The 288,358-nt window shown below is 39.9% G+C and overlaps 1 long non-coding RNA gene across 1 annotated transcript; it reads right to left on the bottom strand.

Moving 5' to 3' along the window:
* Window positions 1–47,739: 47,739 nt before the first annotated feature.
* On the bottom strand, window positions 47,740–176,069 carry LOC138107766 (uncharacterized). Its single transcript, XR_011149695.1, has 2 exons — window positions 175,932–176,069; window positions 47,740–49,806 (listed from the first exon to the last, which is right to left on the bottom strand). It is a non-coding gene; the product is annotated as an uncharacterized lncRNA (long non-coding RNA).
* Between the last annotated feature and the right edge of the window lie 112,289 nt (window positions 176,070–288,358).

The raw sequence follows: 288,358 nt of genomic DNA on the forward strand, positions 1-288,358 counted from the left end.
AGTGCATAACCACTAAGTACTCTGTGAAGCTGAGTGGTGTTATTTCTTTCCTGAATGAGCCATTCAGAAACATGTGCATTTAAAACTGCAAAACCTACTTTGAAGCAATTTTTTAAAATAAAAGAAAAAAAAGAAAATAAAAAAAGTACTATTTAGTGAAAACCTTCAGAACCCAGCAATTTACCATGTGAATGTGTGACAACCATGTGGAAAAAGGTAACCATGAGAAGGTGGACAGTGCAATGTGGCTGGATTTTTATTTTGAGCTTAGAATTAATGTTATCACTCTTCCTACTGCTGTTCTAAAGTAATGTAACTGCCTAAACATCCATTCATGGCTTTCTGACTCTTCTTCTTAGGGAAAGCATCCATTGAAAATGTCAACAAAAAATACCTAAAAATGAAGAGCTATAACCCCCAAGATCAAGGTGAGCAATCCCACAAATGTCTCAGGTGCAAGCAGTCAGAAAAACACATTTGCATACATCTTTTTTGAGGGTGATTTTCACTGCCAATTAATGTAATCTGACAAAACTAGAGGCACAGACACTTCATAAGATGTTCTTACAACACAGTATGTAGAAACTGCTGTGCCCCTTCCTGTCTTACATACAAAACAGCAGCAATATGCTTGAGTCACTGAGAAAAACAGACAGATTTTTGCTCATAGAACCCATGTTAATGCACTGACTTGAAGGATATACTGCTTATGGAGAAAGCTGATACATTTCTAAGGCCCTGTGACCTGCCTGATTTTGTAAGTTCAAGTTTTTTGTGATATGAGCCATGAAGCAACTCCTGGTTTGTGTCAGTCACAATGTTTTCCATCTGATGATTATTTTCGATTAAATGAATGAAACAACCAGCACATGTCATTACAAGGCCTGAAAAACACAAGCTCTGAAAGGATCAAGATCCTTTCTAAATGATCATGGGGGAAGTTCAACTGCTTTCAGTGCACCCTGAAGTCCCAGATGCATAAGCAGGAGCAGATCCTCAGCTGGTGCAGAGCATCACAGGATTGCTGAAGATGCTTTACACCAGCAAAACATCTGCTGCCAGCACTTTGGTAAAACTGCCCACACTTCTCTGTGCATCCGTTGAGCAGTGGTGGATGCACTCCTTGTGTTCCAGCTTCCACTTGGAGCAGGGATGACACAAAACCAGTCATCTCCAGAGTACAGAGGTGAAAAGCCCTGCAGTGCTCACAGGAGAGAGAGGACTGGCTGGGCTGAGAACCCCCCCAGCACTTTGCTTAGAAAAGTCCTCCTGCAAAATGAAAAAAGGAGACGTGCTAATTCTTTGATTGCTGGTGCCAGGAGGAACAAAACACAGGAAATCCAGTATCAAATGCATCATCTTTTCTCTGATGCCTCGTCTGCCTTCACTGAAAGCAGGAAAAAAAAACCTGACCAACAGAGTCCAGGAAAAAATAATGTATTTTCAATTAGTTCTTGTGTTCAAACTCAAGAGCACCTCCTGAAATGCTCTCTACAAATCTCCCCATTCCAAAGTAAACACAGTAAGTTAACTCTACCCAAATCTGTCTTTGATAAGAGAAGAAAAACTACATTATTCATATTTGAAGTCAAGGAAAGATTCCTCCAAGGATGTTGGAGAAATTAGACATCAACTATGCTTACTCTTGCTGTGCCTTAGAGTAAGCACACCCATTTCTTTCACTTCTTGCACTGAGAGGCAATCAATAAAGCAAACAATATATATTGCTAGAAAAAGAACAGAGGAAAAATAAAAGAGATCATTCTTTCTCTGCATATATACCCAGAGAATGCCAGTATTTTGAACAATTCTGGCAGTTCTGACCCCTCTTTCCAGAAGTCTGTAGCAGAACTGGAAAATTTTCATTAAAAGAGCAACAAGAATGGAGAAAAACAGGACATCTTCAGCATAAAGAATGAATAAATATGCTATGGTCTACAACCTGAAACAGAGATGTCTAAGGGGAGTTCTGATGGTGGTCTATAAAATCATTTGTGTTCCAAAAAAACAAAAGGAACCAGCAGTTCCCAATCCTACCCACTGCAGACCACCAGCGAAGCTCACAGGCAGCAGGTTTAAATTCCATATTAAACAATATCTGCTAGAATGCTACCTCCTTCCAGTATCCTACTGGAATATTTGGAGGAAAATCCCTTGAAAATCGGTTTTCTACATAAGAGGATTTAAATGTACGTGCATGATAGTACATTCCAAGTGTAATTTCCACATGCAAGTTTTAACTAATTCTGTCCCTCTCTGCAGGGTCGCTGTTAAGCATTGTAAACAAGTGAGATCTTTTAAATGGTGAGAATGGTCCTTTCCAAATGGACCAGTCCTCTTCCCACTGAGGGAATGAGGAGTATCATGGCAGGGCCAGTTTTATTCTGGCACAAAGGCCCCATGAGAACAGCACTGACTCCTCTTGGAGCTGCAGGCAGTGATGGGAGTGAGCCAGGCAGCAGCACAGTAAACAGCCATCCTACCAACAGCAGCAGATAATCCCAACGTCTGTACCCTTGGGAAAGCTGCTAGAGCAGCTGAGGACTCTGAGCCAGATCGTCTGCTTGTATGATTTGCAGTAGTTTGGTTTACTCACTGAAGTGACTCTGATTCACACCCTTTCTTGGGTGTCCCATTGCTGCTCATTCGAGGGCAAAAAAACACAGTGCTTTGGGGAAAAGAATAATTAGTGTAAAATATAAACACTCTCTTTTGATACCAGTTTTTAAAATTGTTTTTCACCTGAAATTCCCATAGTTAAGATTCCCATTATTATGATTTGCTGTCTCAAGAAAAAAAATTGCTTTTGTATAAGCAATTAGAATGGTATGAGCTGGAAACTTAGGCAGCTTTATGCTGAAAATATTTTCTCCCAGATGTGTCACATTTACTACAAGTTTTATTTCCATAGCAGAAATATTAGTTAATTAAAGAAAAAATACTTGCAGATACTATAACAAAAGTTGGAAACTGATTGAGCAATCAAATTAGAAACTGGTTAAGCAATCTAATTGTCTCAAGAAGAGAAAAATGTCTTTGAAGAAAATATTATATTTACCTACCAGTGTTTAAAAAGCCATCATTTTAAAGGAGAAGCAAGTAGAAAAGTTAAAATAGCATGATATTTTTCATTAAGTGGTCTAAAAATTCTTCTTGGCACTCTGCTAAACACAAAGGGCATTTTGCTTTGTCAGTAAGTAATGATATTTACTTTTATCTTTTCTGTCAAAATGAGCACCTTTGAACTTAGATGGTTCCACAACATCCACTATCAACATATTATTCTATTGGCCATAAATGACCCAGAGTACTGCTTTCTACCAGAACTGCACCTTCCCTCAATTTAACTGGGGAAGAACAAAGTAAATCAGCTATGACATGCAGCAACCTCTTATTACAGAACCACACTGGAGCCTGGGATTACCTTAAATGTTTACAACAAATAATGTTCTTATACTGAGCTGGTTTCTAATAACCTCCTGAGAAGCTCGTTCACATCCACATCTGGACAGGAACATTTGCTGGTGCTCAACGTGCAGGATTTTTACAATCTCCCTTCTGCACTCTAAACACACAATGATGGTAAAGATTGGGTTTTGCTCCATAGAACTTACATTGTACATATGTACTAGGCAAGGGTATTTTTTATTTGAATATAAAAGGAACAGTGCTATATCAGTAGAAAAATTACAGCTATTATGTATTTCTATGCCAAAATCCTTTCAGTGAAGGATTGGCTCATGAAGAAACCAGTTATTTAAGCAAAGCTGCTCTTGGTCTGTTCGCATCTGTTTCAAGAGAAATCTCAAGAATTCTTCCAGCTTGTGTCACTTACTGGAAATACCACATTGGAGCAGCCACTTCTCTCCTGCCTACGCTTCCAAAACCTCCCCGTGGTGACGTGTGGAGAGGCAGAGAGGGATGGTGGAGCCAGTCCATCTCTCTGATGCCAACTAGACATCTGCAGCTCAGTTCTTCTGACTGCTTTCCACAGCCTGAGCGGGACAGAGTGCCCAGGGTGGAGGGAAAAAAAGCTATTCCAATATGTGAAAACTTATTCTAAATGTTATTAACACTTCTGCAGTTACTTGTGTTCATTTTCTCCTTGTTTAAAAAACACAGTTTGAAAATCTCCCATTCCTGCAGATGGTAGAAATACACAGAAAACAAAAAAGAGAGGCTCATTTATTGATAGCACTCCTCCCTTCAGCACTGAGTATAAAGAGGCTTTGCACTTTGTGGCTCCAGAGCCGGGAGTGAGAGCGTTGGATCCCCAGGTGTGTTTCCATCTGAGAGCACGACTGCTTTATCTTGCAACAACAAAGATTGCTATCAGTGCTAACAAAAAAACATGTATAATCCTTCTCCTTAGAACTCAATATTTCATGAAGAAAACCACGTTCTTCAGATTTACAATAAAGCAAAATGGTATAAAGAAGGCTGTAGAAAAGGGGTAGGAAAAAATCACTCATCCCCGTTCAAAGAGACCTTATGTTCATGAGACTGGAAGACTGTGCATCCTGTGCTGTAATCATAAGGGAGGGAAGATCCTTGAGGAAGAAAGGAACTTAATCTTCATTTAAAAACAAAAACCACTTTCAATACCTTTGTGTATTGACAACAAGCACACAACAAGGGTCTCATTGGGACATTACTCGGCGTAATTTAGTTCTCCTATGTCTTGGTCTACTGAAAGATAAAACCCTGTTTAGATCCCAGTTGAGACAAGTGGGTTTAGTCACAAAGTTTGCCACCACTTTCACTGTTGTTATTCTCACAGATCTAAAATCAAGCCTCAAATGTTGATGTTTCCTATGAAGTGTAGTGAAATTTAGTTCACATTTTTAAAGTCTAAACTCACCAATTATGAGATATGTTTTTACTTACAATCCAATTAGTAACTTTTCATGTTCTGCAGTGTAGAACTTTTGACCCAATGGCAGAACATTCAGATTTGTGAAAAAGAAGGAGAAGGAAGAAGATGTAAATCCACACCCCAAATCCTCCATGTTGTAACCTATTATTACCTATATCTTCTAAACCTAATTTTCTACTTTTCTACATATTCCACCCAGTGACATAACTTTTAATTACACAGCAACAACCTCAGTGTTATCACACAATTTAGGAAGCTTTTCCCAGGGTTTTGGATCCAGTACAGTGTGTTTATGAGGATCACTGCCTCTCAGCACTGAAAGGCTGAAATTCTCAGAACTCAGGGTCCCAACATTTCTCCAGTCACAATAAATTTAGATTGACTGAACAATATTAATACTAGCTTAAAAAGAATAAATTTTAAAAGCTACTAAAAATCACTAAAGCATTCACAAATGCTTGGGTGAAGTATTTTCATACACACCTGAATTGTTGAAGACTAAAGATCTCTATAGGCCAAAGAGAAATAAAAGGATAGAAAAATACAAAAATCAGTTTTTAAATACATGTAAAAATAAAACATATTAATTCTTCTGTCTTTGAGCATTCAAAAATCAAAGATTTCTTATATAAGAAAGAAAAAGAAAAAAGTTACTCTTTGCTAAGGGAAAAGAAACATTCCACTTTGAGGTTAGATTAAACATTGATCAGATATGAAAGCTTTCTTTTTTCTTTTTTTCATAGCTAGAAAGCTCCGTCAATGTTTTTTTTCCCCTAAGTATATTACCCACTAGATTCTTCCTTCACCTTCTTTCCTAGTAGAGCTAGTAAAATAATAGAAAATATCAAGTATTTTTCTGGGACTTCTTGCACAGTCACTGCTTAAATCTGTTTTAAAATCTATCTATTCTTCGGTGCATTATTATTTGCCTTTGCATTATTTCTAATGTTTGAAAAATCAGGGTTTCATGAAACGTTACATAAGTTGCATTTTCAGCACAGTACCAAGATTGCAGTACAATATTTTGGCACAGCTGATTTTGATGAATTAATTTAATTAATTAGCTTGATGAATCAGCTGGACCTACAGTTTCTATCCCTAATCAGTCAGTTAACCTGCGAGACAGACAAAATAATTTGAGAGTTCTTAACTCTGAACTGACGTCACATCTCTAACGGCAGCCAAACAAGGCTGTATTAAGCAGAGGTGTCAAACTCATTAATAGCAAAATATTGTTGGGGAAGTGAGGATGGAGAATCTTCTTTTAGCTCTCAGCACCATGCAAGGCTAAATATGAGACACTTTGCAGTGTGATTTAAAAGGGACAGACTCAGAGTTCACAGTAAACCAGGCTGGCAGAGTGCAGCAGACCCTCACGAGATTGCCTGGGAAGAGGCTGCTTCAGGGCCTTCTGGGGCTTGAGTCAAAAGGAATGATGGTACCTGATCTCCTCCTTTCTTATTTGAGATATGTGAAGGAGAAGGTGGATGTGAGAAGGACTGGTTATGCCATACTCCTCAAAGAAGACATTTTATTTCCTTCCTAAATGAGAAGTAGGGAAATGTGATTTCAATGAGCTGCAAAACAAGTGACTCAAACAAAGCAAATTTAACTGGAGAAAAAAACTAAACCCCTCAGAAAGCAAGATATTTTACTGCCTAACCATCTTTCCTAGATTTGGTCTGTGGTTCATGTGAACATCTGCCTATCCCAGACTAATCCACTCCCAACACTGGATGTTTGGGAATGGGAAAGAACTGGACTGCTAGGCACAAACCTGAGGTAACTGGACACAAGGATGATAAGTGTCAAGGACTGCCCACAAACATGATTAGCCTAACAAAAGTACTCACTAGAAGTTTCTTTCTCCTTTTCAGCCACCAGATAATGATAGTAATTGTGGAGGTACAAAAATAAACTTGAAATGCTTTTCATCCATCAGAAGATCGTAATTCACAGGCTTTGGGCACACAATAAACAAATGGTGGCAGGACAAATATTGTCAGATCTGTCACTTCTTCTGGAGAGAGAGAAATCATCCAGTGTGGGGAAAAAAAATAAAGCTGTCAGAGATGGGTCTGTGCAGCAGAAAATTCTGCTGCACAGGTTTGTCAGCAGCCCTGATAATCCTGTTTCCTAGACAAATCACAGAGCAGTATTAACAGCAACCCAAGTGGTAGCACTCAACACAGTGTCATTCCACCAGATGCAAGATCTTCTGCCAAGATAAAGTTTCAAAAATAAACAAAATAAAGGATGGTTGTGATAACATCCACAATGCATAAATAAATAGACTTCCCTTTCCTTCTTGATATGAAGGGGAAAAGTCTTCATCTCATAGGAACTGACATGGTTCTACTGTCCACTCTAAAGCAGCACCAGCAGAGCAGAAATTCAGGTAAACAATCTTCCAACAGAAGCACCTAACCATCACATGGGCCTGTGAGGCTCAAATCTTCATTCTGGCCCTAGCAGTATCTTTTGCACACAGCTAAGCAGTGACTTGGATGGGAAAACAGTTTATTCTAACACCCTGTTTATTTGACAACGCGTTCAGTCTTAGTCCAGGTCATGAGATTTCTGTGTATGAAAGACCAGATGGTACATCTAGAAATTGCTCTCTATAAGAATTTTCCTCCTCCAGAGAGAGGAAGAGAGATTACATCACCTCTCCTGCATCCCAAACCCCAGAACAGCTTGATTGGTTTAGCTTCTGTTTCCTGATTGGATAGACAACATGCAATATAAGTTTTTAGTTGCAAATACCTGTAGGAAGCAATTAAAGCAGAATAATTCATGCATTTATCCAGAGAACACAAAAGCTGACAAACAGACTCTCAGCTTTATGGGTATAACACTATTAAGAAACCACAGGGAAAAAAGGTTGCCCTCATTGTGAGGACAGCCCATAGATCTGACAGCTGAAGCTCTGCCTTGCTATCCAGAAATTAATAAATTCTACTGGTCAGTACCACACACAAACCCAAGTATGTCAACAATGTCTAATTGTGGTCCACAGAGTGCAAGTAAACAAACAAACTCCTCTTTTAGAAGATCTAAAAAAATCTTAGAGCTTAGCTGCAAAGATAATCAATTTTACAAATACTATCTGGTGAGCCCTTTAGGTGCTGAATTGAAAAACAACATGTAATTAAAGACTTGCCTCGAAACACTATGGGCACATACAGAGATTAAAGAAACACTAGCATGCTCAAAAATAAGAATGCAAAAGCAGAACTCACCCACCAAATTGACTGAAACCACCACTGTGAGAACACAGCTGGGGCAGGAAGAAAATTACACGAGGTTATCTCACATCTGCCATAAGGTTCAGGTCCACTAGCCAGGCACAGCTTCCTTGCACAGCCAGACACAGACTCACAGAAGCTGGCTGGACATGACAGAAAACTGAGGAGCTGCTTCCCTAGTACTCAGCAGGCATGGATTCAGGGCTTTACAGAGCCATCAGCTGGAACCATCTGTGACTGTCCTACTACTTCCAACTTCTGTAGGAAGTGAGCCTTAGAGAGCCAGGAAGGGAAAGACTCTCATACAGTCTCAGCTATTAGAGCTGCACCAGCACAGAAAATTACTGCCTACCCTCTGAAGTTGCCTGCTTGGTTGTGAACACCCCATGTTCATACCAAATCGTGTAATTCACCTTTCTTGGGCTCCTCTACCTCTCCCAGCTAACATAAGCAGCAAATGGCTGAGCTTTTTGAAAGCAGCTACACTATTTAGGAGCCTAAACCCATTGTTTTTGTTGTGCGCCAAATACACAGCAAAATATCACATCTAATCTCACAAAACAGGAGTTCCTTTGATGTTTCCAATCATATATAATGTGCAATAATATTTCAGTAAACCTCAAATGATTTTTTCAAATGTAAAATTCTGCAGATGTCGGTGAAGTTTCACAAAGATGGATTCCAGCCACTCCATGGAGACCAAAAAAACAAGGCAGTAGTATAAAGGCCATCAAAATCTGAAGGCATCCTGCCAGTGAACCAGCTGAATAAGGGTGAAAAAACTTCACCAGAAACCTCAGGCTAGCCTCATTATTAGGCAGCTTCATTTTGATCTGTAGAACAAAACACTATTCTAGTGCACAGAAAAAAAAAAAAAAGACGCAGTGCTTTTCTGCAATTTATGAGTTTATAAAAGAGTTCCATTCTAGGTCTTGGTTGACTCCAAGGGCACAGCATTGATTTGCTTATAGTATGAGGAGAGTGTGCCTCAGGTAAACCCTTCTTGTCTATCATACAAAGGCTTGCATATAGATCTTTTGCAGATTCATTCTTAATAGATAAGAACACACAAGCACTGCTGAAACTGGAGGCAAGTGAAAAGGAATTGCATTCCCACAGCAATCCACACAAGTTGTTAGAAGAGACAGATGCTACTTCAAAAAATTTTATTCTACAGGGTTTGGCAGACAGGAGTTTGAACTAATAACTGGTTAGCACCAGAGGAAAAGAACACACACACCAAAAAAAGGGGGAAAAAAAGGGGAAAATTTAAAAAAAGCAGCTTCTTGACTGTAATTTTGTTGCCTTCTCAAAACTTGAGAAAAAGCTTTTAAGATACTGCTTACCATTTCACAGGGCCTGAAATAGTAACTATGCACTGAAACATCACAAGATGATAAAAAAGGTATCTTCCATTTATCTTAATAGAAAAGGTTTCTATTATAACAAAATGAAGAGACCTGCATTCAACATAATCAATTTTGAATTTGAAAGCTAAAGGGAAACACCCCAGAGGGAAGATGCATGAGACATTAAGAATGTGACACCTATTAATTAAAACCTTGCCTGAGTAACCAGTGCAGTATTAAGACCTCATTAGCTTCATTCAGGTAGACAATCAACATGACAGGGCCACAGGAATTGCTTCCCTTTTTGGCACTTTAAAGTGCAAGGCAAGCATAGTTTAATAAAAGTGTAATTGTCACTGGCCAAAGAGTTTATCTTAAACCTCTCAGTACATCTGAAGCCTAACACTGTGTGCAGCCAGTTAAATTCAGTATTTCAAGATTTATACCCCTCCATCAGGATTAGAGCCATTTTTTTTTCCCTGCTTGAACAGGAAGCTTCCATCCCTGTAGCAGCAGATCAGCCTTTCTACCCCATAAGCATCCTAAGAAAACTGGTTAATCTGCCAGTAGCTGGACACATTATTTCCTCTTTTTCTTCATACACTATCAGATGGTTAATGTGGAAAAACATTTTTTTCTCAAGCGTTAATGTTTTGATATTATGAGGCACTTAGGGGGCTTGGGGCTGTTTCAATTCCATTTTCTTTTCTGATGATATTTAAAGTGATGATTAATTAAATATCACTTCTTTTTACAGGTGTCAGCGAGGTGGAGTGTCAGGGAAAGGCAAGAACAGCGTATGGGAAAAAGGCTACTCAGAAAATGAACAAAGTACACGGCCAAGGTGCTTTATACTATAGACAAAAAAAAATTGAAACTGTACCAACTAGAGCAAAATTCAACAATTTCTTTTGATTCAGTAGCACATATATGCATTTCATTTTGCTATTTATAAATAGCTTTCATAATTGCAGGCCTTGACGTACCTATCAAAGGTCATACAATTACTAAAAGTTCATAAACTTAGACATTGCCTCCTTTTTTATACTTAATGCCTCCTTCTTTTATACTTAACTTTCCTACATTAGCTGCTTTATGGCCCGAAATATCTAAGAAGAGACAGAAAGAATACACAAAAAAAAAGACAGAAGGAACATAAAACCCAGAAAACAGTGATGAGCAGCATTTCTAACAAGTAGCTCAATTTCTATTCACAAACATATCTAAAGTGTCGAGCTGAAGGGTATTCAGATTTAAAAGTTTGAATGGCAGATTGATGGCAGATAGTGGTATTAGGAAGAAAAATGTTGCATAATTTCATTTCATGAAACCTCAAACTGACTAAAAAAAAATATCCTGTGATGATACTAAAATATTGCAAATGAGCGTCATCAGTGCTTTTTTTAACCAAAATATCAGCTAATAATTTTCTCTTTCCCAAACTGCAAAAATAGGCAGACCAATATCCAAGAAGCACATTTTTTTCCTGACAATCATGAACAAGAAAGAAAAAGTCATTCACACTGGATCTGACCTGGAACCAGCTTGTGCTGTACTGGGAGTCCTCAAACACACCAAATAAAAATCCTTGCTTTCGAAGGAGAAACGTGCCAAAATTTGGAACAAAGAAAGTCCATTTTGTAACATTCAAGACTACTTTGTAAGGCAGTCATGAGATAACTAGAAACTATGGGAAATGAGCCCAGAGGCACTGAATTTGGCAGGACTTAAGACAATGACAAAAAACTTTGTCATATTACATGTGCTTACAGTATTGTTGCTCAGACTGGAAAATACATGTGGATATTTTGGAGGATTCACAGCTGCAGTAATATCAATGATTTTTTTGTAATTCATAAATGTTCCTGGTAATTTAAACCAAATATTCCCACATTTTCCCCACTAATTGTACAGAAGACAGTTTCTTTTTTTAGGTAATACTTCTAAAAGTTAACAGTTTACAAAATAGCTTTTGATAGGTTTTCAGCTACACAGGATAAGGGTACATCAAAAGACAGCTTTGGGCATAGAAATTCTAAGCCTAGATTTTTCATAGTAGACAATAATGTTCTTTTTCTGGCTGCTATATTTCAATATATGACAGTACCTGACAGCCATAATGGTAATTGGTATCTGTGTCTTAGAATGGCCAGTTAATCTGGTAAGTGCTTTTGAAAATTTCCTGCCTTGTTAAAGTTCTGATATCATAACATTCTAGAGGTTAAACTACTCCTGTTTAAGCTTAGATGAAATGATAGCTCTTATACAAACACATAAATATAAACCTAACCAAAGGGATAATTAAATGCCACTGCTAATTAAATAAACACTAATTGCTTCCCACTGCCCTGGTTCTTTCAGGAGTGCTACTAATACAGGAGGACCGACCCCTCCAAGGGAGGAAACAGACATTTTTGGTAATTTTTTTTCCTTTTGCTTCTTGAAAAGAACAAGAAGTTCCAAGTAGCAGAGTGATATGGAAAAATACAAGTCTTGATAGAAACAGCCTGAGGAACCTGTGTGAGTCACACCCTGCCCATCGCTTCTGCCACATCTGACTGGAGACCATGGAGGAAAACAGCACAGCCTGATGGAACTGAGTCACCTGGAGTGAAAATCTGATGGGAAATTATCACCTGCAAGTGACTCAGTGTGAGAGACTGGAAAGGTTGATATCTCGAGATATTATGGGGCGCATGAGTGGGGGGGAAGGAGGAGTTTGGGCCTTGCCCTGGAGAAGCAGTGCCCGGCCCAACACCCCCCATCCCTAGAGCCTGTATCCCAGGCCAGCAGTGGTGCCAGTCCCTGGCACAGGGGAGGAAATGCTCCACAACCATCTCTGGAGCCCCTAACCTAGCTCCTGAGTAGCCAAATGACCAGAAAACCCACCTGGGGGAAGGGCCTGGGAAGGCCAAGGGGTATTTAAGGCCAGCCACGAGACAATCAGATGTTCTTGGCCCTACCTTCTGGAGTTTCTATCAGCTGGACCCTGCTGGAACCCAGGAGTTGGTAGCTGTAGGTGTCTTTTCCCATATCTTTTCTGTCTTTCTTCTTCTAATTCCCTCTTCTAGGAATTTTTGAGTAACCTAAAATAAAAGGGGCTTAGAGTTTCCAAAGTTGAATGGGCCAAGTTAATGCTTTGAGAAATGTTTTGTGTTGATTGAATGTGGCTCTAAACCTTTTACCAGCGTTCTCTGATTTTCTAAAGCTGCCAATAAGTCTTTTTTGTTGTTTTTACCTCTTGAGAATATCCTGTAGATATTTCTCCTGTTCATCCAACTCAGACTACATGAACAACCAAAAGCCTCGTCAAGCAACTTTTTGGGGCCCTCCATTCAGCCACAGAGAGATGAGGAAGGAGTTACACAGTTCCCTAACCTTCTCTGCCCACTCAGGGTGGCCATCATCAGCAGGGACCAGGACAATACAGTTATGGTAGTGGTGCAAGCAGCCCACATTTCTGTGCAAGCATAAATCAGATTTTAAATCTACACTGGCTAACAATACAAGGAAAGAGGGAAAGGCTAGGACAGTGCAAATACAGAAAAATGTGCCCATATTTTGAGTACCACCACAAGACAACTACTGGCAAGTAGAAAGCACTTCATTTTAATTAAAATAAGTAGGTAATATTAATTGCCTTCACCATAGCAGATGATAAAGAGAGACTATCACACAAACATGTGAGGAACAGTGAGTGATACAAGAGCCCAAACCTACCAAAATGAAAGGAGCCCAGTTAAGCTGTCTCTTGAGGTTTTCTGGCCTAAGATGCTGTGAGTGAAGCTCTACTCAAATAACTGGGGTTTGATCCCTTCAGCTGCCTCTCACTTTGGACCTCAGTATCTTGGGTCCCTTATCATCAATAAAACGCACAACTTAATCCAAGTACAAAATATAAGGATGTTATACACCACAGCCCTTAAGATTACTGAATAAAACAAGGTGTATTTTCTGTTTGTTGTGGGAGAAAAATATGATGTAAATTCAATTTAACGTTCAACAACAGGGAGGAATAGATAAGCAGAAAAAAACAGAGCATTCATATTTACAAAAACCTGAATGAAATTTAGGAGCATTAATAAGCCCTTCTGTTTCCTTTAGCACTCACAGTATGACATTGTTCTTTAAATGAGGAGCTCACTGCAACAGTCATAACTGTAACTAAATCCAAGGAGGTGGCCAGCTACCAGGAAAATATGGCACACATTGGCAGTGTTAAAAAAAATACATTACTAGAAGTTTTTTTGATATCATCTTATTGTCAGACAGTTGCTCTAAATTTGAAACATGCAAGCCCATACAGAAAAGGCTTTACTCAGGAATCCAGGGTAAGTAAACTCTCTAAGAAAGAAAACCATTTTTTTCTCTTTCTTTGATGCATTATAAACACCACATGACATCACTTATTGTAATTTTTTTCTTGCCTACTCGAAATCCATCATCTCTCATTGTTCATCTTGATTTGTTCATGTCCACTTAACAATCCCCATCCAACTTTGTTCAGCTTTGTTTGTGTATTGAGCACTGGACGGTCATTATCTGACAATATTCATCCTCATTTGCTTGGTAATGCTCCCTGATATTCTTCTTCAAGGATTCATCATTGAATTTCCCAATTTTTCCAATATGCCAATATCCCTATCTATCTGTAAGCACTGAAACTAACATTTTTTTCTTTTGTTCTTCAGTTTAGAAACTGTTTTTCAGTTCCAGTAAATCTCATGGAAAACCCTTTCCCCCTGCTTCACAATAATGAATATCCAACATTTCCCATTTTTTCGTCATGAGGGATATAGCTATATTAATTTATTTACAGTCAAAAATATGTGTATACATATACACAAGCATATAAATATATGTAACACCATAATTTCCAGGATAAACAAGTATCACTTCAATAAATAATGCATTCTCTTGACCTCCCACCTTCAGAGTAAAGAAGATGTCAAACAGCAGTGTTGTATTTAGAAGTGCAATATATTTAGCCTTTCTTAAGCTAAAGAGGAATATATTTCATAATTCATTATGCCCTTCTGCCTTTGTATTTTGTGAATAAAAAAACCTAAATAAATAGTTAATAAATACATCAGCAAATATGGCATCTCTCTTACTCTTGAATTTTCTTCAAGTGCTTCACATTTTTAACATCAACCTCTTAGAAAATACTCAGTATTTGATCTGAAAATAACAAATAAGTTTTTCACACATTTGTAATTCCTTAGTCAAGGTGATCTGAATCTACTCAGTAAATAAAATAACCTTTTCATACCATTTAGAGTGTAGGTCTTAGATCCAAATATTTAGTGCACATCCAAAAATAAATGGAAGAGTTCTCAATACTCTGTTCAGTTATTTCTATGAATAGTCTGCAAATTATTTGCTTGCTAGCATATCTGCAGAAGGTGACAATAGAAGACAAATAAATAATTTATACAATGTGAATGAAGGTATTATTACTGTTTCATGAACTGCTCCAAACAGCACAAATCTGCTTTGCCTTGAGGCATCTGTTACAGCTGGCATCATTTAGTCTGGCCAAAGAACTGGTCAAAGGCTCCAGAAGTTGCACCTCAAGGTTTCTTGTAATTATAGGTGACTCATTGTACTGAAATGAAGGAAAACTGCAGAAGAGGGCACCATTAGGAATTTAACCTCATCTCACATGCAGGAGGTTGAAGTCCTAAGAATGAGATCAACTGCGAAACACACGATGTTTTCAGCCAAATGACACCAACCTTTAAGCAAAGATGGGCTAAATACAGGCCTCCCCCTTTGCATGACCTTCTGTTCCCTCCTCCTTGCATACAGATTTTGTGCTTGCTTTCTCCTGAGCTTCAGCTTGCTGTGCTGCTCAATGAGTTCAAGCATCCTGCCTCACTTCCCTGTTTTCCCCTACACACACAATTTCCACATTTCCCTTCCACTTCCCATTGCAGCATGGGCCCATATGAAACTCATCTTTCACCAACTATTTTGGCAGCTCTGCCTTTTATATTCCCCCTCTAGGGTATCTGTATTTCTGGTCTAATGTACAGTAAGTGTGTTGTAAAGCAAGTTAAATGGTTTTTCCACTTCTGACAGGTAAACCCAGACAAAACATCACTTCAAGCCCTGTTTCTTTAGTGTGCATTTCCCCAATTTTTGTCCTAATTCTTTAAAGTTGATGGGTTTGTGGCGAATAAAGACCAGCACAAACCTATGGAAGGTAAATGAGATACAGCTGGGGATATTGCAGACTAAATGATACCACATTTTCAAATTTCTCATTTGAATTCAGCTCAGACTCCTTCCTTCCAATTATGCCAACAACACATACAAACTGGCCCCATAATAGCTATTAATTCATCACAGAATTAATGTTAAAAACTATATTTTGTATAAAGCTTTTAAAAAATTATATCACTAGGATATAATTTTGTGACCCTCTCATGCCCTCAGCTGTCTCAGTACAACGTTCCCAACATTACCGAAAGCAATGAGTGAATGTGCATTTATATTCCCCTAGGGAAGGCTGTTTTTAAATAAGAGTAGTCCTGTATCTCCTAAAAAATCAAGTTTCTTAAGCTAGCTCAAGACAGCTTAAGGATGCACAAGAGCCCCCTGGAACAGCTTCAAATAACTATATGTCTATTAGCATATATAATCTTATTCAATCCAAAGGATTTCATACAGATTCATAGATTTCAAGAACTTGAAAGGAAGGTGTGGTTTGTTTTTTTTTTTTTAAATGTGGCTAAATATCATAGTTCTGAGCAGATTAAGTATCCACTTCTTTTCGTTCTGATCAGAAATAAGGGGAAGGTGGAGAGTATTTTTATGCCAGAAGTAGAAGTAAATTTTTCTGTCTTTTTTTTTCCTTTAGTTGAATACATGGATAGATAATGTGCATTACATTCAGCCTTATCCTTCTATCTTCATTCAATTTTCTAAAATTAGCTATCCTCATCTTACTGAAATTCATGCATTTCTTCCAGACGGGGTTTCATTATAGGTGTTTCAAGACAGTTATCAAAGAGTATAAATCTCACTACAGCATTTGGAAGGTGATAAAGAGCTTTAGGAAATAAAAAACAATAACTTTCTACTGGCAAGGTCCGTTACCATGTGAAATAATCTTTCCTGCTAGGCAGTAGAAACCTCATTATTTGAGATGTTCAAAAGAAGCCTAGCCCAAGCACTAGAAAATACAGTATATTAAATAATCTTTCATTATGAAGAGAGGATTTGACCAGATGACCTTGAGGGATCCTCCCCTTGCCTGTTTTGTAACATGTAACAGTTTAGGAGATGAAAAAGCAATTAAAACAGGCTGAGATAATGTATGAAGTATTCAGATTGTGTGTGAGGCTACAGCATTTATATAAATAAATATATATGTACCAGGAGTGAGTCATAAAGCTCCCTGGGGAGCTTAGGTAAGCCTATGGCTAGGACACTAGACATGCCCCAATATAACATCAAGAACTGCAGGATACTTAAAAAGGGTTCTCAAATACTTAGCTTCCTCTATATCAACATTGTCAAATATGGGTAGATGCTATGTTTTCATTTCTGGATTTTTTGAAGGTGTTGGAAACATGAACAAAATGGATAATTTCATGTATATCTGTAAATTATCCTATGGGGACTCATAGGGAACACACACAGTTTGCTAATTTGTGCAGGACAGGATGGGTGTTTAGTGCATGCAAAAAGGGTCTGAGTTTTGGTTTTCAAATTAATTTCTCAGTAATTAGACAGTATCTCTGCCTCATGTGAATTGAATCAAAGAGCTCATGGATCACAAGTGTTTCAGGGGATGAGACAACACTGTCTAAGAGGGATTTCTCTTTCTTTTTTCCTTTTTTTTTTTGTTTTAAATCAGTCTTATTTCAAGCAATAAATTTTGCATCTCGATTAAAACACCTCTGAGCTGAGGTTTGCTTTACATTTTCAGTTAGGTACTATATATATAAATAATTTCTGGAGCAACAAAAAACCCCCACCATATCCAAATGCATAGGAAAGGCCTTCCCAAACCCAGCACAAAACCCCCATCCTGGATTGTTCCCATTTCTTCTGGTGCTTGAGCCTTTATTTTTCAAAATGCTGTCTCCGAGGAAGTGACATAGCATGGAGAGTTTCCAAAAAGCTGAGCTTCAAATGGAAGCTAACAGAGCTGCAGGTGCTGTGCACCTCCACCCACTGGGAACTTGTTAATCCAAGCTCAACTTCTTTCTAGCTCAACACCTCCCACAAGGAAATGCAAGATTCCTCCTTCCCCTTAAGTTTGCCTGCGTATAAATCTCTAGCAAGGGCAGTCTGCATCACGTCCCAACACTATTCCTGAACTGCTGATGTGCCAGTGAAGGTTTTTTACCTGACAATCCGGGTTTGGCACGAGTACCTCCAGCCCCTGGGATGGGGCTGGAGCAGTTCAGGTCTCCTCTGCTGTTCCATCCTTCTCCCAAAAGCTGCACCATGACGTTCAGCAGGTACAATTGCATTTAGGCAAATTGCATCTTATTACACATCGTTCCCTCACTCGTCTGGAGGGCAGTTCTTTCATCTCTCAGCTGCCATTTTGACACAGACTTCAGGCAGTTTGAGCAGGAGCTTAGTGCCCAGAGGGCTCCTGAAATCAGAGGGGCAGTTTAATTTGCGTTGCAGGGGAAGTGCACATGTAATGAGCAGCTATCCTGTAAATGCTCTTCTGGACCAGAAAAAAGCATGTAAGGAAGGGACAACTTATTCCTTTTCACAGAGAACTGGAGTTTTATTCAACCTTAGACAGGTGTCACTTTTCAATTTTTTTCATATCTCTGTACTTGATACAGGGTAACATTTAATATCTGCTGTCCCAGCATTCACCATAGCTGGCTGAGTCAGTTCTGGTTCAAGTATTTAGCTTTGATTATACTTGAGGTGGGTGTTTGGTGGACAGATCCCGGTTTAAATGGAATCCTTGAATTTTTTGCTGCAATTCTATTTATTCCAAAGCCAGCAGAAGGATGGGGTTGAGAGGATCCCTGTAGTGGATTTTTACTTACAAACTGTGTTTTGTTGCCCTCATCTGGCGTTACCATGACTGGTGAAAGCACAGGTCAGATTTGTAGAGTAGGCTGAATGCAGGGGACCTCCAGAGGTATCATAGACATCAAAAGGATGTTCAATTTCCACCAACATTCCTTATCTGGCCTCCATCAGCCTTCCACACTGACCAGGTATGATGAACCTGATTATCAGAGTGCACATCTTCCAGTCTTGAAGAACATTTTGGCCATGAAGATTTAGTTTTGATCCTCTTCTGAATGCTATGCTTAAGATTTTTGAGGTTTTGAGTATAGTCTTTTGAGAGAAAGAAGAATACAGACATGATCCATGATTTACCAGTCTCACTGTTCCTGCAAATAAAGTGGGAAAGGGGTTTCCTCTGTCACCAAAATCCCACTGAATATGGGATGCACAAGTCCATTTCCTTTACCTCCTTCAGTCTCACAGCTGTGTTGCATTCAGACATTCACTTTGATCACTGCCTAACAGATTATAGCCCCAAAATAATAGTAATAATAATAATAATAATATTGATCTACAGTGCATTTCTCAAGTAGAAATAAAGCACAGAATTTGGAAGCCTTTCAAGCAACACATTTTGTCTACATTTTTATGAAGGGTTTTATTGATCATATTTAATTTTGTAGCACAGTTTTGAGTGTTGAAAAGGAAACCAAATACATTTGTAGTTTTTATTTTGGGAAACCCTACAAAGAGCCTAAAAAACAAATCAGACTTGTCTCTGCATATGTAGAGACATTGCTGTAAGTAAAAGATAAAACAATATCTGGACATTAGAGGGGAGAATGTGTTATCACCCAGCTAAGTATGTGTTAAAATGCTGTAGTTTAAACCAAAACAAAAGCAAAGCAATAGCAGAATACTAAGAAGGCCCTGTACTACACTGAAAAAAAAGCCACAGCCATGAGAATAAAAGGTTAATGCTCATGTTTAACATGTTGCTGCTCAGACTTTGACCACCAGCTTCCTCAATTTTCTTTTCTCCCTTGTTCAAATGCTGGTTTTGTTTTTACAGATGAGCTGCTGCAGTGAACAGCAACCATCTCCTAACAACATGGCCCTCTCTGACCCCACCTCAGCAAACAGCCCTCCAGCTGAATACAGCTAATTGGTATTTATTCTTTGCTACCAAGCCTCTGCCAGCTAAAAGCATGTTTGAAAAATGCTTGCTCATGAAATGACACTGCAGCAAAATTACATGTTGGGCAGGAGGATGGATGCTACCTTTCCTGCAGGAGATCAGCGTGTGCTGGCTTTAAGAGCTTTAGTTTCACATGAATTGAGCCTGATGTTGCATAAAAATTTGTCATGTTGCAATCCAAGATAAGGCAGCCTCTCATATACACCCATTCCGCTGCCTAAACACCTACTAGGGAAAATTAATAAATAAATCCCATAGCCCAGGCTTTATCCATCTCCAAACACCAAAGATCAGTGGTCTGCTCAGAGCATCTGCAAGAGCAGTAACTGTTGAGACATTAAAATATGCTGTGTTTGCAGTGCCTACAACAACATGATTGTCATTATTAAATTTTATAGCTCATAATCACAATAATGTTTAAAGGCACAGAGCTTTTGTAAAAAAAGTTCTTTTACAAAAATGAAAGATTTATGCTTCCTATTCATAGCTATAACTTGTTTGTTCAGTTTATGAATAGCTAATTCCTTTGCAGGGCTAAGACTCAAGTTTTGGATATCTGTGTATATTCCCTGCATTTCATGCTACCTGGTAAGTCAGCAACATCTTACAGTCTGCCCAGAATTTTAAGCTACCTCAGGAATTGGCAGAAATCCAGCCTGTATTTTAGAAGTGCATTGATCTATGACACACACACACACCAGACATACTGGATCTGGAGAATTGGACCAGGTTCCTCTCACAAAAACCTCTGTTACAGGTATCCCTCAGGAGGGTCAGAGGGAGTCTTCAAAGCCTCACAAAACTTTTGTGGTAACACCATTCTCATAGGAAAAAAAAATTGCTCTTTATGAATTAATGTATTAAATTACTCAAATATTCTGTACTGGTATAAAATAAGAATTCTGGCTTATGTTCTGCTGAATTACTGTTTTAGTAATTCCTGAGTTCACTGTTTTGGTGCCACATATCTGTATTTATTAACTTAAATGCAAGAAAACAAGAAACTGGGTTTTTCTTACACAAAGCAGAATAAATCCAGGGTCCCTTCCCCAAAGTCAAAAAGCTCTGGATTCTTTATTTTTGCCCTGCAACCCATGCAGTCCTTTTCACTAGACATTCAAGGAAAAAAACATTTGCAAAACGTCAGAGAAATGACAGTATCCTGGGTGAGAGTTCACGTGAGGCACAGTGGACTCCAACTCACAGGTCTTATTTGCACAGGCATCAAAACACCAGCATGCCTTTGCTGTCAGCCTCCTGTGCCAACCTGGCTGTCACCTCCTTCTCTTGTCTCTCAGCTTCTCTTTTTCCTGAGGAAATCCAAAATGTCAGGAGTTTTAATAAAAAGGCAGATATGTATTTCACCATGTCCACCAGCTCTCCACAAACCCTCCCTTTAACTGCATTCTTGCGCACACAAAGGCATCCTGCACAAAGCGTGAAGCAAAGCTGGTGCAGCAGCAATTTTTACTCTTTTACGCCACTTCTTTGTTTTGATACAGTGCCATTAATAATTCCTAAATGGGAAAAAAAAAATCCTAGTTTGTTAATACTTTTAAGTAGAAAATGAATGTTGATAAAGGGAAGCTTCACAGAAGCTCACAACCTTGAAAATCTTGAAAATGTGGTGACATTTCCACCGTTCCACTTGGCTTTAGTTTGGATTGATAGGAGCTATCTGATTCTTCCTCAGAAGCTAATGAGTGCCTGTACCAGCGAGTGAAAAAGAAACATGAACTGGAAAAGAGCTGCTCTCTGGTTTCTCGTCGTTGCCGTTGTCAGGGAAACAGCTTCCCCATCAATGGATGGCATGGGGTCAGACCAGCTGCTTCCTCCCAGGGCTGGCTCCCCGACATCACAAGGCTGCACTGAACAGATTAGAAATAAAACTGAATAAATGCACATCTCTCTGAAAAAGACCAGTTGAAACAAAGCTCAGCAGAGTTACGGATCTTCTAATTATGTCTTTTGAGCACGACACCACAAGAACTGTCTCTGAGAGACATCATAAATCCGAGATACCGACAAAACATGGTCATTAAAGATCCCATGCCATCTTTTCAAAAGATTAAACACATTGTTAGTCTCACTGCCTTGGCTGTGCTCCAAGTTGAATAATTGCATTTTGAAGAACATACCTAAATTCCCCTGCCACTTAAACATGACAAGAAAGTTTTTATTGCTTCCTTTTGTAAAGCACCAGCGGTCATTGCTGGTGCATTTTAATGGCTTTGTGCCACTAAATGCCCAGGAGAAGTGACACACTCATTCCCGGGATGATACAAACAAACAAACTCATAATTCCATGCATAGCAAATAATACAGTCTGTTACACAAAATGTCTATTTCACATATGAACACACCAGGGTTTGCACAAAGATGATCATAATAAAGCTAGACATGATTAATGAAAGATTAAAAAATTATGGAGAAGCTGTAGGGAACGTGCTCGCTACAATTTTTGATACACCCTGAGGATTTACTTAGATTTAGATTCTGACATTTCTTCAGGTCTCTACATCACTCATTATTACTTGGAATATGAGTTTAGTTTCTATTTCATGACAGTGTTCTGGAAACATACATTAAATTTTATATTAAAAGCTAATTAATTTTACATTTTGCCTTGGTCATTGAGCGTGGCCAGTGATACAAGACAAGTAAATTCCCTTCCTGATCCACTCCCTGGGAGCTTCAAGACACAGCAGTATCACCAGAACCTGGACAGGCTCCTTCTCCCATGGGAATCTCATCAGGTTTAGTAAGACCAAGTGCAAGATTGTGCACCTGGCTTGGGGCAACCCCTGGTACCAACAAGGCTGGGGGATGAGCAGATTGAGAGCAGCCCTGCCCAGAAGGACCTGGGGGTGCTGGTGGATGGGGGGCTAGATATGAGCTGTCCACGTGTGCTAGCAGCCCAGAAAGCCAAACAGGTCCTGGGCTGCATCCAAAGTACCGTGGAGGGAGGGGATTCTGCCCCTCTGCCCTGCTCTGCTGAGACCCCACCTGCAGTGCTGCAGCCGGCTCTGGGATCCCAGCACAGGAAGGACATGGAGCTGTTGGAGCAGGTCCAGGGGAGGCCACCAAGATGATCCAAAGGCTGGAAAGGCTGAGAGAATTTGGGTTGTTCAGCCTGGAGAAGAGAAGGCTTGACTTAACTGTGGCCTTCCAGTACCTGAAAAGAGCCTAGAAGGGAGCTGGAGAGGGACTTCCTACAAGGGTTTGACGGGTAGGCAAGAAGGAATGGCATTAAAGTGACAGAGGGAAGGTTTAGATTGGATATTAGGAGAAAATTCTTTACTGTGAGGATGGTGAGGCCCTGGAACAGGCTGTCCAGAGAAGTCATGGATGCCCTGTCCATGGAAGCGTTCAAAACCAGGTTGGATGGAGCTCTGGGCAGCTTGGTCTAGTGAGAGGTGTCCCAGCCTGCAGCAGGGGGGCTGGAACTAGATGATTTTTAGGGTCCCTTCCAACCCAAAGCAATCTCTGATGCAATGAAAAGAAATGATGACAAAACCAAAAATTAAAATAAACTGCTACATTTTTTTACTTACTTACAATATTTATGTTTACATATTTGCTTTGCTCCTAGCACTTAAATCACTTGAAATACAAGAACTACTCTCTCATAAATTGTCCAATATGAGTATAAGAAGTTTGTTTGCTTTCTTCCCCAGTAGACCCTCTAGCCTGCTTTCATTCATCCTGGGATAGGAAATGACAGTGAAGTAGTCTAGACTTCCATAATTGCCAACAAGATCACAATCTGTCCCTGGTTCTCCCTTTCTCTACTGTGACACATTCTGTTCTTTAACTAGGCACATGATGAGATGTAATTTGAATTTACAGCATGGAAAAGAATCCCCAAGCACATTAGAAACTCATCTGGCAAGTGCACACAGTGATTGTTCCTCTCATTTCTGAAACACAACCACTTCTGCTGCGAAGCAAACTGACTTTTAATGGCATTGCAACTGTTTAAGATGGAGAAGAAGATAGACATCATATCCAGTGATAATATCCAAGAGATTCTCAAGCTGATCCACACTCCTTCAGTGCCTCTCCTGGAGCTCTTCCTGATGGGCTGTGGAAAGCTGTATCAGAGTACTGTGCAGAACTCTTCTCCAGCTGTTTTAACCAGAATCCCAGAAGGTCTTGGGAGAGTAGAGGCTGCCTGTTTTATGTTTGACCTCTGTATGGAAATGCTGCATCCAATCATAGGGGCATTAAAAAAAAAAAAAAAAGATCTTTTACAAGATGAGAAAGTATAAAAAGTGCAGATATAAGGCATGAAGGAATATTAGAGAATGGCACAAGCTGTGGGATTATTCATGTCTGACTTTCTAGAACACGTCCATTAGGCATCCATGAAATCCTATAGTATTTTTCCCCACTTCAACAATTAACTGCAGGAAAAAATTTTGAAGTCCCGGAGAAACCAATTAAAAGGTGTTCTTGAACTGCAGCTTGTGTCACAATTAAGTTTCATAAGACTTTCTCATACAGTAGACTGAGTTATTGAAAGAAAGAAAAAGACTCACCAGAAATGACATTTTACTCCCATTCTGGCAGTGGAAAATCACTCTGGCATATGAATGGACCCCAAGATCAGTGACCACAGCAGATTTAGGATTTGCAGAAATTTTCTATAGCCAGAAGAGGACTTTTCCATATGACTTGCAGTGCTTCCCTTGGTTTGGTGGCATGCAGGGAGAATTGACTGCATGGAAGACAGGGTTTTGCAGGGTTTTCCCATACTTGATAGGAATGCTAACAGAGATGCAAGATATATAATTGCACAGCATCTGATTTGTCTAGGATGCAGCAAGTTATAGAAGCAATAAAAAAAAAATAAAATAAAGAGCTACATGTCATCCTTCCCCAAAGGAAGCCAAGGTTTGAATATGTGAGGATTAGCAACATGCTGAGGAAAGAGCAATGAGGAGAAGCTACACTAAAAAATCAGTCAGAAGAACAAATCCCTCTTTTGAAAACACAAAAACTACCACACTTGGCAGGAAGGAGACTATCAAGGACTATGCACAAGACAATCTCTTACTGCCAAGCAGCAAAAGGACGTTGTTTCCCCATCAGTGAGGACTTCTGTGCCACAGAGGGAATATCCCCGAGGGAAGCAGAGCCAAAGACTTTCCGTTGTACTGAGTTATGGCATCGCAAGGAAACGCTGAACCAAAGCTAATCCCAGCTACTTGTAGGCCTGTGACTTGGCAATTGATGATTTTTAAGGCATGCCACTCTTGACTAAGCAGAAGCAACGTCCCTCTAAGCCCATGGAAAACCAGATTAGCTTATGGTCCCTGACAGCTCCTCCAGTTATGCCTCATTCTTCTATTCACTCAAGAAAATGTGTGAAAGGATAAACATGAACTTATCCTCAGACCTGGAACCGCTTCCCAATTCCAGCTCCCACTGCTGCTCTCAGACCTGGCTTTACCCCTGAACCAGAGGTGTGACAATAATGGTGGAGAGAAGACCAAGGGTGCAGGGCTCAGTCTGTTGTTTGCTGCTGCCTCTGCCCTTGCTGTTCAGGGGGCAGGACTGGGTCTCAACCCATCAGTTTATATTTCACAATCTCTTCATAATAACAAATGGTAGAAAAAATCAGATTTTACGTTGTCCAACAACTTAGAACAAAATGCGATATTAAGAAATCTCTCTACGCATACCTGAATCCTTCCCATAGGTTGGCTAATTAATTAAACAATAAGAGAAAAGGGTTATTTGGTATTTTTTAACTAAATTTGTAACAAGAGTTGACATGGAATCTGCTTGCTAAAAAATGCTGTCATTCACTTTAAAAGAAATGAAGTCTGCAATGGTAATTTTTGTCAAGGTTTTAACAAGCCTTAAAGAACATTTCAGCAGTTTCAAAAATACAGTCAATGCCTTTTTACTAGGTAATTTGTGCAATTTCCAAAATTCTCATTTGTGAAATCCAGAGGGAAGGTGTGCTACTCATTCCACACCTTCTAGGTTGGGAAAGCAAATGGTGAAGAAAAAAACAACTGCAATTTGTCACTTCCTAAAAAAAAAAAAAAACAACACAACAAAAACCAACCGTTTTTGAATGACTAATTATTTTAGCATTCACTTTTCTACAGCTAAGCACACTGCATCAGGTATTACCTATTTTTACTCATGCTGTAAAGGTATTTATTAGCTAACAATCATGTTGCAAACACAGTTAAAACCTGCACCACACATGTGGCCATGAAAGTAACACCAGAAAATAAACAATATAGCTCTACTATGACTGGGAAAACAACCTTTGTGAAAGACTACTGATAGAAAAATATATTCATCATACTTTTATTTTTATTACAGAAGTCAAATAACGGATATACATCTGTTCATTTCTCTTCAAAGTCTAAAATGTAAAGGAAAATAGTCAGGGCTCTATTCTGACTTGTAGATTAATCTCCATTTTATGCAGCTGCTTAAGGAAAAACTAGCTTTCCAACCTTCATTTTCTTAACTCCACACAAATCACCCCCAAGTAAATAAGAATGGCCCAAATATACAAAATTATCTTGAGATTAAATCCACACCAAATCTCTGCTGAGATTCAAAGTATTTTATTTTCACTTTTCTCATGACACTTCTCATTTTAGTTTTTTCCCCAAAGGAATATGTTGCTATAAATTACCTATTTTCAGAATATGTTCCATGCTAGAGAAAATTAAGAAGTCCCAAGAGAATTTGTTTTGGGATATTTTCACATGCATTTTGTACAGCCTGGAGGTTTGAAGAGCTGAAAGCACGTAGTGTTAGGTGGATGGAGCTTCCAACTCCGTATCAGAAAACTGAAAGGAAAGTCATGGATTCATGTCACCCAGATTCAGCAGCCTCCTTTGGATGAGGTTTAGAAATTCTTCAGCACCAGGAAGCTGACTGTGGAGTCTACCTACCAATAGAGAAGTATAAACCTTCCCCAGAAAGCCTGGTGTGGCTCTCAAGTCTTGATGCAATGCTTAGGTCTCTGAGGTCAGTGAGGTTTAGAGGAGTTGCATCCCAGCAAAGTGTCCACCTGACTGTGCCAATGTCCTGGATTCAGATTGATTTAATCTGCTGGAGCTTCCTCTGTATTACACTCCCACTCTGAGATCTAGAGATATCCTGGCAAGTTTTAATTGCCCAGGAGCAGTCTAAGTAGATCATATTTTCCCAGTATCTAAATAATACTTTCTTTATCTTCTTTTTACTGTTCCTGAGCCTCACTGTACCTCAGCATTGATATAAAGCACAGCAGTTATACCCTGGGGAATCTGTCTCCATCTGCTATCCTGCACCTCCACCACATCCTTGTACAGCTTGGTACCATGGGTACCATCCTTCCATTCTGCAAGATTTAACATCATTTTCCATGGATGGATGGATGGCAATTTTCTTTTATTAAATCATAGTTTCTTTCCCCATTTCTACATCTCTAGCTCTGAAATATCAGTTCTAGTTTTCACATCTCAGAGGGCAAGAACCATATTAATCCCCTAAACCAAAAATTTTTCCTGATTCTCAAGAATTCTGCTCATGTTTACTCACTTTGAAAATTTGCCTCAACTGTCCAAAATCACGTTGGAGAGTTACTGTTAAGAATGAGGGAAATCCTGATCAATATCTTCCTCTCAGTCTCTCCCCTTGCCATACACCCGCCCTCATCCCCAGAATAAACCCATAATACAGAAATACCAACCACCTCTGCATGACAATGAAACAAAGCCTGTTTTACAGGACCATCACCAAATGAGAGAGACTTTTTCTAGTGAAACTGAATGTTCAAAGCTCTGATATAAATTGACCCATCCCACAATCAAAACAGGAATGAGAGAAGAGAGATGAAGAAAAAAAGTAGAAAATGCAACAACCAAAAGGCAGAGCACCATTTTCTTTTTCCCATTTGCTGTGGTGGAACAGAAAGCTTTAAGAATGAAAAGAAATGGTACCCACTGCAAGGCACTGGGTGCTGTGGACACAGATGTGCTGAGCATTGTTACTCAGCAAAACAAACCAAATATTAACATCTGGCTGCTGCTTTTTGTTTGCATTGCTCCCAGTCAGTTTCTATTGCAGAGGGGAGTTGGACTCATTTGCTATCTCTTGCTTCACTCAGAAAAATCAGTTTAATGAAAGGTGATTTAAACTAAAAGTCAAATGAGCCAAGCTGAAACGAGAGGAGAGTTCTGGTAGTTCAGCATATACAATTTCTTACTCTCTGTGTGAGAAGCATCTCACAGAGCAAGCACAACATTTAACAGTAATGTGTCTACAACGCAGACTGCAGTACGCTGTCAGACCAGAGCTGGCTTTAAACTTGTTTTCTAGGTGCTGGAGACAGTGGTGTCATGATATTAGAGAGCTCTGGAAGAGTTATTTTACCATAGTTCTCTAAACAGACAGAGCCCAAGAACTGCAGGGGTAAGATCAAGAGGCTGCAAGTCTGTTCAAATGCCAAGCAAGCAGGTCCTTTTTATAAACAGGGAATTTATTAACATGCTTAATACATGCAGCTGACAAATATATTATTGTTTCCTTTACAGCGGCATCTAGAGAGGCCTTTGGCTGAGATAAGGACTCCCAGCTGTGCTAAACATTATGTAGGCATAGAGCAAAAGATAGGCTCCATTCAGAGGAGCCTGCATTGTACAAAGGCACTGTGCAACTGTGGCTCGGTTCTGCCTGTCAGCAACACTGCACTTTAAAGCCTGGATTTTTCATCTGCATCTTGGAGCAATGACTTAAGGATTCCATGTAAAAACACTGCCTTGACAACCTGATGCTCTGTTATACCCACCAGACCCCTAATAACTGATTTGGCTGGTACATTAGTTAAACACAGGGAAAGCCTAAAATCTGTGTATTTCTTTGCCACAGTATTAAATACAGTAACTCAGATGCTAGTTAGCCTATTCTGCTTTACACAGCTCTGTGTAAGCCTTCTATAATAAACCATGTGATGACTCATAAACATCTCAAACATTTCCCTGGGTGCTCAGTATTTTATTACATAGATGCCAATTATGTTTGAGCAGCAGACTGCACAAGCCTGAACAGTCATCTATTATATGAGTGCTTCCATTGATTCCTTTACTACAGAGGGTTATGCTTTCATATATCATACTGAATAGGATTTGTTTCCACAGGCATTGGGGGTAAACTGTTGGTGAAAGTGCTTTCACAGGTTACAGGCACCACGACTATGCTCGACCTTACTCAAAGATTTCTCAGGCTTCGAATAATACATCTTCCCCTCACCCCAACCTCCCATCGCCTTTTTCTTTTAAAGCAAACTTTGCTATGAAGAAAAAAAATAGCAAATTTTACAGATATAAAGCAATAGTCATTGTGCTCAACACAATTTAACAGGATTGCCTTAAAGAAAGGGGATTGAAAATAACCTAGGATGAACAGCAGGTTGTCCTCTAAAAATACCCTGTTCGTGGAGCACTCAGTAATGAAAAGCATCCAGCTCATGCAGATGTATACAATATAGGACCTTGAGGTACAAAACACACAGAAGTCAGATAATGGCCTGGATATTGCAGTGCTCTGCCTTTAAAAAGAAAATATTCAGAACTGGCTTCTTCATCAACAAGAGACATGACCTTTCTAAGTTACATGTTAGTGCAATATGCTCAAGATAACACTGAAACCACGAACATATTCAGACACCTGCTCTTGAAACACTGACATTTGTCACTCACAAACATCACCCACCTGTTTTTAACAACTCAGGGGCTGTTGACTCCTTCCCTGGAAGAAGTAGGAATCCCTGCCGGAGCATCAGGCACCAGGCAGGAACTATGCCCCATGAGGCAAGAGTGAGAACAGAGCACACACAGTCGCAGCATTGTCACCAATAAAACCCCTGCAGAAGCCTCCAAGAGGTTATAGACAGAGGCCCAGGAGATCTCCTGGACTGTCTATGCCATGCCAAGGCAGAGGTTTCTCTTTCTGGTCTGGCTACTGAGTGATCAAAGTATTCCTTTCTTCTCTTTTGAGCTGGGTCTCCAGCTGTCACTGTCACCTCTTCATCTATCTAAGATATATTAGCAATGTTAAAATGGGGTCATGGGCTACTCCTTCTAGGTCTTCAACCTAGTGCAATGGATTACTGCCCGAAATGTGCAGCACTTTTGGCTCCAGTGAACTAAAGACTTCCTGTCAAAGGGATTAGAAGGTTAAACCAACCCATATTGCCCCTCAAAAAGAGAGCTGCTAAGGAGAAACAGGAGCATAAATACCACAAAATTACTGGCAAGTGGGGCCAGGAATATGAAGAGCTTGAATGAGCCTTCTTCCTCCACTTATGGGGAGATAGTGATGGTCAGTTCAGACTGGAATAAGACTGGGCTAAATGAAAGTCAGAGAAGAGCACAAGATGGCAGATGGGAACTTCATTTTATATCTGGGAGACTGAAACAAAGTTGATGTTTTATTTGCACGCATTTGTAGCCTGCAAGCCTGATGAGAGGCACACAATAAAAAAAAATTTAATCACGGTCGTATTTTTGCCTGACTGATCAGTCTGACTCCACTAGAATGACATGGTTTGCTTTAAAATGTCATTTTAAAGTGGAAAAAAAGCTTTTTTAATGTAGGTTGCTTTGAACGAACTGAGGCTTTGGTGATGAAGTCTAAATAACTAAATAACAATTATCAAGTCTTATCCAGTGTCTCCTGCACATCCATGCAGACTGTCTCTGTATTGCTGACACAATAAACAAAGCTCTTGGAACTATCACTCATATATATGCCATAGCCACCTTCCTCCTCCTTCTTTGGGGTCTTAGTCTTCTTCCACAAAAAATTCCCAAATCATCTCATGTCCACCCAGCCTCCTTTTCCATTTTACAGACTACACTTTCTACCATGCCTCCCCAATACCAATATTTACTTAGCTTTTCCTCTCGAGACAGAGCCAGTCTCAAGCACTAACAGGTGCTCCCCCGCTGTTTCTTCACATTTTATTGCTTCATCTCCTGTAGCTGTCCTGACACAAATTATTCTGTCTGCCTTTTCCATCATTGCTTTATTCTGTCTCAGTCTGTTGTACCATTAACTCTATTGACACGTTTGGTTTTTTTTTTTCTTCTAGAAATACCTTTGAGCTTGGCTGGTGCCTGCAAGTCCAGCATCCACAGCAGGGAAAAATGTTTTCCTGCTAGAGAGAGACCAGGGTTGCTTAGCTTTGTCATAGCTTGTCTGGTCCATACAAACAATAAAAACAATGTATGGCCACTGTGCCTTTTCAGCATTTTGGAAGTAATACGCAGAAGGCAAAAACTCATGAGATGGCTTTCATGAGAGATTGCAAAAACTCAGGTTTTGTTGGTCATAAAGGCACTTTTAGAGGCTCCACTGGGCCAAGGTGCTGTCTGTCATGTTCTCCCCGGCTCCGAGTTATGTGGCAGTCAGCTTTAGTCAAAGTCCCTGTGCAGCAGTCTGCAAATACTTTATAAAGCCACAAAAGCCCAGGCTGGAAAATGCCAGATATTCTTTACTCAGCTTGTTTCTTCCAGCTGGTCAAGGCCAGGCTCAGTTCTACCTCCTTCAGAAACACAGAGATGCCTCCTATTGAAAGACACAAGGACTCCAGCAGTCCCAGAGCATTCCAACGGAGCTGCAAAAGGAATGGAAACAGGGAGAGATGCCCAAAGCATGGATCAACAAATGAAGAGGTTGAAGATGCATCTCCTCATCACATCTCCACCACACAAAGGGAAGAACAAAGCATAGGACTGCAACAGTTAAAAGAAGAATCCTTTGTATGAGAGGTATGAGGTGAATTCTTCCCTAAGGAATCAGATTCCATACGTGTTTCTGCTATGGCATTTATATCAAGACCAAGCACATCACTTAAAATCATTTGTTTGCTGAGGAGTCACTGAGATCTACAAAGTACCTAAACATCTTTGCCTGCAGTGATTAAGTATGTAAAGAACTTGAGGAAAATGTACTTAACCGTGTGTGTCCATTTCCTTAGTCACCCGAAGATCACTGGATCTAATTGGCAGAAATGCTGAGTACCCACAGACCCAACAAACAACCACAAAAAACATTATCTCACTTTTGTAAACAGCTGATGTTTCACATTGGTTGAATAAATGACCAATGACTGGTGGGCCCTTCTTGCCTTCAACCTCTTATCTGAATTCCTAGTCTGTAAAACAGGAATTTTGTCATGACTTTACCCCCCAGGTTAATTTGAAGATAAAATTGACATCTATAAGGCATTCAGACACTGCAGTGAGGAGCATCATGGACAAATCTATCCATGGGATTATTAATAGTTTTTCCGTCATTTTACATGTCCTCATTAATAAGTAATCAAGCGCTGTTCACCTTTTCTACCAGAACAGAAAGAGGTTCTGCAGGGGTGATTAAAGGCTGAATCATAATTCTTACACACAAGAGGACCATATTACAGCAGTCAGGGTACATTCTCCTCCACAGAAAATCGAGAAATTTGGATAAAATTGTAGGGAAAAAAATCCGTTCTAGGAAAACCAGATCTTCTAAACTGCAACTCTTGACTTGCTCTAACTTGGGCCTCCTTGTTTCTACTTTCTGTATATCAAGTCATCCAGAGGGAAGCTGCTGATAGCTTAGCTTGTTCTGAAGATATAGTGAAACATGTAGAAAGTGTAGCAACTTTCTTGCCCTGTAATAGGTTGTGCTCACTAGTCCTGTTGGATCAGGAATTCTTTTAAAGGTAGCATATAGTGTTGCTGTAAGATATAAAAAGGATTTTCTATAAATTACCATGTCTTTAAAAACTTGCAAAAGTGTTCTGAAAGAGCATGGGGTGGGGGTGGAGGGAAGTTATCAGGTGGCCAAATGTTCTGAGTAACATGGCTCACTGCTTATGAGTGAGGACAGTTCTGTCAAGATTCTGTAATTGAATCAGATTTGACAATGTGAGGATACTAATTTATGTTTTACAAATGCAGTAAAATGGCAAAAGGAAAGGAGAAAACAAAAATGAGCAACTCGTCATGTCACAGAATGCAGTTTTATGATGGGTGACTTGGTCATGCAGCTGAGTATATAATTTATAGGGGGTACTGGACTAGACTTTCTGAAACACTCAAATACAAAACATGTCTTGAATAAATCCAGATGCTTCCTGCAACCTAAACTGTAGTAAAATGTTGGATGCAGAGAACTGAGAGCTTGGGATATTTTTTCCAAATATGGTTTACACACCAGCACCAGTCAGCACGTGGCTGTTGAAAGCCAACAACTCAACTCTTCCATGACTAAAAATGCATCAACAGTGTTCATCAGGCAATAAAAGCCCACAAGCTCTCTCCCACTGCCTGTGAGCCAAATGTGCCAGCAAAAAAATGTAGGAGATGAACATCTGTAATTAGGATCTACCTTTCAATAAAAGGAATCCCAGGTGCATGGAAATAGCACTGTGTGAACTAGCCACTTCCAGCAGTGCAGATGCCTGGACCCGGGCACAGTCAGCATGCTGGCTTACACGATGCACCTGGGTAAGATGTGCCATGGCAATTATGCAGCAATCCCACACACACTCTGCAGGGTACTGTCATTTCGCTGACAACAATATTAAAGTTATTGTTCGTTAACATAAAGAGACATCAGAGATGATCTCAGTTCCCTGAGAGGAAGAATACAACAAGGCCAGTAGCTCCAGCTACTGTTATCAGGAACTATCAGGAATGGCCACACTGGACCTGGATAAAGAGGACAAGGAGTTGGTGGGACTGACATCTCTTCTATTTTCACAGAATCACAGAATAAGCTGAGTTGGAAGGGGCCCATCAGGGATCATCGAGCCCAACTACACAGCACCATTCCCAAGAGTCACACCATGTGCCTGAGAGCATTGTCCAAACACTTCTTGGACTCTGTCAGGTTTGGTGCTGTGACCACTGCCCTGGAGAGCCTGTTCCAGTGCCCAGCCACCCTCTGGGGGAGGAACCTTTTCTTGATATCCAACCTAAACCTCCCCTGACACAACTCCAGGCCATTCCCTCGGGTCCTGTCACTGGTCATCACAGAGAAAAGATCAGTGTCTGCCCCTCTGCTTCCCCTCTTGAGGAAGTTGTAACAGCAGCGAGGTCTCCCCTCAGTCTCCTCCAGGTGGAACAGACCAAGTGCCCTCAGCCACTCCTCACATGGCTTTCCCTCAAGGCCCTTCATCATCCTCATTGTCTTCCTTTGGACTCTCTCCAATAGCTCACTGTCTTTTTTATATTGTGACACCCAAAGCTGCCCCCAGCACTCGAGGTGAGGCTGCCCCAGAGCAGAGCAGAGCAGGACAATCCCTCCCTTGCCCAGCTGGCGATGCTGGGCCTGATGCCTCCCAGGACACCAGTGGCCCTCCTGGCTGCCAGGGCACTGCTGACTCATGTTCAACTTGCCATGGACCAGGACCCCCAGATCCCTTTCCATGGCACTGCTCTCCAGCTTCTCATTCCCCAGTCTCTCTGTACATCCAGGGCTGCCCCATCCCAGGTGCAAAATCCAGAACTTTCCCTTGTTGAACTTCCTATGGCTGGTGATTGCCCTCTCATTTATTGACGTCTCTGTGCAGAGCCCTCCTGCCTTTGATGCAGTTTTAAATACATTTTCAAGCACTCAACAAGAGCTTACATTTTTCTTTAAGAGACAACCATCCAAACCTGGATGGTACAGTACTCAAGACTGAGGTCTTTGGAAGAGAAAAGATCAAACGAGAGCTGCTCCTATTTCAAGTTTTTAAGGAATAATTTCCATCTATCCTTCCCAATCTATAGCTTTTATTACCTTACATACTGACTGCACACATGAGGAATCTGCAAAGAGCAGATGGATATTAGATGCCAAATCTGGTACGAAGGCACCACATGCATCTGAGGAAGGATGTGTGTAGTAGAATATGCTTAAAGAAGAATTCTATAACATGTGAATTACATTAAGGAATAATACCTGCCTCTAAAGACTAATGAACACACATAGTCTGTGAATGACCTCCACTCTCTCAGTGGTAACCACACTCTGTTCTTGCCTCTCACCTGACATGCTCCTTTTTGGAATGTCAGTTTTCTCATATGTGCTGACCTTCCATCCTCCTAACTAGTCCTGATGGCTTGTCCCTCCTACTACAGCTCACAGTTTGTTATTTTGAAGACCCTTGCTGTGAGGGTTCCTTGGCTAGGAAGGACACCCTAACTATGATGACATTTTATTTTTTAGTATCCTCACCTATAAAACAGAGATAGTTCAGCTCAGTGCTCTGTGGTTCTGTTTGTTGGGGTTACAAAGGCACCTAGAGCATCCAAGATAGTAGATAGGTGCTGTGAATTAATATTTTTATGTTTCACTTTATATATATCTACATTCATTCCCTTAAAAAAAACTGTTTTGAAGAGCAACTGTTTTTGCACAAGAGCAGTTTCCATTATTCTCCACCTATTTTCCTCCTACCGAGAAGCTGGTGAAACTAGTGAAAGCAGACATAATCATAGGTATCTTCCCAGTAAAGCATCAAGAACAAGGAGTCAAGAACAGTCCACCGAAACCCACTGTTCAAAATTTATATGTACAACATCTTCCAGACAGTAAAAAGCACTTCTTTTTTTTAAACAGAAGAGAAAGGTCTCTTAGTTGGAGAAGAGCTTCACAGTGTATAATTCAACTTCTGTTTCAAAGATGAAAAGCAACACAAACACTTTTTTTCACTGTTCAAGATACCATCATAGACCCCACAGAAAACAAATCTTTGCAGTATCCAAGATCCAAACCTGGAAGAAGCCTTCATTCTCCATTAGCCAGAAAGACTAAATGTGGCAGTTTGTGCCTCACCTTTCAAACTCAGCTATTTATCTGTGCTGGCAAAAATAAAGAAGTTTGAGTGCTGTCTCCTGCATCGCATAACCCTCTACACCTAACAGCATTACCATGACAAAAAGAGTTATTATGATTCCTCCTACACAGGAGTAGAGGAAGAAAAACTTGTAAATTGGCAGTGACATCATCTGCTAGAAAGTGATTCACACTTCATGAAACAGCAGGGAAAATGAAATTTACTCCCAACCACCACAAAGCTCTTTCACTGAATCAGTGTGTGGCAGAAATGATAGTAAGAGACATAAATCCTTTCTCTATTTTCGAAAGACAAGGATTGTGTAATGAGCTAGAGTGCATAGAGCAAAATTACCATATACTGTCACTGAAATATATTTCCCCTGTGGTTTTGCCAAAAAAAGGTATGAAGCCAGGATAGAAAATAAAACAGGTGATGCTGGAGGCAGAAAGTGGATTAATACGCATCACCAGCGGTATGTGACTAGCTTACAAAACAGTGCCTTGCATGACTGACAGCACCAGAAGATGAGCTGTTTAATATTCTCTCTGAAGTTGCCCTCTCCTCAGAACACAGCCACACCTGAATACACTGCAACCTCCACATCCCCTGCTCTGCTGACAACGTGCTGAGGAAGTGGAGAAAATTTTAACACGTGGAGGATAACATTTCCCCACATCTCTCTCTCTGAACCCTGCTGGACACTGATAAAAAGAGAAATGAAATAATTGCCTAGTTTTCCTACAGAATTCCTCAGATGTAGCTGCAACTGCTATTTATATTATAGCAGTGCCCATGATAAGCAGATGTTTGCAGACAAATGTGAAGGATTTGCTTTGCCACAGACAGTGGTTGATTGAATTACTTGACTTCCAGGCTGGTGTCATTTTCTGTCCATGGGTCAAAGCATTGCAATCTCCAAATAAATTAGGCATGAGCACCACACAACAGGAGAGAACTCTAAAAAGTTCTCGTTTATGAAGATAAATAAAGTTGCCTTCATTCTTGCAAATCTACCTTCAGTGTGAACTACTCCACATGCTGAAAAGAGTGATATTTATCAAGCTCTGCAGAGAAGACAAGTCTGAAGCTCCATTTCTGCGTTGAAGAGAAGGAAACAAAAGATTAAAATAGCTGTGAATGAAGTAATCTACATTTTTCCTTTTAGCTCCCAATGCTCTGGTCCAACACCACAGAAGGACCCCAAACATAGAGGAACATGTGACACTACTTAGGGCCAAACCTCAGCAATGCGGTTCTGAAGGTAACAAAACTACAAAAGCAACCATGATTTCAAAAAACTATTAACCTGGACATTAGGCAAAAAGTTTCCAGAGCTTTGAGAACCAAACTGGGCAATGATTCAAGTAAGCAAGTCCTTGAATACATTTTTACCACAACGACCATATGAATTTTATTGTTTCACACAGTTTCTGTGGAAAAACCCCAGCTGTACTGACAGCTCTTGTCATGATTCAGTGTCCTTTTTGGAGCACTGCGTTGACAAGCTGGCAACTGGCCACAAGCACAGGAAGAAAATAAATTAAATGTACCTTCCTGTTTCCATCCAATTTTGGAAAAGGCCCTTGCATGGTGGAAAGCGGTAAGTCAGCCCACACCTGCTACAAGTTTCTTTCTTCCACTTTTTAATCAAATAGCAATATTAATAATGTAAGGCTTATATTAATAATTAAATTAATAATTAAATAATTAAATATATTAATAATAATAATTAAAAAACCTCCTACACAACTGTAAGCTCTGACAGAAAAATTAAATCAAATCACTATATAAAAGACACATTTGTGTAAAAGATGCCTAAGAAATATAGAAATTAATCTGAGCTTTTTATGATTTTAAACCAAGCTGTACCACTCTTGATGCTGGAATTAGAAAAGGAGTTATGTGAGCATGATTCTTCTCCTGGACTGGTCAGTCCTTGCAGGAAGGGTTCTCTCTTCATACAACACTTTTCTGAGATATAAACTTCTCCTGTGGGGTATAAACTTCCACTTGTTCAGCAAGCACTATTCACCATCTGACTGGTGCATTGTACTTTTTCAGGCCTTGCTATGTTTAGACTCAGGCAAGAATCCCTTTATTTCAATACTAGTTGTATTACGAGTAAAAGCTTATGTTTGTTTACACAGTTTTAGAAGTTACTGTAACAGATAATCTCTGTCATTTCATAACATTTTTTCAATAGTACTAAAAAAACAACCTAATAAATAATTATGAAACAGTCCCATTATCCACATTTTACTATTATATGACTGCAGAAGTGGAGTCTCCCTGATCGATAAATGGATAAAAGGCGAGGCAAACCAATTACTGCTTCTTCTGAAAAACAGCTTCTCCCTCCACATACCTCTCCCTCCCCTCTGAGAGTGAAGTGGAAGTATTTGCTCTGTGTCACACTGCTATTGTCTTTGGTGACCCAGCAGAGGATGGATCACCAGCGGCCTTGTTGCCATTTTTACTGATGCTATCAGAGTGCAGTAAACCACTAACCCTGGCTGTAGTAGCAGCCAGATTTGTTGGGGTTTTATCTTGTTTTTTTTAACACCTTTTGCACCTCAGTATCAAAACCCACAGAAAAAAAAAACCTATGCTAGAGTACTTAAGTGCACAGGAAGATGGTTTAAATGAAGCAATATTTTCCTACGGCTTGGAAAACACAGTACACCTATCACTCTAATATTAACCACTAATGAATCCTCAAATCTAAACTCCAATGTCAAGGTCAGCTTTCTTTGGAAATGTCAGGCCCTACAAGGAAATAACATAGCTGGAGGCAGAGGAATGTTTATCTGGAGATTCAAGAAGATGGCAAGCCATCTTTTAAACAAAGGGTTTATTTCAGGATTCTGGCTCAGTTCAAATTGTCACTAACACAGATTTTATACTAATAATAATTTTTAAAAAAAAATGTAGGCTGATCCTTCAAAGGATAGTTTAATAAACCTGAACAGCTTTCTGCTTTGCTGGTTGACCACAGTGATGTAACACATAGTCCTGACATTCCTGACCAACAGTCTTCAGGGAATTGGGGGAGACCCGCAGGACAGGATGTCCAAGGAAAGGACAATTTGCACAGCTGAAACATTCCTATTATCCACTTGGTACACAGTTGCAGCTCAACTTAACACAAAGGCAAAGCTGTTGCAGGTGGACAGAATACTTATATCGTCTCCTAAACAAGGTTGATAAAATTTCCTTGTCGCAACGTGGCTATCATAATTTTTGACTAAAGAGTGACTTTAACATCAATAGCATATTTTGCTAGAAAAGAAGGTATCAATGTACATTTTTTTTCCTCTAAGGAGCAAAATGTTTCACTGAGTCCATTCTAAATTTTAAGAAATTACAGCCCCTTTGGACAGCTGTATTTTTATCTGTTGCTTCCCTTACACTCTGTAGGAGTGACATATTAAGGAGATAACAGCTGCAACCACTGGTTATCAAAAAATCACTCTCTAGGAGAAACTCTCTTTTAAAAGCAGCTATACCAATCAGCCTAGGGTGACACTTACAAGCAGACTGATCAAAAGAAAAATGTACAGAATCCAGTGCAGTAGATAGCAAAGCAAAAAAAAGTTGTCCTTTTGCAAGGAGAAGGATTTACATGCCTTCCCAACACTCTCCCTGGCAACAGACACCTGGAGACTCCCATCAATACCATGTCCCAAAGAAGGAGGAAACATCGTGGCCAATATAACATTTTCCTCTGACAGTGGTAATACATCATTTTATTTGCTATGGTGACTGTTCCTGCAGCATTTATGTTGCAGGGAGCAGAGGTAAGACAATTCACCTCTTTCAAAAATTTTCAAGCACAGCAGAGTCTGTTCCAAGACTAACATGTAGAGAAATTGGAAAATCCCAACATGCAGTTTTGCCAAAAAATCTAAAAAGAGTATTTTTTCCTTTTTTTTTTTTTTTAAAAGATAAAAAATATTTCAATGCTCATATCTTTTCCATTCAATTTCTTATTCACATAAAAAATGAGTGGGCAGATTCAGTATGTTCTTTGGCAGTTTATTCTGTTCCCAATCTGCACATAGTTCCTGTCCATCTTTCAGTAGGATGGATCAGGCAAGAAAAACAAAAAGAAAAAAGTATTCTTCAGATTTGCAAATGTCTCCTTCCTATTTCAGCACCTCTTAAGACCTATTAACCAATTCCCTTTCCTAGTAATACAAAATCCCTCTTATCTGCTAAAGATGCACTTCCACTACCAGTGTCATCCTTCTGTCCTCAGGGCAGGACCTTCCCTGGACTGGCAATGCCAGGGATCATGCCTCTGGAAAGGGTCATGTAATTCAGCAGCAGAACTGCTGGCTCCAGCCTCTGCTCTTAGAAGCCACTGCACAATTATGATCTCCTTTTAACATAATTACCTTGATAAGCTACACATTTGTCTTTGGGAGGATTATCACTAATGATTTCTTAATCCTTCTGTTTCTTATTTCAAAACAAGAGTTGCCATCCAATGTATTTACTCATTTTCTGGTATTTCAAATGGCTTCTCCAAAGTTATTGTGTGGTAGAATCCATAACAGGATTTCTCTACAAAAGAGGCGTTTTTTACATGCACAAATGACTAGTCAATGTAAAAACATACATCAATACCTGATTTTTAAAACACTAAGGAAGGCTTACAGGTTTTATAAGAACCAGTAAACATGGCTACGCAATGCTGGTAGCTTTTTAATGGGCTTTTTTATGGACACTTGAAAAAACCCATCCCAAAAACTCATATCAAAACAAACCCCTCCCACATAAACATATATATTTGCTCTTTGCCTTGTGAAAGGTCTTCCCCTGTCCTATCTCTCCTTGCTCCTGAACAGTAGCCAGTAAAATATAGTTTCTTCACTGATTTGCAGGAGCTATTTTTCCCAACTGGGTTCTTAAGCTGCACACTGCACCCTGTAAAAAATATTTAGTCTGATTTACAAAATCTATTTCTCTCCTTGGGCTTTTAAGCTGCTGTTGCAAAAGTGATAAAGGTGTTCTCATTCAGACTTTTATTGTTCCTGGGCCCCTTGCCACCTGTTTTTATTTTCTCCCTCTTCTACTTTCTTCCCAGCTTTTTTGCTCAGGCACCACACTTGTCAATCAGAGCTGATTCTGAGCAACAGAATCAAACAAGCTCATTTCTGCCCAAAAGTGAAAATTGTTGCAACTGTGAATGAAAGTGTTGTCCTAGAGACTAAAATTCTAATTCAACCAAATTTAAGTATGTTTAAATATAATCCAATTTTACTTTATGTACTAGCCAAGCATCTCTTCTGAAGCCATCACTGCTCTTTGATGATCTGATTGTTGGGTTATCCCCTTTGTCACTTGTCTCACTGCATCTCTGGCCTGGTGAGCAGGGCAAATATGCCAGCACCATAGCAGAGCACTCCAATTCCTAAGGAAAGAAATGCAAGCAGCTTCTTTGTTTCAGTCACAGTCTGATTCACTCAGAAGCAAAACAACCAAAAAGAAAAAAGATGCCTAAATATTTTCACAAGAAGCCTTATATTAAAAAGATGATAACTGCCTGTAAAAACCACAGCCTACTTGGGGCATCCTTGCCCTACCAACCTACTGAATGCATTTTGAATTTGTGCATGTGATGTTAATTACGCTTATGGGTTTGTCCATAAAATTCATGTTTATCAGTGAGTATGTAATGTAAAAGTAGAAACAGAGATTAAAATTTTAAAAAATCACAAAGCTAACACTAGACAATTAGATGTTTGTCCACGAGTTTCAACTAAAGTTTACTCAAAGCACATTTTTCATCTGATAGATCTCCCTCCACTGTGACCTCAGATAAGATAATAAATATGACTTGGTATAAGTATCTTTTTTCTTAATATCTATCCTCATTAATATATTCTATTTCAAAGGAATGAAGTAGTTCATACAGAGTTCAAATGAATATGGTTTGATTTTGCAAAAAGTATCCTTTTTCTGAGTGTTGCCACTTACTTCATCATTGCAGTGTGAATTAAACATGAATTCATGATAAAATTATCAAAATGCAAAAACAAGGTGACAGTAGAGGGATCAAAGGCACCTTCTTAGTTGCCAGAGAAATCAAAACAGCAAATGAATTTGAAGTACACAGTGCTCTCACAATCTCCTAGGACAAGTGCACATGAATTGTATGAAGAAACTCTTCATCCTTGTCTTCCAGCAGCAGAACTGAAATGAACAGAGGATGAATTCATTACTATTATTACACTCAGATGGGGTAGCAGTCATCAGATTAGCTGGTGGCACTTCTGAGAGGCGCTGTGACAGGTCACCGAGAGGTTCACGCTGTTGCTGTGCCAGTCAAGTGGGCACAAGAAATTCACATCCAAGTTTTTCAGAGTGCTCTTAATCAGAAACACACTAACTGCATCAGTTTTGAGAGCACAGAAGAAACTATATTAAAGAGTTCAGGTTCACAGGCTGGGCATTCAAAATGAGTATGAAGTGCAGTGTTCCAGGCTGGGCATTCAGAAACATCATCGCACTGAATTTTTCTCAAGAGGTCTCACTTTCCCCATGCTGCTGTCTTCAGCTAGGGCACAGAGGGTCCAGAGATGTCACTTGTAATATTATTTTATCGAATATGGAAGCTGTCCAGTCCACTTACTCATTTCACAAAGACAACAGACAAAATAGCATATGGTAATGATTTGCAGTCACAGCTGCCCTTGCTGGGATTTGAAAGGGGAGACTCTGTATCCATTACTGCCTCCCTGAAAACCTCATCCTCCAGGGTATAGGAATTGTCTCTTTTGTTAGTTATTATAATTCCCTGATTAATAATGATAGTTTTGATTTAACTATGGGCAAGAGAAGCAGCACAGCACTACCAGATCAGAACTGAACACAAGGCAACTGGAGGTGCAGTGCTGCTCTGGGAAGGACCCAAGTCCCATTCCCAGCCATGACCCACACATCCCACCACCAGAGCCACTCTGCAGATTTTATTGAGGTAGCTGCAGAGGTCTCTGGTGGGGGCAGAAAGAGGGGCATGTTCCCCTGCTCCCCTCCCATGGGCAGCCTTGGCTGTCAGGATGAGCCTTGATTTCCCAGCCAGGTGCAGCCCCCATACCCCAGGAAAACCCCTTCCCCAGTATTATGCTCCTGGGCTTCTGGGCCTGGGGTACACCAAGTAATGAAGAGAAAGAAAGACTTTGCATGTCCTGTTCTCCCTTAGTTATCTGCCATGGATCCAAACTTGATGCTATAAATGCTTGAACCATGAATGTTATTTATTTTAAAGCATGAAGGAAGGATGACATGCTAATGCTTTTCAGATGGTGTTTCAAGGAAGAGAAGAACCTAAGGCAAGCATTTCTAAAGTTCACCTTAATGTAGACTGTGCAATACCCTTGAAGGATTAAGCAGCCCTGGCCTTGGCATATTCATCATTCTGCTCTTGTCACAGCACTTGATTGAATGTTTTTTCAGGAGGTAGAGATTAAATTGAACCAGAACTAATTGAAGGTATATTTAATAAAAGCATCATCATTGTAATGAGTATACAACTGCTACACTAATGCTGAATAATGTTTAAGCTACTAAACAAGTCCATATTGTTTCACCTAATAGGATTCACTGATTACCAAATAATTAATTCTACTCTAATTTTGCAACACCCTGTGAAAATGTGAAACCCACTCATAAATTAATTAATTCTCAAGTCAATAAAAGAGACAAGTGTCTGGGACTTACAACTGCTTCTTCTGAAATCAATCAAAGTATTATCACTTACTTTGAGTCATACAGGATTAGGATTGGTTTTGGTTCTTCAAGCACTTAGTGTAGCTATTACATTGTAATCATGTGTAATACAAGTCTGGCAGACATGGGTGAACACTGAGCAGCCAAAGCTGCTCTGAACCTTTTACTTATCTTCAGACACACCGATGTCCCTTTTCACAGCTTCAAAACCCTTACTTGCATTCTTTACCTTTTTTCCCCACCCTGTCACATGCTGTCCACGGAGATGTCCTGCACATCTGGTCAAGACATTGAATTTGAAGATGATATTATGAATGTTACTTCCCATTTTCCAGTTCAGTTGCAGAAGCTATCGGCACACTGGTTGTGAATGCTGCCTACAGAGCCAGGAAAGCAAATAGCCTAACAGATCAGCTCTTAAAAATCAAGGATTCTTGAAAACAACAACAAACAAACCCACAAACAAACAAAGGAAATGAATAAATAAATAACCTACAGCCACAAGTCACAGTATCCATCCTCATTCCTGGAAATAAATTTCTTTTGTGCAGTCAGGGCTTGAACTGCCATATGCTAGATGTGGTTCAAATTTCCTCTTCCATCCTTTTTGCTCTAAAGAAAAGCAACAGCTATTGGGCCCTGTCATTCAGACCTGGCAAGTACAACCACAGAGATTCCTGTAGTCCTTCCAAAACCAACCCAACTAACAAATGTATGAGAAAAACAGGAAAGAAACATTATTCCTTAAATGGCAGGGGGTAAAAACTTTTAGCTCTCCCATTTAGGCAAAGAAATTCTCTGATTACCCTTAAGCATATCAAAAGGAACTGGCACCAGTCTGGACCTCAGCATTTATGATCAATAATTGGGCTTCTGCCATCACCCCATCTCCCTACAACATCTACACTTGAACTCTGGTTCTAGTTACCATTTATGCTTATGGGTTTTAAACTGTTTATTCAAATACCTTTGTAAGACATTTGCCAGTATTTACAGGAAGTAAATACTCAGCAGGTTTCAAAAGTGATATGAAAATACCATTTCAGGGGCCATACAAGAATTTTAACATGACAAAGGGTGTTGCCAAATGATGCTGCTTCCATTTAATTTCTCTAACCATGTAAACCAAAAAAGCTTTAAACCCAGCATTTAAACAAGCACTGGAGTTCCTCATTCAACCTCACAAAAATCCTGAAAAAACTCATTTTAGGGTCCCCAGCATTTAAAAAAAATTAATATGGGAAAGTATTTGCTGGTGTTCTTTATTTCTCCCTCCACAGCTTTTACAGGAAATCCCAGAAAACCTTCAAGTCATCTTGGAGACATTATGGATACCAGAACAACTTTAGAATCCTGCAAATTGCCCTCCTTCTGCCCTTCAACGCTAGCAAAAAGCCATTTGGCTCCCTTCTACATGGCTGACTTGCCTTAATTAAAGTATGGAACGGAAACCTGAAAAGTTACATCTTGCTAAAAGTCCCTGAGCCGAGGGAATGTAGCAATCAGAGCTACACAAGTTAGACAACAGCTCCAACATCATGTATGAGCACTGTACAAACAACACAAATACTTGTAAACGATCAAAAAAAAAGAAAAAGAAGCCTAAAGCCCCAAGCCTCAGAAAACTCTGGCATGAACAAGCAAAGTTTTATTCAAGCTCATCTTAAAAGAAAAGTAAGAGAAGAGATATTTCCCAGAAGATGTAGAAAAACTACTCAGGTTTCTGGATGTCTCCCTCCTTCTGGTAGCTTGACACTTCTTTTTCATTTCTAACATCACATCAGTCATAAGTTAAAAACAGACAAGCAGTGTAATAGGTGGCAAAAAAACATCTAGAAGGTGAGATAACGCCAAAGGAGTGGAGCTGCCGATGGCAAATAGCCGCTAAATCGGCAAAAGGAAGTGAAAATGGAAATAATCAACTCCAGCCTGGCCCAGAGAGCTGACAGAAAGCAAGGGCACATCCAGCCTCTTTGACTGCCCAGTTCCACACTGACGCCACAACAAAGGAGGAGTAAAAGGCAACTGATGAATTGTTTTCCTTTTTTGTTTTAAACAAGAAACTTTGTAAATTCACCTGATTCCTCCCTCTTATATTGGCCATAGAAATTTGGAAAAAATGTCTCTGCAAGGTCCCCTAAATACTTAGAGAAGAGGGAAATGAAAAAATCATTGTGGGTTTCTTGCTGGGGTCCCTAAAGAGGTTGCAATTGTCTTGGGTTTTACAGTCATTTGTCCAAGACAAATGTGCCCTAAAACATTTATAATATAAAGATTACTACACCCACCGTAAATGGGTGGCAGTTATCTGGAGTCTTGACAGCAGAGCAGAAGTGGAACAAGATTCTTGTCTCCATTAAACCATACTTCCTCACAAAATTGTTCTTAATTCCATTATTTCCCCTTTTTTCTTCTGTTCCCTCCATACTCTTAATTGTACTAATTAATAGTAGGAGATAAGTGTATTAATTTACAGTTTAATTAATTGTTTAAGTGTGTCTGCAAAGAAATTGTCCTACAAGGAAAATACTTATAATTATCCTACAGAAGTGAGTGGATTCATGCTACCTAACAGAATTTTTCTCTTCTGACCCAACCTCTTTCCCAAACTGCTGTTTTATTTCCTCTCAGTCCATGAGATATAGAGCAGGGGTTTACAATGGCTAATGACCATAATATATGGAGCCTGATTCTGTGCAGGGGGAGCAAAGTGAAATATCTCATACATAGGTCAGGGACATGTGAAAAGACATCCAAATTCTTCATCATTGTATCCATAATTCAGTTCAGTCCCTACAGAGTCCCACTGAAGGCCTGTGGAAATCACAGCCATAAAATATTTATTGCGATACAGAGGCACCAAGAAGGTCAGAGGCGTGCGTTTGGTTTAGCAGACTTCATAATTATTGCTGGGGGTTTCTTTGGATAATTCGCCTCCAACTTTTTGTTTGTTGAAGAAAAACGTGTCGTTGCATTTCCCATAACAGCTGTGTTCAAATTAATTGCAGCCCTCTCTCTCTCACCTCTTCTCTCCCGTCTCCTCACCTGCACACAAGTGCACACACACACACTCGCTCTCCCTCAAGCAGGCAGAAGATTGGAATTATTTTGGGCAGAGAATAAGTTCCCCTTTTTGAGTTAAAGCACACACATGGGGCTTCCTTTTAATGATGACTGGTAAATGAGGTCCTACACAAAACCAGGAGCCACCCCATGTATTTTAATGAATTGCACAGGAGGAAATCTACCTGTGCTTAAAGGGAGTAACATTCACTGCTTATCAATTAGGTTACATATATTGGGCAGTATACCATGCCCATGCTGATATAAATTAGAAAAGCATCATTAATTCCACAATATTCATAGCTATAATGGATAATAAAGTATAAATAATTAAGGTAGGGAAGTAACTTTGCTTTGTTTTAATTATTGAACCACTGGAATCACACTGATTTACATGAAGTAATTCTCAACTAACTCTTTCCTGAAAAAGAGAAAAGTATCTTTATAAATGTTAAGAGCTTAGCACACTTCAGACTAGAGCTGGCAAAGTCTCATGCCAAAATTTGCATATTAAGAAGACACAAAAGCAAGGACTGTGACAAAGACATTTACTGTGATGATGTGAAGACACAAGCAAATGCATTTGATGGCATCCTTTTGACTCATTAGCAACTAATGTTGGGAACAGCCTCCATGAGACCTTAGGCACAGAACGTTTCACCTCCATGACTCTGATCTTTGGCAAAGGTTAAACAAGAAAGAGATTTATAATCTCTGCCATGTAAATTTAGTGATAGATGCTTCTCTCACCCCGCTAAGACAGAAAGAAGATCTTCAGACTGTTTCTACTAAGTGAAAGAAAATAAGACAACCTTCCACATGCAGTTTGCCAATTTTAAAGGATAAAATTTCCTTTTTTCTCTCTGTCATATGTGTCCGGCTGAATTATCCTTCAGAAATAGCATCTCAACAAATATTCCTCCCAATGGCATATTGTAAATTAAAATCATGTGAGGGTTGGCAGAACAAATTATCTTACTTTGTTAGTTTATCCATCTTACTGGCTCTATTTTGAAAACTAATTACTAGAGCAAATTATGATTCAATACACAGATGTGCAGTGTATGTAGCAATTAATTTTTCCGCTCCCACTAAAATATTTTTCTGTAATGTAATGTTTGCACTGGTTTGTGGCCATTTTAAATAATCAAGGTAAGAATACCATACTAGCTGAAGCAATCTAGAAAACATGATTTAGGACTCTATGGATTGTTTAGTTTGTTTCTATAGAGAAATAACTTTTTTTTCTTTTCAAATCTACTTAAATAAGATTAGTTCTTATTTGTAATTGTCCTTCAGCATGCTGAAAAAAAAAAAAAAAAAGAAAGCAGCATCTAAAACAGCACTATAGGCAAAATGTAAAATTTAGGAAACAGAAAGCAATGCAAACGCCATTGTGAAAATTCTTTCATGAAAAATACTTGGCAATCCTGTCGGAAAAGAAAATATTTCACTTCTTAAATCCAGCAAAAGAAGAGTTAAGATGACGGAGAACAGCTCTGTGAAATTTGGTGAGCTTTTTACATTTTTTGTAAATTCAAAAACATTCACTTACCAGAAATCAATAGAAATACAGATATACAGAATTATGTGTAATAAAGCTGCAGCATTGATTGCATTAATAACTACAGACATCTAAAGACTTCTGTATAAAAAGTGTTCCTTCTCTTTTTGTATAGAACACACTGATTTGTGTCATCCACCTTCCTTCATTTCACAGATGAAAGTTTAGTGTTTTTTCATACCTTTGTTTCATTAACATCCTCCACCTCTAAGTTCCACCATTATAAAATGATGAGTGAAAATGCATTTATCACCTAGAACACAAAGCTTTGTTAATTTCATTTTTCTCTTAAACTTCATGAATTTCTACACACTAAGCTAAACTATACATTTAAATTAATTAAGGATCTGATTATTTTGGGTACAGTATATCATTATCCTATTTCTATGTATGCAGAAATGAAGATACAGATCTGCACATATTCTTATTTATCTATAGTTGCATGCACATTCCAAAACAACCAGTGGAACCTCTTTGTGCATGCCAATTCAAACCTGTTTAGATAATCATTAAAACCTGGGGGTCAGATATTTTGTGTTATTTCTCCAGTGTATCCAGGACGGATTTGATGACTCCAACACTAGAGTGAAACTTCTGTTTGTCTTTGCCATTTCCTCACTTTTACTTTCCATCTCAGCTGTGGATAAGTTATTTATGTATTTACACAGAGATGTACCACTGAACATAAAATTCAGGCGTGGAAAATTTTACAGCTTTTAATTTTTTTCCTTTTAAAAAATATTTATTCATTTAAACCAAAACCAGCTGTTCTCTTTTCTGGGTCATCTTCAAGATGCACTGTATTTGATTTATTTTTCTTGAAGGTCTGACTCCTAGTCTAATTTTCCCTTTATATTTTCAAAGTTCATGCCTGTGTGACTCCAATTTAAATCAATATCTAAACCCTATGGAATTAAGTGCTTTTGCAAATGTAACCTTTTGTGACAGAGTATCTGCGTGTGCTCTGAAGTAGATTCTGCAAAAATAAAATGATCTTTGCAAAATCTGCAGTCAGATCCTTCTCACCTCCCTTTAGTCACTTAACTGGCACCGTGGGCTTCTCTGCATGGTCTAGATCATCTTGAGTCACAGATGTCACAGAGAGCAAGGCAGTAAGTGAGGCACTGCAGCTCCAGCTAGCAGAGAACAGCCATGCTCTTATCCAAGAACTCATGGCTTGGGTGCAGGAGGCATCCCACTAGATGAAACAGCTGCCCACAGTGCAGGGGCTCCTTCCTGCTAAAGCACACAGCCCAGAGATGTTCCTGTCATCTGCCTTTAGAGACACATACATGGCTTTCCTATTGACTGATCGGTGTCTGTCACTCCACAGTTCCAAAAATAAAAAGCAGTTGAAACTGTCCTGTGTAGAGCATTTCAATTCTATGTCCCTTGGGTAGAAGCAGGGGAAATGAGATCTTAAATTGGAAGATGTAATTGATACTAATGGCCTTACTCCCCATGAGTCTCTACCCTAGCCACAATGATCCTTACTGAAATGATTCTTAACTAGAGATAGAGGAAGGAGCTAATATCAAGTATTGGCAAATTATTTCCTTAGAGAGTCACTTGTTACCTTTCAAAAAAAGTCACTGCCAAAAAGAAGTCTGTGAAAGTGAGGTCAGCACCCTTTCTGATCCGCCTGCTGGAGGGAGACATTTGGGAGCAGCCCATGTTTCGTTCCAGCACGCTGAATGCCAGATGCTACAGCAGGCTTTCCAGAAGGACAAGGCACTTCCATCCAAAAAGCGCAAGAGACGGCCCCGCTCTGCCCACACAGAGCCTGTGGCAGCACCTCGGCAGCTCTTTCCCCGCCAGTGGCCTCATCCCTGCCCCCACAGTCTGATGGAAAAGGAGAACGTGCACCTGGTGCTCAAGCCTAGAAGTCTGTCGCCTTCTCTGACCTCCAGATGGGTGACACTCCTCCTTCTCTAGCCTGGAAGACAAGGAAAACATTTATAAGGCCTGCCTGTGACTTTAGGGACATCTCTTGCCAAAGCACAGCAGCCATGGCCTGAGCGTGGTCACCTCCTGTAGCAGCCCTAAACAGGGAAAAAGTGGGAACCTGACCCATTGCTTCCCTAAAAGAGTGAACTTTTTCTCCTGAAAGCCAGCTCCTGCATTCAGCTGGCAAGAAGGCAAGGCAAGCTTTCATTATCACTTCTTCCAGCAAAGCAACGAGAAGGAACAAGCTATTTCCTTCCCGCAGCAGGTTCATTGCCATCCCTTAGTGGGGAGTAACAGGAGAGAAGGAGGAGGGGAGAACAGGTAAACATCCCTTTCAACTCAGCATATCCTGTGATCTGATTTTCTTTCTTCTCTCATAAAGAAAAGTGCAGATCATCACTGACAAATAACAGTTGCAGGGAATGAAACAAAAACCAAACAAAACATTGTCTTTTTTTCTGAATTACATTTAAGATTTCACTACTGCTTGGGCTTCCAAAAGAGCAGCCATGTTCCTCTGGGGTGCAGAGACGATTCAAGCCTGCTTCAGACCAATAATTGCAGCTACCTTTAACCCAACAAGGCAACAGTTGTTTTCAGACGTACAAATGAGTTTAATAAGGGTCCCAGCAAGACTCTGAAATTATGGTTGACTTGTCACACCTCCAGCCCCCCAGGCTACATTCAGTTATTGATCTGTTTATTGCTTCCGCTGAGCGAACCACCTCTGTCAATCCACCTCTGTCAGAAGGCAGCCTGCAGCACACAGCGGACATTGTTATTAGTATTTAAGTGATAAATGAGACATGCATGCCATTCAGCATGTTTGTGAAGCAGAAAATATTTATTTTTTTAAAAGAACAAATACATAGGAAAGTCAGCCAGTTGCTTCCTTTTTAGTTTCTTGCTGCAAGCAGTAATCATATTTACTGAGCTCCAGGTGGAATTGCCCACATGAAACAAAATGCTGCTATTAAACTTTGGTGTTTTGGTTGAGCATCTTTGGAATAAATATTACATAAAAGAAAAGGGAAGGAAAAGAGGAAGGGAGGAAGGGAGGAAGGGAGGAAGGAAGGGAGGGAGGGAGGGAGGGAGGGAGGGAGGGAGGGAGGGAGGGAGGGAGGGAGGGAGGGAGGGAGGGAGGGTCTGGATCAGGAGAATTTCTCCAGAGGAGGAAGAGAAGTTGGGATCTGACCTTTCTGCCTCAGTGCTTTCAAAAGCCACCTTCACACATTAAGGAACAGTTTATTGCTGGGTATTAGCCAGGATAACCAAAGTTAAATATGCTTGATCAGGAATTTAGAAATTCTGCTAGTTGCAACAGCTGGACAATTTATTCCATACCTGCTCATTCACTCCTAAATCATGACTGACTGGTGCTCCCCTCACATTTTATGCTGAAATCTTATAACAGGCTCAGTTTCCCCATCCCCTGGGTACTCTTCCTGTTCCTGAAAAAACATGATAAACAGACTCTTGCCTAACCTTGAGTTGACAGGGTCTTTAAAGCTTGCAATATATCATTCTTCCTGGTACTGAAAATGTGGAGAGTACTCACCTGCTTAAGCAAACAATCTAAAAACAAACTCAATCTGCAAGTGTGTCTTACACTACTTAAATTTGATTTACTACAATTATTGACAAGGCTGTTACACCATACATGCTATCTTACCACACAAATCCAGAAACTATGAAGATTCAATGTTAAACATTATTAACATTCAATATGCCCTGGATATATTCTACTTAATAGAAAATCAGATTTTTTCATGGCACTGTTAAAATCTTTTTTCCCTTCGAGGAGTTCTAGCCAGGTTTTTGGGGTTTTTTAATACAAGATAGAAATCCCAAAGTCTTCTATTTCAAATTGTAAGAGAATAGAACAAGAAAGGCTACACTGCATCTGCCCTCCAGCACCTCCATTACCTCCAGCAAACCTTTACAGGGAGGAACAAGCAAATGGGGAAACTGCCTGAAGACAATTCCAGGAGGAATTCCAGAAGGAGCCTCTCGGATGGAGGTGGAAGGAAGTGGCTATTTGCTGGGAGAAACTGCCATGAGAAAAACAACTATGAGAGTGGGGAAGTCTATTAGATTTGAGAAAGAAAATGAACACATCAATTTGGGAATGATTACCTTCAGGGAAGGACTGGAGCAAGTGAGAGCAAAGGCTGGATCCAGCCCTTGCACTTTCAAGACTCATTTCTCATATTCTCGGAATAGGTTTGTCCACAGATCTGCTAAAATATTTTTCTGTCCTAAAATGTCCCAGACCCACTGAAGCAAAGCAGCACTATGCACTGCAGTAACAAGGATATCTCTCTCACGCACACACAATTCACTGCTAGGGATTTCACACAGCACACTCTAAAACTATATTTGTCATCTGTGATCTATTAAGCCTCCTATCTACAGCAAGTTAATGAGATTTTTTGAAAATTACGCCAGTTACCAGCTACAACCAGAACTATAGTCAGAAAGGATTACACCCCGTGTTGCATTCACATATATAGCACACGCTGTTTGGATTCGAAAGCACAACAGGAACAATTTGCTGAGACATCGTGGTACCATGCCCAGATTATATCGTTTTCTAAGACACAATCAGGGAAGGAATTATCCCTTTCCCACGGATCTAAAGGAAAATAAATTAAGAAAAAATAGGCTTGGTCTCAGAAAGCTGCAGTATCCAGGACAAGAAAATCTCCTGGTTTGTGAAAGGAATGGCATAGGTGTCAGTTAGTGGCCATAAAAAGGTCCAAAATAGACCTGAAAACTGGGGGATTTGCACCAGGGAAAGTAAAGAAGGAGGAAATAGAGCAGGCAAGCCACAGACTCTGTACCAGCATCTGAAAGCAAGATGTGCATCTAATGAGCCTGGAGAAAATGGCCTTTTGTCTGCCAAGTGCATGGCCAGAGCAGCAAGAAACCTCTGAAGCAAACTCCCGTTAATTTTCCTGTGCTCCAAGGAAGCCTTGTATCTCCACAGCTGTGTATTAATGTGTGATGTACAGGGACAACATAGTAAGTCCAAGACAAAATACCAGCTAAAGCCAGGGGTGGAGGGCTGGAGGCCAAAATTGATGCTGAGGGAGGCACATACCATGAGCAGGTTTGCCTCTGTAGTGGGCATGGAGCTCTGCAGGCAGGGGACGCTAACACCGACCATGCCCAGCCTTCTCTTATGTCACTTCCCCCACCAGACAGAGGGACAGCACTCAGAGACAGGAGTCACCAAGCCCAGGTACTGAGCAATATTTAACCCTATTTTCAGGGCAGAAAAGCCAACCCATGAAATTATTCATTTTTTCTTCAATTCCTTAGAATTGTTTCATTCTGATAATCTGAGGAGCTGGCAGTGCAGGAACCCAGCCACCAGGTTAAAGTAGGTATTTGAGTCAAATTGCTGGCAGCAGAAGTGACCTTTTTCCTCTTAGCAGAAAATAGCTCCTTCTGAGGTTGGTTTGGGTGTACTTATCAAAGATGTAGGTTGTGTCTGTTCTGTGTGGCAAGCTCAGTTATCAATATCTCAGATGCATCTCTGTGGGGTATCAAGTAACACCTTGATCCTAAAGTAATAAAAAAATCTACTGTTCAATTTTATTCTTTCATTATGAATGATATTAACCTTTAATTATGCATCCACTCAGTCACCAGGTCCAGCACCTTCCCATTTCCATTTTAAGTATTAAATAATTAAAAATTATTCTGGGTATGGAGACCCTCCACTAGACCACTGCTAGGCTTTGCCTGGAAACTTCCACACCTTTGCTCAAATGCAACCTTTCTGCTTCAATTCTTCTTGATTTAGACTGACAAAATTGCTTTTTATCCTTCTGTGCGGTGTGAGCCTCTGAAATGTTTTATGTCCCCATAAGGATGAAACAGAAGTTGTTCTTCTCTGGTTTACATTTGGAGGAAAGGCAGAAAGAAATCTTTACCTCTCCAGCATATGGCATACAAAAAGCATGGGAAGATTTGCAGCCTGCTCCGTGCTGCTTCATGTTTCCTGTATCTCCACTTCTTTAGAAGGATGGATAGGGAAGCAGTGAGCTCTGAAACAGCAGATGAATAGAGTCTGGAACAGACTGAGGCTTCTCTTGTCTGCTTGGTCTATTGCCTCTGGAGGAACCAGACAATCACGGGCCCGCCTGGCGTCTGCTGATGTCTCCCAGGAGATGAATGTTGTTGAGGAAAGAGCACAGATCTTCCACAAATTTATGACTCAGTTCATCCACTTCTACTATTCATCTGGATATTGTAATAACTCGACTTATGTGTTACCACGTTCCTAGAAATATCACTTTCTCTCTTTGTCCTATCTGCAGTGCTATTTCAATAGTATTTTTCTTGGTATTTAGGCAATCTCAGCTCACACAGCTATTTCCTAATGTTGTTAAAAATGCCATCAAACCATGCAGCAGTTATATACAATAAGATATAACTTCCAGTCTTGCAATGCAGCTTCACCCTCTAACACCCATGGATCACAGGAATCCTAGAGCAGCCCAGGTCATTTACTCTCATAATGGTGGGAAAAAAGAGCCTCTACACAGAGCATGTTTACTATGAAGTTAAGATACATCAAGAAATTCTATGTATTTCAGTAGATGTTTTCTTATGTCTTACACTTGGAAGAGTCAGACCGAGCTCTTGCTGCTTCTGGCAGGAAGGTGCAGTTGACAGGAAGGCTCCACATCAGAATTCCTTCACCTCATAAAAATACTCCACTGGAAACCTACAGGGTTTCCAAAGGAATAGGAAAGGAAGATCACAATAAACTACTTGTGAAAAGGGCAGACAAGGGCCTACAGAAAATACTGGTGGATGCTCACTAAGAGCTGAACAGGCAACTTCATTGGCATCATCAGGTCCCTGCGTTCCTCTGGTATGAAAGATGGGAGCTTTTTACTTTCAGGATATTATTAATATTTACATAGAAATTAATCTAAGAATATCCACACAAACTAGAATCCCAACTTTTAAACAATTTTTTCTTCAAGACATTTTCCATGGGATCACTCTAAAAATTGCCACCTGCAATGTATTTACCCCATTTCAAGATCTTATTTCTGTCTGGGATCTGAGTTCAGCCCAAGCTCTCCACTCAACACATGCCAAAAGAAAAATTGGGCTAATTTGACCATAAACACGTGCCAGCTGAAAGGGTTCTATATTAAATTATGTAATAGTCCTCATGCACAACATCAGCTTTCTTGTAACCTCTGTCCCCTGGGGATGTAGTGTCTCAGAATGTTTAAAAGAAGAAAAGCTTTTCAGAAACAGCAATATTCAAAGGTGTGCAAATGTATTTTCTATTTTAGTTCTCTGAGGTTTTATGTATTATTCCTGTTCCCCAAAACAAACAGAAAATATAAGCTACAGTTAAATAATTAATGAAATTGTAAAATAATAATAAAAACTTAGTTTTATAAAAGTATAAAATTTTAGGAGAGTAGAATCAGGGCCAGTGTGTAAACTTATATTGATAGCATTTTACATTTATTACCATTATGATCATCAAACCCAGAAGAAACTGCCAGTGGAAAAACAGGCTTGTGTTGAAAAATCAACATAGTACAGCCCACAAATGCATTTATAGGAGTACTGAAAAGAATATTGGTAGATTTCATCTTGATTTTAGTTTGCACTAAAATTCCTGTGAGAAGCCATTATAGCCATAAAGGGTAGTAAAGGAGGCTAATAATACTATTTAAAAATAAAAACTAAAAGCATTTTTAATAGCTGAGCTCTGGTTTGGCATTAAAATACATTGGTGTGATGTATCAACAAAAAGCCTAACACTACAGAAAATGGAGACAGAAAATTCTATTATTCTCTTCCCTGACTTTTCTATGCTGCTTACTTAAAATACATAAAAAATCACTAAATACCTAAGGAAGCAGTTCAGATTTGATGTTTGAAAACTCCCTTATTTCTCTTGGCGCTTACTTTAGTGAGAAAGAAACTCACTAGACAATTTAGAAAACTGTTTTGCAATGGTTACAGCACTGGAACCTGACTGAAGCCTCATTTTGATCCATGATAAAATCAACACCGTCTTCTGTAGGAAGTAGAGCTGACCAAAACTATTTCACAGACAGAAAGTTCATCAAAACCCACACGTTTGGAGAAAATGAAAGTGTGACTTGGGAGATATCGACCTGGCCATGTATCTGCTTGCAATTCATGAAAGAGTTTGAAAAAAAGAGAAAGGGATTTTAGAAAAGTTTAAATGGGTTTTCATCTTTAAGAAGACACAATGTTTTATAGTCATATGTAAAAGGAACATTTCAACATGTTATTCCAAAACAGTCCCAGTCTTGGGACTATCCTACAGTTTTAAAATATATAAAACTGGACTTAAAGAGGAAAACAATATTTATCTTGTTTGAATATATGCAAATATCAGTCTATAACAAAATATTATTTTCTAGTTTACTCAAATTATTTTAAATTATTTAGGTTTAAAACGGAGCTATAATGTCCATGTTCTTTGTGCTGTCAGATATTTTGGGGGGATATTTTTAAGAATACTTTTTGTATTTACGCTTTTAAAAAAGCTTCCTAAGTGATGAAACAACTTTATTTCTTTTGAGATTATGCATTTTATGAATGCCATGGAATGGACAAAATAGCACTGAAAATAGGTATCATTGATGAATAGTACCTGAACACTAAAACCAGAAAAAAATTTAATCAATGCAAATGTCAAATTGCCTCTTTGAAAGTGTAATATTTCAGACAGAATTCTTGCTTTTATTTTGATCTCGATCAGTTAACAGCATAGCCTAGCCTTACCTAACCACCCAGAGAGGCATAGCTGACTTTTTAGCTCTTAGCTTTTGCTCCCTAAGAGGTCAGAACACAAACTCTGATACACACCCCATTTGCCCAAAAGCAAATAATTGCAAAAGGGCCTAAGTTCCTTTCTTCCAAATTTTCTGCCAGCTGACTTGTACAATTACATGCTCTTTGTTTGTAAATATCTGTGACTCGTCTTACTTTTTTTTAGAATTTTTTAGTATCTACATAACAAAAACACCCATTTCACCCAAGGCTTTAGAGCTTTTACACACAAAGCCTCTAAGTCAGTGCATCTTTGTCAGCACACAAACATTCCCCAAGGTGCATGAGTCAGTGACTCACACCGTCACGCTTCCTCGACAAATATTGCTTCCCATAGTGCCTTTCCCTATTCTGGAAATGTTAAAAGGAGCAGAGTCGTGCCCTGCTCCAAAACCCAAAAAGTATAGAAAAAATATTTCAAAGCATAAAAATACATTCTGAAATTCATTACTTCAAACTCCATGAGAATTTTTATGCGCCATATTATTCTTCTACCACTGGGAATCCAGGCTCATCACATCACCTGACAATAAAGACACAGAAAGAGAAAATAACAACATAAATTTTGATTGGAAAACCATCATTTTATGCTACGCCTGACCATCAGGAATACATCAAAGAACCAAGCAGAATATTGGGTCTGTGCTCCAGCCACGATACACCTCTAATTATTCTAACCCTTTTAAAAAACAACAGGTTTTGTTGTAACAAAAATATAACAAAGAAATAGCTTGAGAGGGAAGGAAAAAACTTCTAAGCTGTCCTCAAGAGTCTCAGCTTTCAGCTGAGAAGAAAACCAACTTGTTTGTTTAAACTTGGGGAAACCTCCTCTAAGAAAACCAAACTGTTGTCTGTGATGCTTTGAAGTCCCCAAAGACGTTGAAATGTTGATCTTCACAATACACTGCCCCATGCATCTTTGGAAGAACTAACTGTTTATTCAAGGCATGAAACAAGGGAAAAGATGCATCATATCAAAGCATTAGGCTTTGGAAAGCCTAAGCATTAGGCTCAGGAAAGGTTAGAAGAAAATGACGGAGGGTTAGGCAAGCAGGGACAGGTGTTATCAACATGAAGCAAGATTGGAAAGGAACTCACAAAATAAGCAACTCTTTTTAGTTAAGAAGTTTGGGAAACATTATCTATGTTGTGTACTCCAACATACATGAGGAAGATGCTGTGTGTTTTCTGATGATGCCAAGGACACTGAAGAAGATGCAAGTTCCTTGTGAAGGTTCTCCCCAAACTTATGACCAACCCATACAGAAAAAAGGACTACATTTTTTACCACATTTTAGAAAAAGATGTGCACTGAAGACAGTTTAGTGAAGAGCAATGAAGAGAGGCTTGTTGCAAACTCTGGATAAAGAGCAAGAAGCTCTGCTTTCCCAAGTTGGGGTAACCCCTTTCAGAGAGTTTTGGCCTTTGCCTCAAAGGCAGAGGCAAAAACTTTAAGCAACACCTGGAGTTTTATGCAGTTTATGATGTGGACTACCATAGTTTCAAAGTGGGAGATCCCCGCTGAGGTTTTGAACAGGAAAAGGGAGAACTTTCTGAATTCCAGTCACTGCAGTGCTTCAGACAACTCGAGGAAAGGGTTGCCAGCCAGTCCATAGTTTATGGTTACTGGCTTTACTGTGAAATATTTCCTATATCTGATATTGTAACTGGTAACTTTTCTTCTGATGAAAACATTTCTTTTCTAGCATTTTTACTTTTACAACACTTTATGCTCGCAAAAAAAATTCTGATGGGGGTTTTGCTCATCTCATAACACCGATGGAAGCACTTTCCCTCTGTGACCCTCAGAGACTTTGAGTCCCTACACTCAGTTCTGCTTCCTACCTTGCTTTTTCCTTTAATCCTACCTGGAGTCACTTAAAATGGTGCAGTGTTTACAACAATGTGCTGAAGCTTTTCAAGTCCATCTGATGAAATATTATTAATAATTCATACTAATATAATAAATCATTTATGTTTCTGCAGAAGAATTTATCACACTGTCTTGCCTGAAACTCTTCTCTTTCGAGGTCCTATTTGTCATACACAAATACCACTGGCAGAACTCAATCTGAAAACATGTTTCTGCCAGTCAGACCTTAGGAGGTAGGAGTGCTCCCTGATGACAGGATTGCTTTTGTAGGGTAAATTTTGCATGACTGCAAAACTTCTTGAGTAATATTTTTTGAAGTTAAAAACCCCAACAACGACTGAAATCTCAGTAACAGAAATGCATGGGAATAAAATGGACTTCTAGCTATGGATGGAGGGGCACATGCAGGGGATAGTAACAGAGAATCAGTAGCAGTTAGAAAATTATACCCTTTTGAGAACAATGCAATTAGTTATAAAGAAGATTTCATTACTTCCTATAAGCACTCAGGATGGAACCCCATCCTTTTCAATGTGTTAAATGGAGAAGTGGTTTGTCACTGAAGAACTTTTTAACCATTATTAGAATCAAAAATTCTAGACCACCTCTTCAAGAACATTATATTCATTGTCTAAAACCCCTTTTTGTCAGACACAAAGACAGAAGATCCAAGCAACTCCAGGCGTTACCTGCTTTTCACATGGGGTTGTGGCTCTCTGCATCTGACAGCAAGACAATCAAGGATTTTATTTAGGTTTTTCTATTAAACATAGTCCATAGAAAATGGGGCTCATGGTCAAACAAGATTTTTTTTTTCTTTCCACCTTCTTAATATTTTTAATGAGTCCCCGGTTCTGCCATAATGGTGACTGCTACACCTTGTCCCATGTGCTCTTGTGAGCTCAGTATAGATTCCCATTAAGTCAACAGCAGCTTCTTCACTGGCAGCAGCATTTGAGCCAATTATTGCTCTTTGAAAGGGGACAGAAATCTCCCATGGCAGTTCAACTAGAACAGAAATACCCAAATTCTCCCACCAGTCCTCCTCAGCTGAATGGGATTCATCAAATAAGACCTCAGTTCAAGTCACTGTTTTCTTTAAGCTGATAGCCAGAACTCAGCTGTTATTGCTACTACTCTGCAAAGACCTTGGTTGCTTTAAGAGAACACTTGTTACTTCACCTCCACTTTTGTAAACTCATATTCTTCAATCTCCGTTTGTCCCTGAGGCCTCTCTTTCCTATTGTGGGAAAAAAAAAATCAATCGCAGTCTGTGTTTTACCAGAACACAGAGGAAATTTCCCCCCAACAAACTCATAGTAAATTGGGTATTCGTGCCTTCCTTACAGAACTGATTGCAAAACATATGGCAAAAGTCCACCGGAATCTCCAGGCTCAGTATTTTAAGGTTGAAGGTCTTTCTTGGGTACAGTCTGAACTAACATCTGAAGAAATATTTCTTCACTTTTTTCTCATAAGTAACCTTGTCTGACACTTTGGTTCCACGTCTTCCCTTTGAGAGCCTCCTTTCATTTAGCAGCATGCTCACAGGAACTTCAACTCCACAAAAAGAGCTGAGCCCCGGAAGACAGCTCTGGCAGGTAAAAGGAATGAAGGACTGAAAATTTCAGCAAATCTCCAGGAGGTGCAATAACAATGCTCAGCACATTGTCATCTTTCCTGTCATTCCTAGGTCAGTAACAGAAATCAATTTCTATATGAAACCAGCAGAACCTGGAGCTAGAATATTGCTGCAGGTGTTGGATGTCCTTTTATTTGAAAGCCTTCTCATGCCAATTTTTAAAAATCACCGGAGTTCTCAGCTCTGCACATCAGGTATGACTTCTTTTTGTGCACAATATGAGAATTCAATTACTGTGGGACCTATTCAAAGAAAAGAACTTGAAAGCTTCAGCATAAATTCAAGTGGTGTTCAAGATGGATAATACACTTCAGTCGCTAACATCTGCATATCTAAAATACTGCACTATCCAGCAGAGCAGTCAAGCCCTCTCCACAAACTCAGCAGGACAGCTCTCCAGTCTGCTGGCTAAAAGGTCAGATGTTAAACTGGTTTCACAATACTACAGGAAAGCTTAGAATCTAACAGAAGAAAATAAGTCCTTTGCAGACTATGACAAGGGTTTGAGTAGTACATGGTTTGAAAAGTAGTGACAACAGCTTTAGGGTAATAAAATACAGTAAACACTTTTGTTGTCTATTACACTATTGACAAGTAAAATTATACCAAGTCCATTATTTCAGTTTATGGAATAGGCAAAAATATGCTTGTATTTTGGCTAGTCCCTTAGCTTGAAAACATAAATGGAAAGTGCTGATTGTGATGGATTTTTCATCACATATTTATTTCAATGAACTGAGAAATATAAGAAAACTACCACTTCTGGCTGATGCAAAATCTTGTTTCCCCCTACCTCTAATGTAAAAATGAGAAAGCTGAAGCACTTAAATGCCTTAAGAACATATATTGAAATCCCAGAAGTACTTTGGCCATTCTGCACTGCTGCAGAGGTGAGCATTGAATTGCCTTTTGACTTTAAGCCAATTAACCCAACCATACATGAAGAATGAAGTCCTAGCAAGATAATGTAGTCTATTTTAAAGAGCTATAAAAACAGAACACCGACCCTGAAACAGATTTAGCTACATCCTTGTGTGTATATCACAGCAGCAGCTGAAATTCACTTTGTTCCATCCTGTGAACATGTAAAACAAAACTAAGGGTGATTTAGCCCCATCCCAAGAGTAGTAAACCAACCTCCAAACAAATCATAACTCAATTTGTACTTTCCAAACCTCACTTTTCAATGGACTGTCTGCTTATGTGTCCATAGATGCCACAGTGTGTTTTACTCCAGGTTCTCATCTTAAATATCACTTCCAAGACAGCAGATTAATACCTTCTAGCCTTTTCTTTCTAGTAGTATTTCTAGAACTTTTCAGCTTGGAATTATTGAAACACTACCCTTTATTTAGTAAGTTAAATTTCAGTTAACAAATCAAGTCACAACTTCTGATCAACTGGAAATAGGAATGCTTTTCCCTCCTGGTACTTTTACCTCTCTCCCTCCCCAGTGTATTTTGACCCAACTGGAACAATTTATACTGATTTGTTTTGTAATTTATTTGAGGTCAATGAATTTTTTTTTTTCAAATGCCCATAATTAAACAAAATTACTTCCTTTTTAACATGAAATTTTTCATTTTACTGGGATTTTTTAATCTTTGTGCTTGTTTTCCCTCGTTTCTTTTTGATAGCTTGTGTGTATGTGACACAAAAATGGCCACTAAACTCAGCTTAATTTGCAGATAGCTTCATATAATCTAAAAGTTATAAATATTTTATCATAAAAAAAGCTTTATGAAGCTCTTTCAATAGCCCTTTAATTACAACAGAGCAAAGCACAGGAGAGGTGAGAAAATTGAACATGATTATTTTATAAACAGAACAACCATGCTCAAGTTCTAACAAAGAGTTTTCACTCATTTTTCAATTCATTTGGGTCCTCTTGTCTTTGAAAGGGGTGCCACCCCAAACTCAGTAAAGGTTTCTACCCAGAAAAATGATGTTTATGCCAGGACACACAATTTGCATAGCAACAGCAGTTTATGCATATTATTTACCAATCCTTTGGCAGCCCAACTGGGCTGTCTGCAGTTTAAAGCAATTTTCAGAATTCATATATTTTAAAAGTATAGCTGCTGAGCAGACACACTTTTTGGACAGTGGCAGTAGACCATATATTGCTAATCCACACAAACACAATATGAGATTTGGGGTGGTGTGATGATCTTGCTGACCTGCTGTAGGGATGCTGGATGAAATACTTGTTGGAAGTATCTTTACTCTCTCCTGTTTGACAAATGCCACTGGCCTTTCAGCAGGTCACTGGAGTGGAAGAGGATGTTTGGGCAGCATGGCATGCTATGGTCAAGGGAAATGTGCCATTAAGCAACTGTATAATTACAAATTGCCTCTGAGAGGCACACACTTGCACAGCAGATGATGTTCTTCCCAGAAAACATGGCACAGCCAGAATAAAAAGCTGTTCCTTACAAAATTCATATTGGATAGGCTTATCAAATTCAGGTGTTTTCTCTTCATGAGAATATTTCTATCCAATAATTAAATTTGAATTGAATAAAATATTTATACCTTGGCAGCTGTCAATTAACACCATAAGGGCTCACATTAAAGAACATACATAGTTTTAAGACAGGATTTATTGCAACAAAAGAAGACAGATGAATTGTTGATATTACACAGCATTATTGACATGGCATTGTGATGCTTTTATTTAACTCAATAACAGATGGCTCCATATATTCACTTGGAGCAATATATGCTGTCTATGTGAATTCCCAGCGTGCCTGCCTATTTCTCAGCTGTTACTGACTGGGGTGCCTTTCCCAAAGGTGCCAAACTAATTTGGAAATTAAGGAGTTCAAACAACAGTCAGTTAAATGAGCTCTCAGACCCACCTGCGGGGCTATTCAAGCCCAGTTTATAGAAGGGTACTGGCATCCCTGGGCCCAGCTGGATATTTAGTAGAGAGGTTTGGTCTGCAAATTAGGCCCTGGATATAGTTCAATACCTTGCAATTTGCAAATGATAGATGAGCTTGGTTTTCCAGCTGAAGAGCTGATCAAGTGACATTCACAAAAATAAACAAGCATTTGCTACTTAGAGAGCATGTCCTGCAAGATATTTCAAAGTGTTGCCAAAGAGACAAGGAGACTGATAATGAGGACGACTTGCTTGCCATTATTCATCATAAATGCCAGAAAGGATAAAAGTTTAAAAATAAATAAAAAAGCTGATGATCTGATGACTTAGTTGTGGGTGATAATAACAGGAAATGTGATCACTTGCAAAAGCAGCCCATCTTGGTAGTTTGAGATATTTCAAGCACAAAACAGAAAAATATGTGCTTCATATGTACAAGTATGTCCTGGAAATATACTTGATCTTTCCCAGTTCATGGCTTTAGAATATTAGTACTGGATGCAGGGATACTTACAGTCATGCACACACACAGCAGCCCTAGAGGAAAGTATTCCCTGGCCCTGGCACAACAGCAGAAAGTTTTTGAGGAGTTGAAATTTCAGCTCCTTCCTTTTAGGGGATATTAGGAAACTCCTTGGGCCCTGTAGCACTGCTGCAGGCAGAGGGTGAGCAGGTAGACAAGTACAGGGAACCTTGAACTTTTCCTCTGTGCCCAGTGACTGAGTGGGAAGGACCAGCTTTGTTTATGACAAAGAATGTTAGCAGAGATCAAGAGTAAACTGACAGTGGCATGGCTTAACTTAAGACTTAGTTCATCTATGCATTGATGCCAATCATAAGGACACACAGAATCAAAGGATCAGTTGTGTTGGAAAAGACCTTTGAGATTGTCAAGTCCAACCTATGACCCAACACCACCATGTTAACCAGCCCATGGCACTGAGTGCCACATCCAGGCTTTCCTTAAACACCTCCAGGGATGGTGACTCCACCAGCTCCCTGGGCAGCCCTCTCCAATGCCCATTACTCTTTCTGTGAACAATCTCTTCCTAATGTCCAGCCTAAACCTGCCTTGGTGCAGCTTAAGATGTGTCCTCTTGCCCTGTCATTGGTTGCCTGGGAGAAGAGGCTGAGCCCCCACATGGCTCAGTTTCCCAACCCAACAACTACTCCAGAATTCCACGCCAGGGTCTTCTCTTTCTGCATGGAGGTTTCTTTTAGTGACATACAGATTTAACCTGCTGCTGTGCCATCCATTGTGACACAATTCTCAGAAGGTCAGAGTCATCTCTTGTCTCTCACAGCTCAGCAAACAGCTGACTTGCACATCAGCTCTTGCAAGCAATATTCTGTGGAGCACGTAAGTGCATTTGCATTCATACACTGTGCATATATAATTACACATGGGTCATATTCCTGATCATATTATTCTTCAAAGATTGTTTTGTTTCTGTAAATTTATCTGCCACAGACAAGATAAAACTTGGAGTTCTCACTTTTTAATTTTGTTACTGTAAACAGTGTAAGCATCACATTTCCATAATCACTGCTGTTATGAAACATAGGAACACTACCACAAGAATACTGTGTGTTTCTTTACAATGTTTTAATCACAAATTGGTGCCTCAAACTACCTAACTGAGGGATTCCAGTATGAGTAATAACTATAAGGACATGACATACCAGAGTAGCTTCTCTCCAGTTAAGATATCACTTAATATGGGATCAAATACTCAAATAAAGGAAACATGTGTTCCTCTTAAATGTAATTTAATCTTATGTCATTGTTCAGGGGAAGCACAAGATATAAATTTAGTGATCTTCATCTGGGAGGATGGCTGAGGGGATACCCTCAAATGTTCAAAATAGGATGCAAGCTCAGGGTGAAATACCACCAAATATACTTCTGTAAAGAAAGCAGTTCCTGACAGTTTTCTGGTGAGGTTATTGAGAGCTAATACAAGAAAGCTGATTGTGAATGATTCAAAGGAGGTGAAAGTTGTACAGAATATTGCACAGATGATGAACCCTCCAAACCACAGAAAGCTATGGTTGCAAATCCATGGAAAAACATGCCTCTTCAACCCACAAGTGAGAATTCCCAGTGCAGTAGCTGATCTCTAGTGAAAATGTTGCAAATCGTATACAAATTAGTATGAATATTTATCAAATGTTTTAATTAAAATTATCAAGCCCTTAGATTATGTGCCAAAAAAAAAAAATCAAAAGAGATAACAACCATGAAGCAGAAACAGTATAGCAGAACAAAAACTCAGCTGGGACCTCCAACAGCAGCCAAGGAAAATCACATCATGTGAGCAACCCACAGCCTTAATTCAATGATATTCAGAAAGCTTGAACATCCCAAAGGGTGCATGTTGCTTGAAAACAGAATTCATTAATGTTCAAGCTGAAAAGTCAATACAAGAAACCCCCCTGAACTAAAAAGCATATGGCACGAGTCAAATTATCATCATTATACAGTAACTGTTTTCATATTTTTGCTTTCTTTTGTCAAGTCCAAATAAGCCATCCTAGGGTGAACAGCTTTTGTTCTAGGGGAATTCAACTTTATATTACATATACTATGCCATAAAGCAGACCAAAACCCACCTGGCACCCTGATGCTGCAATGTGCAAACCTCTTTCTGCCAGTCAGCTGGAATGGAGCAGAGTCACCTTCTTGTACAGCATGACCCTCCTTGCTCTGGTTGAAAATTTGGCAGCACACCTCCCTTCCAGAGGAAGGACATTACATTTGCTTGCAGTGTTAATGCAACCCCACGCAGTTATTAAACAAAGCCAAGAGAAAAACAGAACAATGGGTTGCAATTTCTCCTGGACAAAATAACCCCAAAAAACAAATGGTTGAATAGAAGCCATTTAGGGCAAATGAATAATTTTCTTGCATGTTCCCATGCATTTTGGCAGTGGAGAACCTCCGGAATTGGCGTTATGTGTTAAATGCCAATCCTTTCACTTAAGAAAGTATGCTTACCCTCCAACTCAGATGAAAACAGAATCTAAATACAGTATTTGCTCATAAGATTACAACAGCTGCCTCTTTTCAAGCATGCTACAATATATGATTGCCACAGAGGGCACTTAGACTGCTAACAAGCCCTTAATTCAGAGATTGCATATGTCAGGTTTCCGCCTTAGACAGAATTATAATTCATAACTTGAAAAACATTATAAATCATATCAAGTCACAAAAAAATAAAAATTTCTACTGAAACAAATACCAAATTTTCGAATCAGCCTCTAATATAGCGTATTAGGCAAAACAGCATTGCTCTATCCTGCTAACAGTGGCCAGAAGAAACACTCACTTCATGGTGAATACAGGGTGTGCAGCATCAACCCACTGGTTATTCAAGGATGCTGTAACTTCTCAGCACTTCCAACACAGCCTTGGCTCTGTATTACAATCTTGGTAGTGGGAGAAATGCTTAAATGTTCTCTTCTGTTACTGTAAACAGAAGGATCTCCTGATGAGTTCAGCTTGATGTTTGCAAATGTGTCCTGCCTAAATTATAAATGCAGAAGCCATAATTAATCAGCTTCTATAGTTCTCATTAAAAAGGAACTACACTGCCAGGTAAAAATAAATTTGCAGATAGCTACCTACTGCATTTGCCTTACATTTTATTTCAGAGGCAAAAAAATGGGTACCATTGTTAAAGAGAGTCTCTATGTGAAAAATATCCTTAGAAGGAGAAACTGTAACAGAAATGAAAATGTAGGAAACTCCACAACTGCAGTTTCATTTCATTTCCTCTCCAACTGCTAAAGATAACCTACTATTGTGGTTTGTTTTCTTTATATCTCAGATTAAATACAGTTCCAGGTTCATAAACAGAATTCACAGATCATTTAAAGCCAAATCCGTAATAAGCCTGACTCTGTAATGTCTCAACATCTTTAGCTTCCTTCTTCCTCTGGGTTCTGTAAAGCTTTTCATTTTGCAATTATTGTCTTTTAGATTGTGTTCCAGCCTAAGCATTTCATTTGCCATTTGATTATCTTACTGCTTTTGCCATGACCACAAACACTGGAATCCTGGCTCATAAACCCCAAGGCTTTCAAGAGACTGGACAACTGATATCTGAGAGCAAAGTTCACATTCCTCCCTAGCAGCTAGTATGATCTAGCCCTAAACCCGAAGGGGTTACAGCTAAGACTACTGATTTATAGCATGCATCCTATGTGGATTTTCAACAAGACAAGGAAGAGTCAGCTGTCTCCATCCTCTTTAAGAAAAATTAATTCTAAAATTACGTCTCAGTCTGAATAGATCTGTATAACACAAGAGCAAAGTGAGCACTATTGACTCCAAAGCATTTTCTTCTTTTTCCCAGTAATGTTTGGCATAAATGTGTGAGTTTTAAGTAGATCTTCTTGATAATGAAAATTTCTTGCACCTCTCAGTTGACTGGAGAGGATTCTTTGTTGTTTCCTTACTCGTGTATTGCCTCAAAAAATACCTACATAGACTTTTAGAGTGTTCAAAGACTGGTACCATCAAATTTAGAGGTTATCACAAAACTTTTTGCCATTATCAAATTTATTAATGAAACCACCTCTGATTCATTGGTATTTTCCTGGGCTTTAAAAAACACCACCACCCATCTCTTTGTATCTAAGTTGCACATAAAACCTCAGAGGAATTAGATTGTGTCAGATTCCCCTGAGGCCAGCAATGGAGACAGGAATACATCCAGGCTCCTGGGCTTTGGGACAGTGTTTGAGCCAGTGGACTTCACAGATTTTAAGTGTAAATGGGCATCCATAAAACCTCATTGAATTGTTACCTCTTCCACAGAGAAGCAAAGATGGAATAACATGTTAATAGAACAGGATTTTTGGTATTATAAGTCCAGAACAAATTACTATTTCGCTACAACCTGACACCACTGCCATTTAGTAAAATGCTAACCATGTATCAAAATTTTTGCTTCGTTATCGTTGATTTTATTTCCTTCCATTCCTAACTTAATTTTGATGGCTGCCTGACAATAGCCAGATAAGGAACGATGCATCTCTGTTTATCAGGCAAACCCTTATGTGGCTCTTTTCTCCATCATTATGAAATTAAAGCCGGGAGTAAGTGCTAAGGGCAAACTAGGAAAATGTGTTTATTTCCCCTGGGAAAATATGCCAGCAGAAAAGTGAACAACTATATGCACACATATTAGAAATCATTAATGTGGCTTGCAATTCTAGAGCTGTTTAAAATCTCCCTTTGGTGTTCATGGACTACTTGCACCTGAATCTAACTGGATATACACTTATTTTTCTCTTTCCTAATGGCATCAATAAAAATAGATGTATGAAGGATATCTATTTTTATAAACAAATTACAAGGCTGTCCACTGCATTTCTATGCAATTTAAAAGGAAGTTGCTCCATGAAAAATAAATGATGCGATTGTTTCCTGAATTTGAATATCCTGCATGGGTCACAGGTAAGAAAAAACAGTTTCCCACATATTCCACTGCTACAACAGAGCCATGGACTCTGCAAGCATGAAGGGGGAAAGAAAACTTGCTGGTTTTGGCAGAAACAATCCCCCCAGCAAGCCTGGGAGTCACAAGGGACAGGACAGGGAGCATTTAAATGCAAGCCCAGACACCACCTTCCCTGGGGTTGGAGAATCTCAGTCACTCCAGACTTGAGCAAAAGGCAATGAATTACATCAGGCCCAGTGATGTACACACAGCAAGGTAAATCATCAGGCAGGAGCCAAGCCATGAGTTAATAAAAGTCAGGGTAGCTGTAAATCTATGGGGAATTCATTTCACAGAAATCTTCCCATCCCTGATGGTCACATGCTCAGTCACAATTCCACCTCTGAGTCTGCTCCTAGGCATCCCTCATTCTGGTGCACCTAGAGATAGATGATATAGATAGATAGATAGATAGATAGATAGATAGATAGATAGATAGATAGATAGATAGATAGATAAGATAGATAGATGATAGATAGATAGATAGATAGATTAGATAGATAATAGATAGATAGATAGATAGATAGATAGATAGATAGATAGACAGACAGACAGACATAGGTAGCACCTCCACAACAGTTAACCCTACAAAAATTCCCAAAACTAACTGCAATTACCTTTTTATGGAAGATGACCCTTGGTGTATACTGTCAAGCTGATATTGGCCACTGATGTTTATTCAGATTTCCTGTGGTGTTTTCCATGCATGCAAAAAAAGGCATTAATTAGACATTATCATCACATATGATGAATTACACAAGATGGCAGAACCTTGCTCAGATAGAAAAAACAGAATACAGAAACACACTGACTTTTTTATACTCATAACAGTCCTAATGCTACAAAAGACCTTTGAGACAGCAGCTGTGCATTTCTACGTAGCAGATTCACTATTATCAATGCTGTGTCGCTTCTGAACTTACTAAAAACCCCAAAAAGCACCTCAACACTTTTTCAATTAACAGTGCTCTAAAATGTGGTTGTGACAAAGTGCACCTTCATGAGTTATTTTTAAGGCAGTATTTATGTGAACATGGAAACAATCCCAGGTGCTGTCAGCACTGGTTTTTTCCAAACTGATGACTAAGATGCTTTGTGTGCTGAAGACATCTGTAGCCAGTGCCATTCAAAGAAGTAAGGCCTGCTCTGCGTTCCTTGCAGGCAGGAAGAACCTTCTAATTGATCTTAATGGAACTTGAATTTAGTCCACAGAGAGACACCAAGCAAGGCTTTTTAGCACTATTAGTGATAGCATCTACCTCTGTATTTCCTATAAAAAGCAAGGCTATGCAATACCTATGAGACATCTAGAAAAAAGCTGTTAATGTGTGAGCTTTCAGTCTCTATTGGGATATTGCTTGTAATCTCAAAGTCAAACCCAGCAGCATATGCAAGCTGGAATTGAATGCTGTGGTACATATTGAAGGCATTTAACACTAGATGTCAAAACAAGCATACATCCCTTACAATTCCTATTACAAATGCATCCATTCAAAGTCAGATGCTGCAATATAAATGAAAAGTGTGCCTGGGATGTATTTAATGTCAGGAAGTGTAAACTAAAGTGTGAGCATGCAATTTCTTTTCCCAGACACAAGCTGTGTTTATCGTATCACCGGATTGGGGATAGAAGTGAAGTAATATTAAATCAAAAACAAAAAAACTACCAAAGATATGGCACTGATAGTCTAATCACAATCCACAAAGGCAAAGCTGAGCTCAGATTAAGCACCTACCACTTATTTGTCAGAGCTTCACCCCACTAATTATTTACAGAATTTGTTCTAACCCACAGGCATGACATGTCTCTCTGGATATCACATTTACCCCAATACTGGCTTATAAAGCCTATCAAAGCACACGTCTCTTTCATGTCTGACTTTTCACAAATTGCATTTGTTTTAGGATTAAAGGAGGGAATTATTCTGTCTTGGGATAAAAGGGTTTATTTGACACTTGTCTTTGCTCACCATAATGCTCCACAACATTTAGGCAGTAATGACTTGCATTTATACAGTCTGCTCAACACCTATTAAGCTGCAATTGAGTCAATTTTAACTCAAGCTGTGGAATACACAACAACAGCGTTGAACTGTACAGCACATCAGTACACGCTGTCTAAACTGCAAAATGAACAACTTACTGCCTGTGACAGATTTGAGTGAACATCACAAAAAGCCATTTTGGGGGTCTTGCAGATTGCAGAGACACACCTCTACTGTGAGAGAATAAAGGACAGCCATGGGAGCAGAGAGATGTCTTGTCTAGAAAGGTACAAATGGACAAGGTGCAGTCTGCTTCACAGAATCACATAATGGTTTGGAAGAAACCTCTGATGATCACCTAGTCCACCCCCAAAAATGGATCCATAACTTGCTCATTTAGGATAAAGACAAAGCAGGGGGTTTTATCACATTAAACAATAAGTATTACAAGAGGATACAGGGGAAGTCTAAGAAATTCCTGCAGCTATGGGTAATTCACCATGGAGTGAAGTTGCAGCTTGCCGAGCAACATCTGCCTTCCCTTGCAGCTTCTTACTTCCCCTCTCCCCTGACAGCAGTATTCACACTTGGAAACAATTTCAGAGTCACAGAGTAAACTGAGCTGGAAGGGACCCCCAAGGATTGAATCCAACTCCTGGCCCTGCACAGCACCATCCCCAGCAGTCACACCATGTGCCTGAGAGCATTGTCCAAACACTTCTTGAGCTCTGTCAGGTTTGGTGCTGTGACCACTGCCCTGGGAGCCTGTTCCAGTGCCCAACCACCCTCTGGGTGCAGAACCTTTCCCTGATATCCAATCTAAACCTCCCCTGACACAACTCCAGGCCATTCCCTTGGGTTCTGTCACTGGTCACACAGAGCAGAGATCAGTGCCTGCCCCTGCTCTGCTCCTCACAAGGAAGTTGTAGCTGCAATGAGGTCTCCCCTCAGCCCCCTCTTCTTCAGGTTCAACAGACCAAGTGCCCTCAGCCTCTCCTCATAAGGCTTCCCCTCGAGGCCCTTCACCGTCCTCATTGCCCTCTTTTGGACATTTTCGTACTTCTCACACATCCTTACATATTCCTGAACCTGAGTTTTGCTCTGAATTGAGGCAAATGCGTGTATCACTTTTCATTTTACCAGTACTGGACTCAATGATCCTTGTGGGTCCCTTCCGACTCAAAATATTCTGTGATTCTGATTTTATCTGTGTAAAGCGTAATTCTCCATTTGTCACATGTGCATGGATAGCAAATGCTCTTACTGTTTCCAGAGGACACATAGCCAAAAAAAAAAAGACCAGCAGAGAGATTTTGAATGGGTAAGATTGTTTGTCTCCAGTTGGCCTTCAGTAGGAACCAGATGCCATTGTAATATTAGGCCTCTCTCATCTCTAAAATGAAGCTACTTTGGTTTTCACCGCCCAGGGCAGTCACTACATGCAAAAGGCACTATTTATGAAATAAGGATCTTTTAGTTTTTTGACAGGAAGCTCTGAAAGGAACACAGCAGAAAGACAAAGCTTTGGCTGCCATGATGTCAGCAAACTATGAAAAGGATGCATTACAATATCAGCAATGGGATTTGGAGTGTTTAATACTTTACGCTATGATAGAAATGTGGAGCTGTGATGAGAAACTGAAAACATAATTAATCTTATGAAAAATAAAAATTAGGACAGCAGTGCAGTAATCTGCACACTCATTTCCATATCAGCTGCAGTGAATAAGTATTTACATTGGGATATTCCTGTGTATTCCTACACAATCTTTTCTACAAATGATTCTTGGACTTCAAAAGATAGAACTATCTAGGTAAAAAACTGAATGGACAGCCAGGCCCAGAGAGTGGTAGTGAGCAGAGTTTAATCCAGCTGGTGGCCAGTCATTAGCGGGGCTCCTCCGGACTTAGTATTAGGACCAGTAGTATTTAATATTTTTATTACCTGGATGAGAGAATCAAATGCACCCTCAGCAAGTTCGCAGACAGCACCAAGTTGGCTGAGAGTGCTGGTCTGCTGGAGGGTAGAAGTTTGTCACAAAAAGGGTTGTCAAGCATTGAATTGGGCTGACCAGGGAAGTGGCACAGTCTCCATCCCTGGAGGTATTTAAAGGACGTGTAAGATGTATTTCTAACCTAGGTGATTCTTTGATTTCTACTTTTATAAATCCATTCTGTGTTTGGGTAGAATATTTTATTTATTGTTTCTTTCCACTGGATGAGTAAGTACATAGATGCAGAATTGCTCACTCTCAGGTCATTTTCTGTGCAGTTATAGAAGAGCTACTGGCTCAAAGCCTCTGCCTCTTAGTTTTTGTGGCTACCAAGACCAGATCCAACGCCTAGCAAAGGCAATGGAAAGATTCCCACTGTTTTCAATGTTTACCATTGGCTACTGTTTTTTTGCTTGGGCTGCGATCCCTCCTTCAGAGAGTATAAACCTCATTCAAATCAGACTGGCAGTACATAAACTGGAGAATTAAATTCCCCAGCCTTTAAAATCAGCTCTTAGACACATGATACAGCTTTGGAAATGTGTTTCCTCTGCTTGTGAGCCATTTTGCCAGACTGTCAGAGACAGGAACAGTTATTGTTCCTGTGTTGCAGCAGGGAAGCAAGAAGTTGCCCTGTGAGTTAACCCCATGGTCAAGGTAGCTGGAAACCAACCCTTTCCCCCTGCACAAGTGAAGGTAGGGAAGAGATACTTGAAAGATGCAAAAGTAAATAGTTAATACACCAAATAATAGAAAAATAAGATGGAGATAAATAAAAGATGGAGAGGCAGTAAAGACAAAAAAGTCAGCCAGGGATGACCAAAATAAATGCAAACATATGGGAATGCTCCAGAACCGACAGGATGTTGAAAACTGCACACATAGTAAGCATATTTTTCCAATAAGATAGTACCAGCTTCAATTCTAGAACATCAGGTTTCCCTAAAAGGCATCCTAACACACGGTGGGATGCTCATTTTCTTTTAAAAATAGCTATGTCCTGAAATTAGCTTCAGGGGAAACCCAAAATATCACATGATTCATCATTTCTTCTACATCCTCATGCTTCTCTTACCCCTCCCACCTAATTTTAAAAATGAAGGCCAGATCTCCAAAACCAGGCATCTAAGTCTGTATATGGGTTGTCATTTCAGCAGTTGAGAGCATATGGACAATCTGCACAAAAGTAAAAGATATTCCCAATATTTAACAACTTACCTGTTCTTCACAGAACCAGCATTTAAGTCATTTTTGTCCTTTGAAGACAGTTTAGTGAAGCCTTGGGCACCTATCCTCATGACAGGGTAAGTATTGCAAGTCAGTTAATCAACTGCAAATAATAAAATATTCTCAGTGAAGAAAACAGCTCAATACTGAACAGCTGCCAGAAGCCCTGCTTTCATCTGCAAGGGTACTCCACACTGACTTGGCACCTGATATCCTCAATTTTCAGAAGATATTGTTAGGAAATGTTTGGTAAATTAAAATTTTCAGGCATAACTACTCGGAGACAACCCTAGTGCCATGACCAGTGTCCATGAGTTTTCCCCTCTCAGAAAAGGGGAAATCAGCTTGAAGCAGGTTTATTACAGGGGAGATTTAAGAGCAGAGGACCAGGTTAGGAGATTGACTGGAACATCAGCAGTATATTGCCAGAGACACTCAGGTTCCCTTGCAATACAAATGGAGTTCCAAAGGGGCCTCTTGGGGATGTTGCTTCACTAGTTCTTCAATTACAGGAAAAAAAAAAAAAAATATATATATATTAATATTCCCACTCCCTGCCTTTTATGTCTGCCACAAATTCAGATTATTTCATTGCATCAGAGTCTGTTGCCTGTGAAAATTCAAATCAAGCAGCGTGAGGTTCCCATTCCCATCTGGCCACTCTAGTTTTACTCCCCCAAAAATGCAACTAGGGCAAGAAAGTTTTCTTCCCTAAACCCAGTTGATCATCATATCAGTGCTGTCAGCAGCTCAGCCATCTCCTCCCCATTTCTTCTCTGCACTCCACAGCAAGTAACCATGACATACAGACATATCAGAAGATGGTTTGAATACAGGGAATTGAAGTGCAGGCCTTGATGCCATCAGTTTACCAGGGAAATCTGATACCAGGGCATCAACCAGCAGCTACTCAAACTGCTTACTGCAGTCACTAAAACTAGATTTGGACACTGGGCCATAAAGTGTAATTTGAAAGTTTAGGTCTTATCTCTAAAGCCACAGACAACGTACCTGGCTTCTGTAGGTTCAGCAGTATAATTAATTATATATCACACAAAATAGAAGCAAAGCCAAGAAGAGTAAAGTTAAAGGCAAACACTTAAAAAGGTCTCTTTTCTAGCTCCCACATAGTAAGTTGTAAGTTTGCAATAGTTAGTTCTTGGCTTCAATACCACTATAAGCATAAGTCAGTTACAAGACTAATGAATTACCCCCCAAAACATTCAACTACTGTGGCATTGAAACCTTCATAATTATTAACAGCTAGGTGCATCTCTTTTCCTACCTTTAAAACAGAGTTCTTGCACATTTTGGAGGAAAGAATCGCTATTGTGATTTTTCACATTTACAAAAATGTGTATGAATTTCTTAATTAAATACATACAAATGAAGGATCTTTGTAAATCATCAGATTGGCAAATAAAAAATATACTACTTAATTTCTCTTAGACATCCCAAAGAAGACATATTTTAAGAAGCTGGTCTTTTAGAATTAGAGACTAAATTTCCTCAGATTCTCTGTTCCTCTGTCGACTCATTTCTTAGGAAGTTTTCCATGGAAATGAAACCATTTACCACTATGTCTGATGTCATTAATCTGACCTCTGCTTTTGTCTCAGCTGACCACAGACTCTGAGCAATAAATAGCCTTTGCTATTTAGAGACTACCTCTTGTTTCAAAGGTTCCAGAGGATCCACATTTCAGCAGGAGTCAGCATGCCATATGAAGTTACTCTTTAGTTCAAAGTAGTCAATAAAATACTATTGTTTGTCTGTTTGTTTATGAGACCTTGCTTCTACTTTCTCTTGCTGTGAAGATTTCCAGAATGCAAGTGTTCAGCTTCTATATTAAGACAATTCTAAAAACAATTCTAGTAAAAACAGAAACCTGATAAAGCCAAATGCTGTGCAGCTCTTTCTGGTGATTTCACTAGGACAGCTCTCAAAACTATTAAATATCACATTTCTGTGGCCAGATAAGAAACATCTCTAATCACAGAATCATAGAATGGCCTTGATTGGAAGGGACCTGAAAGATCATCTGATTCCAAACCTCCCTGAGGTCTAAAAGGCGTTAGCAGAGAGTCCCACAAGAGCAGTAGGACAGAGGTACCATGCTTTCGGCAGGACACAACTGAGGACCCAGGCACAGTTATCAGAGTGAGCTGCTTTCCCAGATTGGAAATAAATCCCCATTTTCAAAGCTTCAAGTCAGCACAGCCCACGCTGAAAAAGAAAAAAACCTCAATAATTACTCTGTAGTGACAGCAGTGTAATCCAGAAGACAAGGGCACTGGTGATTCTTTTTTTCTCAGTGCTGGTAAGGCCTCCCCTGGAGCTCACGCCATTTCAGAAGGTAAGACCTGCATGCCCCAAATCTGTATGTCTGTTTTTAAGTAGTTGCATAAGAAATACATATATTTAAATAGATATATTTCAATAACTTGCCCACGGCTGCACAATTGTGGCTGAATCTTAATAAAAAGCTCCCTTATGTAATCTACAACTGTGTTTGTTTGTTAACTACAGAAAAATGCTTTTCAGCAATATGGAATAAAAGCCACACCCTGCAAATTCAAAATAATTTCCTTGAAATAAGTCATTTATAGGAAGGATTTTTAAAAAAAAGCAAAAAACATGACTTTTATATCATAGACTGTGTCTGGATTATTCGCATGTTGAAATGTAAATTTATCTTATTTTTTTAATAACCCGAGATGCTACTTTCTAGGATGGAAGAGACCATCAAACTTTATTCTTGTTAATACTGTCAGATCTTATCTTAAATTCACTGTGCTGTTAGGATCAATATTTCTTTGCTAAGCACATCTCTAATAAAGCAGCTGAACTGATGCAGAATCTTTGAAGTGTGTCACCCCCTTAACCCTCTCTAAAAGCAAAGGCAGGAGCACAGCAAGCTATTTACATTTATTGCCACATTTTCTGAGTCACATTTTATCCCTCTGAAGATGCATCCTAGTCTCTTTTAATTAAAATTGATTGTTGTAATTTACTCAATGTATTATTATCACCCACTGCCATCCTTCTGCCACAATTTCTACGAGCTCTTTGAAATCTATCTGACCCATGACACATCTAAATTTTTCTACAGGTCAGTGTGTAGGTGTTTATAATAGATATGAAACTCAGCAAATGGTTGAGTATTATAATTTCATCACATCGAAAAGGTAAAACTGTGGTAGTACATCTGGTGAAGATAAAGACAGGATTGGAGTAAACCCTGCTCCCTTGCAAGACAAGGATAAACGTCTGTCCCACTGCACAGAGTGAGAAAAGGGTTTGGTTTACAGTGGATAACAATAACAGGCATGCCTGGAAATGCAATGCTCTCTCTTGGTCCCAAAATGGAACTGGACACCCACCATGCAAGATGCTTTACAAACACATAATAAAATCATGACCCCGGATGCAAAGGCCTCTCATGGCAACTGTAGAAACAGAGACTGCAAATGAATCTGCAAACAGACAGCAGTGATCAGAGCGTGGGGTGACAGCTAAATCCATCCTGCTATGGAATACTGCGGGAATCCTTCCGCAGAAGTGTGCAAACAGGACCTGCAGCACACACTGGAAGGACAAATCACAGCAGCCCCTGGCTGCACCTGACAGGAGGATGCTACACATCTGCCATGCACCTCCTGGGCCACCACCCTGCCTGGAGCAGAGATGGGTGAACACAAACGAGGGCCCCAGGCAGACTTGCACCAGTGAAATGCTACAAGAACAGAGGGCAGTGAGTACAATTGCATTTTATTTTGCCTGTCCACCCCACCTGTGGGTGAATTACACACTGGGGCACCTTGCTTCAGGTAGTTTGTGATATTTCACATTTAGACCCAGCTCCCTCTTCTTTCCCCCACTTTCCACACGCGTTTTCATTAAAAATTCAGTCTTCACCAGGAAACAAACAGAGGAAACACTGACCTTTTAGTCAAAGAAATATACAATCTAGAGAAGAAATGAGCTCTAGTCATTGAAGACCAGGACTGTTTGATACTGAAATCGTGGGGGGTTCATTTCCTGGAAAAACAACTGTTTTCCTCTTGCTTTTGGGTCCCTGCTCTTTGATTTTTTTTGATCAAAGAGCAGGGACCATATATTACGCCATATATATCCACAAGAAGTTGTAATGTTCTTAATACCTGTTATCTGGCATGTTCATGTGCCTACACAGTGGCATACATTAATACAAATGAGCTTACACTGTATTTCAGTTAATAGGATTTAAATGTGACTGTGCAAAAATCTGCACTGCAACTAATATGGAATTCTTTAATTATGCAGTTCTACTTTCATAGTGTTTATAGACCTGTCTGCTGAATGTCTTTCTGGATTGGTGTAGGAGAAGGGCAAAATTAAACTTTAACAACTATTTGTTTATTAATTTCACTACACAGTCCCATAGAACAGTTGTTGTGCATTGCCTTCCTGCTCTTATGTTTCCTGCTGCAAAGAGAAAAGCCATAAAACACTTGGGATCAGGCTTCTAAGTGAACCTCAGGGCAAATGAGGACATCATCCCCTGTTCCTCCTCCTCCTTCTCTCCCAAGCCCCCAGCTTGTCTCACAAGCAAGCAGCAGACATCTCCTACACCTTGCACCCAACTACTTTCCACTTTATGCGTTTCAATGAACATTTCTCCCTGACCACTCCTGTGGTACCTAAAAGAAGTTTTGCTATCCAAGTGAACTAAGTGCTGGTTTTACCCTATCACCCCAAACACAGCAGTAGTTTATTCCTTCTGAACTTCCATACCTGCAGTGAAGTTCAGATTGACGCAGAAATGCCGCCGAGCTCTTAAACAACAGGTCTCCCTCCACCCACAATAAAAATTGTTACAGTAATCACTGCCACTCCTGGTGACAGTTAAAAAATCAGAACAATAAGAAGTGTCAAGGCCAAACATGTCACCTACTGTATCCCTCCACAGGCCCATGATTGTTCTGTACATTTCTTCTATGCAGCTTGACAAGACTTGTTAAAAACGTCCAAAGCAATTAAGTTTCAGCATCTTCCTTTGGGAGATAATTCCAGGTTGTAACAGATTTCACAGTCTTGATGAGTTCCCTGATATCCAATCTAAACTTTGCTTAATAATTTCCTCTCATTATTTCCTCCTTCAAACCGTTCCCCTTCATCCAGCCCTACAGCCTCTGGGTATAAAAAAGCATTATCTACTATTCTTTCCTAATTTAACTGCCACATTTCCCACATCATTTTTGCTCCTCTTGGTGACAGAGGATAACAAAGAATAAATTTAGCTTTATTTTAAATCCCCATGACACCCTTTCTGGAGGCACATTAGCACACTGTACCAGGACAACTTGCACTATTGTTGTGTGATTATTTTGTTAGTTTAAGAGCTAATGAACACAGCAATTTACCTGGACACTTACAAAGAAATTACTTCAAATGACAGAAATATTTACTGCCAAACAGTTTTATAAAACAGCATGAATCTGACCTTTGTGCAGTATATTGAAAAGTTCATCTTTTTGCAAAGAATATAGAGATCACACTGAGAGGAAGGCAAAGACAGTATTGCAGAGAAATAGCAGGGTTGAAGGTAACTAACTTTCATACTCACCTGATTTGCCTTGCACACGTCATATGCTTTCATTCAACATTTACATAATGTGTATAAACACATAAGATAATATATAATAGCCCTTAATCATTTTCAGTATTGAATATAGCAAACATGTAGCTAGAAAGTCCTGCTAAAGTTTTCTGTATTTGATGGAAGAACTCTACAATGTACACAATGTTCATTTATTTCCTGCTCCCACCCAAAACAGACCAACAGAAATAGCAGAGGAGGGCATTTGCATTCTGAAATCAACAAGCTGCTGAATTTCAGCCACATGCCTAGAAAATATGCTCCTGAGTGTGTCCCTGATGACAGAATAAAACTCATTAGTGTATCTTGAAAGTGCCTGGTAGAAGATGGTTTCAGCTTGGTCAGCTATCACTCATTAGCCATTTGATAGCAGTTGTGAGTTCAAGCTCCCCAAATCAGATAACAATCATGCCTGTGAGTTTAGGACATAATCAATATATGTAGATAACAAACAGACACTTGATATCAAGGATCGTGTTTGTGACTATAATGACGCAAGATCTTGCAAAAAACTACAAGGAATGACTCTCAATTTCAGGAGAAGCAGGAGGCCTTCCTTAGTGTCAGTGGAATAGCAGCACTTTGCCAGGGCAAAGCAGAAATAAGTGCAAAGAACATTCCTGTGTCACAGTACTGATTGCCACCACCAGTTTAAGAAATGTTTTTGTCCAATCAGGGCAGCTTTCACCACAGTCACAGTCCCAGATAAGTTATCACCAAATTTTTGTCCAAGAGACAGCAAATGCCTTGTTCTGGATTAGTACAAGAGCTCAGACAATCTCTGTATTCTTTCTTCCCACTCAAAGCACACAAGCTGAGAGCAGTGATAGGAGTAGGAAAACAAACAATTTCAAGTCCAGAAAGCAACCTAATTAGAATTTAAAGTCTCTGTAATAAAGAACCCACTCTTTTTTACCCTTGTTCACCAGCCCCACTAAAGCTGGCAGGAAGCATTTTGTGGCACTGAGACTATTCCATATCACCTCTCAGGTGTCTGTTGTGCTGAAGTAGTGGAGCTTGTGCTATCACATGGGCACATCTGTAACATTCTGCTCTAGAAAAAGTGTATTCATGTTCTCCTTTCTCCAGAAGGAGTAATAAATGAGCCTTCACTGCACAAGAGCATATGGCCACCTGTAAAACCACTGTCCCCTCCCTTATAGCAGAGTAAACACGACTTTTGCCATAAAAATAAAAACTGTTTTACATTAATTTGATAGCTCATGGTCTCTGCAGTTGCCTGGGATTGCCTTGGCCACAGCTGGCTTTAGCAGGTCTTAAGAGCTGTCAAGTGATAATTCCCTAGTCTGTTTCATGTTAAATTCTGCAAATGTAATAATATGTGGTACAGGTCTGACCAAGTCTGGTAGTCCCTGCATAAAAAGAATAGCCCTTTATTTTAGTTCACTCTGAAAGTGCAGCTTCCCAACTTAAGCAGGAAACCAAGGAAGAGGGAGCAAATTATGATGAGAAATATATAAAAACAAATCCAGACACGAGACTGAAGAGGCAAAAAAACATCAAACTGCTGCTGGTGAAGACCTCGAGGGGGCACAAGACTTGTTACAGTCCCTCTTCTGCTCTGCTGGGCACAAGCTGAGGCTGCCAACATAGGATCCACAGGTGGGGCACAGGGAGAGCATAGCACAAGAGAAAAAGCATAGAGGGAAATGAGTGTGACAGTTTTGATGGTGTTATTGATGAGGTTTCTCTTTGTTCATTTGATAATCTGGAGTCTGTTAGAACTCTTGGGGAGGGTGCTGTGCAGGGCCAGGAGTTGGACTCAATGATCCTTGTGGGTCCCTTCCAACTTGACATACTCTGTCATTCTGGGATTAATTGTGAATAAATTGTATGATTAAAGTATTTTCAAAGTCTTCCTATTATGCTCTTGTATTATCTATCTATATTTATTTATCATACAGTCATAGAACATCTCAAATTGAAAGGGATCCATATGAATCACCTCAGGACTACCTAAAATTAAGCCATGTTGTTAAAAGCATCATCCAGCAACTCTTTAAATTCTGACAGGTTGGTGTCACGACCACTTCTGTGGGGAGCTTATTCCACTGACTGACCAACCTCTCAGTGAAGAACCTTTTCCTAATTTTCCTAATCTGAATTTACCCTGATGTGGCTTCATTCCATTTCCACATGTCCTATCACTGGTCACCAGAGAGAGGATCATATATAGCCCACTATTACTCTTCCTTTTACCCTGTGAAAAACTCTACCATCTCATAAACCCTTTGTATCATATGCTTTTCAAACTGTGTGTAAAGTTTTCTTTATGATGAAATCAAGGGCTACACGGGAAACTGATCATCAAATCTGCCCTCCTGGCTTGTCCTGATGCAAGTCTTTTAGTGCATCATGTTCTTAGTAATTAAATAATTATATTGCATGTGTATGGACACATAACAATGCCATTTAATTAGCAAGGAAAGAGCTGGAATTAAACATGCAGGTTTTTCCAAATGAACATTTTAGGGAAGATTAAACTTGACTACAGTGAGGTGTGTCTCCTTGTTAGAGCTCCAGTACCTCAGAAAAGCTTCTTGGCAAGCAAAGTCACTCCCCATGAATGCAGAATGATCTTACTCACAGCTAATGGATAAATTAAAAATGTCAAAATTAGAGCAGCAGGCTAAGTGAATGCACTGGCAATAAGAGTAATAAGAAAGAACGGCAGGAACTGAAAAATTTGTTTCCTTATTATATTGAAGATTTTCCTGCTCTCTCAGTTTTTGTCCTTTTATCCTCCTGAATCAACCTGCATGAGGCTTGTTCAGCAGACAGGGTTCCAAAAGACAAAAATTGAGCTGGCTTTCAGCTGCCTAATGGTGTGCAGGTAAGAAAGGGCACTGAGAAGCTGGGAGTGCCTCCTAACCACACCATCATTGAGCAGTTTGCCTCTGTGAAATGTTAGCAACTTAAAGAAAATCTGAGCCTAGCAGTCAGGACATAGAAAGAGGTCAGGATATGCTATTCTTTCCCTGTGGAAAAGAAGAAGGCCATACCTGGATATGCACCTTCCTTTTCTTACTTTTTTTCAGAAATGGAGAGTAAAGTAAGATAAATAAGAGACATGTCCCAGATCATAAGAGCTGTTTGCAAACTAATCCTAAATTCATCTGCTCATCAGGACTAGGCTTGCCCCAGGCTAAGTTGCAGTGAAGATTTGCTGAATAGGGATGGTTGCTGCAGGGAACTTGAATCACTCAGGCTGGCCAGGACCAGATCACCTGAAGCCACCTCCTGTCCAAAACATTGTTAACTTCCAAGTAAGAGCAGATCACTGAGGATCTTCTCCAGCTGAATATGGAAACTCTCCAAGGACAGAGATCCCACAATCCCTCTGGGTAATCTCTCCCAGTATTTCATGGTGAAATCTAGTTTCCTTCATCTAAAATAGGAATTTCCATTGTTTCAACTTATGATGCCTCAGTTTTTGCACCGCACCCCTGAGAGATGTCTGACTGCCGCCCCTCAAACCTTCTTTAGCATTTCCTCATTTTTAATGCCTCCCCCGACCATCTTCTGCTTTTCCTTACATGTTACTCTGGTTCATCAACATCTCTCTCCTATTGAAGGCACCACTACCTCGAAATCATTGTTGGCTCAAACAAGATGAAAACATGAGTTAAAGCAAATAGCCATTTATAAAATGTAAACCAGACAAGGGTTTGAAGAGGTACAGGTATGCAATTAAACCCTGGAGACTACTTGAAGACAGTGTGCAAATGGAGCCAGGTTTATGTTATCTTATAGGGATCTAGATACCCCACAATCAAAGGGTATCTACAGATCAAAGGAGCTGTCCTACTTTTGTGCAGGGTTTTCATGGGAAAGCATCTGACATGATGGGAGCCCCTTCAGCTCTAGAGCCCATATCCCGCTGTGGGCATTATCCAGTTTCAGAAGTTTCCCTTCTTTCCTCCCCCTGCTTATTATCACATTTCCATGCATCCTGGCATGTGCCAGCACTGCCTCCTACACCTTCAGGTGCTCTTACACAATCATTAAGCTGCCTTAATACAGATGGGGCTCACTGTTTTCTCGAGTACCCTGCTAAGCTATTTGCAAACTGCCAACCTATTCTGAGCAAAATGCACTTCTCTAAAGCACATTTGTTTACATGCTTCCATCCCTCTCATCCAGTGTAACAGGAATTACATGGTGAGGCAGAGAGGGAATTCATTTTCATAGATAATGGAACATGGCAGCATAAGCTGGATAAGAATCTGTTCCAAGCACACAAGACTTGACTTAACACACAGAAGCTGCTGAAAGTAAAGAATTGGACCCATAAATACCATCCAGTCTTCTTCAGCTCAGAGGAAAAATGCTTATCACACAAGGGAACAGGATTAATAAACATCTTTGTCTAGTTTTTTTTTAAAAGTGGGGTGGGGAAGTTGAGTAATTTTAATACACTCTCCTTAAATAATATGTAGAGCTACTCAAGCAGAGAAAACAATTTCTGCAACAGTTACATGTCGTGAATAAGTGTTTTAAGGTCGTTTTTCTAAAACCATTTCTGTTGCAGAACTTGCAGTATCTTCATACTCGGTTCCTTACAGTTTTGTTTCTCCAACCTCAGAGGAATTGACCAGCCAGCCCTGTGGCTCCGGTTTGGAGCCCAGGAGAGAGGAGGAAATAGCCCTCAGTAACAAGAGCAATGCCAGCTGAGCTGATGCCAGACCTGACAATCTTGAAATGACCATCCCTTAAGGGAGATGCTTTAAACAATGGCAGACAAACAGACCTTAGTGGGTTATTCACATTTTTAAGGCGTTCAGTGTCAGGCAAGGCCATGTGCTCTGTGTGGCTGAACTGCAAACAAGCATAAGGAATAATGCATTCAACTCCCCTTATCCTATTTTCGACTTGTCATGGTGTGTCTCCCTGTAAGAGTGGAACACAAACAGCGGCACACCACTCCATGCACACAGACACTGTATTAAATGCTAAAACAATTGGGATTAATTAGTACTGGACTTCTCGTTAAGCTCCTTGTGTAGCTCTGCTGTGATTCTTTTCACAAGAGACTTGGAAGATTATGGTTTCTTCTACCTTTCTTGTTATTTAGAAGCTGGTGTGGATGTTTTAAAGCAAAAGGGGGGAGAAGAGGGATAAGTAGAAGAAAAACCCCTGTCCTTTAAAACAAAAAAATCACATCAGGTTGCATGCAATCAGTAAATTACACCACTGGATACATTATGGGTATTCCCACACGACAAAAGCAAAAGGAAAGGCAGGAAAGCCTGAGAAGAAACCAGCATTAAGGCAACTAAATTGTTTCCAGCCCCCAGGTTGCACCATTCAAAATTAACCTGCATCATTTTATATAATGATAATTTGCAGAATGAAATAATACAATAAACTCATAATTAATACCAGAATACTCTATGCAGAGGGCAAAGTAAACTAAACTAAATAGGTGTGCCTGAAGCTCAATCCCAATTTCTAATACGTAACACATCCCCAAGAGTTCATTTTGAAGATATTCCTTGGATCTGATAGGCTGCATGATTTTTGGAAATTGGAAATCCTAGTTTCTGAAAAATCAAAAAAGACATTGAAAGAGAAATGCAGAAATTATGTCACAAAGTAAACCTGGCACCTACACTGAATTAAGCACAATATGAGTAGTGTGACACATTTATAATGAAAACCTGCAGTTAGAGAAATTATCATCTTTTAATGAGCCTTTCCAAATTAAAAACATAAAATATTTGAACCTTTCTGGCAAACCTAAGGTCAATTTTAATGAACATGGGTGTTTTTGTTAGTGCTCAGACTCAAGATGGAAGTGAATGAAACATGGGTATTAATTTAAGATTGCCTTGATTTCTAAAAATAAAAATTGTTGTTCATAATATTTGCCAAATGCAAAAAGTAACTGTGTACCCCATGGAATTTGAACTAAATATGCCATGCAATTCCTACAGCTGAATACTTCCCAATACTGAGAGGGAACTTTGTATCCCTAAATATTTAAAATCACTTTTAAAATATCAGATAATTATTTTATAATAATGGCTACTAAGGTATCCCACAGAAAAGGGCAGTTATTCATTTACATGGGCCCAGATTGCGTTCCAAAGAAGTCTGCAGAATTATTTATAATTTGAGGGGTTTTTAGGCTTTTTTTAGGCTAGATTTTCAGCACTCAGCAGCTCTGTTCTGGATAACTGACTGAAACAATTGGATTATTGGACTTTTGCAGTGCTACTCTTGGAGAAGCAAGGGCAATACTGGAGAACTTTTGAAAACCTAGGAAAAGACAAGCATACCTAACAAGAATGTCTGTAACTGTGAATGACAAGCTGGGGGGGAAAATATCCATGCTTTGTAGCAGAAAGCTCATTTTAAGAAGAGATAGGTGAAAATCTTTAGTCTTTTAGCACACTTTTTTAGAAACCCAAAAGATTTCCCTCCCATTCCAAACTCCTGCTTTCAAAAATATATTACACAACTTTTAGTTATCAACTTGATACTCTCAGAGGAAAAAAAAAAAGAGATATTTTCACATGTGAACTAAAAATGCATTATCTAATTGCATTTGTGCATCATGCATCAACTCTCAAGATAAGATAGGTGTGCAATGAATATTTAATCAGTTGAGTCATTCAGCCTCTGAGATTCATCATTTGACATATTTCATCAACATACTTAACCAGAATTTTTTGTTAGTATTTTTGTTCTAAGGATTTAATATTAATAGGAAAATCCTGAGAAATTCTTAAAAATACAGATTATTTCTCCACATGCAAGAAAAGCTCTGAACAATATAATACTTTCTAATATTCCTTCTAAAAAGCATGCTAAAAGACAAGAATCTTTACATATCCTGGAATCATATTAATTCCCATGGATCATATTCTCTATTATTTAGTTTCCTGAAGGAATGTATTTTTAAAAAATAAAAATTGAAATATTGTCTTTCTACTAGACTATAATAAAACATCTTTCTCCTTCAGGAATATTAGAGCCAGTAAAAGTTTATTGTCTCCTGACATATGTTCATCTCATGCAAACAATTACTAAAAATTCAGAAAATCCATTAATATTTTCAGTGACGTAATATCAGTAAGAAACACTCTTTGTGGCCAGTTAATCAAAGTATTACAAATAGAATTTCAAGCAGCACAAGGAAATTCATAGACTTTAAGAATATGTATTTTGGATAGTAGAGATATTATCTTGCTTTTAAGAATGATGTTTGCACTGGTAAGAAACACACATTATCATGGAATCATAGAATGCTCTGGGCTGGAAGGGACCTTAAAGCCCATTTTGTTCCAACCCCACTGCCATGGACAGGGACACATTTCACTAGACCAGGTTGCTCAAAGCCCCATCCAGCCTGGCCTTGACCATTTCCATGGATGGGGTAGCTACAACTGCTCTGGGCAACCTGTGCCAGTGCTTGACCACCCTCACATCAAAGAATTTTTTTCCTGATATCTAAACTAAACCTGCTATTTGTCAGTTTGGATCCATTTTCCCTTGTCCTGTTCATTCCAGGTCCCTGTACAAAGTCCCCTTCCAGCTTTCTTGTAGGCTCCCTTCAGGTGCTGAAAGGCCACAGTTCACCCCAAAGCCTTCTCTTCTCCAGGCTGAACAATCCCAACTCTCTCAGCCTTTCCTCATAGCAGAGGTGCTCCAGCCCTCTGATCATCTTGGTGGCCTCCTCTGGACCTGCTCCAACAGCTCCATGTCCTTCCTGTGCTGGGACCCCAGAGCCGGCTGCAGCACTGCAGGTGGGGTCTCAGCAAAGTGGGGTAGAGGGGCAGAATCCCCTCCTCCCTGCCCACACTCCTCCTGATCCAGCTCAGAACACGTTTGGCTCTCTAGGCTGCCAGCACACATGGCCAGCTCATGTCCAGCATCTAATCCAACAGCACCAAGTCCTTCTCTTACACAGATGACAAAAGAATAGGTGCTTGTTTGTTTCTTAGCAGCCGTGCATAACACAAGACCTGTTAAACTCCAAAAGGAGCGTTTCTGGAGAATTACACATTCACCAACCTGCTCGTGCTGAGGAACCACATTGCAGGGCGTCTGTTAGCACAGGATCACATGACGTGTTTTCAGCAGGAGCTATTTTCATGTGTCTCTAAAGGGATCAAAACCAGCACACAGAACAAACTGTTGATGGCAACCTTGGCCAGCATCATGGTACCACTTCAGATGGAGGAGTGCATGTCAGAGCACATCATTGTTCTGTGGCTGCTACAACATGCATGGCATTTCATAGGAGAGGTCTGGCATTCCAAGGAGCCCTTCAGCAATGTGTTTGCCAGGAGTCAAACTCAGAGGAGGAAGCCTTAAACAACAGCTCATGAGTCACATGCTGCTCACAAGCTTGAACGACGTTCTCCCAATCAAAAGATCAAGGTCATTTACTTACTAAACATATGGTCTACCAAAAAAGGCACTCTCTTCCCAACTCCAAGTGTGCAAACAGAAGGAACTGCTATCATCAGAGCGCAGCATCGAAACCATTTAGGAATGCCTTTATAACAACCCCTTCTTCAACACAGAGTACACACTGAAGCAGTACTTCACTGCTCTGCTGTTAAGCAGGCAAAATTATTCCTCCATAAGGTAAAGAGAAAAACAAATGGAGAAGAAAAAGGATAGAGGAAGCCAACCATTAACTTTTTGAAGTGCTGCTGAATATCAAGCTCTCGGTGAAAGATTAATTGGAGGAAGACTGGGTTTAGAAGTATGCTCATATATTTAAAGGACACAATATCCATAGCAAATTATTCCTTTTTGCCGGGCTATCACTATATTACAACCTCGTTTCAGTACAGCTTTCAGATCAAAATTCCTCTCTTTCCTTCGACATACACGTTTTTACTACATTAACCATGAGAAATGGTAAAGAAAGAAATTCACTCACATATTTTGAATCAAAATTCACATCTGGACAACCCTGTCTGAAATCAACTTAGAGATTAATTCAGTCGGTAGTGGCAGTCCATGTGCTATGCTTTTTCTCTTGAACATCCCAGAAGTGCAAGATTGAAAAACTTTACCAACTAAAGCAGTTAGTGGGATCCTGCACAAGGCATAAAAATTAATGATTATTGGAGTGGTTTGGTCCAAAATATTCATTACTGTTTGTCTTCTGTGAGATAAGAATTAGGAGAAAAGCAAAGCAGGCACCAAACTTGAAAGAATATAAAGTTTCTTAATGGACCTAAAAGAGGGAAAAAGAAGAAAAAATATCATACCACACCTTCAGAACACTTCTCCTTCCCCCCCACCTTTCTCCCTTCTCCCACTGACAATGTAAAAAGACATTTTCTGAGATGTTCAGTCTGTTTCCCACTTCCATAATATCCTTGTTCAGTTCATTTAGGAAGAGGAGTCTCTCTTGCCCATGCTATGAAAACATTATCACAACGAGACAGCCGCCCGCGTTGGTTCTCTGCTCGCATGTGAGTCCCTTCCCCCGACTTGCAGCTTTTCCCACAACTGCTTTCGAGGGTCCACTCTTGAATTACTGGGGCACAATTTTAAGGTTGAGCCATTCAGAAACAAAAGTTCTCTTTACCCATCTCTGGGAGCATTACATCTCTAAGAACAGAGGCCCTTCTCCTCCCCTGGGAGCAAAGGGTCTTCCTCATCATCGTTAGGACTATCTCTGGGAGCATCTCTAGGAACTGAGGTTTTCTCCTTTCCCATTTGGAGCAAAAGTCCTCATTGCTTCCATCTCTCCCTGTTCAAACTTCTCATCAAATTACAGCTGCTTCAGCATCTGCCTATCTCAGCGCAGGTGCTTCTGCTCACAAGCACAAGTTGCATTCATAAAATTACAACGGGTACTCTGATACATCATAGCTTCACAACAGAATATCAGCTTTAAGCATCGCTTCTTTCTTCTCCCTCAGGTTTTCAGCTCTTCACAGCACTAAAAGGGTTAATCTCACCTAGGCCTTGCAGCTGGAATTTCACTTATCGCTGTTGGTCACATGATCTCTGCCGGACATCGGGGCAGTTTCAGCTGAATCTTGGCAGCACTGGAGAGGGGGTGGGGAGCTGAGCCGCTCCGGCTGCATACAGCAGGGCTGGGGGGGGGGGGGGGGGGGTTCCGTGGGTGGAACAGGGCCCATTGGCTCCAGGATGGCCCTGCCTGGCCTGGCCCGAGCAGGGCCTGGGCTGGGCCCGCTGGCCCCCACACGGGGCCCGCAGCCACATGTCCCAGAGCCAGAAACAAGAGAGAGCTCTGCCTGGGGTTTATCTATTCTTAAATGTGGGCCACAGAGGCAGTCACAATTTTAAGTGGCATAAAGAATTGTCCATATTCAAACTGGCCAGCTGATAGGTTCTGTCAGGTCACAGAGGAAGCTGTAAGCACCCCTTAGCAAGAGCATCACTTCTGGGACTATGCTTGCCAACCCATGACAATTATACAGTAAGAGGATCCACAGGATCCCACTTCAGCTCAAGCACACACTGTTCCATTGCTGATGTTTCCAAGTTCCTTGCCACGTTCCCAAGTTTTCTTTGTGGACATTGGGTGGTTTGTCTAGCTGCCAACAGATCCTTCCAGACTGGAGATGAGTCTCCGCTCTGCTTCACAGAACTCCTGCAGGCAGGGAACTCTAAATGCACGTACTGTTATTCCTTCACATTGAGACTAATTTTATCAAAGGCATCAGGAGATATTTGTGACTTCAAATCTTCATTTTTCACATTGTTCATTAAAGAAATTAAAAAAAAAAAAGACAAATGACTGAAGGAGGGAAAGGAGCTTGGAGCTACAGAAGACTCAAAATAGTATTTGGCCAGAATGAAGCACATTCAGAGGAAAGAGGAAAGGACCACAAAACCCTAAAACTGTTGCTGGTTCAGGTGGATAGTTCTAAATCGTTCTGGTTTTGACTGGTTATAGAGTATACTTTCTAAAACTTTCTCCTCTTTATTTTCTAAGAGAAAGAGCAACTAAATCATTGTAACTAGGGTTAACTAACAGTAAATAACTATGTTTTATGCAGTAAATTTGAATTACCTAGGCTATATCCCCATTCCTTTTTTTTTTCCTTTTTTTTAAGTAAATGCAGCTTCCTAAGCCATCTCTGGTGATTCCATGCATGCTATTGCCAGAAATGAAAGCAGTGACCTGCTGTGAATTCAGCTGCTCTCAGACTTTCCAGCCCTCCTCTGCTGGTTGATGCTGTGCGTTCTCAGCAGAGCAGGTCTGAATGCCAAGTGTGGGGACTCACTGGCATTCAATTACAAGGAGCTTTTCTCATCCAGAAAATGGTGCAGCTGCTCCTGACGCTGGGATAACTCCTAACACCAGCAGTGACAACCACAGGGTGGAACGACAGCTCAGGATGAGAAGCAGCAACACTGAAAAGAAATTCCCCAACTGTGAATCCCAGGGCACTCCCACACCGCACAGCCCGGACATGGCACCAACTACACCTTGCCAAACTGCAGGGAAAGAGTAGGAGCAGCAGGGCAGGAGTGGGATGTGCTGAGTCTGCATCCACTGCAGCACCAGCAAGAGGCAAGGGAAAAGTCCCCTCTCCTTCTGCAAAATGTGGCCTCCACCATAACCATCAGGAAAAGTGGTCACGGGTACCTGTGCCTACTGTAGCAGGGAATGAAAAACAAAGGAGTGCTTCCCAAATGAATACCTTGTCACCAGGCTTTGTGATCTCTTTATTGGTCTAGGATTTTGAATTTGATGAAACCTAACTTCCAAACTTTAGGGTTTTTAAAACAGAAAAAGAAAGCTGGTAAAAAATTAAAATTAATATATACATATTCTACTGACCAGATCAGCATCTCTCAGACCTGGTTGGAGCCTTACCCTTCTGATCCCTTCACTGTCAGACTTTTGATTCCAATTCTGTCAAACTCGGTCATCAGAAAAGATGAACAGAGAGCTTTAAAGCTTGACTGAGAGTTTTAAATCTATGCAAACAATTCCATTTCCTCCTGTAGACTTCATCCCTTTGCAGAGTCTCTCTGTGAGCTCAGGTGGGACAATTTACTAAATTTAATATGCCAGCTATTTTCTTTAACTTTACTGTGTATCTAGCAAAGACAGTGCAGCACCATGACCTCAAGGGCTTTCTAACCTTTCTAATTTACAGAAACAGCTCCAGAGATCCTTAGAGTGGAGAATGCTAGAATGAGGAAGAGCTTCTTCCAGGCATGCTCAGCATCACCATGGATTATTACACATGTCTGAGACATCCAGGCAGGGTCACCGCCTTCACCTGTTCTTTTATCACCAAGTTAGTACCAAGGTGACAAGCACAACAACTCACTTCAAAAGAAGGTATAGTCATGGAAGAAGAAAACAGGATTGAAAATCAGAATCCAGCAAGTTTTTAGAAGCCATGGGAGCAAATATAATCCTGTCAAAATGCTGCTTAACACATTTCCTGCTTTACAGAGCAGGGTTTTATGTGTTGTCCTCAACTGTTTCCAAACACATTTAGCAGTGTCGTAGAGTTCAGCTTTGCCAAAGTGGTTTTACTGTGGTAAAACCCCAAAGTGGTGGGGAAAAGGGGGCAGAGAAATGTCTCCTACCTTGGTCAGTGTATCAGGTATAGCCTCTGATTGAGCTAAAAGCATATACAGTGCACCCTGCACGCCTGTCCAGTATCCTGGCTGCCAGACTAAATTGATGTCAGTCAGAATGGTATGAAATAACTGAACAGGTGAGCCCTGTAACTCTTGCAATAGTTTCCAGCCCACAGGAAGGGAGAGGCTTCCTTACCCTAAAAACTGAGCCCTTCCAAGTTCATTGCCTTAGCGTCAGTAACAGCCTCAGCACCTCCGTGCCATGGTCAGGCTGCTGATGGGAGTCAACACTGAGAGCAGAACTACTACATTATGGTCACGTAAAAATTTAGCAATTGTACAAAATACCTCCAGGGAAAATTGTAACAAAAACCCATTTTTTGTCTTAGAGTTCATAGAGAGAGCAAGTTCATGGGCTGTGTCATGAAAATATAATAACTTAGAGTTATAATACAAAACTAAACTTATAATAATCTAAATAGACCTTCAGATGCAGACAGGAAATACATCTTTAAATGTTTATATATCTATGTGTACCCCACAAATCCAGACATCCTTGGATTTAAGCCCCCCCCCATACATCTGACTGTACTTCAGTCTCACTGTTAATAGCAATATCACCAGCTGCTAAACCCAATTCAGCACCACAATAAACATGTGGAAGGTCAGCACACTCAGCCCTGGGCTCTGAAGGGCAGGCTGGAACCAGGAGACTTGATTAAAGTCCATTTAGCAATATCCACACCACAGTGCAATCACAAAGCAGGCACCCTGCTACAGCCCTGCTGTAAACTGCAGGCACATCTCCTGTCACGAGCAACACTAACCTAGCTTATGTAAAGACCCAAAGGATCCAAATACTTGCATTGTGAACAAATTTACACTAGGATTTACACATAATGCAAAGGCTGAGATGTATGTTACAATAAATAATCCCTTTTCCATGAAGTGTTGCTGCAGTTAACTTTCTTTTTAGTGCTGAAGGGCAATAAATAATCTCTCTGTTCTGACAGTGACGCGTGCTAACAAGGAAACAACAGAGGAATGGTGCCGAGAAGCTGAGTGATTTCAGTAGTGATTCAGTCAGACGAGGACTGTAATGAAATAATTTTCACTCCCGGTTGCCTTCTGTGACTATTTGAGACTGCAATTTCAAAAGGTTACAGGCTTGAGCTTGGCACTGGATCCTCGTATCAGACCAGGTTCCCAGGCTGCGTGAGCTGTGTGCTCCCTGGCAGGATGAGGGTGTGAAGGAATGGCCTCCCTTGCAGACCAAACTGCAGAGGAGCTGCACAGCTGGTGGGTGGCTCTGGCCACACTGTCCTGTCATGGTGCCCTTCACTGCAGGACCATGGGTTGCTCATCAAGGATCTTCCCAGCTCACCCAGAGCCTGTCCTGTTCCATCATTACTCCGTTGAGCATTTGAGTCAGAGCAGTGCATTAAGCCATCTGTCTGATCCTGTAAGGCCTTGTGGATGATACAACAGGGCAGGCTGGGTTCTGGTTGGTTTGTTTTAGTGTCTTTTTTTCTTAGAATTCCCTCTAAGACCTCTGAAAACTAACGCACCTGAAAGTAAGTTTTGCATTCCTTTTCCAATGGCTTTTTATATAGAAGGTTTGCGAACTGGAAAATTGTGTGTTTGTGTTTGCTTATCATCAGAAAAAGAGGAGGTTAATTTTGTTGTCCTCTCCAGAAGGCTATCTGATGAATACCTAACTAGCTCTGAATTGTCTTCTTTCTTATATCTTCTCTATTAAAATTTTATGAATCGAAGAGCAGTAAGTCCCTATTTATCTCATTGATGCACATACTGAATCCTGAAGGCATTTTTGCCCACTTATACTAAATTATCTAGGGTTTTTTGTGGATTTTCTTGGTGATCATGCAGCTCTGCTTTAGTTCTGGCTTATATTACAGTTCTTGTGGTGTGCATTTACTTCCTGTCTGTTAGCACGCATTTTCTGTCTCAGAAACACACAGCATTTAAGAAGTCTTCTGTTTGTGCCCTGGCAATTTAGAGAACATGTCCCTTGTTTTAAGGTAATTTCCTGATTACAGTTTTCAAAATCCTGAAAAAAATATGACAAACACTATTTGTTGTGTGTATCTCAAGTTCAAACCCCTCTAGAAGAAAGGAAGTGAAGCCTTTTCAGGCAATCTTTATACACACACCCCAGTTCTGCGATTCAGGCAGGCTGATATCACCACTGAGGGAAGTACTTAGATAACTATGTCCATACATTCTGGAGTTTCCAATGGGAATTCAACACATTTAATCCCTCTCCTACATCCCAATTTTCATTTCAGTCTTTTTCCCCACTTCTCTTTAAATTTTTAAGCTTAAGGCTGGGAACCAACATGCTGGAGAGCAGCTTTGGGGAAAAGGACCTGGGGACCCTGGTGGACAAGCTGTCCATGAGCCAGCATTGCCCTGGGGCACAAGAAGGCCAATGATTAGAAGATGATCAAGGGGTGGGAGCATCTCTCTGATGAGAAAAGGTTGACAGAGCTGGGCCTGTTCAGCCTGGAGGAGAGACACTGAGAGGGAACCTCATCAATGTCTCTCGGTGTCTGCAGGGAGGGGTCAGAGGATGGAGCCAGGCTCTGCTCAGCGGTGCCAGGCAGTGGAACAAGAGGCAACAGGGCAGGAACTGAGGCACAGGAAGTGAACATGAGGAAGAGGTTGCTTACTGTGCAGTGCCAGAGCACTGGGACAGACTGTGCAGAGAGGTTGTGGAGTCTCCCTCACTGGGGATGTTCAAGAACTTCCTGGACACCCTCTGGTGCCGTGTGCTCTGGGATCACCCTGCTTGAGCAGGGAGGTTTAACCAGTGACCACTCTGGTCCATTCCAACCTGAGCCATTCTGCAATTTTGCAATTTTTCCTAAATATGATTTCTTTCTGTTAATGGGAATATTCATCTGTGCTCTCTATTCATACACCATGCTGTGGAAGATTTTATCATCTCACCTTGCTCCCTGACAGGGAGAAGGGGATTTACCAATGAAAAGGTTATTATATGACAGACTGATTTATTATGCTCTTGTAAACAAACCTTTGACAGATAACTACAAACCAAGTGTGATGGTTTTACTGCACTGAGCAGCACCTATTAAAGCTTGCTTTCAAATGGTGAAAATGTAACATATAAACAAACTCTCAGAGTTCAATAGGTAGGAGGCAACTTGAATATGAGTGGGAAAATGCAATTAATCATCATCCATATGGTCTCCAAGAACATTTTGGCTCTGTGTTGAGACCTTGAGTGAGCACAACAAAAATGCTTAGTCCTTCTCCTGTAGCGAACCCCTCAAAGACCCTAACACCCCACAGAGATGTTTTAATTTTCCTCTGTTTCTCAGCATCCAAATCTATTATACATTAAGAGGGTAGATTCAGATGAGATGTAAGGGAGAAATTCTGTTACAATGAGGGTGCTGAACCACCAGAACAGGTTGGTCAGAGAGGTGCTGGATGCCTAATCTCTGGGAATATTCAAGGTCAGGTTTGTGGGGCTCTGAGCAACCTGATCAGGTTGAAGATGTGCCTGCTCATTGAAGGGGGGTTTGAATAGGTGGCCTTCAAAGGTCCCTACCAATCCAAATTATTTGATAACTCCATAAAATGTAGTGTTCCCATGAAGAATCTCATTCATATGGAAATTTTGGCACAGAGTACTTAAGTGGAAAGGACACATTATGAATTTTAAGTGGGGACTTGCTGTGCCAAAATGACAATACAGCATAAACACAGAGGCTGATGAAAAAATGGAGAAAATAATCCAGTATCTGACAGAGAAAATAATGCAGAATCCAAGCCCTTAATAATTTTTTTAGCTGTGTGAAAAGTCATGACATCGAACAGGCTATTCATTTTGCCTTTAGAAAAATGAGCAATAATATTTTATTCTAAACCTTTAGAATATCCCAGTCACCACAGAGCTAGGATACAATGTCAGTTGTGTGCCTTGTTTCGTTAAGGTTTCTTGAAAGATACCAGCAAAACAGGCAGCTGGTTTCTAGAGGCACAAGGGGAAAGAGTAGTCTTGCAAATTAGGTTAAGCTGCTAAGGTAAATTCAGCTTCACAGCTGGGGATGAGGGACTTTTCATGAGGGAGTTTTCAAAGACCATGTTTTCCAAATCCAAGGACAGCCCTTGCACCGAGTCAAGCAAAGTGGGTTGCAAAAGGACTCCATGGATGCACAAGCAGGTCCCCACAAAAACAGGAGAAAGAAGCACGCAATTTGTGGAAGCAAGGTCTGAGTTTCCCGGGACCAGAGGGACCTGGACATACTGGAGTGAGAACAGCACAGGGCCACAAAGATGATTAAGGAACTGTAGGATCAACACTGGCACAGGTTGCCCAGAGAGAGACTGTGGAGTCTCCGTGCTTGGAGATACTCGAAGCCCAACTGAACAATGTCCCAGCCAACGGGTTCTAGTCAGCTGCTTTGAGACTAGATGATCTCCAGAGGTTCTTTCCTGCCTCAGACATCCCATAATTCTGTGATCCCACTACAAGACCACTTTATTCATTTACTTGATGCATAGGCAGAATTTAGACAGTTTTACTCGTTATGGGCCATGTTTTCACTTTCACAGAGGCAGGAACTATTGAAAACAAAGGGTGGCAGCTGACCAGAGCCCAAGGGCACTGCACTACCCTTCACCATTATAAAATGGAGACCTCAAGTCTGCTCAGATTTCAGTTTAAATTGTTCCAAAAGAGCACTATTAAAACAAAAATAGACTCCTCAGTGGACAATTCTCTTCACTTGTCCAGTTCTCATGATCTTTTCAGAAATTAATAGCCTTCATTTTAACCTTGACTGCACAAGAGAATTGCTCTCTTTAAAGCTGAACCACTGGAAGTACAAACAGTCCACAGCATCCAGTGTAGCCTTGCCAAATTGCTTGCAGCTTTGTTCTGTGTCTGCACCAGCTCCACTGCGAGCCACAGTGACCCATGTGGGCATGGCAGGCTGGGAATGCACCTGGGAGCAACACATTCTCTGAGGCTTGTAAAGATCAATAGTGCCCTGAAAGACAGCCAAATGAGTAGCAGCAATTTATCAGGAACAATAGAACTTCAATTCAACCTACTGAAACACTGTCCATCCTAACTAACTATTACACGTTTCTTAACTCTTAAAGTGTAAAAGTGAGGCAATACTTTAGGAAGCTTCAGACTGGATTAATACATCAAATAATGGCCAACCATTTAAACCATCAGCTGTCAGATTTCCAGACATGTATCCTAAAGCAACACCACACAAAGGAAGCTTGTTGCTTCAGTGATTTGCTTCTGTCAGGTGGAAAAGGGCAAACAGAGGTAGATGCACAGCTCCTGATGCTATAGGAACAAATTGATGCATAAGATTTACAGCCACTCTTTTAAGCAGAGCGATGAAACCACTGCACCTGGCTCCCAGTGCCAGACATCCTTCTTAATTTATTCAAAATAATCAAATTTTGTACAAAATGTGTAAAACATCTCCACACGTACATAAGCAATTACCGATCATCTCTTAAATCATCTAGAGTTCTCTAATCACTGCAGTTTCATTCCTGCTTTTATTTCAGAAGGTCCATAATGAAAAACGGGGCCAAAGGCTCTGAGAGCTCCAAAAAAACAATTCTTCTGTTCATTTAAGTGGCAGGGGGTTTTTCCCTTCCAGCAGTACATCAGGCATGTGTTTCCACAGTGTTGGTTCACTGGGCAACAACATCCATTTTCACATTGTCTCATTAGTCGAACTACTTTCTTCTGGCTAGGAATGAGAATTCTGTAAGTCTAGTGCTGGAAATTATTATATACTTGGGACAAAGTGATAATAGTGCTAACTGTTAGTAGAGACTTTCTGTAGGGACTTTGTAACCATACTGACTATCCAGCACAGCTGATATAATTGTACATGAGTAAATGCTTCATTGCTATTGTATTTACTAATACATTTGTTCACAGAAGAATGGGGGGGGGGGGGGGGGGGGGGGTGGTAACAATAAATAAAATGCTAAGAAATATAAGGGAAAATATCTTCGTGTTTCATGAAGTTTCAACAGTGCTGTAAAGCAGGGTTCTTTAAATTATTTATCTGACTCCATCTTATTCATATACTTGAACAAACTTCAGCACTGCTGGGAAACAGTTGCCTACCTTAGTGATGCTCATGAATTCCAAGTGCTTGCTAAGCTGGCGCCCTTTGGGAGTGGCACTGGAAGACATTTCACAGGTCTGAAATGCACCTCTCAGCCTGTGCATCTCCCAAGCCACTTTCAGAATCTCATCCAGAGCCCTGAATTCATGTTCTCACATTGTAAGCTATCAAAGCTTCCAACTGGATATTTAACTAAGACAAAAGGTTTTCACCTAAATCAAGTGTTTAATCAAATGAGTGCTTGCATATTTTGCTCTGTCCTTGTCCTTTTTCTGCCAAGGACTTTAAGAAAACAAAACCACAACTATCCAAATATGAAGGACCAAAGCAGATTTAGGAGGAGGAAAAGCTGAAATTCCATGCAGGACTACTCATCACCATGGTTCTGTGCTCATTTCACTCAGAAACACAGATTTTGACAGAATCAGGTCTCCAGGCTTCTCTTTCTCAGGTCAACCTCTGCCACGCAAAGAGTGCAACTAGGGAGTAGAAATTAATGCTTTTGTGACAAGATGCTTAAATATTTACTGAACTCTAAAATGCCTCAGTTCCCTAAAGAAACTGCATCTCACCCACCTGCAGATGCAGCAGGACCTCTGCAAAATGGTGCAGAGAGCCCTCAGGTCCACATGTGAGAGCAGAGAGGCTTTCAGAGAAGGGAAGGAAGATGCTGTCTCAGGTTCCTCTGCAGATCAGGGGTTTTTCTTGTTCAACATGCAATCATGCTCTCTAAAGTGTGTCCCCCAATTGACTCCATTACCATTTTAAACCAAAAAATACCCAGACCATTTCACTAAAACTGCCTCCTCCTAGAAGCAATCCCCCACCCACTGCAGCAAGACTCAGAGGTGGTTTGCTGCCTGTCATATGTGTTGATATAGAGTTCTGACTTCTGAAGAACTCAGCTACCACAGATGCATAAAAAGCCTGTTTTGAAGCTCCAGAAGACATAAGGCAATGGAAAACAATGCTTCAAATGCAAACCTTAGGGGGGGGTCTGCTGATAACATTTAGTTTCCAGTTGAGTTTGTGTCCGGTACAAATTCAGAACAAAAGCCACAAGAGCACATGGTGGATGTAACATTCTGCACTTATTTTTTCATTTCTTCTCAATCCTGACTTACAGTCTAGGTCCCTGCCTATTTTTGAGTATAACCTAAGCAACTTCTGACCTTGCAGAAACCAAATTCCACATGCATGTCTCTGGTCTCACACAGCTTTCACACCTTCCTTTACACACACTGCCTTTCAGCTCTAGATATCCTTATTTAAATTTGTGTTGTGAGTCAATCCCTGAGCTTCGACTTCCACGGCATCCCTTTGCCAGAAATGAAATTTTACAACCCAGGTACCTGAAAATCACACCTGTGTCCTGCAAAACACCCAAGGAGCCTGAGCAGTCCTTTCTGAAACACTCCAGTTTGGAAGATTTTCCAGTTGATTCCTGAGCTTTTTGGGACCCCCAACTACTTGCTGCAAGGCAGAGACAGTTTTGAATGACTAAACCAGTAATTTTTTATTTTTCTAGAGCACAAGTGTTGCTGATGTGAGACAGACATGTAGATGCTGCTCCCTTTCTCAGTTTCAATGCATAACTGTTACAGATTCCTGAGAAACAGGATTTTCTTGGCTACGAAATAGTTAGCTGTTTGTGAAAGCCTTGTCTGAGTGGATGATTCTCAAGGCTTGACAGCCTGCTGATTCAGTGCAACATGAAGTCTCAGTGGAGTCTATAGCATGGCACAGGACAGCTCTGCAATCAAAATTGCCTTTACAAAGCAAAATGGAAGTAACAAATTGATACACCTGCATATAGATTTGTCTCCTAATCTGTCACAGGTTTAAAAATAAAAGGGGATTCTATTCTCTTTTACTGTCAACACTTCAGGTACATAATAACACTGCTGTTAGTGATATGTTGTATTTAACAGGCCTTATTCTCTCTGCCAGGCTGCAGCTAACTCCCTTGCTATTACCTACGCATGCAGACTGCTCAGCACTGATCCAGCCCTCCAGGCAATGCTACCAGACTAAAAAACACCCAAGCACTAATACCCCATAAAGCCTCTTTCCTGAGAGAGCATATTTTGAATCAACTCTTGAATTAATATTTACAGATCTTGCACAGCAAAAGCCCCATTATCCAGGGGTGCCAAATCCTTGCAGGTCCCACTAGAACTGTGGTGGCTTAGAACATGCCAGGAGAAAAAAAAAAATCAACTCCCAAAGCTACTGTTTTCAAAGACTCCTGCACACCTCCTGCTGCAATGGGGGAATACCTAATGTGCACTCATTTGAATAGCATTTCATTTCACCTGATGAACAGTTGCTCACGCCAGAGAAGAAGCAGGTCTCCTAGGAATTCCTGATCCCACAGGGCAGACGTGCCAGGACAAGTCCAGAGTGGTGTCACTCCCCAGTGCCAGAGGAGCAGCTCCTCTGCCATTCCCGCGGGGTTGGAGCAGAGGGAGGCAGAGCAGAGCAAGCGAGCTCTGCTTCACTCAGCAACTCCCTTCTCAGTGCTCAGGATAAACCCAGAGGAAGCCCAGGGACCAACGTGGTCCTCTGAACAAACCCTGATGCAGCAGCTTGGCTGACGCTCTTTCAGAAGTTGCTAACAGCCTTCGAACACCTCTCACCTTTCCATGATAATGAGAAACCAAACCTTTCCTTCCACAGAAATTTCATCATTATGATGTGGTTCCCCAAAGCTCTGCTGCACAGTCACAGGGGTTTAAGTATCTCGTAAGCTAACCTGTAAGATATCTCCCAGCCTTTTCAAGACAAATAAAATTACTCTTCCAGTAATACTTCTGAAAATCTTGCTGCAAAGAGCTACCTTTGTAGGTCGTTGCTATTTAAGATTTCACAAGCAGTAGGCTGATTTTTTCTATATGAAAGTCTTTCCTTTATAGAGAGTCCTAAGGAGTTGTCCCAGTGGCAGCTGGAAGCATTTGTCTCTTCTGGAGTTCAGGCTGGTGGAGAAGATAATGCCATTCCCCAGTATCCCTATTATATGGCAGCCTGAACACATAGTTCTGAAAACTACAGAATTCTTGTATTCAGCTCTGAACTCCCATTCCATATTTCCATCTTTGTCCACAGAGGAAAACATGCAGGCCAAGTCAGAAATACCAGTTGTGTCTTAGACAATCCAGTGGCCTTGGGTACAATTTTCAAACAGGCACAGGAAGTCCAATACTTCAAACTGTATAAATTGCACACTGGCGGGGGAGAGAAGCTGTAGACTGCCTGATCAGTGAGTACATTTGCACCAGAGACACAATTTAAACCAGTCTGCACTCTGAATGGACATGGGCTAAACACACCAGTAGATATGTGAAACAAGCTGAGAGTTGGCCTGGAATAAACCTTGAGAAGCTACAGCACAAAATGAATCACAGATTGCTCAAGCTTAGGAAAAAGCTCTAGATAAAAGTAATAATAAAGACTGAAAGGAAGGGGAGGCAGATAAGGACAGACACAGAAGGCTGAAGTGTTTAATACCATCTATGCTTCTATCTTTGAAGAAAATGCTTAGCACAATTAGCTTCGGCAAGAGGAGAGAAACACAGGCGAGAGCAGGGATAGAGCAGGGTATTTAAATAAGTCAGATAAATTCAAATCAGTAGGGCCTGATGCAACTCACCCTGGAGTGCTTAAGGCACTTGCTAGAACAACCTCCAAACCATTAGTGATTGTCTTCACAAACTCACTGAGAATAGTGAGGTCCCAGAGGCTTGAGGAAAGAAAAATAAAAGTGAACAGCTTTAAAAAGTGGAAAACAGGAATCTGGGGATTTGTAGGCAAGGTAGCATTACACTGACACCTGCAAAGATACTGGCATAAATTATTAATAATCAGTTTTTAATCCTCTCAAGCATAATAAGCCAAAAAGAAACAGACCACTTAGATTTGTCAAGAGCAGATCATATCAGACCAACCTCATTAACTTCTCTTACGGGATAACTGGCTTTGTGGAGCATGGAAAAGCTATAGATATGATGGATATTGACTTTTGTGAGGCTTTTGAGACAGTGTGGCTTGGCATTCTCCTCTGTGGAGGAGGAAAACAGCATTATTAGTTTAGTCCATAAACAGCAAGCATCTTTCTGAGAGCATCCCGAGTACGAGAAGGTACTCATTGTCTCAGTACAGACACAGCCTCACTGAAGCACTATGTCCTCTCTTCCACCACATGTTAGAAAAAGACATTAAAAACCTGTAAAGATGCTACAGAAGGGCAAAAAACAATATGAGATTTAAATACATGACTTATCAGTGTACATTAACTGATAGAGAAGACTAAAGAAGGACATTAACTCCCTTTTATATCAAAAGTCATTAGACCAAGTTACAGGTAAGGAGGTTGTGGAGTATTTGCCACAGAAGAGTTTGAAATGTGCATTAAAGAAACACCTGCCAGTAAGAATTCAGGCAAAGACAGATGTGCCACTAAGTCTCTACATTTCTGTGTGGCTGAACCACAAATCCCCATGAAGTTTGTCCTTCACAGGCTCTGCACTCACCTGGCATACAGGTCCCTCTCTTCTCCAAAATACACATTTTGTTTTCTGGCACTAGGAGCCCGGGACATCCCCATCAAAGCCAGGAGAGGAAAGGACAGTAACAGATCTTCTGGAACAAAAATCCTATTTCTGTTCTTAACCTTGTGCACATTCATTTTTCTGTTTTACACGTGTTTTACAGTGCAACACAAGCTTCAGTCCTCTTCCCAGGCTGCATGTTCATCATCTTGTGTCTAAAAAACTCTCAGTTCTTGAGAAAGCAACCAAGACTTATACAATTTTGAAAGAAAACAACCAAATATCATGTTTGCATCACTCAGGATGAGGACAGAATTTTTGCTCCAAAAGAACTCTTGCAATCCCTTACTGATTTTGGTAGTGATCTCCTAGTCCCAGAAAAGATGATGTCTGGCTTTTGGAGACAAAAGGGTACCTGAGACTGTCATTTGTGGAGTCCTTGCCAAAGGAATGCTTGCAGGCCAAAAGCTTGTTTTCATTTTCCACTTACTTAAATAGTCCAATAAATGACATGGCTCCTTCCTACAAATTTTACCTTAGTCATGTCCTTTGACAATTTTACCACTAGTATTAAACCTGAATTGTTGAGACATGCTAAATTACTGTGGCCTCCACAGTTTCTTATGTCTAAAGGATGCCAAATGAAAGCCATGCCACGAACTTAACTACACTGCTATGCCCTGAGGGAAGAATCTGGCCCTGCAGCCCTTTGTATGAGCAACATCCTTGTCATTAACCACTTCCACTACTGACATTATCATCTTAGATGTACAATTTTAATCTTAGCAAAGATCTTAGAAAAGCAGTCTTATGCCCTTCATCCACTATAATTTACTCTGTTTGGAAGACACAGGCATGTTCTTGCCTTTCATAGGGTGAGATGAGCTTAGACAAATATTTCTTCATTCATTTTCTTTGCCTTCTCAAAAAATCCAATCATTTTTTAATGATTTCTTTGCCAATCAAGTTTCTTATGGGCAAGACCAATGTAATATTTTCTTCACAGGCATTTGAACATCTTTCTTATGCTGCTGTGTCCTCTAAAACTGCTGCAACATGGTGTTAGTGTTAATTGTTACCATTATGTCTGGGCAATCAACTGCTTATGATTCTCTGGCTGGAAACTGATGCTGTTTTCATCAGGGCTACCAGCTAACAATGACATTTTATTAGAGGATAGGTCCAAGGATTGGCAGATCACTCTGCTGCTGTTATGCAAGACCAACCTTCTCAATTAAAGCTCGAGCTAAATCTAGCAGATTTGCCTCGTGTCTGCCATTTGTGGCTACCATTAAAATATCCTTTCTCTTGTTTTGTGTTGTTATTCACGCATAGATTATAAAGTAAATTCTGCCTTGGAGACAAAACCACATATGAGCAGCTAAAGACAGAATTTAGCCCCTTATTTTCAATCTGCCCCAAAGCAGATTGCTTACTTGATTGACACTTTGTGAATTTTATTAATTACACAGTAGTTCCTCAGTGCTATTTTCTGAGCTGTGAACTGCACTTTTTATTATTTTCCCTACTTTTGTATTTTTCCCTGTTGCAGAGTATTATTGTTATCTATGTTTTCTGCTACTGATCTGTTTCCTTTTCAACATCATTTTTGATATGTAGCCAACAGCAATGAACAAGCACTTTGGTTAATTTTTGAGTAGAAGTCTGCAGCTGGTGTAAATTAGTGTTACTCCATTATTAATCAGAAAAGCTTCACTGCAGAGATATTTGACATTACCTATCTGACTCTATATAAGTACTTAAATTTTCAGTATCTGGAAGGCCCATCACTTGTGTTTAGCATGATGCAATCCTTTGTTCCTACCATGCTGCTCTTTATAATCCAAGCTGAATCCACAAGCAACAGATCTAACACTGAACCACATTTATCCTTCATTCAGATCAATATAAGTAGACTAGAGGTAATTTTTGTCACTTTAGCCCACTCTCTGAGTGATGCCAAAAAAGTTGGGACATGGGTAGTGTTCTAGTCTATACCTCTTTCTATCCCAACCTCTCCTTCCCTGAGAGGAAACCAGCTACCCTCTGGGAAAGTCACTTGAAATCCATGACATAAAGCAACAAAAAAGGAAAAAAACAACCCACAAGACTTTCCACTGTAGATCCATGTGCCACTAGCACAGTATTCAAGATTTTGTAAACTTTCAGAAATTAGCAAAAGAAAATTATGGAGGTTTTGTTTCCTGGTCTAAGAGGGTAGTTCAGCAGTGATGATGTAACATGATTACAAGTGACCATTTGGTCAAGAACTTGTTTAGAAAAACTTAATTGCAGATGCAGGCAAACCCTGGGAACACTGCTTTAACACATCACACTACCACCTTTATCAGAAAAACCTGCATTTAGCATCTCAAGGAAAAGTAAACCTCCACAAGACTGAGACATGTGAATCCTGCAGAAATCAGGAATAGAGAAAGATATAAAATGGAGGGTCTGAGACTTGTTTTATCCCCTTTGGAGCAGTACTGCACCTTGAGAGAAGCAGATTTGACTCTGACCCTGCAGCAAGTCTTTTCACCTCTCCCTGCCTCAACTCCACCTGTAAGATGGGGAAAGCGTGATGATGATGCTTTGCTTTAAAAAAATTTATAAGCATAAATTACTATAATTGTTTCTCTTACATAAAAGTACTCCAGCTTGCCAGCTTGCATGATGGAAATAATTTTCAGAGCTCCTTATTAGTCAGAGCAAAAAAATCCTCTCACCTGGATACAGAGAGCGGGGCTGTGTCAGGAACATCCCCTCCCTCAAAAACCTAGGAAGAGCCACTTCTTTAGGATTTTTATGAGCTGATAATTTGGCCTGCACAGCTTGCTTAGCAGAGCTCGAGGGAATCAGTGACATCATGAGGACTCTCAGTATGCATTTTATCAGCCAGCTCTGTGAATGGAGATTACAACCAGGTCAGGAGAGGGCAGAGGGCTGCACTGGCACTTCTGCCACCACCTGGCTGCTGCTCCAGACAGCCAAGTAGAGGTCTCTTCACCTGGCCTACACTCAGCTGGGCATTCAGAGGATGGTAAGTATGCAAAACTAACCCCCAAGTCTTCCTTTATACAGAAGGTAAGCAACAGTTCTCTAGATTGAGATGATCTTGTTTCAGAAATAAGTAGACACTACAGGAAATAAATCTGCACCAAAGCTTAATTCCTGCATGGTTAATGTGATCTTGCACCATCTCCAGAATGGTGCACCAAGGACAGAAGTGCAGACTAACAGATACACACTCTCCTCTTGTAAACTTTTAAGCAGACCCAGCTTCTGTTTGCACCACTGTGCCCACGTCCCCCTTCAGCTGTAGTTTTCAACATGCAAACCCCTGGCAACGTTTCTAAATAGCATCCACTGTCCAAGAACCAAGTTCAAGCCAACATACATCAATACTCCTACTCCCACCACTGGTGAGGGCAAAACTGCACCTCCCAACACATGCACAGATGCTGCTGGACACAGGCAGTGTTCTGTGCACCCATTAGAGTAGCACAGATGTCAGCACCCACAGAAAAGAAGCAGAAATATCTGCACAGCTGAAAATAGATTCAGTAGCACTCGCCCACTGTGGAAATGCTGCCTTTGAATTCACTGCCAAAGACAGGGAGAGTTTATGAGGATACAAATTCATGCCACAGGACACTCTGCTTCTTGAGGAGCCTCACATCCCCAGATACAAATCTGCACTATCTACAATAACACAGTTCTGCATTCCAGCTGAGAGCTTCTTGGCTTTCCATGGCTGCCCTATACCAGCACAGGGACATAATTGTCCCTGATTTATTTTGAAGAGCTTTTTTTTTTTCCCCTAAGTTAAACCAGGTAAGAACCCAAAAGCTCACTTTTAAAATGCAAGAAGGGTTTTCAAAAACAACCCAACTTTTTCTGTAAATAGGCAGGTCAGAGCAGGGATAAAGAGCTTAGTGGCATGGAATATTAAGTTAAATGGAGCATTCAGGACAGTTAGGCCTGCTTACAGCCTACCACCTATCAACTGCGCTGGACTATACAGCATTATGCAAGTAAAGCAAAGTTATTGATGAAGAGCACAAAACTATATGATCATAATAAACAAAGAGTCCTAAATAACATCAACACTTTGAGAATTCTGATAACCTTTCCATTTTGTCTTGCAGAGTTGAGAGGTTTCAATTACTCAGTGCCAAGAGAAAAATATCCCCTAAAGGAAGGGAAATTAAAAGCCGTAAGGATAGCCAAGCACAGATGCAATACAAAACCAGACTGAGACAGTTTTGGTAAAAAAACAGGAGATGTTGGCTGTCAACAGAAGTCCCATGGAACTGAAAAAACTTGCAAATATGTATTAAGAAGCTGCTCCTATCCTTATTACTTTAATGGAAATGCTGAGTCAACTAAAAAAGATATTCAGCATTGAAGCCACACATCTCAGTGAAAGAGACATGAGAGGTTTCTCATAAAACATTTCAGTTTCCTCTCAGTTTGTTGAGGTCAGGCAACTGCTTACAAGAAAACCATCCTCATGAAGGAAGCTTCTGGAAGCCCACAAGTTCAAACACCATGGTTATGGCCAGAAGGAAGATGGGGTTGGTGGCAAGGGTGCCATAACAAGTTATGGGCAGGGTGTGGATATCACATTACTTGGAAGAATGTGGGAAGCCACGCATCCATTTCCATACTCTTTCAAAGCACAGAGAGATCCTCACACAGACCTTTCTACCAAATATCTTTCCCTGTGGAAACCAGATCAATGAACGGTCTTTTGCAAGTCCAATTTTCCGCTTTACAAAACCAGTTGTTCTGGTCCTTAATTTGTCCTTTTCTGACCCAACAGAGCTGGCAGCTCTGACACTGTGCTTGGCATCAACTGTAGACAGAGCAGCTGTACCAAGCACAACACAAATAGCTCCTAACAGGAAAAACAAGGTTGATGACTCATCTCTGATTGCATTTTAATAGAGAAACTCAAGAGTTTTATCTTCAGCTTCTGGTAAAGCCAACACCTGTCCACAACCAGCACAGCGCAGCCATAAGCCACAGAGCCTGTGCACACAGCTGTGGTGGCCACTGCTTTTGTGGGTTTTTACATTCCTCAACTAAAAAATATGTTTTGAGCTTCTGAAAGTAAATGTATTTAGTGGAGACTTAGCTTGCTGTTCTCAGCAAGCTCCTATACTAATGTATCCATGTGTAGGATCCTGTAAGTATAGGATATCCATGCACTAAACTTCACAGGCTATTGGAGGGATTCATCTGCTCTCAAAGTGCTCTTCTCTCCCAGCAAGGTGGGAACTCAACATTCATGGAGGCTAAAACAATGCTTGAAAATGCTGTCACTAAAGGTTCCAAAAGTACAGCAATGTCCATCTCCCTTCAAAAGAGGCCCAGCTGTGAACTGCAAGAGAAAAGATGTCCTGAGTGTCAACTGTGGTGGACCTGTTACTCAGGAAACAAACAGCAGTGGCCAACTTACTTCTCTCAGAAAGTAAATTTTTAAAAAAAATAATAAATAATTTTAAAAGGAAGAGTAGAAAGGAATTACTTCTATCTAATTGTCCTTGACCTGATTATTCTCTCCTGCTCTTCATGGGTTTTGGATTGTGACATTCCATAAAACTCACAGTAGATTTTATATTTTAAAGGAAAAATAAACAGGTGACATTTATATTTTTTATATTGCTTCTATTCCTTAGCTTTTTTTTTTTTTTTTTTTTTGGAATTGTGTCCATTACTTTTTATTAGATTATATGGGTATAATATAAATGTGCCTAAAATATGGGAAACTCTTTACCCCCATGTATAAGCTAGGCCTAAGCAGATATAATAATTTAAATTTGACTCTTTCTAGGAGTTAGATGATATAATCACCTTAGTAAAGCATTCTTGTGCAATGACTGTGTTCAGGAGTAAAAATGTTTGCAGTCAATAAAAGACATTACCATGGCAAAAATTACCAGGGATCCTTAATCACCTTGAAATAGATTTTGGGGGTTTTTTTTCTGAAGTATCAGTCCTATTCTAAGAAAGGAAAATTTTGGGTCTTAATTTATAGATATATATTACCATTGCATGTTTCAATTAGGAAAAAGAAGCACTTTAAAAGTATGCTCCTCATATATAGGAAACAGCAGAGGGAGAAAAAATAAAGAGAAATAGCTTAATTGATCCATTACTTAATTCAGCTCCATGCCACAGTCATTCCTCTTTTGGAAGCAATTACAGTATGTGTACCCAAGTTTATGGATTGCTCAGTGTTCCCCAAAATGGTGAGCTATGCACCACATGTATCTTGTTTCAGAAACAGAATGGCTTTCTCTGTTCCCAATAAGGCAAAGAAACAAAATGAAATGTTGACACACAAATGTTTTCCCTTGAAATCTATTTTACATTAATTACTTTAGGCATAGCTGTATATACAATACCTAGAAAAGGATTTGTCACAAATAACCTGTAATCTCTCACTGTATTATCAAGGGGATATCTTAATAAAAAGAAGCTGTTAATGTGCGTTATTTCTATGGCAGCACACTAAATAGGACACAGATACATTGCTATCAATGCACATTAAATTCTAATACTAAGCCCCAGGTTCTGAGGACACATTCATTTTCTTACCAGTAGTGTAAAAAGTAAGGATCACACTAAGTAACCCTTTCCTAAACAATGATAGAAAATAAGGGCTCAATGTAAGCCCTTGCAGAATTTAAAAATTATTACTCCTTAATGCTGTTTTCAATAACAATGCAGACTCAACAGAGAGAGAAATCTGAGCAATTCTTTCAATCAGATGAGAAGCCACCAGTTACAACCTGGCTACACTGGGCTACAGCAATGCCACCCCAGAATTTAACTACATTACACCCAAGCCGTGTAGTAGCTATCCTGCTCTATAAAGATATTCATCACCCTGAGCATGAATAAAAGGGTTTTTGGAGAAATCCAGTATTGCCTAATTCCTTTTGAAATTCCACTGGAGAGTAACGACAGGTTCCTTGGGTCCACCTTGCTGAGAACAAAAAACCTTATTTTCATGCACAGCTATTTATTAAGAATAAGTTGCCTAAGTAGAACTTGTCAAATAAAACCCACCTGACATTAAAGCATCGAGTTGGCAATTGAAATCGTGTTTCTACATCAAGCACACAGCACTTGATTATCAAAGGTATTGCTTCTATAATCAGTTAATGTAATTATATATGTATATTACATACATGCTTTGTGCACAATGGTGATGATGCAGTGTATTAACATATTATATTTAGACCTGTCATCCATCTTCGTGCAGTTCAGCTATCTGGACACGTCTAATCTTCTCAACTGTATAATGCTTCATTAGAGTCCTGCTGTAGATCCAAAGCAAAGGTGCAGATCCAGCAGACTGGGGTAAGTTCTGTATCTCCTGCACAGAGACCTAGGAGAGGAGAGCTGTAGGATCTGAGCCCCATTTCTCAACTATTTCTGGCAACCTTCTGCCACCACCCATGATGTCAGGTTGAGAAACAAACTCAACAGAGAAAATCAAGATCCTGGACAAATATATTCTGCTTCACAGTTCTGAGCATCACTCAAGGCCATGTTGTTCTTGGAAAGACACTCTCTCTGGCAGGAAGAACAACAGCACATTCCTGTGCTCTATGTCCAACTCATTTAGACTGAGGGCAGCCTACAATACAGCACAAAATACACGGAACTGTCCCCCCAAGAACAGCTCTCAGCCTGCACCTAAGCAATACTTCTGAAAAAAAGCAACAGGAAAAGTGGGCAAATCTACATTTAAAAGCAGCCCTGTACCCTTTTTTGACTGACAGAGCAGACAAACCCCAAGGATATTCTCTGCATAAGCCAAATGAAACAGAAAGAAGGGATGGGAAAGGTCAGCACAGTGGCACGTGTAATACACACGCGTCCTAAATGAGTAATCTATGCTCGAAAAGACTGCATTGCAGCTCCTTGCATTCACAGAGAAAGCCATGGGTGGAACTCAGCCCCATACTGAGCATTTTGGGAAAGCAGTCAGTACCTCTCCAAACTGCAGAACAACTGCTTGCAGCAAACACTGATGATGATCTATATACATTAGTGGTTACCTGCTGCTCTAGGGCATAACAGGCTCACTAAATACAGAGCTATAAATTGACTTTTCCAGTGGTAAGTAGCAGTAGTATTTAAGAATTAATAATTCATTATTAATTACTAATTTTATTAGCTATAATGTAATTGGGCTCACGAATATTTAATTCCCCACAAATGTTTCACCATCCTTTTTTCCTTTTTTAATCTCAGCACTCCTACAGTGATTTTGTGTCTTCTTGCTATGCTAAAAATGTTCCTCTGGTTTGAAACATTCATCTCTCAAATAGCCATAGACTCCTCCTGTTATTTTCCTTTTGTGCAAAACAATGCAGAAACGAGAACTCATTTTCACTTCAGTGGAAGTTTCTAACCCCTCCGTGAATTTTACCAAGACGTTACACATCTCAACACCTAAAAAGTAGGGCATCCAAAATCAGTGGCCCCTTTGGAATGCATAGCTCATTATTTCATCTGAACAGTCTCACTTTTCAGTGGTCAGTCAAACTCCTCCTCCCAGGTCAGTACCTGCTGTCTGCACCACTGGAAGCATTACAGCTCTGAGCAAGGGCACAGCTGTGCACAAAAACACTTCATTTCCTTCTCATAAAACCAGGGCTACCAATGCTGCAGGAGACTTTTATCCAGTGGCTATCCAGCAGGAAGATCCCAAGAGGCGGTGGAGGACCTTCCACGCAAACATTCCAAACTGGAGCTCTGGTCCCCACCACCAAAGGTGACACTGCCCTTGCTGGCTCACTGTGATGATTAGTCCTGCCCACCAGGCACCAAGGAACCAGCACAACCTCAAAGAAAATCAGACTCAGCAGAGGGACTTGCAACAATAAAATTCTCACCCGCCTCCCTTCCCATTTCTCTGCTACCCAGAACAGGTAGCTGGAATTAGTCATATAAACTGCCTGGACACTTATGGACACCTCCTCCCATCACTCCCACCTCCCCAGGTCTCCTGTCAGCTTTCTGCTTCTGTGCAGCAAATGCTTTTGCACCTTCTGCTTGTGCACCCTTCTCCATCAGAGGAGGTGTCTTCCATCCTATCTTCACAAGCCAGGCCCTAGGACTGTTCTGCTGTGTCTCTTGTTATTCTAACATAAACAGCAATCAGCTGAAAGAGTCAGACCCTTTCTTTCACAACTTTTGGAACTACTTTTGGCTTGCAGATTTATTTTTCATCCAGTCAGCTTTCTTAATTGTACAGGACCAAGTTTAATATAGACCCACTAATTCAGTAACTGTCCAAAATGTTGGCACAGCTTGTGCCAAACTGGAATATATCATCCAGGCATACAGCTCTAGCCTAGTATCTTCTCAAAGAGTAGGCACTCTTACACAAAATAGTAAAAGAAATCCTTTGCGACACTAAAAATGTGAAAATACTGCCCCAGGATAATGAAAACCAAGAAGGGTTTTTAAAAAGGACTTTGCAGACAGTAAGAAAAAATACATTTGCATATAATAGTGAATACTTCTGACTGGCATCAATCTTAAAACCATGCAATAGAAGCTTGGCTTCTAACTCACAAGGGCTACACAGGCATTAACTGTGTCTAATTCATATCCCATAAATAAACTGGCACCAAAGAGGATGATTTGACTAGTGGCCTAACACAGCAGGAGACTGGCTGTGCCAGACTTTGCCCAAACTGGAGTAGAGGAGGGTGGCAGAGAGGAGGCTACAGGAATCTTCTGATTAAATCCTTTGAGACAGGTTCCTTCTTGGCTCTGGAACACACACTGTAAAATAGCACATTAATGATGTGGTAGCAATGTCTTCCTACTTCTACAGTTTTGCAAAGGTTTGTTCTGTAATGCACATGAAATAATGGGAATAGTGACCATGAGAACTGCCAAAGAAAAGCCAACTAAAACAAAAAGTAGTTAACAATCTCTATTTAAATAACCTCAGGGCATTTACTAGGACTTGACTAAGAGACTACACATTTGATTAATCCAAAATTACTTACTTCCTGTGTTTTCATGGGCTCCACAGAATTTCCATGCTGGCAGTAAGTATGTCCAAGAAAGAGATTCAAGATTAGTCCCTGCAATTTAATCTGCCCTTTCTTAGGTTGAATGTGGCAAATTTGAAATAACTACATTCTTGAATATTAAACTGTAGTGTATTAGTAAATGAATCACATCTGTTCAAGTTAGAAGCAACTCCAAAATAAAACTGATGCATACAAGTTTAGAGTCCAGAAACTGCCCTTTTGATATTAAGATTGTTTGGTTTGCATTACAAGAGATCTGTGGATGCTACTGTTTAAAGTTACAGAACTGCCATGACTCTCACCCTGTTGCAAAAGTCCATGTCTTTAATTTTTCATTTATATGAGAAGTTTCTAAGTATCATTTCTTGTTCTCTACCTTCCCTATCCACTGTATCCTGCTCCAATTTCTGTCTTTATTTACCTCCTACATTCCATGTATTTCTAGCAAAAGATTTTAGAATTCAGCATTTGTATTTCTCATAAAACGAAGAGGAAGATAAAGAACATCATAACACCAAAGAAAAATTATCCAACGGAACTTGAGTATTTTCTTTTCATTCATTCTCTAATAGGAAAAGTGCTGGTAAAACCTCTTTCCATTCCAATACACTAACCACTACTAATCATACCAATTCAGTCTGTGAAAATGTTTTGCAAGTTTACCTATTGACCTTCAGTCTCTTGATTTTTTTGTGATGATGGAGAAGACACTTAACAGCTTCCTGATCTAAAAGGATATGCAAATAATAGAAAGAAAGGAAAGGTGCAGAAGATGCTTTCTAACCCTGTCTTGTCAGAGCCAGCACCTTTGCTTTTGCAGGAGGCACCTTCCCTTTCTTTTCTGTCCATCACTTCTAGCTGGGATTTAGCATCTCTGCTACTGTCACAGGTTTGTTGATGGAACCTCTTCATGCAAATTCTCACAAAGGGCTCTTAAGAATGACCCGTGAATTTGCTAAATAATGAAGGCAGAATGCCTGTGGTTGCAAACATCTCAAAGCTGTGAGAGCTGGGAGAGTGGTGAGAAATTACCACTAATCTAAAACTCCCAAATGCCTGCCTGGGGCAGCCCTGCTGTGCAAGAGTGCTCTTGTTTCTAGAAATATTTAGGCACTGAGTTCTTCTTGAAACCCTTGAGGGCCAGGCTTATAGGTCAGTCAGCAATATGGGTCTGTCACCCACCCACAGACTCCCTTGGACTCTGAACACAGAGTTCCACCTGGAAGAATCAGATGTGGAATGAGGGGCTATATATCTACTACTAAATAAAAGGCATCCTAAGAAGTTCCCCAGTGGGAGAACACAACTGCCACAACCATGACATTGTCAAAAAGATCCCTGGCATGGGTTTTGGCCCATTCCAATTAACATTACTTCCAAATTATATAGGCATGACTGGAGGCTTAGCATGTGCCTGAGACTAGTCCTAGTATTGGTTTGGACAAGGTTACACCACTACATAGGACAAGAGATTATGTTTGGAGAACTGTTGGCTTTTAAACTGATTTTTCTAGAAGTAGCTTTGTGCCATTTTTGATGCAGATGATGATGCTGTCCAGAAGCAACGATGTTAAGTAAAATACAGGACTAAATAGGAATGTAGTTTTGGAGAATGCAAGCAGAATGTTTGCTATATGAGTAAGTACATTTGAATGCTTATATATCACCTCCCATCATTTTGTTTCCTTTTTAGTGCAAGGAGGCATTAATTACATTACTGGCACATATAGATATATAAACAAAATGTTAACTTCATCTCTCTGGTTTACAGATAGATCTAAGTACAGAGATTCACACCCAGCCATCCCTACATGGACAAAACTCACCTTTCACATACAGCAAGTGAAATTCCTTACTTTCAACCATCAATAAAAAAATGAATTTGGGATGAGGGAGAATTATAAAATCAGCCTCACATCATTTGTATGGCACCTATTTTCCCTGTTACGACTAAAAACACCAGAATCCTTATAGCAAATCATCTGGAACTTGTGTTAAAATAATGATGTCCATGCCAACAGAGATGACATGATTACAGTAAAAAGCAAGTGAAATGTCATGTCATATACCCATTATGTTTAAAAAGAAGGGAATAGTGCAAAATTTGATATGTCAGACTTCAGATTTCAAGGGGATCACCACCACTACTCCTCTAAGCTTAACCTTCAAGAATTTCCTGCACGTCTTGCTTTTCTCAGTGTATCTTGTATGACTTCAGTGTTACCAATGCACACTGAGATACACATTGGCCCAACATATTCAAGACTATTTTGCTGTTTGTGATACAACCAAGTCAACACATACAGCCAAAACAGTCCATGGCATTCCTTTGCACCACAGTCTTCAGACTTCATCAGTGCACAGCCATAAATGACCCTTCTCTGGGTTTGTGTCAATGACCTTAGCATACTGCTCAAGAGTGAAACAGCCCCATCTTCATCTCCACTTTAAAGGTCAGGGGGTGTTATTTTGGAGCGTTTGAAAAGTCAGTGTTATGTTATACAACAGTGAATGTGGGTAAGATATAACTGAACCGTGTGAATTTAAATGAAACAAGCTTCTTGTAAAATTCCCAGGAATAACATCTGAAGAAATTAGTAAGGGAGTAAATTCACACTGTATTTGGTAGTGGTTGCTCACTCCACATACTTATCCCAAGGAAATATGAGCGTGTGTCCTACCCGTGCAAAGGTTGCGTGCACAGGCAACCTACTGCATAACTGTAAAAAAAAATTCTCCTGAAATTTTTATTTCACTATTTTAAGTTACATAATTGTGATATTTTTCTGTATATTGCCTAAATTATTAATTAAAAAAAATCAGTACTTTTTTATTTGTCTTGAGTACGTACATTTTTTTCAGAGCACTTGAGTTCTTTTCCTTCCAGAAAATATTTATTGACTATGGAGCATGTTTGAAGAGCTTTTATAAAAGGAACTACTTTTTTTAGATATTTTTCACTGCTATATGTGCAAAGGAAAAACTTCTACTCAGTCTGCTGTTAAACTCAATCCATTCTAAACCGTAAATGTGCAAAAAATTCCATATTAGTGTGAAAGTACTGAGTTAGATTTTCAGAACTCTCTAAGGGAAAAGGCTTCAGGAGCTACTGGACAATTAAATTCTTTGCATTTAGGAGCTCAGGGTTTCAGCTAACCCTTTCAATATGAACATGATAGGATATTTTTGATAAATATTACTACTCATCAAATAAAATATTTTCAACAAAATGTATTTTACCAGCTCTTTCTGTCACCTACTAACATAAATAAGGCTCTGGTAACAGGGTGTTCTTCATAGTAAAGAGCAGCACATCTCAGCTAAGACTTGAACCACTTGTCATTTTGACTTCTGCTTGGGGAGAACAGCATGAATTTCTACACCAGCAGCCTTTGGTACTGCTCACATGTACTCCTGGACTCACCTCCAAAAGGTGCATCTTAAAAACAGCATAAAAAAGGGATTCAGGTGCATTTTTTGCTCGATTGCTTCCCAACATCTTAGCCCCACTTCCAGTTTAAACAAAACTCAGCATTTTAGTGGCCTTGGCTCACGGTCAAATACAGATTCTGCCAACTTCGACCCATGCTAAGCCAGTTTGCCAGAACACAGACAGGAGTTCTTAAATAAAGTCTGATTTTTATGGGATGCTTGACAGTGAAATAAAAACAACCATTTGGATAATCACATGCTCATGGGGACCTGACAAACACATGCCACTGTGCAAGCCCAGCTGCTCCAAAATCAGCTCCCTCAAGGACTTGCCTAAACCAGGTCCAAGCCAGAGCAGGTTCCATAAGCCACAGGCTAATGAAGTTTGCCTTCATTAGAATAGCCCAAATCTGCAAACACTCAGTTCCTGTCCTGCTGCAGCTGTTCCTCAGCCTCTTGGGAGAGAGCTCCTCATGAAGCCAAGTCTTACATGTGTCCTCAAGCTTGAGCAATAAAGATATAAACCCTTCCCTACTCCTCTTTTCTCTGATGGCATGAAGGTGGCAACACCTGCCAAGGTGCATCAGACAGATTGAAAGTCAGCTGAGCAGTGGTTCTCCCCTAAATTTATTTCCAGAAGTTGATGTGAATGCAGTATTAGCAGATAACCATGATAAATCTATCTAGAGATAACTATGATAAATAGATCTACTCATAAAGATTAATTGGTTCTATTTGCTCCTTCTGCTATTGTTATTTAAAGAATTAACAACCTAATTTTCAGTAATATTTTGCAGAGAAAAATATGGTTTAGGCTACTAAGAGTGTTCACCCATGTCCCTCAAGAATAATGTCAAAGATAAAATTACAAATGCATAGGTAATTTATTTGCACAGCCATGTGTATAAAAATATATATATATTTCTCTGCATATTCTGACCAGCTAGCTGCACAGTAATATTTTAAGACTAATTTTAATATCAAAATTAAATATGTTTTCATAACTACAGTTGTCAGGATCATAGCTCAATGTGTTTTCTTTACACAAAACAGGCAAATTTGAGTGAAATGGTACAGCTAAAGGGTACATTTGCCTGGGGAATCAACTGCTTACATGGAATATGCACATTTCATTCCTTTTTGCTAAAATAATGGTGAATATGGAAATTTTCCATGTTTTAAAAATTAATAGTCCTTTAAGGAACAGCTGCAGACACAAGGTTTAAATTAAGAGAGTTGAAATAATCAACAACATGTTCATAAAGCAAGAGACCCTTTAGGCCCACAACAGCGTGGGACACAGGCAACAAAACACCCAGCCAGGATTTACCTAGACAGAGGGAGATGTTCTTTACACCTGACAGACAGCAAGAATACAACATCCATAACATCAGCTCTCACAGAGTGGCTCCAGGTAGGAAATGAGAAAGTCACTGAAGTATCCACTGCATTTGTTGTTTCATTAATCACCATTCACAGGAGTACATGTGCACCCAGCCAGTTTGAATTGGGACAGACAATATCTCAAAGATGTGTCAGGGAAATGTACTCCTGTGGCTCTTGGCAAAACCTGGGGGTCCAGGGTGGATTTACATTATACTTGGAATACCTGCATTCCCCCTTACCTTTTTTTTAATAAGTGAGCAAACAAAAACCAAAAATCAACCAGTCAAACAACAACAAAAAAAGCCCAAAACAGAACAAACCACAAAACTGGGCATAGATTTTTCCAGTCCGGGTACAGAGGATCATAGAGCTGCAGTTATGAAAGATTGCAAGGTGAGACTTGTGGTCCCACTAAACAGGACAACTAAGCAGAATGAACTAAACTAAATGCAATGCCTGCAGGTTAACTTTTTTCACCTTGATTGGCAATTATGTTCCTTCTGGCTTTCCATGGAATTGATGATCTCACTGGCTCTCCCAGGTACGGTTAGTTGTCCCAATTTCTTTCCGTAGACAACTTTGCTCTGAGGTAGATTGGAGTCAGGCGTGCCACTTCTGTCTAATCAGACACAGTGAGGCAGGAAAGAAGAAGTAATCTCAAGTAAAAGTTTTGCTAGTTTATTTTGTGTGACAGATAATGCATTTCTAAAGACTCCCATGAGAACTCATGTGGAAGAGGTTTAGTGGGCTATCAGCACACTTCGCAGCTCATACTATATCACATTAATCATCAGCTTACATTAAAAAGGCCACCTGTCCTTGCCTGTTTGTTCCCTGTGATGAAAAACGTTCCTCTATAATACAGTTGTTCAATTAATCCATGCATTTGTTACAAGATTTTGCACATTAACATCCACTCGTTCTGTTCCCAGTAAATCTACAGCTTTTCTTGTCAGGTTTTATGCCTCTGTTTTCAGGTGTGAGAGAAATGAACTGAATAAAATGATGAAAACATATTAGCTCACTGCTCAACCTCTCATCACTTAGAAACCAAAATAAGAAATATTTTTTTAATGTCTGACAAGTTCAGATAAGGGTCTTCCAGTTCTACATCCCAGGGGGTGAGATGCCATAAATTTCACAGACAAACTTGTGCTGATGGAATTCCTAGCTCAGCTGAGTACACTGAAGCAACCCGGATAAGCTTCTGAGTTTTCAGGTATTTTCCCCAGGACAAAAACAATCTCAGCTACACAGCACAGGCCAAGCAGGAGCACAGCTTCAAACACTGACCTGAACTTTTTCAAACATTAAAAGGAGAAGAGCCTTTGATCTCAGATCTGTACCCTTCTGCCCTATCTCCAGCCTGACCAACTAAGTGCTACAGATCTGAGCATCTCTGGGAAAGTACCTTTACAGTGACAGCAATCTAAAATGATGAAAAGTCTCAACCCAACAGGAAAACACAGACATGCTGCTCCACATCACTCTCCAGCCACCACATCAGCAAGGGGAGCTCATCCTGATAGCTCCAAATAGTCCCTGTTACTTAAGACTTGCAACCATTTCTGGATTACTTGACTTACAGTACAGGATAGAGAGATGAAGCAAGCAGTGGAACCACGATGCAGATTGAAGGTTAAAACAAGAGATGGATTAAGAAGGCATGCAAGGAAAGGTATCAGGATGTTTTATGTGTGTGATGACCTGGAACAGATCCTGCAGCTTGCATCAGCCAATTATGGGTTTTATTTTGGTTTGACTTAACAGCTATTTGAGAAGCTTTCATGAGCAGATTTAGATATTGTGGCTTTCAATAATTTTAGTAGATAGAGGACTAGAGATGGATGCTAATTATTTTGTTTGTGTAAGAGCTGGCTTTGTTATTGCTGTTGGTTTTCGTTGTAAATGTGTATTATCTAAGAACAATTTCACAAGATGTGAAGTGGTAATGGCAAATATTATTGCTCATGCAAATAACTGTAACATATACAAAGGAGAGTTATTTTCTTTTGTGTGGCAGCACTAATTGTTCACCAGTTAGAAGGGAGCTCTAAAATTTTCTGGGTTTATGATATGTTAATAAATGGGTATCCACCATAACTTGCCAACAAAATTTAGCTCAAACTAAACAAGATGCCTCCTACCCTTTTTCATGGTTACAATACCAGGCACTGCCAAAGGGGGAGAATGAGTATTAAACACATAATATAGGAAAAATAACAAAAAACTCTTACAGAAATATAATCCTATCATGGAAGAGATACTTTTTTTCTTGTTTATACTTCAGCACTTTTCTTTCATACTTCACGTGACTATAAGGATAAGCACTTCAGTGACTGATTAAACTAAGCTAAAAATGAATTATAATCTTTACAATAAAATTCCAAATTCACTCCTCAAAGACTTCAGATGGTTTATCTTCCCCACTATCTCTTACATAAGAAAGATTGATTCTTCACATTAAATCAGGGGAGAAGGGCTGAGGGTCCTTTGTTGTGGTGGTTTTTTAGTGGTTTTATTTCAGGGTGGATTATTTTAAGTGTAAGGAACCAAATAAAAATGCATCTTATCCCCTGACTTGGATTTTCTTGAAATCAGCAACTGTACTTTTGCTTCTCCTACAGTAATGACTACATCAGGATCTGGTTCTACGTGTAGAATCATTTTAAATTTAAACTTAAGTGATCAAACCCTCAATAATAATTATTTTTAAAAATCATCAACCCTAAAAAATCTTAGCCCTTATCTGACTTCTTTTTCAGATCAAGAATCCATATAAATCTTGGGCTTTAAATGTTTTGCCCCAAATCATTGACAAGATGATATAACAAAAGCATCTATGGTCAATTCATGCTTTTCCAGTATGAATGGAACTACTTTAGATCCTATTTCAGAGGTAGGACTTCACCCCTAGATATAACTACCTCAAATGTCAAATTACATAATGGGACATCTAATTGTTGTCTCTAAGTTCCCTTGGATGGAAGCAACTACTCTGTCCTCTTCCTGCTCTTCATTTTACACATATCCCCATATCCTGTTGGTCTGTAGGACTGAGGACAATGTTTAGCAGATGTGTTTTCTTCAAAAAGAGAAAAGTAGACAGTGGTATTGGCAAAATAGGGAGGAAAAATAAAAAATTAGAGAACACCTAACAATTTTGTGATGGGCAAAGGCTGCTCCAGGTGCCCTGACAATGGTGGCCTCGGGCCAGAGTGACCCTGACACCACTATAGCAGCCCTTCAAAAGCATTTCTAGCCACAGAAAAGGCATTTCCCTGGAATAACAGCTGGGTAGTAAACATATATCTGGATGTACATTGACACAAGAGTATAAAAAGAGCATAAAAAAGGCATAAAGGAAATAACAGATGGAAATGTACTGTCCACCACCATTAAAAACTGGAGGTGAGGGCATGTTCACGATTTAAGCAGGCAGCTGTCAAGGCCAGAGGTGTTGCAGATGTTTATAGCAACCCAGGGCCTATTTCATTCTCCTGAAGATGAACACAGATCTGCTTTTATTCAGATCAAAACACTCATGCTGCAGTAAATATGACAGGGCAAATACTCACCTAGTGTAAATAAACACAGCTTCTAAAAAGAACTGTACAGCTGCTAAGGACTTGGTCTTGTGAGCAATTTCCTCTCATGGTACTATCCAGATTTATTGCTTGAGAGTGACAAAGAATCAATCTTTAATCAAAAATGTAAGTCCTAAAAAGAATTTAAATTAATATTATACTGTCATTTCTCATATATTGCTCCTGTGACAACCAAAAATACAGAGGGTCTGGAACAAAAGCAGCAGTGTTCAGCAATTTTCACTTGCACTCACATTTCTATTCACTTAAGCAGTTTTACCATTATTTCCTCAGAAGAATTTACAAGATTTGAGGGAACCATAAAATGCATATTCCTGGTGTTCAGTGTTAAACCAAATCCCCCAACAAGGCCCTGCCTTGCTGCAATGCCACTGAAACTGGGCTCTGCAAAACCCTGCAGGAGGATCAGGTGAATCCTTCACAGAAACATGAAAACTATGCATTCCCCATCCTCTGTCAGAGGGTATGCACTACACAACCCCTTGGGGGTCAAAACAGATTTTTGGATAACAAAGCTCCCAACGAACCAAGGGTGAGTGAATAAGAGTGTACTTTGCTTTTCCTGGTTTTTCCAGAAAAAGCTGCCTGGATAGGGGAAGGAAGAAATGGGAAAGTGATGTCTGCACTGTTAAAAAGGAGCTGAACACATTATCAGCAGCATTTTTTCACACATTTTAAGACTTACCAGCGACTCCAAAACCCAAGAACTATGGCAGAAAATTATTCTTTCTTTTTTTAATGGGTTCCTCAGGTTTATTTTTGACAAGACTGATTTTGAAATAGTCAACTCTACTTTAGCACAGGCACTGGCCTGGTGAGGATCAATATCAGGACTCATTTACAGCCAGTTTAGGATATGGGTTTGCACTGTCCTAGGTGGGGTGATGGGGCTCACTTCTGATGTGGGCTAAGAGTGAACCAGGGGCTCATTCAGAGTCTGATTCAGTAAAGACCATGTTTTCCCCAGGTAAAACCTTAGTCTGACACTGGCAGCAAGAGGAGCAGAACAGCTGCCCTTTGCTTGGATAGCCATATCTCAAAGCCTGTGCTTAAAACCTTCGATTTGCTATTAATTCTTTCCTAACTCTGAATCACTGCCTGAGCAGGCCAGAAATAGTAATTAATAATAAACAGTTTTAGCTATAACAATATCATTATTTATTTTCTTCATTTAAGCCACAATTCTTAAGCCCAAATGGATAAACTGTGAAACGAGCTCTCAAAATATTTTCCAAAATGATAAACACATGGACATCACGAAACATTTGAAAATCTCTGACAATCTCACAGAGATTATGGAAAAAAAATAAAAACAAAACAAAAAACCCACAAACCAGCAACAACAACAAAAAAAGATAAAGGCAGTTTAATAGGGAAAGCAAAATTCACCAAAAAAGAAAAGCAAAATATAGCAAAGAAAACTAAGACACCCCTGAATTACCAACACTGTTTCCAGCATAAATCCAAAACACAGCCCCACCCTGGCTACTATGAAGAAAATTAACTTTATCCCAGCCAAAACCAGCACACAAGTGAATTTTACACATTAGGGCTCAGCTCTAAACCCAGAAAGTCATATAAATTTGTTTCTCTCTAGGGCAGGAGAGCTGTGTATTGAAGTAAATGGAAAAGATGGGATACATTAAATCAGTCACATATATCTGAGTGCCAGTGCTAGAGATCCTGCCTGGAGGTCTGAAAATACAAAAAAATAATTGAATTCTGATCCAAAGTAATAAATTTGCTTTATTGCAATAAAATTTTAAAATCATTTTGCCTTTTTTTTTTTTTTTTTTTGTTCAGTGAGGAATATATATATCACTTTAAACAGTCAGAAGGAAAGAACCTTTCTTTTCTAAGAGCATTTTCTATTTTATCCTCTGGTTTTTTGATTTATAAAAGAAAGATTTTGTACATGATTCCTCCAGTATCTTTATTTCATTGCTTTCAGTATGCACCCATGTCAACAATCTGGGCTGTGAAGCAGAGAAGCTGAGGAAGCAATTTATATTTTGCTCTGTCATTCTTTCTGCAGAAACATTAATGTCTAAAAGAAGGACTGGGATAACGAGTAGGAGCCTTAATGGGACAAACCATTAAAACTAAATCAATTAGTTCACCTCTCAGCACAGTCGTGTATGCAAAGGCCCACACATAGATAGGTAGGGTTTAGGGAAAATAAATCTTTCATTGTTATAACAGGATTTATAGAGAGGAACCTAAAGGAGAAGAAAAATTAACTCCCTTTCCTTTTCAACTCTTTTACAACTGCAAGTTATTCTCTCCCTGTGAGTATTACATATCCTGATTTTCACAAATGTCATCTCCAGCAGTTCCTAAGCAGTACTGCTCCTTTTGGCTAAGGGAATCTTTGCTTAAAGAATCACTTTAGAAATTGTAGCATTCACACTCCTGCCCATTATTCAATAAAGCTGTAATCACGTTGCCCTAACTGTATTTGTCCCACATTGAATAATCTTTTATCTTTTCCACTTGAACAGCCCCTGCACACTGTTGCACAATCAAGGGTAATACCACTCTTCCTAAACATGATTGCCTTCCTTTTCATTTCCCCCTACTATTAAAATAACAGAAATAATAATTTTGCAAATTATAATTTTCTTTTCTTTACTACTAGCCCCTTAAGACCTACTCCAACAAATGACTTTATTAAAATATAACGAGCTTCTCTATTTGTTTTCCCCCTTTGAAGCACAGTGAAGTGTTTGGGGATAACACAGCACTATGCTAATGTTTGGATTTGTGTTTTGGAATAGCGATAAACCAGTGTGGACTAAAAGTGATTTTTTTGGTTTTTTATGATCTTTTAAAAGCCTTAAAATTATTTTAGGAAGAAAAAAACCACAACTCCCACATGACCCTTTCTTATACAGAAAACATAAATATTTTGTTCAACTAAAGTGTATAATACTGTAATAAAAAAAATTAAATATACACTAAAATGTCAAGAGTACACTAAGATGAACATTTTTAGGAGTGGAGGATACATTTGTTCCCCACGTGCACACACATACACAAGTATTCAGAGCCATCACTTTTTGGCCACGTTTACCCCAGAGTCAGCTTCATCTGAACTAAGTGTCACTTCTGTCCTTCACTCTGACCCTTCCCAAAAATCACCACTCAGTCAAGACTGGTGTGAAATATTGATGACAAAAATGGAAAACATTCTGAGTGTTTTCCACTAAGACACCAACACACAAACACTGATCACTTATGTGAAAGCCATGAGCACATTATTTTACACTGAGACATTTCAGAAAGATATTTGTGCTCTTGGGGAAGGTACAGATTGCTAAGTGCTGTATTATATTTTTCCCACTCCATGTAATGCCATCGTATTTCTTCTTCCACATCCATACAGCTGGCACAAAATGTTCAACCAGGTAACAGATAAGGCAAAAGAAGGAGAAGAAAGAGAGGCAGCTCAAGCAATAGGACTCCCATTTGGTAGTGGCACAGTCCTGAGTTATGTTCTGAAAACAATGTTGAAGACTGAAATTATTTTAAGCCAAAGAAAAATCATAGAATGGTCTAGATTGGAAGGGATCTTAAAGATCACCTAGTGCTAACTTTCCTGGCATGGAGAGGGACACCTTCCACTAGACCAGATTGCTCAGAGCTCCATCCAGCATGGCCTTGAACACTTCTAGAGATGGGGATCCACAGCTTCTCTGGGCAACCTCTTCCAGCGCCTCAAAGACAAGAAAGAATTTCTTTCTAATATGCAATCTAAACACAATGTCTTTTAGTTTGAAGCCATTTCCCCTTCTCCTGTCACTACAGGTCCTTGTAAATAGTCTCTCCCCATCTGTACTGTAGGCTCCCTTCAGGTACTGGAAGGCCGTATTCAGGTCACCCCAAAGCCTTCTCTTCTCCAGGCTGAGCAATCCCAACTCTCTCAGCCTTTCCTCATAGCAGAGGTGCTCCAGCCCTTGAGTTGCCTTGGTGGCCTCCTCTGGACCTGCTCCAACAGCTCCATGTCCTTCCTGTGCTGAGACCCCAGAGCCAGCTGCAGCACTGCAGGTGGGGTTTCAGCAGAGTGGGGAAGAATCCCCTCCCTTCCCTGCTGGCCACACTCCTTCTGATGCAGCCCAGGATGCCTAAACTAACTAGAAATTTTAAGTGTGCATATCAGGATATGAGTAATATTACCTCATACTGAACCCAAATATAAGCATACTAAAATAGCATCACCAACAGCAATATATAAGAATTTTGCAAGTGTTGGCCCAGACAAACATGTACAGCACATGTGCAGCCTGGCCATCAAAGGGGCAAAGACAAGCAGTTACATGCAGAACTACATAGTGATGGTATAAATTTAGTAGACAGGGGTTTTTAAACTGAAAACTTGTCAGTCTTTTAAATAATCTCTAATTTCATAGCAATATATAGAGGTACATAAACATGTATATTCACCTACAACTCCTGGGAAAGCCAGGAATGTCAGAAACATGCTTTTCTTTCTGGCTCCAGCCATCCTGTTTATTTTTAATGTCATGCTGTGTGTTTCACATGACAGGCTTTGAAATTCAGTAAGGTTTTCTAAAATCAGATTACCAGCACTGTAGGGGAAGAGCAGCCATTAAGAAGAGCTCATGGTACAAACTGCTGCCTGAAGCCGTTCTCCCGAGAATGGTGCTAATCTCAAACATGCAAATAAAAAGCTGTGGGAAACAACAGAGCAACCTTCTCCCCATCAACTGGAAATAACTAGCACAATTCTTTATTCTTCACACTCCAGTTAACTGAGAGATGGCTATAAAATAGCCAGTTACAAAATTGTATGGACATATTAAAGCCTTGCACTATCTTTACACATGGATGTATGTTCTCCACTGATGGATCAAGTACTCTCTGAAACCTAAGACATGACTGGGCAAAACAGCACGATTCAAAACCCTTTCTCAATGGCTTAAAGAACAATAGAAAGGGATTAAAACATATGAAAAGACCCAACAAAATCCTGAACATGTCACATCTGAGGCAGCAGACTGGAGAATAGTGGGGAATTCTTCAGCACAAATCTAACCTTCCTGTACTGGATGGGTCACCAGCTGTGTTCCATGGCAGCTCCTCAAGCCTCTCATCTTTTAATTTGCAGATAATCAATAATACATGACCTTTGGGTACAGACATGCACTACACGTCAGTGGAGATGATAAAAAGCGGGGACTCTACCAAAAAGAGATGTTAATTTCTATATTCTAAATTAGAGAATTTCTTAATTTCAGAAAATAAAAGATTTCAACACATCACAGAGGCCACCGTTAGACTGAGTACCCATACTTCCTTCCAGCACAAGTCAAATATCAAGTTTTCCTTTCCAATTCAATTTCTTCAAGAAAAGTTTATTTAATATCACACTGGTTTCCCCAGCTATCTATGAATTATTGACGTGATTGGTCAAGCATTTAGCATCCAGCTTATCCCCCACCTGCTGTCTACAAGGGCAGATTTGCTGTACTGCAGGAAAAGGGAACTCTGACATTAAATTCATGGTCTACTGCTTTATTCCAAATGTAGAAATTATAAAGACAACCTAGGAAGAAGAACCTGAAGATATTTAAACAAAACAGTGGTTTTTAACGAACGTTTGCCTTGCAGACACAATCATCTTTAGAGAAAGTAGCACCACAAGCAATTATCACACCCCTAAGGATCACAGGTTTCACAGATGAGCTAAGAAAAGTTGTGTAACTCACTTTTTTCCTCTCCTGCCTTCATAGGCTACACTGAAAATCGTACAAAGCAGGGAAATGCCCAGTACCATCGCCACAAGGAGCACTTGCAGAGCTGCCCAGGCATCCATGCACTGGCATATCTCTGTGCCAGGGCCTGTGGTGGCAACCTAAGTTCTCCTGTGCCTGTGCTGTGTCAGAGGATGCATTCAGTACGGGTCACACCCTTCAGGGACCAAGCCTTCCTCGTCAGGTATTTATCACCCCTGCTCTGGCTCCAGAAACCCAGACCAGAAAGGCCTAGATTAATCTCTTCCAACACACTGCTCTTTCTAACAACAGTTTAAGGGGAAGGTTTACCCTGATCCATGCACAGTGGGAAATTACGTGCATTGAATTTAACCCAAACCTTAGCTGCAAGTTCCTTGCTGCTGTGTTGCAAGAAGGTAACAGCACAAAAGTCCTCATTCATATTAGATTTAATGTCTTCATCTCTCCATTGTACAAAGAATGTAGAACTACCTGCTAGTTAAAAGAAACCTGGAGCAAAATACTGGTGATCAGCTCCCTCTCATTTCTGGAGCACTTGCAATGTTTTACTCAAACCAACCCGTATAGTTTTCCATCCATTTTGCATTTAAGGAGCCTACATACAGTCCAGATCAAGCTGAAGCACAGCTGACAGAGCCAATTTATATTCTGAGATTTCTGTTTGTTATGATTTGGTTGTATTGACCTTTAATTGTCGTTTGCACAAAGGCCCAGACCTTCATGCTTGCCAAGAGCGAATTTATTTCTAAAATGTAATATGCAGAATTGAGCTGACTGGAACTCAGCTGAATAAGTACATAATTCTGGCACACAGTCATCTAAGCTATTTTAACATTATCTTGAAGTGGTTAAGTGTGCAAATCTGTGATCACAATAATTATGTTTTTGGGGAAATCAGATTCAAATTAAAGAAGGCTGGAAAACAGTCTCAGCCTCTCAATTTCTAAAAACAGATGTTTTACTTTATTGGCAAACCACCACATTTAAAAAATCTAATCATCACACAAGAGCTGACAAAAAACAGTAAGGTACACATTGCTACTGACATATGAAATGCATTTTCTTGCCCTCTAATTCTTGCAGGGTTTGTTATTTTTCCTCTCCTTCAAGCTGAAGGAGCAGATAGTGTTATTTAGACACAAGTTCTGTTCAAGAACCTGCTAAACACTGAGAAGTAGTTTCATGACCAATAAAAGTAATGGAGACCAAATTCTTACCAATTTGTGTCTCCTGTGGTTTTCCCTTGTGTATATTTGCTGATGTTTAATAAGAACTGAATTCTCCCAGGAACCTTCTTTCAGTGAAGGCAGTAGTAGGCTCTCATCTCTCCAGCTGCTCACTCTTATAAAATTTCTAGAAATGCAGTGTCTCTGAGACTTCTACATGAGAGTCTCTGCTTTCTCCTTCTCTCCACCTTTCAGCTGAATGTCAAAGGTCATCAGAAAGAGGCATCCTCCTGCTTAATGACCTCTGCCCTTATTGATAGACTGATTTGTAATAAAACCAAGAGTGTTCTTAAAATTTAAACTCTGCAGCTTGGAAACCTCATTTTAACAAGTCTGACGAGATTACCAGTTGATCTTCATCTCTGAGCACCATTTTTTTGAGCGTCTGCCTGACAGAATAAAAGAAAATAGAATACTATTTGCCAGCATTACCACCATCTTTCCACTCCAAAAGATTCAAAGCCTAACTGCAAAAAACCCTACTATAAAACATAAAAGTGAATGCATTTCAACCTGGTATTAGGATTGAGGTGGAGGAAAGGAAATTAATGAATGAGAAAGAATCATAAGAGGAGAAATAAGAGGGTTGCTAGGTTTTTATTGTTTTCTTTTGCCCAAATACACAAGCACTAAACAAGATAAACGAAGACTTAAATCACAGAAAAGTTTTTCCCTAGGCACATATCTACAGCAGCACACTTACTGACATGCTTGGTTCAAAGGATTATGTGTTTTACAGATAAACTCCATCTCTTATGGGCAAAAAGAATTTTAAGACTGAAGCCATGAACACAGTACAGTCACTGGTGCTTATCTGCACATTAAAATCGACTCCACACAAGGAAAGGTTTAAAATCCTTTTTCTTCCCTGAAACTCTCTATTCTGAGCTCCACTTCTCCATACCAGGCTCAGTGAAGCTGCTGGCCTCTAGGCAGAAAACGACAGCACTCTCTTTTCATACTGCTCTGCATTGCTCAAGGTAATTTATAATGCCATTAGCTATTACATAAGGAGATATGGACCCCCGGTTTTAGAAAGGAAATGAAGGAGGTGCAGGTTTTCAACTGCTTAAGCAGAATTTGACCAAGAGAAAAATGCTGACACACACTACAATAACTGAGGAAAGCTGCTTCCAAAAGAGAGTTATGTATTGGAAACATGTTAATGTCACTATAGTCCAAAAGGAGGTGTTTTTTGAACTTTCTAAGTTGCTCTGGAAGATTCTTTTGTCTATATTTACCTCTAATAGGCAAATACAAATGTAAGCATGTGTGGATGTGTCATGGTTCAACCCCATAGGGCAACTAAACCCCACACAGCCTAAACTCCCTCCTAGGACAATATGCAAAATCACACACAGTCTTTGCAGCTCTTGAAATAGATTTGACTTAATTTACATGATGTACAGAATATATTTTTTATTAAAAGATCCCTCTCTGGATCTATTCTGGTGTTTATTCAAAAACAGGAATAAAGGAATTCACTATAATCAACATAAAATATAAATAAAAAATTCTCAAGGAGAATGAACTGTTTGTAGAATTCAATCAAGAGCAGGAAATATAAGTAATTCACTTCTAATATTACACTACTGCTGCCACTAAATTGGCTCTGTTCTTGCAGTTTCCTCCTAAATCAGTAGTGGTTCATTAGTGTTATATCTTAATGCGTAACTTAAAATAAAAAAGAGTAATACCTGCATTATTAAAAATATCTTTATGTATTAGAATATAGACTGGAAGTGATTCTTTCCTTCTTTACAGCATCCTTACCTAAGTGCTCAATAGTTGGTACAGTACTGAATAAACAGATACAAGGTTAATACACTACTCCATTTGCCAGAGAATTTTCTCAAAACTCCACCAAGACACTCCCTCCACCCAGGACATTAATCTTTCCATAGTTTTAATTGTTTAAGCACTTGTGTCCTGCACAAAGGGAAAGATCCAAAGTAATATTGAAACATTTCAGATGCCAAACTGATAGGAAGTTGCACATATAAACCTCAAATTTCCATCACATGCACAAGGTTACACGAGAGCTGCAGGTTTTTACTCTGCATCGCAAAACCCTGCCCATTCAAAGATCTGCTCTTGAATACACTTAGAGACACCCTCATCTTTGCATAACAGACCTTGTCTCCAGGTGCCAGCTTTCAGCCCAATGCAGTCCAAAATTTGCAGAGCAGGTAATCCAAGGCAAGCCACACCCCAAATGCATCAGGCAGAAAACATACTTGGAGTGCACTGAATCGCTGAATTCAACCAAACCCACAGAAATTACAGCCTCTATCACTCACAGACGTGACCAGAGAAAGCTGCTGGGCATTGTTTATCCAGTGACTATCACACAAACACCCTCAGAAGCAGACTCGAAGCCCAGGTCTCTCCTCAACCTGCATGCCTTACTCCTAGACATTAAGGTCTTGCTTCTGATTCCTTTATCCCACTGGAATTTCCTTGTTGGTTATTTGTCAATCTGATGTCCAGCTTCAATAGGAATGCTGATGGATAATCTCCAGGGAAATGTAAGGGGGTGGTGAAAACAATTTCCCAACAGCAGGTGATTTTATATACAGGTGATTTTAACCCCCACCTCCCTGTTCTGTCCCCCGCTGCTCTCACTGTCTCACAGCCATCACTGACTTTGCATTCAACTAAAAGAACAAACCTGTTATCTCTCTCAGATGCCTGCCATGGCTGCAACATTCCAGTTTTACATTACACATAACTGAAGGCAGCAAACACATCTCAGTCTCAGAAAAACAACAGAACTGACTTTCAGAAATGAAGCTCTCTCTGGTATTTCCATCCGTTAATTTCAAAACTTCTGTCTCTGCAGGCCAGAGGTCATGAATTTCTGTGATATGAGATGTTAGTTCATATCCTCTGAGCTAACATCCCAAAGCCTTTAAGATATGGCCCAAATTCCCTCCATATCATTCAAAAGATGGAATCTCTGCATGTTTTTAATTGACTACAGATCAGGTGTGTTAGTGAAGACCTACCTACACATGTTGCTGAATTAATTTCTCTCCTGTAGCTTATCTCTGTTATCTAAAATGCACATATCTACTCAGTTGGAGCCACTATTCTCATCCTTGCCAAAAAGTCTGGTTGCCTTTGGGCATTCTCCTATTGGTTTTCCCTGGATAAAATATTCATCTATGTAAACCTAAAGCCCTCTATACCATCAGAAATGTGTTACACCTCAGGTGTTGAACATGAGCCAAACAGCAGCAGGAGGAAACAGTTTCTCCAAAGGAGGTGCTGAACATACACACACACACACAAAGCTGCCAGAACCCTACTGCTATGCTCATTCCAAAATATATATATACACATATATATATTAGAAATTTTGTATAGCTATATCTGGCATCACTCACAGTTCCAAAAATGTCTTCCTTTGTAGGTGGTAGAATGCACTTTTTTAGCCCTCCTTTTTTCCACAGACCAAAATAATTAACATACCCATCCTGTTGCTTCTTCTATTTGCTCAGCAGTTTCCAAAGCAATAGGGTCTGCACAATTCCTTTCCTTTCCCCTTTTGGATAGGAAGATCTATCCCAGGGCATTGACCCTGTGGCAAATCTGAACTTTTTCAGCTCGATTCAGGATTCTGCTGAGGGCCCTCCTGTTCACTCACTGGATGATAGATCCATGTTTCCTTAGTTCTCTGCCAAAGAACTTGTTCTCTTACTAAACATCTGATGTAATTTTAATCCAGTGATGGATATTATTGTCTTTTTTTTTCTGGTCTTAGCACAAGTTGAGTCATTTTGCCTTTCCCACATATTCAACATATGTGTTGAATAGAAATTCAGCTCTATAAATCTGCTTTAGTCTTTTAATCCTCCAGCGACTCTAGCTTTTTTTATTGCTAGAACACAATTTGTGGCAATATATTAGACCATGCATGAGCATCTAACTTAAAATAAACAGCCACCCTGTTTGCTTTTAGATCAATAGCCTATTCATTTTCTGTTCTGTTGCTACCCATAGCTGCTAAAGGGAAAAAAAAAAAAAAATCACACAATGAATGTCACCTTTTTGCTCTTTTTGTGAACATCATAAAGGTGATGACAAATTCCCTGCCCAGCTGTGTTTCTCACATGTTTTCCCATATGCTCAGGTCACTGGGAAATCCCTTCAGCTGGTGTCAGGTGCCACAGCAGAGCCCATTTTTTGGAACCTGACTTCTCATTTCAGCTGTGCTGCTGCCACAGGACTCTTTTCCCTCTTGCATGTCTGTAATTGCTAATTGGTTTTGCTTTTAGCATTCACATCTTCCAAGGTTTTCTCTGCAAATTCAAGGACTAGAACTTCCACAACAACAGTTGAGAGATTCCAGTAACTGCCCAACTCAGGGGATGGATGAATTACAAAATATTATGAAACCCCTTAGGAGATTATAAGCATTGAGGACACTGAACCCTGTGTGCAAATTGGAGTTACAATACCCTGCAATTCTTCACTAGATAAATACAGAAAATGGAGATACTACTTTTGCTGATCAATGGGGAAGATAATCTGGAACAATCCAACCATGGCTCATCTTTTCATCCATCATGAAGAGGATGTATTTGTCCTTTTGCAATATTTCCACTATGCCTTCCATCAGAAGGAAGACACCACTTCCAAATGCCTCAGTTTTCTTTTTATTCAGCTCAACAATCAGCAATTAATATTCCCTGCAGCTGGAATATATTGTCCCTTTTTTTCACAAAATACTACAAAGTGGCAGGAGAAGCCTGTTCAGACTTGTCTTACTCACTGCTCTACCAGATACCATCTGTATTATCTCTTTGAACCATATGAAACAAGATAAAAGAATATTTTTTCTCTTAGCATTTTCACACCTTTGCACTTTATTTCATGTATCTGTGTATTTGCTGGAAAAGCAAAGGCCAGCTGATAAATATTTCTAAATTGTTCTGTTATCAGTAAAAATAAGGTGTTTTGTTATCTGTCGTTTCTGTCTTTAGGAGCTGACTGGTTGCAGCAGGGATTCGGGTCTGAGCATTGTCTTAACTACTTATGGTAACAAATCCTTCTACTACTAGGTCTTTGTTTCCATAGCAACTGTCCAATAATTTCCCAGATAACATTTATGTGATAAACAAGCCTAGAAATCATTGTTGACTCACATTAGAAGAAATCCTATACATTTTGTGCTGCAGCAGTTGCACTGTGTGGCTCTGAGGTTTCGTATTTCACATTAGGAGGTACTCAATCTTCTCCAAGAAGTAATAGGATTAAGCAATTTCCCCAAGCATCACAGAATATTCAATACAACTCATTTTAATGTGATCAGGATAAAGGCAACATCCTCTGCATCTGTCACCACACTATGCATTCACAATTAATTAAGAAATGCATCTGCAAGCAGTACCTCATTTAAAAGGGCTCCTTGAAGAAAAGAAAACTAAGGGGAAAGCAGCCAAACATGCACACAATTCCTAGAATTTAAAAAATTTGCTTAGAAAAGAAATAAGAATATTAAAAGCAAACAAAAATCCTGAGCCAGGTTTTTACTCATCTTTTGGGTTACTGTTTGCTATTGCTTTTTGAAGCAAGTGCACACAATCATACTGGATGTCTGAAACATTGTTCATTTGCCCCAGTGGAAAAGTGGCACTGGCATAGCCTGGTGGCAGGGAGAATTAGATGGAAACATGAATTCCCCTCACTTGCTGTCCTCAAAAAATAACACTTCAATGGAGCTAGACAGTACGAGGGTAAGAGTGGCAACCAGGACTGCAGAACAGAGCTGCCTGGCAGGTTGGTAAATGTGTACACCAACAAACAAATAAAATGAATGTCCAGAGCATCTTGAAGAAAATGAATCTGACTTTGTCATCTGGCAAAGCAACATGGAAACATCAAAGTCCTAAGATGTCCATCACAGACAAGTTCATCACACCATCACTGGACAACACAAAATAACAGCAGCCCTTCACAACCACTGCCAACTCCTGGGGAAAGCCACTTTTCCATTTTGTTGTGATAACTTTGCCAAAACCTGTTGGCTGTATTTTCTTGTTTCACCTTCTCAGCCTGAACTCCAGCTCACTTTGGGCACAATACCGTTGGCCTCAGCAAAAAGTGAATAGTTACTGAGGTCACTGACATGGATTGTAACTCAGAAGAGCTCCCCCCCAACTCCCTTCAGTTTCTAGACTGTGCAACTTAAGCCACAAGACACTTGCACAAAACCAATCAAGTCTCTGCATTTGAATTAACAACCTCTGTATTCTATAACCTATAATAGACCAGAGTTCAGATTAGATTATCATCATATTCCCTTGAACTTTCAAATTTGTGCATCTTTTTCAGAAAAATGTGCATTTCAACATGAAAATCTAGATTATAATCCTTAATATCTGCAATTAGAATTGCATTAATTATTTTTAGGAATCTGCAACAACAAACAGGTTTCTCAAGAGTTTAGCTGAGTTTTGCTCAGACCAATTTATTGCTTGTGGCAAAACCCAAACATAAACAACATAATTGTCCTTTGAATTGCTGAGTTAGACTCTCAATGCATAATTTAAGGTTGTGTGAGATCACAAAACTTAAATCAACATAAACCAAAGCCAGTGAACAAAAAATAGTAGGTTTTACACAGTCTTGATCAGAGTCCTCTTGGAACAGTATCTTAATAAAAATAAAAATAAAATAATTTTTTAAATCACAGCACTTGGAAGTACTTATAATGCACATCAATAGCATGATTTTTCTCTGAACTAAACAAAAACACAGTAATAAACTCTATTTTCCAATTGCCTAATTGCATACCTTGGCGTTAATAAAATTCAAAAGGAAAAATTCTTAAAGAAACCAAACATTTCTGTTTTGAAGCAAACTTCTTATATTATATAAATAATAGCCTTGATTATTCAAATTATAGAGGTGACTTAGAAGCATACTGGCTTCATCTTATCTTAAAATCTGTTTTGAAATCAGCAGAACATTTGATTTCCAGCAACAGAATGTCAGTTGCTGGATGGATTAAATAACTTTAGCAGTTTCCATTTTGTAGTGGAAATGACAGATGATTACAATAGTGAACAGAAAAATGTAGGTATAGAAGTTCTGTGTATTAAAGGTTCCAATATCATTAATTCACACAACAATTGGTTCATGAGTAAATGGTTGAATCATTTCACTTCTTTAAGCTATCATTTCTCTTAGCCTGATATGTCTAAGAATGTTTTCTTCCCATATCCCTCTGAAAGCAATCCAGTAGATTCAGTTTTTTCCTTTTGATCAGAAAATCTGTTAAGCAAATTCAACTGGTAGAGCCTCTAGTGTTGACTAACCAGGGGGCCATTCACTAAATGTAGATCCCAATGTTTGAAGGTCCTGCCCCCCATTGCTTTCAATGGGTTTTTAACAGTCCATTGTACCGTTCAGCTTTCCCAGAGGCTGGTGCATGATAGGGAATAGGATGCACCCAATCAGGATTATGCCAATCACTTCTGAAGCAGCTCGAACCCCTTCACAACCTGCCAGGACCTCCTTTTCAGTTGGGGTGTAAACAGGCCTCAGATCCTTTGTATCCCCAATTCTGTAACCCCAGGGGTTGCCCTCAAGTCTCTCCAGGTACCTTTTACCAGACACTCCAGGAAGGACCATTCTCCCCAGCTGCAGTGCAGAGCACGTTTTTGACATCCCGTCCTGTCCTGACTGGCCCAAGGGCTACTGCATGAGCAACCTTTGATTTGCTCAAAATCTTGGTGTTGTTCTGGGCCCCACTTGGAATCCTTCTTCTTCCATGTCACAAGATAGACAGGGCTTACAGTCTGACTGTGCTCTGGATACGCCTTCTCCAAAATCCCACATCTCCTAGGAAAGCCTGCATTTCCTTCTTGCTGGCTGTCATTTTGTTGACCAAGTCCACTGGATGACGTCCATTTTGCCATTTTACTCAAAGACAGAGAATCCCTTCTCCTTGCCTCTGACAATGATATAAGATGGTTTTGAATAACCTCTAAAACCCACCCCCAGCCACGCTGCCTTGGCCACTGCACAAACTCACTCTGCTCTGGCCAGGACCAGGACAGCGGACGAATCCTTTTGCAGTACAAGAGAAAGCATTCCATAACCAAGTGTTTTGCCTTGGATTGTCAAGCAGTGTCAGGTAACAGCTGCATTTTGAAAGAAATCCCTCTGAGGCACTCCTTGTAGCCAATCTCCAGCCAGCCATGGGTTCCATGTAGGAGGGTGAAGTCTCACCTACTGCCATCCATCCTCTGCTCCTGTCACTATTTAACGAGCCATCATCTCACTCCACTTCTGTTCACTTGTTTCTAGCTGGGATAGATGTTCTTTGTGCTGTCATGAAAGTTATGTGATGTTTCAATCCTGAAATATTACAATCTTTGAGCTCCTGTTTTAAGCATTATTTATGCATTTGAGTCCACGGGCTTGAGGCAACTAGACTGTTTTACTTGCACAGTTCAACAGTAGGAAATGTGGGAGACAGAAAGATTTATTCCTGAGTTGACTTGCAGTAAGAGAAGCTCAAAAAGCAAAAAAGCCTCTTAGGATTTAATCACTTTCACCTCCTTTGGTTTCAGAGATCTGATAATCAAAGACACTGAAATCTCTCCCCAGTACACAACTGGTTTGAACAGAGTATTGTTTTATGCTATCAATTTTGATCACAGGATGAAGGAGAGAAAAACTAATATGGTCCTAGACAGAGAATTTTGGCATTATATCCATATTCAACATAAACTAGATTCCTCAAACTTCAAATACACACTTCTTTTGTAGATTAGAAAGCTCTAGGAATGATGAGGTCTAACTGGAAGAGACTGGAAGTGAAGGGGGAAAAAGTGGGAGCGCAAGATCCAGTTACCTTACACAGAGAGCATTCACAGTGACACTTTCAGATGTGCTTATATGCCTTGGTAGCTCTTCATTTCCAAACCTATTGAGTTACACAGGATTTTACCCAACTGCTTGAATCATCTTGGCCCATCTGTGAGGAAAGATGATTACCTTTGCTCACAATCTAAAACAATATAATCTTAAGACTACAAAGTACCAACCACTGCTACTCATCTCCTCAGCATGTTTACTTGTCTGAGCACATCAAAACATCCTCTGCTCCACACCCTGCTTTTCTAAACACTGAGTCAAGTTCAGGGTGCAGAACCTTATTTATCAAGTGTAATCCTTAAAAAAATAACTAGTTTTATTTCACCTGAGGTATCATATTACATCTTTTTCAGACTCACACATTTCTTCAGGAGCATAAGAGATTGGCTGTCAGCCTTCTCCCAACACTCATGCTTAAATGAGTAAGCAGAAAACATCTTTTTTACAAAATAATCCTGAAAATATCAAGCTGGCCTTGTAGAGTTTTTGAGCTTTCTCAGTACTCTCAGGTTCTCTCAGAACAGATATTTGCAGTTGCAGCATTAAATTATTCCAACATGCATGAAAAGAATATACAGAGGAGGTAGAGGCAATTTCCGAAACCCACGTAATTACCAAATTAAATGGGATATAATTGAAGTGGCTGCAATTATTTAGCCACACATATTAATAGGATCTTAAAAGATGTCTGTATACTCTGCTTAAATAAAATATAAGTACTGGAAGGTGTGTGCCCTCAGCTATACTGATGCAGTTCCTTTAGGGGATTTTTTTACAGGAAATGACTGGCATTTTTTCTTATTAGGAGATTTAAAATCTGGACCTGAAATAAATAAAAAACAGTAAAAGCTTTTTTTTATGCTACTATAAAGAACACAAATAAGAGCTGCACATCACATTCTCACGAAGTTTCACCAGGAGCTGGAGACCTGTGTGCCCTTTGAGCATTTAAAAATGTCACCCTGTAGCACAGAGAGATATGTAGAAATTCTTCACTATTTCTGATTAAAATGCATCCTCACAGCCTGTCTGCTCACTGAATCTGATTAGTTATTATGTGTGATGCCTTGATTGTGATGAAAGGCAACCAACTGGGAAACTGCAAAGAAAGGTTAACACAACAGTGCCTTTAGGATCTCTGGTAGTAGCACTCCATAGTTAGAAAAGCTATGGTAATAAATGTGTCCAATAAATATATTTATTTTATTTTGTATTGGCTTCTTCAGTGCACCTCACACTGAGGACTCAGTCTATTGGCTGTGCTGAAGGGAGGTAAAGAAAGGTGTTATGATACCACTGATGTTTTCTGTCCCCTCGTAAAAAGTCACTTGTGGTCACTGTAGACGTCTTGTATTTACCTTCTGCAATCCAGTTACAGAAAGAAAAAGGCCAGTCTGTGGTGAGCCATGGCCTGATGACAAGAAGATTGAAACTTCAGGTGATAACTGATGAATGTCAGAAAAGGGGCACAATCCCTCCAGACAAGATGGGTGATGAACTCAAACTGGTTGTAAATACCAGGCAAGATTTTACTGCTGACTGAAAGTCTTTTGAGTTACATTTCTATCCCAGGGTACTCCTATTCAGAAGAGCTTTTTAAAGGGTGCTCTATTCAGAGTAGATAAAAGGTAATTAATAATATGGCCTTACTGGAATAATTAATAATAAAATGGACTTACTGGAAGGTTTTTTCTATTTTTCTTTTCTAACCCACAAAAGTTCTGAGATCCCATAACTGAAAGTCACATTATTTTGCATTTTCAAAGTGTACACCAATGTTTGGAGGCTTCTGCACTGTATGAGTTATAATTCCAGATTTTACTGGGGTTTCAGTGTTGGGGAAGATGATCTTTCCTGTACACAGGAATGATAAACCATTCCAATAACATTTTAAATGGTTATCAAAAGAATAGGATGATAAGGATGAAGGAGCAATTTCCACTCCTGGAGAGAAAAATAAAGCCAACTGAATAATGAAAAAAAATATTCACAAAACAAGTTAAGTTCAAGAGTCAGATAAGATTTTTCTCTTACTAATGTGATAATAATATTCACTGGTCATTGTTCACAAGCACTATGGTGATCACTCAAAACTTTAACTTTTTTTTCATGTTATTTACTCTCAGCTATTTATCTTTTTCTTTTTTTGAACATTTTTATCACTGGATCAGCAAATAGAGTTGAGGCCATTTAATAGCCCACAGCAATACAAAAGTGCAGTAAAGAGGCTTGCGGTGAGATTTCTCAGGTGACTCATTCCTGTCATGCTCCTGGCACCAAAGTCAGAGGCCATTGCTTCATTTGTCTTAAAAAATAGTGAGTTAGGAATACAGAAATAAAATCTCATTTTTAAGAAATCACTTAGTAAATTGTTCCAAAACTAGAGACACCACACCAAAGAAAGTCTACAACAAATATTTCATTCCAGCTCTTTATAGTTTTGCTCTGTTAAGCTTCTGTGTAGCACACAGATTTCTTCTGTTTTCACATTCAACTTAATTTATCTATGAAATGCTTCAACAACTTTAAAAGCAACTGAAATGATTGTCAGTCAATGTAACGTGATCTGGATTCCACGTCTGATTGGAATCTCCAGTTTCCTATGGTAACATATCCATATGTTACCATATGAGAGCTTACTTTGAGTCTTTGGATAATTGAGACGTCATTAAAAATCCCCAGAATCTAAGTACCTGAAATTCACAGCCTTTTCTAAAAAAAAAAAAAAAAAAAAAAAAAAAAAAAAAAAAAAAAAGGAAAAAAGAAAAATTTAAAAAATTAAGTCTGTATGGACTCAGGGGAAAGTGGCTAAGAATTATAAATTCTTAGGAATCCAGAAACAAAATGTAGCTGAAAGTCTGTCAGTCAAGTGACTTCCCTGTGTGATACCCAGGATGTGACAGATAAATATTTAGTAGTGGCAGTTTTACCAAGTGACAAGAAGAAAGAACCCCAAGTCCAGAGGAATCACAAGGTTTCTGAGACAACAAATGCACAGCACTCCACAGTACCTAACTCACAGCGTGACATTTACTGGTATTTGTGGGGCAGCACCAAATCTGCCTTTTCTGTAGATTTCAGAGGAATTTAGGATTTTCTTCCCTTTTTATTTCTGCCTGTCTCTTCTCACTGACAGCCAGCTTTGAGATTTAGTGCCCACTTACTTATTATCTCAAAAAAGAGACGCAGCTCCAAATCACTGGGATCTGCCTGCCGCTAGAATTGCTGAAAAATATAGAGAAAGAAAACAAAAGTCTGAAAACAGCTTGTAGCAGTACAGAGGTTTATTAATGGAGCAAATAAAAAAAAAAAAAAGGAAGATTTTTTTACTTTATATGCCTTTTGTGCTGTTCTTCCAGAATAGCCCATAGTATAAATTCTCCCTTCTTGAAGGAAAGCCAAGTAAACAACCATTATTTCTACGCCTAAAGAGGCACTGCTTAGACAAACAATGGATTTCCATGGAACACATATGCAAGCCTATAGGAACAGCCGGGTCTTTTGCTAGTGAACCTTCTCTATTAAGCAGCCTGCTTGCAGTGCTGCTTGTTGCCTTTGCCTGGTAGCTCATTTTCTAAGAAGCTCATGAGATTTTGCCGAGATCCATCATGACTGCTCAGGTTTAGCTCAAATACGCATTGCTTGCATGGTTATTTCATTCTTCCCTTGCATACATGCTCTCTGGAAATTGCCTTTTGTGTTGTAGGGTTTGTCCAGTATCAAATCCTGGGGCATAACCCTGTTAAAACGATGCCACACTTTATTAGCTTTCATTTAACATCTGCTTGTGCTGCAGACAGATTTTTAAAAAGCCCACATTATGTAATTAGCTCTGATTTTATCGATTGCCTGTTGATGTGTGTTACTAACAGCAAATTTTAGAAGCCTGGTGCAGGAAAGCCTGCAAACATTGCACAGGAAATTTAGAAAGTGACTGCCACCCATAGACTAAAACCAACATAACACAACAGATTGTGTGTCTGTAAGCAGCCACAGGACCAAGAATAAGAACCCACACTAGAAAGGCAAGAAGAGCTTCTTCTCCAGACTTTGATTCTTGCTGCCATTTACAAATGGCGCCACACAGAAACTGAATGGAGACAGGAAACTAAAAACCCATCTCATGCAGCCCTCCCTCTCCTTAGATGGCATTAATGTCTCACCTCACAACAGCCTTTAGCTCTCCTGCTGTCAGAGCACACAAACAGGGTTAATCAACTGGGGGGAAAAAATAAGGTTATTTAATCCAAATAACCAGGCACTTTTGCTGTGAGCTTGAGAAAGTCTATGTAGTAAAGATAAAAGCTGGAAGAAGAGATAAGAAGGTATTCCCTAGGTTTAATTAGAGTAGACATTGATAGGCTCTTTAAGCTTTAAAATTTCATATAAAAATGTTACTGGGCCAATGATAAAAATTATTTTGGAGAGATATCCCATTTCAGTCTTTATTTCAGAATGATGATGAATGTTGCATCACAGCAGGGAAAATTAAGGAGGGATGGTCTTAGTAGAAATACACTGTCTAGAAGCAAGTGGAAAATCTGTATAGAGCAAAGAAACACCATCTTCTCTTTGCTTTAAGTCAAAACCTTTAACAGCAATACAGAATTCTAAAGAGATGATTTGGGTAAGGGGGGGTGTGGGGAGCAAATAATTACAGTGGTCAAGGAGCACTTTTTGCACAGTTTCACTTTTTATGGATCTGTAAAAATCACACCAAGGATCACATGCCATATGAAACAGATTGCAATTCCCTGGGTCTGATTCCTAGGGAAGTTCTGTTCTTTTTTTTTTTTTCCTCTTATTTAGGGACTAGATGATTTGTATTAGAATTTAGATCAGAAGGGGATCTTACATGATGCACAGTAGTTAGGATTCAAACATGCCACAGGCTCTACCTTCCTGGCGACTTTGTGATGGTGGTGGTGGTGTTGCTATTGTTGTTGTTGTGGTAGTAATAATAATAACAATAACAATAATAATAAGAAGATTATTTGTAAATTGATCTGAACTTTGTGCTTTTGTTGGAAATCCAGTGCAAGGTGGCAGCTGGTAAGAGAGAGCTCCTCTCACTCTGGACAGTAAGAACCTCATCCCTCACAGACAGCTAATAACTTGTCCAGGATGAGCTGAGGATCCCTGCACATTGTCCAGTGACAGATGAGTCACTGCACAAAATCATCTGTAGCTGGTACAAACACTACAATAATTTGGTCACATTGCAGAAAATGTCACACTAACAGCTTTTATAGTGCTTTTTGTCCTGCCTCTGACCATGTTTAGTACTACATTTCCTGTGCAAGTGCAACCACCCAGGGAATTTGATTCCCACACAGTAGGCTCCTCTGAATTGTGATCCACCTGAATAAGCACCTGTCCTATACAAAGCCATTAGGAGCAAAACCAGAGCAAAACAAAAACACATTTAAGGCACATTTCAAAGATACATGTTGAAAACTGAAATAATATACTGAATTTAAACACCATGGAATGTTCCCCTGTGAAATTCATGGGTACTTAAGGTTTTCATTTTCTCCTAATCCTTACTGGCAGCGTTCCTGTTAAGAGACAAGGCCCAGAAGCTCCCACCTGTCAGCAGCAAGTCAGAGAGAACTACAGAAACATAAGTTGATATTTCCACGAAAGAACAAGCATTTTCTTTCAAATTCCCAACAGCCACTTCTTTTGGGGATGCTGTTCCCTGACAAGCTGGCCTGGTGAAGACACAGGCTCGGGAAGAACTCCTCCCACTAGAGAGTAATTCTACTGCAGGGTGTACCATCCTGTGTGTTCATATGGACAACTCCACCCTATCACGTCCAGTGCTTGTCCCAGTCCAGGGCATCACCAATTCCACATTTGGCAAGAATGTCTGTCATACAAATACTGCATGGAACCCTTGTGACACACATTTAGTCCTTCCTTTGCAACAGCTCTAACTTTACCCAAATACAGCAAGGATATTGCTCCATTTCCACTGCCCATTTGCTTCCTAGCTGGCCAAACTGAATTATAACACTTTAATTGCCCACCAGCAAGGGCACACACATGAAATTCAGGAGCTTTAACTTGTATTTCAAGAGGGAAAGCTTGCCTTAAATGGCTGTAGAGAGTTGTAGAATTGTGTAAATGTGGCACTACTTCATCAATTCCTGCGAAGTACTTCTCCTGCCACATCAGAAAGCCAACAGTTACGTAAGTCCAAACAAATTAAGTGTTGTCAACTGTGTTAGCCTTTTGCCATTGCAGTGCTGTTTCCTGAATGTAGATCAGAACACATAATCCTTGAGGTACCAGTAACTACACTGTATTTTTGGAAATAACTCTCTTTTTATCCTCTGCAATTTCAGTGTCCTTAATCTAACTTGCAGGCAACAAGTAAAAATCAACTGTGCTAGCCAGAATGTAAGCATTTTATATTCCATATGGAAATGGGATGCATTTAAAAAGTGGAAAGTGGGATTATACACATCTGTTACAGACACAACAGTTCACATAAGGATCATTTTCAAGCTACTGCGTGAGCAAGTCTATCTTCTGCAACAGAAAATGTGTTGAACTTGTAAGTGAACCAAAAGAGAGGTACAAGCCATTAAGATTTTTCTTAGAAACTAGATATTGCTCACATTTGGGTTATTCTAAGCACTCTACCATTGCAAGATCATGTGTCTTCAAAACACATTAAACCATAGCTGGCATGGACCACTTATTCTGTATGCAAAGTGTGCTACACAGTTCATTTCTGCCTCCATAAATCTTCATGTAATAAAGGCAGAAACAGGATACAGAGAGGATTTGGGGTAGGAGAAGCAGCTCTGACATGGCAAAGGGGTAAGTCTGGGGAGTAGCCCTGGCCTCTGAGCTGCTGATGACTTTACTGAGGAGGAGTGAAGAGTAGAGACACACACCAATCTAGACATGGAGGATACCTAGAGTAAACTGTGCTCCTGAGGAGCTCGCAGCAATCTTGTGTCATACTCCCCAACACAGCAACACAGAGCCAACTCCTATTCCAGGAAACCATGTGGAATCTTTCGGGCCTTTTTATTTAAAATGGAGTTATGTCTGGAAACAAAGATTTTTAAAGAAACCTACCCAGGGCTGAGGCAATCCTGTGCAGGCAAGTCCCCAGTGTAGCTGCTCCTCAGTTTAGTCACCCAGCACAATGTGTGCAGGTCTGAAGAGTATCACAGGAGAAATAAGCACAGTCTTTAGGCAGACACTGCCTCGTGGCCTCAGCAAGCAGAGCACAACTCATCAGCTAAACAGCAGAAACAGTTTTCTGAAGTTTTTCTCACCCACAAAGTTGGCAGAGCTGAAGAGCATTTAAACTGGGGGGCTGGAGATAGGACAAGAAATGGATGAATGAATGACAGGACAGGGCTACAAAACAGTTCCCTCTGAGAGCCAGCCCACAAATTTCCCATGACAGCATTTGTGATACACCAAGTATAAGACAGGCTATATGTCATCCTACCTTCACAGGAAACATTTTGCTTGCACGGTACATTTAGCTAATACTGAATTATAATTGAGCTCATGTGATACTACCTATTATGCAAATACATTCATTATGATTCATGGTATTACAATAGGTAGTAAATGAATTGATAATTACATGACACTTAAAATAAATAGGATAACGCTTTGTAAAATCACAGCTAAGCGTTACTTTTTACAATGCACTGTGCTCTTATCCTCTCCTTACAAGGGGCTGCAAGAGGCCTGGCACAGGGAGGCAATGTAGTATCTGCATCAAACTGACTTCAGTGTGCTCTCTTTTTATTAGCAAGGAAGTGTCACCATGTGTTTTAGATGCAATAAAGATATTTAATTAGAAAGCTGCCTAGTGTACTTTTGATGTCTTGTCATCCAGCTGTTGACCACAGGGAACCATGTAGGTTACTTAAGTCAACATGAATGAGATGACTTTTTGCCCCTCTGAGATGATAACTACATTCATGCAGAAAGTTCCACATAGCACAGGCCTTGTTAAAGACATTATCAGACAGAAATCAGAATAAAATTAAGCTGTTCCTGGATTTCACAACAGCTACAGAGGTTAATTACTACCCTACCTAAGTGGCACAAATTTGGAGAGTTAAAATGGAATTGGGGTGTGGAAGACTTGCTTTTAATCAAGGAATGACGTACAACTGCATCTACAACTCCACCAAACCACTGACAAAACATAAAATATGGCTTGGGAGAGAAAGATGTGGTTTCTTTTACAAAAATTAGAATCTGGGCCAGTAACAAATTCTTTTTAATTTCTTCAGGGGAACAAAATAAGGAATGCCAAAATAAATGTAGCAAACAAAACCCCAGCTGCAGCAGGAGGGCACAGAGACATTAAAGAAGATTTCAAGAGCACTGAGACATAGAAGCAGCCTCTGGTGCACTGACTGGGCAGATAAATAAAGAACTTCACTTTCTAGCCCACTGAAGCTGCTGGTTTTGCAAGTGGAGCCTATACATTTAGCTTAAGAACACACCACAGCCAGCTCAAGGACCATCATCTCCTCAATGAGTGAATGTGTCTTGTTTCCCACACCTGCTGCAAAGAACTTTGGTACCATTTGAAGAATTTTAAATCATCATGGATCCCACTGTCAGAAAAGTAAAAGTTAAGCAGAAACATCTAATTCCTAATGTAACAGGCAGCATCAGAAATACCAGATCAGATCCTGACTTATCCTGTCACTCAGTGGGAGTAAATTCCAGTAACTTTTTTATAACTGAACTTTCCAAGGCCTTTCTCACTAATTCATCTGTCATTTCACAATAACATGCAGCTGCCCAGAATTTTACATGAAAAGAAAACAAACTGTAGGAAGTTTGTGCCCCTCTCCATTTCTGAGGTTAATTGACATACAGGACCTGCAACAAGTGTGAATATTCTGTCAAGCTTTCAGTTCACTTTGCAGCCCTCAGCAATTTTAAATGAGTAGCGTGCTCTGGCAGTTTCATAAATTTTCTAATTGGGTTCAGATCCCTCCCCTGAAAATAAGTGTAAGTGAAGCACCTCACTTCTGGTACTTTATTAAGGATCATCACTGTTGATTTCCCATATGGCCACCTGAGATAGCTGAAGACAGTCAACTAAACTGGCAATCAGAAAGCAATCAGCAGAGGTTAGTACAACATCTGTCTTCCCATCTTTTCTTAGGCAGGGTGTGGTGTCTAAAGAGACACCACCAAGTGAAAATTAGCCCCAGTTAAACATTTCATGGCAAGGTGAATGAGCAATGTCGGAGCCAATACGAGATGTTCACAATTTTAAGCAATTTCAAGAGAAAGCACATTTTTAACTAAGTAAAAAACTGCCCTGGGTTTGCTACTCCAGCACCTTGCTGCTATGTCAAAAAGTGACACTGAAACTTGCCCAGAACCTGTCTGAAAATGGAAACAAAATGGTCTGGTTGCTTTCATCAGCTACAAGTAGATGGATGTCAAGCACAAGCCATATTACAAGTAGAAAGGGTAAATCATATTTCAAAAATTTCTCCTGTAAGTAATTTAAGGAGATAGAATACAAGACAGGATATTTTAATATAAATTTCAAACCTCACATAAAACTTCAAGATATGTTTCATTACTGAAATCTTCTCACATCTCCCAGGAAGTCTGGCCTTCAGACTAAAGCAAAATTAAGTGTCCAGCTGCACAAGCCAGGGAGAGAGCACCAGTGGAGAGCTCTTGCTCCCTCTGTAGTCACCAACCAAGCAAGACTGATATGCAAAAAAAAAAAAAAAAAATCAACCAAAACAAACAAACAAAAAAAACCAAACACCAGCAAAACTGCAGAAGACCAAAAAACAACTTCATTATCTCTGTATAAGCTTTTTATACAGTCTTCTAATAAACAGAATTTTACAGAAGCATTCAACAAAAATAATTTAGAAATCTCACGAAAGGTCAAGTGTATTTGTTTCTTATACATGCAGATTCAATAACAGCTGGGAAGTTGATATTGCTCATTTCTGAATTCCTATGAACATTGTGGCTTTAAAAGCTTCAGTCAACAGGCTAATACTAATGGCTTTCTACTCTGCCTATGAGATATAGGAGGAAGGAAGCAGCAGGAAAATGGAGACAGGTAAGCCAAATACAGAGTACAATGTGGTCAGGAAGGCAAAGGAGAAAAAAAAGAAAAACCACATAAAAGCAGAACAAAAATGACACAGAGAAGAAAATAATCTAGTTTCAAACAATGATCTGTATAGTATCTGCTGAAGCCAGCTTCACTTATGATCAATATATCTCTGTGTTTAATTCTATATATAATGTACACTTTCCAAATAGAAACCTGTCTGAAAAGTAGAGCTGCATCATCTTTGAAAGGAAAAACACTTAAATTAACATACACTAAGACATTAAAGATTCATGTTGAAAGTCTAAAATGAATGTGAGAGCTTCCCACACCCAGTTGGCTTAGGGGGAGGTGAGAAAAGCACCTTGCAAGCTATGAAAGCACGTTATAATCTTCCTAAGTCCCAGGACTTCTCAGGATCGGGAAAGGTAGGCAAAGAGGTGGAGCTCAGTACAACTGCTTTTAACAGAAACTAGCTTAAGAACTCAAGTAAAAAGTGTTTCTGCTTTGGCTCACTCCCAAAGCAGGCTATGTGGTTTATTTAAAGAGTTGTCTGTGAATAAAAACCTCTGTGGTCTCGACAGTATTCAGGTAATATCCCATATGTTAAGTAGATCAGAGATTTCTGCTCTTCGTGTAATTTGAGAAAACACCAAAGTAATGTAAAATAATACATGCTCTAGTAGAAACTAAGTAGAGAACTTGGAGTAAATATTTGCTGTTCCTTCCAGAAAGCTGTCTAAAATTGAAGCTTTATGAACACAAGGCCATCTTCCCATTCCTGAACATTTTTACAGCAGCAGCAAAGGTTTTGCCCACTGTATTCCCAGACAGGGCAATGAAAATAAAGAGCAGCAATGTTTTGGGACATCCACAGCCTTATGTATGCTGCTTACAGCTTCTATCTGAGATTTATACACCAAGCCAAAGAGGTAATTAAGGAACAATTAAATTAAGCTTTATAGGAGGCAATGAAAATGGCAGTAAAGAAGCAAACTACAGCACTGCAAACAACACAACAGCATTTGGAGCACGCCGCAATGAACCTGCTGCCTTCTCTCATGATGCTGCCACAGAGAGGGAATCAGGAAAGACCTGTGCTGGCAGGCATCTCAGGAAGCCCCACGGCCAGATTTGGCCCCCAGACAAAAGTCTTTGTCACTGTGCTGTTTCAGGAAAGGGAAGCCTAAGCTATTTCCCCAGCTAGGAGCAATTACTAGAACCGATTGCTTGTGAGCAGAAATGCCCCACCAAAGGCAGGGAGGTGGAAAGGCCAGGTAGGCAGTGCTCTTCCTAAGCCAAGATGTGTGAAAAGCCCCAGAGCCAGGTACGACTTGGCCATGCTGCTGGACCAACATTTAAGACAAGAAAAAAACCCAGCTGACACAATGCAAAGGACAACAGAGAGTGTGAAGAACAGAAAGTGCAGGGGGATTTATTTCCATACAAACCACAAATTGGGTTAGGGGAATTTGCAGAAAAAAATTAAATTACCCTCACAAGATGTCTGGATAAGGTAGGAGATCCTCTCCTTTCAGACTGAGGTAATTAATGGAAGATAGAGTCACCCTGGTGCATTTATGAGGCTACTGCAGGAGATGAGCGCAGTGCACAGAGGGTGACAGCTGTATCATGCCATTCCTGTGGTCTTTGTTCACTTTTCTTTAAAGTTTTTATTCATTTACCCAAAATCACCAGATTGCTTTACTGCAATAAACTAATGACAAAGAGGTGAAAGAGTGTGAAATGAATGCATTCTGTAATATTAGTCATTTATCATTTATATGAAGTGTGTAATTGCAGAAAACTGCTAACAGATTACAGGACAGTAGGATCAAAATGTGTGCTTCCCACACCATTGAGGGGAACAGCTCACAGTGTTATCCTTAATATCCTAATTTGAAAACCCAGGTCAAGATGCAGCTGATGATGCAAAGCAGCATCTCCTTAATCTGTTCAGAGGAGAGATGCTTATTTACACCAGTTGCTGCTTCTGGCCCCGTGTTTCACAGAATAAAATGCTCCTAACTGAGATCCTGAGTATTTGTCACTGGAGAGAACATCCCGTGAGCCATTCCTTTCACAACTTTCTCTGCAAATGTTGCAAAGGTATCCAGGCTCTGGTTTAAAGCTCCCAGAACTGCATCATGGACCATAGAGCTGTACAGCATTTTCTTCCCTCTCCTGTCTGCAGGGTATGCATAAACATAAATCTCCTCTGTAAAAATAAACCAAAGAATACATATTATATTAAAAAAAAAAAAAGAAAAAAAAAAAAGAAAAACAGGATGGAAAAAGGATGATCCCTGTCTTCTGTAAATAACTGTTAAGGCTACTTTCACTTTAAAGTGTTCTCAAATATCAATCAAGAAAGTGTACAATTATAGAAATAAATAACCAACAAATTTTATTGGCAATTAGAGAAAAGCTGAAGGAAAAAGGCATATTTTACACACAGTTGTTGGATCTCCTATTAAAGATACAGGCAACACATTAAAGATAACAGCCACTAAGTACTGAAATCAGCTATGCACATTCATGCAGACACAAACCAGAGATGATGTTCTCTGCAGGATGTTCAGATGCCACTGGGTAGAAACAGATTAAGAAAAGGAGTGCAAGCAAGCAACACTGACAGACTGAGGAGAACAATGACACCAGCCTAAAATTCAGAGATGCAATCAATCCTTGCAGATTTTTGTTGGCTTTCTGACACCCTCCTCTGAAAAACTTTATTGTGCAGGCCAACATTTATTTCTTCTACTACATTGTTACTTTTGTTCATCTCAGCAGATATTAATAGTGATACTAACATTACTCCCACAAAAACTACATTTTAAAAGGCAAATATTGCAAGTACCTAAGTAATGTGCTGAACAGGGTTTTTTTAATTAATCCACCGTGGTTTAATCTCTGTGATTAAACTCCCAGACTCCCAAAGCCCCCTTCACAGCAATTATCTGCTCCACATTACCAGCCTTTTACTTTATTTAAAAACTGGGACAAATAAAAAACCCCAAGAATTACACCTGCAATTCACGTTTGGATTAATTCAGAGTGTGAATAACTTCACATGACTGGCAGGACTCAGTCTTTCTACACTCAAAGCAGGCAGCAAAGTAAGAGAGCACCAGAAAGGTCCCAAAATGTTTCTTCAAGATTCTTCCTGCTTCATCACATGAAGCAGGAAGAGGTCCCTTCTCAGAGGAACACCTGGAAACCTTGGGGACCCAGTCTCCAGCCACCTGTGGCTACACTGAATAGCATTCCAACTGCAAGGAGTTGCCACTCCCACACTTTTGTTTCCCGCTCGTCTGATAGTTCGCCCATTGCTATCTCCTTGACCAAAACACCACATCGTGATCTCCCAGGGTCTGTCTTTGTATCAGTCACTCAACAGAGTCTAATGTAGCAGGGCTTTACCCCCAGCACCAGGGATAATAACACTGATCATTTTTCCTAGTGCCTAACTGTGGTGGTAATGGTTGTGTTACAAATATGTAGGCAGAGACAGACAGACTAACCTTTAGTCCTTACAAGGTCTCCACAAACACCTGTAGAACTGGATATGAGGCTCCTGCAGAATATTGATTTCAACAGATGGGAACTGGACCTCTACAAAAATCAATGCATGTTGGATAGACTCGTTGAAGTTTCAGTGTCTTTACTGGTTTATGCTGAGACATCTCACCTTTACAGTGATATTGTTCCATTTACTCCTGAATTTCAATTTTGTCTTATTTAATGACCATCTCAAGCAGTTCCTTTTTGTATTTCTCACCTAATTCGTACTTGACCTTTTCCAGATTTCCTTCCTTACAGCAATAAGCACACTTCAAAAAGTTTAGCAATCAAAGCAAATAAGCTCCCAGGAGCTTTTCTGTGTTCCTAAACTTCATTTCATTTACCCAAACCTACTAAAAGAAGAATCCAATACCCCAGACAGACTTTCCCTTCTTTCCCAATGGCCTCCTCCATCACAAAATTCAGGTCTGTTGGTCAAAACTCAACAAGTTACTACCTGCACCTGGTATGTAGATTTACCCCCACACAGGTCCACAGGTGCCCTCTCTCACTCCCTCCAGTTTCACATCTCTAAGAGGAGAGCCAAAGCACAGTTTAGTATTGACAGGGTGTTTCTGTGCTCTACAGTAAGCCTTCTTTCCCAAATACATTTAATAAGTAAATGTCATGCACATACTGGACAAGTTACGACATTATAATCATTGAAGCAAAGAAAATTCAGACATCATAAAATGGTTTGGGCTGGAAGGGAATTTAAACATCACCTAGTCCCAAGCCAGGGATCATCAAATATAGTCCTTCATTTTACAACATACCTAAGTGTGGGGTACGCCCAGCCACTGCCCTGGAGGGATGTCTGCTGAGATAAGGAGAGTGCTCAATCTCCCAGCAGAACTCCCCTGGAAAGGCAACCACTTTTGCGGTTACAGCGAGAAGAAGACAAACCCAGAATCCTCTGGGAGACCCTGTGCAGATCCTTTGTAGTCCATTGGCCTTTACCCTCTGACACCCACCCCCTGTATCCCTATAAAGCCCCTGCCCCTGTGAGGGCAGAGAGAGAGCTCATCCCTGGCCTCCCCTTTGCCAGACTAATAAAGCTGCTTTGTGTGGAACAGCCACACGAGCCTCTCGTCTCTGTCCCTGGTCTGGCCTGGAGGCTGCCCTGCAGAGCTGAGCTGAAATCAGGAGCTGACAATCACTAAAGAGCTGACAGCTCCTGCACGGGCCCTCCTGCCAGCAGCTGAGGGAAGACACCAGGCCTCGGGAAGACGATCTCTTTTGGGACCATCTCTCCAGACCGGTCACAGCTTCCTCAGTCAGAGCTACTGACCCCTCACCAGTTGTCATACCTAAGTGTTGAGACAACCAAAGTACTAGGATTCAGCAGTGTGGTGTGAAAATGTAGCAAGATCCTACTATTACTTAACTAGAGCATACTTTCTTAGCCAAAATTATCATACCAACGTGACCTACAACATGAAACATACAGCAAGGGGCAGGAATGTACAGTGGCTTCAGAGTAGTATTGACTCATTTGCAGTAAGTCTCTCACTATTATAAAAATGCAAATAGCTACTGAAATAGCAATCAAAATTAAAAGGCATTTTCTTCTCAAAAATCAGGCTCAATGCATTAATTTTACAGTGTCCTTGAAGACAGGTAGTCAAACCTACTGACAGGCTGAACAATAAAAGATCTTTGGCCTAAAAATCGAAGAGCAAGGACTGAAAACTAGAAAAGGAACAAGGTGACTTGAGCATCAGTGAGACAGGCAGGGCTTCTGAAGAGTTAACGAATCTAAAGTAATATAAAAGTAATCAAACTTAGTCCAGATGAGTGCTGCACACCTCAGTGGAGCTCAACAGCTGGTGTTCCTGCCCACAGTCAGGTATTGTATAAAACTGTCCTCACATGAATAAATATGTGCAAAGGCTGTCTCTCACATGGAGAAAACACTGTCTGGGGACTGGGCAATTAACTGTGGTGGGACGCCAAAAAATCTGCAAATACCACACTGAGAAAGCACAAACTCACAGTCTTTGAATACTGAATTCTACTCGCCTTGCTGTTTGTGCACATCTTTGGGGGTTACTGTAATCATCAGCTCATGTATAGCTGTCCCTCTGACTGACACCAGACCCTACATTGCTGCTGTAGGATGATGCCACATTACACTGCAGTCTCAGGAGGGGAAAATGAGTGATCTGGGCTTGGGATCTGGTTCTGGCTGCATGATTTGGCACTCCTGGCCATGGAGTCAATGGTTATCAAATATTTTTGAGCAAGGGTCAGGGATGTGACTGGATAATTCAGTCATGAATTCTTTAAGGAGTTCATAAAGTGTTCCTCCAAATGTACAGGCAGCATGTTAAAGCACAAAAAATCCATCTTCTACAAAAAAGGATTATCAGGGCATGAGCTTCCCTGAACTGGAATCATAACCTAGTACCAAGACACTTACAACATAAATAACTAAGGTAGTTGAAGACTCTCTAATCAAATGCAGGTTCCAGAAACTACAAAGTGTTTCCATTTCTAGACCTTCCCACCCCAACACTTTTCCTGCTGGCTCTACTTTTTGCTTATGGTTGTTGTCATTGTTGCTATTTATAACAAAACACTGTAAACAAAAATCTTTTCACACTTGGACAATTTGCTACAGTATGTTTTGGGATTTGAAGCTGCAGGATTGTCTCTTGATCTTAATTCTTCAGGTTGTAAAGCCACTTCCACCTGTTGCAGTGAACAGGGGCTCCCAGAGGTGTTATAGTAAGTCACCATAAGGGGAGACAGAGAAAAATTTTATTTTTAAAATAAATAATATATATAATAAAATAAATGCTGCTTCATCCAAGAGACAAGACATATGGGTATCAAATGTTCAGAACAGAGGTTACAAAATATGACTGTTCTGTGTTTCTCAACACAGATCATCCAAGACTCTTTACCTTCCACCTTAAATACGTTTGCCTATATTATTAGAGTGAAGTCAGCTTCAAAATTTTAGAAGCCAGCAAAAATAATGTCCCAAGTATACCACATTTCACAATAACACGTCTAAAGCAAGTTACTTGCTTCTAATAGGCTCCTACACATCTCAGCAATCTTGTCCTTTCTCCTCACCCAGTACTGCAGCCAATCAAAAATAAAGATGCAAAAGAAAGAAAACGTCCTGGCATTTCATGTGTGGGTGGTGACAGATAAAGGCATCAAAGCTCTCTAGAGGGGTCCATGGCTCCCACAGCCAAAAGCACATTTAGCAGTATTGCACGAATCTTATGACAAGGAAGGGGGCATCAAAGCAAGCACAGTCTTTCACTCCAAACAAACTCTCTTCCAAAGAAATCCATAAAAGCAGTAAACATTTTCCACACTAATAGTACAATATCAGTATACTGTTACAAACACTAATAGCAACACCTTCATGCTCTGAAGTGCTCGGTTTATCTCAGCTAAACTAGATCCACAACTTTCAGCAACTCCTGTACTTTTGGTGAAAACCTTATCAACTCTGATAGGAGTTTGCAAAAAAACTTCTGAAGCACATGACATGAATTTACCACCTTCACATTGTAATCAGCCTGAATTTATGCTGAGTGTAAGTAACCAGACATTGTGCCAGGAAAACGTTCCTGAAGAACAGCGCTTCAAAAAGCGTAAGGTTTTTGAACTCTCTTTTTAAAGAAAGAAATTACAACATGACCAAGTACAAATGGCCACCAGGAAAAGAGGAACCGTATGAAAGAAGACACCATGGCCTTCTCAGAAACACTTTCTCTAGCTGGAGCACAGTGACATCTGGAATGTTTGTACATGCGAGGAGAGGGCTCTGCCCCACTCACCTCTGCTGCTGCAGGAGGAGCTGTTTGATACCACTTTGGCCTTTGCACAGATCGTCTTAAAAGACACCACAGGGGAAAAAGCACGAGGAGGAAGGAAAAGGGAGAGGAGCTGTTAGGAACTGACTGAAATTCCTTCCCCATCTCTCTGCACAACTCTGAGGCAGGGAGGGTAGAGAGACTGGAAAAGGAGAACTGAAGCTGAGACTAAGAAGAAAGGCAGGTCGGTGGGGGGGGGGGAGAGGGAGGTGTTTCCTCTTTATTTTTTATCATCCTAATCTATTTTTAATTGGCAACAATTAAGTTAATCTTGCCCAAGTCAAGACTTTTCCTGTGGCAGTAATGGGAAAATGATCTCACAGTCCTTAGCTTGACCCACAAGTTTTTGCATCCTATATTCTGTCCCTGTCCCTTTGAGGAGACACAGAGAGAGAGCAGCTGCATGAGTGTCTGGCAGCCAACCAAAGATGACCCACCAAGAAAACAAAAATATTGTCTATTATGCCATTATGCCTCAAAAGCCTTACTAACTTAGAAGCAGATTTTTTCCTAAAATTATCATTTACTTGTGTCTTCCTCCACAGTGTAACTTTTATTACTCTTACACAATTTCATAGGGGAAATAGGGTCACAGCCATGATTCCACATTGTGGACTGGTCCAATCAAAAGCATTAAATATAAGGAGGTTGCAGAGATCATTTTTTCAGGCACTAAATACTTTCTGATCATGACTTCGGCTGTGAGATAGATTTTCAAATGGCTGACTACATTCTTCTCAGGTGAATATAAACCCTCAAAACTGAAGTGCTGGAGTGAAAACTGAACTGCAGCTTTTGCACATTTTATTCATGTCAGTTATGGTAAGTAATTTATTTTGAAAAAGTCATAAAAAAGAAATACTACATAAAGTGAACGCTATAGCTGCAGATATAGACTTGTGTATAAACCCTCTGAACATGCAGTTTCAGATCATATCTAAGGAGTACAAAAATTCAGCAATCCTGGACACAAAGGAGTTGTTTCCCCAAGAGATCTGGAGTATGGCTCACACAGAACCTGACCTTCGGGAGAAAACTCTTCATAGTTTGAAGCATTTCAGAGGCAACAATACAAAGTACTCGGAAACACACTTAATAACAACAGATCCCTACCAGCTCCTTATCAGCTCTTCAAACACACAAAAAATCCACAAAGCTTGTCCTCTCTCAAATTCAGCAACAAAACCCTGAGAAGTGGTGGCTGGGTGACAGACACAAAAAGTGACACCAACAGAACTGCAAAAAACATCCTCCAAAGGGATTACGGGAGCAAACAGTAACTGAAAGCCTTCAGAGAACCAGGTTTCATCCAAATCTAACCAGGAGGCACCAGCCCCAGGGACAGCAGAGCTCTCAATCAAGTATTTATTTTCAAGGAAAGCACAGCATTGGGGGGGGGGGGGGGGGGGGGGGAGGGGGAGAGGGGGGAACCTACAAATGTCAAATGGTCAAATTTCAGACAACAGATGAAATTATGTAAGACTCTGCCAATAATAAACCAAGAAAAGACAATCTCAAGGTATAATATTTTTTTTCCTTCTCAACATGGGGGATCAAGGCAGAATTCCAAGTGCACCTTGCCCAGAGTTACTGCAGATGAGCAGAATTAGCTGCCACTATCATCCTTTCTTGAGTACATATTATGCATATACATGTTCATGTACTTTCCTATTTTACCTATAGAAGATATCTGCCCCTACAAGATGCTTACTATGCTTCTTATTTCCTCTAAAACCTTTCTTTTTTAGAGAAGAGGATGATATATTCATCTAGGAGAAGGAATAACATTTTTATTACATACAGAACTGGTGGCAGATTAGGGCTTCACACATTTACTTACTGAGTAAAGAGCCTTGGAGAACGTTCCTTCATGGGCAGCTAAACAAACAACTCTATGAACTACTGGCCCTGTAAATACAGCCCTGCTGATGGTTGTCAAATGTGTAGTACTGTAGTGAATTCAAGATCATCTCAAGCACTGCTTAAAATGTGGAATTTTAAAAAATATGCCTAGTACAAGAAAATAAGATATTTTCTAAAAAGAAAGCTCCACTTACTTTATATCTACTTTCTCAACATACTGATAGCTGCCATCTCGTTGAATTTCCTGCACAAAATTAATTCCAACTTTGGTGTACTGGACATACCTCAGAGGAAGAAAGAGATGGGAAAAGCTTTCATTTCATAACCAGGCAAATGAGGAAAAGCTACATTAGAAAGATGATTAAAATGATCACAGACACCATGTGAATCTATAATAATATATTTAAAAATCTGTTTTAATTTTCCCTATTAGAATCAAAGCAATTTCTTCCAGTTTAATTCCATTTCAAATTCAAATACATGTGAAAACTTCTTATAGTACCTTTTTAAATGGATCATGTAACCTATATTTTCTTTTCTTCTATATTCATTCACTCCTTTTCACCATTTTGTATTGTCTGATTCTTTAAGTCATTCATAGTAAGTAGACTACTACAGTCTAAATTTTATATTTAATAATTTTAACACGCACTATTTTAATCCTAATAGGACCTTTTCTTTCATTGCCCAGTGCATCCTCCTCTCTAATTCTGCCTTTTATATTTGCTTTTTATTTTCAATACAGCCTCTTAATCCACAGAATCACAGAATATGCTGAGTTGAATGGAACCTACAAGGATCACTAAGTCCAACTCCTGGTCCTGCACAGGACTATCCCCAAGAGTTCTAAAAGACTCCAAATTACCTTCCACTGGACATACACCTTCCTTTGTTGCCTTTATTCCAAGAGAAGGTTCCTGTTCAGCCAAGATGGCCTTTTGCCTCACCTGCCTGACTTTTGACATTTGGGAATTGCTGTTCCTGTGCCCCTAGGAGGTGATGTTTGAAAAGTGACCAGCATTGATGGACCCTAGCACCTGCAAAAACATTTTCACAGAGACCTTACTCACTAATTCCCTGAGCAGCCTGAAGTCTGCTCCCCTCATGCCCAAAGCTGAGTTTTTGCTGGCACTTTTCCTACTGTCAACAGAGATTTTAAACTTGATTACTTCATAGTCACTGTGGCCAAGACAGCCCCAATGTCCACTTGGCTCACAAGATCCACTCTGTTGAGAAGCAGCAGATCAAGGAGGGCATCTTTCTGAGTCAGCTTCCTTAGGACCTGTTCCACAAAATTGTTCTCCAGGTTTTTCAGAAATCTTCTGGTCTGGGTTGTACCAGCTGTGTGATGCTCCCAGTTGATTTCTGGCAAGCTGAAGTCCCCCATAAGGACAAGGGCAGTTGACTTGGAAGTGTCCCTATCTCCTCAGAGACAAACTTCACAGTATCATTGCCCTGGCTGGGAGCTCTGTAGTAGATTCCCACGATGGCATCTACATTATTTGTTTGTCCCTTGATTCTTATCCAGAGGCTCTCAGCTGTGCCCCTGGGAGGCAGCAGACTTCCCCATGAGTTGGGTCCATCCAGTCTGTGTATCAGACCCTCTGTTCCCCTAAGCAGGGAGTCTCCTACGACAACTATCCTTCTTTTCCTGTTAAGGGGAGGTTTCAATGTGGGGTACAGGTGGTGGTGTTGTAGGAGGCCCCACTAGCCCAGAAGGATCTTTGCCCACCTCATCAGTGTGTGGCCTTCTAGGTCCAGAGCCTCACGCCCGCTGTAGAAGGTGCCAGTCCTACTTGTCAAATTCTGAGAAGGAGGAACCACCATCATCCTGGTACACACAGGGACCTGCTTCCAACCTTCATCATTAACAGACCCTTGGCTAACAGCCCTTTGACTGATAACCCTGCAGGGCTCTGAATCCATCTGTTTCTCCTCTGCAACAGAGGTTCCAGACACCCCAGAGTCTTGAGACGGCAGCACCTCTGAAAATAATCATTTTCTCTCTTGCTAATTCACTGGAATACTGCTCATCACACTCCTTGCAGCTGTTTAAACCTCCCATGATTGCTCACAGCACCACCCCCTTCTCATCTGTTTGGCTGCTGAGAGTTTCAGGGTCATGATGGAGCTGTTGGACCAGGTTCCTGAACTCAGGAAGCCCCCTGTACAGCTGGATCTTAGCCCTGGTGTTTCCTTCAGTCAGGGCCACTTGAGCTCCCTACATCCATCAGGATGTATGCACATATCTACTTACAGATATGTCACCCCGCCATGAGGAGACAGGAGCAGGTGACTGAATTGGTTCCTGGTCTTTCAGTCACTTTCCCCACTGCTCATCTTCTCCTTCTTTCTTTCTCCTGTCACGTTCTTTGTAACCTCTGTCCTCTCCAGATTTTTTTTCTTTTCTTTTTCATTTCCTCTCATTCATATTCCCCCCGGGTGAACTGCTCCAACAACCACCATCAGTCTAAACAGACAAGAGGCTCCTCGAGGAGATGGTTGTTAGGGTTGCTTTAGTCTGCACAACTGTTCAGAGCTTGGCACTGGGTTTATAGGGTATGAGACCAGCTGTCTCAACACAGCACAAGGACCAGGGCTACAAGGGACAGCTGTTGCATTATGCAAGAAACTGCTACTTTTTAGGAATATTAATCAAGGTCTAAGTGAGCTCAGAAAAAAGTGGGTGAAATCACTTCAAACCACCCCCCACCACAACTGAATGAGTTCTGTTTTAAGAGAAGCCAAGCACACTCTCAGGTTCACATTCCTAGAGCACAGGGAGTCAAGGACACACATTAACCGCTGAAGGCTGGTGTGGCTCGTTGCAGTCCCCTTTTTCCATGAACTGTGTTCTCCTAAGGTCTCCCTACAAAATAATCAAAGTCAAACAATACTTTGGAAGCAGAGAAAAACAGTATTTTTCATTTCAAACAAACCAGCTGGCTGCCTGAAGGAGAGACAATAAAAACATATGATGTTATGGGGATATGAGAAGAATTTTCTTCTTGAACCTCATATTCTTAAGTAACAATTTTTCTTGGTTTCTGCTTTCCCTAAACTCTTAATCAGAATCAAAACAACTGCACAATTTAAATGGCAATTGCTCTAATAAATTAAAAACCAAAAAAAGCGTAAACAAACAAAAACAAAACAAACAAAAAAACCCTGTGAACAAACCACTACTAATCTCTTTACTTCTCATTTATTATTAAGATAATGCTGAATTTTGTGGAATTGACATACGTGTACACTTGAAATTTTTCCTATAAAAATCCTAGCACATTAGCATCCCAATTGCGGTAGGGTTTTTTTGGCTTTTTTTGAATGTCACTCAGGCTGAAATTAAATGAAGTTTGGGAAAAGTGTTCAAAGCCAGAAGCCTGTGAAATACTTAGAAAAAGGAAATAGTATTTACCTAGCATTCACAAACTTTCCAAGAACTAACAAGCTTTCTACAACTTGACAGAAATAGCGTTGATCATTATTACAGAGCTCTTTTCATAGCAAGGAAAAATATATATGTTAGAGATATGTACATTTGCAGATAATCGATTTCTACCTTAAGAGCCCTGTAGGAAAAAGACTGGTTTCAACAGTTTGTGCTATCACACTGCATTAACATGCACAGGCAATATGATCATAAACCTTGCCAAAGGTTTCCTGCATTCCCACTTGCACTAATTTTTGTGTTCCTTAGACAGCCTTTCTGCTTTGTTTACACGGGATGGAAAAGTGAAAGCAGAGATGAGCAGCGGGCTTGAAACCCAGATGTTCAAGGGATTGCTTCAGTAGATTGTTACACAATGCAAGAAAGTCTTGCTCAGCCTGATGGGCGAGGGACCAGGGAGCTTCAAGAGGAAAAGGAATAAGTAAACACCCAAACAAAGAACACAGGAACTCTGCACTTCTCAAGGCAGTTACCACTGACTGTGACAAAGGACAATGGTCATTAACTCGGGCCACATTCAAATTCCTACTAGCAGGCAACAAGTGGCTGAAAGAGACAATCAATGTGACTGAAATGTGTATTTGTCTCTTACATGTCTATTAACTGTGCACATACTTATATTAAATATTTATCACTTGTTCTCCCACGCTGTTCTCTGACTTCTTTATTCCCTTTCTCCTCTCCTACAAATCATGAATGTACACAGAAACATTGTCAGTACAGAAGTAATGTCAAACCTGGGGTCTAAAATGCACATTGAAGTTCTTCTCTAATACTGCAGCATTTTAGCTGAACATCTGGAAAACTTTTCATTCTTCTTTCAGAGAAATCTTTTAAGTGCCACTGGACTAACCTGGGAATGAAGGCCCAACTCTGTAACAGCCCACTTTTATCACATACTTTATTTAACAGTTCATTGTTCTAAAAGCTTGCAGGTAATTTGCTTGATATATTAGCAATTACCTTCTTGGGTGTAGCTGGGTATTTCTTCCTATGTAATTAAAACTGTTGAGTTGAGAAAACTAATCTAAGCCATTATAAAATAATGTAAGATCAGAACCTCTTCAACTTTGCTTTAACCTGGCTTTGTAGACTCTGAGATTTTCAATCAGATCCTAATTTCTGACTTAAGATGAACATTATCCTTAATCTAAAGTGTCAGTAGTTAAATACATTTCACTTTTAAAAGATTTATGAACAAAGCCTCTTTCGTTGCTTGGTACTTTAATAAAGATACAAGATGAAACTGCTCTAAAATGCAACTGTAGAAAAGTAAAGGAGAAGAAGATTTCAAAACATGGCAGGCAAACTTCCAGGCAGAAAACTGTACAGATGAAGACTTGTATATATGGAACCAGTTCCATATATATTCCTTTACCAATTTTCTACCAAGCCTATCATGAAAACAAAACCTTGATTATGAAGCACTGCCTGTGCAAGAAACAATCAAGAGACTGAGAAAGAGACTTTTTAAACCTATGCCTGTATAAATAAGTCAGGACTTGCACACCTGTGAGCCCTGCCTCCATTTGTCTCACTAAGTTAATCCCTGGAATCACAAGTAATGCCTAAAAGTTGCAGCAATCAGGGAATTGCACATGAGGCACACAACACAATTAGACACTTATTGCATCCCCTGTAACCACTGACCCCCGCAGAAGATGCTTTGAATTTTTGTTTTAAGTGGACAAAGATGAAGAAATCCAAAGTGCAGTTTGAAAGTTCATCCTGAAAGTCCCTCTCCAGTCCACGGAAGCAGAGCCAGCTCTCTTCTGTCTCTTCTCCTGCACCCTGCTTTATTCCCCAAAAGCCCAACTTCAGGACATAAACCATCAGATTTATTGTGGCACAGTTCTTGTGTTGGTGATCTACTAAATAAATGCACAACACATAAATGCATGGCAATAAAAAGTTTTCTCATCAATTCAATAAAACCAGTGAATTTATTAATCTGTTGCAAGGATTCCATCATTTAGTCTAGTTGCATTAGATGGCTCTTGTTTCCATGAGTAGTTGACAAAGGAGCTTTCTATGTCATGCTGATATATAAAAGCTGATCTTCAACAACAATATTAAATGTTAAAAACAATAGCAACTATATTGCCCTACATTTACGGCCAAATTTGCATTCTCCTGTAATAAGACAAGAAAAATAATATTGAAGCCTCAGTTCTGACCCAGTGTTCACAGAGCTGAGACAAGGTTCAGCCCCAGCAGTGTCAGTGGGTCTCTGCTGGTTTGTATAAGCAAAGATTTGTCCAACTTAGGCACACATGCACACACAAAAACAATCTTAGAGGCCAAATGTGGCCCCGTTTAATATTTCCAGTGTTTGCTGCTCTGCAATTTCACTTTCCATTTGCTTAAAGAATTAAGTCATTCCAACCATACAAAGGGAAATGCTTACTCCTTGATATTTACTGCTAGCAGGTATTTTGGCATAGTCAAATATCACTGCTGTTGATTTAGATCAAGCAAGGAAAAATCCTCATGGAAGGAACAACCCCCTCCAACAAGCAGCAGAAATCTAGTTGGAAAAACTAACAGTTGTGGATTATGCATGGTGTTCCCATCCTGGGATTCACATTGCAATGTAAAGAGTGGGGTTACAGTGCTGTAGTAATTTTTGCATACTTTTTCCACAATAAATGTGTTACCATGGATAAGGAACAGACCAAGCTCTTCCAAATCTAAACGATTTAAAATGTCCTAAACTAGACCTTATCTGACCAAAGTTTCTCAATAATCATGGTTATCCTAAGGTATCTTCTCACACACACAGCCACTCAGGGGCACTTTGAGGAGCTACTCCCACTTTAGAAAAAACTGTCTAAACTCTAAATCCACTATGGAAATGTAACAACCAGTCTGGAAAACCTTTGGATAGGCCCATGAATTTTGATTTTTTTATTCTTCCTTATATATTCCAGATATTTTGGACATTCCCAAAATTTTGTAGGCCAATACATCCATCCACTAACCAGAATTATTCTTTGTAGTTGATCTAAGGAGGCTTCTGGTCCTGAAACAACTGAGAAAACAGAGACTGATACAAACAAAGAAGATGTAGTTTTTTTTCCTCTGCTTCTTATGTACATAATTGGTAACCCTGACTCAGGTTTGGAACCAAAATTTGCATATGATTCTAGTCCAAAGTGTATCCAAAGAAATTCATTTGGATACAAAACTAACAATTGACATGTAAACTGAAGTGGAAAGATCAGCAAAATTTGTTTACAATTTGAGAACTAATTCAGATCTTACGTTGGATAACATTCGAAGATAACAGACTCAGTTCTGATTATGTCTTCTACACCCCAATTTCATGGTTACCAAACTGACCCTGGATTAAAGAATTGTTCATAGCACTTGTAATTATAATTCTTGTTTATATATATACTATTGTTAGATGTATGCTGCTGTTAGACATATGTTATTACTAGATGCTTAGAATATTTAGAATAGAGTCTCCACAAGGTAGAGGCCTTGTCAAGCCTCTAAAGGGAGGAATGATGCCTTAGGTTTTAACTTCCATATTTTTCAAACCCTGTACTGCCTAGTGTGTAACTCTGAAGTCTCCTGTAGCCTGTTAACTCCTGCTCTCTCGTGCTAGGTAGACATAACAAAGCCTCTCCAGGCCTGCTCTCCAGGGACACTCAGACCATCCTAGGCCCAAAAGTATAAACCAAAAGCCTCTAAAGTGGGGGCAAGCTTGGGGAAACAACATCATTAACTGAAGCTTTAATTGGAGAATTAACCCTGATATGCAAATGAACCAAACCTATAAAAGTGTGAAGAACTCGTGACCTGTTGTCCATCTTGGGTCCATTTTGAGAGTAGCCTCTGGCCCCCAGGGTGTACCTTTGAAGGCCTTTCAAATAAATACCTACCTTTATTCCCTTATTCTTGTCCAGTCTCTGTTTTTAGGTGGCCTCTCAAGGCATCAACATAAGCAAATTCCTTAACATATTTGGAAAAGCTATGAGAGCTTTATGTGGTAATATTGTCATTATTTTTAGCACCTAAAGATCTCAAATTTTGTCTCCCATGAAAACATAATTTTCTAAAGATGAAGCAGGCACGCAGCAGTGACATTACAGCATCCTGTGGCTGGAGTTCCCCCTCTCCAGTACCTTTTACATGAAGAAGAATCTTTTGTAGCTTTAAATCTCTGACCACTTAATGTCTTCTAGTTCTTACACTGGAAGAGGCACAAGCAACCACATTCCATCCTGTCCTTGGCAATCCTGATTTTTATAAACTTCTGGGACTTCTGCCTCAGTTCTCTCTTGTCCAAGCAACACTCTCAGCCTACTGGATCAATCCTTGTTCAAAAACAATTCCCCATCTGATCATCCCAACTGCGCCTCACAGAAACTCCTTAAAATCAGCTCACCAATATACTGGATCTGGAACTGCCTTTAAATATCCCCCACCAGCTGATTCTTCCCTTCCTTCCTAACCTATTTCCCTGCAGTGCTCAAAAGGGAACCAAAGGAAGACAAATATATTGCCAATATTCTACAACAGTTTGACAGAGCAATTTTCAGCTCTCTATAGCTCCTAGATAACGCTACACACTATCAGCTTTCTGAAACCTAATCACTTTTCAATTACCAAAAAAAAAAAAAAAAAAAAAAAGAGAGAGACAGAGAATGAGAGAGAGCAATTAAGGTTGAAGCCAACTAGCCTAATTTGCTCAATTTCACAAACTCCTAAGGAAAAAAAAAGCGGGTTTGTGCACGTTTTGACAACCCAGCTCTCCGATTTGCAATATTTGCATTCCTGGAGTCGGCCAATTCAGAGCAGTACTCAATTTTCACTAAGTGTTTTAAGAAAGTAAGGATCCACATTTTTTTAACTCTGAAAGCTGCTTTGGGACATGCAGCCTTCCTATAAACAACCACTTTCACTTCTCCCTGGGTATTCAAAACCGGTTTCTACTGTGCTTGCTTCACAGAAAGGCAGAAAGCAAAGACTGCTTGAAGAAACCTATCTTTTCTAAAATGCTTGTTTTCAAATTCACATTATGGTCAATTATGCATTACTTCAACCTTCTCTCATACTAACCTAAAGTCCCGTGAACAGTGTTGCAGGTTCTTCAGGTGCAGCAAAGGACTGTATTAGCTAAAGCTGACAGCAACATCCAGCACAGACATCTTCATTGATTTGTACACGGCCCACTTCCTTTGCATTTTAGTACGCCGGCTTTCTTACCAGACTGGGGGTTTTAGTGCCTCATTTTGTCTGTTGTTATTCAGAGTTTGCTTATTTGTTGGGAGGGGAGGTTAAAAACACCGTAAAAGCTTCAAATCATCAAATCTTTAGCTATGTGTACTCCATCTCAGATTTTTGCCAATTAGATATTGCTGGGCTTTCCATGTTGAAATAAAATTCTCTTAATGTTCTTTCAGACCTACCTATCACTCTATTTTTGAAACTAGCTTTATTTCTTTGTTTACTTCCAACACATTACTGAATTCCAATGAAAATCCCTAGGGCATTTCACATTTACTCAAAGTCAGTTCTCCTGAAGGCAAAATGCACTCTTGTGCTGCTCCTCAAAAATGTGCTTGCATGACACTGCCGAATATAATGACATCTGAAGCTGAAAACCCCAGACAGCCACAGCTTCAGCGCTGTCTGTCACAGTGGGCTCATTTACTGAGGGTAGGGCAAAAATAGATCATGTCACGCCAACACATTGCATATGAAAGACACCTCCACGCTTAAAAAAAGCAGCCCTTCCAAAATTTTACACCACCCTCATTAAATTAAAATCTCCAAGCAGCTCGAAGCCTTTCTTGCAAGCCTTATCCATAAGCCAATTTCCTGATCTCTTCTGAACCCGCTCCAGAGCATTGTGGAAAGCACCACTGAGTACCTGCAGTTATTGTCTCCACCACGACTTTGCTGCATCAGCCAAAATATTTTAAATGCTCCTTGGTCACCTAATATCTCCTTTGTCTAAACATATTACCCTCCCCCTGCAGGAGACAGAATAGTCATTTAATAAATTCTGAACCTTGCTGCTTTCAGATATGTCTGTTTGCAGCTTATTTCCTGCGGATTTTTTTTCTTCCCCCCAAAGGCCTTGGAATTAATTCAAAATCAGATATCTTGGAGAAGTACTTTATCAATTTCTGTGTTATCTTATATGCAAGTGCATAAAACATTGATTTTTAATCTCTTTCTTCTGTACTGTGTGTTAGACTTTCTCCCCTGAAGAACAAAACTGGTAGTGCTCAAAGTCCTAAATCATGGACTGGTTTTAAATGAAAAGAATCATGAAAATCAGGGCATAATTACATGCCAGAAGAGAAGCAGTACACACCTGTTCAATGAAACCCACACACTTAGCTTTGATCACACTTCTCACTTTTAATTCTGCTAAAATAGGCTGCTGCTGGTGCTTTTATCCAGACCACCAGAAGCACAGAGACCAACCTGGGCTCCAGCTTCACATCCAAACTTCCACAGAGTTACAGTTTTTTTCCTACAAATATTTACTTCAAGGCTGCTCTAGTTTCTATTCATGACCATACACGGTTGTCAAACACTAATTATCCTCATTAGGCTATACCCAGACACCTCATTTCCAGCTGTATGGCTGCTCCCTTCATGTTTTTTTGGAACTGCAGGGTTTCAGGGTTGCTTGGGAAGGCACATATTCAAGTCAGAAAGCTTGACAGGCAGAAGTAAGATGTTTCCACAATTGTTACCATCCTGTGGTATTTTCCCCTGCCCTTCTGGTTAAAGCTACCTCCATCTTACAAAGCACTCAAAATACTTACTACATGTCCATACTGAAACTACAGCCCAAGTAATTGTCTTCCTCTCACTTGTCTTTCTTTGCACTTCTTCAGTAAATTACAACTTCATTCACTATTTTCATTTTCACCTCTCTCCAGATACATACAAGCACTAAACCCACTTCTGATTTTTTTCAAAGAACATTTCTTTGAGAAACAGAATCATAGAATCATCCACAGCACTGCCATGGAGCATATGCATTATGTAAATTTTGAAGTATTCCTGCACCTAGAAATAATTCTATGAACTGAAGAGCGGTCTGGAAGCAACAGAGATCATATGTAATGTGGGGAAGAAAATCCACTGATTTTTTTTCTCTTCAAACCAGATCTACAGAAAGTGCCAGTACATTCAAACTGAAATCTGTAGAGACATGAACATACTCGCCACCTGAGGCTTCAATTTTCTGTTCATACACCAGTAAGCATGCATTTCCAAGACAGAATATGCAATACTTATATCTGCAATTTCCATGTCCTTTCACATTTTTTTTAAAAAAATAGGGCTTTATATAATGGTCTGGACTAAAGGAATCACAAGGCTGATGTCAATACAAACCCTTCTAGTCTTTACTCCAAGAACACAACTGCAAACAAGTGAACTGTATCCAAATAAACGACAAGTCCCAGCACAGGGAACTCTGGATGGCATTGTTTACTATTAGACTGCACCAGGCTGCAGAAACTTGCTTAATGGCCACTGTTTGAGCTAGCAAACTATGAAGAAATAGGGGTGCTTTAGTGCTTCTAGCACTTTTAACTGTTTGTGGGATTATCCAATAAATTGTTTTTGAAAGTTCTTTCCATCTCAAAATCATTGGGAGATGTTTTCATGCACACACCAAAAGAAGAGGAACAAAACTCCCATGTGATGCTTGACATGTAGCTAAGCACCGCTCAGGATCTGTCACTCATGCCTGATTAGAGTATGGATCAATGTTTGCTGTGGGAAGGCTTCTCATCCCCACCCTTCCCATCAGCCCTGGAACTGGGCTTGGCAGCTATGCTACTCTTCCCCAGTTTGCTCACTTCCAGTGCCAGCACTGAATCCTTTTTGTACTGATCTGAAAGGCAGCCTCTCCAGGGTGTTAAGCCCCAGCTCCCTCAGCAAGTTTAAGGGGAAGGTAATTAGAGTCACTCTGGGCCACGCACAGGAGAAACAACAAAATTCTCAGGAGGCTGAATAACTTTTATTTGCAAACTTCAGAACGTTAAAGTAGAATGGGGTACTTGGCAAATTTTAAAACAACACAGGCAAAGTAAAGCACTTCTCAAAGCACTGACTTAGCAAACTTTAACCCATCCGGATAAAGCAAGGCACTTCACAAACTTTGATAAGACAAACTTAAACTTACCCAACTTGAAGTCATGCTGATAAAAAAAGGCACTTACCAAGGCATTGACTGGAATTATTTAGTCTGGCTCACTATAGATTTTGAGAAGAAGTCAGGAGAAGGAAGAGAGAGAGAAAAAAAAGCAGAGAAAAGGATCGTCACTGCTTTTGTGTCCAGCATGATCCCAGCTGGACCCAAAATCCAAGGCAGTCCTGAATCCCTTTAACCACAAGCTCTATTGAGAAAGCAGTTGAACTAAACAGCACCACAGAAACAGGCCTTACACTGTGCCTGCAGATGCAACAGACAGAATGAATCCAATAGCAGAACTGGTACCTCTTCAATGTCATCGCTTTTGTAATTTTAATCAAGTGAAAGGCTTAAAATTTGCTTTGCCTTGTAGCTGGTAAAAAGCAATCTCCTTCCTTCTCAAAACCTGGTGTTTTAGGTCTCTGGCCATTGGACCAAGGATATCAGGAGTGCTCATTACAAAGTGCATTGCTAGCCCAGATTTCATTTCAAGATAACACCCCCTTCTTTCACAGTTCTCCCATAGCTGTGGATCATTTCTGACATCACTTCAAAGGGACAGAGTTTGCCACAACAAAACCCTCCGTGAAATGTTACACCTCAAGGAAGAGAGTCAGGCCAGCAAAGGCATTACAGCTTTTCAGAGAGTCAAACCAAACTCTTCAGATATTTGGTGCCACCACAGCCATAGACAGAGAAGTCGATCCACAGCAAAAACACCTCTGAAATGCAGCAAAAAAAATTTAAAAGCCGTCCAGAGCTAAAAAATGCTTCCCTGACCTATCCACATGAGATTGCCTCCCCTCTAGTTATTAACAATGGTCCATCACACAAGCTTAAATTCAGACACAGATGAAAAAGGCAACTCTTCTGGAAGCTGAAACTCTGCTGAAATGAAACCACCTACAAAATGAAGCTTAGAACTTTCCTTCTTAACACAGAGATGGTGCCTCATTCACTGACCATTATAGTGGGACCAATTAAAACTTTTTTAACACATTGCAGGCTGGATTTTAAGCTCAAAGTCTTTCCCAAGCCTTTTAAAACACATTTCAGAGCCCTCCAACAGCCTGCAAGGGAAAAAGACATAATAAAAAAATAGCACTTTCAGACAGGCTGGGATTTTTTAACATGTTTGACTGCAGGGTCTTCACCTTTGGAAACAAAATTACCCGGGTAATTAAAAAAAATAGTTGAAAGGAAAATATATATTCTAAGTGGAACAGGATTTAATTGATAGTTTACTGTAGTGTACCCAACAGACCATATCCAGAAGGAGTTACTGAGGTGAAAGTCAAGACTTCTCAGGAAGGAGCCTTCTAGTTGATCAAAACTAAAAAACACCGTTTGCTCGTTTTCATTTAACAGCTTATCTGTGATCAGTCCAGAGGGAGCATCCAGAAGAATAAATATTCTATAGCACTATATATGAAAGTGGGTAACCCAGGGAAGTGGGTGAGATCTTAAAGGTCTTTTCCAACCCCAGTGATTCTATGAAAAGCACATGGTCTATATTTCTCCATAGTCAGTATCACATCTGATATTTATTGGCTCATTAAATGCATGCTTTGCATTGAGACACTAAGTCTGATTTCACATTCAGCCTTATGAGGACATCCAGAAAATATAGCACATTTTCTGCTGCTCAAAGCAGTCTCTCAGGAAGCCTTAACAGCAGTGTCCATGTAGTCTTTGGCAAAGACTGCATCAGGGAAACTTTAATGGCTCAGAATCACTGTTTGGTTGCTGCTAGAGCTGCTGTAAATGAGGAAAACAAATTTAGAAGGATTAAATTACCTCTTTTAGGCCCCAAAAGTTGGTGACTTATTTGCTGCAAACTATGTTTCCTGACAAAATGATGTTGCAAAATGCCCTAGTTATGACAACCTGCAGCCCAGGCTTGCCACACAATTATAGCCAGGTGTACAGGAAATCTTTTGTCACAGCCCTACACAGAATTTCTGCTTTCTCCCAGTGCTTTCTGACTGATCTCATCGGGAGGCTGGGGTTTGAAACTCTGGCTGGTTCACAGCAAAGCCAGTGTATGAGTTCTGAACACCAAGGCCTAAAGTAATGTGGTCCTTCCGCCAAGGAGAAAGTAATTTTTCCTATTCAGCCCTTAGAGACAGCAAGAGTAAATTAGGATGACACTGAATGGGAGTTCAATCTGCCTCTCCCTATTTCTTAACATTTCCATGCTGGGAGTCACATTCTGGATTGTGGTTACAAACCTGTTCCCATGAAATTTTGATTTCACTTAGCCAATAGCTCAGAAAAGTTTGGTTTTTTTGGAGAAGCTTTGCCCAAGACCCAGAGAGGCTCCAGCTGGAGATCCTTGATGTTACCAGTCACAAGCACAAACACCAAGCAGGACACAACTGCTAATTTTAACCATTTGGGCACTGCTCAACAAGTGCACTGAGACCAGGCTGAAGCCTCCCATCTGGCTGTGGTGGATCCTGTCTGCCTGACTGTTGCCTTCTTCCAAGCACACCTCATTTTTAACATAGAAAACCTCTAATTCTGAAGACACACGCACAAAAAAATCCCCAAACTTGCAATTTATGGATCAATACCTACTTGTCTCCCTGGGAAATTTATGTCATTATAAAGTATAGCTGGTGCCTATTGTCAAGAATGACAGAAACCCAGATATTATTCTAGCCAGCATAAGCAAATGTAGATTTTCCAGACTGTTGCCTGAAGAAATTTTGGAACAACCACTATATCCATCATAAACATCAACACATCCAGTCACTGCCACTGGAGATGATAATTAAGAGCTAACTATATGAGGAAGCATCCAGCTCTTTATTTACTCCATAATTTAAAATGTTACAGCTAAGATCATCATTATCTAATTTCCAAACAAGAAGACTCGCTCAAGCTGACTGACTCTGTGCAGAAAATTAGCCTGAGGTTTATCTTTGTCACCACAGCCCTCACAAGACAACTATAGTAGTTAGCTCCTGCCAGCTGATATTACATGAAAATGTGGGGCAACAGATCCTGTAAACAGCCATTTGTGCTGTTTAACAGTGTAAGAAGGGCTCTCACCAGAACAGCTGCCCTAGAGATTAAATAAAATGGGAGAGAAGTGGCTCAGTTTAGGACAAAAGGATATTATGTTCGAAGTGCTGATATTTCACCAAATAGTCACAGCATTGCAGGGATGAGGGAAAGCCAGCAGATCTGCGTTCACTGTTTGAAAAATGGCAGCACAAGATACACACAGAAAAGAGGTACATGTAATTCATGAAAACAGCTCTTTGTGTTGGTAAAAAACTGATTGTAAAAACATGAATGAAGGTCAATATCAAATAGCTTGATATTTCAGTGTCTGCAAAGTGACAAAGCACAGAAAAAACAACCTGCACAAAGTGATCAGCCCCCTGGCTTAGAGAGGCTGGTGCTCTCCACAGCAGGGTTCTGCACTATTCCCATTTCACTTCTCCCTGCATCCAGAAATAACCTCAGAAAGAAGATCCAGCCAGCAAGGTCTTTCCAGTCTTGCTCTGAGAAAGAAAGCCAGAGAATCTGTTTCCACCTCTGGGTCAATTACAGATGCCTTAAAGGCTTTTGTTCTAATTCTACCCCTGTGTCAGAGGCCTGTGTGCTCCTGTGCCACAGCATAGCTTGAATACACAGAGAGATCTGCTTCAAGCCTTGCATTTGCTCCCTTCAAAAAGCTAAGACAACTGTGCTACCTTAGCTGCTCTTCTAGTCTGCTCACAAGGGCCTAAAAAGCCACAGGAAATTTGACTGATGTGACATCATCTCCTTAAAACACTTTCCTTGGTAATCCAACAGCGATCCTAAATGTTTACCTCATCCAGCCATAAACTACTGTCATCGTTATTTCATGAACTGAAAAAAATGAATCCATAGATAAAATATAATCCCTCTAGATCAGGTTCTTCTCCATATAATATGAAGGACTGGAGAAGGATGAACAATTCCAACTATTACTGCTGTGTTTGATAGCAGACATTAATCATTTCAGTATATATTAAGAAATGCTGCACTGCCATATTATCAAAGAAATATGTCACCTCTCTGTACAACCTACTTCAACCCTAAGGGCTTGCTCAGCTGACCTGGAAAAGCTAAAATTGTGTATCCAAGGCAGTAGGACTTGAAAACCTGAATTGGAATAGAAATATCACTGATAACTTGAAGCTTATCTAGAAAAAGCTTTAATTTGTTTATTTAAAACTATTTTTTTTTTTAGTTCAGGGTTAATATCCACTCTTCATACTGAGAGAAGTCTTTGATTTCAGAAGTCTCTGCTGTGACCTGACAAAGGTCCTGCACCAGTCAGTACTGAAGAGATCCCCTTGATGTCCCAGTCTACATCCAGCATAGCCCCAATACAGAGGTACCGATGATGCCTACGTTTTCTCAGATTTAGCCAAGAGGGGACATTTGCCATGAACATTTGCAATTTTTCTTTTTTTAAACAGGCTGCACAACTCCTTTGCAAGTGAAGTTCTGTTGGTTGGCCTAAAACTCCCTCTGTTCATGGGACTGGCGCTTTGCAGGGACCCCACGAGAGGGGCAGAGGAAACACTGGCCTGTGTGTCCCTCATACAGTGTGAGGACAAGTGGATCTCAACACTAGGTTTAAAATGCTGACTAACAGCCAAGTCTGGGTGAATTTTGACAGCACATCAAGCTCATCGGCAGAGCGCAGCAATCCACCCCCACAACCTGTCCTCAAAACCGCGCTCCTAACAGGGCAGCACCGCCCAGATAAATTGAACCTCACTCAAGATCAGTTCCGCCAGCTCATCTTGCAGGAGCAGCACTCAATTTGCTCAGTAAACACTCAGCAGTAAGTTCAGTACAGTCAGCTTTAAGGTTGCCTTATATTTCACATTGCAAATACCGTGGCACTTCATCAACAACCCCACTGCTCACACAGACAGAGCTTTCATGTTAGCGGTGTCCTGTTGATACTTCTCAAACTCCATTTTAGCATTTGGTAGGATACATTAAAGGGAAGTAAAAGCAAGTTCTTGAAACAAATTCTAGTCAAAGTCAGCTTCCTTAGCCACCTGCCACTTCCAGGATAAATTAGTTCCTGCAGGGATTACCACCAGCACGAGCACCAGGCATCCGCCCACACGGCATATTCAGCTCTTACACTTTTAATTCATTAGTCCCTTCAGCTGGGTTAGAGGTTTCTACAACCTCTCTCGGGGCAAACAAGAAAGCTTAGATGACTTCCTAACCTCTTCTAAAATCTTTAACAAGGCTTTTAAAAATGCAACAGTCATCTCTTAACAAAAGGGATTAGAAATTTTTTCTTGTACTGAAATAACACTCAAACCAGAGCTCACAATATCTCTGAAAAGCTCTTCAAGCAGCAGTGGTAATGTATGCTAAACCTCAGGATTGTAAACCATTTAGATCATTAGATTATTTTAAATTACCCTCAAAAAGTTACAATGACGCTTGGAAAAAAAATTTCCAGTGAATGGAAATCATTAACCGTGCCTGAAATGTCTTAATCTTAAATTATTTCTACTTCAATGTGGTGTTCCTACTGACATGTTATTAATTATTATTGCCAGCGTGTATTCTCAGTTTCTACAGTAAAAACTTTCATTTCTTAATTAGTCTCTCAGCAAAAGAGCATTCCTTAATAAAAGTTAGGCTTTTGATACTTATCACACTCAATTTAAGACACTAAATCAGCTTTTTCTCTACACCAAATACTTCAAATGAGGCAAAAATATTTCCAGAAAATAGAAGTATCACACTTTGATGAAAATAAGATTTCAAACAGGAAGTTCTTAAATGGTGCAGCTACCAAAATCATAAGAATGGATAAATTTCATTAGACCCAAAAATCTGGTCATTCAACCCATTATCTACCTCTAACCATTGCTGGAGAAAGACGAACAGCAGAAAAACACAAAAGTCAGAAGTAGTGCAACAAACCTTCTTTCCTAACCAGTTATTAATCCATAAGAACGTTTCCCACGTGACAATTTGATTTCTTTAATGGCTTCTAGTGCGGTCAATAATTTTAGCAGTCTCCTCCCCTGCTTCACCAGCTACTTTGGTTTTTTGTTCCAGAGAAAGCCAGGACATTTCTAAGGCATTATGTCCCCTTCAAAAAAAAAAAGCCACAGTGGCACTTTTCCAATGCATCACATTCACTTGTCGCCTACTAATTTTATCCTTTGTGAAAGTTTGTTGACACATTTAGCGCAGAATCCGCCCACTCTGACCACTCCCAAGCTCCCGGGTCCCTCGGGAGCGCTGCGGGCAGCGCAGTTTTGACGCCCCCTCACAGTCCCTGGAGCTCCTCGGCAATAAAAGCCACAAACTACCCTGCACAGCCGTCTTCATAGAGTGTAGGAGGCGTAAAACACTCTTGATTTCCCTCTGGAAGCTACCTGTGTCATGCTGCACAGCACAGTCCCCATGGGCTGCCGGCGGGCGCGGGATGACATTAACTGTGTGAGGGGAGATGCACATATGGAGCGAAAACTCCAGCATCGCTTACTGATCTCTGGGGAAAACGTCGAGCTGGGGACCAGACTGTGAATCTCCTGACTCGATTTCTTCTGGCTGTTACCAAAGCCTTTGTATTTTTCCAGCCTGGAGCCTTCCTATCCCGCCATTGACAGCTTCACCTTTCCCTTAACCAGCGGGATCCTGGAGAGAGTGTGGGGTGGGATGAGGAGGAGGAAGGGCAGATTTGCTTCAAGGGTGGGAACCAAAGGCTTGATTCATCAGCCAAAAGTGTAAATAAGAACTTTTCTCACTGCCTCTGAAGATCATTTTAGCGAGAGCCTCTAGATCCAGAACCTGGAGCCAGGATTTAAAATATTTTGCCTGTTAAGCACACTGACGTCGCAGCAAGAAAATAAAAGTTTTAACTGCTACAAAGCAACAGGGCTGTGTGAAACCAAGTCAGTCACAATCTAACTTCCCAACCCTATCACAAAGGCTTACAACGACATGGAACAATCTTTGTCAGTGCCTGTTTTCTACCATTGGACCATGCAGCCTTGCTCAGAACCTCTTCCTAAAGGAATAAAAAAATCAGCTGCAGAAAGTGAGAAAACTGACAGCAGTTGTCTGATCCTCACAAAGGAATTGGACTGTGAGAAGGAAGGCTGGACAGAAAAATAAAATGCTACAACACCACAAGAAAGGAAAGCAAAATAAACAGGGAGCCCATGCAGTAAATTCCCAAAATGAGATCCTTCCAAAGCATAAACAATCCCATTGCTTTTAGCTTTTGGCAGTGTGCTGGCATTAATGCCTTTCCTGCTCAGGTCTGAGACCTAAGCAGTCTACTTTGCTTGCAGAACCTGTCCCATATGGTGGGACCAAACAAAGCACTGAGAGCTCATGGCTCTCACCCTAAAACAAAGCTTCGGTGGAGGTCAATAGAAATCTCGATGGGAAACAAATGTTCCAATGATGAGGCAGCTGCTGCAGGATCGTATCTCACAGCCAGTAACAAAGAGAAGGAAGGCAAATGCTTTCCACTTCAATTCTCTTTTTTCTGCGTGTCTTCACCTATGGGGGAGTGTATGAAAAATGTATCTGGAGCACATCAGAGCAGGAAAAATTCTATTTGCCACTAATAAATGAATTAGTTCTGAAAAGGGAGCTTAACTAAGTCAAGCTGCGTATCAGACCTTACATGCTGTTACTGAGAACATGACTACAGCAATACAAGAAAGTAATGAGTTGTCTCAATAAGGCTCAATTTGCTGCCTTTGTGAACCAACAGAAAATACACAGTGACTCAAATTCATCCCGTGGTTGTGAGCAGACCTGCGTGCTCGTATTTATGAGTACATATAAAAACCTGGAATCAGGCTGAGTTCCTCTTCATCATACTCACCTATAAATTGTGTCAGTTAAGGATCCAGAAAGTTTCAGCAGTTGCTCTGAGTCTCCACAGTTCAGCCAAGGTCAAAATAATAAAATCAATTTATGCCACTTGAAACTTGGGCTTCTCCAGTGCTTTCTGTAGCCTTCCCAGGGCTATAAAGGCAGAGAGGAGCCCTTGGAGATCAAGCAAAGATCAACAGATCTCCCCCAGCTGTTTCAGCCTTAAAAAGTTAACTGGTCTCAGCTGTAATCTGTAACTGACAGAGCTGAAAACTTCCTGTAATAAACCTTTTTTTAGTCTCTGCTGCCTCTGTCACCTCCTCCATGGTTCACAGATTAGGAAGCAATGACATACATAACTCAGCTCCATTTGTGAATGGAATGGGATTTAGGATGTGGCTATCATTTGATCTGTATCACACAGGCAGAAACAATTTTACACAGTGATAACTTGCAACTCAGAAAATTTCCAAACACGACATTCAAAGCTGGGGGGTCTGAACCCATGGTCTTAGTAATGATTACCACTTGACCACATCACAGTTCCCGTTAGACGCTTAATAGACTTTTAATAACTATTACAATAAAATGCAGCAAAATAATTTAATGGGATTTGAGCAATTCAGTTATTAATTCAGTTATTTGTATTTTCATATACTCAGTGATCTCAGGTAAGAGATCTATATTAAGTAAAAAAGCACTCTGGAAATCAATAGCTCATGACAAATAACCAACCAGTCTTTTACTGTTCTCAAAAGTATCTGTGTGCAAACTTTTAAAGCCTCAGTTTTCTGCCTACATTTTACAAGTCCTCAGTTAATCCATACAGGTTATCAAAGCATGGATACATGCACACATTTGTGGTGGGGAAGCTCAAAGTATTTAGCTCTGCAAGTCAGGGTTTTCCATCTTGATCATTCCAACAAAACACGTTATAAAGTTTTCCTTTACATCATTTCCTGTAATCTACCCGTTCACTATTTTAACTGACCAATCAAGCTGAGGCATGATGAGACAGGCACTTTCATTCTTCATAATTCTGTGTGTTTTATTTATTTTAGAGGACAGTCCGTGGAGGGACTGCATAAAGAGGATGTTGGATTCAGACCCTGCATGTTTGCAGTGAGCTGAGATAATCTCTGCAGACTACTTTGTCTGACACCTCACAGCTTTTTGTTCATGGCAGTACACAGATGCAAACCTTAGTGGTGCAGAAAGAAAAAGAAGCACTAGAAGCATAATAACCATGACAAAAAGTGGTTGCTTGTTTTCCTTGCAGAAAGACAAAGACAACAAAAGCAGCAGCAGCAGCAATGCAAGACCATTTTTCCCTACCCACACATGAAGCACAGTAGCCAAAACCAAGCTCAATGTGAAAAATTTGGTCCTTCCCAGGCTACAATGAATAGGCTTAGTGTTCACATTCCAGCCATAAAAATTCTCTTGACTTTCTAGATATCAGTATTACATGTGCTCCTTACCACATTCAAACCTGAAGCAATTCCTCTCACATTTGGGTGCCCTGTGCAAGTTGTCTTACAGAGATTTAACATTTTGAGGACTGTCTGTCTTCCCCTCTGACAGCTCACAAGGGCTTCATTTTTAGGTTAAACATCCAAAAACTGAGGCATGAAAGATTATCACCACATCTCATCCAGCAGGTCTCAGACACCTCTATCCTAGGATAGAATCAGCCATGAAGAAGTGGCAATCTCTTTTCAACAACAAAACAAGAGATAGAAAATAATTAATATGGATCTAGGCATCCCACTTTCAGCTACCTTGGGTGGCACAGATGAACCACAAATCCAATGTTTATGTGGCCTACTATCTGTATGTCAAAATCCAAAGAATGTTCCTGTATAAGGATACAGGAGGCTTTTTTACCTCACCCTGATAAAATTCATATGCAGTGATTCTGTCAGATTGCTGGAAAGAAATTTCCCACAATCCTCATTTCCATGGTATCTGCTGATCTCTTATATTTTCTGGTACATTTCTAAGAGACTGAGTTTAGCTCAAATCACAAACCAGCTGGGTCAGCCTTTTTGATCCAGGGCTTGATCAGTCCCAAAGTATGCCAACTCCAGTCTATATGCTATGTAAACTGGTATTTTATTTCTAGTAGCTATATATTAATGAAACCAGCACTGAAATTTGCTATTTCATCTGTGACTCTTTCTGCTCACACATTTTGAGTAATACCACAAAAATTCACAATGGATAAATTATGCTGCTTAATTTGAAGTTCTAAATCTTTATGTGATTTGGATAATTTAGCTTGCATTAAACAATTTGGAAAGCAGAAAGTACTGACATGAAAAATAATTGGAACAAAGAGAAAGGCAAAATAAAAGAGCAGAAATGAGGACTAATCAAAGACAATTAAATATATGGCAATCTGGAATAAAGAATTCCAATACTAATTTTGAAAGATTGCTCTGGAGAACACAGCTGGAATAAACCATTGCTTTTACTGAAAAGGCTACACAGCTTTGTATGGTTTCTTTACGGTTTAATTAATTATTAGTACAAAACCATTTGCAGCTATCTGACATTTCAATCTAAGTGAGACACAAAAATATGAAAACTGGAGTCAAAGGGAACATACATTTTCCCAATTTTAATGACAAACATCAGTAATTATCTGACTGAATACCAGGAGCTGAAAGTAGTGGTGGTAATTTTCTCTGAAACTGGCTATTTCCTCTTCTTGGGGTGATTTGCAGACAATTAATCAGAGGAAACTATGCTCATTGTGAAGAGCAGCCTGACACGAGCAAGTAAATGTGTTCAGTGTGTCCCACCTCTGCAGGGTTGCAGAAAATAACCTGTCCTGGGAAAATGGCACTTTTTCACCTACAGTGATAAGACTGATCAATAGTTAACTCATGTAAGCACAGTCAGCTATTGGGAGACAGCAAATGTTGATCACAAAACCTAAGAAGCAGGATTCACCTTAATCTTGTCAAGATAAGAGGAACAAGAATTTCCTTGAGACCAACACAGAAACTGCTGAATCATTCCACAAAGGACTATGCATGCCCCAGAAAGAAAGGTGAAAAGTGCATTGTGATGAAGACTACTGATCTCCATCAGAAAGACCCCCGAGGAGGAAGAGGAGCCTTCCTCAGTGCGACCACCTGGGTACACAGCGCATGTGTGACACATATGCTAATGGTATTAATGACTTCCGAGAACTAATTTGTACAACCACTCCTATCCCAAGGAATGTGGTGGCTATTCATGAATTTTACCCGTAATATTGTGTTGTAGGAAGTGTCCTGTGTGCACGTTTGTGTGTGTGTCAGGAGGAGCGATCCCCCACGCACCCGGCGCCGAATAAAGCAAATACCCACTTCTCTGTCTCTGAAGTGTCTCTTGGCCGGGTTTGGGGCAATTCAACACACACGGGAATGATACAATGACATTGAGACTAAATAGCAGCATTTGTCTCTGAAATGCATTCAGCTTGCATTTGTATTTTATTCTTTTTCCCCTGGTTTGAGTAGAAGCTATAATTCACTTTGAAGATCTGTACTTCTGCAAAACTTTAAATAGGAATGTATCTAAAGATAATTTTGTTTCTGTACACCAAAGAAAATAGAGAGGAACTACTATTTATTACTTCCGATAAAAATGTATAAAATCCTGGAATTTTTATATAAGCAAATTTAGCAGCCTTTTCATATGCATTCAGGCAACAACATACAAATTAAATTTACGTTTCTGAACTCTATTTGTTACATGGATAAATATGGATTAGTGGATTGAGTCAGGATAAGCTTATTCTATTACAGTTGTATTTGTCTGAGATTATTTACAGTGTTCTACTCTTTCCCCGATAGATTTGTTTGGGTGATTTTTTTTTTTTTCTTTCCTTGTTTCCTTGTTCAATCCAGGATATCTGCATTTAGTAGGGGTGTCTACTTTTTTGCAGCTAATTTTTTTTTTTTTTTCCAAACAGAACTTCTGTTTTTTTCAGGTTGCCAAAAAATATTTTAAATGTGTAACTCAACTAGTCACAAAATGATTTGATTGGAGGAAAACTGAGAGCAAAATACTAGTGTTTTGTTAAACTGTGGTAATGGTTTATTTTGCTGCAACAGGTGAAAATTTCGCTTGCGCCATTGAGCAGATGGCCACGTGCTGGTCCCACCCACTTCCTTAAATCTCTGCATTTTGGGGACGAAGTCCATTTGTGCTCTCGTATCCCTCCCACAAACTACAGAGGCACTTCCACACTTGCCCACCAGCGACAGCTTTGCCAGTGAACAACACATTCGAAAATCAGCAGCTACTTAGAGGTAGGTGTTAATAACCAGACCACCAACTCAAATATCACCACCTCCACCCCACAAACACACCAGCATCTTGCCTTCCATCCTTTCGCACAGTGCCTGGGGCGGGGGTGAGCTTTGCCTTAGGGCAGAGCTTATCACTCTGTGTGGGAGAATCAAATCTGTCTTTTCCCTCCTCTCAGGTCTATGTTTATGCAAATCCCCCCCTGCCAAGCAGTTTACAGATGGAGGGTTGAATGAACAGTATCCTTGGAAGCAGAAGATTTAAAAAAATAAAACAACAACAACAAAAAAAAACCACCAAACCATGTTCAACAAGCTTCTTTCTCATTTCTTACAAGGGTCCATCACTGAGGCTTCTTTCCTGAGCCAGAACTCTGCAACACTCTCCAGAAAATGTTTAAATCCTTTGGCACTAAAATGAAAGTAGACCTCTAAGTTCATATGCTTCTGTGTTCTCTCAAGTGGGGTTAGGAAAGAGGCAAAAAGATCATTCTGCCAAACTAATTCTTAATCCTTGCCTGTCGTAATAATCTAAATCCTTGCCTGTCGTAGTAATCTAGGATTATAAAATTTCCAGTGGGAGAGCAGTGAGTGTCCTCTGTGTGCCTGGAAGGTTTATAGAATACCACAGATGCTAAAAGCAACTAAGAGATCCCAGTCTTTTGAAAAACTTCTGTGTGATTCAGTCTGGCCAATGCTGAAAAGATTCTTATCTCCATCATCCAGTTTTATATTCAGAAAGCATACAGAGTGTTTGTGATTTTTAAATAAATCATTAATATGCACACTTTATTTCATCTGCCTTTACAACCTTATTTGGATTAAGTGATGCTAACTAAAACTGAAGTCTCTCTGTAAAGAAAGAGATATTGATAATTCAGTTATCCTAAGATTTTGTAAAGTTATTTTAAGTCTGGTCAAAAATGTTCTGCATCATTTCATGCTAATTATTGCAACAGCAAGTCTTTCAGATGTCACATATTCAGAATTTCACAACAGGCATCTAGGAAAAAAAAAATATACATATAGCAGCTAAATAAATGAATCACAGGAAAGTGAACTGAAGAAAATATAATGTATTTTCTATTCACCCAAAATTTCAGTGAAGCCAAGATGATGATAAAAATACTCTTTCTTCATTCATGATGATCTGCTAAGTAGTGCTACTAAAAATGTAGAGAAATTCTTCCATATTCAAATAGGAAGCAGTGCAAGTTTGCACAAGTGTCAGCCAGCTGCTGACTGTCACTGATGCTACTGCCAAGCAATCAGACTTTCTAGACTTAAAAAGATGATCCTGCTCATAATCTTGCCCAGTGCTCTTGGTCCTTTCACCATGGTATGGATAAACTCTATCCTTTGCACGCTTTGCCAGCAAAGTCTGGTTTTGTCAGTCTAGCTTGAGTAGTCTGGCTTTGCACTGAAAGGGCTCAGTGCACTGGGAAAATCGGGAAACCTGCAATGCTGTGTTGCTGCTGTTCATGCCCCAGCAGTCTTAGCACTGTGTTAATCCTGGCTTTATTTTACACTCATGTCCATGAAAATATTAGACATGCACAGGTTTTGGTCTACTAATTATTACCCATCTCTTCTTGTTCTATGTCTTCATCTTGATGGAGGGAGCCAACCTTGTCACTGTGGGGTGTTTCTCCTTCATGAAACAAATCCGTGAGCATCCCAGTATAAGACACCACCACATCTGAAAGTCTTCTGAGAGTTCCCTAAAATGGAGGAGGTTGGGGTTTTTTTCTTCCTGAAAATCCCAGATGTAATCTAAACAGACATATTGCAGAAAATAAACAAATTTCTGCAGTGCCTAAGAAAAGTGTGTAATAAACAAAGACTTCAACATAATCTATAAAAATCTTATTGCCATATCTCAAAAAAATAGGAAAAAAAACCCCAAGCAGTTACCAAGCTGAAGCTGGAAAGATGCAAATTAAGGCACACATGTTTCAAAGGACCTTGAGAAGGAAAAAAAACAACTTAAACCCCAGCAATACCAAACCATGTTCCAGTGCCAAGCTGCAGGAAGGGGAGGCAGAGAAATGAGACAGGAGTGAAGCCTTTTTATCTGGGAGTAAAGAGTGGCAGATGATCCAGTGAGATTTTTCTACGTACAGCTTTTTTAGGCAGAAAAGAAGCAGGAAGGGAGTGGTTTTAATTTCCTCAGGACACAACAGCCTTACAAGCTGAGAGGAATTCTTATTAAATATAATCTTAACGAATTCTATAGTTTTCTCCTTTTTTACTGCTTTAGTGCTGCAGATCTGTGCTTTTAAGTAAAGCACATTCTTTTAATTGTGTTTCCTGAAGCAGCTTCCTCAGAAGAGCAAAGAAACTGTCGTTTCCATGGAAGCAGCAGTCCCCAAAACTATGGCACTGCAGTCTGTCTACACAGAACCCTAAAACACACCGCCTGGGGAACAGCACGAGAGCAAGCCTGCACTTAACTTCTCCTGCCTACCTGGTGGCATGGGAGAGCCAGAGGCTGAGGCATGTTCCAGTAGGCAGGTGAGGGATAGTGATGGCAGCCCTGGATGGGACAGTTATGCTGCGGATGAGGTCTGGGAAAAGTTCAGTTCAGCTGCTGTACCACCAGGCTGTGCTCTCCTCAAGCTGTGCCTCTTGCAGCTACAGGTTGACAGCAGCTGTCCTCATACCTTGCTCACCTAAGAAGTGCAACGAAGGAAATTCTAGTAAATACTTTGCAGTTCTATAGCAGTTCTTTGAAACTTTCTGAAGCCATTACATTCTTTTATTAGATCCTGTTAAAAGATTTTAGCAGAGTTTCTTCAGTGAGATGGATAAACACATCATGCCATGGGTGAGCAACTGGCTCATGGGTCGGGTGCAAAGGGTTACAGTGTATAGGGTGACATCAGACAGGTGACCTGGCACTAGAGGGGTTCTGCAAGGCTCCATCCTTGGCCCTGTGCTCTTCAACAGCTTCATCAATAACCTGGACACAGGACTGAAGGGGATACTGAGCAAGTTCATAAATTATACAAAACTGGGAGGAGCTGTTGGTTCCCTGAAAGGCAGGGAGGCCCTGCAGAGACACCTGGACAAATGACAGGACTGAGCAATCACCGACCACATGAAGTTCAGCAAGGGGAAGTGCCAGATTCTGCACCTGGAATGGAGCAACCCTGGATGTAAAGACTGGGGAATGAGAGGCTAGAGAGCAGTGCCATGGAAAGGGACCTGGGAGTCCTGGTCCATGGCAAGTTGAACGTGAGCCAGCAGTGCCCTGGCAGCCAGGAGGGCCACCCATGTCCTGGGGGCATCAGGCCCAGCATCACCAGGTGGGCAAGGGAGGGATTGTCCTGCTCTGCTCTGCACTGGGGCAGCCTCACCTCGAGTGCTGGGGGCAGCTTTGGGCACTGTAATAGAAAAAAAATATAAACCTGTTAGGGAGTGTCCAGAAGGGCAATGAGGATGGTGAAGGGCCTTGAGGGGAAGCCGTGTGAGGAGCGGCTGAGGTCACTTGGTCTGTTCAGCCTGGAGAGGAGGAGGCTGAGGGGAGACCTCATTGCAGCTACAACTTCCTTGTGAGGAGCAGAGCAGGGGCAGGCACTGATCTCTGCTCTGTGTGACCAGTGACAGGACCCAAGGGAATGGCCTGGAGTTGTGCCAGGGGAGGTTTAGGTTGGATATCAGGGAAAGGTTCTGCACCCAGAGGGTGGTTGGCACTGGAACAGTGCAGTGGTACCCAAGGCAGTGGTCACAACACCAAGCCTGGCAGAATCCATGAAGTATTTGGACAATGCTCTCAGGCACATGGTGTGACTCTTGGAGATGGTGCTGTGCAGAGCCAATTGAGCTGGACTCAATGATCCTTGTGGGTCCCTTCCAGCTCAGTGTATTCTATGATTTTTGGGGGAGCAGTCATTTTGCAGATTTAATACAAGTTCTACACTTGCAGTATATTAACTGAGCTGAATTGCTACTGGGAAGTTAAACATATTACAGGAGATGATTTGCAGAGTGAAACAGCAGTAAAAAGAAAGCTATTTTGTTGAGATGATGCATTTTATTTCATAGTCAGAAACATATTAAAGTATGTAGAGCATATAAAAGTAAGTGTTGAAATTTCATCTAGGATAGTTTCAATTTGAGATAAAGCACCCAATTTTTTAGACCTCTTCTCAAACAGGAAAAAAAAAAAAACCAAATGCCTGAAAATGTAAAAGAAAAAAGGACTATTCTATAACCTGAAGGGCAGCATGAAGGGCACAAAGATCCTTTAAGCCAACAACCTGCTCTACAGAAATGCTCCCAGATCATCTTGATGCAGTTCAGTGAAGAACCTTCTAGAAATACAGAGCAAAATCTCAGAAGGTATTAAATATCTATATATATGCATATATTTATATTCAAGCCAAGGGAGAACATCAGCCAGGAGTCTGATCTATTGCTTTCTAAAGGGACTGCATTACAAAGGACTCTGCTCCCAAAAACATCTTATTTAGTTATTTATCATGGTGGTATCTCAGAGACAGCGCTCCCAGAGTCATGCAAGTCATCTTTGAACACTATTAGGACTGTAAAACTCTCAAAAAACCGCAGACATGCTCCTTTTTCATCTTCCCAGTAACATCATGGATTATGCTTCCATACGGAGCAGAGACGCTGAAATCTAACTTCAGTTTTACAGATTTCAGAGCAGCTGGCGTCTAAAGGAAAGGGGTTTTATGAAAGGGTCTTCATGTCAGAGTTCTCCAGTAAGCCACTGAAACGTGTAACTTCTCACACAGATTTCCACATTTTAGGGCATGCTGTGACACCTGTAGCATGCCAGTTCACCAGTTGTTAATTTGGAGGCTGGTGAAGTTCCCGCTCAGCTCTAAAAGGAGCTGCTGAACAAAGCAAGCAGTCCCCATCTGTCTGTCAAGCCAAATGTTTTCAGCAATGACAGAATATTCGGAGTTGAAAGGGACCCACAAGGATCATCAGGTCCAATTCACATGAATGGCCCCAAAACCCTGGCATAATTAACACCACGCTTTAATCATCTGAGCTAATCTGGATGGCAGTGCAGCTCAAGTTCATAAGCCTGGCTTGGTACTCAGCTAAGCTTAGTATAAACCTGGTAGTAAAAAATATCCCTGTTTAGGGCTTTAGTTTCCTGAAATGTGCACCCTATCACACTTTTCATAATGTGTCACAAAGTGAAGGACAACATTGCAACAAGGGCAGGGAGCATCTGTGATATCCTTGCTGAAGTTCTCAAACAGCAGGGGAATGACGGAAAAGCACTGTCATTTTCTCTCAAGGAACAAAAAAATATTAGAAATTTTAAGAAAGGGTTTGTCACTCTTTACTACAAGGGTTATGGGTATTTAACATGACCTTTTTGACAGGGCTCTTTGCACATCAACAGAATCAGGTATTTACAAAGATAAAACATACACACACAAAGGACTTTACATTCACTCTAAACCAGGAAATTCTACTGACTGCAGGAATCCATAAAGTGTTTTTATCTTCTCTTCTGCCAGTCAGAAGCAATGTCAGATCCTAGTGGTTGGATGACAAATTTCCTTAACCTGCAACTATTGTGCAGTTGCAGTTCATTTGGAGGACTTTACCTCAAGGGTGCTGTCTCTCAGCGTCACAGTTTAACAATCACTAAACTTTACATCCATTTCCATTAGGTCTGTGCAGTGAGTTTCCAAAGTGGAGTTGTCATAGAGCAGAATGCCTGCTATCTTGCAGTCTAAAACCCATTAAGACAACTTAGACATAAGCTGCAGACTATCAGCTTTGCAGAGGCAGGGAACTAATTTTTTTTTCCCCACAGTGGAAAAAGCCTGTCTCTCACAGACACCACAGTTAAAAGAGAGTCTCTTCAGCAATTTAGTGGAAGTGGGCAAGGGGGTCACAGAGAAGAGCCATGGAAATTCCTATATCTAACACACTATTCCAAGCTTTTGGTTAGTAGCTGAAATCACAGGCACACATCTGCTTATTTTTCTACAGAGTCTGCTGTTTTCTGACATCTTTACTGTCATTCAGGAAGAAAACCAAAACACTCTTGTGTGCATCTTGGGTGGCTTATCTTTCAGTAATTTCAGCATACCTTATTCAGATGGTGTTTCTCACATCCTCCCAACCCTCTCTCTCTCCCGGGAATTTCCAACACAGCTCCACCCCTCAAATCATCTTCAGAAGTTCGTATCTGCCTACAGATAAAGCTGGATACTGAGGACGCATAGTTTTATATTTGTATTGGCATCACTGGAAATTTACATTTATAAATAAGGCTCCTGTGTGTCGGTAACCTTTTTTCCCGGTAATTGCTGGTCTATTAAGAAAAAAAAAAAAGCTGTAATTATACTTGTGCACTCAATGTGCCTTTCCTAATTAAAAATGAAGCAACTACATATCTTGTTCATTACAAGTTCAAATGTGCTTGCTTATAATTCTTGATTGACTAGAGCTGAGAAGTGAATGTGAAACAGGGGTTTTATTTCTTTTTCCAAAATAAAGCCAGAGTGACAAGTCATTAACTGAATACATACTAATTACTTTTGAAGCACCCATACTCCACACTGTTTCTCAGGTGTCCTGAAAATCTGCAAGTGACTGATAGCTAAACTCTGGTTTCAGTTGTTTCCTCCCAATTGCAAAGGAGATACTCTGTGACAGGATTAGAAGCCACTTTGTCTGCAAGTTACAGAAACCCAGGCATTCACAGATTTAGAAGCTTTTCGAGAAAAAAAAGGGGTCAAACAGCAAGTGTCAGTCATTGTAACACCTCAGCTCCAGGGTTACAGTGAAACAATGGGCTACACAAAAATGAAATAAATCCCATGCAAGCTGCATTCAGAGAAAATGAACATCTAAAGAGACCATACTGGAAATCTCTGAGCCGTAATTGTTCTCCCATTAACAGCTTTTAACATTTTTAACATCTTTTATTCATGCATGATGTTATTGCACATTGCTAAGATAAATTTTTATAAACAGCAGAATTTATTTTCTGCAAAGAACCACATTTTTCTAATTGATATCTTACATTAGGAAAGCAGGAGGTGAAGGGAGCTATCATGAGTCTTCTTTCTTTCAGGTAAAGAGTAATACATGGGGTAGAAAAGAAAGGAATTGACTATAGTGCTCTAGCTACACAGGAGATACCATCTTCTAAATGATGACCCCTTTCAGCTTTCTGGAATTCCTTTTTCCAGTTACCAGTAGTGCTGTTTGCACAAGCAGTGATTTACAAACAGCCTCCCCAAGGAGACTTTGACTGCATTTCACTAATATTGGGCTACAGCTCAAAACAGAGGCTGTCAAGTGAGTGCACTGCCATGGAATTTATGACAGATCAAATGTAGAACTTGAGAGCACAGGGAGTTACAGAACATGTGTTCGATCCCAAATCCAAAAAGCTAGCCCTTTAGTACGGACACTGAAGTGCCAAACTTCCAAACATGAGACAAGCTTCCTTTTTCATGCCATAAATTCCCCAAAATGTGCTTTCACCATAATTTCCACAGCACAAAAGTCAGCTGTGAATTCAGCAGTGCATACAAGACCACACTTTGAACACACACCCTCAGTCTCATCTCACACACATAACCTCAGCTGCTAAACCTGCACACCATAAACTCCCAGCTAACACAGGACTCCAGCGTGGATGCAACACAAATTGCATCCTGGGCATGCATAAGGCTGCTAATGCACAACACACGGGCCATGATAAGTCAGCAGCTCTCCCTAAGTACAAAACACTTACATTCAGCATACAGAAATGGAGATATCAATGGAGATATCAGTTCCTTTCCTCACTCCCTAACTTAATCCAAGGCTTCTGAGCCATCCTTGGTCCCATCCTTCAAGTAAGTACTGTGTTCTATTTGCATTTCTATGGCAGGCAATATGCACACCAAAAAACCTACTCCACCTCTAGAGAGGTAACTCTAATTCTACCTCTTAACAGAACAAATAATTTGGGACAAATAGCTCCCTTCATTAAAAACTGTTACACCTCAAAAACTTATTTTTATATAAATTGGCACTTCTTTCTTTTTGCTTGTAGATTTAAAACAAATCAAATGTATCTTGCCATTTATTACCAGGCTCATTATCTGACCTACTGTAATAAAAGTCACAGCAAAATTGATTTGGCAAGATTAATTTCAAAATACCATTTCTAGTATGATAATAGCATCTCATTCTATCTCTTGTAGCACCAATATTTATTGTGTGCTGCTGAAATTTTCAAATAAATTGAAAATGCTGCACCTCTACCTGTCAGTCCTTTCAGTGGCACAATCAGACAGATTAGAAAACATAGCACTGCAGCTGTTGAGATAGAGCAATAGCATTCCTCATGTCAGGCATTCATGTCCTGCTCCACTCCACTAAACCACTGGACAAATCAGCATGGGACTTTTGGAATGTAGGGCCATAATGGAACAAGCAAAGTAAATAAAGCAGACACAGTAAACCCTGGGAGAGGTTCCAAAAAACATCATTCAAATCATCCTGAGCAAACACTGCACATCCAAAACAGTTCCCCAAAAATTAAGAATCCCAATGAAAGTGATCCCAAGCTCTCTTGGCCAGATTTGCATAGAAAAGTTTTGGGAATTAGGAGAGAGGTGAGGCACTACAAGGGTGGCTTCTGCAAGAAGCTGCAAGAAGGTTTCCCTTTGTCTGACAGAGCCAATATCAGCTGGCTCCAAGACAGACCCGCCACTGGCCAAGGCTGAGCCCATTAGATACAGTGATATGCCTCTCTGAGAACATATTTAAGAAGGGGAAAGAGTCACTGTGCAAAAGCAATTGCAGCCAGAGATGAGAGGAGTGAGAATATGTGAGAGGAACAGCTCTGAAGGCACCAAGGTCAAAGAAGGCAGGGTAGGAGGTGCTCCAGGTGCCAGAGCTGAGATTCTCCTGTAGCCCATGGTGAAGTGCATGGTGGCAGGACTTGTAATATCACAGGGGACCCATGCTGGAGCAGTCTGTTCCAGAAGGACTGCATCCCATGGAAAGGGACTCATGTGGAGCAGTTCATGGGGAACCATAGCCTGTGGGAAGGACTCGCTCTGGAAAAGTTTGTGGAGGAATGTTTCCCATGAAAGGAACCCCACTCTGGAGCAGTCCTGTCCCTGTGAAGGAAGGAACAGCAAAAACATCAGTGAACAGACCACAACTCTTTTTCCCCGTTCCTCTGTACCCCTGGAGAGGGAAAGAAAAATCAGGAGTGAAATTAAGCCTGGGAATAAGGGAAGGGTGAGTGGAAGGTGTTTTTTGAGATTTGGCGTTTTTTCTCATTGCCCTTCTCTGATTTGATTGGTAACAAATTCATTTCCTCCAGTCACATCAGGTTTGTCCAAGATGGTAACTGGTGACTGATCTCTCCCTGCAAAGCCAGAAGAAAGGTTCAGCTTTTCAAAGACTCCCTGGAGATGGGGGAAGATTTGTTTTCAGACCTTTTGATTTAAACCTGCCTGACCCAACAGAACTGTGTGTTCTTTCTAAAAGAAGTTATCTTGTTCCAGCATATTAGTTTGTGTTTGTTATCGTAAAACAAGGACAAGAGACTGAGAGCTACTTTGAGCACTCTGGCACATCAGCCATGCAGAGAAGTTGAGGCTGTTCTGCCTCAAGGCCCTGGCTGACTCCAGGTTCCACACAAATGCCTCTCTAAACAACCATTTTGTCTTTCAGGACATAAAAATTGGAGGATCTAAATCAATAGCTGGAGCATACAATGGATGCAGAGCAGCTGTGTTTTTTAACAACGAGTACAGCCACGCGGGCTCCAAAATGAGCAGCTGCAGGGGGAGAAGCAGCAGGGAAGGGGAAATCCTGCCAAGGCAAACCAGTAGGTCACAGGTCCTCAGCAGTGAGCATGGGAGGGGCAGGGAGCATTTTAAACAACGGGGGTTTTTTTCCCCAAATCTATTTTAAAAGTAGCAGAAGGAGTCATTGCATCTAATCTTAAAGTAATCCCCTTTAAGCCTGAAGTGCTTATGTCTCTGTGAGCACAGCATTCTGCTGGCATTGTAAGGGATGAGAGGGGAACAAGAGGCAATGTGAAAACAGCACCATTTTCAGGAGAGAGCTCATCAGGCAGGTATCAATGTCTGCTTCCTGGCAGCTGTCCATTACAGGGCTCCTAAGTACTGTATTTTGTACAATTGGATAGAGTACAGAGAAAGTACCACCTGATGTCTACTTACACTTGGCAACAGTTTAGTAAAATTGAAAATTGTGCTAAACTATGGGTTTAGCCTTGGAGGCTGCAAGGTGAAGCACAGTGCTCTCAGTAGAGCAGGGCCCCAGAGAATGGAAGTCATTAAAGGAGGGGGGGAGAAAGACAAACAAAAAACCCACAGATTTTTTCTAGCCCTTTTCATGCCAGTGGGCAAAGATGCACATCAGCACTGTGTGCTGAGCTGCACAGCCCTTCCAGGTGGACATCTGCACATAACCAGTCAAACAAGCCCCGGTACAGTATGATGGAGTATGTTGTACTCCCTTGCTCGAGGAAGCCCAAGGCTGTATGATGCAGACTCCATCTCACCCTTATCAAGGAAGGAACAGAAGCAATCAGCTTAAATTAGGAATGGGAGAACTGAAGGTAACTCTGGTCCAATGTATATATTCCTTTAAGTACTATCGGAAGGATAAATCACAAGAGTTCTGCTATCTTACATGGCAGCAGGTGAGCTGCAATAACCTTTTACTTCCTTTGATCTAAAAGCTGATATTCCAAAATCAGGATACTCTTCTTCTCCCGCACTAATATTCTTTAGATCCAGATCTTTAAGCCAGTGTACCAATTCTCTGCTCAATAACATTTCTACACTCTATCAACCCATCATTGTCACTGCCAATAAAATACCAATTTAGAAAGGGGATGATTATGTGGTTCTGTGTAGGAACAGTATAATAATATATCTCAACAGCAATAATCATTGTTATCTGTACTTGACAAGTGCAACGTCCAAACTTGAAAATGAACCAGTCTCTTAAAGAATAAAGCTTTTGTCAACAAAAATATGCTTTCTCCAGAACTTAAATACCAGCTAGAAGCAAGGAAGAGCACCTGTTTATGCACAATAGTTAATGTCCAAGCAGATGCTCTGCCTAATGTCATCGTCCATTAAAAACTGGTCCAAGGCCTAGTGAAATCAATGGGAGTTTTATGGTTGATTTCATCAGGGTTTGAAATATGCTCTTACACTGTACTGTTTCTTGTGCATACTGTGCAACAAATACTGCATTTTACTTTTAAAAGTGCATCCAGAAAAGAATATTCTAATACAAAGAGGTAACTTTTTGTTCACAGAAAGCAAAATTCAAAATAAAACTTGCAGGTATCAGATTTGACGCAGAGAATTAAACTTTGTCCCTTCAGGGGGAAGGCACTCAGCTCTATGAACAGCTGCCTTTAGCAGCAAAAACCCCACCTGGAAACACAGTTATGGATGTCTGTAATCCAGTTATGTAATCCTTACTGGCTTTAGGGATGATGTAGGTCCTTAAACCATCACCTGGGCTTTTCAGGTTGCAGATGTGTGTGTTAACCAAGAGTGTGCTGGATGTGGTATATCCTACCTGACACCACAAGCTCTTCTGAGGTGGGCTTGGGAGGCAGGAATACTGATGAAAGGTTTGTTTGTTACCATGCTGTACCAGTTTGGCCAAATTTAGAAATACATCCTCTGAGAGAAGGCAGGTCACCACCCCTCCCCCACCAGGTTCGCGAAAAAATAAATTTTCCTCAAGGGAAAGTGAAAGAGGTAAAAACTATTTATATAACAAACACACAGGAAAAGGAAAATAATGCTAAATAATAAAAATCTCTCACTGTGGAGAAAAACCTGGGAAAGTGTCAGAGTCCTCCCTTTGATCTCCTCAGAGCTGGGGCTTGGCCCAGGGCCAGGCCCTCTGTGCCCGGTGGAAAGTCCTCCCGATGTGCTCTGATATTGAAGCAGTCCAAAAGAAAAGGGAGAAAATCCGAAATTCCAGGGAAGGAAAAAAAAAGTTCAACTCTCAGTCTCTCTCTGGAGAAAAAGAAGCTGAACCACTGGCCAAAATCTGACCGGGCAGCCGTGAGCCGGGTGCCTCCTCCCTCCCCTGCCACAGCTGGAAAGAAAAGTCACTATCTCTGTGTGACCTTGAACAAGCTGCAAACTGCTTTGAAAAAGTTTTGCTCAGTTTTTCCTTCCCCCTCTCAGGCTCAGTTTAAAGGCATAAAAAGGCATAAAGATTAATTCCTGGGCACAGGGCAGCGATATGGGATACACATCATAAAGTCACCCCAAGACACATGCTTATCAGACATATGTTCCTTGATCACACAAGCTGTAAGGAGATTATGCAGACAGTGCTTCTGACAAAAGCAGGTGTCTCGGGGCTGCTCCTCATTGTGTGCAGTGGCAGCCGAGGCTACGAGACACTACTGAAGTCTGAGCACCCTTGGAAACTCTCCCATTCCAGCCTGGACACTGATCAGACTCCTGAGGATCACCAGCTTGTGACTGCTGCCCCAAAATGGGTGAGCCACCCATGTCTCCTTAGTGGTACCATCAAAAATCAGGTTCCATTTTCATCTTACGTGCTAATGGAAACTAAACTAGAAACCCAATATAACGATGTTCTTACTAATGAAGGAGAATTTGAACATTTGAAAAACTGATATACTTTTGCCATTTTAGTTGTGATTAATGACTAAGGAGTTTTATCAGTCCAATCTATTTTGACCAATATTAAACAGGAAACTTCCTCTTTTTTGGGGGGCAAAGAGAATGTCATCCATAACACTCTTTACTTAGACTTCCACTCTTTGATCCTCCATGTCTTTCTTATCTTCTCCCCCCTTGTACTGAGCTGTAACCACTTTTTTTTATCAGAAATTACACAGTCTTTTAAGCAGACTTCCAAATAAAGTGTATCTAGCAGAATACTTAATTTCATTACATGTCTATTTCTTACACTCTCATATTAAAACATCTTATAACATATTAAAACACTCACTTTCACATCTTAAAACTAACTAAAAAAAGGACTAGGAGTTGTCTAACTTAAAAGAAAAAAAAGAGAGGGGGAAATAAAGGATGTTTGCATCACTGGCCAGGTGTTATTTTTGCAGAACCTGCCTCAGCAATTGGAGTTAATGTTGCAGAAGCTTTTTTGCATTCATTAGTCTGCAACAACCTCCTTTGCAAGCACATAAAACCAAAATTCAAGACTATGTAGCCTTCTCCTAGATATTTGTATTTAATAAAATGCCCAACCAGGCAGGTTCAAGAAATGTCCCAAAACTCTGCAAGTGCCTCTGTTCAGGTTATTGCTGCTAGTAGGCATCGATTTCTAAAGAGCACCAGTTCTTTCAACCCTTTACTGAAAACTGGTTTCTATCATGAACATTATTGGTTTACAACACTATGAAAATAATCAAAAATCTTAAAATTCATACACATTACAGAAGAACTTTATCTGGCTCATAAACCCATGACACATGCAATGCCACACCTCAGATAAACACCTTGGATGAAATATCTCACCACCAGCCATTCAACAACCAACAAAAATTCACAATCAGTACAAATTCCAGCTGTTCTTTTAGTACTGCCAGTAATGGGTAATGACCTAATTATTCTTACCAGACAGGCAGTTACAGGATCACAACCATCTTCCCACTTGGATCAGGATGTAGGTGTGCAGGCTTAACCTCTGCAAGCAGAATATGAAAGCAGACAGGTTTCTCTAAAGCTGATGATGAAAACACTCATTTAAAATTTAGAGCTCCACGTGTTGCCAACAGCCTTCAGACCTACTCCCAGATTCCCATATATTGTCTTGCAGCCCAGCAGGTCAACAACCAAATGCATGTTTTTCTGCTTGAGCAGAAACCAATAGGATTAATCTGAAGCATTTAAATTTCATCTTCATTTGTAAGAATTGCTTGCAGGTGGATGCAGACCTCAGAATAACAAATCAATTCAGTTCTAGCACAAGGCCAAACAGGATTTTCACTGCCTAGAACAGAAAGCTTAAAATTCATTCATGTGGCCAAAACCAGCCCATACTCCAGCACTGATGCCAAAATAGTCCTTCACTAATTCCTTAAGGGACCAGTATTCAATCCCACCCTAGGGCTCAAATACTCTTTAAAAAAAAAGATAATCCCAGAACAGGATGACATTAATGCTTTACACACATAAGGTTCTTCCAGGAAGCACAGTGAGTTTCAGTCAACCTCAGTGCCTTTAAAGTATCAACAAATGAGAATTTGAAAAATGAGGATGAGGACACTGAGCAAATGAGAGGGTTTTATGAATGGCACCTCTATGTTGAATGCTGGAATTTCTGTTGTGAACTGTTAACTTCCTCTACATTTCCAATGTGCCATGAATCCCCAGTGTTAAGAAACCTCTGCACCTCCTGATCATTGTGAAAAGGTCCTGTCTTTAACACCCCCCTGCCAATTTAAATGCAATGCTACACAAACATGAACTGCTACCTTGTAATAAATAAAAATGTACAATAACAAAGAGATGGAAATCAGATACCTATTGACAGAAATCACAAACCTACAGTTTCTGTTTCTTAACATGTGCCTCTTGGGTAGTATGGTTTAAAATCAACTACACAAGCATTTTGATATACAATGGGCTATTAAAAGATACAGAAAATTCAAGAGACGTCTACCCTTTCTGTCAGCACCCACATAAAAGTCATATCTTCAAATTTAGACTGCTCAGCACTATTTATTCAGCAGACACAGGCCTTTTGGCTACAGTCCCTGGGAAGCAGCTGCACTATATATCTATGAATGATGGGCAAGTCTATCTTGCATCTGAAAGCCAGCTCATGGTTTTTATCAGCAGACCTATCAAACTCACCAAGGTGAGAGTCTACTGAGAGCCTAGGGTTTTCTACAGCCAAAAAGAAAATGAATTTCAGTCAGTAGCCCATTAACCATATCTTTCAAGGACTCAGAAAATTCCTAACAATGATTCCTAATTGAAGCTGCCCACAGAGTGAATTGTTCAGCTGGGCCTTCATGGTCTTCTGTTTGTTAGCTCCTGAAACACTTTTTCCTACTTATTCCTATGTATCACTTTCCCCTGGAGTGTTAAGTTGCTCTGGAGGGGAAAAAAATCATGTAAACCTTGGTGAAATGCATTTCCTTTTCCATAAAAATACTTCCTTTCCAAGTTATCGGAAGTGAAAATCCTCCTGTGAACAGGTTTCAGGGAAGGACCAAACTCAAAACTAACAAGTGGAGAAAGAACATAGCTGGAAATGACCGACAGTATAAATAAGTATAATATAAATCACACTGAGTAAACTGAATAAAAATTTAGGAGGAAAACACTTCCAGCATTTGATTCTGCATTATTCACCTTTGTGGATTAAAAAAAGAAAATAAAAGAGAAAAGAAAGATGGTGGAATTTCTCATTTCCCTGCTCTTATTTCAACTGCTCTCCTTATCCTGAGTGAGCTATAAAAGGACATACATGGAGGGAGAAGCCCTCATCCGGCCATGCTGTTTTTCCAGTATGATTTGATTAGATTCATAGTGCATGACCAAAAAGAGCTCATTGTAAACAGCTGATTGGGTTTTAAAGCAGTGGATGATCCGTTGGGTAAATTACCACTCATTGTCTTTAGGACTTAGGAATTCTCCGAATGTGAGCCCGTGTTCCCACTCAGCTGCTTCCATGAGGCTCTCCCTGGTGTTGTATGGGGCAGAGCTGTGGACCTTGAAGGAAGTAAATGAATATCAACGTGCAGTGATAGAGATGACATGTCTTGGGAGGATCCCTAATGTTAGCAGCAGACAGAAATTGAGAGGTAATGACACCAGAAGCGTGCTGCGAATAAAAAGGAGTTGCAGGCTGCCACGAGAGGATTAGAAGTGCTGCTGAGTGGGAGGTGAATGTATCCCACCTTTCATAAAATAGGGAAGAAAAGTCCTTTCTCTATAAAATCTCTCCAGCTAGGCACAGTGAAAACATAGCCATTGAATCATGGAATCATTTAGGTTGGAATAGATCTTTAATATCATTAACCATTAACATGACACTGCCAAGCTCCCACTATACCCTGTGGGAGCATATACGCACACACCTGTGGATCTTTTAAAGATCTCACACTTCTACTCCACAGGATAAGGTCTCCTTTTCTCCAAGTGCAGCACCCAGAACTTGGCCTTGTTGAACCTCATACACAGGCCTCAAGCCATGATCCAGCCTGTCCAGATCCCTCTGCAGAGCCTTCCTGCCCTCCAGCAGATCAACACCCTGGCCCTACTTAGTGTCATCTGCAAACTGACTGAGGGTGCCCTCGCTCCCGTTGTCCCGGTTGTTGATGAAGATATTAAGCTGAACTGACACCAATCCTGAGCCCTAGGGAACACCACTCCTGACTGGCCACCAGCTGGATTTAACTCTATTCTCCAACATTCCCTGGGCCCAGCCATCCATGCAGTTTGCTACCCATCCGACAGTACACCCATCCCAAGCTGTGTGAAGCCAGTTTCTCCAGGAGAATGCTGTGGGAAATTGTGTCAAAGGCTTTACTACAGTCTGCTACAGGTAGACAACATCCACAGCCTTTCCTTCATGCACTGAGAGGGTCACCTTGTCATAGGATGGTCAAGCAGGACCTCCCTATTATGAACTCATGAAGGCTGGGCCTGATCCCCAGGGTTGTCATGCATGTGCTCTGGGATGGCACTCAAGATGATCTGATCCATGACTTCCCTGGCACTGGGTTCAGACTGACAGGCCTGTAGTTCCCCAGGTCCTCCTTCCAGCCCTTCTTGTGAATGGGTGTGACATTTGCTGAGTTCCAGCCACCTGGGCCTCCCTGGTTAGCCAGGCCTGCTGGTAAATGGAAGTGGCTTGGTGAGCTCTTCTGCCAAATCTCTCAGAAACCCTGGGTGGATCCCATCCAGCCCCATTGACTTCCACATGTCTAAGTGATATAGCAGGTCCCTGACCATTTCCCCTTGGATTATGGGGGCTTCATTCTGCTCCTCAACCCTGTCTTTCAGCTCAGGGGGCTGGGTACATGGAGAACAACTGGTCTTACAATTGAAGACTGGGGCAAGTCTTTCATCCATACAAGATTAAAAAGAAAAACATCAAATATGAGTTCCTGAAATAAGAGATTAGAAGACTGAAGCTACAAAGATATTCAAAGAAATAATTGAGGAAATGGTGTTTTAGCCATCTGAAACATCACACAACATTCTATAAAAAGATGGGTTTGTCAAGAACAATCTGTGTCAATCCATTTTATGATCTGACTGGGCTACAGGAAACAGGTGCACCATTTCCTAACTATACTGCATTTTTAAAGACAGCAGAAATCACATTACATAACAAAACCAGGTAAAATAAACATAGCAAATGACTTTTCAACCTTTTCTCACTTAGGGATCGACAACTATTTTGCAAAAGAGGTATGAGCACTCTCTAAGCTTTCCATATATAAAATGAAGGATTTACAAAGCCTGTTGCAAACTCTTTAGAAGCGATGGATGCTGTCTCTGCCCAGGACCCCACAGAACACAAGTGCGTGATGACAGAGTTGTCAGTGCAATTCTCAGTATCAACAATTTTATGTCAAATCAAGGGGTTATTTCAACCTAGGAGTGTGTTCAAGGTTTATGCCTGTTCAAAACTTCCATTACGAACCTGGACATCAAAACAAGGAGGCTCTGTGCAGATCACAAAGATCTTTGCAAGCACTTGCACCACTGGTTCAGAATTCTAAGTGATTTTGATAGAGAAATAGCTTGAAAACAATACTAAAAAGAATGTCATGTCACACAAGCTGCAAACTGAATACTGGCCCACACTGTGATACTGTTCCAAAAAAAAAGATTTTTAAAAAAAAATCATCCTGAAACAATGCCAAAAGAAACATCACTATGGTTTCCAATTCTATTTTTCCCATTTCATTTTTTTACCACTTAAAAATCTGTTCTTTACCCATTTATTTTTGAACAGCTTTCACACAGCGAAGAATCATCCTTCCTTCCTTAGAACTTGGCACAGAGTTTGGATAAAAATTAGTAATTTTCATCAGCTCATTCCAGGCTGAATTCTGCACCAATTCTTTCTTTTATTTTGTTTGTCCAGTGTTTTTGGATCCCATTATCAATACCATGTTTTATTTTTCATTTATTCACCTGCAGCTTTAGAAGCCAGATCTTTAGGAGCAGTCCAGAGTAACAAGCTTATGCTCTAACATCTTTTTATTACATCACTGCACCTCATCCTGAATCAACCAACACAGCACACTGGCATCAGAAGGTGCAGGTAAAAATTACTGGTGACAATTAAATCACCATTTCAGTGAAAAGAAGTTTATTCTATTCTTACTTCTCAGGTGCTTTTTGCTGTCTCCATAGCTGGTTTATCCACAGGTCAGGAATTACATTCCCAATTCAGATGATGTTATTATAAAAAGGACCACAAAAGGGGCAAAACAATTAATTATTTTATGATCCTTGAAATAGGATGCATGTATATCTTCTGTCAGGAAACAATAAAAGGATAGACTGACTCCTCACTAACATTTATTTTAAATTTTATGGTCTGTGTATAAAAGCAGAGACTACTGTTCACAAACAGAACTTTTTCTCCAGGGTTTTATTATGATAAAAGAAATCACCTTCTGCTTCTTAGGTCTATCCCTCAGTGTACAGAAGTAGCTGCTGGAACCAAGAGAAATGAGAGATGCAACTTAAATGACTGAGGCCTCTCTATCTCTCTTCACTCCCTCCCTCCTCCACTCAACATTCCTCTCCTTCCCCCTCCCCTTCTTTTTCATGCAGTGGTGTTTGATGGAGCAGCAAATTAGAAACACTTTCCTTCTCTACCTTTTTATACTTGTCCAGGTTGTCACCATTAAAAAGTGCAGCTTCAATGCTACTGCTAAACCTTGGATAAAGCTCTGATGTAAATATTTCATGCTGAAAATTTGTCATTGTCAGGTTGCTGTACCTATAAGTCAACTCCCAATATCCTAGAAGAAGCAGAACTGTCATCTCTTCCACAATCATGTTAAAGATTTCCTGCAAGTTCCTGGAAGAGAGAAACACCATGCCTACAAAACTGGTTTCTGCATTTCCCTGTAAAACAAAATCAAATGGACTTCTACGACCAAAGAATCACCCTTTAATTGAATTATGGTATACACCCTTAAACTTATTTTTGCTTGGACACCTGCTTTATTTATCCTCGCATTTATCCTGATCAGAAGTTTACAGTACTTAGATCCAAAGACCTTTAAAAGGGTGCAGTTTTTTCCTTTCTGGATTATGTTTTATAAATATTATCTTTTTTAAGAATTATTATGAAACAACATATCTGGATGATGTGCACAGCGGGAAATCTGTATGCATTTGCCACTTCTTTGACATTGCCAATGTGATAATTGAACTTGAACAAATAAGAGGCCATAGTCAAGAGGTTGGCAAGACATCCCCATGATCAGAATTTTTGACAGTCTATGTACCCCATGCTGCCTAAAATGGAATCTGTGCTAAACTGAAAGCTACAAAAGTGCAACCGCTTCCTACCGTGACTGCCAAAAGATAAAAGATTGCTGCATTCACAACCCAGTGTGCCCAAACAGTCCATGGAAATCTTGTTAAACTGAAGAAAAATAACATTGTGAAAATTGCAAGCGAAGATTGTGTTGACACAGAATCATAGAATCATTTAGGGTGGAAAAGACCCTTGAGATTGTTGACTGCAACTGTTGTCCCAACAGTGTCAAGTGATGGAAAGGAGAGTGAATTTCCACAGCTGCCACCAACTTCTGGGCCTAGAGGAGCCAAGGTGAGCTGGACTTGCTTTAGGCCATGCCCAAATTATGGGAAAAAAGTTGTTTATTGATCTTCTCTGCCACGGTGAAATGCTCCTCCACATCATTCAATCATTAACAAAAAACTGCCAAAATCTATCTGAAACCTCTGCGATTCATAAGGATTCTTGTAATACTGAATAGAATTTTGTTGCCAACTGTGAACTGCCTATCAAAAACGTATCTTTCTTTGCATTAAAGGCAGTGGTAAAAACTAGGGCATTAAAAATCAAAGAGCTTCAGGATGACATCACACACCTTCACCACCACACAGATTTACAGACAATTGTATTCTAAATAAAACAAAACAACCACTAAAATTTGCCAAAGAGCTATAAGCACAGATGTAGTGCATGCAATTTATATAGTTAACTTCATGCACTCATTTTTTCAAAAACTAGCAAACATTGGTAGCTGACAGATAAGGATGATAATTACCCTCCTCTATCAAATTAAGACATATTAATTTTCCTGAAATTAATTCCTGACCATAACATGCCCATACTCTTGACACCACTACCTTCAACTGACTACAGACAGCTGTAATGCTAAAGAACCAACCGTGGTGTGTAAAGATGTGGGGTTTTAACATTTTCCTCATTTCAAATGCATTACACAGTCTTAGGACTTTCCAAGAAAAGAACAATACTTGAAATTATTCCCAATGTTTTTGGATCTAACTCTTGGCTAGTAAAATTTTTGAGAAAATATAAAACATTTAGGCCTTTTTAGTCGTTCTGATAACGGAACATATTCTGTAGCAATAATAATATTGGAATTAGGAAAAAAGGGATGTTTTATCCATTTAGCAACAGAATCAATAAATATAGGTTGGTCTGCTGAAATATAATTCCAAAATACACACACATGTTCATTTTGTCTCAGCAGATCACTTCGCTTCTAAAATAAACTTAAAAGTATCCAAGATAAAATTAAATTTTAGGATTATGTAAAGAAGGTTTTTCCTTACAAAGCCTTGTTTCAAACCTACAAGGAATGAAATCTTTAAATGCCACAGAGTCACAGAATATCCTGAGCTGGAAGGGACCCCCAAGGATCATTGAGGCCAACTCCTGGCCCTGCACAGCACCATCCCCAGCAGTCACACCATGTGCCTGAGAGCATTGTCCAAACACTTCTTGGACTCTGTCAGGTTTGGTGCTGTGACCACTGCCCTGGGAGCCTGTTCAGTGCCCAGCCACCCTCTGGGGGAGGAACCTTTCCCTGATATCCAACCTGAACCTCCCCTGACACAACTCCAGGCACTCATTTTTCCCTTGGGTCCTGTCACTGGTCACACAGAGCAGAGATCAGTGCCTGCCCCTGCTCTGCTCCTCATGAGGAAGCTGTAACTGCAATGAGGTCTCCCCTCAGTCTCCTCCAGGCTGAACAGACCAGGTGCCCTCAGCCACTCCTCACATTTTGTGGGGTTTGTATTGTTTAGCAAGAATTTATTTACCATATTGCACCAGAATGAATTGAGAATCCATTGCCATTCTGAAAATCCATTTTCAGTCGAGTTACTGCTCAGGAAAAAAAGCATCCATATCACTTGGTGGCAAAACACTTGCAAAGAGAGTTGTTTTATACAAAAAAATAAGAATAGAAACCGTATAATGTCAAAGAAAATTACTTTTTGGAGAAAGAATAAATTCCCTTTCCTTTTATGTAGCTCTATTTAAATGTGTTTAGTTTACAGAGAAATAATTCCCTTTCTGTGGCAGTTCAATAGCCAGCTTAATTTCACTTTTTCTTCTATGAACATTGCTGCTGCCTAATTTATTAAGCAGATAATTTCCAGAGAGCACACATACTCTGGGAACAGAGAGAAAGATAATCTAGCCATTTACTCAAAGAAACACTCACATATTTATCCTTGATGCATTAAATAAGTCAGTCCTAACTCCCAGAGAAATCCATTTTGTAGTCTCCACTTCCGTTTTATATTAACACTGTTTTCTTAAGGAATATATTCAAAGATACTCCTGTTTGGCTTCTTTGCCCCACAGCACTGGCAAACCAACCTTCTCCCCGTGGAGCTAAGGTTGGGATAAGCATCCTTTGATAGAAATTCCATAACTGCGCCCTCTATGACAAGGGTGAGTCTTCCCAATTAGTGGATAGTCCAGTAACTCCAACAGAAAGAAATTGCTGCCTCTCTCTGGCATGAAGACCAGAGATGTCCTTGTTGATGAAGTCCTTGCACAAGCCCCAAAAGCCTTGTGTTCAGAACAGAACAAAGCATCAAAACTCGTGTAGCAATGAAATTAAATAATAATAATAATCAGCAAATAATGAATTTTCACTTATTTCCTCACAATGATTTTCTTCTCACACTCCCCTACTCCAGCAGTGTCAGTGAAACATGTTAGAGACAATTGCATTTCAAAAAAGTGGACTGAATATTGTTTCTTGATTTCTCTGATCTGCAGTCTTAAGCAAATTATTGCAAAACCCTGTATAATGTTTTTGTAATGCTGCTGCTCACCTTTTTACTCTTGCATTTTTATGGCATCTGCTTTAATTCCTCAGTGAACCAATAGGTCAAGGAATATCAATTGCTTCCACTGTTGCTCTTATTATCAGTATATTCCAGATTACAGAGCACAGCTGTGAACATGGTTGAAATCAAAGAAGCAGAAGTGAAGCTGTATAAAAAGCCTTCTGAGTTTATCCATTTAAAAATATAGGGTTTTTTATAAGAGTGTGCTGCTTAAATGGTAAATATACAATTAGCTCAGCATGACCAATAGTGACTGCATGAGGACAGTGGAAACACCTCATATCTTACCCCAAAATAATCTTCTGGGTCCAGCAGTGACACTTTAATATCCCTTAAGTGATTTCTTTCTTTAAATTTTCTCCCCTTGCACTGTCCAGTAGGATGCATGTTTGTTTGAGCCATGATTTTACAAAGGCAACAAGGCCTTCATTTTATAAGGTTTTACCTGTATGCAACACAAGATGCAGAACCACAGATTTACACAGTGGCCTAATAATGATCTCTGGTTTGTATGCCATTCCTTTTTCAATAATTCCAAGCCTCAATTCACTTTTCTTGACTGAAACAAGTCAATGCTTTCATTTAGGACAACACCAGGATCTTGTTCTTGAGCAGTAGCAGCCTGTTCAAAGCCCATTATTTTACTTAAGATACTTTTGCCTCCAGAGTACATCATCTAGACTGAATTTCATCTGCCATTTTATCTCCAAGTAAGGCAATATCAATCTACCTCTGCTAGAAATGCTAAAGTAACTTGTATCTCATTCCATACACTGTCCCCACTGGGAAGGAAATTCCCTGTCTGGCACCAAACTTATCTCCCTGGATGAGCCAACAAGTCCTAGGATGGGAGATAACACTGGTCTGAAGATCTCAGACCATAAAGGTGGACGGTGGTGCAGCAGCTGATGCATTATAACTCTCAAATGGTCCTGCTGCTAAAGCTGATGGGAATAGGGAATTATATCACGCTATCTTGAAGCAGCCATCTTTCCATCCTATGGAAAGATTTTTATCCCATCTAGGTTAAAAGCAAGTCTTAAAATATTGTCAAACCCATTCTGCAGAATGGAAACTGCAGTTCTTCAGCAGCTGTACTGACGTTGAGTCAATAGTACCTACACAAAGGTACCACTGGCACAACTGGGTCTTTTCCTTTTAAAAGATGCAAGGAGCAGTAGTTCACTGTTTGCTCAGTCTTTGCCAACACACTGTTGAACTTCTATTTTTCTTTACTCCAGTTGTAATCCAATATAGCATCCTAAAAGTAATGGTTACTTTATATTTGCATTTTTGTATAAGGATACAGTAATGGAAGCAGCTCACTGATTTTCTCCCAGCGGTTTTCTTCTCACACTTATTTTTCCCCTACTCCAGCAGTATCAGTCAAGCATGTTAGAGACAACTGCAGCCAGAACACTTTAAAAAAGTGGACTGAATATTGTTGCTTGATTCCTCTGATCTGCAGCCTTGAGCAAATTATTGCAACAGCCCTGTATAAGGTTTTCAACAGGGAATTTTTAAATGATATTTTAGACATTGTAAGAACTATTCAATGCAGAGGCCCTTGATCAAAGAGCACTTTATAAATATAAGTACTTTAATTTTAAATTGATTTCTCTCTCACAAAGCTTATTGTAATCGGTGAAACTGCACCACTGTGAAGGCAGACCAGTTTCTCTGAGAGTATTTCTTCTTATTTATTCTAAGCTTATCATAATGTCTAAATACATTAGCTGCCAAAGACTTTAAAAAACTTCCTCCTCTCCCTGCTCAAAGAAACCCCCACAATCATGAGCAATACAAGATAGTGTTTACTATGAATATAATTAACTAGGCCTAAATTAAACCCAAGCCTTCCACTTCTATTTCTATGAGGTTGCCTCCTCTTTCCATCCTTAAATTCCTACTTCTTTTGTTAGTGAGTAAGTTCAGCTCCTCAGAGAGGTGCCTGTGAAGCTTGGGATAGTTTCCATCCACCATTCAAACCCTTCAGAACAGTCTCCAGTTAATACAGAATGAAATTCATATGTAGCAAATCCTCTAAAACAGCAGAGATACACAAACCCTCAAATCCCCTTCCCAATGCTTACACTCTGCACCCTGATAGGTGTCATCTGACACTGTAAATTAGGACACAATGAGCATCTCCCACATTTCCTTGCCCCTTGAGCACAGTTTGTTTCCTGAGATAAATTATGAAGTGTGGCCTTCATAAGTGTGTCTAGCTCAGGTAATAACGAAAAGAACACTGACAGAAATCAGTGATTAACATGTATATTTAAATACTGGAAAGTTTGGGGGTTTTTTAAGCTGCAGCTGAGCAGAGCCATTGACAGTACAAGTCACCTTCTCAGTGTCCCATGCAAGTGCAGAATTAGTGAGACAGGAAAGCTATTTTCTGCAGTGCATTGTGCCAAGCTAAATCTATCCCTTCTAATCTCAACAATAAACTCAGTGACTTTAAAAAGCAGGTAAAGTCCAAGCCAGGCAGAGTGGTTCTTACTTTAGGAGCTAGAAGAGGACTGTTTAGTGTTCCTTTGATTGCTCAGTCCACTCCTTCATTTTTGCACTCGCCTTCTCTTCTGAATTCAGAAATGTGCTTGTCTCCCAGAGGTTCCAGGAGAATTTCAAGTGCAAGGATTTTCAGTGCAACAGCCTGCAAAGATAACACCTACTAACCTCAGGGTGATTTGGTACTTTGTTTGAAATAGAGACAAGAGAAAACCTTGAGCAAAGTGAACATGAATCAGAACATATGTTGAACTGCTCACTGTAAATGATACAGCTAACAAGGCTGCTAATTTTGTTATCAGGAAACTGAAGAAATGAGATACAGTCCTCATAAAACTGGAGACATGCTCATCATACCCTGCTCACCTCCCTCAGCACACAAACCCCTGCTTTCCAAGACTCACACAAGCCTTCCTGCTGTAAATACACGTGAAAGAGCAACTAATACTTTCATTTTGTGCCTCAATCCAGGCCTAGGCACGGTTTTTCAGGGATGATTCTATGCCTTCCTGCCAGTCCATTTTTAAACACCATTGTGTAACCTTGCTGTGGACTCTTTCAGAGATACAAAAGCAATGATGCACCCTCATCTTTCCTTATCTTAAGGTCCCACACTTCTCAGTCATCACCTGATATGTGCTCAGATTTGGAAGGATGCTTCCTCTCCTTTACGTGCTGCAAGGAGCAAAAACAGAGGGGAAGTATGGAAATGTTAACAGTACAGGTGCATAAATTCAGGTGCCAGTACGATTTTTATCAGTCATCAAAATGATTACCACTCATCACACTGGTTCCTTCTCTAATTCACACTTGACTGCTTTCTTTGAGGCCCAGAAGTAGCCAGAAAAATTAGAACAGGGAACATTACTGTGGAAAAGCTCCATCAATGCTGCCCACAGCTTGCCCTCTCAAGCAGTTTGGATCCCACAGCTGGATAAAACATATCCTATGCGTTTTTCACAGCTTCTTATCCCAATATTTACCATTCAGCAGGCTGGTGTGCAATTTTTCATCCAGGTCATAAAGTACCTTTTCTGCTTCCCATGTGAATGGTGACAACCACTGGAAAAAAATAAAATTACTAACTAATGGTAAAACATGCATAGCAATTGCTCCAGGACATGTATGACTACAGATATTCACAGATTTTAGTTTTTCCCATTAGATCTGTAGCCTACTTAATTTTATACAAAGACATTTAATCTAATGTGCCTATACTTTGGCAACTGCATCAAATTTAAGAGTACAAGTATCCAGCTATTACTATTTTTATTTTTTTGCATAACTGATGAGTGGGCTTTGAACCTTATTTTGATGTACTGAAGAGTAAATCATTCCTACATGTATGACCTTGATCCCAAATTCTACTTCTCTGCTGTTACTCACAGCTGTTGATCAAAAGTTTGGATGAATAGCTGTTTCCCTAGAACTTGATCACAGTTTGGGTTTTTATTTCAGTTTATCTGGCCAAAGTCTAGTTAACCCTGATGAATTAATCTTTGTAAAATCAAGTTCAGTAGCAGTAAGGCAAGTGAATTGTCTATGAAGTTATGAGACTTGTCAACATGACTATTACAGAGAAATACAACTGTACACATTTATGCTCCTATGAATATGATTTCAGCTGGTGGATGAATGGATGACATTTCTCACAGGGAACATTTAAAGGATAGTAAAGGAGAACTGTGGGCTAAACCCTGAACATCTTTCCTCATATTTAAGCTGTAAAGGGGCCCAACAATACAGCAGAACTATTTGAATGAGCAATAAATTGGTGCCAGCTTTTGCAGGGCAAGCCTGTGCATTCGCATTCAGGGCCAGCACCTTCGCACTCACAGTGATCTAAAAACATGTCATGTGCTAAGTGACAGACCATATGCTCTGCCTAGAATAGGAACTTTGGCTTGCACAGAGGACTTGAATTAATGCATCAAGTAGGTGACAAGCTTTTAAACTGATGTATACACCAAGCATCTCATAACCAAGCTGTCTTCGTCAATTACGTTTTCTGAAAAAGTCCCCCAGACAAACATAACTTTGCTTATTAAGCCCAGCAGAGAGGCTACTGCCTGCTGCAGACAATTGCCTCTGTTTTTTAAAATGCTGTTTCTATCAAACACACAGCAAAGTAATTTGGATCAGTGTTACTGGCAATACCTGTAAAAAACTTGAGAAATTCTTAATAGTGTTTATGAAACCTTGCAGAAACCAAGGAACTGTGTGTGTCAGCTTACCTGGCAGAGTTGAAGTCAGCTGCTTACTAGGGATGCAAATCTCAAGTAAACAAATGATCAAGAGATCATTTTCATGAGGTAGGGAAATATTCACCTGCTTACACTCTTTGGGCTGCAGGAAAGAGGGAGCTAAAAATAAAATCCTGGGAGATCTGAACACATCGGAAAAGCTGCATGAAAGAGAATAAATGGTACAGATCAAAGCCTAAGGCACAGCTGACAAATGTAGGGAAGGACCTCTTTTTCCAAAGGTTGCACATGCCCTCAGAGAAGGCCCGTGGTAGCAAAAAAAAAAAAAAAAAAAACAAAACAAAAAAAAAAAAAAAAACCAAAAAAAAAACTAGGAGGAAAAAGAAAAAAAAAAAAAAAACGGGAGGGAGAGAAAGAAAGAAATCATCATGGGTGTGGATTACCTAGAAATTCATGTGCTATTCAAGGCATAAGTGCTTTACTAAATGACAGCCAGCAGCTCACAGCATCATACATAACAAGCAGAGCCAAGATCCTGGTGCTATTCAAGAAAAGTGTTAAGTGATATTTGCAAGGAAACCAGCAGCAATTTCAGAGTGCTGTCTAGCTAACACAAAAAAGGTGCTAAAAGCACTGGTTCTTCAGCTCAAACAGACTTACTGTCCCATAATAAAGAAGACTGCCTTCATGGGCTGGACAAGGCATTGCTGGGGAGTTTTTCTGTTCTAATGCATGCATAGAAAGCAAACTATAAAAAGGAAAGTGAGTGCTCCCATTATCCAGATGAATACTTGTAGGGCCAGTGATGGGCTAATGTGAGATGCCACCCTTACACTGGAGCTTTTGCCCTGAGAGGAAATGTAACAGTTGACTACCTCTCCATAAGAGATAATTTTTGTACAGAAACAGATGTGCAGGATACACATCTTCAGATCATTCCAAGAACTGACATCAGCACTGAAAGCAGATCAGTAAAATTTAGAATATTTGCAGATTTTTTTCCACTTTATATTTTAGTAGCCTTAAGGAAAAAAAAAAAAAAAGACAAAATGAATTTAATTAAATTCTTCCAAGAGCTTTATTACCTATTTTTAATAAAAACATGTTCACCTATTAGATTGCATGTGGTCTTTATTTAATAAAGGGGAAAAGTAATAAAGTTAATGTCCCTATTGTCTACCTGAATCTATAATACTGAGATTATTTTTCAAGTACATAATTAAAATACCTTTTTTACTCCCTGTAAAAAATAAGTTTGATCAAAAGAGAAATAATAAATTGCTGCCAGCTTTCAGATGGTATTAGCATAGATTTTTGTCTCAAAGTTTTTAAGGAGCCTAGCAATTAGGCTCCATTGTCATGATGATTAGAGCTTTGAATCATTATAATGACTTCTGTCTGCACAAATCACATATTAATAGCAATGACAATTGATGGCCATCTTTGGTAGCTGGCAGCTTGTAACATTTAATTTAGATGGCAAAGACAACAGTTACAAGGTCCAGCAATGAGATTCCTCTGTGTCAAAGATGGAATTTCCTAATCCACTTAAGCATCTGGTGTCCCCAGTCCTCAAAGATGTGAACAGGCATTGCCCTGATCCTTCTGAAACACAAATATCACTTGGACTTTCAGCAGCAACCAAGGTCTCACCACACAGCAACACATTTTGTCATCTAAGCAACAACTTAGAAGTACCTTAAAGGAAGATCCCCTCTTGAAGGGGATCAAAACCCTTTGTGGAGTGACAAACTGCCGTTCAACTGGAAACTATATAGCCCCTAAATCGATTTTTGTTGGTGGCAACTGGTCATGTCAGAATATTCTGTATCTGATAATGATTCTCCAATAGATGGGGAACGTTTTCAATTTCACCAGGCTTCCAACAGTAAAAAAACCCAAGCAAACAAATAAAAGAAAAACCCAAAACAAACAAACAAACAAAAAAAACAGTAGCTTCCACACAAAATAAGATGTGCAACTTCTTCCCATCTTAAGACAAAAAAGAACCACAAAACCAAAAAACCCCCTTTACTTGAAAACTTCTTTAGAAGTTGATTTTCAAACCCCAATCACAGTAACATACACAGAATCATGATCACTCTCAGAACATTTATTCCCTTAATTATCAACAATACAGAGAAAGAAGGAAGCTTCTTGTCATTCCAAGCAGCAGTAGTGCTTTGTTTGTCTTTTTGCCAACCAAATGAAAAACAACAAATTAGGTGATTTTTTTACTCAATTTTACCTTCATTGCTGTTAATGAAGTGTCTTGAAAACCTGAAAGCTAAATACTCACATTGTCCATTAAATGAAAGCACGTATTATCAGAAATAAGAGGTGCTGTGCTAGCCAGCTGTGGATGAATCAGAAATTACTTTGATTTGTAGTTCCTGGTAATAAATCTCCCCTCTTATATTTCCCAAGTCTTGCAAATGCCTCAATTTTCACATCCCGTCTTGTAGACTGCATTTTCACTGAATTCAAGACAGCTGGTTGTATATTCTGAGGCCATACCCGCCTGTCTCTTTCAGCCTTTTTCAAATTAAATTAACCATGTTTAAATCATGCTTACTGACAACACAGCCCCAGTCTAATCTTTATATTGACAGAGACTCAGTATTTTCTTCCTTATCCAAAACTTCTCCTCAAACATGTCCTTTTAGGCAGTCCCCATCTTCTTGATTTCTCATCCCCCTTTAGCTGTAAGGACACACTGGACTTCTTAAGAGTGAAATGAAACAGGGTTTTCAATCCCCAGACCATTATGAGATCACATGGAAGCAAAACATAATTGCACTTTCCTTCATGAAGTGATGATAAATCAGAATTCATACTTTTTTCAAGAGGGAGAAGAACAGGAGGAAGGAAAGACACAAAGGCACATTATCGTGAGCGGTAGTTAATGATCTTCTAATTAATGTTGCAGGTCTCAATTTTCAGTTTTAATTGTGCCTTGCTCTACTTGCAAGTTTACCCTTATGTTTCTGCCTCCAATAACTGCAACATATCAGTTGAAAAGCAGTTACAGAAAGCAGACCCTGATGCCTATTAATTAGATAATTACTATTGCTGGTTTTCTATTCCCCCAAACTCCCCAATGGGATTAACACCCTTCCAAGAGTCAGAAACCTCTCATGCCATGAAGATTTCTGTTTCACTCTTACCTATTTAGTCACTAATTACATTTTAATCACTAAAATTATCCTCACAAGCAAATACATAGCTTTATTCAGGGAAGCACTGATGTCCTGGAATGCTTATTCCTTCACAACTGCCAAACACAGAACCTCTCCAGGTAAAAGATTTCCCCCTTGTATTTACACCAATAATGATGGCACTGCAAAAAGATGCAAGTGATACAAAAGGTTTCCCTCAATACTTTTATGTTCAAGCAATTCTTATGTAAAACTGATGCACATATTAGGCTGCGTAATCATTTACCAACATTAAGCCTAAGCATCTTTTTTTGCCCTTAGTTGATGGCAACAACTGGGTCATGGTTGGTACCACCTTGATTATTATTAGAATCTGTAACTGGAAAAATCCTCACCCCACCTTCACCATTGATTTTGGAAAACTTTTTAAGATAGGTAATGGGAGGGGGAGAGGGGAATATGATGCCAGGATACACAACAGACAGAGAAGAAAAGAAGGAAGAAAAAAATGTCAGTAAAACAATTTGGAAAAAAGAAACCAAAATGAAACCCCTGCTTTTTTAGCAGCGCTGAACTGTGACATACTTAAAATAGAAGCATGGATAATGTATTTTCATGGGTTTATGACAGATGAGTCCCAGCTGAATGAAATCAAACAGTCATTCTCCAAAAGAGCCCAAGACTTTATTTCATGTGTATTTTACATTTGAGAGAGAGAAAGAAGATCCTGTTGTCATGCATCCTGATATCACAGTTTGGCCACTGACCTTTCTTTATTCCCCAGTTTATTATGCCATTTATAGAGTCAAAGAGACTCCAGAAATGAACTACCACAGTGAGTCACCTTGGCTGTGCTGCCACAGCCCAAACTCGAGGGCTGGAATTGAGTTTCTCAGGCCAGAAACTCTCTGGGCACAGCCTGGATCCTGGGAGGGAGACAGGAACTACCCTAGGCAGGCCCCCTTCAGATACAATTCTTGGGACATCCCTCAGAATCCAGGCATTCTCTCTCACCGGTTCTGTTTCAAGCCTAGGACATAAATATTCTTCCCCTGAGTCCAGGTCTGTAAATGAATGTTATTTATGATGCACTGAAAAGAGTAACTACTGGAGAGAGAATTTTTTCTGTGCAGATTGACTTTCCAAAATGTCTTTAAGATTCCACTGGGGAACACATACTATTAGAAAAGTTTACTTACCTTGTATTGCTAATAAGAGGTTTATAATTAAACTGGACAAAGCCACTGAAAAAGTACAATAAGCAGAAATGCTGCCATTGCCAGAAGCAAAGAAGACTTGAACAGTCGTTTTTCCTGTCTAAAGCCTACGGCTGGTAATTAAACTGAAATTGAACGCCAGTTTAGTTTTTTGTTAATGATTCCTGTTCACAAATCCTACTGAGAACAGCATGCACACCTCATCTTTTTTTCTGGGCAAATATGCCAGCAGGAAAAAAAAATCCAAACAAACACAAAACACTTCTATAACCTGATACCACAAAATCTTTTTAGACAAAATTGTGATGGGAAATTTATGCTTTACAGATACCCTAAAAATAAGGCAGTTCAAGGAGGAGGAGGGGAGGGGACACAGAATAGTTTCAATAAACTTTCAATACACAGCTCGTAGTCCAATACCCTGAATGAATCAATTTCTTTTCTGGGGAAGCTGACAGGAGAAAGAAGCAGGCCAGCTACCATCAAAATTAATGAACCATGAATGGACACATAACTGCTAAGCAAACAGGACTATTATAATATCCTGGGAGGCTTGGTCCCTCCCAGTTATGCTGCCTGTCCTTTCTCCCCTTATCATACGGCAAGTGGCCCTCTGGGAATGGCCAGCTGAAGAAAATAAATCATCAGTGCAGTGCCAACAGCTTGAATCTTACATCAAATACAAATACTGGTAAAAGTAAATGTATTGGTTTGTATATAAAACACCAAAATGTTACTTCAGCAGCATACTGCCTTGGCAGATTTGGGCTCTGAAAAAATATGCAGTTCCAGAATTAGGATTACCTATGTGATTTTAATTTGCCATCCTTATGCATCTGCTTCGTGGGTAATAAATTATCCCTCCACCAAAGCAGGAGAACACGCACAGCGCCCACACGAAAGAAAGTAGCAGGGAGAAAAGTCTTAGTCCAGAAAAACTTTCCTACTTCCAAAACCCACTCTTTACCATTAGCTGAAGGGACACTGGAGGACAAAAGCTGCTGTACAGGCCAGCAGATTCATCCCAGAGGTCACCTCTGTCCCACAGCTGGATACCTCTGCAATCTGATATCACCTTCTTAATTGCTTATTTTGGCCTCCTGCAGGTATATTAAGCCCTTGCCCATATGGGTCCCATCCTATTTTGTTGTAGTGGATGACAGAGTAAATGGAAAAGGTAAAAGGTACCCGGAGGCAGAACCCTCAAGAATAGGTGAAGAAAGATTTTTATCATTCACAGCCTGACAGAGAGGCATGGGATACTAAGAATATTACAAAATATTGACAAGTAAAAAAAAAACTTTGGAGAAAAATTGATTTTAGTCCAGCTATAAATTTACTGCTCCATGTTCCAAGTACTATTTAAGTAAAAAAGACATAAACCCAATTAGGAATTTTAAAAGATACTTCAAAATTATTCCCAGCACAGATAAAATGAAAAAATTAAAACAATAAGCTTTTTCACATTCTTTATTTGAAAGCTGTAATATCAAATGAAAAGACCCCTGACCCAAACTCAAAGTTTTAATTTCATTGGAATTCCAATACTCACATACTCTTTTTCTTCACAAGTTGGAAGTAAACATCAGCCTGAGAGCTTTTCATGGCCAAAAAAACATCTGGGGATTTTGACTGGAAAGCAGTGAAACATTTTCTTCCAACTGGGAGCAGGGAAGAGGGATGTGTGTGAACAGACCAGAGGGGTTTCAGAATTCAAAGGCAGCATATTATCTCAATGTCTTATCTCAGGAGAAGCTTAGGAAAGCCATACTCGATATTTCAGCCAAATTTCCTCACTTATTTTTGTTTCCTGAGAAGTTTAGGGATGCACAATGAGCGTCTAGTAAGTGCTCCTGAGCATGGCAAACGTATTTGTCCCAATTTTCATTTAGTTAAATATTCCCACTCAAAACACTGGTTAATTAAAGTATCCATTATAATTCCACAATGACAAGTTAATGGAAAAAATCTCCTCTAGAACTCAATTAAATTCTTTCTGCTAATAATTGGTGAAAAGCTGTAAAAAAACCCAAAACAATCCTGTTAATGCATACTTAAAACTCCATACAAGGTCATTGCCTCATAATATATGACAGGTTCAGCCTACTTCTATGAGGGATGTAAAGGATCTGGAAATACCTCCTAGACAGTGCCATTTTCTGTGAACATGGACATGTAACCATCAACTAAGTAATCTGAGGTACATTTCCACCTGGCTCCTGTATCACTTGGTGGTTAAATATGTTTTAACAAGAAAGTCCTGTTGCTGTAGTGCAGTCCAGGAAGAATCAAAATCAATCATGTGATTCACTGTTCACTTACTGGAGGAGGAGGGGGGGAAAATTTGATAAAGTTGGTAAATTTAATGCACACATAAAGAACACAAAATAGCAAACTCTGAAAATATGTATTGCCTTGTGATTTTTCACAGTATGTGATACCTTAGGTTATCTTATTTACACAGTTCAGTGAGGGCTTCCTGCAGGCCTAAAAAGAGCAAAAAAACCTACCTCATTGCATGCATTCCAAATGAAAATATTACATTTTAGTGGGATAAGGATATTACTATTGACCTTCAAAAGGTCTTTCCTTGAGATCACGTTTTGTTCACATCTAAAGGTCAGATACACCTTCTTTAGACGACAGTGAGAGTCCAATCCTTGTTTTGTAACTCTACTACATAGTTAAATTATTGAAAGAACACGTATATACATATATGAAATTTAATGTATGCTTTTAGTAAAACATTAGATGACCCTTAACATGTTTGTTTTTTTTTTTTTAATCCAAGAATTCACTAGACTAAGTTTGAACCACCTCAATCAAGAATATTAATTTTATTTTAATTTCTGTGTTCTATGCTGTGACCTGCTTGCTTTTTTGAGGGAGAGGGACTTTCTACAAGAACATGCAGTGATAGGACAAGGGGAAATTACCTTAAACTGAAAAAGGGTAGGTTTAGATTAGACATTAGGAAAAAGTCTTTGATGTAAGAGGGGTGAGGCACTGAAACAGGTGTTCCAGAGTTGTGGATGCCCCATCCCTGGGAGTGTGCAAGACCAGTCTGGATGGGGCTTTGAGCAGCCTGGTCTGGTGGAGGGTGTCCCTTTCTTTAATTCGTATTAAAACTATTTTTGCTGATACCTTTCATAGTATTTTTTTTTTTGCCATTTGATATCTGGTTTTGAGACTGAGAAAGTGAGTACATCTCTTAAAATTACAAAAAAATTACTTTAAAACTATTCATTTTTCTTTTTAGAATCATCTTTTAGAAACCACATCTGTATTTTGCCCTCTGTAACAATCTCAATTGGTCACACTTATAAAAATACTGTAAAATCATAAACACAGAAAAAAGGGAATATATTCAACTTAGGGAACAAATTGTTTTATCTTCAAGTTAAAAATGAAAAATCATGGTATAAGGATCAGCTGCTGCTACTGAAGTCATCTCCATGACTTACACCAGAAAAATATAAACCAGGGAGGTTCATATTTCTTTGGGAGCCAAGTCAGGCCTTGTGAAGTCAATTGTTGCTATAGCAACGTATGAATCAGGGAGAAGATAACACATCTGAATGCAGAAAATTAATTTACCTACGATCATCCAGTTGCCTTTTGATGGGATGTATATGCTTATTTGGAAGGGAAAAATCATTACATTTTAATTACTGTGCATCACTGTCAACAGCATCCAAAAAATCCCTGTATAAAATCTTTGAGGCCAAAGGGAATATTACCCATTGCACATCATCCTTGCACTTGGTGTGGTTTGATTTTTATTTCACCATCTTCCAATAACAGAGCAGTGAAAAAGTGTAACACCTTTTTATATATCCTCCTTCTCTGCCATCAAATACAAAATTAGATCCCTATGTTAGGAACTTAAATAAGTCTACAACAAAGCATATTGCAGTAAACCTGATTACTGTGCTATGGTTTAGAAACTTACCATGGTTGTGAAGAAAAAAAGTTCAGATGCAAGAAATCCTCATTTCAATGCATTTTTAATCCAAAATAAAGATTTACTTTGCCTTGAAATCAAAGAACTGGTAATAGTTGTTTAACCCATTTAACAATAGAGAAAATGAGAGGCAAAGGAGAGTAAAAATTCACGTATTTGCATTTTTCAGAATCTGTTCAGGATTAAATCATATTGCCCCAAGCTTTAATCAATATGTTCAGCATATGAAATATTCACTGCCGTGAGAATATAATCCAGAATTTCCATCCTAATTATCCAACAGCTTTGAAACCACCTTTCTTCTGCTAGAGGCTGCACTTAAAAGTTTCCAACCCATCCAGACACAATGCAAAAATACAGCCTCAGACATCAAACACTGCACCCATAGGCATTCTGGCAGCTGGGTCACACACAGCCTGCTTTGTCACCCCAATCAGACCTTCTTTTCCAAACTTTCCCGGGAAGAAAGCACGCAGGAAGAACAGAAACAATGCTTGTTAGTGAGAAAAGGTGCGCTGGGAAACGAGATGCAGCTCCCAACAAATAAGTCTCACTTGCAAGCAGGTGAGCCAGAGGAGGAAGAGCAAATCTAGTGCAGGATAAAGTAAACCTGCTGCACAAAGGAGAGCAAAAGCTTCAGCAAATTACATTTGGAAGTCCACAGGTTGTAAAATACCAATTATGTCAGTTGCCATTGACACGACTCTGAATAGCTGGTGGAATTAATACCACCAGGAAAAGCATAAAATACCCTAATAGAAGACAGAGAAAGTTACTAGAAATTACTAGTGACATTTCTTTGTACCATCCAGACTTCATAAACTTCATCTGATTCCTTAAAAAAAAGCTTACATAAATCTCAGAATTAAAAAGTTTAGTACAAAGAGACATAAGCTGCTGGCAAATGAAAATCAGCTTCTATCTTATAAAAGCAGGGACGGGGAGAAATGGGAGTTGCAGATCAGCCACCTTAATTATATTGTGGAAAAGCAAAAACAGAACTAAAGGCAGAAGCAACTACTGCAGAAGTTGCTTTTAAATTCTGGATAGGAAGCTGCAAGGACAGGCATCAGGTATGAAAGTATCACCAACTATGCAGTTGTTTCTTCTTTTTGCTTTGGCAAACTCAGGAACCCCTTTTTACATTCCCAAAGGAGATCAGCACTTCAAAATATCACCACCATCCTGCAAAAAGAAAACCGACCTGACTCAAACCAAACCCTTTTCCCAAAACCCTTTTCAAGACCCCCCAGACTGGTGCTAGAGATTAGAGGTTAGAATTCAGTATGATTTGGTGCTGTGATTCCCAGATGATGATTCCCAGATGTACCTCTTCCTGTGGAAAATTAGCACAATGCCTGACACAAAGACAGGTTTTACAGCTTTGTCCCTGTGGTCAAGCACGGAGAATCGTTGACACAAACTTGCAATACAAACACACGGGAGAACTGGAGGTGCTTTAGCGTCCCTGGGGTGAAATAACTGCAAAGCAGCCTAAGGAAAGCACAGAAGGCAGAGGAGCCACAGTAACCAGCCAGGAAGAAATACTTCCTCTTTTGCCACAGTTTAGGGGAGCTTCAGCGATGCTGTGAAAAAAACGCTTTGCACTGAAGAGAATCCTATTGCAGCAGTGACACAGTATCACCGTGACCAATAAAAAGGCAAAATAAAGCACAGGCCAATAGGTTGGATTGATACCCACCCTTCCCTCACCGATGTGGGTTTTTCTCTCTTCTCTGTAAACATTTTAGAGCTCACATGGCATTGCCTGGCTGTGTTAACCAGTCAGAACACACAAAAGACTGGAACACATCAGCAGTATCATAACCAAATTCTGTCTGCTTAGCAGTGAGCAAAAAAAACCAAACTTATGAAATAAAAAAAAATTTCAAATACTACTAAACTTTATATATATGTGCCCACACTGTACAAGAAGTAGAGGGTGAATGGCTTTCTGTGCAAAGGAAGGTGAAGAGATCTTTCAACTGGTAAAGAGGGAGGATATGGATCTTGGCATTTGCATTTTATCATCTTGCTGAAGTGTAAATGTTTATTACATCCATTTTTTTTTTTTACCAGAAGCAGGAATGAATTCCATCCAAGCTAAGACTAAAGCCACATCAGTTTCAGATGCCAAGATTACTTCTGGCAAAGTATAAAAGCAGTTTTTCTTTCATATTGAGAGCTCCCTTTGCTGATATATAAACAGATGTGAAAGGAGCTTCCAGACTCTGAAGTCTCAGATGAAAAATCTTTTGCTGTTTGGCATTGGCTTTTCTTGAGGACAAACCCACTGGGAAATCAAGCTGGGAAGCCAACAACCTCTAGCTTAGATTAGAGAACACTGGAGAAGCTTAAGACCTTTTCAATGAACTGGTTTTGGATCAAAAAATGTTAATTGCTGAGCGTGTGGTTCAGTGAATGTTTAGAGCTACTCCCTTACAGGAAGGTGTCTGCCCCATGCAGAGGTGGGTGCAGTCAGACTGCTCTGGAGTCAGAAGCAACACAAACTGGATAAATTACCTTTGAGGGGCTGGGACATTTTCTGGTGACCCACACACAGGGAAGGAGGACATCCCACCCAGCCCTAAGCTGAGCTGTATTATGCTGGACTATACAGTACAATAACCAAACTGAAGTTGCTTCATCTGTGCCCACCAGGGAGATGCACAGTGATGTGGTGATCAGGTACCAGAGGGACTTTATCTGACTGACTCAGCGAAATACAAGAATTCAGCATCCAAACCCAGCTCCAACATTTATCAGAATTTCAAATCCAGTTTCAGATGGACTGAAAGTGAACACATGCTACACGCTGGGCAAGTTCTTACAAAATAACTTAAGACAGATATCTTGCAGCCACCATGGCTATACAACATAAATACACAGAGGCAGCGACAAATCCTGCAAATTCAAAAGTTGGTTCCCCCCTTCCAGTCCTACTGACCTGTCAGTAGTCAAACCACAGCATCTGAAGTTCATTCATTATTTATACCCTAAGCACTTTGCTAAGAAGCTGGATTTAACTTTTAAGTTACATCATTTATGCAAATCTCACTCACAATGGGAAGAATAAACTGCCTGGGCTACAAAAAGCCTGGTCTTGAAAGGCAGGACATCAAGGTGCCCCCTCCTCCAGAGTTTTATTCCAAACCAGTCAGAATTTTCTAGTCAGGAAATGAAAGTTGTTAAAGTTGTTTTCTTCCTTTTTTTTTTTTTCAGTCATAGGAGCATAGAATCATTTAGGTTGAAAAAAATTTCAAAGATCAAGCCCAACCATTAATCCAGCACTGCCAAATCCACCACTAAACCTGATAGCCTCAACTACACATCATTTAATTAACTTGAGAGATAATGACCCAAACTACCTCCCCAGACAGCCTCCTCCAATTCTTGACAGCCCTTCCAGTGAAGAAGTCTTCCCTAACATCCAATCTAAACCTCCCCTGGTGCAACTTTAGGCCATTTCTTCCCATCCTGCTGCTTGTTACTTGTGAGAAGGGACCATTTTGTAACAATCTAAAACGTACCAGTGCTATGGCATCATGTGGGAGAAGCAAACACTGACACTCATTCCACAAACTCATCCCTACATCCTTTATTCCCTAAGGTTTGCACAATTAGGTTTTCACACTTTTCTTGATTTTGCTGCTGCTCTAGGAAATTATTATTCTGCTCACGGAGGAATCTTTCCCTCATTTCCCTCTACCCTGGGAAAAATGTAATGTATGAAATGGGACAAAGTAATGTTGGTGGAAAAAAAATCTTCCATCAAGGAGCCAAAATATCAAAATACTCATTTTTAGTGAAGATTTTGTCAGACAACAGTTAAAGGTTCTTCAGTCAGACTCAGCAAGAACTGGCCTTCTGCCTCCCTCAGGCCAGCCAAGCATCTCTGCTGCCCATCTTGCATTGTCCATGGGCTATGAAATACCACTGAGGGTACATCCCAACAACCTGATCCTTTGAAGAAAAGCAGTGATCATCTGACTTATGCACAACATTGAAATGCTTGCTTGACTCCATCTACAGGGAAAAGCTATTCCTGTGGAAATCTGGACCATATATCAGTTACCTCCAATGCCTTCTGGCTTTGTACTTTGCAGTTAAAATTTCACTTTATCATGGCAGAAAACTGTCACAAATTCCAGGGCATGAGAGATGAAAGTTAAGCCAGATATAGCATTAATTACAATAAAATATTTGTAGTATCAGTGTACTACACATAACACATGCAGAAAATTCAATACTCTTTGCATATGCTGTGCCCTGACAACCCTTTCTTTTAATTAAAAGACACTTGTAAATATTTTGTGCAATCTTGTAGAACAGCAGGTGCATGTTTGTGTACAAAAGGAAAAAATCATGCATCTCCACTGGACAAAATAATAAGGATGTGCCATGGGAAAATGCTTTGCTTCTTCATTATCCTATATTAAATAAATGTGCAGTTTAGATGAAGGCTTAATGTAATTTCAGGCTCATTTATACCTTTCAGATTAAAGTTAGTAATAAATCAAATCAGCCAGGAGATAGAAACTTATTATCTCAATAGCATGATGCATAGATTTGACAAAAAAGCAAAAATATTTCAATATTAGGACAGGTTATCGATGTGTATCTTTTATAAAACTCACTCAAGACAAATAACTAAACAATTTTTGACAAGTCATTACACGTGACCTGAGGCATAACATGCAAATATATCAGCAGCATATTGACCCAAGTGTTATTTTCACAATTTTTCTCTGAACTGTAAGGAGTAATGAGACACTGACAAGAGTAGTTTGGTGGTTTTCCCACAATATGTCTCTAATTTTTAAGACTTACAGTTTCCAATGGTAAAAAATATTTGTTTGCTTCCTTAATAATATGACTATTTTTCCATTAAATACTCAGCTGCATCCATTTAAAATTCTGAATAGGAGTTTCACCAACCCCAGCATTAGACTCTCTTTGTTTACTTTGTTTACCTCCTTGCAATTTAGGAGACTGAATTCTTTATGTGAGCAATGGTGAGAAGTCAATGGGACAATTCAGAGCATCTCTGTTAGATGCATGAGTCAGAGAATGTGAAGACCTCCCCACTGTGCTGAGATTTGAAAGATTTATTTGAATAGCAAACAGATTACTTCTACTCAAGGCACAAAATCTGAAAGAAAAAACTATTTGATTGAATTAGATTTCAAAAGGATCAAAACCACGTCATTACAAACACGGTGCAGCTTTCTGTACTTCAGGGATGTTGCTGACTGGTTTTCAGTCCTTTATGAAGAAAGCCACTAATTTGGGCCATCCAGTTAAAGACAATAAAATACAGATATCTCTTGGATGGAGTCAGTAATTCCGCAGAAAACAGCAAATTTCAGAACCAGTTGGTTAAATCTGTCCTAAAGGGATGGATTGAAAGCCAGCATCTTTACATTTTCACAAGCAGCCCCTCTTCCTACTAGTATCAGACTTGGGATTTGCCAGATCTTTCCAGCTGTGAATGCATTTTTGATTCCTAACTTCCATGCTCTGTGCCTGGAAACCCTGGCATCTTTTCCCTTTAATAAAATGCAGAAGTCTGGTATTTTGTGCTTCACCCACATCTTCCCCTTGACCCTCACCCATGGGGTGGTCACCAGTATGACTTAAAGGCAGGATGTCATCCTCATGGCTATTTTCCAGGCAGAATTTCTCTTTGGTTTACTGAATTTTTATTTAGCACTGAGCTCTGCTGCCGTTGTGACTGTTCTAGCCCCTGACAGCCAGAGGAATGCTAGTGCTGTCTCCAGCACACCTTTCCTTCTCATAAATGCCTCCTTCCCTCAGGGGAGGCAACACTACACTTCCAGCTAAACAGCTGTGCTGGTGGCAACGCTGGTGTTTCTCCTAACAACTGGCAGCAGCCATGCTGCTCACTATATTTAACAGCAGTAAAAAATTTAACATCCCAACAGCAGCCAGCAGACAGTTGGCATTACTATGACAAGGCTGCTTATTAAAATCCATGGCAGGTATTTTTATTGCACTTTAATTGCAGAGGGTAATTCAGAAGACATACCTGTAATTTAAGTCTCCAAATTAGGGCCTGTGATTTATGACGAGGGCACTAGCAGAGTTTTATTGCAACACAGCTGTCAGCATCTGTGCCCAGGTAACCCTGAGCTCCAAATATTCTCTGCCAGAGTACAAATATCAGTGACAGGGCAAGCAAATCTAATTGGGGGGTGGGGAGAAAAAAGAACCCACAAGCACACAAAACACACAGAAGAAAGATAGCAACTATTTTTTCTTTATCTAACTGCAACAACAGGGGCTTCCTTCCTGTAAAACTGAGAAGCCCAAATGCCAGGACTGTCTACGTGGCTTGCACCCCATGGCCACTTACAGGTCCCACACACCTCTACCCCTGCATGGCCATCTCCTTGCAGCTCTTTGCTCATGATCCTTCCACTGCAGCTACAGAGAAAATTCCTAAGGAAGGTTTTCCTGTGCATGGAGGAACCTGCTGAATAACAGACGCACAGAGTTTCTGCCAACTCCCTTCACACTGCAGTAACCACACAGAGTTTTTAAATTAACATCCAATGCCTAACAGACTGTCAGCAGGGGGAGAAGACCAAGAACATTTTCTGTACACAGGTTAGGGGCAATTTAAGAGTTTTTCCAGGACCCTAGATTTCCTTGGAAAAGCAGCAGCCTCCACTGTCTGACTCCTACACGGAAAGATCGTTCCAGTTACAATGAAGCTGTAGCACAAAGCACATAAACACATTACTTCTTAACTATTTGAGTCCTGGCTGCTTTTTACTTTTGGGTTAGGAAAAAGGAGAGGGAAACCTTATTCTTCGATTTCTTCCCTGCAAAAAGTTTACACACCTCCCATGAGCCAAGTTCAAAGCAATGCCTGTGACCGGCCACAGATCGTCATTCCTAAATATCCCCCAAAAACGACATGGCCACCAACCAGGAGAACTTCCCCTTGTCACTTCACAGTGTATCTCAGCAGCAAGAAAGTAGTGCTTCATGCCCCCAAATCCACAGTATCCAGTGAAAAAAACATCCTTTAGGGGAGAGGAGTAGGCTTTGGAACCAGAGGTAGAAGCAGATAGAAAACTCAGGGGCCTGTGACCCATGAGTGGTGTCAGCTGTATGCATGAGCCATGCAGGCAACAGCAGTTCACAATGATATAAAATCTACTATTTTGACAATGATTAAAATTCCACAATTTCTTCCAGCATTCTCTTTAGTTCCCTCATCAGCCTATTAGCTGTGCTTTCACTTGTCCACATTTTTCACCAGCAGGAGAAGAAACACTTGAGTGAAAAAAAACCATTCTTGTTCATTAAAACGCTGAAGCAAAACATTGAGACAGTCTTAGCACTGCTCCATAATCCCAAGCTATATTTAGCAAAGCTAAATCCTATTTATGGATTCCAATATATATAGTATCAAGCAAACTAAAGAGCCAATTACATCCCCAATGTCATTATCCCAGTGACAGGACAATATAAAACCCAGTAACAGCTTCTCATTGATCAGATAATCAAACATGTTTCTAGGAGTTTGGTTACCATAAACAAACTACCCTATGGCCAAATCCTTAAATCTTTTCTTTGTTAATAATTCTGTATTACTGTATGTCTGCAGTTTTACAGATTAAAGTAATACTTCTGTCTTGTCCTAAAGAAGCAGATTGCATGTTTATAGCTGATTGTTATCGCATAAAATGATGAGCATTCATCTTAGACTGGCTGTCAGGCTGCCATTGGCATTTCCATCTCCATCCCTATATATTCAGAGACCAAAAGAATATCCAGAGATGTTGTTATTGGGAATACTTTTAATCATTTTTCCACCAGAGCACAAGGAGAAACAATGGGATCCAAAAAGTCACAGCACTCAATCATCTTTCAGCCCTGGTTAGGATCAATAAGCAGCTGTGAATGGCCACTCTTCTGACAATACAGCCTAAAATAAAAATAAGAAGGGGAAAAAAAAGAGAGAGAGAGAGAAAGAAAACATTAATCACTATAAATCAATAGAGTAATGAAATCTTCTTGCATTGAAAATAACAAGAAGGGCACTTCATTTAATCATAATTTCCCACAGTCCAGACCCACTTTCTACCCCAAGTAATGTACACACACACACACAGAGAAAGAGCAGCTGTGTTCACCAGCACCACACACTCATTCATCTTATGGTTTTTTCCTTTTTTTCTTTTTATTTTCTTAATGGATATTTTTTTTTCTCTTCCTTCAAGGTATTTTCAAAGACAAACCCAAGGCACTTTAGGAGACATCCAGTTCTCACCATTAAGTTGCTTGCTTCCCATACTAAAAAGTTTTAACATGTTTTTCACCTAATGAAGGCTGGACTCTAATAGTAACCAGATCTGCACAAATGATCAGATGCTTTTAGAAAACTGGGTGATGGTTTAGCATTTTGTCCCCAGGCATAGGAAGTCCAACAAAGAGAAAAGGGAAATCAGAGCAAGGACTAAATGCTTCACCATCCTTGTAGTCAGCATTAGTGGTATTGACCAGAGAAAAGATCACAGACACCCTATTCCCTGCCTCCTCCAATTACAGGAGCATCGGAAAGAACTTAGAGAGCAAAAAGAAAGTTCAGCAGCCCAAAACACTGACATAATTTTCTTTTTTCAACACCATTTTCTTGGTGCTTTTAAAGGCTTTTAATGTGCAAGAACTCCATGCCAGTGTGTGTTGTGACAGAGGGACACTGCTTCTAGCCACATGAAAGAGTCTCTGCTGAAGTGATCCACACACAGGTACAAATGGGATGCAGGAGTTTGTTTTGTCTGGTTCAGGCTTTTGTTGCTCTGCAAAATCCACTGCACCAGTAAGTCAAAACCTCTTTTTAGCCAAATGTCTTTTGAAAAAGAAGTTAACAATGTTCTCTGCTACTCTTTGATTACAAATGAGATCACGTATCAAGGCTGTGGAAAACTAAAAAAAAAAAAAAAAAAGCCAAAAAAACCCCAAATCTAATTTTTATTAAATTGGTACCATTTAATTTCTACCACAGCCCAGTGAATGGAGCTGTCTCCAGGGAGCACAAAAAGTACAAGGTCTGAAGTTCTCAACCATCCTCACCAACATGGCAATGAGACTGCAAGCACCAGCACTACCCATTGCAAAGCTGAAGTGGCCAAAGCTGTTCATGTCAGCTGCCACTTGTTCACAATAAAATCATATTAAATCAGAATAGATGGCCCATTATGCTCTTGTTCTTGAAGGGTTCACCAAATTCTTACAAAGATGAAAAGCCTCCTGAACATCTGGCACCATGAGGCCTTCAGCTCCCCAGCCATGCCATAATTTGTACAATTTAAGTACTACTCTGCAGGTCAAACAACGTGCACAGCCTCAATTTAGAAGTGTTCAATAGCCAGAAAAACATTCAGTAACACTTCCCCTTGGGATGCATCACACCTGTGCTGGGAAAAAAAAAAAAAACAGCAGTCAAAAATGGGATTACAAGAGATAAATTTTCATATACTACCAAATATGGGCTTTCTTCTGTTGCACTGCACGCCTTTTTTTTTTTTTTTTTTTTGACCAAATGACAAATATCCGTGCTTATTAAACCATATCTAGGATGCTCTTTTAATATCTGAACTGGTTTTGTGATCTCACTGTCAAAGCCTGACCAAGCTGTGAGGAATGAATTGATGAACTCTAACACATCCAACAGGCAGTAGGTTTAAGTGATCATTATTAGGAGATGCCTTAATCCCACAGGTAGAGAGCCACACTATTTCCCACTTTTCTTGGATGCTTTCTAGCAGCCTCTGACTCCAAGCAGCACATAAACTTATTTTTACTTGATTTGTTCAGAAAACCATCAGCTCTCATTCAGAAATAAAGTCATGCATGCATCCCATGCTTTCATGACAGTGCTCCAAGATTATTCCAATACAAATATTGAAGCCTGCTATAACCCACAGCTCCAATTCACCAAGCCCCATAACTTTTTCTGAAAAGGTTGCTTCATTCTTTCTTAGGTCACTGATTCCCCAACTTCTCCATAGAGTCATTTTATCACAGAAAAGTTCTGCTGTGCTCTAAGACTGCAGCGCTCTCTCTTGCTTTCTCTGCCATGATGGAGTAACCAAAGGAACAATCTTTTCCTAGTTCACATTCAATGAGTCAACCCAGCTGAGGCCTGCTCATCATTAATCTGTCACAGAAATATCTTCCTTGAAGTAGCTTTACAGAACAATAGTCAAAACAGAGCATGACAAAAACCAACCTTGCTTGATATATATCAGCAGCAAATATCAGCAATCCATTTTTTCTATGCACACACACATCCTGAATTTAGTATTTCACTCCAGAATCAATTAAGTACATTGAGGATTTATGCTGACCTTGAACAATAACAGTATTTATTTTAAAAATGCTGGAAACAGCAAGCTAGATACCACACAAAACAAATCTTGACATTTTGTCTGTCTTCAATCTTTTCTCCATCATGAGAAGCATCATATACAGACAGTAAGGTCCTGGGGAAGCAACATCCCAAATGACCAAAAGTTGCCCTGCAGAATTCCTGGCTGAAAGCTTCTGCAATATTTAGTATTTTTCATTATGTGCTGGCTGCTGAGATCACATGGCTTTATCTGAAACCTTGACTTCCATGGGGCATTATCTGTTCCCCAGCTCTGCACAGAAGAGCTTGAGATGATAAATTATGTCATTTCATACTGCAGAGGAAGAGGAGATACTCAGTCAAGACTAAAAATATATTTTGAGTATCAGTGTAGCACTTCACTTTCCCCACTTGTTTGCACTACACACCACCCAATTCATCACATGCTCTGTCACAATATTGCATCACAAAAATGCCTTTAACTTCAGTGTTCTACCTATTACAATAAAGAAGGATTTTCAGTGACAATGTATTAGACAAATTAAAACCAATGTTGGCACATTTGTATTCAGAATCACTTGAACAAATTCGTCTATAGCAGCTCAACCAATGAAGAACTAAAGTCATGATCTGGAGTGCTTACTTCAAAATAAAATTAGGAACTGTTGAAGTATATACTGCCAAATTATCTTCTAGAGGATTTCCAAGCTAAAATTCTACTGCTACACTGCCCACTGGGGGAATCCCACGGGTGAAACATCAGCCTCAGGGCAGTGTTAATACCTTGGGCTTCTCCTGGACAAAACAAGGATGTGCTGTATGCCTGATTTAGGGAAAGAGAAAAAAAAAAGTCCATCTTGCCCAGGAAGGGTAGGGGGAAAACAAAAAAGAACATAAATAAATAAACAAATGAACAAATAAATAAATAAAGGGTTTTTACTCTGCTGGAAGCCAAGACTCAATCCATTGAGATGAAGTCCTTAAAGCATTTTAAAGGTGATGTGGTTACGATGCTTTCAGAGTGCCTGACTTATTTCTTTAACAAAACAGGCAGGTTTTTGGCACTACACAGTTTGAAACAGAAAACCAAAACACATCCATAGAATTTATGCTTTCTAGAAACCAGCCATCCCCCAAAGATGCCTTTCTAGTTGGCTAAAAGAATGCCAGTTCACAAGGGTATAGCATATATACATAGCACTCAGCTAGAAAATGTTAAATAAACTTAACTTCACTGCAGAAAGTTCTAATAAACTCCTCTTTCCTTGACTTAATCATCAGAACTTGGGAAGCTTATGCATCAAATACAGATACATGTAGACCTCTGGATTATTTGCTAATACAGCCTCAAAAGTAAGTATTTATTAAATATATTTGATAGATAAAAACTGTGACTTAATATCAAAATCATCCATGGCTTGTCAAAAATATTTGATTAGAGAAAAGGTGACTTTTCAAAAAAATCATAGGATAAAAATACCTCAAAATACTTGGAAGCAGCCTTCACAGGCAGGATCAAAGCAAATGACAATAATTTCTAATCAATCAGTTTATCTGCAAGTTAGAAAAATGAAAGAAAAAGGTCCAGTGGGTACATGTGAAGTCTGTTATGATGTCCCCCCTGCTGGCTTTAGGATTTCACTTACACTGACAGATGAGCACATCTAGAAAAGCCAAGAAAGACTAAAAATGTTTCAAGCTTAAAGTTTGCTTCCATATGAAGGAATGTTGGCATTATAAGATGTATTCCTGCAATTTTGTACAGCTAATGACAATCACATCCTCAATTTTCCTATATACTCCTTACATTTTCTCTTTCATCACATACGCAAAACCAAACACGTAAGTAAGTTATTGTGGGTCTTCTTTCTTTTGTTGTTGTTTTCTCTGACCTTTATTATTTACTTATAATTCACCAAAAAAAAAAAAAAAAAAAAAAAAAAGTGTCTTTATTTAAATGCATAACACCAGAGTCATGCAGAATTGACAGCAGGGAAATATGGAGCTTATCACAGAAAACTCATGTCTGAAAGAGAACCTCAGAGCAGCTTTCCCAAACTCCAGCCAAACTCCCAGACTTCTGTAGAGAATTCAAACTATCTGTAACTTTTCTTATCAAGCTTGAAGAAGTTTCATTGCATCTGCTCCAAGAATTTTAACAGGTGAAAAATTGACAGCATACAACATAACTTGAGCAGATATCTAATATTCTGAATTCATGGGGGAACTAATTCTGAAGACTATTTAATTCCTTGTTCTAGGAAAATTCCCACTGAAGTCAATGAGACTGTGTGGGGTGAATTTAGAAACTATAACGTAAAATAGTACAATAGCAGCCAGCCCTTAAGATAAAAGAACTTGTGTAGAACTGCTCCTGCAACAGAAGCTGAACTTATGAAAACCCTCACATGGCCTCAGATGTCACTTTAATTAGAAATCAATCAAGTTTCAAAACAGTTCTTGAGGTGTATCAAATTCTAAAGCAATCCTGGGTTTATTTCCACAAGCAACCTCCAAAGCCAATGTATACATTTGCCCAAAAAATAATTTCGAGAAGACTGATGGCTTCTGCTTTCTTCAGTTGTTTTGAGCAAGCTGTACTTTGTGAGGGCAGATCAAAGGAAATAGAACAAGGATTTTATCAGTCACCATAATCTGTCAGCTGGGTTACACCCAGACAGGAACCTACCCTGGTTCCTGCTGGTTTCCTCACACATAGGATCTTGTCACCACCTTATTCCTCACGCACATTTTGTCATATCCCCTGCATTGCTCTTCATAAAAAAAAAAACAACCAGTAGTTACTTTGCTCAGCCTCAAAGTTACAGTAAAAGCCCGGGGCAGGTGGTTTTGCTCCATTTCTCTATTCATCAGTGTAAATAATTACTGCTGAACCTGCCATGAAATAGAAGAGTAAAACATCAGCCTCACTTCTCAGCTTACTCAAATATCTTCTGGAATATCAGATCCTCCAGACTTATGGGTTTAAATGCATTAATATCAGCTAAGCTACTGCAAAATCCATTCAGTTCAATCAAAAGACAATAATTAAAACTTGGAAAGGCTGAGAGGAAGTTTCTGCACAGACTGAGCATAGCAAAGCTAAGCATATTCCCATGAATCAAGAGCTTGTCATATACATAAACTGTAGGAACACTTCAACCCTAAAAAGATAATTGTCATAGGGAAAAAAGGGGTTTTTCAGATTGGATGTATGATAACATAAAAGAGTTCATTCTGGAACTCCTGAGAAACTCTTATAAAACTGAGAAAAGTCACAACTTCTTCAAAATCTGTGAAAAAAATCCCTTTTTTTGCTCCTGAGGCATTACTACGCTTCAGCAGGCACCAAAACCTTGAAAGTACTGGAGCTGAATCAACAGCACATTTCTTTCAGGAAGTTTTGGTTTTTGTATCCAAGAAATAAACCTTTTTATAATGAAACACTGCTTGCAACAAAGTATGCCTCTCCCCAAGACTCATCACGTCAGGTTTAGTGGCACAAGAAGTTTGTCTGCCCCATTAAAACAATCTAGTTTTAAAAAGGAGGGAAGAGGAAGACAATTCCCATGTCATCTCTTGTTTAATCCCCCAAACCTTGGAAGAGAGCTTTGACATCTGCATTCACACATTCAGCAAAAGAGGTTTTTTCTAAACCAAGCTATGGAAGAGTCACGATGTGATTTCACTCATGTTTTGCTACAAAGGTACTACTTTTACTTTGCTTTGAGGGTTTTACCAAACAGAAGACTCCAGATTATCCAGCACTCATTAGAGAGAACGTATTTTCATTGGACTTGGAACATCTAAACACACCTGAACCGTGGGACATCCTCCAGCAAAAGCAGAATCAAGGCTCCAGCAAGCTTTGATTTTTTAAAAAAAACATAGCTGGCAAAAGCTGTGAAATATTTCCACCACAGAACAGTGTGCAAGGTACAGAAGTAACAAATGCTAGTCTAAAAGTCTGTACCATTAATCAGGCCTTGCAATCACTCACTCCACCAGCTGGTTACACTGCAGCATCATAAATGAACACAGAAAAATTTAAATTCCCAGGGTGGAAATATCCAGCACATGCTCTTTGTGATTATTTGCTGTTACATATCTCAAGGAAGCATCAATCAGGACACCCGTAAACTTCTGAAAACTTGCAGTGTAAGCACAGTTTTTATAAAGACTTAACTCCAAATATTAAGGGAAAAAGAAAACCAAACCTCACCACTGACCACTACCATACTTCTTAAATTCTCATGAACTGCCACTGACTGGGAATAAAGAAAAGCAAATTTACCTGTTTTAGGAACAATGTCTTCTAAAATAGAAAGGAAAAAGAAGGAAGGAGAAACAGATCTCACATGAGTCAACAGGAAAGGAACTCACACTGGGTAGGTTCAGAAACTCTCTCTCACCTTACAGCTGCCTTCTCTTTGATTTCCTTCCAGCTATTTCAGATCACCTGCAAGTTTTATGTCATAAAACTTTTTGTAAAATAAGTTTATGTAAAAGGTCTCTTCTTACAGATTTTTAGCACTTTCTTCTTCTAGACCAGCTGATTTGTTTGACTGTTTTTTCCAAGGTGATCTTTAAAAGTCTGGACTGGCACACCAGTCTATCAAACAAATGCTAACTTTTATTTCATGATTTTGCCACAACCAAAGAAGTCCAGAACCCCCAGGCATTTCCAAGGCCAAAAGTCAGTTTTGTCCCATGAAGAAAGGCTGAGAGCATTGATGTTTCCCTAAAGACCTCAAACTGTTAATGAGATTTATCAATTTTGTATCTACTGATTATTCACTGTGATTTTTTCCCTGTTGCTGTTTCACTTGTTAGTAAACTCTTATTTTTTCACTCATATCTACTCATATTCCATTTCTCCTTATTGGTGGAAAGGAATTGGTTGAAACTAAGGGGAGGTAACTCATTTTAGAGTGTCCTCCTCTTAAATTGTCTTAAACCAAGACACAGAGTTAAAGCTGCAGGATGAGAGGTTCAACTCTCTGTGCTATTGTTACAAGGCTAAGAGAAGCTGACCCAGAAATTTCTCCAGAGACTCTGTGGTTGAAGTCTCCTTCTCATCTAGCCAAGAGCTGGCTATTTCTTCCTGCAAGCTTTATCCATCCGTCCTTCCATCGGGCTTTCCACTAAGCAGGAGAGCTCTGAAGGGTGAAATGGGCTCTTTATTCTGCAGCTTCTCCATCTTTTCACTCAGTGAGCAGAATCCAGAAGGAGATCCTGAAGATTCTGTAAATAATCTCATCTATTAAGGGTGCATTTTTGTGTAGGGAAGAACAAAAAACATGTCTGATGTCAGAAAATACTTTCATAATTGGTGCAAAACTTCCCAGCACTAGTTTATCTTGTCAGTGGCAGTGACTTCCAGCCCAGAAAAGATGCAATTATCAGGAATCCCATGACCCAGATGGAAGACTTTGGATTACATGCAAAATCCTCTCTTATCTTGCCATCTACTTTGAGATAGGACAGTTGAGCATAAAATTGACTTGCATGAGAGAAAATAATTCAGAGTACACAGACTCAGGCATGCAACTCCTCCTCTCAGATAATTAAGATACTCCTAAATAGGAAGGATATGTGTAAGGAATCCTCCTACATGCTTGTGGCCTAGAGACCTTCAGTACTACCATTCCTTCATACTCATTTTTTTCCCAAAGTTATTTGTCACTGGATAATTCCAAAAAGCAGTGAACCTCTTAACTCAGAGCTGTATTTGTCATTTTAACAGTCCAGACTACTCCATTGGATATCTTGGCATAACTGACATAATGAAACACTATGGGTTTGGAATATTCTATTTCAGATTCTATGCAGCTGGTGCTTCTTTGGACTTCCATACTATTTGCAAAGAAAAAACTGTGCTACAATGTTAATCGGAAAATAGAGATATAATAAACTACTGCTTTACAAAATAACTTTTTTAATGAGGCAGAGAACACTTGAAATGCTGGAGCCCATTACCTCAGCTTTACACCAAAAAAGATTAACCTTGGCCTGTGCTTATGAAGCTATCTTTAAGGAAATGGGTGAAGAAAGTAAAACAGAGCCATCACAGATGTGGTTTGCACAGAGCAATAACAAAACATTCATGTTCCTTTTATTTCCCCCATTGAGATATTTTTCAGTTTAAATATCAGACATGAATCCCACTGTGTTTATGGCAGAATGAGATGTGAAAGTGTTAAACGAAGCAGAAAGCTCACGCCAGAGATTAAGCTCCTACTCCTCACAGTTGAAACACACATGGATCTCCCAGACTTCCAGATTTGCTGAAAAGAGAACCTGGAAATTTCACACATTCCTGAACATCTCACAAGAGGGAAGAAATACCACCGAGAATATCCAAACTGAAAGAGAAATCATCTCCCCAGAGTCAACTGTTATGCACATCCCATGTTATATAGCCATGGCTGGAAGTGCTTGAAATCCCTTTGGAAATAATACCAGCATTCAAATAATTCCTTCCATCATCTGAGTTTCCCTATAGGCCTCAATCAAATTGTTCCAATGAAATACTGTACCTGAAACATTGCTCTGTCTCTTTGCAACTAAGCCTGAACAAATATTTATGCAGCAGCTTACATTTTTAGCTGGTAAAAGAATTCCACAAATAAACCACATAAAAAGCTACTCAGCTTTTAAAATTTATGCTTTATGCAAGAAACTGTCTTCACTCCTAAAAGACTACAGCTGCCACAAGATTTGCTTCTATTATGTGGGAAGTTTCTGTATGAAGAGAGTGTTGTGCACACATAACACACCCTACAAGTACTTGGGTGTCTTGCAACAGCAAACCCAATAGTTTTAAGGGGATCATTTTAGAAGTATCTATATAGAAATGAATTTAAATTCAGAATTGGCTGCATTCTTAATCAAATATCAGCAACTATGTCACTGCTGACCTGGGATTAAAACTCCAAGCATGAAAAGGCTGTGAATATTTAAATCATGAGATCAAAGCACCCACTTTATCATTAGCACCTAAACCCATCAATTCACTTTCTCCAAGAGTGCTCAAATTTGATGTGTCTTGGTATAAAAACAAGGAAGAATACAAAATATAGCAACCAGACCAAAAATTCTGCAGCAAAATTCTTGAGCAACAAGGAGAGAAATGCCAAGTGTCCCTTGTGCAGTGTTATGTGACCACTAAAAGGGACAGTGGCACTAAATTAATTTAGTAATAAAATCAGTGTAGCCAGGGAGTGAAATCTCACAGCCACACAGGAGCAATGCTGGATTTTCTTTATTTCTAAATAATAAAATGGACAGGCACAAGAAGTGTCAAGGAATATTATCAGTTGACCAACACTTGTGAGTTCAGATTTTGGCTTCCAAATATGTTTAATCAGCCTTGTCATCAGTGAAATAATAATAATAATAATTTAATAATAAATACAGTAATAATCCCTCACTTATAGGTCAGGAGTCCGATTTTTTTTCCTTTATGAGCCCAGAGGAGCTTCTGGAAGGGATTATTTTGACTAAATTCACAAGACTGAGAAGTTTGTTTGAGTTTAAGAGACACTAAAACTTTCCTTTATGTTCTTTTGAAATCTCATGGCAAAATTCACACAGAGAGAATGGATAACCCACCTGGGCAAGCTTAAATAAGGAGAAAGTTGAAACAAAAACCAATTTGTTGTGTCCAATTCTCTTTATCCTTCTGGTGTCTGTTAATTACAGAAAGTTTTACAAACACCAACTTGTGTCTCGTAGACAAGGGTTTACCTTGCTCTTCATTCCAAAATGAAATTAGGATGTGGGGTAGGACTTTTACTAGGACTTTACTCTTTCTCCCAAAACCACCTGTAACCTCATAAGCTTTGATCACAATGACTTCCCAACAGAACACAGCAGAGAGCACAAAAGGAAATGCCCACAAGCTCAGACACCCAAGGCTAAATGCTTTGGAACAGCTCTTGAAATTGCTTTGGAATGAGTAACTGCTGGAATTCTATCAGTCCTACCCCAACTGTGTGCATTGCACTGATACAGCTTGGCACTATCAGCTCATTTGCAGACTGGACAATATCTAATCCTGAGGAAAGAGACAAATCTATTCCACTCTGGAGTTCAGACAAACCCCAAAATGTCCTGGACTTGAACTAACAGCTGCAGTATGGCCAAATGTAGATTCTGGTACTGTAAAAGCAGTTAATAGCTCCAGAAGATTTAATGGCACAGCCAAGGTTTATTGCAGAATAATATTCAAAATGTGATGGAAAATAATTTTTTATTTCTATATGACATGCAAGATAAGAAAAGCATTAAGCCACAATAGACACAGAAGTAATTCCTATGCTTATAGGCATTACAGAGCTTATCATTGAGAAGAATTTTAATGTTATTTTTTATTTCCTACTCACAAATACTATGCCATTTTATTGATATTCAAAGCAATAAAATAATAATTTCCAATTATCAATTCATCATGGCAAACATATAATGTGATTTACTTTTTAATTAAGGAGCAGTTTCCAAGGCTGAAATAGTTCATTTTTAATCAAGAAGAAAGTTATAAACTTTTTCCTATAATCTCTGAACTCTTCAAGAGTTTAATGAGCTACAAGGCAGACTTTTCACTAAATTTTAACTGAAAATATGAAATATTAAGGCTTATTTTATTTAGTGGTGCAGCTGACATGATACACTTTGCCAGTGTTGATTTTGGGCATAATATGGATCAGGGTTTATCACTAGCAAGAAAGGCAATGTAGGCTGAACAAAGCACAGGAGAAGCTGGAGAGAAAGCAAACTCATTTAAGTCAAATCACAGTCCTTGGTCAAGATCAGCGGCACAAAATTCCCTGTCCCACTTCCAAAATATGGCTATTAAAGGTAAATAGAGGCTTTGCAGATACCTAGCAAATTGCAAACAAACGGTTTTACAATTTGGAGAGCAGCTTCATGTGGGGCATTCCTTATTTAATCATCTGGAGATGACCTCAAGCAGACAAAAAGGCAGAGTCCACTTCAAATTATCACCAATCTGGAAGCAGAGTCTGCCTCCCCCTCTACCACTTACAGGCACTGGAAAAAAACAGAGTAAACCAGAAGAAAACATCAAGTACAGGCACATAAAACCACTCACTAACAGCTGTACGTTGTGAATCTAGAAAAGATCCTCAGCCACTGATGTCCTGAGGTACCAGAACAGGAGAAGTGGGGGTTAAAACGATCCTGAACAGGGGCTGAGCACTGAGGTAGAAGAGTTAAAAGGAGTTTAAGGAGATAAAAACATCTGAGTGCTTTTACTTGAGGGTGGTCACTTCCCACCGAGTCTGAGGAGCAGAGCAGAAGCCTTTCTCCAATAATTGTGTGGGCATTTAAGTGCAGGCAGGGGAAAGCTGGGTGCCAGACCTGTCAGCAAGGGGCACACCCAGCCAGGCTCTCACAGCACCAAGAATGGCAGTACTCACCAGCATCAGAGTTCCCTTTGTCTCACTTCCAGATTTTCCACAATTAGATATGTTCTTTTCAGTAACTGAGAAGTGACTCAGCAAGACTAACAACCAGAACTCCACATCAAAGCAGTGGGCAAAAAAAAAGATATGGAAGTGAAAGATTGTCAGGTGTTGAGTTGCCTGCTGACATTGGTACAAGCTGTTCCACAGGCAGAGGTTTTAAGCACGAGTTTTGGCTAAAATAGCTGCCTTTTTAAAATAAATGTCAGTAAATAAAGTTTTCTGCTTCACTATGACAAATGGATGCATTTCTTTACACGTATATCTATGTAAGGACAATATCCTGGATGAAATCCTTCAGGCAGGTTTTCTTTTTTCAAGCTGCAGTTTTGATTCGGCAAGCAGACATCAGAACCTGAGCCAAGGCACAGTGTTCAAAATACCTTCCTGACACTTCCTATCATTACACACATTATATAAATAATTGTATTTTTAGTTTAGATGTACTATTGAACACCTGTTTTTCTTTTATCCGTTTATATTTTGCAGAGATAAATCCCACTAGTGTGTAAGCAGAGCCAGTCTAAAGGAGGAGGAGAAACTTTAACCCAGGCTGTCATACCAACCTCACATTTGCTGGAAGTAAGGATGATAGCCCACAGGAAAAAGATCTGATAGCATTTTTCATTTATTTGCACTGATTTCTTAAAATTATTCAGAGCAGGTTGGACATGCCTTGATGGATTTCAAAGGCCATCCTGTGTGTATGTACTAAATAGCCCACATTTATTAAAATCCAGCTTTTGGCTATGCAGAGTCCACATTGCCACTCCAATAATTTTCCATAAATTGAAGGACTTGCAAGTGTAGATTAATTGGGGCCATGAAACAGCAGCTAGAGTAAAGAAATTAGATATTCCCTTTCATAGTTTCTTCTCTTGAACTTTACAATTTCACCGTGGTGGGCAATTGCCAGAAATCAGACAGCAAGGGAATAAAAGCTAAAATAGCATTTATTAAATCCAGCGGTAGAATTGGTAAATGGTTGCATATGGACTTTGATTTCTATCACATGTCACTTTGAAACAACCAAATAAACAAACATTTGAGTGTTTTGGTTGAGCACTCTGTTTGTGAAAATAGTCAAGAATAATTTAGCTTGTCAACTCTATCTGTTGCTAAACCAAAGATGATTTGGGAGTGACTCTGTTTAAGACAACTTGTGGGTTGTGTAAAAAAAAAAAGGAAAAAAAAAAATCCAAAACCAAACAAAACCATTACACGCTAAAAATCCAAAATCTCACAAAAATCCAACCAAACAAAAAGAATAAATCCAGCAAGGCCCATGTGCTATTTAACTGCCTGAAGAGATTTTGATGCTTTAAGCATACACACAGTTTTTAATGGATGATTTTTTTATCCCCCTGGTTCACTGTGGCTGCAAAGTGTGAAAGCAGTGTGAAAGGCTTTCATGATCTGACAGCAGGCAGGGGGCAAAAGGGGGATTCCACCTCCGAAAATTGGGAACATCACAGGATTTTTCCCAGACCAAAGCTGCCAGCACCAATGGCTCTTGGTGGCCTTGGAGTGCTGGGTGCTGCCTCTCAATTGCCCCCCAAGACACTGGCTTGCAGGGTGTTCCTTCTGCCTTGGTTTAAAAGACACATATCTGCCAAGGGAGGTGGGAACCTTGCTGGAATAGAAAGAAGACCCCCTCCTTCCAAATTTTTACTCACTGCAAAATTACAGGCCTTCCAGGCAAAAACGTAGAAAAAGGAATAACAGATCTTCACTAGAAAATACATGTATACACACATATATACACGGGTGTATATATATATACGCACATATATACGTACATATATATATATATATGCAGACACGACCGAAAAGAACAAACCCAACACAATCAGGGACGCTGTCAGCCAGCCTGGCGCTGTTTTTCCCCCTCAGTGCAGCTGAGGCCGCAGGCAGCAGGGGGCCCTGGCACGCTGCGGGAGGCTGAGGCTGCCGCGAGTCCCTCGCAGCCGCCTGGAAAAGCTCCGATGCCGGCTGGAAAAGCTCCGATGCCGGCTCCGAACATCCCCGCGCGGCTCGGGCTGCCACGGGCTCGGGACGGGAAAAGGGGTTCTCCCCCTTTCAGAAAGCTTCTGCAAACTCACGCAGGGAGCAGCCGGGCTCAGTGCTGGCCGAGGGAAGGGGGAGTGGGCTGGGATACTCCGGCGAGCAGCGGGCACAGCAGGGCAGGAGGCAGAAGTGCAGGGCGGGTCGGCACGACCCCAGGCAGCCCCCGGCCCACCGAAGGGAACACCCTAAAACACAACTGCTAAACCCTTTCTGTGCCTCCCCTTGCCCCAGGCCCCTCCCTTTGAGGCTGGTGCCCCAGCCGTGGCCACACCGGGGATGAGCCGACGACTCCGTTGGTATGGGAGGGCTATTTCCTACTCCTTAGTGTGGCTTCATCCCTGCTATCCCATCTTTGGGAGTCCTGCTCCAACAAGTAGGAAAAAAAAACAGCCCCCACATGAGACAGCCCCTCACACTCGCGGCATCTAAGCAATGATGACGGGAGCAATTCGCTGAGAAGCCCAAACCCATACCACCTTCCCATGGAAAAGGGCTGATATTCACAGTCAGGCATCGAGGACCAAAAGTGGGATTCTGCCTCCTAAAATTCTGAATGTCGGAGGATTCCTCCCAGACCGAAGCTGCCAGGAGCCATGGCTGTGGCCTGCCTTGGACTCCCGGGGCCTGCATTGTAATTACCCTCAAGACAGTGGGTTGCTGAGCTTTCCTTGCTATGGAAAAGGGCCGATGTTTGCAGACAGGTGCACATTGCCAGAAGCACGATTCCACCTCCTAAAACTGCAAACAGTGGAGGATTGCTCCAACACCGAATCTGCCCGGACCAATGGCTCTGGCTGGCCTTGGACTCCCAGGGGGCTCCTCTAAAATGCCCCCAAGAAATTGTGTTTCTGGCTTTTCCTTCCTATGGAAAAGGGCTGATATTGGTGGTCAGACACGCATGGCCCTAAGTGGGATTCTGCCTCCGAAAATTTCAAATGTCGCAGGATTTCTCCCAGGCTAAAGCTGCCAGGACCAATGGCTCTGGCTAGCCTTGGGCTCCTGGGGACCTCCTAGAAGCTCCCAAGGCACTGATTTGCAGGGTTTAAAGCCTTTCTTCCTCCAAGGCCAGCCAGAGCTGTCAGTTCTGGCTAGATCAGGTTGCTCAGCGCCCCATCCAACCTGGCCTTGAACACTTTCAGGGATGGTGCATCCACGACTTCTCTAGGCAACAGTAGGAAGAAGATACCTGTGTGACTGGCAAAGCAAGCTCAGGAAAGCTGCAAACACAAGCTCTAATAACATTCATTCATTCTTCATCTTCTTAATCATAAACATTTATGTTTTTCTTCATTGACCCATAATTGTACCCCCCTGCCTGACTTCTGTACACTGCCCTTCCTCCACTCAGGCTATATCTGATGTGGGGCACTTCCATGGATTTTGAGCTGCTTAGGGAATGGAGCATCTTTCCTAAACATCAAAGTCCTCAGGGTGCCTGAGCTCAGTGAACTCACTGCTATATGCTGCCTCATTTCAGATAATAAATGTAATAAATATCTATTTAATTATGAAACAGAGTACATGTCTTTTTATAAATGCATACTTTCATGAAATACAAAATAACTTTGAAACTTAACCACATCAGAACGACCAGACAGTGAATGTAGAAAAGGAAAAGCGCCTGCATGCATTTGGACAGAATATTCTTGTACTGCTGTCAAATTTCAGGAATGTCATTTCAATGGATTTTTCTTCCCCCTGTTGTTATCACCTGCCAGGAACTCCTACTGAGGGCAGCCAGCTAGCCAGTGGTTTTGGCAGAGGAAAGCTACTCCTTTCTCAGGAGTTCTGCTCAGCTGCTACAAAATCTGATGGGTGAAAATACTCTTTTCACATCCATACATTTCCTGACAATTTCAGACATTTTTTCTGACCTTCTTGTGCAGTGAAACACCGCAGTCTCATTCCAGCTCTTCATCAAGTAACAGGCAAGAAAGAAACAAATAAGAAGTCTAACCTTATGGTACTGCTAATACTACCTTTGAGAGTTTTTATCAGTTAAAACACTTTCCTTGCTAGCACTGCATAGAAGCCATGATTGTAAGATTTAATGAGACTGATTTAATGATTCTTATATTTGTTTTCCAGAAACGGGCAGATTTTCCTTGCTATTCCCCAACTCACTAAAAAGGATAAAAGCTGGAATATATGACCTTCCTCCAGCTCCTGCACAAAGGCTGATCTGCTTTTATTGGTTAATTACCTTATTATGCAGTTATAAAAATCTGTCAGTCACCATCTTTTGAGCATGTTCACCTAAATTATACAGAAGGGCTCTACTCAAGTTCTCATGGCTAAATGATCTGCAAGTTGCACCCACACTGCCTTTATGGCGGAGGACTTGGGGTTTTCTCCCACCCAGCTCTTTACCTGTCTGCCTCACTGCAGCCAGAACAAGAATCATGTAGGCAATGCAGGTCATTAAAAATAATTAAAAATAAAAAAAAAGAAGGACTGAGTAAAGACTCTGATTCCTATTTACCCCAGCTGTGCAAGCAACATTGCACTAGCCATGGCTGAGCCTGGCTAGAAAAGAGGCACTGTGTAGTCCTCACCAAGGGTCAGACTAGGAACTAAGTCATTACCAAGTACCACAGGATCTGCACAGCAGGGAAATGACAGAAATATCCCAACAGGAAAAATTCCCATTTTAATAAATCCTATCCTGTCAAAACAGCGGAGACAAATTCATAAAACATCAGGCCTTGTTTGCTCCAGTGCTCAGAGAATTATTCATTTAACACTGTTTCCTGCGATGACTTCAATTCTCACATTACTCAATAATTTAGCCAATGTATTCTTGAACTGATTTTTTTTATGAGACAAATTAAAATGATAAACAGCAAGCCTCACTTAAGACACCAGTGTTTGATAGATGGCTGCTTAGAAGGACTGAGTGTTGCTATTTGTTGTTCATCCTTCTCCTCCACCCACAGGAACTTTTTTCTTAATATTAACTTTCTCTGTGCTTTGGAAGTCCAGACCTGACAGCAGCAACACGAGTTGAGCAGCTGCTGCACAGATGCCCAGACACCACAAGAGCTCTCTGCTCTGCCTGTCCCCTGCTCTCTTTGAACAGTGACAATTAATCAGGTCAAATTGTGTCAATGCCAAAGTGCTTTGTGATGGCAATAAATACTCTGAGGGGACTTGCTTCAGATGGAGACACAGATTCATTTCAACTGGTGGCCTAAGCAGGGTCCAGGCTCAGAGGTAAAAGGCTGTTGGACTAATTTACTGCACATCCTCCATTTCTGCAGGCCTGGGAATATGAGATCATGATTTAAGAATGACAATTAATATATTTTGCTGATTTTAACAGATCCTGGCCTCATCCTGTCATCTTTGTAAGTAGGAACAAGTCATTGGCTTTCATTGAAGTACACATGCACTACAATTTTGTGACAGCATGTCTGCTACATAAAAATAGGAGCAAACTTTCACCTTCCTTCTTTTTTTTTTTTTTTTTTTTTTTTTTTTTTTTTTTTTTTTTGGTAATGCTAGAGTACATTCCAGTATCTAATTAAATAAAATTTCTTTCTTATACTGAACTGGAGATGCTGGTCAACAGTTCTTGTTAATTCCCTAGACAAGATATCAAGATATTTTGGATTTTTTTTCCTTCTTCTCCATCTTCACAGCAGATCATTTTAATTCCAGCCAAGACTGTGAAGCAATGCTGATTTCCCCAGATGGCTCTGCTTTCTTAGGCAGAACCCCAACAGAATGATAATTACAGGTGAGGAGATGGGAAGAGCTGTGAAACAGATGACAGAGAAAGCAATAACTACATTTCACCAGCATGCACCAGCTAGCTGAAATGATCACATGATCCCTTATTGGCCTCCTGCATGATGCTGTCATGCATTTCATTCTTCATTAGATTTCACTAGTCTCTTCCACACCTCTTTTCTATGATTCCACAATAACTGGAAAATTCCTAGAATAAGAAAACTGTTCTTCTTTCATACTTCTCTCACTTGAGAAATGAGGAGCATCAGTGAGGAAAGAGCTGTTTATTGGATTATAAGAGATGTTACTTCTTGCTATGTCCTTCAGGAACATGTGAAATTCTTTTTAATTTGGAAGCAGCTCTGCTCTGCTGCCACTGGGAGTCCTATGCGTGATCCCAGCAGCCAAAACCAAAACAAAATTCACAGTGAACTGACAGATGGGTGGGGTCTGACTGTCCCACTACACTGACAGCACAGAATAAAGACATGTGATACTTCTTTGATCCAAGAAACAGTGCAAGGCCTCACACAACCTTATACAGACTCAGAAACAGAGGAGAATGTTATACACAGTCCCATCACTGGACACGAAGCAAAACAGACTGCTTTGGTGGCAGAGACTTGGGGAAATGGCTTTGTACACTCATCCATCCTGATTCTCAAGTGCTTTCATTCCCTGTAAAGCTGCTGTCTCCACACATAATTTGTAACAACTCCTTCCACTTGCAGATATCCTTGGATATTGATGAGTCGGGCCAGTAATTGCCTTGAGAGGTATCCATAAGAGCTTCTCTGATTGTACCCATTTCTTTCCAGTAAAGACTTTCCATGAAAATTGTATTAGCATGCTTGTTCTCTTCCCACACCTTGATAACAGAATACAATGAGTGAAACACAGTATGACTTTATTCCTCTCTTAGAGAAAAGAGGCTGTCTCTCACTTACTCCTATCAAACTGCACAGGGTTTCGGTACAACAGAGGCCTTGCTGGGTGACAGAAGAGGCAGACAAGACTTGCCAGCCCTTCTCTGCATGTCCCTGAAGGGAGAAGCTGCCCATTTGCAAAAGTGGATGTGCAGAGCAGAAGGAAAGAGCACCCAAACCATATGAAGAACAGCAGGGCACAGATTCAGGCAAACTGGACAAGCATCAGATTTTGGTTCTGCTGTGCTGTCCTGTCATTATGTGTCATTACTGGTGTTACTTTAGAGGAAAAGAGCTGATTTGCAGTTCAGTTGATCTATGTGCAAGACAGCTAATAGCAGAGTATTCCTCAGGCAGCGGAGCATATGGATCATGAGAAGCAGCACAGATTTGGCTGCTCTTATTCAGCACCACTACAAAGTGCACTGGTTTCCCACAAAGATCAGTTCTCACTCCCTTTGCCCTCACCAAGGCACTCTTCTTTCCAACAGCCTTGCCTGTGACTGTTTTAAAATCCCACATCTTGTCAGCTGGCTTGTCTTCTGAAAGTCATTTCTTCTTCTGAGGAAGGACATCAGAAGAAGGGAATGTGACAGCTAAATCTGTGATTGCAAGAGCAGAGAAAAGGCCTAGAGTAAGTGATAGAAAAGAAAAGAAACTGCAGAGAGTTGTCCTAAGGCCTCAAATAATTGCATACAAAGATAAAATGTGAGGGACTCCACCCATGCTGAGTGCAGGACAAGTCGTACTTAACAAATTTCTGTCATCCCCACGGTCATCAGCAACACCTACCTGAGTATGTGAAAAAATATTTAAACCCCACTGGATTTACAGTGGTGGTTTTGACAATAGATCTACCAGCAATTTGAGTGGGTGAAGCACAGGACAGATGGGCTCACAGTGCAGGGTAGTAGGAATAGTCAAGAAAAAGGGGAATTCTTGGCAATATCTACTGTTCTAAAGAAATTCAGTATATTCTAGCACTTCAGTCAGCACAGTCATCTCCAGAACAACAACTATGTTCTAGTAAATGACATTAACAATTAATATACTACTGGCATAACTGCTTTAAGGTACTAAAATTTTCATTGGCATGAATAGATATTCTGAAATCAGCTTTATGTTACTGTAAATGTAAAGATGTTACAGTAAAAAGATATAAAGATGTCACAGTAAAAAGAACTGGATTTCATAAAGCCCTGAATGATTACTAGTCCCTTGCAAAAAAGGAGATCATTTACAACAAACAGCCCAGCAGAAGAATACAACAAGCCAAAAACATCCACTTACAGACAACATAAGACAGGCAGAGTGCTAATCAGAAGACAGGAGTTACCCAGGTCAGGGTGAACATTTTCATGGAATCAGACATTGCTATAGGCGCCAGGCAAGTTTTTAAACTTGTATCCCAAAAACAAAAGAGTACTTGTCTGGTATTCACTGAAATTACACTTCTAACTTGTAAATTATACACTACAAGGACAAGACTGATGTTGGATACTGCCAAGTGGATATTTTGTTATGACCTGAAATAGGTCATTCAGTGATGAGATGATTCAGTGGTAAGAATAACGAGCAATCATGCACTCCAAAGCCAGGTAGCTGTAAAATGCCAGCCTTTTCTCTTTCCTTTTATTATTTCCTTTCATCTGATTTAAAGCATAGCTCCTTTTCATATTGTTTCATACTATTTTCATCCAATTCCAGAATATACATCATCACAAAGTTTACATGATACACTAAGCACATATTGGGGTTGTTATTTGCTACTCTAGTCACCAGAAGGTCATTTCATGTTCGTTTTTACACTGAATACAATGCAAAGGTGGAACATCAGACAGTTTATTTGATATATTTAGGGGTTTAGCATAATTACAACCATTGCAGTTACTACAGTCTCTACAGACCTCTCTCCTCACAGTGTAATGACAAATTACTGGACATACAAAATTCTACTCTCTGAAAACAGACCTAGTAGATGAGTACAGAGGTTGTTAACAACTCACAGATACTCACAGAGTTAGGGTTGCATCCAAATCATCTGAAAATGAGGCATACAATCCTATTTTTCTTCAAAAGAGTGGAGCTTTAGAAATGAAATTTCCTACCAGCTTAGCAAACCGGTCTCTCAAAATTTCTTAAACATCTCTGTTTGCTTTTGCTCCATAAATACGTAATAAGTGGCCTTTAAATTGAACTCTGACTGATTAATTTTGGGGTGGTTTGGTTTTGGAATTTCTTTATGCTTTGGCAGTTCTACTTTCCTTACTATTGAGATGCAAGACTGAAAATTTTCTGAGGATGGAGAATAAAAGTCTGAAATTTCTCATTCAAATAATGCTACGAATGCAAACAGCTCTGTTTGATTTCTCAGTGATCCATCTTACAAACTGCAATACTATATTAAGGTACCAGAATTGGCTGTAAACCAATCAGCATTTTGGAAACCAGGTAGAAAAAGATGCTTCCCACTGCTTCTGATCCTCAAGTTAACTTGGGAAGGTTTAATTAGTATGTGTGCTGTTTTTCAATGTAATCTAGGACCTAACACAGCCCATTCAAACTGGACTAGCAGGTGGAAGTGGGTCTGGTCTATCAGTGCAATTTGACATCATCCAGCTTCAAGGATTTGAAATAATCCAGTTTGCAATATCACTTCCTAAAGCTGTGAACTCTTAAACATGTAACTTTAGGACTTAAACCAAGAAGGGAGGAAAATCCTCCCCACACACTCAATGATTTAAAAAAGGTGTAAGTCTGTTCATTGCTAAGAGGTTTGTTTCCCCAGGAGAAGCTCTACAAAAGATAGAAAACACTGATATTGCAAATAAATACTCCTGTGCTCAGTCACTAGAGCTCTAAAATATCAATCTGTGAGGCTTCCACTGAGATAAATCCATTTATTCTTTCTGCCCTGAGAGTCACATGGTTTAATAGCTCTTACAAATAGAAAAGAAGCAACTGGCTAAGACATCAACTCTTCTCCAGTTTCAAGACATACGTGGTTGGATTTTTTTTCCTAAATTTTAACTAATTTTTATAGCCTTAGTTGTTTCTAGAAATACTCAAATATACATTTTCTACACCAGCTGTTTATGATCTAAGTAAAAATGCAGGAGTAAAGACTAAAGAGGGAAATTGAACATAAAAGGAGCAAAATTGTCCCAAAAGGTTCAGATCTATACATTGGCTAAATGTGTGGCTTATCATCATTATTCCACAGTGTTTGGCTTGGTTTGAAATGCATCTTATTAGGATGGACTTTCTTGCCTTCCAACTTATTTCTTTTTGTCTCAAAAGCCATTGCTTGTTTTGGGAATGCTGCTTTATCCCTATTTTATATTGGCCATTGCTAAAAATGCCTTCTTCAATCTCTTCATACTCTTTTTTCCTAACCAGCTGGGCCATAAGGAAAAAGTACCTCAGGCTGATGATGTGCTATCAATAACTCTGTGCAGTTCAGTTTCAAACCCCTATTAAATCTCTTTTGTAGTGCTGGCACTATTACTTTCCCTCTGTTCTCACTTTATCAACCACTGCTTTAGCTGCAGTGTGTACATTTTTTTCCTTTATGTTGCCTCATCCCAAGGCTGGATCCTCAGGCAGTGTCAACTGGCCTATCCCTATTTCCTTTTGGCCTTCCAGCACAGAAGGCCACACCACACTGGCTAAATGTATTTTTCTGATTTCACCAGAACATGTGTCAACTTTTATTCGTTTCATAGTAGCAATAAATATTTCTCTGTTAAAGCATCTGGAGTGATTTTCTATTAATTGACTGGTTTTCCTTCCACACATGGCTCTGACCAGCAGAAATGGACCGAGGACATCATCAGTGATTAGATTGGACACATTAATATCTTTTAAGTTTTTGTCTTCGTTCTCATTACTGCCATGTCTGATGGTGCCAAAAGTGGGCTAAAATTTCAAGACTTTGCAATTAAATTTCCATCCAAACTAAAACTTTTAATTCAGAAAGTGTAATTCACTTAAAAATGTGGAACCATGAACATGCAATGTGCATTCTGCCACCTTTCAAGGATCACCACACAACTTGGATCAACAAACGGGACAACATGATTCAACACAAAAATAAACTAAGTTCTTAAGTTACTAAAAATTTCTCAGTTTCAGCACATGCTTTTATAAATCTGGATCATTAAATAAAAATGGTTCTGTGCATTTTGGTAGTTTTGGTACTTTCAACCTTCTGCAAAAAATCCTAGGTATAGGAGACTTGGTTGATAGAGATATAATTTTAGGCCTGATATAGGAAACACAGGAGAAAGTTTCTCTCATGACTATGGAAAGAGATGGCAAAATGGAATACAATCTAACAGAAAAGTTCACTGAAATAGTTGCAGAATTTACTAAAGACACAGTACAATCAGGAAATCAAAAAGTAATTCATTTAAGCAGATGTGGAAAATGAGATGTAAGAGCAGCAGAACACTGATCAGGGATAAAAGGAGGGAGCCCAATTGCATTTAAATTGAGAGAGATAAAAGAGCAGAATAATTGCTAAGGAGGTTCTGTATTTTTAGGTCTAGTTTAAACTGTTTTCATTCTGTATTGTATTCAACAAGAAACAGAGAGCAAGCAAAAGTCTGGGGTAGTAGCAAAAATCAAGCCAGCTATGAGAAATTGAACAGAAAGCAATAAAGACAGAAGGTTCAATGATTATATTCAGCATATTGGAAAAATTCTCCAGGGCATACACAGAGAAACAGCAGCACAAAGATGTGAGACTCTGAAGAAAGCACTCTTGATTAACCACACCTAGATAGCTAGACAAGGAGCAAGTTTCAGTAATTTCAGCAAATCTAAAAGGATTTAGGGGGATTTGGTACAAGAGTGACAAGCAGATCCTCAGCTACACGAACTGCCCCTGCACCTTGCAATGCAAGTTCCCCAAACTGCTGGTACTGCCTGCTCCATGACGATTTGTGGCATACCCACACTGGAAAGAGAAAACCCTGTACAGGGATTTTTACATATGTTTGCAGAAGCACCTCTCCCACTGATCTCTCAAGGCTTCAGAAAACAGATTTTGTTTCAAGGAACAGTGCAATGAATTTCCTCGTTTCCTCTCTCCTGCCACACCATCCTGCTTGAAGGGCCTGTGGATGGAGGTGGAGACAGATGTAAAGATACTGTTATCTGTGTTTCAGGGAAGAATTGCCATGTTGGTTTTTCTTTTCCCTGTTCCAGAGATAATCATTAATACTTCCCTACAATATTCCTTCTAGACTACATACAAGGTTCTACTGTGATTTGTCAAAATGGCTCATTTCCCTCCTCTCTTTCCAGTCTCAGGTGTGGGTTGGACTCCCAGCTTTCTGCTGGATTTGTGGCACAGCCCTGCACATGTGACTCACCGATTCAAACACAAACAGGCTTCTCAAAAACAGCAATAAGGAGACTGCCTATACTGTGCATGAAGTCCTCTGAGGCCAATGGATAACAATCATGAATTGCTTCAGTGCTAAATATTATACCAAGCAATTTCCTAATTATTCTAATAGAGTATTTGATATCCTTAATTAAGTGTGTTTCCAGAGTACAGTTTGAAGCTCCTTTTCACTGGCACATCCTCTAGTTCATCAATAGACTTGTGGGAAGTAGCTTTACTATCCATAAGTAGACAAGAGAAATATTTCTGTCATTGCCTCAGAGGAAAAAGAAAGAACAGAAAATAAACACGTGCACCATTTGCATTTAATGACAACAAGGCTTTAGCTGGGAACAGAATTAAACTCAGAGCACTCCAGACAAGGCTCCACCAAGCCCTGTAATGGGACTGTCAATTAATGTGCTGGCTGCCTTAGCTTTTTTCAGACTGCTCTCTTCAAGGCTTTTTAATCCATAGCATGAAAGCCAAAGGCCCCTGCACTTAAAAAACTTGTGCATGAATGTTGCCCATGTCCCTTTATTATTACATCCCCTGATGGGCAAGAAATACATGGAGCTTGCTTCTAATGTGATCTCCTTTTAGATTTTTCCTTTTAATACCCTCTGAACTTCTGCTGACTCACTGTGTTTCTTTATGGACGATAGCAAGCAGAGCTTCTTCATCATTAGTGTCCTTTGATCCTGCTTTCTGTCTTGCCTGCATCTCCCTCATCTGTTCTGTACATCCTGTAAGTGCCCTTTGATCTCTTGCCACTCATCTCCCTCTTTCATTCTTGCAGTAGGAAAGAAACCACCTATTCCAAATTTTTATTTCCAAATTTACAGGTGGACCTCTCCTTTTAAAATAACCTCTGCATCTACTATAACTTCGAATAGTTTGAGAAGTTATTTGTTTTGTCTCTACAAGCTTCAGTTTATTTTCTTTCACCTGTAGCATTATTTCCTTTGTGAGGGCAGGTTTAATCTTCCTTCGTATATCTTACAACCTATGACATGCATTTTTCTTACACGTGCTACCCTGAGAGAGATATATAGGTATATAGAGATATGTTTATATGAGATATCTGGAAAGATTGCTAGCACTTCTTTTACCTCTATACATTCATTCTCATTTATTGGAAGGCAGTTGGGGAGTTTGGTTTGGAAACTGACATCTCTCAGCGGGACCAAAGATGCTGCACATGCACTTCTCACCTAAATACCAGCTGAAAGAAGGTGCAGGAGTGACAGACTCTTAGTAAACCAAATGTTCTTACTTTGAGTGGCGAACATGCATCATCCTCTTAAAATGTTATTACCAAAGTAGCATTTACTGTTATTTACCAAATAATTCTCATTTCACTGCCTGGAGGCTCCCAGTGTCATCAAAGTTCCTGATTTCATTTTATTTTACTTACAGAGAGAGCAGAGCAGATGGGGCAGCTCTTTCCCTAGGAAGCCCTGTAGGTTAGTTGTGCCTCTTGCATGCCTACCTGACACCTTTAGTCTTTCCCCACAGAACCTCACAAATGCAAGTCGGTGATCCCACAGAAACTAATTACAGAAAGCCCTAAAAGCAGGGGGAACATGAGGAAGGACTGAGGATTTTCTGTGATTTTCACGTGTGAACTGCAGCACCCTAAAAAGAAGAGAGCTGCCCTGTCTGGAGCCTGCTGCAACCTCCAAGACAAACTTCAGGGCAACCTCTTGCTCCCACAGCTCTTGAAGACCCTCCCAAGCTGCTTCTTGGATGAAGTATCTTTTCCTTCCCATACTTCCTACAGAATTTTATGTGCCATAACTCATCTCTGGAATACCACTCAGACAGACTTGCTAAAATCTTGGTAAATCAGTGCAAACGAACTGGCTGTGAACACCCCAGCACTCGAGAGCTCAGCTCTCCCTTCCAGTGATAAACCATGTCCCAGTGACTTCCTCCACTTCCTGTGAGGATTGGGATAGACAGTCCTACAAAGGAGGCCAATGAACTTCCACCAATAATTCTCAGACAGAATTTCCTCTAGCTCTAGAAACATAGAAATAAACACCCCATGGACCAAAAGCAGAAGAGACATTCAGAGTACAGAAAGTCCCACAGCTGTCCCTGGCAAAACATGGACCCACACTATTTCTCCCACTGATTTTTAAGATGTTGCCCTTTGCTTTCAGGCATTTAATACAGACTGCTCATGTGTCACTTACAAATCTCAAGTCTCTCTATAAATTTGCCTATTTTTTCTGACTTAATTTTCACCTGTTTTCCCTTCAGTATATGTAGGTGCTTAGCACAGGTTGGTAGAAAATATCCCAACTCCCTTGCTTTCAAAAATTCTAATTTTTCAATGCCAGTAAGCTTGGCACCTCCAATGGAGTCATTCAAAAATCTTTTTTAAACAGCAATCTGAGGAGATGGCTTTCAAACTTTTTGTGTGCCACATGCTTACTTTGATGTCTGACAGAAAAATGTGTGTTGGCAACACTGCTTAGTCTGGCAGCACTGAAAAAGGAAAATTGAAATGATACTTCTAAGATTAGTTAATGATCAATAGCGACAGGTAGCTATAAACACAGTAATGGAGACCCTCTCATATTCTCTCTCATCTGGTGCAGCCCTCCCAGAACTGCATTTCAGGAAAATTAATTTGCTCCAACTCCCACTGTGGGAAAGTTACCATGAAAAAAACGTGAGACAGAAAAACAAAGCCAAAGAAATGTCCCATAAAGAGAAATATGAACAGCTGCAGTGCTAGAGAAAACCACACTAACCCAGCTGTGAAGAAAAGGAGAAGACTTTCACAAAGGGGATTGTGAAGTCCATGGAGTAAAATAAGAAGCTGCTCCAAATGGAATCTTCTCTCTTGGAAATGAGTAACTGTAGAATAAGAGGTCTCAAGAGACAGGAAGACCAGAGAGAGGAGACAGAGGAAAGTTTATGCACAGGATGGAAAACACTTCTTCTGGTAAAAAGGGTTGGCTGCTAAGAAGAGTCAAGATCCTGCTTTTTTTTTTCTGACATATTTCTCACTTCATAATGCTGTGTTCCCAAAAGCATTCCCAAGAAAAGCAAATCACGATTTCCACCTGAAAATTTCACATTTCTTGACTTCTTAAATAAACCTTTCCTATATAAGAGGTCAAATTTTATGCATGCTTTGTTGTGTACAAAGACACCATTCTCCTCCATAAAACACCACTTGAAGGTATGGATTTTAAATTCAGGAATATTAAGCACTTAACATACAGATAATGGCAGAATCAGGACCACTGCATAAATATCAAGTCTGTCTTTGAGGGGAAATTCAGAACTGCTACTCTGAGCACTCTTAGGCATAACTTAAAATACAAAAGATTCCATCCAAAAGTAAATTATCATTTACAGCTAATGTTGTTTCTCACTAAAAGAAAATAACTGTAAGTTTATAGAAAGCAAATGAACATAAGCAAATAAGAAATCTGAATATCTTAAATAAGCTGCAAAACATTAAATCAAAATCTACTAATTAAAGTGAAACTTTATCATTATTTTATGGTCAGAATATAAGGGCAGTAGCATAACAATGAAGATGAAAAATGTAGCTTATATGAGTAAAATAAATGTATATTTCTTTGGGTCATGGTAGAACTGACAATGCAGCGCCATCAACTCAAACCAAATTAAGTTTCAGCACTCAGTTTGAAACAGATAAGGCCCAAATCTGTATTTCCTGCAACCTAAAAATTATAACTTAAATCAAGATATGCATGGGCAGACAAAACTAACATCAGTTTCTAAAGGAAAAGGACCACAATGCTTAATGCTTTCTTGAAAATTAGACATAAAAGAACTACATTTCTTCTCTGTGTCACTGCACCCAGAACAAGCTGAGTCTGTTCCTTACATCCCAGAACTCCAGAAGGAAACTGAAAGTTTGCCAGACCCCATTTATCATTCAAAACTTTCAGTCTGTGTAGGAAATGCTGTATCCATTTGAAAAGTGATTCCTCTGCTTTTTCTGCAAAAAATACAGAATAAATTACATATGCAACAGCAGTTCTACTCAATAGGTGAGGTAAGCAAATTTGGTTTACTCTGGGAGTGATTTTTCTTCTGTGTTTGTCCTACTTTTCACCTTTACAATCTGATAAACCTAGGACCAGAGGTGCCATGCTGCTTCAACATTTCACTAACAACCTAAGTTCTGGCTTCGATCCTTGACAAAAACACTTCCTTTACTCACAGCTCCTAATCTTCTTTTAAGGAAATGTTACCACACAGAAAATTCTTTGCCATGGTGAGACAGCCCAGAGCTGCACTACTTTTGTTTTGCAGGCTCCATTCCAACCTGTACTGTGAGTTTCTGTGGAGACTTGTGAAGGAAGAACGATCCCTGCTATGTCAAATCTGGAGATCACAAATATTTGCCTTCCAATATTTAAGGAAACAAATCCAGAAGGAACATCTTGCCCTTAAGGTCCATTCCTTGATTCACGGTTCCAGCCTCCTTTCTGATCTTGGGAAAAGTTAACATCTTTGAGCTCCAGTTTCTCTTAAATTACTTGTAACAGTTCTTCCCTTCTGCCACGCTTTGTCTGTCTTGTATATTTTAAAGGTATGCTCTCCAGAACAAAGAGGCTCTGGCTAAAATTTTGAAAGGAAATGGGAAGGAAGGGGGGGGGAAAGGAAGGAAGGGAGGGGAGGGAAGGAAGGGGGGGGGAAGGGAAGGAAGGGAGGGGGGAAAGGGAAGGAAGGGAGGGGGGAAAGGGAAGGAAGGGAGGGGGGAAAGGGAAGGAAGGGAGGGGGGAAAGGGAAGGAAGGGAGGGGGGAAAGGGAAGGAAGGGAGGGGGGAAAGGGAAGGAAGGGAGGGGGGAAAGGGAAGGAAGGGAGGGGGGAAAGGGAAGGAAGGGAGGTAGGAAAGGGAAGGAAGGGAGGGGGGAAAGGGAAGGAAGGGAGGGGGGAAAGGGAAGGAAGGGAGGGGGGAAAGGGAAGGAAGGGAGGGGGGAAAGGGAAGGAAGGGAGGGGGGAAAGGGAAGGAAGGGAGGGGGGAAAGGGAAGGAAGGGAGGGGGAAAGGGAAGGAAGGGGGGGGGAAAGGGAAGGAAGGGGGGGAAAGGGAAGGAAGGGGGGGGAAAGGGAAGGAAGGGAGGGGGGAAAGGGAAGGAAGGGAGGGGGGGGAAGGGAAGGGGGAAAGAAATATTCTTAGTTTGAGAGTTCTCTAAAGGATCCACAGACTGGTTTTCACACCATTTTATGCCAGAGTGATATTTTCCTATAAGCATGGTAAAAAACTGCTGATCTGAGTCAAGTTCAAAGCAGAACCAGCTTCATTATGGTGTTATGTTGGCATGTTTAATCAGGTAATGCTAAATAAATGATTAAAACAATTAACTGCATCTTGTAAGGCACTGAATACACACAGAGCAACACTAAATTGCTTGCAAACATTATGTGTGGTTTGATTTCTTATTATACTTTGGGGAAAGCTGTATACACTGACAATAAACTGATCTAAGATTTTTGTCTAACAGCCCATGGAAACTTAAAATAGCAGGGATTGAGACAAAGGGAAGCATCTAATGAAACATTACATGCCAACCATTCTATTTTCCAAAGGAATGTAACTCTTCCTTCTGCCTCAAATTCTTTATAGATTTTTGTCAACATCTTACATTTTGCAGCCATAAGAAAGCAGTTTTCTCTTCCTTAAGCTTGAAATACAATTTCTCTAAGGTCATCTATCAGCACACTTTTATTCTTTGATTTCTTTTTACATAACTTCATCAAAGTAGGGCTCAGTAAATTGAGCCTAAAGAGCAGTGCAAGATGAAATGCTGCAGAAAACAAATATTCTCCTTTCCCCCTAACATTGCAATATATATATTAAAGATGAATTGGAAGAAAAAAAAGTAATTTTATTTACCGTGCTTAGCCTTGTTCCTACTCTTAGTTTAATGGAGACCGGGGTGGAAAGGCAGTTAAAAGAGCAGGTTTCACAATTTTATAACATCGTAATTTACCAACCTTTCATAGTATATATGTAAAAGTTTGAAATTTACCAGTCAAAAACTACAAATCCATCTATTCCCCTTCCTTTCTAAAACAAAGGATTTTTAGAAACAAGGAAAATTTCCTTCCTTTCCTGTTATCTCCTCACCTGTATCTTTCTTCCCTTTCAAACCCATTAGTGTATTTTCATACTGTTACCTTCTCAAGTGTGTAGGGCTGGCAGAAAAAAGCCTGCATGAGAACATCAGAAGATTTTTGGAAGACACAAAGGGATGGGAATCCTTTGAAAACTATTTTTTCACCAAAGTTCACTAATGACCTGATCATTGCAGGGCTGTGCAACTTCCAAAAGGAAAGAGAAATGAGAACAGTAAAGCAGTTCAGTGTGTATTTTAAACTGCAGCATGGTACATTTATTTTGGCATTTAAATTCCTCATTTCCCCAAGGACAAAGTGTGCACATCTCAAGTAACGATGCCCAGATGCTCCATGGTTATGGCTTAGCAGTCAAGCTTCTTCCTGGTGTACACTGGCAGTTTCCCTGAACTCCCAGATGTGCTGTTGAAAACTCATGAGCTATTTCATCCACACCAACTTCAACAGGTCCAGAAGTCTGCCTAAGCTACTTTTGCAGCAATAATATTTACCACTTTGATTTTGAAATTTACTTCCTGAATGTTTGCAGTATTTATCCAAAATGCATTGTTTTGTACCCATTCATGATGTTAACAGCCTGCTAGTGAAAGAAAATCTCAGAGGAGTGTGAACACCGCCAAAGCAAATGTGATACCAAGTCAAGGAAATATTTGCAGAATTCTTTTCAGCACCCACCAAGCTTTAGTGTCAACATATTTGTAATCACTGCAATCAGCAGCAAGGGAGGCTTCAAGACTGTGATGTAGGAAAACATCCTAGGATGGGATGGTCCTAGGAAGGAAGGGACCTTTCTTGACTTGCTGAACTGATTAGGGAAGAGACTGGAAGTGAACAAGCAGCACATGGCATTTCCAGAGTTACACAAGTTTAGCAGAAAGAGCTGCTCCATTAGTTCACTTAACAGAACATTCTGTCATCCCCAGCTTCCTCTGAGGCTATGCAGAAGAAAAGAGGAATTATTTTCCTTTAAATAGAATCAAAGTCTAAAAAAAATATATATATATAAAACAATGTAATTATTATGAGACTGAGTTTGTTGCCAGACTTGCTAGGACTCGGCCTATATTTTAGGCACAGTTGCATTATCAATTTAAGGCCATAATCAGCATAAATGTTCAAACCTAGAGTAGCTGATATGGAAAATGGACACTTATTGATTTCCAAAAGAAAGGGATTTAGTATTTATTTAATCTCTAAACACCACTGAACATCTACAGACAGATGAAATTCATCAGTGTATTTTGGTCACCGTAGAATTCAAATATGAAGGTATCTTCTCTTTTCTTACATTATTTTAAGCCCATAGCAGCCAAAATATATCCAGCTCTCTTAATGGCATAAGAAAAAAAAGGAAGGAGAGATGGATGGTGAGAAACAGGGAATGGAAGGGGAGAAAGGGGAAAATAAGAATAAATGAGAAAAAACATTCTTTGCAATAAAGCTTAAAAGGGAGAACCTCTCCTTGAATTAAGAAGCAACACACTAAACCAAGTAATAATTTCATTTTCTCATAGGAAAAACTTAATTATTCACACAATGCAAAGTTCTGAAATCATGGAATTTGCTGTAACTTTTGATTTAAAGCTAAATAGCTCATGAGTTTTCATGAAATAAAGGCACTTTTTTGTCTCATTTGCAAACAGAATCTTGAGCACCTACAAGACAGTGGATGGCCAAAGCACATCAGGGCAGGATTATCTTCCCTCCTATTTTCCTATTATCAATTTGCTCAAAGGAAAATTACAGTGGAAAGGTCATCACACTGGAGAAAGCAGCTCAGGGTTTTCAAGACCAACAAAACACACAAGCTTGCCATTTACTGTGAAAATTTAACAGTAATCCTCCTGAAAGAGCTAGTTTTAATCTTGCTGCCATTGCAGCTTCTGATTTTCTACCTTTTCCTTGTTCTTTGATTTCCATTCAAATTATTTAATGAAAGGATGATAAATTCTTGACCTTCCTCTCACGGGCAGTCCCCCTCTGACATTTGGTAATGCTCCCTGATAGGCCACTGTGCCTGCAGGGGATTAATACTGTATATTAACCTTCTAAACTGAACCCATTAGGAGAATGTAAATTAGGCAAGTCCTCTTGCTGTACTTTTACCTTTTGATAATTCACTATTGATAACGTTTCTGGTGCTAATCAAGATCCAGAAGCTTTCTTTTTCAACTGTAGAGCATTTGGAATGTTTTCTGATATGCTACAGCTTATTCTGCTTCCTGGGAGAACCACACAGGTGTGTTTCACTCCAACTCTGTTGTTGTGGAAATCAATAAAACTGTAGGACATTTTGGTTTGATTTTTTTCTATTTTTTAAAATTTTTTTTGAGTGTGCTACCACAGATCATGGTGCCAGGACAGACTGCTGTGCTCTGTGACTGGCTTCGTGCATAAGCAAAGCCATGGGACTCCACTGAAATGTTTTTGCTTGGACTATCTTGTGCACTTTCAGGAGAAAACCCATTCTTCCTTTTTAAAATCCCAGAGGGTGCTCAGACAACCACCATGCTTGTCAAGCTAAAGTTAATTATATTCCCTGTTCATTCCCTGTTTTATTTCACCTCTGAGTTTGTCACCTTCAACTCCCAGCCTTCTGACTTAGGTATCCTCCTCCCTGTCTGACTAAACACCCCAATAGTGTCAACATTTTGTCCACTTGTGTATTCTGCATCTATCCCTCCCAGAGGTGGTGGCACAGCCAAATCCAGTAAGTCTTCCCTGCAAGTCAAATCCTGAAAGTCTAAGCTGCTTTCAGGTCTGGGCTTGGCTGGGTCAGTATTAATTTGCACTCCAGTTCATTAGTGACCACAGGCACCAAATGTACACATGAGGTACCCTCTGTACCCCAAAGGTGTGATAATTCCTAAGGTATCAGCCAAAGTCTTATGGTCACAAAATCATCCTCATTTCTCACCTGGGTGGTAAAACACAAGAGTTTCAAGATTTCTCCAATGTTACTTGCTGGAAGAGAATCCTCCATCCTCACTGTCATTGCCTCCACAGAAGAATTCCCCACTAAGAGACAATTTTCTTTGCTCTTTTCAGTATGCCAAACCAAACCAGGTTATTTCACATCAGCCATCTTCTCTCCTTCAGCAGTTGTCATATTCCCAATACTTGCACTACTTTAAAGTTCACCCCTGTTACACAACCTTTGTTAAGCTAATTCTAGAAAGAGGCAAAGACAAAGGAAAGATTTCAGACAGGAGTTGCATCTTCCTGTTCCCAGGTCAGGTTTGAGGCATACCACATAGCTGGTTTTCATCCATAGATTGTATAACAATTTGATTTTGTGTCATTTTTATTCCTAATGAGAAAATTGTGAGGAATTAATGCAAGTCTTATCAAAGTTTAATTACATTACCATTAAATTATCAATGCTTTCAAATCAATAGTAACAGACTCTTTTGTCCAAGGCAGATGCCAGACTGCTTGGTCAAGAACTACCAAGCACAGTCTCTTTAACGTATTTAAATGTTGCAAACTTGTTTCCTTTCATTTCAGGGAAGATTGGCATGATTTTGAAATCTTTTCAACGACCCTGGGAGGATTTTTGCAAATTATTTGGATGTGTAGAATACAGAATATTAACATTGCTGTTGAGGAACCTTTTGACCTGCCCCTCTCCTGTAAGGGACAGGGCTCCAGAACCCACTTGAAGACAGACTCAAAAAAGCACAGGGGTCTGTGCATGTAATGCTGTGTGAGCCCATGAGAAATTGGACTGAGGGGCTGTGGCTCAAGTTTTTACTTACATCCTTTTAGGCCCCTGCTGTTCCCTAAGGAAGGCCAAGGGAGGCCTCCCTAAGGAGGGCCAAGGGAGGAGTAGGGTGCTTATGGAGTGAGTTATGCTTCACTGAACTTCTTATATTACACAAACAAGCAGAGAACCAAAGAAAAGTACAGCCTGGTTTTTGTAGACATTTACTGCATATTTCTAACCAGTTCTGAGTTATCATTCTTTTTTTTTTTTTTTGTCCAAATGCAGTTCATGTGGCCAATAATAGTTTCAGCTTTGAAAAACTGGCACGCTCTGAAATGTCATTTGTCTCTGAGGTATCAGTCTTTTGGCAACAGGTTATGCCATTTTTGGAGCAATTTGACACTTCTCAAATGTTCCTCACTTTGTGCCTCCTGATTGTCATCTTTACTACAGTAATAAAAACTTCCCCCTCAGGTGTCATTTATAGTAACTCAATCGAATTAATGCATGTCAGTAAGTAAACATTCTCTGTTTTGTTACCCATGAAGCAGATGAAGAATTTTCATTACAGCACATGAAAGAATTTAGTTGAACTTCTTTGACAAGTTCTGTAAATTCATGGGGCTGTTCTGAATTTGCTTTCCTTTGGCTCTACCATCCACTCACTAGGAAACCTGAAGGAAGGTGGAATAAGGTTTTCAGAATGGCATAATGTGGCTTTGATTCAGCACATCCTATTAGGTGATTTGGTTTCAGTATTGCCATTGGGACCCTGGGGATTCAGCAAATAGTCATCATTCCTCACCTGACACTGGGCCTACAGTCATTCAAGGGGTCAATACTACCATGGGTAAAGATTTCTGAGTGATAGAAAATTCAGTATCTTAGCAAAAAACCCTTAATTTCATTGTCACAGATACCACACTTGTGATGGACTCTGACACAATACTGATTAGTAACATCAGCAATCACGGACAGAGCATTTTAAAAAAAACTAACCCCTCTTTATTGATAATTTCACACATGGTAATGGCAACATGGACAATAAGACAACTGTCTCCAGCCTCCTGGATAGGAAGGGTCAGTTGCTCTCTGACTGACAATGAGAATTATTTACAAACATCCTTCCAATAGTGACTTCAGATTAATTGGTTGAAACTCAAATCAGTGGATTGTCACACCCAGGCAGACACATCAATGAGATCCTAGACCACCCAGGGAATTAACAATTGACTTTCATCCTTGTATCTCCCTCACTGCTTAAATTCGATGGCTTAGTTGGTTTCTAGACTGTATGCCAAGCTGTAATTTAACAAAACTCAATCTAACACTGAGTTGTAAACTAACTATGTGGATTATTGAAATGCCCCTTTATTTTTCAGCTGATGATCTTCTATATTCTGGATATTATGCTAATGCCTGGTTACAGGCCCAGAATGTTAAGTTTGTGGGATACAGTTTGTTTGTTTGGGGGATAATTTTAACAGTGTTTCATGGAGGTTTGGGTTATTTTGAATACTGTAGACCTCAGTCTTTCTCCCAGCTGTCTCACAGCAGGGCAGAAAGAAAGTTATTTAATTAAGTTGATCATGAAGAGAATCAGAGCATGTTCTGTTGAGGAGGACTCAATGTTTTAAGTGTGCACACCTGAAACACTGTCTAAAGTAAGTTAGAAGATTCACAGAAAAGACAAACCACAATGTATAAACAAAATGTGCAATGGCATTTTTTAGTGCTCACTGGGTTTAGGAATCTAGTCTGTGTTTTCTGACATGATAGGAGGATTCTTGAAGAGACAAAAGTGTTACAGATGTGAACTACATAAATACCTGCTTCTTAAGGTTGCCCTTGACAATAGATACCCAGTAGGTATTGAGTGCTTGCCCTCACATTACTTCTTGGGGTTTTCCCCTCTTTCCTTCCCCTACAAAACCTTCTCTATCTTGTCCAAAGATTTTTCTCACTTTCAATTTCCCTGTTCTCTCCCACATCTTGCAGGGATGGGATGGGAGCTGGAGTGATCAGGCAGCCTTGTGGGTGCCAGAGTCAACATACCACAAAAGGTGATATTGTATCTTTATCTCTTTTCCCCCTTAAGTACCTGATGTATTGCTCTTTAAACATTGCTTAAACCAGTAATATCTCTAAAGTCAGAATGAATTTGGAAGCCAGCTGGCAATATTCAGGTTATCAGCATGTAGGTTGTAATGACAGACAACATTAGCTACTATTCTACTTCTTAAAAAATCTGGTCAGAATTTAGCTCAAGGCAAGACTCTGTTCATATGTGAATATTTACAGAGTTCATTGACTCACAGATTTTCACCCAGCTTTCATTCTGGTTTAGAAAACATTGAGCATCAAAAGACAAAGTCTAGACTTAATAAAAGGGCTGTAAAAATGAAGGTGGCAAGCAAACAGTGACTGGAAATTTACATCAGTCTCAGAGATCTTCATACATTTGAATTTAATGAAAGCATTGAGATTGACTTTTGAGGTTAATATTTCAGATTAAACCTTAATAAGAAGACAAAAAAAAAAAAAAATCAATGAATGCAAACTGAGTGATTACACATTTCCATAGCCTAGGTAAATTGGAATGTACTAACTCTACCAGGAAGAAAATCTTCTAAATATGCCCACCTAAAGGAAAAAAAGGAGCAGCGGATTAATATTTGTAAGCACACAGTCAGCTGTCCTAGGTATGGAAAATAACTCTTTTCTAAAGCTCTCGTACACGCAGTGGTATGGATTCTGTCCTCTTCTATTTTTGGGGGATCAGTTAATATCCTATTGTTTTTTAATTCTTTTACTTCATCAGCAAAACTGAATCTTGAGAGAAGCAGAATGAGGCCTGAAAGAGCAGAGAGACTAAAAGACAGGAGAAATGTAACAAAGATGTACCATGGACAGAAATTATTAAAGGCTAAATTGGGGAGATTCTTTTTTTGTTGTTTTGCTGCAGGAATTTGATAAGAAGCATTCTCAACAAGACAGATGGGACTCAAAATCTGAGTTCAGGAAGAGCAGAAATATGTTTCAGGAGGCTGTAAGGAACAATACAAAATAAAGACATTTGCCACCAGTTCACTGAAACTTAAAAAAAGGAAAAATCCCCTCTATGTGTAAATTGCAACTTTCCTGACTGATACTAGATTCTACATGATCAGGAAGCTTAAATTACCACTTAATTTCTGTATGACTGTAGCCTTCCACTGAGAGCAAGCTAATATTTACTTCATGTTCCCCCCTCCCTTGCTGCAATGGTTTTTAAGCAAGGGGCACACAGTTCATTGGCTTAGTTCTGTTCCTATTCCTTGGTGTCCAACATTTTCGGACAAACTTCATCTCCAGAGAGAGGAGTTAGATGTAAAATCCAGGCCTACCTAGCACCTATGAGCATCACTTTGAATCCTTATGGAAGCCTCCATAAGGATGCTGTTTCATGAGGTAGGCAGTAAATTAACTGATGGTATTTTCCCCTATCTACAAAAGCAGCAACACCCATTCTGTGTCTTGGTGGTCTGCTAATCAAAAATGCCTTCAGGATCAAAAGCTTTAATGGCTCTGAGGATCGTGCAATTAAAATTCTCTGATGAAGCAATATCCTAAGCAGCTCAAAATGCACTGGATTGCTTATATACAGAGCAAAAAGTGTAAAGTGACATTTAAAGTAAACACATTTTAAGCATATAATGCTGATTACAGCAGTTTTCAAGGAGCATTTAATTCTTTCACTTTGCTTATCTCTATCGGGGTGTGTGGTCACTGTTGCATGCAGGTCTAGCAATTTAAAGAAACAGAAAATTTAGGTCTGATTCGATGTGACATCCACTACACTCACCCATGCTCCAGTCAAAGTGGCAAAAATCTGAGCTGAACTGGAAGGTGGAAGCAGGCTGAGTCAGCACTTCATCTGACACAACCCAACCCAGCTTTCCCTGGTATTTCTCTGCACTGCACAAGAATCATAAAAGTAGCCCAAGTGTGAAGATATTCTACATAATTCTAAGATACTACTTGCATAAAATTCACATAAAAATTGTCTCCTCACTTTGTTTACTTGGCCAACTGATTGTTCATAACAATGTAGATTGAAGATTGCTCTAAAAGCACTTAAAAATTTTGACTGCTTTAGTTTTGTGTAGAAGAAAAATTACACCCCATTAAAGTTCTCTTTGATGTTCTGGCTGGGTCAGTACATGCTGTCCCTTATTTTCAAAACAAGGACAATTATCTGCAGGCACACAAATCAATAATGAGCATTAAAGATAAAATACTGCAGAAACAATCATGTAAGTTATTGCAATATCAAAGGAAGGCTCAGCATGATGTCTAGCTTTTGGTGTCTGGTATGCAGGGCAGAAACCACAACTATATTTTAAATGACTGCTGAAGATCATTTTATTCAGCAGGAAACTTAAGGGAAGTCTGGAGGGAAATGCTGAGCAAAGCCACTCAAGACTGAGCCACTAAGGAGTGATATTTAAGAATATTCTCCAGAGAGCAGAAGCTTAGAAACTCTCAAATTTTTGAGCACTTTCCTTTAAGACAAGAAAAAGCCATGTGCCTGCCTTTCATTTAGCTTACTTATGGTAAAGCCAGGTCACTCTTTAGTCCATTGCCCATTTTCTCATGTGTCTTAATTAGTCCTTCCTTCAAACTTTGTTCTAGGCCACGCATGCAGCTGTGGTGAGATTAATGGCCTGTCCTTTCCCACATCACTTCTTCTCCCTTCCTAAATAAAGGTACTGCATTTGCTATTCCATAGTCATATCCATTCTCCCCAGAAGTTTATTAAAGATACTCAGCCACAGCCCTGCAATTTCATGTGCCAGCTCTTTCAGCATTGTGTGATGGAAATTAGCTGGTCTCCTGACTTCATAGGATTAAGTTCTTTGAGCTCTCATCTAGAAAGTGGTCGTTTCTATTTCCATAACCTCATGGCTGCTTGCCTTTGCTCAAAGTTCACTATCCTAGAACTGCTCAAGCCCAGCAGAAACCATTCAGTTCAGCTCTTAGCTATGTTTGGATTATGTTCCCCTCTCCTTCATTGCACAGTGCACTAATCAGCCATTGCTCTTTTTGGTTTCTAAGGCTGAAGAATATTTTGCCATTTCCTATTAATATTTTTTTCAAGGTCTCTCTCAGTCTGGCTTGTGGCAACTGTCATTTTATTCCTGTATTCCTTGACTTCGTGTTGAATCTGGCTTACAAGAAAAATTTTCTCTCTTTTTCTGTGTAAGGATTGTCCTCAAATCTTTATTTTCATTCTTTGGAGTTTAAATCCTGACTGGTGTTATTGGACATTATAATGAAGCACTAAGGCTGAAGTAATACAGGAACAAATAATGAAACCTACATATTTGTGGCATGACATCAGAACACACGAAAGGGTTACATGGAGTGGCTCGTGCCAGCTGTAAAGAAGAAACCATGAAGATTGGCAGATATGAAAATGCAAAAGAAATCCCAAGGATCCCAGTCATAATATGGTTTATGTATGTGAGACTTCCCTCATTCAGCCATTCAGATCAGGAAAAGCTCCACAGAAGTTGAAGGAATCGCTTTCCATTAGGGAGTAATACAGAGGGGAGTTAGGACTGCTGAAAGGCAAGCTACACCAGTCTGAGCAGCCACATCCTGACTTCTGTTCACTGACAGCCCCCTTTAAATGGAACACCTGCAAGCAGGGACTAGAATTAGAGAAATAGATAATCCCCCTCTGTCCAGCTGCAGTAGCCCAGTATATTTAATGCTACTCAAGGAATATTGAGAGATGTATGGTTTATTACTCTGTTAAAGTTATGCACCACAGACACTGGAGGGAAAAAAACACTGAGTAAATCTCAAGAGTGTATTACTCAAATTCATTAAAGCCTTTCCTGTAGATCTCTGGCAATTTTCAGGTCCCTCATTAATTCTACTCACATCTCCAAGTAAATCCATGGTAAATAGCACTGCAGATCTCATTTAAATGTGGTCTTGGAGTCAGACCAGAAATCACCAAAACTGCCCATTTGAATTTAAGGGAGAGGATAAACGGGTACCATCCGGCTGAAGAGAAGCTGATTTTTATTGACAGGATTGACATGAGGTATTACAGAATACCTGAGTATAAGAGAAGAACTGAGAGAATATTTCTCTCTGGGTGTGCTGCTCTGACAACTCTCTGAAAGTGGCACTAAATGCCAAAGTCAGCTGCAGTATATTCATCCTCACTAGGAGTAACAGCAGAAAAGTTGAGCACAATAGACCTTACCATTAAAAAAAGAAAGAATTATTCCATCTCCAAGTGTTTGCGTCACTCTCAGGAAGCAATAAATCCAGCTGACCTCATTCTGGGAGAAGAAATAGCTGTAGCTACAAAGGAGTATTAAAATACAGCCCTCTGACTGCACTGGGTGGCAGTGGATAAATCCAGCTTATTGAACCTGCTGCTGGAAACAGACTGCTGTAATCAGAATCCCACTTTCCTAAAGAACCATCCCTCCTCTCCTGATGTATGCTGTCCCAACACAGCTTTTCAGATGGCTCTTCCTAAGGTTCTTCAATTCTGCCAAACTGGTTGGCCTGCTCTTTGTTATCTAGCAGCTTTTTCCCTGTGTTTTCCCACTGGTAGTGTTCAGGCACCGGGTGCCTGTGTAAGCACACATTGACCTGAGCCACATCATCCACCTTGATCCAGCTCTCTTTTCAAAACTTTGCTTCCAAAATCAATTTCATTCCTGCTGAAATGATAGAAAATAAGGATGGTGTGGAGAAGGATCACAAGTAGTAACACAGCTGCCAATTTGTGAGGTCTGTAATACAATATCGGTATTTAGCAGCAAACAACCAACACTTTACAAACGTTTCAACTTTACTCAATACTGCTCTTCTTACCTGAGTATCAGCAAGGTTCTCTGGGGCTCTCTCACTGTCAGCAGCACTAACTCCTGTGCACCAACACTTCCAACTCCTCCACCAGGATGACTATTTCTTCTTTAGTCTCACCTACTGCTATTGGCCTAATTATCACTTCTTTCCTCCTTTTCTTCACCTGCTATCTAGCAACCCCAGCTGATCCTCATGATCCCCTTTTTGCCTCCTCAGAATTTCTGAATGAAAAAACAAGATCAGGGGTCTGGTATAGGTTTATCCTCTCAGAGTTTGGTTCATTAAGAAAATGTCCCCCTTGAATTAAGTCTCGTGTTGCCATGGGTGTGGACCAGAGCTTTGCTGCTGTTGCATGTAGATATTCATGTTTAATCAGAGCACAGATGGGTCAGGTGGACCTTTTGGGATCAAGCAAGCAGTCTGGTGGGAGAAAAGCATCCAGCTGGCTTGGGTGGAGTAGGCTGAGAGGTGTGGCAGGTATGAGAGGTCAGCATGAGACACCTCCCAATAAACCAGATTGCTCAAAGCCCCAACCAGCTCATCTAACCTGGCTTTGAACATGTCCAGGGATGGAGCATCCACAGCTTCTCAGGTCAATCTGTTCCAGTGCCTTACTCCCCTCACAGTATAGGTTAGAAACCATTGCCCCTTGTCCTATCACTGTCTGTCAGCATAAAATTCACTCTCCCACTTTCATGTGTTTTATCACTATATCAACTTTTCTGGTTTCTCTGATTTTATTTTCTCATTCTCTTTACTCAGATTATCCCTGAGCAAATCCATCTAACTCCTTTTGTTTTTGCAAGGAGTCTCCACCTCCAGCACAGCCCAAGTAACACAAGATCAGAAATGCAGATATCTTCACCTTGCCATCACCCCAAGGACCTGTGTCTACCTCATATTTGTCTCCTGGGAAATTCATACCTTGACCAACACCTCAGTGATTCTTCGCCATGAAGGGAAGCACAAATAAACCTAAAAGGAGTTCCCAATCCCTCCTTTTCACAGGTCCTTTCTCTTTTTTTGATCATTATAACTCACCATTTCGCTTGTTGCTCAGGATGATAACACCCTGCCTCATCTTCAATTCTGAGTACACCTCTAGGTTCTGTAGAGCTACCTTGTGAATAACTTTTTAGTGAAAAACATTTCTGTCTGGCTACTGCCATGCTGCTGATATTCACTTTTAGACTCCCACTTCCATCTTGCTCACTGTAATATCATTTAATTTGGCTTTTAAAAATTAAAAAAAGGTCCATAGCCATTTCAAACATGGCACGAGGTATCCTATTCCTACCCAATCCCTTCACCTACACCAGTTTTCACTTTGTATTCCTCTGTGGACTCCTTCCTCTCTCACAAAAGTCATAAACTCATTTTCCTCCTTCACTTTTAAGGTATTTCATTACCTCTTCCCCAAAATCTTCCACTACCTATTGAAAGACTATTTTCAGTCCTTATTGGGCTTATGACCTTTCCCACCATCATTTATTTGCTGTGGTTTTTTGAATTAGTATCTTTCCACTTGTCTTCTCTCCGTTCCTTATGACATCTTCCCTCTAAACTGTATATTTTCCTCAGCAGCCATATAAGCAGATACACTAAGATAACCAAGCAACAATTTCCTGTTTCCTTACTGTCTCTGAGGTAGCTGCATGTGCTCACCTGTGGCCTCATGCAGCAGCAACATCATTACAACAAGAGGTCATTGAAGTCTATTCTTTGCTGGTTGCTTTTGCCAAAATCTGAGGGAAAAAAACACTAAAACAAGCAGAGATCAGCATTAAGTCCAGTAGGAAAGTGGAGGTAAAATCATTTATGCTGAAAGGAACATTTGGACTACAAATGCATTGCATGCTTAGAAATACCTGATAATTCGCTCAATTCAGAGGACTAAAAGTGAAATGATTCCACTTCCTTGCCTCGACCTCCTCTCTTCACAAGTCAGACACTCCTGTATTAGTCTAACATGATCTAAATATGTGTCATTATTACTTGGGCTGTGTCAACACACTGCACGTGGACCAGGACCCCAAAGCTACAGGGCTCTTCCCACACAGAACCAGATGGAGAACACATTCCCAGCTATGTCGGGGTGTATCCTGAGCAGCACCACAAGCCATGTTTTCAAAATCGACTCTCAAAAATAGAATGTCAAAAAAAAAAAAGAAAAAAGAGAGGAGAGGAAGAATTTCTGTCCTAAGTGAAGATCATTTTGCACGCCATCTGCAAAGTGCTAATTAAACACACTTTTTATTTGGCAGGGTAAGATATTTCAGAACGATATCTGTAAGCTGTCTGCCAGCTCTTACTCACATTCTTTACATCACCAGCAAGAGACCTTATACATTTTGTTTTCCTTAGGTAAGAATCTGCAATATGCAAGAAAAGTTAAACTTCGTAAACTGGCTTCTTAGCATATAACTGAAGTCAAGTGAACTCCAAATGAATAATTTTGATTTGTTTAAAAATGTCACATTTTAAGTCATGGTTTTGATATTGCATGCAGGTATTAGGTAAGAATTTCAACAGGTGATTTCTGCTATATTTTCTGTATCTTTTATGTGATTTTCAACTAGAAACAGCAAGGACTTCCTGTGATAAAGTACCATTAATAATTACATTATGCAAACAGCTTGTTTTATGTTCCCCTAATCCAAATCTTTCTATTTTGTACTTGCTTCATATGGTAAAGTTTTGTTGGTTTGGGTTTTTTTTGTTTTGAGGGTTAATAAATCATTATTATTTTTATAAACATAAAGAGTACTGCCACAGCATTTTACTGTTCTAACTAGAGATTAACAGGCTGCAAGCTACTGTACAGATGCAAACCAAAGAAAGGAATTTCTCCCACAAAGAGGGTAAAATTGTGTTTAAAAAATGTAAACACATCCAGACACAGAGGAGACTTTTTTGAACATTTTTCAGGGGACAATAACAATGACAGGCAAATGTCTACTAAAAAGTTCTTGGTATGTAGCTTCTCCAGAACCATCCATGAAAAGTCTGTTCTCATGCATAACACCTGTCAGGATATCTGAACAAGTATGTGCAGAAACAGAAATGACAAGAAAACTTTCATGAAACCAGATTCAGCTTGGGGGATGGGGGGATGGGGGGGAGAAAAAAAGGAAAAAAAATAAAAAACCCCAGCATCCATCCTTCAACACACACAAACCAATGGGATACTTTCTACTCCCTCCTTAGGAGCATGAGCTTCTGCCTTCACCACCCTCACTCCCCCGATGGAGTTCTTCTACTGTCAAAGTTTATATTTCCATTGCCAGAGAAAAGGTTGGCTATTTGTAAGCACAACAAATAACCTGATTTAGCTAGGACATGCGGTAAGTAAAACAGCTATATAGATATCATCTTAACATAGCTGGCTGAGGTCAACTGCAGTTGAGAAAACAATACATTATTTTTATCAATGTCAAGGTAAGGATCATCTGATTCCAGCTGGGATTTTGCCACAAAACAGCTGTCTGGAATTGCTTATCCCACTACAAAAGCAAACCATTGTAGAGAAATGTATATATATTATCACTGCACACACAGAGAGTTCTCAGCCTTTGCTGAGAGAAATTATATCCAAGACAAGCAGAAAACATTCCTGGCAGATGGAGGAATTGTGGATAGTGAATAACTTGGGGTAGTCTCACCCATCTCATCAAAAGGGCAAGAAACTGCATGTGAGAGGAGAGGATCACTCTGGAGTGGAAATGCGGGAGAGCAATATGTAGCTCTGTCGGGGAGAAGAGATGGGAGAAAAAGGGATTAAGTAAATAGAATTTCCTGTATTGCCCCAGCCAGCCACATGTGGGGTCAAGCAGGAATTACCATGGGTTTATTAAGTTACATGGATGTTACTTAATCAAGGCTTAATGAGATCAAAAAACATCGGCAGTGTTCATCAGCTGGATACCACTTCTTTCCACTAGTGCACGCAGAGTTTTAGGACTGACATCTCATTAGAAATAACACTGCTGACTTCCCAGTCCATTATCACACAGAGTCTAAATCACACAAAGAATACAAACATTCGGAGCTGGAGTATCACATTGTGTTGTTTCTCTTTCAGAATATATTTTTTTAAGGCATCCCACAAGTATCTCAGTTTGAATTTCACTAATTCATGTTCTATCCCCATCCCTGGCGGCCTCTCAGTGCCGAGTCTAACAACAACAGAGCTGAGTCAGAAACAGCAGGTTGAATCCATGACATCCAGAAATAGGAATATTTAGGAGTGTAGACACCAAATCAAGTGGCCAATGCAAAAACATCATCCAGATGAGCAAGGCCTTTCTCACACAGAACACAACCCTATGGTTATTGTGAAAATGTTGTCATACAGATTCAGTAGTCCCCAAGAATTTCTCTATTGCACCAGTTACACAATACCCTCAGCTTCTTTTTTCCCCTCTTTACTTATTTTGTTTTAAAATAAATATTCTTATGCTCTGTGCACAAGTTCTTATTTGCCACTTACATTGTGGTTCTCATGTGCACGAGCACTGCCTTAATGAGCTCCTTGGTATTGTTTCTTGTTATTGCAAGCTGGTTTCACCATGCAGTCTCTAGCTGTCATTAAATTTAAAGAGAGAAACAAGCCCCACTTTAACTGTCTGTCCCTTGGAAGGAGAAACTTGAGAAGATAATAAATGAAGGAACCTTTAAAGCTTTGAAAAGTCATGTACCATCATAAATCTTTAACTGCCTCTCGTCTTGTATTTGTGCCTTATTTCTTCATTTGCAAAGATCACCTCTCTTAGAAGCCAAGACATTGAAACAAAGGTAATAACTGGAACACAGCAGAGAGGTTGTAAATCCCACTTGGATTTTGATTCTTCTCCACACTACAGAGTTGAAAGCTTTTGAGCAACTTCTCATCTGTGACCACCAAAGCCCACCCTCCTGAATATGCCTCTGGATTCTTGGAATTTGGACTGTGAACTAAGCGACCTGATGGGAACTTTTCTATTTCTCTCTCTCTCACATTTAAATACTGTTAAATAAAATCAGTACTATTGTCTTTGGCAGATGGTCTTGTTTGCACCTTAATTCAAGAAGAGGCCTCTCTAAAAATCAGATTTCAACATACATTACTGCTACACTTTTTACATTTGTAACCTGACAGTCCTCATGCTCTCTCACGCTATTTATTATATAAATAATATAGGAAATCACTGTATAATATACAAACAATATATATAAAATCAGTGTATAACTGTTCTAAATTAATTAAGGTTTTTCCAGCTGTTATTGTTCTTGCTGACATAAAAACATTCCTTTTCTCCTCCATGGTAATTCAGAGCTCTTCCCTAACACAAGCAGGAAAAGAAAAAGAAAAAAAAAGAAAAGCTTTGTGTATATATCCACCATCTTTTGTGTATGCAAATAACCAGAAGATGACTATTTATATTTAGGATTAGAGCTTTGAATAGACAAACAGCAGATAAATGTGTGCCCTCAATATCTAGGTTACATCCTTTAGGAATTTAGCCTAATGTTCTCATTCCATAGGAAAAAAAAAAAAATTTGAAGAAACAATGAGAAGATGAGAAATGAGCTTACTTTGAAATATGACAATAATGATACACAAATGCTTGCCAGAAGCACATTAATTACATTCCTGAAAAGGTTAAAAGTTCAAGAAATGTTATATAAGGTACAAGATATAATGAGATGTAACAAGTGAGAACCAGGAATAGCTGTGTTGTAAGTCAGAGGACTGTGCAAGCTTATTTACAAGTCAAAGGAAAAATAATCACCCTCATATCCCCGTAAAAGCCCTTTCCAAAGCTCCCATTAACTATGTTGATGCTTGCTGGTGCCAGATTTAAAATAACTTGGCTTTCATTTTACAGAACTGATTCACCTCCACTTGTGACCCCTTCTCCCAGGTGGGCCACTGGAGAAGGCCCTTCCCAGTAAACCAGAACTGGCCATCTTTTTAAGGACTGAACCAGCTCCACAACTGACATTATGGGGAATGCCAAAATCTCAGAGATTTGGGGTTTTGTTTGGTTTGTTGATTGGGGTTTGTGGTTTTGGTTTGGGGGTTTTCTTGGTGATTTTTTTTTTTTTTTTTGTCTGTGCTTCTTTCTCTGTGGTAAGTCTGGCAATTTTTGCCACTATAGAGAGACTTCTATTAGATCATCTTATATCAGCAGCTTCAAAACTGGAAGGCAGCAAAGAACAGCTGATAAGAACGTGTAAAAGCAAAGCTCAAGGCCAAGAGCAGAATTTCAACCTGTGTCCTTGAGTGCTCTGTGTGCCTTGAAGTCTTAGATCACTACAGCTGTCTCGCTGAAGGGCTTTCAAAGTGCCCTGCATATTCTGCTACACAAAAGAAAAGTTTTTAGTGCTGCTCTCAGTTTGAGCAAGAGGAATATCATATATACACACCTTATATTGGCAAATAAATAGAGGTGAGAAATGGCTGCAGCACAGATGTGCTGGAGAGCAAACACAGCTGAACAAATGAAAGAGAAAGCAGAGTAGCAGTGAATCAAGTGGACAGAAAGGAATCTGCCCATCTCCTTGTTATTCTGTGGGGCAGCTCTATCAGTCTTCTTGCTCCCTCTTCACTACAGGGGACTGGGAGCACACTATTCCCAATTTTTTTTCCTTTTTTAAAAGAGTTCACATGAATATGTACTTTCAAAATAGTCCCAAAATGATCCACCCTGTCAACAAAGAAACCCACAATGTGGAAAGCAACAAAAAGAGTGTCAGATTAGTCAGCTGGGCTGCTCAACACACCAGAAAAAGAGTCCTGTAAAAATTTTAATTAAGAAAGCTCTTCTATTTGCAATTCATTTGCAATTTGCCTGCTTTAAATTTTTGAGTAGGCCAATCAGGGTGATTAATCAATACCTCGAGAGTCCTGGGCCTACCAATATCAGGAGCAAAATTCTCATTTAGCTTCACCAAATCTTTGTTTTCACTTCCCTGTGAAAGGGAAGACCCTGAGGAAGATCACATATTTTGCAAACCTCAGTGTTTGACAGTCTAAGAACAAACACTCTCAGAGATTTCAAATGGTTTATGAAGATCTGCATTAGGTGAAATAAATAATTCAGTTTCCATCACACTTCATGAACCCTGGTGAAGATACACAAACAGCACATGCCCAGAAACAGTTAAATACATAAAACCTGGGCTAGGGGGAAGTGAACTCACTTTCCCTCTGACTTTCACTGTTGCACCACTGAGTGTGAGAAGTATTTTATTGGCATCCACCCTTCTCCCCTCATGCTCTGAGTGAGCCTCAGCTGATGCACGTGGCTGAGCTAGTTTCTAGAGCAGTGCCACAGAGAGAAGAGACGCCGTCTCTCACTCCCTGACTCCAGTGGCTGCACTGGCTCCCACTGTCAGAGCCTGACAAGTTGACATTTCCCAACAGCCTGATGGATGAAAAGCACAATTCCTGCTCTTCTCCCTGACACCCTGCAGGAGCGACTGGAAGCTTATGAGATAAAGCTGACAAGTTCAAAGGACACAGATCAGAGCTTGAACAGTGTTTTCTGTAGCTCTAATGTTCTTTATTTTTTACTAGGGGCTTTCACAGCCCAGGAAAGGTGCAGCATTTCTTGCTCTAGTTAATAGTTTTCTTCTATTCCTTATTCCCAGCCCTTAGCATGGCAGGGATCTCAGTGGCTTTGTTGGAAAGGGAGATTATATCCTTCTTTTTACAGGTGTATCTGACTTGCTGCCTAGAGCACCCAGACACCAATTAGCTGCAGGCTCAGTCATGGAGAACACACTGCTGCCCATATCCCCACTGTCACTGAGAGGATCAAAGCCAGTGGGATTTTTTTGTGGGTCACAGGTGAAGGATGAGGCTCAACAGAATTGGTTCTCCCAGTCCAGGCAATCATCTTTAACACTACTGCTATTTACAGATGTGATCATTTGAATCTACATAATCTGTGACCTTATTCTCTAGTCTGAATACAACAAGGAAAATGCTGAAAAAAGTATATCCACCACTATTTCTTTGGCTATTTTAAGTCCTTTTTCAGCCCCTCTTGAGCCCTTTTTTGGTTCTCAGAAAATGTTTGAGTGACCTTGCTTTTCTGACCAAGGGCTTGGATAAATTTTAAAAACCCAAGAAAGTGTTCCTGGCAACCAAGCTTCAGCTTTACCCACACAATTATTTGAGCCAGAGTGCTTACATGTTTGTCTAATCAAGGAACAGGAAAAGCATTATAAAATGCTTCTGATCAATAGTCTGTAGGCACAGAGCTCATAGGCACAGAGCTCAAACACTGAATATTCACCAGCAATTAAGAGAGCAAACATTTAAAAACATTTGCTGAAAAAAATCAAAAACCTGAGTAAACCAAAGTCTGATGACAAATTTACTGCTAATGCTGAAAGGAAAATTCTTCTAAGTGCTATTCTTTGCAAAGTATTAGTTCCTTTCCTACTATGTATTTAAGTTGCTTTAATCTTGCTGTAAATAACAGAAATGTTCTGGATTTATTATTTCTTTTCGGGTCATGAAAGAAAAACCTAGTTAGAAAATAATCATGAATATATAGGTCTTAAAAGAGGGGACATTTAAGAGAACTTTGACATTTGACATCACTCTTTTAAACCAACCACCAATGGCAAGAATCAACAGATCTGTGCTATTTATACAAGCATAGCAGTGGGCATGAGAAGGAATGATACACTATTATGTTTGTATATTTTGCTATTCAAACAAGATGTCCTCTCAGAATTTTAACCCAGGAGGTTTACTTTGCAAACAATATGTTAACACAATTTATTTTTATTCTATTTCTCAAAAGAAAAAAAAGTCAGGAGTCATATGTGCATAATGTAACGCTACATTTCACCTGCAACACTTACAGTGTGGGTATGAAGGCTATCAAAGAGACAGTCAGCTTGCAAGTAAACAAATTATTCATTTTGTTCCGTGTGTTTCAAAGGAAAGAACACACATTTACACTTCAGCACTCCAATCCCTGGGGACATAAATGTGATTGAGCAATACCTGGGATATTGTTCAGCTCTGTACATGCCTCAGTGCTTCCCTGGCTTGCTGAGCCATCCTGTGGTGCACTGTTCACACTCTGCACTGCTGTGACTCCATGCAGGTGACAATCTAGAAGCATTTTTGAAACATGAATGAATTAATTCTCACCCACTGAAGCAAGGAGAGATTCAGTGACTTCCTCAGGGAAACAAAACCCAGCCTTGATTCAAGCCTCAGGCTGCAGTCTGGCACTTCGGTAGTCTCACAGTCATGCCAAAGTCCAAAAGTTCTCTCTAAGTTATCAACAACATTCTGCTTTGCAGCACATCTTGCTCAGGTGATGCAAATAAATGAAAGATTTGTAGCTGCAGAAATGAACCAGTTCATAAATCATACAACTAGGCCAGAAGTCAGGTCTCTCTCTTCCTCCTAGATATCACACTGTATTTTCTGATGTCTGCAATTAGTTGGGACAGCAGAAGGACCTGTCATCCCAAGCTAAATAACACAGCTAAAAATGAACAGCAAGCATCACCCTATTGTCACATCATTGCCCAGCTAATACCAGAAAGGCTGGAACTGAACTGCAGAGAAATAACAGCTTTGCTGTAGGAACAGCAAATGCTCTGATGAGATGTGGCATACAAATCTAACCTATCATTTCTTCTTCCAAGCTAAATGGACAGCTAGAAGACCTAAGGGTTAAAACCACTAACACAGATCAAAACTCAAAAGGCACACTACCTTTCCAAGAAATCATAGGCTTCCATCCCCTTCTCTCCAAAGAATTTTAAAAAACATTTAAAGAAAAGAGGTAGAAAGAAAACAAGGCAGGACTTTTATTACTCCAGGTACTTTAAAAAGTCCCACTTTGAGATGCTCCTGTAGGCAGAAGGAAAGAGCATCACTATGCAATGAAATAAAATATTGGCTGTCCAGACAATAACTAATGGGGCCATTGCAGGACTAGAGGAACTATCAGTTCTCAGCTTTCATTTATCCGTTTGCTTTCAGCCTTTTGTGGCAAAGGAGGGTTATTAAAACAATAAAATATGGAAAATACAGTGAAGGACATGCAGTGGAAGGGTAAGATTTACTGAAGGAGGCAATATTAACTGTTCTCAAGTATCCACTGCTTCAGTACACAGCTCATTCTTCACAGCTGTACTGCAGCAAAAATACAGTAATTCACTTCTTATCTCTGAGCTCTCTATTCACTATTTTTTTCTTTAAAGAAAATATTAATTTCTTATCAAGGAATGCCAATTTCTCTTAATTTGCTGCGATTATAGGGAGCGTATCTTCTCTACCTGGGTGATAGACCAGAGTATCAGTTTCTGATTCACCCCTCAGCTGAAGTTGTTTTCAGCATTAGGTTTAAAACCTTTAAGCTTCAAAGGTTGATAAAGCACTAACACACTGCTAAAGCAGGAGCCCTGGTGCTTGAGAACAGACACTGGAGTGAATAATGTGATGGTAGAGATCATTCTGGAGATTTTAACAGAAACTGAGCACATCTACCTCATTACATATGGAAACCATCTCTTCCCACTTAGTTGCTTTTATCTATTGCCATATATACAACATGTTTATGAGACAATGTGGGATGTGCTCCCAGGTCAGAAAACAAATATAACTATTAATTATAATATATACAAACTGAGGATATGACCTCTATTTTCAGTGAAGTGACTCAAGTCTCTCCAAATGAAAGAACACTAGGTCTGAGAGGATACTTTGCTTAGCAGCAGGAAGACAATTAGAATAGTTACAAAACATCCAATTATCCAGCTGTTTCTGATCTCATGAAACCACTTTTTGCACACTTTTTCCTTCTTGAAAGACAAAGCATGCCTTGTTATCATGTACAGATCTTCCATTACATCCCCAGTCATTTCCAGTTTCACCCAGGAGGATGCAAAAGGTGATAACCAACACTGCAGTGTGTAGCAGCACACAGGAGCCCTGTAAGCATGGAATGAGATGGCCTGAAGAGCATCACCCAAAGCAGGAAGGGCTGAGGCAGCACAGACCCATCTCATTGCTCCCAGCCATGTCAACAATACTGTTCTTTTAAGCTGCTGCACACTGGACAGCGTTATAATGAGATTCTGATTTCGTTCTATTAGTGTTTGTTTGAAACATCTTCACCGTGACCAAAGAAGTTAATTCATATTTAACAAGGTTGGTCTCCATTGTTACATACCATGGCATGGTCATACCAATTCCCTGTCACAACTGACCCCCCTGCCCCCAAGGAGCAAGAACACCAAAAAGGTTTACTAGAGCAGTTAAGAATGTGCTTCGAGCTGTGAAGCAAGATTAGGCCTTTTAGGTTTTTTTTTTCTTAATATATATGATCCTTTTTTTGCTGCTTTTTATGTCAGGGTTATTCTGAACCCCAGTTATGACACCTTAGCACTGTGTTCCTCCAACTACATGGAAGATTCAGAACTCAAGACACAAATATTTATGTTAGACCAAGAGAGACAAAGGGACAAAGAGAAGCACAATTCTTGCTCTTGAAGTGCTAGCTTGTGCCAAACAGATTGTGCCAGATGCAGAGATCAATTATTCTATAATACTGCCAACTGTCTCCAGCATTTGTTCAGGATATTCAGTGGCAGTGAGAGGAGGCCAAGGGAAAAGAAAAGCAGCTCATGTACTAACCAGGCTATTTGGTGTTTTTCAGGATGGCAATTGCCTCTCACTCTAACGAGCAGAACAAATGCTAATGGGCCTTGTTCATTGCAGCCAGGAGAAAAGGTCAGGCTGAACAGAGAGCTACAGAACTCCCTGCAAACCAAGCATCTATTTAATCAGCACAACAAGGCCAAGAACATTATCCACAGGCAATCATATTGTTTCTCAAATACACTTTGACATGTTAAAACAATAGTCCAACACAATGAGAGGCTCTTTGTGCTACTGTGGGATACTTTGAAGCTGTGACTGTCAATTTCGTGGATTTGTGTCAAACGTGCAGTGCAATAAAAGATGTGAGTGATACCCCCTTCAAAGTCTTTCCATTAAATGAATCTCTGTGACAGAGTACTTCAACAAAGTCATGCTGAAGTATTTGGGCAACAATATCACACAAGTGTGCTGAAGAGCTCATGTAAATGACATGATTAAAAAAGGCACCAGGCAAAGAAGAACAAAAGGGTTTCTCCAACAGGTCTTCACTATTATTTCACAGGAAAAAAACTAGAATACATCAGGTCAAAGAACAACTAAGTGAAGAGAAATCTTTAACACATTCTCTGTAGTTTTTATATCATTTTCATTTTCTGAGCTAGGGGCAGCAAGTACCTACAAACATATTTCTCTTATGTATAAGTAAGGGGGTTATTTCATTAGGGGCAGAAACCAGCATTCACAAATATTTCTACAATGAGTTGTGAAAAATATATTTAGACTAATAAATTGACCTAATAAATACAATAAGAGCATGTCAGTATAATTCTTAATAACCTCTGACTCATTTTTCTGAAAAAGTACAAATATGCCAATGTACTCTCATCCTAAAAGCAGACATTCATTCTTAACCTGGGCATTGTTAACACCACACTCATATGAGCAGATCAAAAAGCAAATGTTGCTCAATGTGTGCTATTGCCATAGAAGTGTGAAAACAGGGCAGAATCCGCCACTGATTGAGCCAAGGAAATTATGCTGGGAAAATCAGACAGCATTCTGTATTTCAAATTATGGTTTCCTCCACTACCCCCTGTTTTTTCTTTACAGCCTGCTGTATTCATTATTTAAGAGCTCAAAGTGTTCTTTCTCTTTGTCTCTGAACACTGCCCCAATTTGTGCTCAGTTTCCAATTAGAATTTAGCTGAAGACAACAGATCAGCTGGAGACAGTGAGGAGAGGTGCAGGTCCTGCTGGGAACACTGGCCCCTGCAGATGACCTGGCAGAGCTTCAGCATCACGTTTCCATGCCAACTGAGAGCACATGAAGAGGTACAGAAGGAACTGTCGCTGGGAAGAAAAAGTACCAGGAATTTTACTTCATCTGCCTTCTGGAAGGATCATTGCAAGGACAATGAAAATTCACAAGCAAATACAGGGTGAGGCATTTAGGGACATGGCTTAGTGGTCAGTGCTGGGTTAATGATTGGCTTCAATGATCTTAGAAGTATTTTCCAACCTAAGTAATGCTATGATTCAAAAAAGCAAAAAGGAAGTTTTCACCTTCCAGGCAGTCCCATTTCCTAGAGCTCTAGGTTTAGGCATTCCAGGCACAAGTCTGTTGCCAGTGTTTGCCACATCCAGGTCAGGACCTAGCCTGTTCCACATTGAAGTTGACCACTGGCCTTTGGGTCTCTTGACCCTGGATTTCAAACCCCTGCTGCCCAGGTGACAGCATGACAGCAGGGTGCCCTGTACCTTAGAGCCTGCTGGCCTCAGGCCAATCCCTTTCTACTCTCTTCATTTTGTGGTTACCACAAGCCACCGTTGTGAGTCTCCTCTGCTTCCTTTCCAGGTGCATTTGGCTCTGACCACATTAAAGCATTACTCAGGCAACAGGAGCAGAGCTGAAATAGCAGGCTGCAATGGGATGATAGGTGCACTAGATGGGCAAGTGGGTATCCACCTCACATCTTCAAAACCTATCCTCTTCAGCATCCAGCACACGATGGAGCACACTCCCCTGATGCACCAGCTGGGATTTCCTGAACAGTCTGGTCCCTGGAGCAGCTTTTTCTAAAGTCTCATGGCTCCTCTGGCCCCACAAGTCTTCCTGCTCACAGGGCTGGCTCTTAACCCTGTCTAAAGAGCCTTATTCCCTTACTATTTACATCAGCAAATGGGGGGCCTTGATTATCTCATATCTCTGCAGCCTGCCTGGTGAGTTTCATCCTCGTCTGAATTTGCGGTGTATTTACATGTCCAGGCAACACAAACAAGCCAAAATGTACTGTGAGAGAGAAATGGAAGTCTTACAATGTGTCTTTGTAGGAATTTGGAGTTACACATGGTTTAAAACAATTTATGGGGCAGACACACCAAAATGAGTTAGCTCCCCTTGTAAGTTTAACCCCTCCCCTTTCACCCATAAGGAGAGATGAATGCAAGAAGACATAAGTGAAAAAACAACAGTTTTCTCAGTTCTGTTTAAAAAACAAAACAGCAACGACCAAGATAACAGGAATAAGCCCCAGATAGAAAGGTGCTGAATCCCATGGACTCCCCAGCAAAAAGAAAACCAGATGGCAGAGAAAACCCCACTCAGCTCAACTTTCCCCCTGGAAGAGAAAAACAGGAAGGTGGGAGTGCACAAAGCAGATGCAGGGATCCAACCATCCAGGGTAGCTCCAGGCCTGTGGTGAGAATTTCTGTGGGAAAAGTGAGATGGGCTGGTGGCTCTGTCACCTATGGTGGTAGCTCATAAGATATAAATGGTGGTAATTTGTCCCTGAAGTTTGTACCTCCAGTCTCCTGGCTTCCCTAATGATCTCTGTCTCTTTAAGCCTCTGTTTAATTGCATCATTCCCTGTTCATATCATATTGGTCATTAATGCCTTTACAGTTTAATGCAGCACCACAAATGAACACAGAGCATTTCATAGAGCTGCAACTACAGTAATGCCTCATTTGGTATCCCTATCAAATGGAAGTAGAACCAGCAGGAAGAAATGTGCTAGAAATGCAAACAGGCTTAGGGAAAATATTTGGCATTTAAAAGTTGCACGCTGCTTCAAGTGTTCCACCTTTCTGTACACGACTGACTTTTGATAGCAGTTTAGGTCACAAGCTAATTAATTCCACAAAAAAAAAAAAATCTTCCGATTTTGCTGATTACTTACTTTCAGGAAAACCCCTTTTACCCATCCAGGCTGAGAAGATGAAGGGGTTGAAAGCAGCCCTACTGAGATGGACTTGGGGGAACTGGTGGATGGAAAGCTGGACATGATCCATGAGTGTGCATTCACAGCCCAGAAAAACCACTGTATCCTGGGCTGCATAAAAGGAGGCATGGCCAACAGGATGAGGGAGGTGATTCTGCCTCTCTACCTTGGTCTGGTGAAACCCTACAGTGTACAGTTCTGGGGTCCTCAGTACAGGAAAGATAGGGACCTGCTCAAGCAGGTCCAGAGGAGGGACACAGAAATGATCGGGGGGAAGGAACACCTCTCCTGGGAAGAAAGGCTGAGAGAGTTGGGGTTGTTCACCCTGGAGGTGAGAAGGCTTCAAGGACACCTCATTGGAGCCTTTCAGTACTCAAAGAAGTCTTATAAGATGGTGACGGATATTTTAGTAGGGCCTACAGTTTGGTTTTAAACTAAAAGAGGGTAGATTCAGAATAGATACAAAGAAGAAATATTTCATGAGCAGGGTTCACTGGAACAGTTTTCCCAGAGAGGCTGTAAATGCCTCATCCCTTGAATGGAAACATTCAAGATGAGGTTGGGTGGGACCCTGAGCAACCTGATCTAGTTGAAGGTGCCCCAGCTCATTGCAGGGGGGTTGGACCAGATGGCCTTTAATGGTCCCATTCAAACCAAAACATTCCATGATCTTTGGTTTTCACTTCCCCTTCTGCACTGAATCCACAAGTCCATCAATGCTCTCACTTCATCTTTCCAGTGCTGCTAAAATCTCTCCTTCCCCTCTGCTAACAAGCTCAGGAACACACTTGAAAGTTTCTCGCCTTCAACCCCACAGCATCCCATTATCCATAACTCTCTGTCATATACCCTTCTGCTATGTTTCCAAAATACTACTCCAGAATCAGCTTCCCAAAGCATCAACCCTCACATACATTCTTCCCTAACAAAAATGAATCTCAAAAAAAAGGAGCTAGAAACCCCATGAAGGTGGTTTTGTTCTGTCTTTCACTGTCTAAGAATAATCTTCATTATGCTATGAGCAACTTGTTAGACAACTGAGTGACAGAATCATTGAAAGATTACATTTAAAAATTAGCTGAAGGTGTTATGAAGCTGAATAAAATATCATTTGCACACAATTTCAGAATTATAGAAGATTTGTTTTGGCAGTGCTTAATATAACCTTGTGACTGGGCACTGGATGAATGCAAGTTCTAATACAAAAGTAATATTTTTAAAAGATATTATTTAAGAAATTACAGTATAATGCACAAGAGCAACACTGAGTCATTATATAATCTTTGAAGCGCTGCAGGACAGCCTACCCCAAAAAGCGTCACATACAGACCTTTCAAATAAGCTGGCACTGAGATTTAGAGACATTCACATTGCAAATCATGTGTCAGCCAGGACCCACCCCACTTCTTTGTCTTAACTGGGCAAAGAAAACCCACAGAGGAAATAAAAGCAAACAACTGCATCAAAACAACAGCTCAAAAGTGCTTTTCAGATATAAAACCCCCTGAAAATGTATGGGACCCCTGGAAACATTTGACATTTGCCCTGTTACGCCTAAGTAAAAAATACTAAGCTTGAAGATAAATGTCACAAGCAGGTTAGTTTCTGACAACAAAATATTTTTGGATTTTTTTTATAGGATTCTCATTTAACTATGAATTATAGCCAGCTTGTATGGCTCATGGCCTTCTCTTAGCACTTTTTCAGTATATCTAAGAATGGAGATCCCACAGGCTCTCCAAACAGGTTATTCCACCCTCACATGTCAGGAGGTGTCTGACACATTCATGTTTAAAGAAATAACAAAAAAAAAAAAAAAAATCCCTGAAAAAGAATTTCCAAATTCAGTATTTGTAAATGGTAAGAAAATCTGCCCTTTGCCTCCTCCAGCCTGGACCAACCAGCACAGTCAGCTGGCCTTCAGTGCAACAGCAACAAAGTAGAAGATGCAAAAAATGTGCTCCCAAACCTCATCTCCAAGAAATACCTGTTTGAAATCCTTCCACAAGTACTGGCCATTAATTAGAGCAGCTATTGATATCCAATATAAATACTTACTTTATAATTTCATAAATATTATGTTCATGACCTCACTAGCTTCCTGTATCTGAAAGATCTACAGTTAAATCAAAAGTTGCAGTGAAAAATATTTTATCAGTTCCACATTTCTCTTTTCAATATAATCATGTTTATTTCAATCTGCTAATTTCAATTTGATTCTTCAACTGAAGTTAAACATGACATAATGAAAGAATTAGGTATAGAACTATTTCAAGGCAGTCCCTCTAATTTTCTATATTGTCCTTTCCTTGGATATGGATCTTAATTCCCTTAGCCTCAGGCATTCCTTTTCTGTTGGGAAATAGAATTATTGGGATCAATAAAAGAACTGTGCAAGCAATAGGCCTGGAAGTTTTAGGCTTGTGTGTGAGAAAACTTTCCATGGGAAAGTCCCTGTGTGAAAGATAACAAGCAGGGCTGAGAAAGAGAGGGAGTGAAAAACTTGCAGCTGTGCTATCCGGGAGTGAACGAGGGAGATGAGCACTGAATTCTTTTGATCATAACAAGACTATTGAAACTTGCCAATGTAAGTCCAATTATGTAGAAATAGAAATGTGTCTTGATAAGCTTTAAGCCACTTAGGAGTTAACAAGCTGGTATACTATATAAGTGCCTTTGGACTGCTAATAAATGGAGTTTTATGGAGTTTGCTTATCAACCATATTGGTTTGGACTGTCTCTCTCTCCCCCCGCTGGGGCCCGGGCTCCTCGTCCCGCTGAGCTTCTAATATTTTCCTAGTGAAATGCTAGAGAAGAACCACCAGTAACTACCCCATGGCCACTTTGCTGTAGTTTTTGCATTGTCTGTAATCCATTAGGGATACATCCTTGTACTCCTGCAGGTGTTCTTTATTGTTTGATATTAATTTACAGGGAGTAATTATTCTCCTTCCTTCCTGCAGTTTAATAAGGATTAGCCAGTGCAGTTACTGCAGAAATAAGCCAAACAAAAATATTTCAAAAAGTGTACTTTTGTTTAGTACCAAACTGTTGAAAATATGCATGCTCAGGTCTGGAGCTGATGAGTCTTCTCACTGCCGCTGAACCCATGAACTTTGATTTTCTTTCCCTAGAGGTTATTATAGATTTCCTTTGGTTTGTGCATTGAGGAAATCAAGACTGTATTTTCCATCGATTCGAGCCCTGCAGAAGTCAATAATCCTAAAAAAGGGCATTTAAAACAATTCTTTTTGGGCTTTGTTGTAGCTGTTCACCTGTTTTTACCCATTAGTTATAAAATACCATGCAATTCAGGGGGATAAAAAGTGAGTTTAAAGGCACTGATGGAAGGGAAACTAAGCCTTCTGCAGTCAGAGGGCTGGAAAATATTGAAGTCCCCCAGGACAGCTCATGATGTCCATCTGAGAGCCTCTGCACTACTTCACTACAGGAAAACCTCCTCAGCACAAAGTCCTCATAACCCCCCAGAGTTCTAGCAGGTCCTCTCTCTTGAAATAACATCCTGACTTCCTATATTTCTCTTTAATCCAACAGAATTTTCTCTAAGAAGGAAGAAGAAGTCAGAATTTCAGTCAGATTAGAGTGCAGGACATGAGGCTTTCAGTGAGAGAACAAAACACTCAATGGATGCCTCTTAAGCAACATTCATTTCTGTGCTCTGAAAGGGTCATACCATAATAGACAGTCCAGGAAATCCATAAACAATGATTTTTTGTTGTTCTTCACTGGTTCTTATTCTGCTTTCCCACTAAGACCTGCCTGCCAGCATCATGTATCCCCACCATTCAGGTGCACTTGGAATTTTTTGGCTTTATTCTTATTGAAGGAAAGGTTTCACAAAATTATTTTCTTTACTTTTCTCCTGGCAGGAAAATCCCCATTCTGGTCAGCTCTAACTGCAAGTATAGCATGGACATCTATGAAGTGTAAAATAACCTTCAAGGGCAATTTAATCTAATTTAATCTGATAGTTTACCAGAAGTTTGACTTCTACAATTGTACTCCTTAAGTAGTTCAGACTTATTAAGAAAGTCAGGACTCATATCAGACACAGGAATAAAAGTTAAACTGGTGTCTTAAGGTCAGGGGCTCATTTAAAATAGATTTTTGAATTATCTCCTAACATTTTGTCGAGCACACAAAACCAAAATGCAGTTACTCAGCACTGCTTCACAACCATTCCCTGCCAATGCTCAACCTGCTTGCCCCAAATAGGATCTTCTTCTCTGTACCAAGAAAAATTAAGACTATTGCCATGAATATGTATAAGAAATAACTCAAACTACATATAAGAAATAACTCAAAAGTTATTATGCAGGAAGCATTCACACAAGCACACTGCAGATAAAAAAATAACACGGAAATTGTAGTTAAAGGAATAATGAGAACACAATCTTTCAAAATATGTGGGTGAGGATCAGAACAGAGGATGCCACAAGACCCAAGGCTAAAGAAAGTCAATGTGGCTTTTTGTTTGCAGATTACTGAAAAAAAGATCAATAGATCTACAAAATCAGGCCAGTGTTCTTCAGATGCTGTTTTAACCTATTCTCATGTTAAAGTATTACTTATGGTGATTCAGCTATCAGAAAATTCTTGAGTAATTTGGCCCACTTCCACTATTATCCTTATTTTAGTAGAGTGTATAAAAAATGACATGGATGCAATGCTTAGAAGATCCTTTTCTTCCAAATCACACAGAAATACCCAGTGATACTTCTGGATTTTGTTTCTACTGGTATAAAAAACCCCAGCTTTTATATTTATGACATATGTAGGATTACTGAGTAGATACCTTCATTTGAAGGATACCTTCATTTAAAAATAGGAGTTGCTAATAATATTCCATAAAATTCTATTGTATCTGGAGAGGTTTTCACACTTTCTCCAGTTTCTTGCAGGTTCACCAAGACCTTCATGCTACAAATGTCTCACAAAAATTACATTTACTCAAATAATGTGGTTTTCACAGCCTTGGTTAAAAAAAATACAAAAAACCTACAGCAAAACCCCCACCTTATGTCATCATAATTTGGTAGTTTTTACTGTGGAAGCTTTTTGTGTTCCATGAAGATATTTAAATCCAGCTTTATTCTATCTGTAGGCTCAACAATTTTATTCATCCAAACTCTTTGGATGGTTTTACTCCATTACTTTCAAAGTAACTGAGTAGACCACACGTGTACGAACATCTCAAAGATGCATGGAAAATTTAGATGTTCAAACAAGTTCCAAAACAGATCAGTGCAGCTGAGGTGCTTCATTTTGTCAAGAGCAAGAGAGGGTTAAAAAAAATAAAATATTAAAAACTTTAAGATAAAAATACAAAAAAAATTGGAGAAATATTAATATTAAAAATTTAAATATTAAAATGTTGAAACAGAATGAAGGAATGGACTGTGGGAAGAACAACTGGGTCAACAGGGCAAAAATGTGGTTTGTGCAGGTGGGACAGACAGAAAGCCACCACTAATATGAGTGATCCAATGTGGGGGAAAAAAACCCAGTTTCATTCAGACTAAAAGAAAAAACTCATTGATAAGAGCTAAGCAGTCTTCCATCAAGCCCTCACTGACAGAAACACTGAAAATCTCAAGGCCATTTAGAGTTTTTTATCCAGCACGTTGAGCTTATCTTTCTTCCCCACTAATATTTTTTAAATGCATTCTAAATAAATCTGGTGTCAACCTGACAGTTTTAACTATAGATTCAATCTAACTTGTTGCATATCACACAATTAAAATAAAATAACAGCAGCAGCATGGACAGGAGCCCAGAGAAAAAGACCTTTTTTAGCTACTGGCAGGGAAGGAAAGCATGAAATGTTGATGTTCTGCTGCCAGGTCGTGTAAACCAAGTAAGCAGATACATGAGACCATTGTCATGTTCAAAAGAGACACTGGAGGGAGAGAACTTCATATATCACAAACTTCCATTTCTTTCTTTTGTTAGGTGATTTCTCCTCTGTCCAGTACAGAAAACATAGTACAGACTCTACTCCAGTAACTGCACTCAAGGATTAAGGTCAGTAGATTTCTGTTGCAGATTTAAATATGGTTGATCTGGTGGATTCCAGATGAAGTCTCCAGCTCCAACCCACATGGAGACAACAGGCACTTGTGGAGAGACACTGACTACTCCTGGTGTGCTCAGTTCCCCCAGGTTTCAGCCCCTGACCATGAGCTCTGAACTCAGCTCTTTATCTTGATCTCTCCCCAGATAGCATTTTACTGGGTAAAATTCCAAGAGACAAGGAGGGGAGGAATTACTCATCTCTACCCTTCTTTATTTCCCACTCACCCTGATTAAAACAGATTTTTTAAAGCGGAATTTTGTTCTGCAGAGATCTTTTGTTGAAATGAAGCACAAAGGGTGGAACTATATTTTTCTATTGAAGGACTCACAAAAGTTTTGAGGGATAATATGGAAAACATGCATTGATTTCCCCTTCAAATTTCAAATACATCACGTTTCTTTCAGCAGAAACTGAGATAAACTGTGGAATTATTCAGAGAACAAATTCTCCTGACCTTTCCATGTTATTTTGCAGCATAATTCTCCAGTTACATCTATCACACAACATAAAATGCTATTAAGAAAGTGTTAGAAAAATCCCAGCAGTGGTACAAAAACGTGTGTAAACTTGTAACTTATGCACTAAAAATATTTGTAGTTTTACAAGTAAGAAATTGGAAAAAAAATCAGAATGGTATCAAACTATCAGTACAGCCAATAAAATAACCTTTTACAAGGCATGTTAAGTGGCTTTCCAAAATCGTGCTATTTGTCATATATATGCAAACTAATAAAAATACTCTGCATGCTTCTCCCCTCAGATTCATGGAATATTTTTATCAAGATACAAATATGACAGGCACATTCTCTCTTCATTGAGAACACTACTGAGAGCTGACTCATTCCATACTGTGCATTTATCTCTGAATCAGCAGGATAAGGAAGAGACTTAAACACTACAAAGAAAGCTTTGCACCCATCTTATTGAAGCCTTTCTCCCTAGCTTAATGAAGATAGCCCTCCTCATTAAAAAATAAACTAAAAAACACATTACACTTCCTGATTTTTTTTCCTAGGACTCTGGTAAAACTAATCTAAATATTGTCCTATGATTTCAATGGAATTGAATAGGTAACACCTTTTAAAATAGGTAGTTCTTTTTTAAAAGAAAGCAAACTCTAAAATCAAATGAGAGAGAAACTGCACCAAGGTATCCTTTAGGCAGCTAAAGCAGTACCTCACAAACCTCCACAGCTGGGTTTGTAACATGGACTCCATGGTAATTTATCCTAAGCATGCACCTGAATGTGAATTCTTTTAGGCTTTATAGACTGGGTCAGTGATTCTTATCAGTGAACCATCATGTACTATTCAATTAGTGCTACTTTTCTTGACATCTATAACAAGGACTTATTAACATTTAATTTGTCCAGAAAGAGCTACTCATTTATGCTATTCAATGGGAATATTAGAAAGTCTCAAAAGACAAGTTATATGCAAAAGGAAGAGGGGAAGTATATCTCTTTCCATATAACTATGTCTATATCACTATATATATATATATATATTTATCACTTTAAATATATCACTACTGCTACTGTCCTCAACAGAAGCTGAGCTCATCCTTTTGACCAATTCAGTCATTCAACAGCATCAATATAACTGTACAAATAGTCTGCTTATTTAATTTATCCATATAGAAAGTGAAGAGTGTGAAGTTTCTGTGTAAAATATGCCCTTTTTTACCTGTGAATGTACAAATATTTGACTGTGCCACCAAAAAGTTCTTAATGACAGTGAAAAAGGACCAGAAAGGCAAGGACTAGCAAGAAGTAAGCTCTTTCTATCTTGGTGTTGCTCAGTAACGTAAGGCAAGCGGGACAAATAACCCCTACCTAATTTTTTATTCAGTCAGGGTGTAATTACAAAAATAAAGACAATGGAAGACACTGAAGCAACTGAAGCAATATTAAAATATTGTTTTAATTAGGCCCTCTTTTAGTAAGAGTAAAATAGTAATGAACACTCAGAATGTCCTCATAGGACTCAGATTATTTCTCATCTTCCAAACAGAGCCATTCCAAATGTATGAACAATGCTCCTTGAAAGACACAAAAATTAAAACATTTTTTCTCTAGAAATGACTCATTTGTAAACTCTTGCCTCCCAGACATGCTAGATTAACATTAACATACTGAACCTTGCAAAGGAAAATGTTCAAGAGGTTTCTTCCAGTCATTTGTTTCTTCACTGTGGCAGGGACCTGTCCCAAACCTAGAACATAAAGTTCTTGTTCAAGCAAGACAGAATTATCTGTAACACAAATACTCTGAGAGTGCTGTGGTGGGGTTGACACTGGTCTGGAAATTGGAAAGAAAAGCACAAATATTCTGATTTTTAAAGATTCCAGGAAAAGCCCCAGTTTCTGAGCAGAGCTAGAAAATCCACACAACATTGCACAGCAGTGCACTGATAAATCACTTCAGCTGGCACCAGCACTGCAAATAGGAGCTCCTCCTCCTTCTCCTCTTGAATGGAAACCTGGGCTTTAAATAAAATAATTCCACCACATAAAAAGCAGGCATATGTGAACAACTAATTCTGGCAATTAAGAAAACCCAGGTGGCTCATGTTTGTTGGTTTAAAAAACACCTTCTCATTTAGTGATATAAATCAAGAGTAATTGCATTAAAAATTAGGAAATCAAACCAGTACAGCAAGTGAAGCAGATCCACTTAGAGTTATGTAGAAAACAGAATTTCAACCCCAGGGGAATCTCTGACACTTCAGCACTAAATCCAATGTCAAAAAAGGAAGCAAGTCAATATATAACACGTTGTAGAGAGCTTACTTTATTTTGCAATACTGATTAAAAGAAACTGTCTCCCTTTGAAATGTTCCACATTGTTAAAGCTGCAGAGTTTGAGGCAGAGTTTGGGGTTGGAATCAAGTGATCCGTCCATTCTATGATTCTGCAAGGTGCCTGTTCTGAACTTTCCCATTGAAAAATAGAGGTCCATTCACAAATCATCATTTACTGAGAAAAACATGCAACTATCAAGAGCTCATATCTTCATCAAGAGGACCCTTGTATAAGCTTTAAGACCACAGGGCACACCACA

The sequence above is a fragment of the Aphelocoma coerulescens genome, chromosome 3, assembly GCF_041296385.1.
Source record: "Aphelocoma coerulescens isolate FSJ_1873_10779 chromosome 3, UR_Acoe_1.0, whole genome shotgun sequence".
Taxonomy (NCBI): Eukaryota; Metazoa; Chordata; class Aves; order Passeriformes; family Corvidae; genus Aphelocoma; species Aphelocoma coerulescens.